Source organism: Nelumbo nucifera, chromosome 7 (assembly GCF_055504915.1).
Source record: "Nelumbo nucifera cultivar China Antique chromosome 7, China Antique-T2T, whole genome shotgun sequence".
Lineage (NCBI taxonomy): Eukaryota > Viridiplantae > Streptophyta > Magnoliopsida > Proteales > Nelumbonaceae > Nelumbo > Nelumbo nucifera.
Window position 1 is genome coordinate 7,741,050 of NC_142655.1, and position 288,358 is coordinate 8,029,407.

Consider the following 288,358-nt stretch of genomic DNA (forward strand, 5'->3'; position numbering starts at 1 on the left):
AATGTATCTTGACTTCTTGAGGTGAGGAATATTCTATGAATAAATCCAATCTCTGAACTGAGATTTTCACCTCACAGAGTAGTTACAGTCACATCCTACTATGTATTGGAAACATCTCCCATGTATAATAATATACAAATATAAGTGATGTTCCCGATGTACAGTTAGGAGCCTAAGACATTTGAGAATACATTCTGTGAGATTGGTGTCAGCACTCTGTGAGGAAGAGATCTGGACTGTTTGAGATTAGATTGGCACTCCACACATACATCTCAGCATGCATTAAAGACATCTTTAGTACTTGTTATATAGGACATGCTTTTAATGAAATCGGATTCAATCTGTCTAAAGCCCCTTTCAATAGCCTTTATAGCCTTGCATTGGGAATATCTCCCTAATGTAAAGCTGTTCCAAGTTCGAACAACATTAGAATGGGTTTTGCAATGACCAATGATAAGGTTCCATGCCAGTATTTAAATACATGGGCCCATGAATTTATTACTAACATGGAACCCATCATTGGTTCCACAGTCAAAGTGTTCAGCTGATCCAAATTTGTGTGGGGCTCCCATGCGAATTCGCCGAGTATGCGCACTTCATCCCGACTCGTAACTTGCTGCAGAGATCAGCTTCAGTCAGTTAAAATCCTGCACAATTTGCATCGGGAACATCTCCGGACTTCCGTGTTTTATTTCATTCCCTTCCCAATATGTATTGACTATAATGGGTGTTCGAACGGGCTTGTACTGACTGAATCCGGCTCTGCCGGTTTAAGAGAGCCGCCCACGGTTCGTTTCTTCTGTCGGGTGTCGGGTCTGGTGGTCGAGGACGAGAAGCGGCCTGCAGTCTGCACTTCTGTAGTTCTATTTCTATAGTCCCCTGGTCCCAAGTCCCAACTGCACTCCTAAAAGTCTGACGGTTAGTAGAATAAAAATCCAGGGAAAGGTTTATCCTAAGCTCCTTCCCTCTCCTTTCCTCTGATTGTCTGAATCTCACATTCATGGCGTTGGTTACTCCAGAGCTCTTCAAACTACATTGTTCAAATGACCCCAAATCCCACTCCTTTCCCTTTTATTCCTCACACATACCTTCGTCCAAAATGGCGATCAAGACGAAGAGTAGCAGCCGAAGAACTGTAATTTCCTGCAAAAGTAGCAAGGAAGAGGGAGCTTGGGAGGAGAAGAAGGATGGGTTTGTAGATTACGACAAGGGGGAACATAGAGTTTCAGCTCGGGTGAGTGGGCTCAGGAAAGATGACATCCCGAAGCGGTACCGGTTACGTGTCGAAGGGGACCGGTGGCAAAGAGATTGGACAATCTCTCAGGTTGTTCAGAAAATTCTCAAGCTCAATCGCTGGGAAGACATTGAAGGAGTTCTTAATCGGTGGCCTGGTCGATTTGCAAGGAAGAATTTCCCTGTTCTTATTCGGGTATGCAGAAAATGACATATACGATATTCTCTCCTGCCTTTTCTCCTTGCTGCAACAAGCTGAGGATTCGGTGTTTTTTTTTAGTTAGATTGACGGAACATGGACTGATGAGTGATGGAATAAACTGAAATTCATAACTTTTTTTTATCAAAATGGCACCTATAGTTTTTAGCTCAAAACCGACAATGGAACAAGTTTTCAATGAATCTTTTATTTTGATCATATCAGAGTATCCGATATACACGATGTGCAGGTCTAGAGTCTCTGACTCAAGTGATTTAGAAATCACCACCCCATCTAATGGTCACCATACAATGAGATGTTTAAGGCCTATAAGTTATTAGATCCCCCATGATAAGTTTCACTCAACACCTAATGCTCTATAATATTACCTGAGGACCTTGTGGTCATAGAATGAGTATATTTGTAATAATAGGCTCCCCATAGTGAAGAATTTGTTTAGCTTAAATGTACAAGAAAGTGACTTTAAAAGACCACTTGGAACTTATATTTCAATCATTGAAAGCAGAAGCGTAGCATGTAATTCTCCTTTTATTTCTGACAGAGTAAAGGGAAAATCACTTCTTTTCTAGTATAATTGGCTTTTCATTTTTATTAGTATATCTTATTTCTATATTCTATAATAGTTACAAAAGAAGTAGATATCCTGATGAACATTGCCTCAAACAAAGCCATAAAGGCCTCATACTATTTTTTCTTTTTGTAGGAGATGACAAAACTGGGTTCGCTTGAACATAGTGTTCAAGTTTTCTCTTGGATGAAAAATCAAAAGAACTACTGTGCTCGAAATGATATTTACAATATGATGATTAGGTTGCATGCAAGGCATAATAGAACAGATCAAGCACGTGGCTTGTTTTTTGAGATGCAAGAGTGGAGGTTTGTCGTTGTGTTTATATCTCATGTTTTCATCATTCATCACATGAAAAAGTATGTTGCACCTGTGGGTGCTACCCTTGAAAAGTTGAAAGGCATTTCCTTCATTGTCTGATACTCTATCTTGTTCTCAAACCAACCTATGGAGAAAATGTATTTTTTTTATAAGTTATAACCTTAAACTCCCATTTCATTGGTTTAGTTGTTTGATGGCAAAACAAAGAAATTGGAGTTAAAGGTAATGATTGTTTCTTTAAATTTTTTTCTCCTGAAAATTTACAAAAGGAAAGGACTTAAGGCAAACTCTAGATCTCAGAAATGTCCGATCAAAAACAATGGTGTATATGGTTTAGAAGCTGATACAGGCAGTGAAACTCAAGGTACATGTTGAAATAGTTTATTTTATTTCTGTCTTTTAGTCTTGTCTTGGTAGGGTCTGTTTGGTTGATTAATGTCTTTTCTATTTTTCTGATTATTGTACTTCACTTACAAAGGGGCACAAGGGTCTTTTCCCCTTCGATGGACTAAACTGTTCCATTGTCAATCTCTTCTCTTCTCTTCTCTTCTCTTCTCTTCTCCCTTCTCTCTTCTTCTTCCCTTCTCCTCTTCCTCTTATTTCTGGCCGGCCACACTGTCAAGATGGTATCAGAGTGGGAATACTGACTGAGAGAACAGATCGAACAAGCTTCCTTCCTTTTCCAACTTGCTGAATCTGGGCTGAAGAAAACAGATCTATGACTGGTACAGTCCTTCCTTTTTCTCTTCCTTACCCTCCTTGGTCGTGTACCAAGTGAAAAAACCAAATGAATCTGGGCTGCTGAATGCTGTCAGGCCTTTGTGAGGTTTATACCTCTTGTTTTTTTTTGGATCGTGTGATCCTGTTCCTGTGTTAAGGTGACTGTAGGTCAAGGATGACCTGTTATCTCAATTTTTTGGCTTGATTATAAGTGTTAAGGATCCCTCCTGCTGATTAATGTTTTTAGACATTCTGGAAGGCTGGTAGGTTGGGACTGTTAAATCGTACAGGTCTGAAATCTGCCGAAACTTGCCTTTTTTGTCCTGAAATTGGTACTGTTTGTGCTCAGACTAGTTTTAAACCCAAGTGTGTGGGTGTGGACTGAGTACGTGTGTGGAGCAATTTTATTTTTGGAGTAAGGAGGGATCCTAAGTCCACTGTTTGGGACTGATTGTCTGTTTTAACCATGTCATCTGAGAATTCTGCTACTTCGGGGGTTTTAGGAAACCATAATGGACTGAATGGGGGAATTGATATGAGTTTTCCCATGGCTGTAATCCCCTTCGATGGACTAAACTACCTTGAGTGGTCTAGGGGAATAAAACTCTATATTACAGCTAGGGGGAAAATATGATACATTAGTGGAAAAGTGAAGGAACCGAAGGGTGGAAGTGCTGAATATGATAGGTGGAACCAAGAAAATAGTATGGTTATGTCATGGCTCTTGGTTTTCATGTTGCCACAAGTAAGAAAGGCATTCATGTGGGCTGAAACAGCTTGTGAAATATGGGAACAAGCGAAGTCTACTTATTTAGAGCAAAGTCACTATGCCAAGATATACCAACTGCAAGCCGAGTCCTTTACTTGCAAGCAGGGGGAGAAAAGTCTCTCAATATACTATTCAGATCTGACATCGATCTGGAAAGAACTGGATCACTATCATAATGTAAATTGGAAGTGTGATGAAGAAGCAAAGGCATACAAGTCACTTGTCTCTCAGCAATGTGTATTTGCTTTTCTCTTGTGGTTGAACCCTTCATATGAGTCCATGAGAGTACAGATTTTGGGAAGTAAAGACTTGCCATCAGTTCAGCAGGATTATGCCTTAGTCTAGTCAGAAGAGAGTAGAAGAAGTGTGATGAATTGTGCAGAGGGGGAGCCAGTTGCCCTAGCTGTCCGGGGAAGTACATATACTAATGCCAGAGGTTCCTTTAAGAAGGGTGATTCACAGAAGATAGCAGATGACAAAAGTAAACTTTGGTGCACTCACTGCCAAAAAACAAGACACACCAGAGACACATGTTGGGATCTCCATGGAAAACCTAAATGGGCACAGGATTTGAGTAAGAAGTTAACATCTTATCAGAGTAAGAAACTAACTCAACAAAATCAAAACCAACTCAGCTAATATGGCATCTCAAGAGACTATTCCCAGTTCTGACCCTAAGGAAGAGATTATCAACTCCTTTTGTGACCACTTGGAGTTATATGGTAGGACTCTTTGCTAGATGGATTCTAGTCCTACCCCTTCTACCTCCTTTGCGTCTACATCAGGTAACACTACCACTGCTCTCCATGTGTCATCTCATACATCTGATTCTCCTTGGGTAATTGACTTCGAAGCCTCAAAGCACATGACTGGTAAGTCAAATTTATTTCAGGCATACAACCTTCTCTCTAGGAGAGAAGGTGAGACTGGCTGATGGTTCATTCTCCACCATAGCCGGTCAAGGAACCATATCTCTCCCACTCGGCCTTACCCTCTCTAATGTGTTGTGTGTTCCTAAATTGCTTATAAATTTACTTTCCATTAGTAGTATCACTCACTCTTTGAATTGTTCAATTACCTTCTTTCCGTCTTCATGTGTGTTTCAGGATTTGGCCTCAGGGAAGACGATTGGTAGAGGAAGCATGGTAGATGGTCTCTACGTGTTGGAGAATAAAGCTGATCTTGTGGCTACAGAGTCCTTGAGTTCGTCCTGTGAGAGTCAAGCCTATTTATGGCACAGTCGTCTTGGTCATATTTCTTTTGAGTCATTAAAAGTTATGTTTCCCAAGTTGTTTAAGTCTTTGTCAGTGAGTCAGTTGCAGTGTCAGACATATCAATTGAGTAAGCATTATAGAAACTCTTTTCCTTTGAGAAATAAAAGATCTGAATTTCCGTTTCATATTGTCTATTTTGATGTTTGGGGCTCTGTTACTCTACCTACTTAGGCTGGATATAAGTACTTCATTACTTTGATTGATGATTACTCTAGATATACTTGGTTTTACCCTATGCGATCTAGAGATGAAGTGCCTAAAATTGTGAAAGACTTTCAACGCATGGTGTTTACCCAATTCCAAACTGAAATTCATATTTTCTAGTCAGACCATACACTGTTTGTGAAGAAAGGTGAAGGGAAAGTTGCAACTTTAATTGTGTATGTGGATGACATAGTGATCATAGGAGATTGGGAGTCTGAAATACAGAAATTAAAAAAATTCTTAGCCACTCAATTTGAAGTGAAAGATCTAGGACCCTTGCGTTATTTTCTTGGAATTGAAGTTGCCCGCTCTAAAAAGGGCATCTTTATTTCTCAACGGAAATATGTATAGGACCTACTAAAAGATACTGGCAAGCTAGGGCTGAAACCAATTGACTCACCAATTGAACCTAAACCATTAGCTGGGAGACAGTCAGGGGAGGTTCTTGAAAGATGTGAAGAAGTTTCAGAGACTTGTAGGGAGACTCTTGTATTTGTCTATGACTAGGCCTGATATTGCTTATGCAGTGGGTGTCCTTAGCCAGTTCATGTACAATCCTAGGTCAACTCACTTTGAAGCTGCAGAGAGGATCCTTAGATACCTCAAGAAGTTTCCCAGAGCTGGTTTGTTGTTCCAAAAACATGGACATTTAAAGGTGGAAGTATACACTGATGTTGATTGGGCAGGGGCAGTTGATGACTGAAAGTCTACCAGTGGGTATTGTGCCTTTGTAGGAGGAAATTTAGTCACATGGAGAAGTAAGAAGCAAAGTGTGGTGGCTAGATCCAGTGCTGAAGCAGAATACAGAGCCATGTCTCATGGGGTTGCTGAAATCATGTGGATAAGAAACCTGTTAGGTGAATTGGGTTTTGCAGTTAGTAACCCTGTCACTCTATTGCGATAATAAAGCTGCTATCAACATTGCAGCTAATCCAGTCCTCCATGATAGGACGAAACACATTGAAGTGGACAAGCATTTTATTAGAGAGAAACTTGTGAATGGAGAAGTATGCACTCCATATGTCAGCTTAGAAGAACAACTTGCAGACATCTTCACCAAGGGTCTTCATCATGTGCGGCATAATGATTTGTGTGACAAGTGGGCATGATTGACATCTATGCTCCAACTTGAGGGGGAGTGTTGAAATAGTTTATTTTATTTCTTGTCTTTTAGTCTTGTGTTGATAGGGTCTGTTTGGTTGATTAATGTCTTTTCTATTTTTCTGTTTATTGTACTTCACTTACAGAGGGGCACAAGGGTCTTTTCCCCTTTTATTTTAGTCACCCTATATACACTAATAGAAGCTGGCGCCGCCAGCACTGGGGACAGGAATAGAGAGAGAGAAAAAGAGCAGAACAGATTCAAAGACCAATAAGGGAAGGAATTAGTACAAAATGGGAAGGTGAATATCAATAATTTGGTGGAGAGGGAGGTCGAGATAGGAAAGTCTCTTGGTTTAGTCTTTTGGGGAGGGGAAGGCTTCACAAAAATAGCATTTGAGAAGTTTGAAAAAAAGAAAAGAGAAGAGAAAAAGAGTTGGGAAGAATACTTAGAGAAAATCAAGGGGTGGGATAAAGAAGGGGGAGAAGAGGAGGGACTGGACGAGATTGAGTGATCTTGGGGTTGGTGGGAAGACAAGGAGAGTGGGAGGAAGTTGAGGTTTCTTAGCTGGATGGTGAGGGGTACGAAAGAAGGAAGGAGGAGGGAGGTGAATGGGTGGAGCTTTGAATTTTTGATAGCAGGAATGGGCAATGTGATCAAGTCTCCAAAGCTGATTTGTTTGAAAATTTCTGGAATTTCCTTGATTTACAGCCTTGTAATGCAGAATCCTTTGTGATTGTATTTGGTGTGTCATCTAGACAACTACGGGTGTTAGGATGTAATCTTTTTCTTTTAATGAATTTTTTTCTTGATTCTTCAAAAAAAATCCATAGATTATAACCTTTTGTGGCCAAATCCCTAAGGAGCAAAAATCTATATCTCCCCCAGCAACATTCCTAGCATTTCTCAAAAGAATCATGCCCAACTACTGCTTAATGTTTTGGAATGAACCTAGTGTTTCAGCTAAGCAAAAAGAGAAGGTAATTAGCAGCAGGAGTTTGACCCAACAATTTTGCTTTCTCAATAGATATGATATCTGTTGGCTTAAATTGTAAGGAACGTGAAGAGAGGACTATCATTTAAAGAAATTTAGAAGTAGGCAGCAATTTGATCACAGATTTAACACTAAGTGTTTCATCAAATATGGTTCCCTAAGAGCTTGACTGCCTGACCCTCGTGGTTTTGATTACTCTGTTGACAGTGATATAAGATTGCCATCGTTGTGGTCATTCTGATGACTGGATGACTGCCATGGCCAAGGATGGAGGTGACGAATGTATCGTAGGTTATATCAATTGAGCTCTAAGGATATCACAGTAAGTCAGTGCTTTGAAACAAGGAGAGGTTAGATGGTATGGCACCCAACATTGAGAAGACCACTCCTAGACAGAGAATTGGATAAATGTGTCAATTTGTTCAGTATATTAGAAGCAATCGAAGATTAAGCCTGATTTAGCTGATGCAAGATGGTGGAAAGAATGTACGTTAGGATGTTCAAATTGAAATCTTATCATGAATTTTTGTTCAGAAATCAGGTGGAACATTCCATAATGAGAGCCTTTGGGGTAGTCCTATCCCTCTAAGAATTGAGGCTTTTGCTTGGTTATTGTCATTTGACATCATTTGGAGTTTTGGACAGTTAACCATTTGAAATCTAGAGGGTATCATTTGGCAAGCTTGTGCTTCATGTGCAAGAGTTTTGAGGAAACTGCCATGCATTTGTTCATTCTTTACAAGGTGGCAGACTTCATTTTATCCTACTTCCTTAGTTGTTTAAGCAACTAAGGATCAGTCTATTTCATCATCCTCATGAGATATTTGTTTCTTGGCCATAACATTTCTGGTGGTAAAAGGTAAAGATTGTATGGAGCATGACTCCATTTACAACCTGTTGGGGAATTTGGAGAGAGTGGAATAGAAGAAACAAATTGGGCATCGTTTGGATTAGAATTTGGGCTCTCTGTTTTTTGGATGGGTATAAATTTGGTATCTTTTTTTGATACTGTTGTAAATTATGTGTAGGGTGCTTGCCTTTCTGTTCTTACTTGTATCCTAATGTTTATGTGTATGTTTGCATATGAAGGCTGTGCCTCATTACCTTCTTTATACATATGTATATTTATAGACAATTTGTTATTCCTCCCCTCATCCTATATTGATAAACTTCTGCTCAAAAGACCTGTCCATTTCTCCAAAACAAGCTTTTATTTATTGAAAAATTGAAAGTTTAGGGGGCTGTTATTAATCAGGCAACCATTTAATGCAAGTTGGAGCATCGAACTGATGTAGACTGTGGGGATCTGCACATGGTCAATCCTAAGGGGTAACATCTGGTGGAGAGTCTGGATTGCTCACATGATTTCTTCACATGGTAGAATCAGGTGTTGTTTAGGGCCCTTTTCCTCCCCCCTCCATCTTTCAACAAAATTTCCATTTTTTTGATGTGTGCCAAAAGGTTCTGTTAATAATTAAGAGAAAACAAACAAATAAGTGGTATTTACCATCACAAGCTCATGTAATTGTCATTGTTTACTGTTGGAATTGACTGATTTATCTGTCCATCTAATTTAGGTTTGTAACATATTAGACTAGTTATTAGAAGTGTATCTAGTTAACCATCTTTACTTTTTGTGACTTAACAATTAACAATTCTATCCTGTAAATTGTTGTCACTAGGTGCAAACCTGATGCTGAAACGTACAATGCTCTCATTAATGCACATGGTCGAGCTGGTCAATGGCGTTGGGCTATGAATATCATGGATGACATGCTTCGTGCAGCTGTGTGTATTTGTACTCTTCCTACTTGATCAGTCTTAGTAAATGTAACAAACATGAACATTATTCTTTTTATTTCCATATTTAAGTATTTAACCCGTTATTCTCTCCAAACTTTAGCATAATGAAGAAGGTTAATATATCTGATAAGGAAGTTTGGAGAGGAGAACAGGTTAATAGGAGATGGATGTAAATGTGAATAGCAAGGGAGTGGGGTATATATTGTTCATGCATTTCTTTTTTAGGGGTCTTTTCTTTTATAGGAGCAGTTGTGGTTTTTATCTTAATTGGCAGTGCCTCATCACCTATCCGTGTAATAGTCTTTTTCTTTTAATAATTTTTCATTTACCATAAAAATTGATATTGTCTTGACATATTCTCTTTATAATTGACTATCAATAGTTTATTAGAGTTGGAAGGTTTATTAGAGTTAGAGTTGGAAGGTTTAGAGATGTCGAGAATGCTTGGTGTGTTACTGTTCACAGCAAGAGACTTTTCATTTTTCTTTACAAGCAAAAATTACAAAGGTGCCCTTGAATAGGTGCTCAAATACAAATATTCATAAAGGACATAAATGCCCTCATACTCTTAACACTCCCCCTCAAGTTGAGCATATATATTTATCATGCCCAACTTGTTCAAATTGTTGTCGAGCTTTGATTTGGGAACACCTTTAGTAAGACAATCAGCCAACTGGTCTTCAGACCTCACATAAGGTAGACAAATCTCTCCACTAGCAATTCTTTCTCCAATGAAATGTTGATCAACCTCTATGTGTTTTGTACGATCATGTTGTACAGGATTGTGAGCTATGTTTATGGCAGCTTGATTGTCACAATATAATATCATTAGAGTATCAATCTACACTCCCATTTCTATCAACAAGTTCTTCAGCCACAACAATTTTGAGACACCATGTGCCATAGCTCTGTACTCTGCCTTTGCACTAGATTGAGCCACAACTGATTGCTTCTTGCTTCTCTAAGATACGACATTACCACCCACCAAAGTACAATAGCTAGAAGTAGACCGCTTATCATTAATAGAACCTGCCTAGTCATCATCAGAATAGGCCTCTACCTTCAGATGCCCATGACTAGAATACAACATCCCCTTTCTTGGACATCCCTTCAAATAGGCAAGTATTCTATTCACTGCTTGCATATGAGATGATCTAGGCTTGTGCATGTATTGACTAACCACACTTACAACATATGATATTATCTGGTCTAGTCAGACACAAGTAGAGAAGGCGACCGACAAGTCTCTGATACACACCTTTGTCAGGAAGGACATCTCCATCATCAACTCCCAACTTATGATTGGGATCAATTGGAGTTTTAGCCGGTTTACAATCCAATTTTCCTACCTCCTGGAGAAAATCAAGGACATATTTCCTCTGAGAAACATAAATGCCCCTCTTTGACCTTGTGACCTCAATCCCCAGGAAATACCGGAGGTTTTTGATATCCTTAATTTCAAATTCAGTAGTAAGGAAATACTTCAGTTCAACAATCCCAGAGATATCATCCCCCTATGATAACAATATCATCAACATAGTTATTTTTCCATTTGCTCTCCGAATAAAAGGGTATGGTTAGCTTGTGATTGTGAGAAGCAAATTTTTAAGACAGCTTTCCTGAATCTGTCAAACCAAGTTCAGGGGACTGTTTAAGGCCATAAAGGGATTTCTTCAAACGAAAAACCTTTCCTTCACTCCTAGGGATGTTCACCCCTGGAGGAAGTTCCATGTAAACTTCTCCTTGAAGATTTCCATTAAGGAAGGCATTCTTAACATCCATTTGATACAAGGGCCAAGAATAGTGGGTAGCAAGAGACATGATAACTCAATACCGTAAGACTGAGTGCATCCTTTTGCCACAAGTCAAGCTTTATACCTTTTGAACCATCAGCTTTATACTTTTCTGTGTAAACCCACTTGCATCCAAAAGGAACTTTGCCTTCTGGAAGAGAAACAATTTCCCATGTCTGGTTTTTTTCGAGTGCCTCCATTTCCTGGTTCATAGCATCCTTCTAATGAGGGAACTACACTGCCTCAATAACATTGTGAGGGATAAAAATAGAAGAAATAGAAGAGATATAGGCACAATAAGAGGGTGATAAAGTATCATAAGAGACAGTTTGAAATAGGATACTTAGGACATGTCTGTCTTGCTTTACGAATTGCAATAGGAAGGTTAAGGTCATAATCTATAAGAGGAGGCTCAACAACGGATTCAACACATGCATCGGAAATAGGAAGAGGTTCAAAATCCAAATTACCTAAGTTCGGGAGGTTAGATTGTAATGGACATTCAATCTCTGGAGTCATCATCTTTTTTCGTCTAATGAACCACTAATGCCAAGACCAAGGAATATGAGGAGGCAAAGGAGGAGGACTACTGCCACCACAGGGAGGTGGAGGAGAAGAAGGATTGACATCAGTTGCAGGAATCGGCATACAAAAAGGAGTCTGATCTTCACTAACATTCTCCCTCCCTGAAGAGAAGGACGAGAGACGGAGAAGGGAGTTGACTCAAAGAATGTGACATCTTTGGACACATACCGTTTTCTAGAACAAGGGTCATAACAACGATACCCCTTTTGGATTGAAGAATACACCAAGAAGACACACTTGATAGACTTTAAATCAAATTTCAGTCTAAAAGGACTCATGTCATGGATGAAGTAGACACACCCAAAAACCTTGGGAGGAAGATGGAATGTATCCTCATCAGGAAAAAGAAGCTAATGAGGAGACTAGAGGTGCAGGGTCTGCGAGGGAAGTCTGTTAATAAGATATACAACTATTTGAGTAGCACCCCCCCCACCCCAAAACCGAGTTGGAACATGCATATGGAATAACAAGCCTCTGACAACTTCAATCACATGCCTATTTTTCCTCTTCGACACCCCATTTTGTTGGGGAGTATAAGGGCAGGAACTCTGGTGAATCCTTTTTCTTCAAGGAAGGATTGTAAGTGCTTCTCAAAGTACTCCTTGGCATTGTCGGATCTAATAATCTTGATCTTCTTCTCAAATTGTGTCTCCACCATACTGAAGAAGCCTTTCACAATGGAAGGAATTTCATCTCGACTCTTCATCAAATACAACCAAGTATACTGCGAATAGTCATCAACAAAGAGAATGAAATATTTACAGCCACCCATACATGGAATAGAATAAGGTCCCCAAACATCAACATGTATTAAATAAAAAGCAACATTATTTCTTTTGTTACTTGCAAAAAAGGTGGTTCTACATTGCTTTGATAGTTGACAGACTTCACATTGTAGACCAGAACTAGACAAGGACTCAAACAAACTAGGAAACAAAAACTTCAAGGAACCAAAAGACACATGCCCAAGACGGTGATGCCACAATTTCAATTGACTTAGTTTCTCATCATGACAAGAGTCAGACTAACACATCAACCCTAACATTGGAGACTAACCAAGAAGATAAACTCCGCCAATCGTCATCCCCTTACTCAGGTCCTGAAAGACACAATGAGATGGAAAGAATGTTACAGAGCAATTATGAGACTTTGTAAGAGAACTAACAGATAAAAGATTTCTATGCAATTGTGGAACATGGAGTACAGAGTTCAGAGAAACGTTATTGGTAAGTTCAACTTCACCCAAACCTGATATTGGGGTGTGGGATCCATCGGCAATACTAATCTTACCTTTCCCTGGTGAAGTCATAATCAGCATTCAACCCAACAAGAAAATAAAAAACTCAGTTTTATTCAATGTACTTCCTGTACTGTTCAGCATCAACAGGACCCTTCCACTCCAAAGCCTCAAGATGATCAATTTTTTCCCAAATTGATTGTAAGGAGGAGAAATACATGGTCACTGATTTCTCCCCCTATTGCATATTACATTCCTCTGTTCGCAATTGATAGATTTTGGCAGTGTTTTTCACTTGAGGATAAGTTGCAGTTAGTCTATCCCAAATATCTTTAGCTGTCGGAAGGAACATATAGTTACGGGCAATGTGTGGCTGCATAGAGCATACAAGCCATGATACAACCAACAAATTATCCTGCTTCCCATTTGGAATAGTTTGGATCTTCAGGCTTCAGCTTAGCATCCTTACCGGTAATAAATCCGATTTTACCTCTACCACCGATCGTAAGCTTGGCTGATTGAGACCATTCAAGAAAATTTGTTCCATCAAGTTTTGCAGCAGTAATCTGCCCTCCGGCATTGTCATTGCTTCTCGGGAGAACACAGGTAGGTACACAGACGTCCTTGTGTGAGCCCATCGATCACAAGCCCTCAAAAAAATATTTCTCACCAGCACCATAGTATTCCAACACCAGCTGAACTCCCAAACACCTTTCCCACAGGGTTAGACACGAGTTACAGCCAAAAAAACTAGGAAAAATAGGTATTGGCGGCAAAACATGGGAATAAAGAATTTCCCAAAAAATTTTTAGGGCTCCAAAAAATTCAGGACTACTTCTTGCAGTCCTAGGGGTTTACCACAACTCAAATACAAGAGGTTTCAGTAGCAACCAACCCACCATACAAGCATGCAAGCCCTAAACTATTGATCTGGATTTTTTGCCAATTTTCATCCAAAAAATCCAAAACAGCTTCAAACCACCATGAAACTTATACCAAAATTCCCCTAAAATCAGAGCGAATCAGCGACCATAAAAAACCCATGAGGATGCTGCCAACTGTACGGATTCCTGACATCAACCGGCAGCATGCTGATGTCAGCAGGTCTGTTTGTGAGCCACAACCCGCAGCAGATAGTTTCTTTGATTGTATGATGCTCTGATACCAAGTTCGAAGGTTTAGAGATGTTGAAGAGAGAAGAGAAGAAGGAAGTGTTGAGAATGCTTGGTGTGTTACTGTTCACACCAAGAGACTTTTCATTTTTCTTCACAAGAAAAAATTACAAAGGTGCCCTTGAATAGGTGCCCAAATACAAATATTCATAAAGGACAGAAATGCCCTCATACTCGAACAATTAGTTTTTTTCTGATAATAAGATAAAATTCCATTAATGAAAAAGAAGTTTTTTTTTTAATCTGTAACACAGAATTTCATTAAAAGAAATGGTTAAGAGTACACATCAAAATTGGAAGTTAATTCCCAACAAAGGAAATCTGGGTCCTTAAGGTGTATAGGAGTATTCAGCGATGAGGGTGGTAGAGTACTTGCTCTTTTTTCAGGCTCAATTGGGTAGGGTGACTCTTTGAGGGCTGAAATAATGGTGGTGTTGGAAGGAGTGAAGAAGGCTAAGGAATTACTTATTCGCAAACTGGTGATTGAAGGACACTCCAAGATGGTTATTAATTGGCTGCAAAAAGAGGAGGATGTTGGATGGTGGGGCTACATCTTTGAGAAGAGAAGAATTAGAAGCTTGCTACAAGACATGGAGGTCATTATACAATTGGTGAAAAGAGATGCTAATTCATTTGCCGACTGTTTGGCTAAACAAGGGGTGGGGAGAAATCGTTTTTTTTTTTTAATCAGTAAATACGTGTTTTATTAAAATCCAGATTGTAAGCATTTTATACAATTTGATGATGGGACTGTTGATCCCTTTTCCTCACTCTATTCATCCCTCATTACAGTGTAGCCCAAAATAATTGCTGTCTCAATGCCCCTTGTTTTGCTAATCCATCAGCTAGCCCATTTGCACTTCTTCGGACCCATTTAAATTCAGCCTCTACCTCCTTGGCAATCTTCTCCACTTCCCTAATCACATGTTTAAATGTCCATGGGGTGTGGCTGCTATTTCTTGCCCATGAAATTACTACTTTTGAATCCCCTTCCACTTCAACATGTCTGCATCCTAGTTGTTTGGCTAGCTTTAACCCTTGTAGTAATGCCAATAGTTCAGCCTTCAGCAAGTTACTGTTGCCAATCCGCCCTGAGAACATACCCAATATCCTCCTGTCAGGGTTTCTTAATACTCCTAATCCTGAAATGCCTGGATTTCCATATGAGCACCCGTCAAAATTCAGCTTTACTTTATTGCCTTCAGGTGGTTTCCACTCCGGCCTTACTTTAGGAGAAATCAGTTTTTTTGGGCGACAGTGTAATTTTTTTCTACAAGGTCAAAATCCTTGTACTGCCGTGCATTTTTAATTTAATGAATTGGTTCTGTTATTGATAGAAAAACCTTCCTGTTACAACTTTAAGCCAATGAATGTTCAGTCCAGAACAATTGCTGCCTATGAACCCCTTGCTTAACTAAAAAATTTGCTATCCTGTTTGCAGCCCTTTTAACCCATCTGAAGGCAGCTCCCATTTTCTTAGCTAAATGGTTGATTTCCCTTAGTGTTGGCCTATATTCCCAAACACCTGAATTCTTATTATTTGTCCAGGAAATGACCAACTTTGACTCTCCCTCCACCTCCATTTGCTGTAACCCGAGCTGCTTACTATCCTTAGACCTTGTAGAAATACTAATATTTCACCTTTCAAATAATATCCAAACTAATTGGGCCTGAATACATTGCCACACCTTGCATTCTGCATTTCTGAAGACACCCTCAATACCCGTCGGGCTTGGATTGCCTAGAAAGCTTCCATCAGTTCAGCTTCACCACATTGGTAAGAGGAGGTTTCCACTCTATCACAACTTTACCTTTCACTATAGAAGAGTTTTCCATTGCTCCCCAAGATCTTATTATGTCATCCATTGAAAATCCTTGAAAGTCCTACAATGTGCAAATTTTACTTTTATGCTCTCTACTATTAACTCTTTGGACTTACTCTTCTCTTTGAATATTCTTTCATTTCATTTTTCCCATATTGTCCATACTAAGGCTTCTCTAACTGCCCTCCACATAATTCTTCCTCTCTTCTTCAGCTGCCTTGGAAAACTTGAGCTAAAGAGGGTTGCCACATCTTGAGGAGGGTCCCATCTGCAATCAAAGAGAGAACAAATGCACCTAGTTTGATGCATCTCTTTTTTCTTTTAATGAAATTTTATTTTATAAAAAAAACACAATTCACAAAAGAACAAGAGATTAGTAAATGGGGAATGGTCTCACTGCTTGCTTTGCAAAGAATGCACATATGGGAGAAAGGCATTTATTAGGTCTTCTTCTATGGAGCACATCACAAGAACTAATTTTACCAAGGAAAGCTTCCCAATAAAAGGCTTGGATTCTAGGGGGAATAGGTCTACTCCAAATCTCTTTCACTGGGAAATCTTTCCCTAGAATGTTTGAGTGGGTGAAGGTGCTAAAAAAAGAAGCACAAGAGAAAACACCTATTTGAGAAACAAACCCTACCCTACTGCCTTCTGTATGTTTGTCCAAGAAAATTGTACCAAGTTTGGCCAACAGGTCAATTAGAGAAGAACATTCTCTCTCTTTTAGTCTCTTCTTAAACCAAAGTCCCAAATAAGCCTGGAAATGGAATTAAACCAGAATTTTGAGATGGGTTCTCTCTTATATGTTGACAAAGAATAAAGCAAGGGGAACTATTCCTTGAGAAGGTGAAGAGGTTTCACTAGAAAAAAAAGGAAAACAAAATAATTTATTTAAGAAACCATTAAGAATCTTAAACATCACTCATGACAATATTCAAAGTCACCTGTAACTAAGGAATGAGAGGTATACATCATTTGGAGGTTCTATTTCCTTGTATACCATACATTCAAATTGGTCCTAATTATTTTGCTTGGGCCACAAAGCCCTATTTTCCTTTATGTTATTTTAATATACTTTTACCTTTACTGTAAAAAGAAAGATATCAGAGGTTCTCCATCTTTATTGTCAAATTTAGGATGCACCCAAATGGCCAAACCCATTCTACCACCATTGAGTGGATATAGGCCACAATTTTTCTAGTAGAGTGATGCTTTTATTTTCATACATGTGTCCATTCCAATGTTTTAAAACATGGGGGCATGACACAAGGCATTCTACCATCCTGAGGCGTGATGTGTAAACCAGAATGCCAGTGTAAGCCTCCTGAGCATGGATTTTTTATTAATGAATTATTAAAATAAGCTAAAATAGGATGATACAAGATGACATCCTATGAGGCTATAAATGTGGTTTGTGGTTTCCTTGAAATTGTTGATAATTGCTAAGGGGTCACATCCTATCTCTCCCTAGTTTATTGTAATCATTGAAGGACTTTTTAGGCATCTCTTCTAATGTCTTAGAAGGAACTTGGTGGACCCCCTTAATTGGGTTCCTATCCTCCTTCTGAATAAGTTACACTTTGATAGGAGCTCACAAGTTAATCCAGGACCCTTAGGCATATAGGGGCATTCAAATTTGATGGTAGTGAGTTTTGGGCTTACAGCGGCCCCATAGGAGACATGGCTTTTACTAAAGCTGTGGTCCTCATCCTCTTGACAAGTGGGTAGTCAAACAAGCTAGCCTCACCTCTTATTTAGAAGGGGATTCAGGTAGTGCTATTAGATATGTCCAAGGTGTAGAAGGTCCATGGAACCTTATCCTAATGAAATAGGATACATCTTACCCGTCAATAAAAAATGAAAGGTGGCAAATCTTACCTATCAATAAAAAAATAAATAAATAAAAGGTCGAACCTTGGTTGCCATCTTCTCTGAATACAGGATTACTAGAGAGTTGAATTCTATTCTAGATGACCTAGCTATGTCTTTGGTAGAGAGGGCCTTTTATACAATAACAAGTATTTAGTTATTTACGTACCTAGTTTCTTTTTTTCATTTTTCTTATATTTTATGGTTTGAAGGGAGATTGTTATTTCACACTTTTTGCACATCATTACACCCTCTCATTAACACTATTTGTTTTCCATACCTCATCAATTTCATTGTCTTGGAAGAAATAAAAATTAAGCAGTTTACTTAAAGCTATACTAGGACTTGATTTGGAAGTGGACAAGCTGCTGATTTGAAGCTTATCTTTTTGTAGAATTTGAATGTAGATTCTTATACTTTTAATTATCCTTTGGAATATGGGTGCAGATTCCTCCAAGTCGGTCAACATACAATAATCTTATTAATGCTTGTGGATCAAGTGGACACTGGAGAGAGGCTCTGAAAATCTGCAAGAAAATGACAGAAAATGGAGTTGGGCCTGATCTGGTGACACACAATATTGTTTTATCTGCATACAAAAATGGGGCTCAGTATTCTAAGGCTTTGTCCTATTTTGAATTAATGAAAGGGACAAATATCCATCCTGACACAATCACCCTTAACATAGTCATAGACTGTCTGGCAAAGCTGGGACAATATGGGAAAGCTGTGGACCTTTTCAACTCAATGAGGGAGAAAAGAGCTGAGTGTCGCCCTGATATTGTAACATTTACAAGTATTATTCATGCATATTCTCTTTGTGGACAGATAGAAAACTGCAAGGCTGTATTTGACATGATGCTTGCTGAAGGTTTAAAACCAAATATTGTTTCCTATAATTCACTTATTGGTGCATATGCCTTGCATGGAATGCATAAAGAGGCCCTGTCAGTTTTTAATGAACTTAAAAGTTCTGGCATTCGGCCTGATGTTGTGTCATATACTTCTTTACTTAATGCTTATGGTAGATCACACCAACCTGAAAAGGCCAGAGAAATATTTGATATGATGAGACAGAACTCATGGAAGCCCAATTTAGTGAGTTACAATGCACTGATTGATGCGTATGGATCTGAAGGTTTGTTAGCTGAGGCTGTGGAGGTGCTGCGTGAAATGGAACGTGATGGAGTTCAACCAAATATTGTCACAATATGCACTCTCTTGGCGGCCTGTGGCCGCTGTGGTCAATTGACAAAAATTGATTCTGTACTTTCTGCAGCTGAGTTGAGAGGGATTGAATTGAACACTGTTGCATATAATTCAGCTATTGGTAGCTATTTGAGTGTAGGGGAGTATGAAAAAGCTCTAACCTTGTATAGATCTATGAGAAGAAAGAAAGTTAAACCTGATTCTGCCACTTTCAGCATACTAATAAGTGGCTCTTGCAAAATGGCAAAGTATGACGAATCACTCAATTTTTTGGGTGAGATGATGGATTTAAAAATTCCTTTATCTAATGAGGTGTGCTCATCTGTAATCTGTGCTTACAGCAAAAAGGCAAGTGTTTTTACAAGATTCATTTGCCTCAATGGTAGATTAACAAAATTCATTAAAGCCTTTCTCTCTAATTTTCAGGGCCAACTTGGTGAAGCTGAATCTTTGTTCACAACAATGAAGATGGATGGCTGTAGTCCTGATGTCATAACCTATACTGCCATGATACATGCATATAATGCAGCAGGTTGGATTGCACTTAAAGATACTGAGGTGATCAGATTCTCGCTTGGAGAAACCCTTTTAATTTCCATTTACTTGGATTTTGCATTTTGCAGAAAACTGGAAGAAAGCATGTGCTCTATTTGAAGAAATGGAAATGGATGGTATCCAACCTGATTCTATTGCATGCTCTTCACTGATGAAAGCTTTTAACAGAGGATGCCAACCATCCAAGGTTCTTCTTCTGGCAGAGTTGATGAGAGAGAGAAAAATCCCTTTCATTGAAGCCACTTTCTTTGAAATTATATCAGCCTGTAGCATGTAAGATTTATGTTTTTGTACATTAGATAGATGATATTTTGCCTATAATTGTTACACTGTAGACATGGGCATGATGGCACTAAAGAAGTTGCATATGCCATGCTGCTTTTCTTATTTGATAAAATTCTTGTTGGTGTCACCGTGTTAGCTACTTTCTGATGGTGCTCATTCACTTTGATATATCCATCAGTTTCTTTGTATTTTGGAGGATATTTATTGTTTTAGAATGAGAACATATTTACTTGTCCTAAATTGTCCTAAACTATTTGAACTTCCATAAGGCTACGAGACTGGAGAACAGCAATGGACCTAATTGAAGTGATGGAGGTGTCATTCTCAGAGGTCTCAGTTGGATTAATAAATCATCTTCTGCATTTCCTTGGGAAAAGTGGAAAGATTGAGACCATGATGAAGGTACTAAACGTATTTTTTCTCTCATATTGTTCCTTTCTTTAATTCCTAACTTGTAATAAGATTATAAGGATAATATCACTCTTTACTTTGCAGGTTCAATTGGCATATCAAATAACTGAAATTTTGTTTCATTTATCTCAGAAAGGAAATTTAAAGACATTGATTTCCCTCCTTCCCTCCTATATATTGATTTTGTCAAATATTTTTTCAGAAGAAAGAAAAGCTAATTAAATATTTTAAAAGAATTGTCTTTTTTTTTGATAAGTGGTATAAGATTCTTTTCTTTTTTCAAAAGAATTATCTTTCATCCTTGATGGAGTAATTATCTTCCAATGGTAAAGTTTTTGGTCTTTCAGTTTTATCATTTTCATTACCTAATTACATATATGCCGGGGAAGAAACATAGTTCTGTTACTCTATTTATTTCTGAGTCTCAACCTAACAATGGTTGGTTGGCTTCATGTGTCTTGTTATGCCTCTCCACACTATCTAGGGCCATATTTTCTGCTTAAGCACAAAGGCTTCAAGTCTTGTTCATTTACTTCCTTTTCTCTTGGAATTTAATTTCCAGAAATTTGTCTAAAATTCCTGTTTAAAGAGTCTTGATATAGTTACTAAACGAATTTTCAGATTTGTATAGCTGTGTCTTCCCCAAGTCCAGATGCAGTCTCATTTTGCTGAAGATTGCACTACCCAGGATTTCTGCAACTAAAAATTTCAGGCATAGCAATTGTCTGTTATTTATCATCCTTGGGGTGAAGTTGGAAAAGCAGTATTAATTTTCATTTTCACAATTTGCAGCTGTTTTACAAAATACTGGCATCAGGTGCAGATGTCAACATAGGGACCTATTCAGTTTTGTTGAAGAATCTTTTGGCTGCTGGAAAATGGAGAAAGTATATTGAGGTACCTATAATAACATGTAAAGTTTCTTTGATGTGTAAGAAATGAGTTGTATTAATGCATTCAAAAAGGCAAAAATGCATGTATAGAACCATATAGAAATCAGAAAATTAATTGCATTAGTACAATGCCAATCTTTTAGCTTGGGCTCTCTTTTTTTTTGTGTGTGTGTGTGTGTATGTTTTCATTGCCCTTGTACATCTTCTAATGTACATCCCCCCTCCCCCCCTGTTTTTGAGTTATTGAATACAAGTATAGTTTTCAAGGTGTTGAGGTGAGACTAGGCGATAGTGGGTGCCTTGTAGCCTCGTTGCCTAGGTGATGTTTTTTTTTTTTTTTTTTTGAATAAAAACCATGAATTCTAGGGTAATTACCTAGGTTCCCTTAGCAAGTAGCTACCATCCTTCACTATTAATTGTCTATAATCTTCATAAAAAATATATAAGCTTCATTTAAAACATAGAAAATCAACATATTCATGAAAAATTTGGAAAAAAAAAGAAAATTCAGAAAATAGAAGGGATGAGCCTCTATTTTTGTCCTAAGAAAAGAAAAAAAAAAGAAAAGAAACGATGAAAGAAGTGATTTGTTAGAAGTTGAAGGGGTTGGAAGGGCTAGGGGTAGGCCAAAAAGGGCATGGGTAGAAGTAGTAAGAAATGATTTAAGCACCAATAATTTAACAGAGGATATGGTTTAAATAGAATGGATTGGCGAAACAGGATTCATTTAGCTGACCCCATATAGTTGGGATAAGGCATGGACGACGATGATGATGTCTGTGTTTTACTGTAGGGTTGCAAGAAAGTGTTGTGACCATGTGAAATCATTGAAACCAAATCACCCGGCCATGCACTCACTGGGTGATTTGGTTTTTTATTTGATTGATAGCATGTTTGTATTTTATTAGAGGGTTGAGTGAAAGTGTTGTGGTCATTTGTACTCATCGCTTAACATGTTAGACTACCTTGATATTTCTAAATTTTTATAATAAGGTAGTAGATCCTGTAGAGAACACTGATGTGGGCCCCACTGCAGTGGTCCCCACTGTGTTCGTAGGACAGCAGTGTAGTTATTTGTTTCAGTTATAGTAGTGTCAGTTTGAGTTAGTTTGTTAATTCAGTTGTTATTTATTTCAGCTTTTATTTACTTCATTTATTATGTAAGTACTAAGGGCAGATGTGTCCTTTCCATTATGTACTAAACATAACCTATAAATATTAAGAGAGTGGCGGCAGCAGATTAGTTTTTCTGTCCCTCCTTTCAACAACTTGTGTTCTCTTGTTTCTCTTCTATTCTCTCCTTTCTCTCACTTTTCTTCTGTTTTGCAAACCTAAAACCTATTAGGATTCAAGACTGATTACAGTCTTGATCTTCTACTTGGTATCAGAGCCTATCTTGGGCTTCTCATGTGTGTCTAGTCCAGCCGACCACATGAGGACTAGCTAGGGCTGGAAGCTTTGAAGAAGGTTTCGGTGGCTGAATCTTGGAGATTACCAAAAGGGGTTCGCAGCAGTTGAAGACTTGCCGCGGCTTGAGTTGGTAATCAGGAAGAGGCAGCGAAGGTTAGGGTTCAGGTAACCCTAGAAGACAGTAAACCGAAGTACATAAGTAAGTTTTTTTTTTACTGAGTTTCAGAGACTGCAATCAGTCGAGATAGGTTGGACCTATCTAGAAAGAGGGGCCGAACTGTGTTCAAGTTTGTTTCTAGGGTTTGGCTTGCCGAACTGTGTTTAAGTTTGTTTCTAGGGTTTGACTGTTGGGCCGAACCCCCCTCTTTAAAGGTGATTAACTTTTAGGGTTTCATATTGCCCTACGACAAGTCCCACTTGTGCGGATTGGGAGAGTGCAGCTGAGCACTTACTTCAGACCTACAGTTGAAACCCTAATTTTGCTCTCGCAGCAGTGGGCCCCACAGTAGTGATTTCAGAAAATAGCATCTCAGATTGATAGGCTGCCTGGTACTGTGCATGCCGATTGATTTCAGATCAGATTTGGGTTGGTTTCAGATCGGATCAAATCAGATCAGATTTGTGCTGGTTTCGGATCAGATTCCAGACTTGCTTGTTTGACTCTGTTTTCTGGTATAGTGGCTCTAACAGTTTGTAGCCACTGAATCTTGATCAAAGATGGAGTTTAAGGGTCAGGGAGAAAGTAGTTTTGGAAACCACAGTTATGGTAGTGTATTTGAAACCGGGTTTCAGATTACAACTATGAGATTTGATGGGTCAAATTATTTGGAGTGGGCTCAATCAGCCATGATGGCTATTGGAGGAAGGGGAAAACTGGGTTACCTCTTGGGAGATGTGAAAGAACCTTCCAAGGAGGACCCAACATACACCAAGTGGGTTCAAGAGAACTATTTGGTTATGGCATGGCTGTGTAATTCTATGCAGCCACATATCAGCCGAAATTACTTGTGGGCAAAGACAGCCAAAGAGATATGGGATGTTGTGAAAGAAACCTATTCCCAACCCCTTAATGTTGCCAGAGCCTATGAACTGAAGTGTGAGGTGAACAACCTTAGACAAGGAGAGAAGCCAGTTTCTGTCTACTTCTCTACCTTGAAATCCTTGTGGCATGAGATTGACCATCTAGAGACCCTTGAGTGGGAGAGTCCCAAAGATGCACAGACTCACAGAAAGCAAGTCGAGACGAATAGGGTATTTGAGTTTCTGGCTGGTTTGAATTCAGAATATGACATTGTGCGACAACAGATATTGACAAGAGATAGTGTGATCCTTTCTCAAGCATACTCCCTGGTGCATAGTGAAGAGACTAGGAGGAAAGTCATGATGCAGCCTCAGCCCTCTTTCCCAGCCTTGACAGCTATTAAACCTAAGCCAGGGGGTGACTCAGAAAGGGACCGGAAGAAGGAAGATAAACAGGATCTAGTATGTGAACATTGCAAGAAACCCAAGCACACAAAAGATACTTGTTGGAAGCTACATCCTCACTTGGTCCCAGCAAAACTAAGAAATAAGAAGGGTAATGCTCATATGGCAGTGAGCACCGATTCAACATCCTCATCAGGCACATCCCTAGAGACTTTAGCTGTTGTTCGGGCTGCCCTCATACAGTTGGAAAAGGAAGTTGGGAGTTCAGCTCAGCCATCTCAGTCACCATCAGCTCCTGCCACATCTGCATTTGCACATTCAGGTACTCAAGCCTCAGCTTACCATGCTTCAGCTCCAGGTAATACTGATCACTGCTGGGTAATAGATTCAGGTGCATCTGACCATATGACTAGCTTGCCATCTTTGTTCACTTCTTACCACTTGTCCTCTGGCCGAGATAGAGTATCCATTACTGATGGCTCTCTTGTTCCCATTTCGGGCAAGGGGGACATCAAGCTATCGGATACTATCTCTTTATCTTCTGTCTTGCATGTTCCTAAGCTTGATACTAACCTGCTTTCAGTTAGTAGTATTACCAAACACATGAACTGTTCAGTAACCTTTTTCCCTGACCGATGTGTTTTTCAGGATTTGGAGACGAGGAGGGTGATTGGGACTGTCCGTGAGACGAACAAGATCTATCTGCTTGGAGAGAGTTCTCGTCGGGAGGAGTCAGTGGATAAGAAGTCTTTTGTTTCCCAGTCTGTGAGTTCGGTTATGCTTTGGCATAACCGATTAGGTCATTTGTTTGAAGAGTCTATTTCCTGCTTTATTTGAGTCTGTTGAGTTATCAAAGTTGAGGTGTGAGAGTTGTGAGTTTGCCAAACATTGTAGAACCTCTTATTCTTTAAGTAATAAAAGGAGTAATTCCTCTTTTGATATTGTGCATACTGATGTTTGGGGGCCATATCATATCTCTTCTATGGGTGGGTACAGATATTTTCTACTGTTTGTTGATGAGCATACCCGGTTTTCTTGGGTCTATCTTATGCGTTCTCGGGATGAGGTTCCTGCTCTGACCCAAAACTTCCATCAGATGGTTTTCACTCAGTTTGGGACCAAAATCAAAGTTCTTAGATCTGATAATGCAAAGGAATACTTTGCTCAGCCATTGACCTCCTACCTTCTTAGCCATGGAGTTATTCACCAAAGTACTTGCCCTTATACACCACAGCAGAACGGCGTTGCCGAAAGGAAGAATAGGCATATCTTGGAGGTGGCTAGAAGCATTATGTTTACCTCCAATGTACCTATTCACTTCTGGGGTGATGCTATCCTCACGGCAGTTTATCTCATTAATCGAGTTCCTTCCCAGATCCTTGATGAGAACCCCCTTTTCCCTTCTATACCCAGACGAGGAGTTGTTCATTGTTCCCCTTAAAACCTTTGGTTGTACCTGTTTCGTTCAGCTTCTCGGGCCTCATCATTCCAAGTTTGAACCTAAGGCCTCCAAATGCATTTTCCTTGGTTATGCACAAACTCAAAAGGGTTATTGCTGCTATGATCCGGTTTCAGGGAAACGTTTTGTCTCCATGGATGTCACCTTCTTTGAGGAGACACCCTATTATCCTAGGGTTTCTCCTCAGGGGGAGAGTAGTGAGAGTGGGGCTGTTTTGAGTTTCTTTCCTCAGGGGGAGAGCAGTGAAAGTGGAAGTGGGGCTATTTTGAGTTTTTTTCCTCAGGGGGAGAGCAATGAAAGTGGAAGTGGGGCTGGTAGAAGTGGGGCTGTTCCTTTACCTATTCCACTGGGTAATGAAGGTTGTAGTGGTGAGGGTGGTCAGAGGGAGCCAGAGTTGAGAGTCTATCACAGGCGATGCAGGCAGTTGATCCTAGTCTTCGGTAGTCCCGGCCAGCTCCAGTTCCTTCTGCGGCTCTAGATCCAGAGCCTACTGAGATACCTCTCACTGTTGCCACTTCCCCTCCTGTAGATGACCTTGATCTCCCTATTGCCATTCGCAAAGGGAAACAACATTGCACCACTTCTACAGCTCACAGCATCTCACAGTTCTTATCCTATGATCGTCTGTCACCATCTTACCGGTCCTATCTCACTTCCATTGCGATGTCCCTATTCCAAGAACAGTGCAAGAAGCCTTAATCAGTTCCAGAATGGAAAGATGCAATGCAAGTCGAAATGGATGCCCTGTTGAAGAATAATACTTGGGCACTGGTTGACACACCAAAAGGAAAGAAACCGGTGGGATGCAGATGGATGTTCACTGTGAAGCATAATGCTGATGGCTCTATTGAAAGGTACAAAGCCCGGCTGGTTGCAAAGGGGTTCACTCAGACTTATGGTATAGACTACTTGGAGACCTTTGCCCCAGTAGCCAAGATGACCACCATCCGAGTTCTGTTATCCCTTGTAGCAAATCATTCTTGGCCCCTGTTTCAGATGGATGTTAAAAATGCCTTTCTGAATGGAGACTTACAAGAAGAGGTCTACATGCAGTTGCCTCTTGGATTCTATGATACAGAGACAGGTAAGAAGGTTTGCCGACTGAACAAGGCATTGTATGGTTTGAAGCAGTCACCTAGAGCCTGGTTTGATAGGTTCAGATTAGCCCTTGGAAAATTTGGTTATGTACAGGCCCAGTCAGATCATACACTATTCATCAAGAGGGTGGAGTCCTCTCTGACACTACTAGCAGTTTATGTTGATGATATTGTGGTGACAGGAAATGACAGTCATGAGATTGAGTCCCTCAAACAGCTCCTTCATCAAGAGTTTGAGGTGAAAGATCTTGGTGCACTACGGTACTTTTTGGGTATTGAGGTTGCTAGATCCAAGCAGGGGATTTTTATCTCTCAGAGAAAATATGTTCTAGATCTGTTGGCGGAAACTGGAAAGTTGGGTGTTAAGCCGGCTGATACACCCATCGAACAAAATCACAAGATTAGTGCAGAGGGTGGGAAGCCTCTTGAAGACAAAGTTATGTTCCAACGGTTGGTTGGAAAGCTTCTATATCTCTGCCTCACTCGGCCGGATATCAGCTATGCAGTTAGTGTTGTTAGCCAGTACATGCACTCCTCTAGAACTTCTCATCTTCTTGCAGCAGAGAGAATATTAGCATACTTGAAGAGATGCCCGGGTAGAGGTATATTGCTCAAGAACAATAATCACATGAGGGTGGAAGTCTATACAGATGCCGATTGGGCTGGAAGTGTTGATGACAGAAGGTCTACCTCTGGATATTATGCCCTGGTGGGAGGTAACCTTGTCTCTTGGAGGAGTAAGAAGCAGAGTGTTGTTTCCCGCTCCAGTGCTGAAGCGGAATACAGGTCAATGGCTAATGGAGTTGCTGAAATCTTATGGCTGAGGTCACTACTTGAAGAGTTGGGTATTGACTATGAAAAGCCCTTAATGCTGTATTGTGATAATCAGGCAGCTATTAATATAGCCCACAACCCAGTGCAGCATGACAGAACTAAACATATTGAAGTTGATCGACATTTTGTGCGAGAAAGGGTCACATCACAAGAAGTGTGTCTTCCGTACATCACATCTAATATGTAGCTCGCGGATATCCTCACCAAGGCTGTACCAAGGAAGAAGTTAGAGACAGACCTATCCAAGTTGGGAATGATAGATATCTACTCCCAACTTGAGGGGGAGTGTAGAGAACACTGATGTGGGCCCCACTGCAGTGGTCCCCACTGTGTTCGTAGGACAGCAGTGTAGTTATTTGTTTCAGTTGTAGTAGTGTCAGTTTGTGTTAGTTTGTTAATTCAGTTGTTATTTATTTCAGCTTTTATTTATTATGTAAGTACTAAGGGCAGATGTGTCATTTCCATTATGTACTAAACATAACCTATAAATATTAAGAGAGTGGCGGCGGCAGATTAGTTTTCTGTCCCTCCTTTCAACAACTTGTGTTCTCTTGTTTCTCTTCTATTCTCTCTCCTTTCTCTCACTTTTCTTCTGTTTTGCAAACCTAAAACCTATTAGGATTCAAGGATTACAGTCTTGATCTTCTACTGACCCTAGAGACAATCTTCTTTATGCTTTATTTGAAACATAGAAAATCAACACATTCATGAAAAAAAAGGAAAAAAGAAAAGAAATTTCAGAAAATAGAGGGGGCTGAGTCTCTATTTTTGTCCTACGAAAAGAAGAAAAGAAAAGAAAGGGTGAAAGAAGATGATGAAAATAATCAATATGTGTTGATTGGATAAAATTGAGTTCTTCCATGCTTATCAATTAAAGTTGTGAAGTCTTTGAGGGTTCAAGGAAGTATACATGTTGATTGAACCCTAACAAATGTGAAAATAATGAAATGAAAGTAGTATTTTAACTTAAGCTGAATAATTTAGTTTAACAATGCCTACTATATTATTATAATCTCAAAAAGTTAAGAATATAAAAGTATCCAGAGAACCATGTAAAAAAACCTTGGTGGTTAAGCGAGGTGACCCTCTATGAGGGCCTTTGCCTAGGCACCACCTTGAAAAATGAATATTAGTTACCTCTTTTCTCAAAAATGGTATGAACAGCTCAAAGCTTATAGAAAAAGGATTCTCATAAATATCTAATTTTTCTTTCCTTCTCTCTCTCTCTCTGTTTATTATTTTTATTAATTTTTTAACATGTCCCAAGTAATGTAAACTTTTTGCATTTGAATACTTTAAGGTTATGCATTTTTAAGGTTGTTTCTGGAAGAAATCATGAAGAATGTGAATGCAGGTACTGGAATGGATGGAAGAAGCAGGAATTCAACCTTCACTTGGAATGTATCGCAGCATTACCTCCTTTGCATGGAAAGGTGGTGGGACAGAATATGCTTCTCTCATACATGAAAGGATGGGTAAGAATATTTATTTGACAATGATATATAACATTATAACTCAGTCTGTATCCATGGCATGGATGTCAAGGCATTACCTTGACAACAAGGCATCCATGATGGGTATCCAGCCTGAACACCATGAATTATGTTAAATGGTGTCTGTCTAGGTAACTACTCACCTACCTAGGTGATAAAGTAGTGGCTAGCTGACAAAAATTGCTTTGAAACATTTTTAATTATAGCCTTAGCTGAGTATAGGGATACCATTTGTGGGACAGGTCATGTCAGGTTTCAGGTTGAGAAAAATGTGTGCTGAACCTGACCGATTGACATCCCTACCTGTGGTACTTGTAGTCTAGTGCATTCTCTGTAAATGGCCATAATTTGTGTGTGTATATAGTGCAATCCTGTACCCTTTGGATAGGTAACTGGATAAATATTCTAATGTTCTAAATGCTTTGACATAGAAACCTGAGTGTTAAAATAAAGTGATGGGATTATTACCTCATTGAATGCCTATCATATCCCATCAGATGCCTTGTGTTTGCACCTAATTTCACACAATGAGAAAATATAAAACATAACCATCCATAATTAAAAGGTTGGCATATGTTGTAAATTTGTAACTTATTTTTTTGCATGGAGAGTGTCTCGATACACAACCAGAGAAGAAAAGAAAGAGAAATGGAAAACAATAAGCAACTTACAATCATGTTCCATTGCTGCTTTTCACATGGAAAAAGTTTGACTAAGATTGGCCATTGTGTTCATGGTACAGTCACTTGTGGCTAACTTTGTTGAATAAGGAAAATGTGGCAAATTGGAAAAGATGGGCTACTTGAAAGTTAAATTTTTTTATTAACTTAAATTCTTGAATTCATTCTGAAAGGATCCTTGATAAATATGCCTATAGCATGCTTGCATGTGTATGCTGGTCATTCTAGATAAAACTTCTGCTTCAGAATTTTATCAAGTATGAGTAATCATGCTTATAACGCTTATGCACATCCTTGCCTTATGGATGATAAATAGAATACTGTCTACTACCTCTTTGTATTCTAAAGCAATCATTGGCTGCATTTTTTTTGGACTTAGTTAGGACAGAGGCTGGTGTGTTTGGGATGTTTATTTTTTGCTGTCCTTTCCACTATGCACTGTGACAAGTGTGTTTTATTATATGTTAGGGGAAAGTCTTTTCTGCTTGTTCTTTTTCTTCCACCTTGATGCTTGGTCTTCCTTTTATTCTTTTTCCCTTTTGGTATTCATGATCTCAGTGGCTATCTTCCAATTTAAGTGAATATCTATGATCTTCCATTAGAAGCTTCCAATCAGTAAATTTTTCCATATTAATTGAGGTTTGGGCATTTTACAGGCTCCCTGAAGACAAAAGCAATGGATAAAATCCCACCAGATACGCTGTACAAAGGGCAAACTTGCATGAAGCATCCTGTACAATGACTGAACAGATAAAAGACTAATGTCATAATATCAGGTTTAAGGCTGTACAGTGTCCAGAATTCTTTACTAGTATGTACCATTCACTGACAAGAGATGCTTACTGATATACACATACAATGCAAATGTAAAATCACATATCATAATTGAAATTAATGTTTCTATTGGTGGGAAATTTTTTCCTGATACATGTTGGCATTTATTGATTACTACTGTCCCTAGACTAGGATCATATGTTAAAACTTCATTTTTTTTTTTTTTTACTTCTCAGTTCTCTCTTCTTGGGTAAATAAAATGAAACCTCTATTACAATGAAAGTGCATAAAAGGATGGTACAGTTGTCAAGCCCTACTAAAGAGGACCAGAGCAATGGATGGTCACATGTATCAAGACATTCCAGTAACCACCAGATTCAACTGCCCGAGAAAAGATGATCCCCACAGCAACCTATTCATATAATCATATTGAGACCATCTCCCTAAGGCGTCCGGATCTGCTACAAACAAACAAAACTAGGCACATTACAATTTGATGTTTTCTGTCCTTGACATATTCGAATTTTCAAACAACAATGTAAACAAGTGCATATTGAGGACAGGTGGTATAAAACTATGATGTGCCAAGCGTGATTTTGTTACCAGGGGATCGAGACTCCTTGCGCAGAGTTGTCTGATAAAATCCATTTAAATGAGATGGTTATTCTGGACACTAGGGATCTAGTTTATAAGTCTCTCTCCACCTTATTACCTCGACCTGTTTAAGCAGAAAGGTTAAGGCTTAGCATTGCCCCAGTATCTTCTCTAATGATAAATTCTTTAGATTTACGTAATGAAATTAAGCAGTGAATATGGTCCTTGATATGGTGGAAAGAGGAAATAAGAACATTTATGTTGAGACAAAAGTAATGCTGAAAATTAGAGTTGCAATTCCGGTTGTTTGATTTAAGGTGTTCCAAAACATGTTGGTTTTGTTTTCGAAAACAAAAACAACTGTCACATGAGCAAAAGCATATTGTTTTTGATTTTGTTTTCAATAACAAAATCAACCATTTTGTCAAGCATCCCCTAAACTTAATTGGCTCGGGCCTCTTCAAAATTTTACAATTTCTTAACCTAAATCAACCCAAGTTAGGACTGTGGAATCAATGATAACACTCCACACCAGTTATAAAATACATGGAGCCCACACCTATAAATATTCAACCTCAGACTGTGGGCCCTATATATTTTACCACTGGTGCAGTGGTATGAGACATTATCATTAGTTTCACGGCCCACTACAGAGTGTTTGGCTAATTCAAATTGGACAAGGTTTGAAGTATTGATACATTTACGTATTGTTTGAGGTTGTAGTTCGCACTTTACATACACTATCAAGGTATGCATTGCTTAAGTATATATACCTCACTTATAATCATCTAGATTTATATAGAGAATCATTGATATAGTTTTGGGATCGATAGGAGTTTCTTACATGTATCCATGCATATCCTAATTTTTTTCATGATATCCATGCACATCTAAATTATATCCTGATATGTTTCTTAAATTTTTCTTCTTAATTCTTAGTATATATATACTTTGAACCTTATTTGTAGTCATCAAAAACTTAGGCTCAGTTTGAAAGGAGTACAAATACAAATATGTAGAATGCAAAATCTTATATTTTGTATTATCTTGTATGTATTTGCATGATACATATTTGTATTTATACTTTTTCCAAACTGAGCCTTAGTATTATTGATATATGTATAGAGATTTATTTGAATTTTCCTATTCTATCCATGTTATATTAATGTGTCCACTGCATCCATGTTTGTAGATATGCATTAAAATTATCCTTGTGGTACTCTCTACATTTCTAATACTTATAAAGTTTTGAACCTTGGGGGTGTGGGGTGGTCTCTCATTTATAAAAGAGGTAATACGATCGAGTCTATCTTGTTAATAGAAGAAACCCAACCACCGTGATAATCTTTCATCTGAAGTATTAAAACTAGATTGTCAATGAGCTAGCCCAGTCGAAGGCAATAATGTCACATTCATTGGAACCCTCCTACAACTGAATGGCTTGAGCTTAACACATAGCTTTATTTGGCCCGTCCTGGAAGTACATAGTTTGATGTTAAGGTTCAGAATTCTTCAACAAAAACAAGGAGGAACAACCTTATCATCCGCCATTGAAAAAGGGGAAGTATGTGTGTTCAAGATGGAGCGAAATTTTTTTCTAAAGCTGCCCTTTTATATATGGGGTGCCAAAGATGATCTTATAGCTTAATTACAGAAATCACCTAAGATGATCTTATAAATAAAGATCTATGAGAAGCCATGGGTTTAACCTAGCCACCTAGAAGATTCCTCAGTCATTAGGTTTGACATATTTTAGGCTCTGTAGGCCCTGTAGGGTCTGCTAATATTCAAAACTCAAAAGTTTTAATAGCTTAATTAAAGAAATCACCTAAGATGATTTTACTTGACCCCATGAATAAATCTCTACGAGAAGATATATGGGCTCTAACAAACATAGCCACCTGAATCAGTCATTAAAAGGTTTGAAATATTTTAGGCTCTGTAGGAACTGCTAATATTCGGAACTCAAACGTTTTAATAGCTTAATTAGAGAAGTCGCCTAAGATGATCTTACTTGAATCCATTAATAAAGCTCTACGAGAAGTTACGTGGTCTCTAACAACATAGCCACTTAAGAAGATTCCTCATCAGTCATTAAGGTTTGACATATTTTAGGCTCTGTAGGGAAATCAAAAGTTTTAATAGCATAATTAAAGAAGTCACCTAAGATGATACTGGGCTTCATTAATAAAATCCTATGAGAAGCTACATGGTCTCTAACAACATAGCCACCTAAGAAGATTCCTCACCAGTCATTAAGGTTTGACATATTTTAGGCTCTGTAAGGTCTGCTAATATTCTAAACTTAAAGTTTTAATAGCTTAATTTAAAGAAATCACCTAAGATAATCTTACTGGAATTCATTAACAAAATCCTATGAGAAGTTGCATGGTCTCTAACAACATAGCCACCTAAGAAGATTCCTCATCAGTCATTAAGGTCTGCTAATATTCTAAACTTAAAGTTTTAATAAAGAAATCACCTAAGATGATCTTACTTACCCATGAATAAAGCTCTATTGAGAAGCTACGTGGGCTTTAATAACATAGCCACCTAGAAGATTTCTCAGTTATTTAAGGGCATGGTTTTGAAAACTGGACCGGACCAGATGGTCAAGCTGGTTGACCCAGGAACCGGTCATGGTCTGGGTCCGGTTTTGGACCCCAAAATTGTCCACCCCGGGTTGGAGTGTTGGACTGGATGATTGGACCATTTGACATAGGAACCATGTTTAAGGAGTTGTTTTACAACATGAATGTTTTTGTTTTTGGTATGACCACATTAGCAAAAAAAAGGCAAAAATATGTTCTTGAACTTTATTTTTGTTTTCAAAAGGAAAAGCAAGTTGGTTTTATTTTAAAAAACAATACATGTTTTTGGAATCAACAAATAATGATGTTAAATAATCATATGGAAATATGTTTTTAAAACAAGATTCAAGAGTCAATAACATGTTTTTGGTTTCAGTTTTAAAAACAAAAAATACACACAACCCAGAACATGTCTTGTGTGTTTATGTTTTAAGAAACAAGTTGTTTTCAAATCAAATGGTTTTGATTTATTTTTTGAACCCACAACAAGAAAAGCAGCAATTCACATTGTAGAACACCCCCTAAATTGAAGGAATCTCCTATTTGTGTCAATGTTTTAAAAACCAACCCAGAGACCAAAAAAAACCTAGAGAACAAACCATTTTTGCTTCTGGATTGCAAGTTACCGGTTCAATCGTAGGGTCGAATGGGTCAGATTGTGCCACATCATCACTCTATATTATAAGTATATATACAGTTATATACATACATACATGTGTGTATGTGTGTGGAAACACATATTTTATCAATAAATAATATATAATTATATTTTACATGATATATGCATTATTTATATTTTTAATTTATAAGAATGCTAAAAATTGCAATTTGAGGCAAAAAAATGGTTTTTTGGCAAAAAAAAAAAGGGGCAAGGAAGGTGCCTTTGGTTCCTTGTGATGCATAGATCTTAAAAAGCTACTAAAAAAAATCATCCTAATTGGACATTAGAGTGCAAATTATGACTTCTAAAAGTTTGTATATACATTTAGTGTGCAATTCAAACACTTTTTTAATCAATTTCTAAGTTTTATTAGAACCAAACGCAGAATCATGACCAGATGGCGATTCGAACGGTTCAACCATCTAAGTCAACAATGGGTTGAAAACAACTTATTTGTGCAGGCAAGGCGTCCAAAATAAGGAGTTCCAGTTTGTTTTTTTGTCTTACCCTCCTTTCTTTTGGCAGAACAAATTTAAGATTAAGATGCATTACCACTCTTCAATATAAGTCCTAATTAATTGGTATCTTTTTGAATCACGAATGCGAATGTTAGTATGGCTAGTACTAATGATACAATACCCCAGTTCAAGGTGAGATTTTGAGTTAATGTAAGCAATGGAAATGAGCTAGGCGATTCATCTGAGAGTCCTGTTATCCTGTATTTGATGGACGGTTTTGATTATCCACAAGTTTCTTCCACGTGACAAAAATGGATGGATGTGTCTACAAAGCTTCCTCTCTGACCTTATCTGCCATATGGAGGATTTCAGTGGCCGATCCAGACTGCCCATAGATAGAGGACCCAATGGAAGGGCTTTGTGTCCAAGTTTTTGTTCTGGTTTGACAACAAATTGGTTTTAAGAGAAAAACACAGATGCTTTCTTTTGAAAACTGGTTATATGTGTTTTGTTTTCAAAACTGATATCTGGTTATTCAATATCATATTCCCTAAATCATATTATTTTCTGTATTATAAAATTTGTTTTTTGTTTTAAAAATCACCATTTTGATAGTTTCGAACTTTCGATAATATTAATTGATTTTTTGAAATAAAATTAATTTGTTTTTTCTTTTCAAAACAATAACACAATTCAATAATGAAATTTTTTTGCTTTTATGCTGATATGAATACAAAAAATGCCTTTCTAGTTGTAGAAGACCCCTATATTAATCTCGTACCAACCCTATAGTGGCAATTAGCCTAATATTCAATTCAAAATTTAAGGGCCTGTTTGATTTACAGTCGAAATTAGAATCAAAATCCTTCAGATCAGAATCAGAATGGTCCATTCCCATAATCTGTTTGATTTAAACAGGAATGAAAACGGGAATTGGAATCAGCAAGAATGAGATTTTATTCCCAAGGGAGAGGGAGGGAATGGCCATTTCCTCAAATGGGGGAATACTATTTCAACAAAAATGGGAATGTGATTCTGATTCCGCCCAACCAAACAGTTGGAATCAGAATAGCCTATTCCGATTCCGATTCCAAACCTTTATTCATTCAAACCAAATGGGGCCAAACATTTTTTTAATTAAAGATTCACCAGTATAGAGTTTATTTTGAGAATGTGGTAAGGTTTGCTAACCTACCCACTTAACCCCATTCTATGTAAAAAGTAAAATTTCTAATTAATGACCCTGTACTGAGTACAAGACAGTAGTGAAGACATTATGCAAATTATGAGTAGTACCAATTTTGTTTGGGATCCATATTATTATTAGGCTTAGGGCCTATTTGGTTCATGGGAATAGAGGTTTGGAATTCGAATCAGAATGGATCAGTATGAGGGAATGACCATTTCCTACTCCTCCCTTGGGTTTGAAATCCCACTCTAGCTGATTCCAGTTCCTGTCTGAAACAAGAAGACTTCTGATTCCAATTACGAACCAAATGAACCCTTAGTTTTTCATTTGATTTAGGAAGGTCCATGGAATTTCTTTTCTTTTTCACTTTATCTAAGACCACTCAAACCAATGTAACATCATGAAAAAGCCTTTCCATGTGCTGAGTAATTTTTACATTAGAAAACCACATTAGAGATTATTTATTTATTTTTGATACAAGAGATTATTTATTATTTAAGGATATGAACCAACATTCTAATTTGAATCAAGAAACCACATTTTTTTGGACATATGGTTCAAAGAATCAATACCCAAGGTATGCACAAATCGAAAATCATGGAGAGTTTTTCGAACTTCCATATTACATCTCTTCCTTCCTCTTCCCTCCCTCTTAGGGGTGTAAATGGATTCTAGATCCGATCTTATTTTGTCGGATTCAGATCTCCTCTTATTTGGATCTTTGGATCAGATTGGATAAAAAAAATAAGATCTGATCATAAATTGGACCAAATTTGGATCATTCCTATCTGATCTGAGAAGATCCAATAACACATATATGTTATTTATTTATTTATATTGTATTTTTATAAAATTGTTATATTATTTTTTTTATAAAAAACATGTATATATATGATGAAAATAATTGAAAAGATAATTGTATTTTTTGTTTTTCTTTTTGAAATTATTACATTTTATTTTTCTTTTAATAATTTATTAATTTTTTAAGAAATTTAAATCAGATCGAATTAGATCCAAAAAATTCAACTTTTTCATTGGATTCGAATTCAAATCCATATTTACAAATCCGATTGAATCTTCGAATCAGATCGAATTTGAATATACCCCCACATGACATAAATATGCTCCAAGTAACCGATGGATACTAATGATTGGACTTGAATTTTATCTAAAGCAATGGGGTACCTTGTGAAAGTTGGAGGCCCTCTAGGTATATAACACTTTGATACTTTTTTTTTTTTTTTTTAACTCATATGTACTGAGGCCAGTTGAAAAAATAAATTGTAAGATGCCTTTCGTTGTTTGTTACTAGCAGATCGAGCCTTGTCAATTTGATTTTTCTTGTTACAATTGCTGCCTCCCTCTCTCCCAACACAAAGTTCTAGAGCCTCCCGTTACATTGGCATTTTTTGCATAAACACGCATAAATAAACCCCACACTTTTGTCTGTTTGCCAAGAGGCTGATATGACTAATTATTTAAAACGCATCGGAAGATAAACACCATAATGGCAAACACCCCTCCAAATGATCCAGCTAGCAAACCTGTGAACTTCTATTGCACCAACCACTCAAATTGAACATATGGTTCAGTGGAAGGAGTACAAATACAAATTTGTAGAGAACCTTGTATTTTATATTATTTTGTATCAATTTATATTGTATACTTCTTCCAAACTGAGCCTTAAGAGTTTTTACCACTCAGATCTACATCAGTACTCTCTTAGTCAGGAGACAAAATACTAACAATTGCAGTCTTTAGGTCCCATCTTAATTTGCTATGTGTGGGATATTCAGAAGATGAGGCCATGAGATAGTAGAGATAGGATTTTTTCCACCATCCAACATTTCCAACGCACTGTCATTAAATTTGGATTAATCTTCAATGTGAATTGTTTTTCTTGTTGTGGGTCTCGAAAAATGAAAACAAGTCAAAATCAATCGGATTTGAAACTAAGAACATGTCATTAAGTTTCTGGTTTGAAAAACATGTTTTCATATAATGATATCTTATCATTTGTTATACATCATTGTACTTTCAAACTTGTTTTCATTTTAAAAACCGTCGGATAAACGAAGCCAATTTATTCTTGCTTTCCAAAAATAGTTGGAATAAGGCATAGATGATGATGATGATGAAAACATAAATATTCATGTAGTAAAACACCACCTTGATGGGAGCCCGGATCTCCTGAAAGCAAAAGCCTAAGGTTAAATTTATTAGGAGATGTTCCCAATGTGTGGCTGGATTCTCATTCTTTTTATAGTGTGTGCAGAGTTTTTGCTTTGAGAGTATCTTGTCACCCATAATGGAGAATCACATTCATACCATTGAAGGTTGGACACATGGATAGTACTGGGCCCTACTCTATCCCTGGCCATCACCCAATGTTGGGTTCCTATAATGAGAAAATTAATTGATTATGAACCCAATGTTGGCATACTTATCAGCTCAAGATCTACCATTTTACCACATACTCTTAACATATATCCATATATTCTAAGAAGGCCCAGGATTTATGGACCTAAAAATTTGTACCTACTTCCAGAAATTTCTCTAGCGGGCTGGGATGGGCAATATGGGCTCGGGCAGAAATGATCCAGGTTTTTTATGTGCTAAAAGCATCCAACAGAAAAGGCCCAATAGTGTTGCACAATGACTGGGTGGCAAGGCCCAATAACATCAATGCTTCTCAAAAGAAGACCTCCGGAGCCTAGCCCAGCCCAGTACTATTCAGAGATCTCTCCTCGCAGTTTGTGCATGTTAGTTCTCACTTCTTAGCAAGTAAAAGGGAATAATCAAGACTGACAAAGATGCTTGACAGGTGGCCAGCCTGACAAGGTGGCCACGTGGTCATTAGTCATCATAGATAGCCGTTAGGAGCCGGTGGTTATTAGTAGAGAATTTTCTCGAAATTACGGGAACACCCTCAATAATTATTACGTGAAATGAGTCCTAAAAGGGGGACAAAATATTTCAGGCTTCAGCTGTACTTACAGAGAACAATTTAGATTTAACTAGGATGGCTGTTTTAGTAATTTGACACAAGAAATCCGTGCTGCCATTGTTCTTCCTGCCTGCCTCCGCACTCTGGAGCGAGGAACGAAGGAAATTTGAATAAAGAAGAGTAAGCTTTCGAGTGTTACTTAACTGCCATTTTTTCAACTGTGCTTGTTATGATTCGTCTCTCTCTCTCTCTCTCTCTCTCTTTGGATCGCTTTGTTTTAAGAGGGTTGTTTAGTTTCGAGAATTGGAGTTAGGGTTTCGTTTGGATCATGGCTTCTTCTTCTTCCGAGCCTGGATTGAAGGCTGAGGGAGGGGGAGGGGGTGGTGGAGAAACTTCCGAGGCTGTAATGGCGAACGATCAGCTTCTGCTCTATAGGGGATTGAAGAAAGCTAAGAAGGAGCGGCCTTGTACGGCCAAGGAGAGGATCAGCAAAATGCCGCCTTGTGCTGCCGGAAAGAGGAGCTCAAAGTACAGAGGAGTAACCAGGTAAATCAATGGATGGAGAAAGGAATTTTTGGATGTAGATAAATGTAATTAGATCATTATTTATTGAACTTGTTAACTTTTGAACTGTATATTTGGTTAAGAATTCTAAGGTCGAGATTCCATCGATAATTCGGTTCTGGGCATAATAAGTGGATGCTTGAAAGTGGATAAGGTTGTGTGTGTAGCATTTTTCATTGTAATTTTAGATTTTTTTTTTTATGTGTAAGATTTGATAGTGATTCTGAATTAAAGTTCCTAAAGTCATGGTTGTTTTGTCTTCATTCTAACTTCACGTTGAATTAGGAAGAAAGTAACGGTGTGGGAGACTGACGAATATCGCATGAGAAGAGAAGGAACATTCTTCCATAGTTTTTTTTTTTTTTACATAGATCAAGAATTCCTGTGTGTTTTTGAAATACTTCGGGTTTGTTCATTGTCATAACTCAAATGTTCCGGTTTGTTAATTACATTATAATACTATATGGCATAAAAGGAACCCATTCTATTATAGTTACAAGATCAAGATTTTCTGAGTGTTTTAAAAATTTTATCTTTTTTTGATAGGTTGAAAATGTTTTGATTCAGGAATCGGGGAATACATTGTTTGGGATTTTCAGGAGTGACAGGAAATAATGTGCAGAGCCCAGAACAGTTTCAGTGAACTGAAGTTATGGAGTCTGTTACTACTTTTATTGGAATTCAAGAAGATTGAAGGCATCAGGTGTACTGATAGAAATAAGTTACTATGCTGTGGAGTGAATGTTAGAATTACTTTGGATCTTAACAGCCACAAAACTGTAAAGAAATAATACAAGTGAATAATACGAAAATGTTTTGTTCTTATTCATGACTTGATCTAAATCTGATAAAAATCTTTGCTGCCTTTAGTTTGGAAAAGTAGTAACCAACTTTGATGGAATCTTCTTTATTTCTCGTCTAAGTTATACTCTTTTTCTTTGCAGCTTGTGCTCTAGTGATAACTTTTGGACCACATGTGCTTTTGTTCATTCCTACTAGTCTAAAATTAGTTTTTAGTTCTGTTACTTCTAGATTTTGTTTAGTTCATTTTGTTAGTTCTAGATTTTGCTTTTTATTGGTTATCATGTTGCAATGTTGCTAATTGTGGTCCTATTTATTACTTGGTTAGTTTCTCCTATACTTTGTTTCTCTATTTAGTTACCTGTTGCCAATCTGTTAGAATTGCCACCTTTTCTCATCCTTAGGAAAATTATTGCATTAGATTTAACAAGGTTGAGGAAGGATGAATGAAGTCATAGAACTAGCTTGTTACTTAAGTGCTCACACGGTCAGAAGTTGGTGGTTGAGGTCTTTTCTATATGCATGCAGATTGCATAAATAAATGTGTGTAAACATGAAATACATATGCTTTAGATCATCATCTTCCATCAATTATACAAACTATATGTGATTATCCATGTGAATCTGTGAATCATTTTCATCACTATGTTCTATTTGGGGCTATATTTTCTGCTCATCTTTGCTCCTTCAAAGTCTTTTTCATTATCCTTGATTTATGTAATTTTGGTTCATCACTTGTGTGCTTTTTCTCCCCTGGACCTCCATTCAGGAAAAAAAAAAAAAAACAAAACTTTAAGAAAGAAAAAACACCAACACAAAAAGAGGAGGTCCCAACCTCCCACGAGAAAAAACACCTAAAACATCTAAACTCTCCTATTTAATTTTCTTACTTACAGGAGATATGCCATAGTTTTTATCAAATTTCTTCTCTAATAAGTTTTCTATGTGGCTTATGTAATGATATACCATTGTTGGTGGATGATTCTAACAAAATATATAGTATGTAATATCATAGTATATACCATGCGGTAGGGAAAACTTTTTACTATGTTGTGCTTAGAAGTTTAACTTATATGCCAGGTTCTCTGTGTGCCTGTTGGCCTAGGTTCATTGTTTTTTATCTGCTTTGGTGCCTAGGCAACAAAACACTTGGCGATATGAAGCTTTGTGGAACTGTGTTTTATCTATACAACTGTGTTTTTTGATCTAAGTTCCTTTTAAACCTATGAGGCTTTGTGGAACTGTGTTTTATCTATACAACTTCTATCATCTTCGTTTACTAGGTTTTCTCATTTAGTATTTCCTTTTGCATGTCCACTGATTGATGATTCTAGCTGTGCAAAATGGCAGGCATAGATGGACTGGGCGATATGAAGCTCACCTTTGGGATAAAAGCACTTGGAATCAGAACCAGAATAAGAAGGGAAAACAAGGTACATGTGCATTTTTCTGGTTTTCACCCTTCTCTACGCATAATTATTTGTTACAGGGAACAACTACTACTGAAATATCTGACACTGGTTTATAACTTGTGTGGCAAATGGTGGATGGATGATCATTTGCCAGTTTACTTGGGTAAGTTGGTGAACTATGAAACTTATTTATCTTGAATCTAATTGAACTCAACTTGTATTATTTGGTTTGAGCCCTTTTTATCTTCTGCCTATGTGTTATAGGTGCATATGATGAAGAAGAGGCTGCTGCTAGAGCATATGATCTGGCTGCTCTAAAATATTGGGGTCCTGGGACACTAATTAATTTTCCAGTAAGCCTAATGCAATATTGCCTTCGTTTTCCAGTTTTCCAAATCAAATTTTTTTCTAGAGGTGTCTCAATGGAGTCTGATCATTTTCAAGGACAAAGTGCTCTTGTATATAGATAGATGATGTGGCAAATCTGGACTATCCATCTGGAAGAGGAGTCTAGATTGGTTATGCAGATGGTGTCCATGTTGAAACCCCTAAACCTGTTGGTTTCTCTTTCCCTACAAATAGAAGTTCAATACCCAGATCTTCTGAGAACAAGGAGAAAAAGAATTCCCTTTTGCCATGTTTGGGAAGCCATTTCCTCCAAGTGAAAGCAATGGATCTTTACTGGTGCCAATCTACTTATGGTCCTTTGCCTAAGTTGCAATGCTTATAGTAGAGGACCTAGGTCATGGTATTGGTTGATCTTTCCTATACATGTGGCCTTGCTCCTATTTGTGGGCTTGATGACCAAATGGATGGTAGTTGAAATGTTGGATTTCATGTCTTTGCCACCTATTTGGGATCTTTTACATAGACTGGTTTCCTATGTGTGGCCAGACAAGCAGGATACCTTATATAGTGACAAAGGCAAGGACATTTTGGTCCTAGATGCTTCATTGGCATTAGCCTAATGTTTCAGCATGATTCGACAACTATGAGAGATCTCTCCTTCTCGTGGGAGGTTGAGGTTGTAAGCTTCACACTGTTCCTATAAAGAAGAAATTAAGCAGAATCAGGTGGTGTCATATAGGTACATTCCTTGGCTTGATATCTCAACAATCCTTGGTATTCCCTATATTGGCCAGTCTATACATTGTAGTAGGGGTAGTCTTGGCATTATCCTCCCTAGTTGTTGGACTTTTCAGGGACATTATCAAGTTGCCCAGATAGCAAAAACTCCATGCCACAGTGCAGTCAAAGGCTACATGTGCTGGCTTCCTTCCATGTTGAATTAGGTCAAGAAGTGTTGAGGAGTGGTGAAAACTTCTAGGTCATTCATTTTTGGATGAGTTATGGGTCAATTGGCCTGTAAGTTGTGGTTGAGGGCTAGGGTGGTCTAGGCCTGATTTGAGATCTCATGGTCTGAGACCCCTGAAAGGCAAATTGGCAGATGGATGCTGGGGTCACACTTGTCATATGAGGAGAGGGTAAGGTGGCTGAACAGTTTGACCCCTTTCATCCAACTGCTTGCATTCCAAGTACAAAATGCAGACTGTTGAGGCAGCCTATAGTACATTCTCTTTACTAATTACAATGGTACACTTTATCTTCTGTTATATGTTCCTCAGTTCTTATTAACTCATTGATTACATTTTAAAGTCTCAGGATATTAAATTTAGTTTTACTTTCTAATTATGAGGTTCTGACCATAGACTTCCTTTTGACAACTGAATTTTGGTATTTTTTGATCAACATTTATTATTGGTTTTCTTTTTGTATGCATCTTTTAACAATTTTCTACCTTACCAATTTCAAAAATATTATTATTATTATTATTATTATTATTATTATTATTATTATTATTACATGTTGGCTTGTCAATGATTTCTCAGTATGTAAATTACATGTATTTTGTAACTCTATGATGCAGGTTACTGATTATTCAAGAGATCTTGATGAGATGCAGCATGTTTCAAGAGAAGAATATCTTGCATCCCTCAGAAGGTTTGCCAATATATTGCATCTTAGATACTCAATTGGATCTGTCATTGCTGATATTAGATGATCACTGTTTGCAGGAAAAGTAGTGGTTTCTCAAGAGGAATCTCTAAATATCGTGGACTCTCTAGGTATGTTTTCATCCATGAATTTTTGTATATATAGGTGGCTTGCCAAAAAGAGATAAGAGGGCATTTGTATGTATGGAAATATATGGATAGATGGAACTCCTTGGAGCATGTGGATCCTGGAAGTTCATTGCCTCACATTCATGGAACACTATCAAGTTATAGTATTACCATTAATGAAAACTTTTGGAAGCTATTTCTCATTACATGTTTCCACTGCAATAATTACCTGTTATTCATTGAATAATTACTTCCTTTTGGTGCAAATACGAATTTATTTTAGGCTGATAAAAAAATATGAATCTATTTTATAAAATGTTTACCAGGAAATTAGTTTTATCTGTTGGCATGCTTGATAATGCCAAATATACTTGGTCATCAAAACAAGTAAATTATCATCAGAAAGGAAAATGGAAGAAAAAGTTTACTTGATAATAATACATGGTATTTTTTTTTCTGGTGTTGATGATTTTGTCTTTTTAGATCATGGATACCTGAAAATATGTAACATACTATTTTTACAACATCATGTTTACTACATTTTCCTTTATTTTAGGCCACCACAAAGTAGTCAATGGGAGTCATCCTTTGGCCGTATGGTTGGGCCTGATTATCTTAACAGCATACACTATGGTAAGTGCTCAACTATGTTAAATCAAGGTTCATATCTCTTAATTACCCAAATTCATGTCTCTTATTTGCTTTTACCCAAACAGCCAAGATTTATTAATGAAATAAAATATTTCAGTTGTTGGCGAATCCCTACATATGTGTGGTCTTTGTTGACACTATCTTTAGGCAATAAATTTGGGAGATCTAGCCTTTGAACATTATATGCTGCCTTTTTTCACCTTCTAAATTGTTTACTTATCAGTTGATCTCTTTCTTGTAAAAAGGTACAGGTGAAGATGCAACAACAGAGAGTGAATACGCAGGTGGTTTTTGCATTGAGAGAAAAATTGATCTGACAAATTGCATCAAGTGGTGGGGCCCCAATAAAATCCGTCGTCCAGAATCTCTCTCTAAATCTTTAGAAGAAACAAGACATGGTGGTTCAGAAGATATTGGCAATGAGCTTAAAACATTAGAATGGACCATCAAACCTACTGAGCCATACCAATTGCCTCTTCTGGGCCTATCCTGTGAAGGCAAAAAGCATAAAGGGTCTCCAGTATCAGCATTGAGCATCTTGTCACGCTCTGCTGCCTATAAGAGTTTGCAAGAGAAAGCATCAAAAAGGAAGGACAACAATGACAATGATGAAAATGAGAACAACATCAACAACAGGAAAATGGATTATGGAAAGGCAATAGAGAAACCGACAAGTGGTGAGGGTGGGAGTGACAGGACAGCAATCACATTAGGCATGAGTGGGTTGCCACTTCATAGAAATTTGTACCCATTGACTCCTTTCCTTTCTGCACCAATTCTTACCAACTACAATGCCGTTGAGCCTATAGCAGACCCCATTCTTTGGACATCACTTGTTCCCATCTTACCAACTGGAATTTCTCGCCCTACAGAGGTTAGTATCTCAGCTATTTAGCTGTTGCTTTAATTTGGTAATTTGGTTACTTGGAAAGATGAAAAACAACAATAATTATCTTCATCTTAAGAACAAAAGTTTTGGAAGTAATAAAAACCATCTCTATTTATTTGAAGATGCCAGGGAAAGGTATTAAATGATGAGACACCCAAGTTACAGGGCTCTTTGACAATGTAAGGCTAGAGTTAATGTTAGGTGGAGAGTACAAACCCCTGTGGACAGTTGAGATGAGGGGATTATCTTCAATTGTTTTAGTATGATAGTTTCCTTTATACATGAAGTGTCGTTCTATGCTGCTACTTCAAGGTGTAAATATGCATGCTTAATTGGTGGGACTTCTCTTTGATAATCCCTTCAATTTATTTTGTAACAAAAATATATTATCTATATTGCAGGTTACCAAATCTGAGGCAGATCCAACATATACTCTCTTTCATCCAGGGGAATAAATGATGTTAAGTTTACTGAGTCATTGTAGCTACATATCTCCTTTTTGTATGTAAGTAAATTTTATCCATATTGCATAGAATTATTTCAGCCCATGTTGCATAAAATGATTCCAGTGTTGCGTCTGAACTAGAAGTCACGATGGTGTGTTTGTAAATTGTAAGGCATACCCAAAAAAACCACAAATCTCTATCCTTAGCATCGCTCATACCAATGAACAATCCAACCAAATTGCTCAGTTTTACTCCGTTTAACATTGCACTTCCAGTAAGCAAGTTGGATGAATTTGCAGGCCAATAAATCAAAATTAAGGCATGGCTCACATACATACACATGCACTAACGCGTGCACACACACACACAAATAAAGAAAAGTATTACTTGTAACAGAAATATCATAATGGGGCCTTACAAAACTAACTTATTTCAATTTCCAAATCCTGTTAGAACTCTGAAGTTTGAACTCTGTAGTAGTAGGATGGATGACTTCCTGTGGAACAGGGTCATAAACACAAATAGATCAATACCCCTCACCCCAAAAAGACCACACACAATAGAAAAAAGGGGGAAAAAAGAAAGATAGGATTATTATAAACACATTTAACAAATCAATACCCATCATGCCCTGCCTTAAACTTTTTGACAGTATCTTCTTTTTTAACAGGAACAAAAGGTTTTTCTTCACTTAGAGATTTCGAACAACCGGTGACAACGCTGAGCCCTCCTTTAGCCTCACGAAGACAACAGGCACCTTTGGTTCTTTTCGATACACATGTACTAGAGATGTCCTTCCCAAACAGCACCTCCTTTTCTGCATCTTCTAAATAGGAAGAGAAGAACTTGAAAATATGGAAAAAAGCCGGAAGTAATTCTATAAGATTTACTGACTTGTTTGTGCCTATTTAGGGCTGAAGAACTATTGATAGAAGTATGCATTCATGTAATCATGTTGTTCTTCATTCAATGCATTGCATTAATTTGTTGCAAGATTAAAATATCGATACAATTGTCTTATCATATTGGAATCAATGTATCGTGATACATTTGGATACACCAATACAATTTTTTTTTTTTTTAACAACAAAAACTTTAAAATGATGAACGCTTAAAAAATAAAATATAAATAAATGTTTTTATTGGGTTGTGTTAAAGCTATCGAAACATCTTTTTTATGTTTCCTCCAATGCCCAAGCATTTTTTCCACCAAATGGTGCCTTACTGTTAAAAAACACTAAGAAAATGTTTTTCACCATCTTCTCGTTTTTTTCAAGGGAGATGCACAAAACGTTTATTAAATAAACGACAATGCAACTAAACAGCCCCTATGTAGATATCGTCCATGAACACTCCCTATTTGTAGCATCTCATCCTACTCAAAGCTCTTTTTCATCTATTGCATCTTAATGAAATGGAGAATATACTGTTTTTATCTTTTTTTTTGATAAATGAATATACTGTTTTTGTCTTTAAAAAACAGAATTCTTGGATTTTGATGCTTAAACATATATTGGTATATACAGGGAAACTGGTTTCAAAACCATGCAGGTTGTGGTCTCTTTTTCAAAGGCAAAATTTTTGTTAATGGAAGAGGGCGAGTTTCAGTTTCCCTCGCAAAAAGAATGATTACAAAAAGTAGGAGTGGAAACAAGTAACATGGATACAACAGAGAACAAATCACGCTCCACTGACAAAAAAAACCCAATTCTTAATTATTTTAGCCATATTTTGATATGAAATAATTTTAAAAGACAATCTGGAATCTTTCGCCTTTTGATAATATTTTTGCATATTTACTCGCGTTGAAGGATCAAACCAGATGCTCAAACTGTTTGGTCCATAACCCACTTAACCAAAACAATTTTGTATGCGACCCAAGTCTGACATTGAGAAAGGGGTTCTGAACCTATCTCAACCATAATGCGAGTCTGTGACATTGATTTAATTGCAGCTTTTAAATGCTGTTTCTGCTTGAGTCTCACCAAGAAATTCAAGCCCGATTGACGGGTCAGCTATCCAATAAAGATGGTGTTTGGTATTGATGTAGCTTTTGGAAGAAACGGTGCCAGCTCAGCATTGGAAATGCGTTTAACAGAAAAACACCTAAAAAGCTATTTGATTGAGCCGTTTATCTGATAAATGGCTCTCAAAAATCGTGTGAACCATTTATTTAAAAAACATCAATTTTGATGTTTTTCATTTTCAAGACCGATTTTCACTGTTTGGCTTTTATGACGCCTAATGATGTCTAAATGGCGCTGAAGTATAAAAAAATCGTACAAAACGTTTATCTTATAAATGCCATCGATACAAAAGCAACCTCAAAATATCCTTTCAAGCAATTCAGTCATCATTAACAGGATTTGCTTATCAGGCCACAAGAAGGAAAAATTTACTTTTAACGTGCAAAGAGCTTTTGATTTATATGAACTGTAACATATTCAACCATTTACAAATGACTTACAAAAACTGAGGTGAAGACTATAATTTCCCCAGACGATAAGACGATGCCAGTGGTGAATGGTGATTAATCGTACATCATTGACTTGCTGCAAACTGGTTAGACATCACCTTTCTCTGTTTAAGTGAACGACTGTACATTATGGGTTTGCGGCAAAATGGTTAAAAATGGTTTCAAGTGTTGATTGGCTAATGCTGTATTCAGCCACTCCGAGTCTACTCCTGAAGATATCAAATGGAGTTTAGGTAAAAGTAAAGAGATAACTGATAAAACTAGAAAAATTATGGCAAGAATATCAAAGAAATTAATGTATTGCACCTGTTTCGCTCCAGGTGTCCAAAAATATCAGCTAGCGAGGAATCCTCTCCATATGGCAACTGTAATAACATTTTGGATCAAATAAAGCCACATTGAAGTAAGCAGACGCAAATTTGTGTTTTTTCTCAACTAACCACCATAAACTGGCACAATATGATTCAATGTAACACACTACTGCAGGAATTTCTTTCTAATTATAAGTTCATAAAATGAAATAATTGAATATAATGCAAAAAGTTAAAGTTACTAAGGCTCTTTTTGGAAAAAGTACAAATACAAATATGTACAATGCAAATACATACAAAATAATACAAAATACAAGGTTTTGCACTCTACATATTTGTACTTGTACTCTTTCCAAACTGAGCCAAAGGTACACAATATTTAATAGAAAGGCCATTTAATTTGCAATTCATTAAACTATAAAGTAGGATTACAAGAAATGCCTCTAAACAAGAGCAAACGTCTAGTTAGGCACTAAATTCCCATGAAAATGATAATTAATTAGCAGAAGCTTATCTATACTAATATTAAAAGTGTGAATGAGGTCTAGATTATGGAATTGTTTTGACTAAAATAGTCTAACTCTATAAACTTGGGCTCCAATTTGAACTAATACTTCTATTAAATTCATTAAATCTTATATTTAAGGTATTAAGTCTCATTTACTTTCATTAAATCTTATATTTAAGGCACATTAAATAAATGAGCTTTGTGGACTTTTCTTGACTAAAACACCCACCCCTAATTATGAATTTAATTTCTTTAATTATATAGGCAAAAAATGTAATTTAAAGTACTATCACTTTCCACTTCATTAAATTTCCTCTCATTAGGGTATTAACTCTCATTCCCTCACCTTATATACTTTATTTGAAGTAATTTTGTTTCTCACAAATAAATTCTGCAAAGTAAATCTATATCTAATATTTTTAATAATGTGAAACCTATGTTCAAAACCAACATGAAAAATAATTAAAAAAACTACCCTTTTGTCTAATTGGCAAGTAAATAGTTCAACCATCGACATCAAAGGGGTCAACCAATGTTCTCATAGTTAAATAATGAAACTCTAAAAACAAATATAAATATAAATATTACAAAAATTATAAAAAAATACGAAAAAAAATTTAGGGCACATCTCTAATATAATATATTTATCGTATCAAACAACATTAAGCATGCTAAATAAAAATATTTTTATTCGATGGAAATGAAACACAAGATCTAAAACAAACCCAAAAATGAAACCATTTTCCTATTCAAGTGGTGGGTCAATGATTCAACCTTTTTTAGGTCAAATGGATCAACCCGTGATGTCATAAATAAATAATAAAAATTAAAAAAAGATATACACAAAATTTATTAAAAACATAGAAATTTTGTAAAAAAGAGAGAAACATTTGGATGCATCTTTAATATTATGTATTCATCATATTAAACAAAAAAGAAAACTGTTTTTACATCTAATTAATGGTCAATGATTCATAGGGAGGCAAATTAGGTGGAGTTAACACAAGCTTGAATCGACCTAGCTCGTAATTTTAGACAGGCTACTTGACTTGGGCCTAAGCCTAGGTTCAAAAGTTTGTGCTCTTTTATTTTTTGGGTTGGGCCCAAACCTATCCCTTAGGTAGCTAAAATCAAACCTGATTATATACATAAAATCATAAATACATATATAGCACATATTTGCATACATGCATGTATATACAATTATACACATACATTTTATGTCAAATTTTGTCATAATTATATAATAAAAACTCAAAAAATAGATAGAAATAAAAAATATAGAGAACACTAAATTTTGTCAGTAAAAATATAGAGAACACTAAATTTTATCATACTAAACAAAAATAAATATGATAAATAAGAAGTATCTTTATTAACAATGAAAATGAAATATAAAATCTAAATAGACCAGCACACCCATGCTTTTATTACTTATCCTTTTTAAATGCTTCTAATAAGGATATTGGAATTATTAATATTATCTGAAATTACCAGTGCAACACACGTGCACATTTACCAATAGTTCATAAAAATGTTATAGATAAATAGAAACCATGAAAACATTAGTAACATGTCTACGATTTGGACAGAACTGCAGAAACGATAAATAAACATCACTAGTAGCACTCGTTATACAACAAAAATATAAAAGACTAAATACAAGATATATCATATTATGTTCCTGAACTTATCTGACACTTTATACTGATTAAAAAAATAAACTTGTCTGGCACTGTAAACCAATGTTGTCAGTCTCAGAACAGATAAAAAACTGGAATTCTTACTGGATCATGGGTTTTATTAATTAAGTGGCTGTTAACCCATTCAAACCATGAAAACCATCATTTAATTGGGACCTAGAAAGGTCACTCATTCAAGAGATCACGAGGTCAACTATACAGAACTATACAGTTAGAGCTGTAAAGTGGGCCGGGCCACCCACGGCAGGCATGGCCCATACACACACACAGATATCTCTCTCTCTCTCTCTCTCTATATATATATATAAATTTTTATTTTCAATTTTATTATACTATTTTATTCCAATTTTATTGTATTTTTTTCAATTTTATTTTATTATTTCATGTATAAACAATTGTATACATCAAAATTCATAAGGAATATTTTTTTTTTCAATTTCTTGTTTATCTTGTTACTTATTTTAACATTTTCATTATTTCTTTTTAAAAATTTCTAAAAAACTGCCCATGGCCCGACCCGACCCAGCATGATCCACCTGGGCTTGTGCTGCGGGCCATGCTAGGTTTCCCTTTTGAGGGGTTCCAGGCTAGGCAGGCACGGCCCACCCAAGACCTTAGATAGTCGCAACCAACATTGGGTAATGCCCCTTGGTTATGCAACATTTATTCGTGTATAAATTAGAGTTTAAAGTAGTTTTGTTCAAAATCGGAACCCCTCAAAAGGGAAGGCTACTGGATATGGAACCACAGGCATTTTTGCACCAAGCGGCCGCTTTCAGACTTGAACCCATGTTGTCACGCATCTCAGTCTGCAATTTTACCATTGCACCAAGCAATGAGCCCTATAAATAAACATCCTCTATCTTATAGATATCCTATAAAAAGATTTGTTTCTATTCAGTATATTCCTGATCAAGAAAATGAAATCTAAGCCAAAGTATGATGATGTTGTACATTAAAAGTTACAAAAAGTTAGCTGTCACCTATGATAACCAGAGAAATCTGTACATGCCTAGCGAACCGCTATCAGACAAGATATGTATCCAATGACACTGGATATTGCATGGACAAGCTTGAACAAATGTTGTCATGCTAGTTGGCCTGAGATTTTACTATTACACCAAGCAATTGCCCCTAGGTTTGTCATGAAGATGTTGGATGTAATAATGGAACATTTAAAACAATCACCTCAAAACATAACCATATACAGTTGCATCATTTTTACCTGATATTTAATACTCAGCCCGTTGCACCCATGCAATGTTGCTCCAGGAAATGAAGATAAAATAAACGAATCAATTTTGGAAAACTTTTCCTTTGCCAACCACCATTCTGAAAATATCAGCAATGGAATGCCACCTGTATAGAAACACAAAAACTAAGCCAATAATGTATTGAGACATTAAATAGAAAGAACAATCCAGGAAGACCCTCAAAGAACAATATCACGATATTCAGTATTTTATTTTTGTGAGCATAACAGCATGTAATAACTTCCCTCATGTACAATCTACAACACTTCAGCTATCAGTTTAACAGTACTGAGGGTAGGAAAAGGAAACCAGTAGAACAATATATTGTCTTCAGGTATAAATGTATGCAGTAAGTACAAAGCAATATCTTAAAACTTGGAGTAGACTAGTTGGTCAGACCTTCTGAAGTTTTAACTGGATATGCTGATCTATGAATAGGCCCCCCTCTATGGCTCAATCCAACTTAGAATTAGGACATAGATAAAAAACCAGATTGAACCATAAACTTTCTGATAGCATGAACAAACTACTAGCAGATTTGTAACTACATCTATTTTAATTTCTTTGTAAACTAATCCGATGTCTTGAAAGTAACATCGTTGGACTTCGGTCTGACCTGAACTCTGCGATTTGCCTTCTTTTTCAATTGGCAATATATCATCCCCTCCCAACAGAGAAATCAGCACTAGTTCACTGCTACTTCAAACATACAATCAGTAAGGAAAGCATTCTAATTGATATAGAGGGCAGGATAAGTGAGAACAGGAAACAATGAAACCTAGATTAAATTCATTTTGGCAACCGGTGAACCAAAGCTTTGAAACTCATATTGGCTTGTCTGATTGAACCAGGTTAGACATGAATCAGGACCTTTCCAGGTCAGAAATATGAACGACCAGAAATATATTTAAAACCCATTGACTTATGTCAAACCAACAGTTGAACTGTGAACCATCCAACCAGTTTAACTATTCCAGTATTTTTTCATAGTTTCTCTTGACAGTGTGGCCGGCCAGAAATAAGAGGAAGAGAAGAAAAGAGAAGAAGAAGAGAGAAGGGAGAAGAGAAGAGAAGAGAAGGGATTGGCAATTTAACAGTGCTGGCGGCGCCAGCTTTTATTATAATATATATATGGCGGCAGAAATAAGAAGGGAAAAGACCCTTGTGCCCCTGCTATAAGTGAGTACAATAACAGACATAACAGAAGTAAAAAAAAATAGAAATAAAAACGCTTTAACTAACCAAACAGACCCTAACACTAACAACTAAATTATTTCAACACTCCCCCTCGAGTTGGAGCATATATGTCAATCATGCCCAACTTGTCACACAAATCTTTGTGCCGCACATGATGAAGACCTTTGGTGAAGATATCTGCAAGTTGTTCTTCTGAGCTGACTGTAGAGAACACTGATGTGGGCCCCACAGCTGTGGTCCCACTCTGTCCATAGGGTAGAATGTACCTAGTCATCCTAGGGTTACTGTTTTGGAATGGTAGAATACTGATATGTTTCATTCTATTGCCAATTGGCATATTTATACAGTAAGCTGCTGCAATAAATAGAAAGAAAGAAAAAAGAAAGAAAAGAAAATAGAAAGAAGAAAAAATAGAAAGAAGAGAAAATAGAAAGTACAAAAATAGAAAGAAAGAAATAGAAAGAAAAACTTTCTAAATCAATCCTTCCACAATCCTAGGAATATATACAATTCTATTTTACCAGTAACCCCACGTTTTCCAACACTCCCCCTCGAGCTGGTGAATAGAGATCCTCCAGTCCTAGCTTGGCTATAATTCTCCGAAAGTCTGTACTATTGAGCCCTTTATTAAGTACATCGGCCAGTTGTCTTTTTGTAGATACATAGGGAGTGCAAATCAACTTGCTGTCCAGTTTCTCTTTTATAAAGTGTTGGTCAATTTCGATGTGCTTCGTCCTGTCATGTTGAACAGGATTGTGAGCAATATTGATGGCTGACTTGTTGTCACAATATAGTTTCATAGGTTCTTCTCGTGGAATCTTCAGGTCTTCTAAAATTATCTTCAACCAGAGTAATTCACACACTCCTTGTGCCATAGCCCTGAATTCTGCCTCTGCACTTGACCGAGCCACTACATTTTGCTTCTTACTCCTCCAAGTGACTAAGTTTCCTCCTAAGAAGGTACAGTAACCAGAAGTGGACCGTCTATCTACTGGAGATCCTGCATAATCGGCATCTATATATGCTTCAAGAGCCAGTCCTCCATTTCTTCTGAATAAAATTCCTTTTCCTGGATTGGCTTTCAAATAGTGCAGAATTCGATGAGCAGCCTGCAGATGAACTTCTTTAGGATTATGCATAAACTGACTTATTACACTTACAGCATATGCAATATCCGGTCGTGTATGTGCAAGATAAATGAGTTTTCCAACTAGTCTTTGGAACATCTCCTTGTCTACACTTGCATTCTCGTTGGCTTCTCCAAGTTTATGATTGGGATCTATAGGCGTGGAAGCTGGTTTACATGCCATATTTCCTGTTTCTCTCAAAAGATCAACATACTTTTGTTGAGAGATAAAGATGCCTCGTTTAGAACGTGCAACTTCAATTCTGAGAAAATACTTTAGTCTCCCCAAGTCTTTTATCTCAAATTCTCTGGCAAGGCGGTTTTCAATGCTTCCTCCTCCTTTTTATATCATTCCCAGTAACGATTATATCATCCACATAGACTAATAGTGCAGTAACTCCCCCTGAGGCTGTGTGTTTGATAAACAATGTGTGGTCACCTTGACTTTGCTTGTAACCTGTACTCAACATTACCTTCGTAAACCTTCCAAACCATGCTCTCGAAGATTGTTTGAGACCGTATAGTGCTTTCTTCAACCGACAAACTTTGTTCCCTTTAATGCCTTCTCCAAAACCCGGTGGAATGTCCATGTATATCTCCTCTTCTAGATCACCATGGAGAAACATCTTTTACATCAAACTGTTGCAAATCCCAATTATAGTAAGTAGCCAATGACAGTAACACCCTTACTGTATTCATTTAAGCTACTGGGGCAAAAGTCTCCCGATAATCTACCCCATAAGTCTGTGCATATCCCTTGGCTACCAGGCGTGCTTTGTACCTTTCTAATGACCCATCAGATTTGTACTTAATTGTAAACACCCATTTACAACCTACTATCTTCTTGTTTCTTGGTAGATCCACAACTTCCCATGTGTTGTTTTTTTCTAATGCCTCCATTTCCACTCTCATGGCTTTTCTCCACTCTTTATTAGAAAGTGCCTCGGCTAGAGTATTAGGAATTGGAATGGTGTTAAGGCTGGCTAGAAAACTTTTATGGGATTTAGAGAATCTTTGGAATGATACATATTTGGCTAAAGAGTACAATGGGCGTTTGGTACATTCTCTGGTTCCTTTTCTCAGTGCAATAGGTAGGTCATACTCATACACAGACTGTGAAGGTGTAGGTTCAGGTTCTGAGCATCCCTCAGTTCTAGGATTAGGAGTTGAATCTTGGACTTGCACAGGTTGGGGCTCAGAGGAATGTGACTCAGAGGGATGTGATTCTTGACGATTGAATGTCTGTGAGGAGGGTAATACATCTAGGGAGAGTAGATCCGAGGCCTTATCTTCCATTAATGAGGGCTCCCCCTGAAGATAAGGTTGAGTGAAAAAAGATTTTCCTTCCTCAAATGTGACATCGATGGAGGTGTAGAATTTTCTAGTGGTTGGGTGATAACATTTATAACCTTTCTGAGTTGGGGAATATCCCAAGAAGACACACCTGATTGCCCGTGGGTCTAATTTTCCCTTATTATGGACATGAACAAAGGCAGTGCAGCCAAAAATTCTTGGTGTGAGATTATTTGAGGCTCGAATATCAGGGTAAAATTGAGAAAGGACTTGTATTGGGCTTCGGTTGTCAAGAACTTTAGATGGTAGTCTATTTATGGTGTAGGGAGCAGTAAGGACAACTTCCCCCCAATATTGTTTTGGCACCTGATTTTGAAAGAGAGAGGCTCGGGTGGTTTGCAAAAGATGGCCATTTTTTCTCTCAGCTACTCCATTCTGTTGGGGAGTGTTAACACAGGAGGATTCATGCACAATGCCTTCCTGTTGAAAAAATGGGGACAAATTCTGATTAAAATAATCTGTAGCATTATCAGATCGAAACCTTTTAATTCTCACACCAAACTGAGTTTGGACCATGTTATGAAAGTTGGGAAGAATCATACCCACATCAGATTTAGACTTAAGAAGAAAAATCCTTGTGACCCTAGTGCAATCATCAATAAAGGTGACGAACCATCTGGAACCAGTAATGTTGGGAATTTGAGAAGGGCCCCATACATCCGAATGAATCAAATAAAAAGGAGTTGAAGATATTTTATTGCTGATTGGGAAAGAAACCCTTTTGTGCTTAGCAAGTTCACAAACATCACAATGAAAGGTTTCAACACCAATTCCTTTAAACAAGGAAAGAAGCATTGTTTTTAAAATAGGAAATGAAGGATGACCAAAACAGAAATGATGACGCCAAATTAAATCTTTATTGGAGGTAGATAAGAATGACTCGTGTGTGACATGCATAACAGTGTGAGATGATTTGCTGGTTGCTTCAAGGTAGTAGAGTCCATCTCTTTCCTTAGCAAGTCCAATCTTCTTCCCCGAAACTTGGTCCTGAAATACACAGTAAGAAGGGAAGAACACAGCATTGCAGTTCACATCCTGGGTGAGTTTATGTATAGAGATAAGGCTAGTGGATAACTTAGGAACATGAAGCACATTTTTAAGTAATAGGGATGGAGTAATTTGAATATTCCCAATCCCTGCCACTGTGGTGAAAGAACCATCAGCAACAGAAAATTTTCTATTACTAGGACAGAGTGTATAGGTGAGAAAATGTAGTGAAGAGGGTGTCATGTGGTTAGTAGCTCCAGAATCAAGAATCCATGGAAAAACACTAGCCGAGGCATGTAATCCTAGAGATAAAGACTCACCTGAGAGAGCAAGAGAGGTAGAACCACTTCCTGGTTTCAAGGATTTCAGGAAGCACCTTAGCCTTTCAATTTCTTCATCATTAAATGGTTCCTGACTTGAGTGTTCTTGCTGCGGGGTTGTGGAGACATTATGGGCCTGTTGAACTCCTTTTGAAACTCCTCGATTTCCCCATTCCTTGCTGGATGTGGGAGGTTTCCCATGAAGTTTCCAACACCGATCTTTCGTGTGTCTGGGCTTCTTGCAATAGGTGCACCAGAGGTCATCGTTAGAGTCACGGGTGGTTGTGTCATGAGCCAAGTTGTGATTGTTCTCACCCTTTGAACCACTGTAACTTCCTCCCCTTGCCACCATGGCTGAGCCTTCGGGATCTTTAGGCTCAAGCATGATTCCACGACGACTTTCCTCATCTCTGACAAGGGCTATGACTTCATTCAATGGAGGCACTTCTTCTTTGCCAAGAATTTGTATTCGGACCTGATCAAATTCAGCATTCAGTCCGACCAAAAAATCATACACCCTATCTCTTTCAATAAAATTCTTCAAGATCACAGCATCATCTATGCACTTTGTCTCAAGAACCCGATAATGATCAAGTTCATACCATAAATTTTGCAGCAGATTTGCATACTTTGTAACACTCCTTCTCCCTTGTTTGGCCGCCACAGTCTTCACTTTGACCTCATAGACACGAGCAGCGTCATGGGCTTTGGAATAGGTTTGTCGGACAACATCCCAAATAGCCTTTGCAGAGGGAAGAAACATACAAGTATCACTGATCTCGGGTGTCATTGAACTCCACAATCATGACATAATCATGGAGTCCTCTTCGTCCCAAGCATCAAAATTTGGCTCGCCCAACCTTGGTCCTGTTCCAAGGAGGTGACTAATTTTTCCTTTTCCCTTCAAATAGGTACGCACTAGTTGTGACCACTTCAAGTAATTCTGGCCATTCAGTCTATATGTTGCCTGAATATTCTGCAAATCACCAGTGTGAGGATGAGAATTTGTTGCTCCTTCATTGGTTTGGACAGGAGCACTTGTTGCAGTCATGTCGGACAATGTTAATGGAGGAAAAATAAGGCCAACAGGAAAGGACAATAAAGGAACACTTCTGGTTACAAATCAACACTAAAGGCCAGAAGAGAAAAACACAAAAAACTGGCAATGAAGGCCGAGAAAAAAATCTCAAGGTTGACAAACCTAGAGCTCTGATACCATGTTTTGGAATGGTAGAATACTGATATGTTTCATTCTATTGCCAATTGGCATATTTATACAGTAAGTTGTTGCAATAAATAGAAAGAAAGAAAAAAGAAAGAAGAAAAAATAGAAAGAAGAGAAAATAGAAAGTACAAAAATAGAAAGAAAGAAATAGAAAGAAAAACTTTCTAAATCAATCCTTCCACAATCCTAGGAATATATACAATTCTATTTTCAGATCTAAACCAGTAACCCCACGTTTTCCAACAGTTAGCTGATGGTCAATCTATTATTCTAGTTGTTATTTATATTTCAGTTTTATATTGTTTTATGTGCTATGTAAATACCAAGGGCAGATGTGTCCTTTCATGTAACTAGCATAACCTATAAATATTAAATAGAAGTGGCGGCGGCAGCAGAATATTGAGATTCTATCCTTCCTTTCAAATCTTGTGTTCTACTGCTCTCTCACTACTCCTTCTCCTCTTTCCTCTATCCTTTCTCTCCTTTTTCGAACCTGAAATTTATTAGTGCTCAAGACTGATAGCAGTCTTGAACATCTACATGGTATCAGAGCAAGGTTAGGGTTTCACATGTGAGTCTAGTACCAACTGACCACATGAGAATCTCCTAGGACTGGAAGCTGAAAAGGTGGAGTTCGCAGATTGATTCTTGGAGATCACCAGAAGGTTTAGCAGTTATTGAAGGCTTGTCACGGTTGCAGAGTGTTGGTGGTCAGGAAGAATCAGAGAAGACTAGGGTTCGGGTAACCTTGGAAGGTAGCGAACAGTTTTTTCTTGTAAGTTATTTACTTTCTAAGAGAAATTCTATCAGAGAAGATAGGTTAGACCTATCTGGAGAGGGCGGCCGAACCATTCTAGGGTTTTCTCCCTTCTATTCTCTAGGGTTTTACAGAAAACCCTACTGTTGGGCCGAACTGCCTTAGCTTTGTTTCTCTCTACTCTAGGGTTTGAAAGTGATCTTGCGGCAAGCCCTAGTGTTAGACTGAACCTTGCGATCTACCTGGAGCTGTCCTCAAGTTTTTTGTTAGCATTGATCAGATTTTAGGATTTCATATTAACCCTACTGCAAGTCTATCTGTACGGTACTGATTGGAATGTGCAACTAAAATGTTCACTTTAAGGACTGATTAAAACCCTAATTCTGCCAAGCATATCAGACCTACTTCTAAGCTGTTTTTTCAGATCCTTTTGGGGTGTTCGAACTCTCTTAAGGGGTGAGAACTGTACGGACAGCTGCTGTTGTGTTTGCTAGTTGGTTTCAGATCAGAGTTATACCAGTTTTGTGCACATACACTGTGAATACAGATCGGTCCGACACTGTTTTGATTGTGATTGGTAGTCCAAGTGCTGTTTTTGAGACTTGACTGAGATGGAGTTTAAAAATCAGACAGAAAGCAACTTTGGGAACATCAGTTATGGTAGTGTTTCTGAGACAGGTAGTCAGATTACAACCATAAAGTTTGATGGACCAAACTATTTAGAATGGGCCCAATTAGCCGTGATGGCTATTGGGGGAAGAGGTAAATTAGGGTACCTCTTGGGAGATGTGAAAAAAACCCCCCAAGGGAGACCCTACATATACCAAGTGGATCCAAGAAAACTACTTGGTTATGACATGGCTGTGTAATTCTATGCAGCCTCATATTAGCCGAAATTACTTGTGGGCAAAGACAGCTAAGGAGATATGGGATGTTATGAAAGAAACTTATTCCCAACCCCTTAATGTTGCCAGAGCATATGAATAGAAATGTGAAGTGAAAAACCTTAAACAAGGAGAGAAACCGATTTCAGTATACTTCTCTACCTTGCAGTCCCTGTGGCGTGAGATTGATCACTTAGAGACTCTTGAGTGGGAGAGTCCCAAAGATGCACAGATATATAGAAAGCAGGTCGAGACAAACCGGGTGTTTGAGTTTCTGACGGGTCGAAATTCAGAGTATGATATTGTGCGGCAACAGATTTTGACTAGAGACAGTGTGACTCTCTCTCAGGCATACTCATTCGTACATAGTGAAGAGACCAGAAGGAAAGTTATGATGCAACCTCAGCCCCTTACACCAGCCTTTGTAGCTGTCACACGCAAATCAGGGGGTGATTCAGAAAAGGACAGGAGGAAGGAAGACAAGAAGGATGTGGTATGTGAACATTGTAAGAAACCCAAACATACAAAAGAAACATGTTGGAAACTGCATCCTCACTTGGTTCCGGCGAAGTTGAGAAGCAAGAAGAGCACTTCATGTGGCCGTGAACACTGATTCGGCATCCTCATCTGGCACAAGAGGAACACCTTTAGAGACCTTAGTTGCAGTTCAGGCTGCCCTAATACAGTTAGAAAAGGAAGTTGGAAATTCAGCTTAGCCACCGCAGTCACCATCAGCTCCTGCCACATCTGCCTTCGCGCATTCAGGTACTCGAGCTTCAGCCTACCATGCCTCAGCTCCAGGTACTACTGAACCTTGTTGGGTAATAGATTCAGGTGCATCCGACCACATGACTAGCTTGCCTTCACTATTTACCACTTACCATTTGTCTTCTGGTAGGGAAAAAGTATCTATTGCTGATGGCTCCCTGGTTCCTATTTCTGGGAAGGGTGACATCAAGTTATCAGATACTATCTCCCTGTCATCTGTTTTGCATGTTCCTAAGCTTGATACTAATCTTCTTTCAGTCAGTAGTATTACCAAGCATATGAACTGCTCAGTAACCTTCTTCCCTGACCGATGTGTTTTTCAGGACTTGGAGACGAAGAAGATGATTGGGACTGGCCGTGAGACGAATGGGATCTATCTGCTCGGGGAGAGGTCCCGTCAGGAAGAGTCAGTAGGGAAGATGTCTTTTGTTTCTCAGAGTGTGAGTCTGGTTATGCTTTGGCATAACCGATTAGGTCATTTGTCCTTTTGGTCTCTAAAGAGTCTGTTTCCAGCTTTATTTGAGTCTATTGAGTTGTCTCAGTTGCAGTGTGAAAGTTGAGAGTTTGCAAAGCATTGTAGAAAGTCTTATTTATTGAGCAATAAAAGGAGTAATAATTTTTTTGATATTGTGCATACTGATGTTTGGGAGCCCTATCACATACATCCCTTCCATGGGTGGGTACAAATATTTCTTGTTATTTGTTGATGACCACACCCATTTTTCTTGGGTTTATCTCATGCGTTCACGAGATGAGGTCCCTGCCCTGACCCAAAACTTTCACCAAATGATCCTAACCCAATTTGATGCCAAGATCAAAGTTCTTAGATTTGATAACGCAAAGGAATACTTTGCTAAACCATTGACATCTTACCTTCTTAATCATGGGGTTATACACTAGAGCTCTTGCCCTCATACACCTCAGCAGAATGGAGTTGCAGAAAGGAAGAATAGGCACATCTTGGAGGTGGCTAGAAGTCTCATGTTTACCTCCAATGTCCCTATTCGCTTCTGGGGTGATGCTATCCTCACGACGGTATATCTTATTAATCGGGTTCCTTCCCGGGTCTTTGATATGAGATCTCCTTTTTCCCTTCTATACCCAAGTGAGGAGTTGCTTTCTATTCCCCTTAAACATTCAGTTGTACCTGCTTTGTTCAGCTTCTCGGACCCCATCATTCCAAATTCGAACCTAAGGCCTCCAAATGCATCTTTCTTGGTTATGCACAAACTCAAAAGGGTTATTGCTGCTATGATCCTGTCTCAGGGAGGAAGTTTGTCTCCATGGATGTCACTTTCTTTGAGGAGACACCCTATTATCCTCGGGTTTCTCCTCAGGGGGAGAGCAGTGAGAGTGGGGGTTTGAGTTCCTTTCTTCAGGGGGAGAGCAGTGAGAGTGGGGGTTTGAGTTCCTTTCTTCAGGGGGAGAGCAATGAGAGTGGGGGTTTGAGTCCTTGTCTTCAGGGGGAGAGCTGTGAGAGTGGGGCAGTTCCTTTACCTATTCCATTGGGTGATGAGAGCTGCAATGGTGAGGGTGGTCAGAGGGATCAGGAGTTGAGGGTCTATCACAGGCGGTGCAGGCAGGTTGATCTCGATCATCAGCAGTCCAGGCCAGCTCCAATCTCATCTGCAACTCCAAGTCCAGGTATTATAGTCCCAGGGCCCACAGAGACTTCCTCTATTGTTGCCATTTCACCTCCTACAGATGACCTTGACCTTCTGATTGCCGTCCGTAAAGGGAAACGGCATTGTACCACATCTACAACCCACTGTATTTCCCAGTTTTTATCCTATGATTGCCTATCTCCTACCTACAGGTCCTACCTTAGTTCCGTTTCCAATGTCCTTATTCCAAGAACTGTGCAAGAAGCCCTATCCGTCCTAGAATGGAAAGATGCAATGCAGGTTGAGATGGATGCCCTGTTGAAAAATAACACCTAGGAAGTAGTTGATCTGCCCAAAGGAAAGAAACCAGTTGGCTGCAGATGGGTATTTACTGTGAAGCATAATGCAGATGGATCCATTGAGAGGTATAAAGCTCGGTTAGTTGCAAAAGGGTTCATCCAGACTTATGGCATAGATTACTTGGAGACCTTTGCCCCGGTAGCCAAGATGACCACCATTCGAGTCCTATTATCCCTTGCAGCAAGTCACACTTGGCCTTTATACCAAATGGACATGAAAAATTCTTTTCTGAATGGAGACCTATAGGAAGAGGTTTACATGCGTTTGCCTCCTGGATTCTATGATGCAGAAACAGGTAAGAAGGTCTGCCGGCTCAACAAGGCTTTGTATGGTTTGAAGCAGTCACTTAGGGCTTGGTTCGATAGATTCAGACTAGCCCTTGTGAAGTTTGGTTACGTATAGGCCCAGTCAGATCATACTCTATTCATCAAGAGGGTAGAGTCCTCCTTGACACTACTGGCAGTATATGTTGATGATATTGTGGTGACAGGGAATGATAGCCATGAGGTTGAGTCCCTCAAATAGCTCCTTCATCAAGAATTTGAGGTGAAAGACCTTGGTGTACTCCGGTATTTTTTGGGTATTGAGGTTGCTAGATCCAAACATGTCTCTCAGAGGAAATATGTCCTAGACCTGTTGGCAGAAACTGGAAAGTTAGGTGTCAAGCCTGCGGATACACCCATTGAACAGAACCACAGGATTAGTGCCGAGAGTGGGGAGCCTCTTGAAGACAAGGTTATGTTCCAACGATTGGTAGGAAAGCTCCTATATCTCTGCCTCACTTGGCTAGATATTACTTATGTTGTTAGTGTTGTCAGCCAGTACATGCATTCTCCTAGAACCACACATCTTCTTGCGGAAGAAAGAATTTTAGCCTATTTGAAGAGATGCTCGGGTAGGGGTATACTGTTCAAGAACAATAACCACATGAAGGTGGAGGTCTATACGGATGCCGATTGGGCTGGGAGTGTTGATGACAGAAGGTCTACCTCAGGATATTGTGCCCTTGTGGGTGGTAACCTTGTCTCTTGGAGAAGTAAGAAACAAAGTGTTGTCTCCCGATCTAGTGTTGAAGCAGAATATAGGTTCATGGCTAACGGAGTGGCTGAAATCCTATGGCTAAGATCTCTACTTGAGGAGTTGGGTATTGAGTATGAGAACCCCCTGATGCTGTATTGTGATAATCAAGCAGCTACTAATATAGCACATAATCCAGTGCAGCATGACAGAACCAAACACATTGAAGTTGACCGACATTTTGTATGAGAGAGGGTCTCATCTCAAGAAGTATGCCTCCCTTACATCACATCCAATATGCAACTAGCAGATATCCTCACTAAAGCCGTATCAAGAAAGAAGCTAGAGGTGGATCTATCCAAGTTGGGAATGATAAACATTTACTCCCAACTTGAGGGGGAGTGTAGAGAACACTGATGTGGGCCCCGCAGCTGTGGTCCCACTCTGTCCATAGGGTAGAATGTACCTATTCCTAGGGTTAGCTGATGGTCAATCTGTTATTCTAGTTGTTATTTATATTTCAGTTTTATATTGTTTTATGTATTATGTAAATACCAAGGGCAGATGTGCCCTTTCATGTAACTAGCATAACCTATAAATATTAAATAGAAGTGGCGGCAGCAGAATATTGAGATTCTGTCCTTCCTTTCAAATCTTGTGTTCTACTGCTCTCTCACTACTCTTTCTCCTCTTTCCTCTATCCTTTCTCTCCTTTTTCGAACCTGAAATTTATTAGTGCTCAAGACTGATAGCAGTCTTGAACATCTACACTGACATATGGAGTACACACTTCTCCATTTACAAGTTTATCTCTAATAAAATGCTTGTCCACTTCAATGTGTTTCGTCCTATCATGCAGGACTGTATTAGCAGCAATATTGATGGTAGCTTTATTGTCACAGTAGAGTGACATAGGATTGCTCACTGCAAAACCCAGTTCACCTAACAAATTTCTTATCCACATGATTTCAGCAACCCCATAAGACATCGCTCTATACTCTGCTTCAGCACTAGATCTAGCCACCACACTTTGTTTTTTACTTCTCCATGTGACCAGGTTTCCTCCTACAAAGGCACAATACTTGCTGGTAGACTTTCGGTCATTGACTGCTCCTGCCCAATCTGCATCAGTATATACTTCCACCTTTAAGTGACCATGTTTCTAGAACAACAAACCAGCTCTAGGAAAATTCTTGAGGTATCTCAGGATCCTCTCTGCAGCTTCAAAGTGAGTTGTCCTAGGATTGTGCATGAACTGACTAAGGACACCCATTGCATAAGCAATATCAGGCCTGGTTATAGACAAATACAAAAGTCTCCCTACGAGTCTCTGGAACTTCTTCACATCTTTCAAAAACTCTCCTTGACTGTCTCCCAGATGATGATTAGATTCGATTGGTAAGTCAATTGGTTTTACCCCCAACTTGCCTGTATCTTCTAGTAGATCTAGTACATATTTCCGTTGGGAAATAAAGATGCCCTTATAAGAGCAGGCAACTTCAATTCCAAGGAAATAACGTAAGGGACCTAGATCTTTCACCTCAAATTGAGTGGCTAAGAATTTTTTTGATCTCCGTATTTCAGCCTCCCAATCTCCTGTGATCATTATGTCATCCACATACACAATAAGAGCTGCAATTTTCCCTTCACCTCTTTTCACAAATAGTGTGATCTGACTGGCATTGTTTGAACCCCATCTGTTGAACTGCTAAATGGAACTTACTAAACCAAGCCCGAGGTGATTGTTTCAACCCATATAAAGATTTTTTAACCTGCACACCTTTTGTTCACTGTCTTTGGCACAAAATCTTGGAGGTTGGGTTATGTACACTTCCTCTTCCAAGTCACCATTCAAGAAAGCATTTTTTATGTCCAATTGGTGAAGTTCCCAGTCAAGATTTGCTGCCAATGAAAGAAGGATCCTGATAGAGTTCATCTTGGCTACTGAAGCAAAAGTCTCTGCATAGTCCACTCCATATACCTGTGTAAAGCCTCTTGCTACCAGTCTAGCCTTGTACCTTTCAACAGTTCCATCGGCCTTGTGTTTCACTGGGAACACCCACTTGCAACCCACTGGTTCCTTCCCTTCAGGAAGGTCCACCAACTCCCAAGTGCCATTTTTGTGTAAAGCATCAATTTCTTCCTGCATTGCATTTGTCCATTCAGGTTTAGACAAAGCTTCTGCCACATTCTTAGGAACGGGGACACTATCCACAGAAGAGAGGAATGCACGGAATGAAGGTGAAACATGATCATAGAACACAAAATTAGAGATAGGATGATTAGTGGTACAAGACCTAACACCCTTTCTCTTAGCAATAGGATTATCAAGATCATTGATGATAGGTGAATCAACATTTAAAGGAACAGACATATCAATAGGAGCAAGTGTACTTGGCTGATGAGATGGATCTGCCTCTAGTGAATCCGATGATGTTGGTTGCATAGTGTCAGGTTCCACGGCTCTTGAACTCTGCTGGCTTTTATGGCGACGATGAAAAACCCAAAATGGAGGAGGATCGGGTAAAGGAGATAGTTGAGTTTGAGCCGCCTGTTTCTCCTCAACCCTACTCTCCCCCTGAGGAGAAACCGAGAAAAAAGGTTGATTCTCAAAGAGGGATACATCAATGGAGACATAGTACTTGCGAGAGGTAGGATCATAGCAGCAATACTCCTTTTGAGATAAAGGGTAACCAAGAAAAACACAGGGAATAGCCCGAGGATCAAGCTTACCTCGAGTAGGGGACAGGTTATGGACAAAGCAACAACACCCAAAAACACGCATCGGAATGGTGGACAACGGAGTTGTAGGAAACCAAAGCTTATGTGGGGCCTTATACTCTAGTAACCGAGAGGGCATGCGGTTGATGATGTATGTAGCACACAAGACTGCATCCATCCAAAAACGTTTTGGCACATTCATATGAATTAATAAGCCACGGGCTACTTCGAGAAGGTGACAGTTCTTTCGTCAACAACACCATTTTGTTGGGGTGTCCTGGCACAAGAGCTTCGCTGAAGTGACCCACTCAAAGCAAAAAACTCCGTGAGATCACTATGGAAGTATTCCTTCGCATTGTCCGACTAGAAGATATGGATTTCCGTTTGGAACTGAGTGAACACCATGCGTTGAAAGTCTTTCACATATTTTGGCACTTCACCTTGAGATTGCATAGGGTAAACCCAGGTGTATCTAGAATAATCATCAATCAAGGTAATGAAGTACTTATATCCAGCCTCAGTGGGTAGAGTAACAAGGCCCCAAACATCAGAATAAACAATATGAAATGGAAATTCAGATCTTTTATTTCGCAAAGGTAAAGAACTTCTACAATGTTTACTCAATTGACATGTCTGACACTGTAACTGACTCACTAACAAGGACTCAAACAACTTTGGAAACATAACTTCTAATGACTCAAAAGAATGATGACCTAGACGACTATGCCATAAATAGGCTTGACTCTCACTTGACAAACTCATGAACTCTGTAGCCACAAGACCAGTTTTATTCTCCAACACGTAGAGGCCATCCACCATGCTTTACCAATCATCTTCCCCGAGGCCAAATCTTGAAACACACATGAAGACGGAAAAAAAGTGACTGAACAATTCAAGGAGTGAGTTATACTACTAATGGACAACAAATTAATAGGTAATTTCGGAACATGCAGTACATTAGGAAGGGTAAGGCCAAGTGGGAGAGGTATGGTACCTCGGCCAGCCATGGTAGAAAAAGAACCATCAGCTAGTCTCACCTTATCTCTCCCAGAGAGAAGGTTATATGTCTGAAATAAATTTGACTTACCGGTCATGTGGTTTGAGGCTTCGGAGTCAATAACCCAAGGAGAATCAGTAGTATGAGATGACACATGGAAGGTAGTGGCAGCATTACCTGATGTAGACGCAAAAGAGGTAAAGGGAGTAGGACCAGAATCTATCTGGCGAAGAGTCCTACCATACAATTCCAAATGTTCACGAAAGGAGTTGATAATTTCTTCCTTAAGGTCAGAACTGGGATGCTTCTCCTGAGTTACCAAAGGACTAGTCTCTGTCGACGCCATATTAGCTGAGTTATACTTTTTCTGATTTTGCTGGCTTGGTTTCTTGCCCTGATCAGGTGTTGACTTCTTACCCAAATCCTGTGCCCATTTAGGTTTTCCATGGAGATCCCAAAATGTATCTCTTGTGTGTCATGTCTTCTGGCAGTGAGTGCACCAAAGTTTACTCTTATCATTTGTTTTTTTCTGAGAGTCATGTTGGATTGAAGTCTTTGTATGTATGAGTATTCGGCTGATAAGAATTCTTATTAGCCTATACTTAAGTTTAAGTTGTCCTGTACTGGGCCTTTGTTAATGGGCCTAATCCTGTTTAATGTTTTAAGTTGTCTGGGTGTCCCATCACTAATCAGGGGCATTCTAGTAACTTCCTGTATCATTGTACTACATCATAATATAAATAATAGTACTGTCGACTGAGTAGTGCAGTTCGACATTCCAGCATCTCTTCTTCTTCTTCTTCTCTTTTCTACTACTTCGGCTACAGTAATTTAGCTTTCATGGTATCAGAGCATTAGCTTCTTCCTAGTTTCAGCTGGCACACACTCTCTTCTCTTGCTGTCTTTTCATCTTGTCTCTTCCTTTTCTAGGTTGCTACAGTGAAGACCTAGGGGTGTAAGAGAGTAAAGCAAGTTCGAACCTAGGGTTTCTCTTGGTTGTAGGACTCAAGGGAAGTAAGACCCAGAAGTAGATGTCCTACTAGGTTATTTCCAGCAAATAGTAGCTATTTGGCTACTAAGAGAGGTCTGTGTAGGACAGACCTAGTTGAGGACTGATTTCAGTCGTCCTAGAACTAGCCGAAAGGGGCTTAGCTACATCTACAGTTGCAGCTTCGGTGCTCCAGCAAGACTTGCACTGTTGCAGCCTCGAACTGTTCACTTGCTACTGTTGCAGCCTCGAACTGTTCACTCGCTACTGTTGTGGTTATCAGTCCGAAACCCCTCACCACTGCTGTGAGATTACCTAGGGAGCTGCCAGCTCCAGATTGTTCAGCACTGTGAACCCTAGTTGAGGACTGATGTCAGCAGTCCTAGTATTGGCCGCAAGGAAGGGCACTCTCTTTACAGTTGCAGTACTCGAAGTTCAAGTGGAGTCTGCATAGCACAATAGTTGAGAACCCTTAGCTTCAAGTCGGCTACCAACCCAGAACTCCTTGCTTACTGTTGTAACTGAACTGTTTCAGAACTGTGACAGTCTCGGCAAGTCTGAAACTGTGTCGAGTGCTGTCAGAACCTGCTGTGATCATTTCAGCTAATCAGATCTGCTCCAGAACTGGTTCAGAACCTTCAGAACTGTTTCGGCTAGTCTTAATCAGTGTCACCTACACAGTGGCTGCAGTCAAGATGTCTTCAATACCCAGAGATGTTTTTTCTAGAGATAACAGGCCTGCGGCAAGTGGGAATTTTGTCACCAGCAACAATGATGACAACTCACAAAATACACCAACAGTGTCTTCTTCTCCTATGGGACAGGTTGCTGATTCCTCTGGAACTGGTACTTTAGGCTTCACTGCTAGTGAGGTTGAGGTCCTTAGCAGGGCATTAGCCCGTCTAAGAAATAATTCTTTTGCTTCTACATCTCTTGCTAGATCAGGTACAGCCTCTGCCTTCAGTGCCACTGGGTCTATTGACTCTACTTCTTGGGTTATTGATTCCGGTGCTACTGACCATATGACACATATGTCTTCCCTATTCTCTTCATATCATTTGTTGTCTGGTCAGGATAAGATGAGAGTTGCTGACAGGTCTTTCTCCACTATCTCTGGAAAGGGAATTGTTGACCTAAGCAAGGACCACTCTCTTAAATCAGTTTTACATGTTCCCAGTCTTACCTCAAATCTTTTGTTTGTTTCAAAACTTACCAAAAATTTGAACTGTAGTATAACCTTTTTTCCTACTCATTGTGTCTTCCAGGACAGATTGACAAGGAGAACGATTGGGTGCGGTCATGAGTATGGAGGCCTCTACTACCTTGATGCAGACATCGGCTCAGCCTTACAAGCATCTGCTGCTAGTAATCCGGAAAGTGTGGAGTCAATAGCTAAGCTGCATCTTTGGCATGCTAGGCTAGGTCATGTGTCTTTCTCCTCATTAGAAATGTTGTTTCCCGAATTGTTTAAGGGCATTCCAAGTCAGAGTCTAACCTGTGAAGTATGTCAAATGTCAAAACAATGTAGAACTGTGTATCCAATTTCCAACAATGAAATTTGTGCTCCTTTTGATTTGGTTCATTCTGATGTCTAGGGCCCTTCACCCATTGTTTTCTTTGATGGCTTCCGGTACTTTATCAGTTTTATTGACCACTACTCTCGTTGTACATGGATCTACCTGTTAAAAGGACGGGATGAAGTACCATGGATAACCATGGCATTTTGCAAGATGATTGAAACACAGTTTGATAAGAAGATTAAGCAATTCAGGTCAGACAATGCTACTGAATACTTTAAAAAATCCTTGAACTTATTCATGGAAGATGCTGGCATACTACATCAGTCATCCTGTGCTTATACTCCTCAGCAGAATAGGGTTGCTGAGCGCAAGTATAGACATCTATTGGAAACAGCTCGAGCCTTACTATTCCAGCACAAAGTCCCCAAGCAATACTGGTTTCAAGTTGTACTTTCTGCATCATATCTGATAAACCGGATGCCATCTAAGGTGTTGGGTATGAAAACCCCTTTCTCTGTTTTGTGTCCCACTCTTCCAGACTTTCCCCTTCCTCCTCGGGTCTTTGGCTGTATATGTTTCATACATGTGAAGGATCCAAAGAAGACCAAGTTGGATCCTAAGGCTACAAAGGGAATATTCTTGGGGTACTCTCCTACACAAAAGGGTTACAAGTGTTATGACCCTGTCTCCAAGAGAAAGTATGTCACTAGAGATGTGGTCTTCTTTGAGTCTCAACCCTATTTTCAGTCTTCTCAGAATCCTCTTCAGGGGGAGACCAGTGGGATGGAAGAGGATTCTCGTTCTCCCTCCTTTTTTGTTCCCCTATCTGCCTCGGGTCTTCCATCCTCTCCTCCTACTCCTTGTTGTGACATTCCGGGTCAACCCAGTGAGGCTCCCACTGTGCCGGTTACCTCTCCTGATGCTGCAGATGTTCCTGAAGGCTCCGATAGGCAACAAAAAGAGATACTTACGTACAATAGAAGAAAAAGGGGCCCTCAACCTCATGACAGCAACCAGTTGGACTCAGATCAATTTGTCTCTACAATCCAAGGTAATTTCAACTCTCATACTTCTGATTTGGATCTTCCTATTGCTCTCCGTAAGCCTATCCGCTCTTGCACCACCTAGCACCCCATTGCTGATTTTGTTTCTTACTCACATTTATCTCTTGCCTATCACTCCTTTGTGTCTGCTCTTTCCTCTGTGCGTGTTCCTTCTAGGTACTCAGAGGCTGTGTCTGATCCAAGGTTGAAAGAAGCTATGAATGAAGAGATGAAAGCCCTAATGAAAGCAAGAGCTTGGGAATTAGTGGATCTGCCAGAGGGGAAGATCACTGTTGGGTGCAAGTGGGTGTTTATTGTAAAGCACAAGGAGGACGGGTCCATTGAAAGGTACAAGGCCAGACTTGTGGCAAAGGGGTTTACTCAGAAAGAAGGGATTGACTACAAAGAAACCTTTGCCCCAGTAGCAAAGCTCAACACAATTCGGGTTCTATTATCACTAGCAGCAAATTTTTCATGGGAACTTCATCAGCTGGATGTGAAGAATGCCTTCTTAAATGGTGACCTTCATGAAGAGGTATTTATGGAACCTCCACCAGGCTATGACTTTAGTAGAAAGGTGTGCAAACTGAGGAAAGCATTATATGGGTTGAAGCAATCTCCCCGTGCATGGTTTGAGAGGCTCTGTGGGGCCATGAAGAAAGTGGGGTACACTCAGAGTGGTGCAGACCATACCTTGTTCATAAGGAGAGGATAGCAAACTTACTGCACTCATTGTTTATGTGGATGATATGGTAATTACCGGGAATGACTTGGAAGAGATAAAAAGACTGAAGGAGTTTCTAGCTTCTGAATTTGAGATCAAAGACTTGGGTCATTTGAGATATTTTCTTGGGATTGAAGTTGCTAGGTCAAGAGAGGGAATCTACATATGTTAGCGGAAGTATGTTCTTGACCTCCTAGAGGAAACAAGCATGATGGGGTGCAGGCCAGCAGATACTCCAATGGAACAGAATCATGGCTTGCAGGAATCAGTAGGGGAGGACTACTGTGATAAAGAGAGATACCAAAAATTGGTAGGGAAGCTGATATACTTATCCCTCACTCGGCCAGATATTGCTTATGCTGTGCATGTTGTCAGTCAATTTATGCACTCTCCAAAGATCCCTCATATGAAAGCAGTTGAAAGGATTCTCAGGTACTTAAAGACTTGCCCAGGGAAGGGAATTCTCTTCAGGAAAAACAATAGAATTGAAATTGAAGCCTACACTAATGCAGATTGGGCTGGGTCTATTGGAGACAGGAAGTCAACCTCGGGTTACTGTACATTTGTGGGAGGAAACCTGGTCACATGGCATAGTAAGAAGCAGAATGTAGTGGCTAGATCAAATGCAGAAGCAGAGTATCGAGCTATGGCCCATGGGGTTGCTGAACTCTTATGGCTCAGAACTCTTCTTAAAGAACTTGGCATTAAGGCTGAAGGTCCTCTCAGGCTGTATTGTGACAATAAAGCTGCCATCAACATTGCCAACAATCCCGTGCAGCATGACAGGACAAAACATATTGAGATTGATCGGCACTTTGTTAGAGAAAGAATTGTCTCGGGTGAACTCTGTGTGCCTTATACTCCATCTGAGATGCAAATTGCAGATGTACTGACTAAAGAGCTGGCAGTAACAAAGTTTAGGGACATGCTTGGCAAGCTAAACATGATTGATATCCATGCTTAGCTTGAGGGGGAGTGTTGGATTGAAGTCTTTGTATGTATGAGTATTCGGCTGATAAGAGTTCTTATTAGCCTATACTTAAGTTTAAGTTATCCTGTACTGGGCCTTTGTTAATGGGCCTAATCCTGTTTAATGTTTTAAGTTGTCTGGGTGTCCCATCACTAATCAGGGGCATTCTAGTAACTTCCTGTATCATTGTACTACATCATAATATAAATAATAGTACTGTCGACTGAGTAGTGCAGTTCGACATTCCAACATCTCTTCTTCTTCTTCTTCTTCTCTTTTCTGCTACTTCGGCTACAGTAATTTAGCTTTCAAGTCACCTTTTTTAAAAACACTTCCGACATTTGTATCTGAATTTCCTCGGACAGCTAGGGCAACTGACTCCCCTTCTACACAATTCATCACACTTCTTCTACTCTCTTCTGACTACACTAAGGCATACACCTCCTGAACTGATGGCAAGTCTTTACTACCCAAGATCTGCACCCTGATGGACTCATATGAAGGATTCAGTCCTAGGAGAAAGGCAAAGAGTCGTTGCTGAGATACAAGTGACTTATACGCCTTTGCATCTTCATCACTTCCAATTCACATTCTGATAGTGATCAAGTTCTTTCCATATCGATGTCAAATCAGAATAGTACATCGAGAGACTCCTCTCCCCCTGCTTGCAAGTAGAGGATTCAACTTGCAATTGATATATCTTGGCATAGTGTCTTTGCTCTGAATAGGTGGACTTCGCTTGTTCCCATATCTCACAAGCAGTTTCAGCCCACATAAAAGTCTTCCTTACCTGTGGCAGCATGGAAACCAAGAGCCAAGACACCACTATACTATTCTCTGGGTTCCACCTATCATATTCAGCACTTCCGTACTTCGGTTCCTTTACTCTCCCATTGATGTATCCTATTTTCCCCCTAGCAGTGATGTAGAGCTTTATTCCTCTAGACCACTCAAGGTAGTTCAACCCATCAAAGAGAATAACAGCCATGGGGAAACTCATATCCATTCCCCCACTCACTCCATTGTGGCTCCCTGAAATCTCTGAAGTAGCAGAATTCTCAGACGACATGGTCAAAACAGACAATCAGTCCCAAACACCGGACTTAGGACCCCTCCTTACTCCACAAAAAAATGCTCCACTCAGTCCACACCCACACACTTGGGTTTGAAAACAGTCTAAGCACAAACAGTACCAATTTCAGGACAAAAAAAAGGCAATATTCGGCAGATTTCAGACCTGTACGGTTTAACAGTCCTAACCTACCAGCCTTCCAGAATGTCTAAGAACATTAATCAGCAGGAGAGATCCTTAACACTTATAATCAAGCCAAATAATTGAGATAACAGGTCATCCTTGACCTACAGTCGCCTTAACACAGGAACAGAATCACACGATCCCAAAAAACAGAGGTATAAAGATCTGACAGCATTCAGAAGCCCAGATTCATTTGGTTTTTTCACTTGGTACACGACCAAGGAGGGCAAGGAAGAGAAAAAAGGAAGGATTGTACCAGTTGTAGATCTGTTTTCCTCAGTCCAGATTCAGATCTCTGTTCCGCCCAGATTCAGCAAGTTGGAAGAGTGAAGTCTGTTCGATCTGTTCTCTCAGTGAAGTTTGTTCGATCTGTTCTCTCAGTCAGTATTCCTGCTCTGATACCATCTTGACAGTGTGGCCGGCCAGAAATAAGAGGAAGAGAAGAAAAGAGAAGAAGAAGAGAGAAGGGAGAAGAGAAGAGAAGGGATTGACAATGTAACAGTGCTTGCTGGCGGCGCCAGCTTTTATTATAATATATATAGGGCGGCATAAATAAGAAGGGAAAAGACCCTTGTGCCGCTGCTATAAGTGAGTACAATAATAGACATAACAGAAGTAAAAAAAATAGAAATAAAAAAACGCTTTAACTAGCCAAACAGACCCTAACACCAACAACTAAATTATTTCAACAGTTTCATTATATAATTATCAATTTATTTTAGTGTTCTGCTGATGTAATGATCACCTGGTAATCCATTTAGAAGACTCCATGCAAAACAGCCTTAATAAAGGGCTGTGAATTTCTAAAAGGCAATAAGATCTAAATCCAACTTCTGCTCTATGTCACAAATTCAACTGGATACCACATCAGTGACCTGGTCATGTAAATATTTTGAGGAATTTGGTGCATTAAATAGAAATTAATTGATGTGTTGACTTCTTGAAAACATGATTCAGTGAGAAATTGGTCTTAATGTTCACCAATTCTTTCTCCAAATTATTGTCTTATAATCCATGACATTTATATCATATATGTCAGGTAAAATAAATTATATACAGAGCTTCCCTAACTAAAAGTTATGGAAACATTGCAAAATCTAGTTTATATTATCAGACACATCCAGCATTGATCAACTTTTAAAATACTTGGAAATAACAAAATAGCTATTAGAGAAGAGTTTAAATGAAGGTGTACAGGATGAAAATACCATCACGTTTTAGTTGCTCTGATAATTGCTCGCCAAACACACTATCAGTAACATGTATAGAAGATAAAAGCGCCCTTATTCTTTCTTCATTCCCAAGCCAGTGTCCAATTATCATAATCATCTCTTGTGACAAGCTAATCTCTGCCACCGAAACATTTTCTGGTGTTATGGAGTCAATTGCTCCAATGCAGACTTCAAGGTCACTCAATATGCTTCTTGAATGGCATTGAACCTCAAAAAGCTTATCTTGAATTCTTCGGCACAGTTTCTCCAACTCTGTAGAACTGACCTCAGTAGGCTTCACCTAAATGAATGAACAGTGTTTTTTTTTCTTGAGAAGGAAAATGTATAGTGTATGAACATTATATCTAAACATAACTTATCAAAAAAAAAAAAAACACTATCAAAACACATGAACAAAATAATAGTATGACCAGAGTCATTTAATACCTCTAGCTCAAGATGATTCCCAAAACGTGTTTTCAGATGCTGGGGACTTCCAATGCATCGAAGCCTACCGCCAACCTTCAAGTTTCATAATGAGAGAATGACCTTGTCAATATTTAATACCCTTGATCTAGGCTTATGCATATCAATGTAATGCCATACCATTATTCCAATCCGCGTACACAAGGCCTGAGCTTCATTCATACTATGAGTAGTCAGAATAACTGCTGTCTTCCCCAGTCTGGTTGAAAGGCGGGATATCACTTCCCACATAAATCGTTTGGCTATGGGATCCATACCTATAGTTTATGAGTAACAGTAGAGAAACAATGTTCAACTCCTCAATAGAGAATGATTTCATCATGTGAAGAAGGAAAACTTATGCCTAATTGCTTATTGCCATAATAACTCAACATGCTAAGTGTTAGTGTGTTACTGTTCAGTTTTCTGCAACTTATATATGCAAGCAGGATTTTCATTTATATCAAGCCAAATTTTTGTAGTTCAATAAAGTGAAATTAACAGATGGCCTAAAATTGATCATAGCAGTCCATTTGAGATTCTAAAAACCCGACTCTGAGAATTGGTTTCATTAACATGTTTACTGATCTTGGTATTCCAACAGTATAATGTTCCAATAGCACCACGCCTTTGAATGGTAGAAACTACTAACTCAAGCATTTTTTTTTTATGAACAATGAGAAGTTTTATTAATAGAATTATAAGAGGTACACACAGAAGGTTCCCAAAAAGAGGCGAGAGATGCAGCCTCAGATCAAAACAAAGAATTACAGCTTAGCCCAAAACATCTGATTCCTATGCACCCCTTGTTTAGCTAGTGAGTCTGCTAACCCATTTGCAGATCTTTCCCATTGGAAATGGACAGACATGTTTGTAGTTAACCATCAGAATCTTCGTAAAACCCCCCAATAGGACCAGGCTACTGTTTCTGGCTCTTTTAACCATTGGATCACCAGCTTGGAATCATCTTCAATTAAGAGCTGTTCACAATTCAGCTCCTTGCAACACTGCTTGACTTTCTGCATTAACTGAATCCCCTACTCCTATAGGGCCAGAAAATAGAGCGATAATTAACCCCTCTGCATTTCTAAACACTCCCCCAATACCGGAGGTTCCTGGATTGCCTAGGCTGCTACCATCAAAGTTGAGCTTAATGATACCTTCTTCAGGAGATTTCCATTCTACAAGCGGCTTACCATCAAAGTTGAGCTCCCCAAATTCTCAATAAGTCATCAAAGGACAATGGAGACAAGAGTTCCAAAGTCTGCACCCAGTTGATGGCTCTATTAAGAAAGCATTCCCAAACATTGACCTCATTCCTTTCCTTCTCATAAAAAATTCTGGAATTTCTTTCCTCCCAGACAGTCCAAACCAGTGCAGCTCTAACACACCTCCACACTACTCTACCTCTTTTCTTAGGCCACCTGAGGGTTGTAGGTTCAAATAGATTACTAATTTGCATTGACATTGTCCACCTGCACCCAAAAAGACTAAATATCTTTTCCAGAGATCTGCAACAAAAGGACAGGATATTATTAGATGGTAGCAACTTTCTCCATTTGCTTTGCAGAGGACACACCAATTGGGGGATATTTGTAGGAAACTGTGGACCCCAGATTAGTTTACTCGTGGGACAGCATAGATTTAATTAAGTCTTGATTAGGATTAGCTTTCCTAGTAGGATTAGTTTCAATCTTATCTTACCTTATCTTATCTCATCTTGCCATGTAAACATTTAGTCCTATTACAATTATGAAAGCATGTATATAAATTCAAAGGGTGGGGTGGCTGTTTAACACAACCAACCACTCTCTTCTCCTAAAACCCTTCCACGAGTTCTCCATCTCTCTTCTTCTCTTCTAATTTTCTTTTATTTTCTGTTCAAATTTGTAGACTTGTACGACTACTTGGTATCAAAGCTTGGATTAGGGATTCTCATGTGAGTTTGATCCAGCCGACCACATGAGAGTTGCCTAGGGATGGAAGAATAGAGAAAGCTCTCTTCGGCTGATTCTTGGAGGTTATCTACAGCAGCAGTCCAAAGATTGGATCGTATCTTTGATAACCAGGAAGAATCAGAGGAAGAGAACAGGATCAAGATCAATAGAGGTGGCGATCAGAATTTCAAAGGATCTCTGTTCAATCAGTACTAGAGGTTGTGATCAGAATTTCAGAGGATTTCTGTTCAAGATCAGAATTTCCCCTTCAAGATTAGAGGATCAAGATCAGTTCTTGTCAAGACTAGAGGTGGCAATCAGAATTTCAGAAGATTTCTGGTTCAAGATCAGTTTTTTTTCTCTTCAAGACTGAGAGAGACGATCAAAACTCCAGAAGTTTTCATCAAGATCAGAGCTTTTCAGAATTTTCTGGTAAGTTTTTCAATCTTTCTTAAGATCGGCAGCAAGAATACCTTGATATAAGAGGTACGAAAAAAACTCTAGAAGATTTCTGTTAGGCCTTTTTAGGGTTTAAGAGAAAACCCTCAAGTTTCAGGGCTGTTATTGCTTCAGGACTTGTCTCCTTCGATTTGTTTGCTCTCTGGAAGATCCAGTAGAGCTGTTTCAGCAGGACTGTTACAACAGAACTGTAACAGTTTTTTTACTGCTATCAGTCTCAATAGGCTGACTATCACAGAAATTATGGCTTCTTTTACTACTATTACCTGCTGCAGACCTAGTAGGCTGACTGGTACAGTTACAACTGTAAAGTTTGATGGTTCAAACTACTTAGAGTGGGCCCAATCAGCCATGATGGTCATTGGGGGAAGAGGAAAGCTGAACTACTTGTTGGGGGATGTGAAGGAACCAACTAAGGAGGATCCCACTTATGCTAGGTGGATTCAGGAAAATTATTTGGTGATGACATGGCTGCGCAACTCCATGCAACCATACATTAGTCGAAATTACTTATGGGCAAAAACAACTAAAGAAATATGGGATGTTGTGAAAGAAACCTACTCTCAGCCCCTTAATGTTGCTAGGGCTTATGAGCTGAAATGGGAAGTTAGAAATCTCAAACAATGAGAGAAACAGGTCTCTGTTTATTTTTCAACCCTAAAATCTCTGTGGCATGAAATTGACCATCTTGAGACAATAGAATGGGAAAGTCAGAGAGATGCACAGACTTACAGAAGACAAGTCGAAACTAACAAAGTATTTGAGTTCCTAGCTGGTTTAAATTTTGAGTATGATATTATAAGACAGCAGCTGTTGACAAGAGAGGGTGTGACTCTGTCTCAAGCCTATTCCCAAGTGCACAGTGAGGAGACTAGGAGAAAGGTTATGTTGCAGCAGCAACCTTTCGAATCTGCCCTGGCAGCAGTTAAACCCAAGTCTGGGGGAGATAAGGAAAGGAATATGAAGAAAGAGGCTAAGAAGGACCTAGTGTGTGAACATTGCAAGAAACCTACACACACTAAAGACACTTGTTGGAAGTTGCATCCACATATAGTTCCAGCAAAACTCAGAAACAAAAAGGGGAATGCTAATATGGCTGTTAACACTAATAGTGCAGCCTCAACAGCCTCAAGAGGCACTCCTCTAGACACCCTAGCTGTTGTCCGAGCTACTCTGAAACAGTTGGAAAGTGAAGTTAGTAACTCAATATCATCTCCCCAGCCACCATTAGCTCCTTCAACCTCATATTTTGCTCAATCAAGTAATCGGGCCTCAGCTTATCATGCTTCAGCTTCAAGTAATACAGAACATTCTTAGATAATAGATTCAAGAGCATCTGACCATATGACTGGCTTGCCATCACTTTTTTCTACCTATCATTTGTCTTCTGGCAAAGACAAACTGTCCATTGCTGATGGATCCCTTGTCCCTATTTCTGGCAAAGGAGACGTCAAGTTGTCTAATGCCATTTCCCTATCCTCCGTCTTGCATGTTCCTAAGCTTAATACTAACTTGCTTTCAGTTAGTAGCATTACAAAAAAGCAGAACTGCTCAATAACCTTTTTTCTTGATCGATGTGTTTTTCAGGATCTGGAGACAATGAAGGTGATTGGGACTGGCCGTGAGATGAATGGAATCTACCTACTTGGAGGAAGTGCTCATTAGGAAGATAGTGAAACTAAGAAATCCTTCGTTTCTCAGTCTATTGATCAGGTGATGCTTTGGCATAATAGGATGGGTCATTTATCCTTTCAGGCCTTGAAAAGTTTGTTTCCTAGTTTATTTGAATCTGTCCAAATGTCTAGTTTGAAATGTGAGAGTTGTGAGCTTGCAAAACATTGTAGGACAACCTATTCATTAAGTAATAACAGGAGCAATATTCCTTTTGAAATTGTGCATACTGATGTTTGGGGACCCTATCATACCACTGCCATGGGGGGGGGGGGGGGGGTACAGATATTTTCTATTATTTATTGATGATTATACTCGGTTTTCCAAGGTTTACCTTATGCGTTCTCGAGATGAGGTCCCAGCATTAACCCAGATCTTTAATAAAATGATTTTAACCCAATTTGGGGTCAAAATTAAAATTTTTAGATCCGATAATGCAAAAGAATATTTTGCAAACCCATTAGCCTCCTACTTGCTTGACCATGGGATTATCCATCAGAGTATCTACCCACATACATCACGGCAGAATGGGGTTGCTGAAAGAAAGAATAGATACATATTGGAGGTAGCCAGAGGCATTATATTTACCTCAAATGTGCCTATACGTTACTGGGGGGATGTTGTTCTTACAATAGTATATCTCATCAATCAGATTCCCTCACGGGATCTTGACATGAAATCTCCATTTACCCTTCTATACCTTGATAAAGAATTGTTCACCATTCCACTTAAAACCTTTGGTTGCACTTGCTTCGTTCAGATCCTTGGTCCTCATCGTTCCAAATTTGATCCTAAGGCCTCCAAATGTATTTTCCTTGGTTATGCACAAACTCAAAAGGGATATTGTTGTTATGAACCCACTTCTGGAAAAAGATTTGTTTCAATGGATATCACTTTTTTTGAGAATAAACCCTATTATCCACAGGTTTCTCCTCAGGGGGAGAATAGTGAGGCTGGGATTAGCACATTAGAAGTTCCTTTACCAATCCCATTAAGTGAAGAAGGGTGTAATGACGAAAGTTGTCAAAGGTGCAGAGAAATGAGAGTCTATCACAGACAATGGAGAAGGTTGATTTCGGACATCAACAGTCCGAGCCAGTCCCAGCCCCCTTTGCAGATCTAGATCCTGATACCACAGTAGCCCCAGTTCTTTCTGCAGATCCAAATCTAGGTACCACAAATACTATAGATGAAAGACATCCTGCCATGGAGCCTTCACCTTCATTAGATGATCTTGACCTTCCCATAGCAGTCCATAAGGGCAAGCGCTATTGCATCACATCCACAACTCACTGCATTTCTCAGTTCTTGTCCTATGATCATTTGTCTTCCTCCTACAAGTCTTTTCTTCCACCCATTGCGAATATTTCTATTCCCAGAACAATACAAGAAGCATTGGCAGTACCAGAATGGAAAGATGCAATAAAAGTAGAAATGGATGCCCTCATCAGAAACAATACCTAGGAAATAGTTGATCAGCCCAAAGGAAAGAAACCAGTTGGATGTAGATGGGTATTCACTATGAAACATAATGCTGATGGTTCTGTTGAAAGGTATAAGGCCCGATTAGTTGCAAAAGGATTTACTCAGACATATGGTATTGACTACTTAGAAACTTTTGCACTAGTAGCAAAGATGACCACTATCAGAGTCCTATTATCTCTTGTAGCTAGTTACTCTTGGCATTAATATAGCTCATAATCCAGTACACCACGACAAAACTAAGCATATTGAAGTGGACCGACACTTTATCAGAGAAAGGGTTACATCTCAAGAAGTATGCCTTCCCTACATCACCTCCGACATGCAGCTTACAAACCTTCTCACCAAGGCTGTTTCAAGGAAGAAATTAGAGGAAGATCTATTCAAGTTGGGAATGACAAACATCTACTCCCAACTTGAGGGGGAGTGTAGGAAACTGACCCCACATTAGTGTACTCATGGGACAGCATAGATTTAATCAAGTCTTGATTAGGATTAGCTTTCCTAGTAGGATTAGTTTTAATCTTATCTTATCTTTCCATGTAAACATTAAGTCCTATTACAATTATGAAAGAATGTATATAAATTCAAAGGGTGGGGTGGCTGTTTAACACAACCAACTACTCTCTTCTCCTAAAACCCTTCAACGAGTTCTTCTCCATCTCTCTTCTTCTCTTCTCCTCTTCTCTTCTAATTTTCTTTTATTTTCTGTTCAAATTTGTAGTCTTGTATGACTGCTATATTGAGACAAGGTCGTCTTCTTTGCAGGTTGTCCTAAGTGTTTAGTTTCTCAAGAGAGGACTCCTAACAGAGAGCTCCCACTATAGGAGGAATGGGTTTAGACTAAACCTCTTTGCATTGGAAAGACTGAGAGTTAGGGTCAGAACACAAGGAGGAGAAGAATGAGGCACAAGAGAAGGTACCCGAAGAGTTAGGGGACCAAATATGTGCATCTAGTTAAAAGGGTCCAAGGAAATAAGATCAAGCAGGCTAAGTAACTGTTCGGTCTAGTCAAGCTCAAAATCTCTCAAATCTCTCCTGAAACCCAAATCCCAGCTAAAGCCAAAAAACAAAGAGAACGAGACAAACCTTTGAACTGGTTCATTTTTAAAGCAAGAGAGGGAATACAAGGAAAAAAGTCCTTGAGGGTTGAGTTACCAATCCATAAATCCTCCAATAAAAGAACCCTATCCCTGGTACATACATCATGCCTGATTAAGTTTAAGAATTAGGGAAGAATGCCACAGATTGCCTTCCAAAGAGAGTTCAATGTAGCCCTTTGAGAAATGCCAGCATCCCAACCATTGCCTTCTGCTCCATGTATACTCCCTACAACTTTGAGCCAAAGTCTTTCCCTTTCCAAAGCCATTTACCCAATGGTGCTGAACTTTTCTTCCCTAGGTTAACCAATCCCAGACCCCCTTGCTCCTTTCTCTTGCATATAATTCCCATCTAACCAAATGATCCTTCCTTCTCCGGGCTCCCATAAAATGTTCCTCATCATCTTCTCTACTTTCACCACCTCCCTTTGTGGCATCCTAAAAATAGAAAGGAAGTAAATTCGGAGATTCGCTAGGGTGGATTGGATTAAAGTGATTCGACCCCCAAGGGACACATAACTTCTTTTCCAAGCCACAAGTATCCTAAAACAACTTTCCACCACAAGGTTCCAAAAACTTCCCTCCCTAGGATTGACTCTTAAAGGTAAACCCAAATATCTCAAAGGCCAACTAGATGTCAAACAACCTAATGCCTCGGCTATCTCACCCAATTCCTCCTCCAAATTCAGCCCCACTACACAACTCTTTGAAGGTTGATTTTTAACTTTGACACAACCTCAAACAGTTTTATCACCCCTTTCAAATTCCTTGCTAACCAAGGGTCCCCAGACTCACAAAACAGGATAGTTGTCATATGTAAATTGTAGATGTGTAACAATAACACCCTCTCTTCCAACCCTCCAGCCTCTAATCAAATTCCGCTCTCAAGATAAGTCTGCTGAAAACATCTGCTATCAAGGTAAAAAGGAAGGGAGAGAGGGGATTACCTTGTCTCAGTCCTCTAATAGCTGGAAAAAAATCTCTAACCACTCCGTTAACCAGCACCGAATAATGAGCAGCTGCCAAACAACCTTCAATCCAACCACACCACCTCTATCTCCAAAACCAAAATTCCTCTAAGTTTCTTTCCCCTTCTACTGATGTCCTCCATACATTCGTTAGCTATTAGGACTTGATCAGTGATTTGTCTACCTTGGATGAAAGTCCCTTGTAATTACTTATAGTAAGAGAGATAAGGAAAGAATTTGGGTAAATTCATGCTACGTCTATGCCATATAGACTTCATTACAAAAAAAGAATTCAGAATGCTGACTAATCTACCCAAGAGAAGTCACTAATAGAAACACTACAATGAATGGTCCCTACATAGAAAACAACAAGCTCAACATCACTCCTCATGCTGGAGATTTGAAATGGAGAATGCCTCTATTTCTGATCTCTCATTTGAATTCTTGGGAGATGGCCACCATAAAAGTAGGGGACTTGGCAAACTCAATCAGCTGGATGTTGAACCCTCAGAGTGGCCCTTGGTGGCTGTCTTATCTTTTGAAAATCAAGGGAGATTACACTTGCAGATTCTCTGCATATTAGCATTGGGTAGATCCCTAGGAAATTTAGTTCTGTAGCTGACGGGCTTGCCAAGTATGGTTTAGTGTTTTTTTTTTTTAATTTATGTTTTATTTTTTTAGGGTGATAATCCACTGTCTTTGTAATCTTTGGGCAGGACTCTAATACTTGTATACCTTGTACAACCTATGATGTACATTTGTCTTTCAAGAAAGAAAATAGCCACCTTAAAAGCTTTAACAACTCAGTTATGGGTCATTGGTAAAATGGCATAGTCTTTTCTCCCACCTCAATTTGAGGTCTGATAGAATCCATAGGTTAAATTTAATAAAATTTGAAGTGGTATTATCCAGGGGATTGGAAATTCAGTTTCACTGGGTGAAGAGAACTGCAAATGCCTTTGCAGATAATTTGGCAAAGCAAGGAGTGGGAAGGGACTAAATGTTTTGGAATAATTTGTAATTTTCTTTTCTTGTTCTCTTGGGGAGAGTTAAGTCATTTTATCTCTCCCGGAGTGCTGTATGTAATCTTGTTTCTTATTAGTATTATGAGTTTCTGTTATTGATAAAAAAAAAAATTGAAATGGTATTAGGGTGGTTTCTATATCCAAAGCTTATAGGTCCAGCTATGGTAGAGAACAGAAATAAAACTACTCCATTGGAATAGCATGGAATACTTTGCAAGACATGTCAACCTCTACTTATAGACTAATAAGAAACAAAAAAAAGCAACTTTCTCTTTGACTTTGACCATGACCTGCCCTACCCAAAAATCAGCCATCTGCCTTTAGTTGGAGTACTTCCAGTTGTCTGATCGAGCTGAAAATTTACATTATTTAAGCATTAAGCACTATAAGTGTACTTCACCTCCTCTAATTTTCAGCCAAATCACCCAAGGTTTGCCATCTGACCTCTTTTCTGGCTGATGGTGCATTCTGCAGGTCTGCCATCTGACCTCTTTTCCTCAATTTCTTCCTTTAAGACTTGCTGAAAACCTTCTTGTATCAGTTGGGCTCAGAAAGGACCATTCTGAACTTATAAACTTCACCTTTCCAGCTGTAAAAATTCAAACATACAGGCCCATCCAGCATTTCCACCTCCTATCTATGACTGAGAAGGTGGTCATTCTCAGCATAACATCAATTATAATTGACTATTTAGCGAACCTCAAAGCTAAGCATTTCAATGAATGACAATGTTGGACTCAACAACATAACATTTCATTTATTTAGGTCCCAAGGTCCTTCAATTCCATTCTCTTATAGCGTTTCCAGAGGAGTGATGAGGAGAAATCTGCATTGTGGAAACTTCATATTGTATTTGTTCTGGTGTTTGTTTGAGGTTTCAGCTTTTTTTCCTTTGTTGCAGGATCTATGAACTTTAGATTTCCTATTCTCCTTATTAATAAAGTTTAGAAATGGACATAATAATCCTTGCATTCTAAAGTAATTTATTACAAGTTCAAAACAGTATTTACAAGAAATTAGACTATTGTACAAATATATTTGTAGAAATAAGGAACAAATAGTAAAGTGATGTTAGTCATATGCTGATTAGAATGCAAATACTTGTGGCAATGAGAAATTCCAACTGAGGAAACTACATTACTCAGTTACTATCTGAAAATGGAAGGTCAATTCCTTGTTTCTCCATTTTCTAATGACATTAAAAGTTGCCTTTTAGAAATTTTCTATAAGACTCTGTAATCAATATAAAAAAGAAAGGAGATGGAAAGTCAGAGAACATTCTGTATTTTCAAGAGCCTGGCAGCCATGTCTGTCCCCATATGACTATCTGAGTAGGTTAATAGGCATTCATTCTCAGTTAATTCATGGCTTATTAATGTTCACTGTGGAGATGTATGAGAGCAGCTTTTTCCTGGACAGTTTGGGAAGAAATAAATCAAAGAATTTCTCTGAAAAAGAAAGGATGTCATCATTAAAACAATAACTATTCGGGTGGTTCATTGGGTCAAGACTATGAGAACCTTTGAAGGTATTTCAGCAGGAGATATTATCAAGAATTGCAAAGAAGTGGATTGTTCAGCTCCTCTTAAATCTGTGACTAGTCCAGTTTGGTCCCCTCCAGTTGTTGGGTTCACAAAACTGAATTTTGATGGAAGTAGTGAGCGCAACTCAGGCCCTTCAGGTATAGGAGGAGTTTATAGGGATGAGGAAGGAAAAATTATTGCTATGTATTTCGGTCCCATTGGAGTAGGAATCAGTCTTGAATCCGAAAGTAAAAGAAAGATTTCAGATGGAGAAAAGAAGAAGAAAAGAGGGAGAAAGCAGAAGCACACAAAGGGTTTTAGAAAAGGAGAGAGAGGGTCGAATAGAATCAATCTGCCGACCCACTCTTAATATTTATATGTTTACTAATTGTAGAAAAAGGGCTGAATTGCCCTTAATGCTTACATGGCAAATAAACTAATAATAAAACTGAAATAACTACCAACTAACAGACATAACTAACAAAGAATACATGTTGTGCTGCCATACGAACACAGTGGGGACCACATCAGTGTTCTCTACACTCCCCCTCAAGTTGGGAATAGATATTTGTCATTCCCAACTTGCATAGGTCTGCCTCTAACTTCTTCCTTGGAACAGCTTTGGTGAGAAGATCTGCGAGTAGCATGCTGGAGGTGATATACGGGAGACACACTTCTTGAGATGAAACCCTTTCTCTGACAAAATGTCGATCAACTTCAATATGCTTAGTTCTGTCATGCTGTACCGGATTGTGAGCTATATTAATAGCAGCCTGATTATCACAATACAGCATTAAGGGCTTCTCATAATCAATACCCAACTCTTCAAGTAATGATTTCAGCCATAGGATTTCAGCCACACCATTAGCCATCGATCTATATTCAGCTTCAGCACTAGAGTGAGAAACAACACTTTGTTTCTTACTCCTCCAAGAGACAAGGTTACCTCCTACAAAGGCACAATATCCAGAGGTAGACCTCCTGTCATCAGCACTCCCAGCCCAATTAGCATCTGTATAGACTTCTATCTTCATGTGATCATTATTCTTGAATAATATACCTCTACCTACACATCTCTTCAAGTATGCTAATATTCTCTCAACTGCAAGGAGGTGAGTAGTTCTAGGAGAATGCATGTATTGACTGATAACGTTGACTGCATAACTGATGTCTGGTCGTGTGAGAAAAAGATATAGGAGTTTTCCAACCAGCCGTTGGAACATAGTTTTGTCTTCAAGAGGCTCTCCACCCTCTGCACTGATCTTGTGATTTTGTTCAATGGGTGTATCTGCAGGCTTAACACCCAACTTTCTAGTTTCTGCTAACAGATCTAGAACATACTTCATTTGAGAAATAAAGATCCCGTGTTTAGATCTAGCAACCTCAATACCCAAGAAGTATCGTAGCTCACCCAGATCTTTCGCCTCAAACTCTTGATGAAGGAGTTGTTTGAGGGACTCAATCTCACTATTATCATTTCCTGTCACCACAATATCATCCACATATACAGCAAGCAAGGTCAAAGAGGAGTCCACTCTTTTAATGAACAATGTATGGTCTGACTGGGCTTGTATATAGCCGAATTTTTCAAGGGCTTGTCTAAATCTATCAAACCAAGCTCTGGGGACTGCTTAGTCCATACAAGGCTTTATTCAGCCGGCAAACCTTCTTACCTGTCTCTGCAACATAAAATCCAGGAGGTAATTGCATGTAGACTTCTTCCTGTAAGTCTCCATTTAGGAAGGCATTTTTAACATCCATCTGGAACAAGGGCTAAGAATAACTGGCTGCAAGGGTTAACAAAACTCGAATAGTGGTCATCTTTGCCACTGGAGCAAAAGTCTCCAAATAGTCTATACCATAAGTCTGGGTAAATCCTTTTGCAACTAACCGGGCTTTATACCTTTCAATGGAACCATCATTATTATGTTTCACGGTAAATACCCATCTACATCCAATTGGTTTCTTTCCTTTGGGCTGGTCAACTAGCTCCCAAGTATTATTCCTCAGAAGGGCATTCATTTCAACCTTCATTGCATCTTTCCACTCAGGAATTGACAAGGCTTCTTGCACTGTTCTGGGAATAGGAATATCAGCAATGGATGTGAGAAAGAACCTGTAAGAGGGAGATAGGCGATCATAGGACAGAAACTGGGAAATACAGTGAGTTGTGGATGTGGTGCAACGCCATTTCCCTTTACGGACTGCAATAGGGAGGTCAAGGTCATCCAAAGAAAGTGAAGTAGCAACAGTGGAAGGTATCTCAGTGGGACCTGGATCTGATAAGGGGACTGTAGTACCTGGATCTGGATCCGTAGAAGGAACTGGGGCTGGCCTGGACTGCTGATGACCAAAATCAACCTGCCTCCACCGCCTATGATAGACTTTCAACTCCTGACACCTCTGACAACCCTCTCCATTACATCCCTCATCACTCAATGAAATGGGTAAAGGAACTTCAGATGAGTTAACCCCACTCTCACAAACCCCATTCTCACTACTCTCCCCCTGAGGAGAAACCCTAGGGTAATAGGGTACCTCCTCAAAGAAAGTAACATCCATCGAGACAAATCTCCTCCAGGAAGTAGGTTCATAGCAGCAATAACCCTTTTGATTTTGTGCATAACCGAGAAAAATGCATTTGGAGGCCTTAGGGTCAAATTTGGAATGATGAAGTCCAAGAATCTAAACAAAGTAGGTGCAACCAAAGGTTTTAAGGGGAACAGTAAATAATTCTTCATCTGGGTATAGAAGGGTAAACGGAGGCTTCATGTCAAGAACCCGTGAAGGAACTCGATTAATGAGATACACTACTGTGGGAATAGCATCGTCCTAGAAACGGATAGGCACATTGGAGGTAAACATAATGCTTCTAGCCACCTCCAAAATGTGCCTATTCTTCCTCTCGGCAACCCCATTCTGCTGTGGTGTACAAGGACAAGTACTCTAGTGAATAATCCCATGATCAAGTAGATAAGAGGCCATTGGCTTGGTAAAGTATTCTCTCGCATTATCAGATCTGATGATTTTGATTTTGACCCCGAAATGGGTTAAAATCATTTGATGAAAGGTTTGGGTTAGAGCAGGAACCTCATCTCGAGAACGCATAAGGTAAACCCAAGAAAAACGGGTATAGTCATCAACAAACAACAAGAAATATCTGTACGCCCCCATAGAAGGGATGTGATACGGGCCCCAAACATCGGTGTGCACAACATCAAAAGAATTACTACTTCTTTTATTACTCAAGGAATAAAGATGTTTTACAATGCTTTGCAAGCTCACAACTCTCACATCTTAAATTTGACATCTGAACAAACTCAAACAAATTAGGAAACAAACTCTTCAAAGACCGAAATGATAAATGACCTCACCGATTATGCCAAAGCATAACTGGACTAATAGACTGAGAAACAAAAGACTTCTTATCTTCATGATCTTTCCAATGAGAACTCTCTCCAAGCAGATAGATCCCATTCGTCTCATGGCCAGTCCCAAGGAAGAAGGTTACTGAACAGTTCTGATGTTTTGTAATACTACTGACTGAAAGCAAGTTAGTTTCAAGCTTAGCAACATGCAAAACTGAGGATAAGGAAATGGTATTAGACAACTTGATGTCTCCCTTGCCAGAAATGGGAACAAGGGAACCATCAGCAATGGACACTTTATCTCTACCAGAAGATAAGTGATAGGTAGTGAACAGTGATGGCAAACTATTCATATGGTCAGATGCACCTGAGTCTATTACCCAACAATGTTCAATGTTACCTGGAGCTGAAGCATGATAAGCTGAGGTCCGAGTACCTGAATGAGCAAAGGCTGATGTGGAAGGAGCTGATGATGACTGAGCTGAATTCCCAACCTCCTTTTCCAACTTTGTTAGGGCAGCCCGAACAGCAGCTAAGGTGCCTAGAGGCGTGCCTTTTGTGCCTGATGAGGATGCAGAATCGGTATTAACAGCCATATGAGCATTACCCCTTTTGTTCCTCAGTTTTGCTGGGACTAGATGAGGGTGCAGTTTCCAACATGTGTCTTTAGTATGCTTAGGTTTCTTGCAATGTCCACACACTAGATCCCGCTTATCTTCCTTCTTCATATCCCTTTCTGTATCACCCCCAGACTTAGGCTTAACTGCTGCCAAGGCTGGTGGGAAGGGCTGATGCTGCATCATAACCTTCCTCCTGGTCTCTTCACTATTGCACCAATGAGTAGGCTTGAGATAAGGTCACACTGTCCCTTGTTAGTATCTGTTGTCTCACAATATCATAATCAGAATTCAAACCAGTCAGGAATTCAAAAACCCTATTAATCTCAACTTGTTTTCTATGAGTCTGTGCATCCTTCTGACTTTCCCACTCAAGTGCTTCCAGATGGTCAATTTCATGCCACAGAGATTTCAAAGTAGAGAAGTAAACAGTGACTGGTTTCTCTCCTTGCTTGAGGTTATTAACCTCACACTTCAATTCATAGGCCCTAGCAACATTAAGGGGTTGGGAGTAGGTCTCTTTCATGACATCCCAGATCTCCTTGGCTGCTTTTGCCCACAAATAGTTTCGGCTAATATGTGACTGCATAGAGTTGCACAGCCATGTCATAGCCAAGTAGTTCTCCTGAATCCACTTGGTATACATTTGGTCCTCCTTGGATGGTTCTTCCACATCTCCCAATAGGTAGTTAAGTTTTCCTCTACCCCCAATAGCCATCATGGCTGATTGGGCCCATTCTAAGTAGTTGGATCCTTCAAACCTCACAGTTGTAATCTGAAATGCAGTCTCAGACATATTACCAGAATTGCTAGTCCCAAAAACACCTTCCCCCTGATTCTTGAACTCCATTCTTGGTTAAGAATTAGCGATCAAAGGCTTTTAAAGCTACTGTAATAGAAAACAACACTTAAACAACTGATAACAGCCAGCCTAGGTCTTCCACAAACAAGGGGAAAACAAAATTCTGTATGAACTCGGTTCAGATCTGATCTGAAACCAATCGACAGTTCTGAGTGTAAGCAGTCCATTTCTTGATAAAGGTTCTCACACCCAAAAACAGGTTTTGAAGTTGAAACAAGTCTAGAACTCACATAGAAAACAATATGAAATGCTGAAACAGATTTAGGAATTACCCAAAAGGTGATAAAGATCAGGTTTGATCATAGGGTTAAGGAAAACTTGAAGAAATCTTTGTGAGAACAAAAACAATTCTCAGCCGCACCTTCCAAATAGGTCCACAGTCAAGTCTGGTCGTAGGGTTAAGAACAAACCCTAGAAAAAAACCAGAGAACTCTGATCGCCTCTGAGAAAATAAGGGAAAGCTCAACCGCTCCTTCTAGATAAGTCCAATCTATCTTTGACTGATGAGGGTCTCAAGAAAAGATAAAAAACTTACCCAGAAAACTCTGATCGCCACCTTCAATCTTGGCCTGAACCCTAATATTGATCCTTTTAACCTTCTCTGATTCTTCCTGATTACCAAAACACTCTCCAAGCCTCTACAAGCCTTTGGACAGCTGCTAAACCCTTCTGGTAACCTCCAAGAATCAGCCAATGAACAGTTCTTTCTAAGCTTCCAGCCCTAGGCAATTCTCATGTGGTCGGCTGGATTAGACACACATGAGGAACCCTAGATTGGCTCTGATACCAAGTAGTCGATCAAGACTACAATCAGTCTTGAATCCGAAAGTAAAAGAAAGATTTCAGATGGAGAAAAGAAGAAGAAAAGAGGGAGAAAGCAGAAGCACACGAAGGGTTTTAGAAAAGGAGAGAGGGTCGAATAGAATCAATCTGCCGACCCACTCTTAATATTTATATGTTTACTAATTGTAAAAAAAAGGCTGAATTGCCCTTAATGCTTACATGGCAAATAAACTAATAATAAAGCTGAAATAACAAGCTGTAACAACAAAACTGAAATAACTACCACCTAACACTGACATAACTAACAAAGAATACATGCTGTGCTGCCATACGAACATAGTGGGGTCCACATCAGTGTTCTCTACATAGGGGATTCCCTAAGAACTGAGGTAATGGTGGTTTTGAAAGGGATAAAGAGAGCAAAGGAATTAAATATCAGAAAATTGGTTGTGGAAGGTGACTCGATGTTGATCATTGGCTGGCTGTAAAAGGAAGAGAAAGGGATATGGAAGTTCTCAAATGAGAAAAAGAGGTTTAAATGGCCGACCCAGGACATGGAGATTAAGCTTCAGTGGATTAAGAGAAGTGCAAACTCCTTTGTGGATGCACTTTCTAAACAAGGGGTACGAAGGGTCAGTCTCTGTTGGGCAATGTTGTATTATAAGTTTATTCTCAGGGAGGATTAAGAGATTTTACTCCTCCCCTTGCTTTGTTGTGTTTGCTCCCCTTTTTATTAGTTTTAATAAAATTTCAGTTAATTATCCAAAAAAAACAAAAAAAAAATTAGAAATTATTGTAGTAGAAATATAATACTGGCAGAGCCTAAATGTAAGTTCATAAAATGTCCATATAATGTTCCATATAATCAAGCATGACATGTCAAAAGCAACATTATGGTTTACTTTAGAAACAAATTGAGATATTAAACATCATTAAAATTTTCTCTAGAAAGCAATAATTAGTGAGGACAAGACCTGTAGATGGCTCATCGAGAATAACTATAGGAGGATTTCCAATCATAGCAATTGCAACAGATAGTTTGCGTTTGTTTCCTCCACTAAGAGAAAATGACGGTTTGTTAGAATGCTTGAACAAATCAAATTCCACCAACTTTTCCATGACAACCTGCCCAATCAGATGGATGTCATTATAAATATGGGAAAGATAGAAGAAATTCTGTTGGTGTAAGCATTTTATGATAAGGATGAGATTAGCAAAATATTAGGTTTTGGTATTCCATACATCTTTCATTCTGTTTTCTGAAACTCCTTTAATTCTTGCATAAAGCTCAAGATGCTCTTGGACTGTTAGAAACTCCAGCAGCGCATCAAATTGTGGGCAGTAACCAATCTGGGCATGTAAAACACAATAGGATCATTTGATCTAGGTTTCATCCTAATGTTTTTAAATAATGATTAATGACCATGTCATTGCAAAAATAAATGAAGTGATGATGTTAAAAAATACATGTCGACGAGCAGTCTTGGGCTTTGAACATATATCATTGCCAAAAATATAAGCAGTTCCATCTGTTGGACACTCTTCCCCTGTATGCAACATTCAGAAAAATATTAGAAGAAAATAAATTTTTATAATGGATAATTCTGATTACAAAAATCTAAAAATCCCATACTTGTCTAATGATGTGAGAATTTTCAACAGTTATATATAATATGTATTAAGAAAGAATCAATATCCTCTTTCCAAATTTAGAAGACTAATGTTTCTGCTTAGCAGGTGGACCTTGGCACAATGGTTGGGTTGGCTCCATTGCGACCTCAGTTACCAGGGTTCAAATTTTGGAAACAGCTTCTCTGTGTATTTGTAGGGGGTAAGGCTGCATACATCTGTCCCTCCCCAGACTCCACATTGGTGGAAGCCTCATGCACTGGGCTGCCTTTTTTATGTTTCTGCTGAGCACACCACAGATTTATAGCCATTTATAGTCTTCTTTGACTTGGAAGTTGGAACCTCTAATGCATATAACCACTTGGATGGGTTGAAAGAGGTCCTTTATATGGTGGTGGGTCCCACTCAGATCGCTTTTGTACATGGGCGTCAGATTTTGGATGGGATTCTGATTGCAAGCAAATGTGTAGATGCAAGGATAAGAAGTGGGGAAGGTGGAGTAATTTGCAAAATGGATTTGGAAGGCATATGATCATGTAGAATGGGGTTTCTTGGAGGAAGTGCTAAGTAGAATGGGTTTTGGGGAGAAATGGAGAAGTTGGATGTTTGTGTGCATCTCATCAGTATCCTTTTCAACTTTGGTTAATGGAGTGTCAACAAAATTCCTTGAGGCTTCGAGGGGTTTGAGGCAAGGGGATCCTTTATCCCCCTTTCTATTTGCCCTAGTAGTGGAAGTATCGAATAGAGTAGAAGTAGATACAGATTTGTCGGCTGGTTTCAAGATTGGATTTTCTAGTTTAGACATTTCTCATCTTCAATATTTTGATGACACTTTGATCTTCATGGATGCATCTGTAGAACAAGCTTACAACTTGAGAGGAATCCTCGAAAGCTTCCAATTGCTCTTGGGGTTAAAAATCAACCTAAGTAAGTGTGTGATGATTGGGGTGGGAGATATTCAGCAGGCCTGTTTGGAGGAATGTGCTGGGGCTTTAGGATGCCTCATTGGAGAGTTCCCTTTATCATATCTTGGGCTCCCCATTGGGGCTAGGGCAGCAGCTCCACATGTTTGGAAACCTGTTATTGATCACATTGAACAAAGGTTGGCAGGTTGGAAAGGCAAATACCTCTCCTTTGGAGGAAAAATCACTTTAATAAAGTGTGTTCTATCCATTACCCATTTACTAATTGTCTTATTTTCAAAAAAAATAAAAAATTTACTACTTGTCTTTGCTTAAGGCTCCAGCTTCGGTTCAAGAAGAAATTGAAAAATTACAGAGATTTTCTTTGGAATCTAAAGGTGGAGAAAAAGAAATACCATTTGGTGAGTTGGAACCTGGTTTGTAGGGCGAAGAAGGATGGGGGATTGGGAGTGAGAAGGGTGGGAACTTTTAATAAGGCCTTGTTGGGGAAATGGGTTCGGAGGTTTGGTAAAGAGAGGGAAACACTCTATGGAGAAGGGTGGTGGCCTGAAAATATGGAGTGGTGAAATTTGGGTGGGATGTAAGGGAAATTTGATCTACTTATGGAGTGAGTTCTGGAAAGGGATCATGAAATTTAACTCTTTGATTCAACCTTTTCTTTTATTGGAAGATGGGGAATGATTCAAGTGTGAGATTTTGGGAGGATAACTGGATTGGGGTTGAAAAGTTGTGTGAGCTATGTCCTAAGCTTTACAGTCTAAGTAAGAAGGGTGTACCTATTTCTCAATGCTAAATTTTGCAATTGGGCGTGGTGTGGTGTCCTGAACTCAGAAGACCTCTGTTGAATTGGGAGACAGAGGAATGTGTGGGGCTGTTGGAGAAGCTTCAAGAGGTGGAAGTGAACCCATCACCTTCCAGATGCTAGATGGTGGAAAGAAAATAGAAACGGAAGATTTTCTGTCAAGTCTCTATATAATGCTCTGTCCAGAAATCAGGTAGAGCCTAATTCAGGTAAAGGGGTTTAGGGGAAGTCAGTTCCCCCAAGGGTGGTGGCTTTTGCTTGGCTCATTTCAATGGGAAGTATCCTTAGCAGTGTCAACGGTATTCGAAAATCCGATTTCGAATTCGAGATTCGACATAATCGAATCAAATTCGGATAATTCGAATATCTAATTGGTCAAATTCGAATATTCAGCCGACCTCTGTTGAATTGGGAGACAGAGGAATGTGTGGGGCTGTTGGAGAAGCTTCAAGAGGTGGAAGTGAACCCATCACCTTCCAGATGCTATATGGTGGAAAGAAAATAGAAACGGAAGATTTTCTGTCAAGTCTCTATATAATGCTCTGTCCAAAAATCAGGTAGAGCCTAATTCAGTTAAAGGGGTTTAGGGGAAGTCAGTTCCCCCAAGGGTGGAGCCTTTTGCTTGGCTCATTTCAATGGGAAGTATCCTTAGCGGTGTCAACGGTATTCGAAAATCCGATTTCGAATTCGAGATTCGACATAATTGAATCAAATTCGGATAATTTGAATATCTAATTGGTCAAATTCGAATATCCTGTTCATACTGAATAGCTAATTGGATTCGAATTTGGATATGACCTAATTTGATTCAATAAATATCTGAATTTGACCAATTATTTAATTCTTATATATAATATATGAAATATTTAAATGTTTTATATAATTTATATATATAGTAATTAAATTATATAAATAATTTATATATTTATATACTTTATATAAATAAAATATTTATGTTATATATTTATTAATTACCCTAAAATAATTAATTGGTTGAATTCGAATTCGAATTGAATCGAATATTTGGATATTTAATCAAATTTGAATTCGAATATTAATTTTCAATATCCGTTGGATATCGAATCGAATTCGTATGTCAAACTTCCTAATCGGATTCGAATTACCCTAAAATAATTAATTGGTTGAATTCGAATTCGAATTGAATCGAATATTTGGATATTTAATCGAATTTGAATTCGAATATTAATTTTCAATATCCGTTGGATATCGAATCGAATTCGTATGTCAAACTTCCTAATCGGATTCGAATTCGAATATTGCCTGATTTTATTCGAATTCGATCCGTTCACACCCCCTAAGTATCCTGACTCAAGACAATCTGAAAAAAGAAAGGCCATCAGTTTTCTAGTAGAAGCCCGCTTTGCTTGTCTGAAGAGGAACCTATCCTTCGCCTACTGGTGCACCGCAGATTCATTAGGACTATTTGGGCCTAATTTTTCAAGCTGTTGAACATGGATGGATGGGATCCTAGTGATTGTATGGAGATATTTGGCTACTAGACGAGGGTGAATGGAAGCATCAAAATAAAAATCATCTGGAGCTGTATTTCTTTCGCTATATGCTGGGAAGCCTGGAGGAAAGAAATAAGAGAATATTCGAAGGGAAATCGAGAAGCAACAAAGAGTTAGGGGCTGCAATCAGTTCAAGGATTGTAGGGTGGGTTTTAGTTTTGCCAGAATTCAAAGGATTAAGCAAAGCAAAATTCGGAGATGACTTCTGGAACACTTTGAATGCTCAAGTCCAATTGTAATCTTTTTGTTTCTTCTTTGGCTCTCCTTTGTAAGAGTTGGGGTGACTTCTTGTCACCAAAACATTGTATTTTTTCTGACCGATTGAATGATTTTTTTCTTTATTGATCTTCAAATATATATATATGACTATATGTATGTATGTATGTATATATGTAACCACTTGGAACAGCAATTTTCTATGTGCACGGCTAAAACTATGTTAGACTAACCCTCATTTCATCACCTATAGAGATTATATCTAGGTTTCCATGAAAGCCTCTAAATTCTAATTCTATCTTAGTCCTGCTTCTCATCTATATTGATATCATAAAATCCTTAACACTCATTTTATGGGTGTGTTATTTCTTGATTACCCCAAACCCCATTCCATACAACATTGTTGTTCCTGTAGCCATCTTATAAAGATCATCAAAAACAAAAAAAAAATATTTGTGAGACATTTTTACTTGATGGAGAAAAAAATTAATAAGAAATCTCATATACCAGATAACATTGATAAGGTGGTAGTTTTCCCAGCTCCATTTGTTCCTAGAAAACCAAAGCATTCTCCTTCTTGAACAGAGAAACTTAATGAATGAACTGCAACTTTTTCAGTCTGATTCCTTCCTCCAGGATAGACCTGAAATTGGAATTAGAGATTGGCTACATCACATGAAAAGTTATATCACAAAATCAGAAGGAAGATGCTCCAATTTGATAAAAAGTTTAGTTACATAAACCACAAAATAAAGTACCTTCCGAAGATTTTGCAAGTAGATTATAGCATTTTCAGCAGAACCAGAAAGCACTCTGTGTCTTTCGGCCTGCACATCTACATCTTCATCAACATCAAAAGCAGAAACTTGAGATGATGATGATTTCAGAAAGGGTTCTAAAAGACTCTGGGAAGAGCCATCAGGGTGATTTCTAAAAGTCTTCCACCATTTCTTCATTGTGTAAGATGTTAACTTGTGAGGAGGCAAGAGTTCAAGCCCAATTGTGAAAATGAAGTAAACAATACTCTGTTGCAGATGACAAAATTTGAAAGAGAGAGATTTAATTCATTGTATGCAAGTAAGAAAATATGACAACGTTGAAACAGATTGTAAATATCAAATGTTAGACTACAACAGATGACATAGAAGGTATCTAATTCCAATTTCATAGGCAGACATACCAATATAGGTATTAACTGACACCATACAGTTTGGAAGCGAATTAGTTAAGTTGAGCTGACATACAAAATGGGTATTGAATCTAACAATATGTGCATGGACACTATGTACTGATACCAAATTGCAATTATTTTTACTTTTTTTCATTGCTTTGTGTTAATATAAATTGATATTAAGCATTAAAGACTGATGTGTGGAAAAATCAATATGCTTTTATGCAGTAGTCAACTTTGTCATATATCCTCCATTTGTCTTGATATTCCTTTTCTGAATTGTACCACAGCATGTTGATTCAATTGAAACTAAAAAACCAGTTAAACATTTTATGCAAATCTCTCATTTTTTTATTGATAGTCATACAGTAATATCTTCAACCACAATAGTTCACAAGCACCCAAAGCCATGGCATGGCATGCAGCTTCTGCACTAGATCTTGCCATCACTAATTGCTTATTACTTCTCCAAGCATCCAGATGTGGAGCCCTAGGAGAGTGCATAAACTAGCTCAATAGATTTGTAAGAGAAAGATATATTAACTTCCCTGTAAGTTGTTGAAATCTTCTCACATACTAAACAGGCTCTCCACTACAGTCTTCTAACTTCAAATTCAGATCCATGGGTATACCTATTGGTCTTGTTCCAAGCTTTCTTGTTTCTTGTAGAGGGCTTAATTCTCTGGAAAATAAAAATGTCCTCTTTTGATATGGATAAGAAATATTTTAGAGGACCTAGAGACTATCCCATTACACAATAAGGATGGTAGCGGCTTCTCTCTTCTTCCTTACAAAGAGTGTATGATAGGCATGACTTTACTAAATCCTCACTTTTTAACAATATGACTCCCCCAAACTAGAACCTTAGAGACTGCTTCAGCCCATAAATTGCTTTCTTTAACCTTCACACTTGCCTTCCTGATTAGGAAGAGTCACTTTTAGGTAGAACAGACATTTTCTTTCTTCCTTTAATTTGCATACAGTGATATGTACTTTATATCAAGTAAATGAAGTGGCCAAGCTTTGTTCACTGAGAGAGTATAATTCTGATGGTATTCATTTTGGCTATTGGAAAGAATGCCTCCTCATAATCAATTTTATAAGTTCGAGTGCAACAGTACCTTGTACCTATGCATAGAACAATTGGGCTTCTTTTACTTGGGGTGACACAAAGCAACACCAATAATGGATGGTAGGGGTGCAACTTGGTGTGGATTATCTGGTTAGCCTGAACCCATTCCAAAAACGTCAGGTTGTATTAAAGGGTTAGGGTTTAAAAACGTGAACCCGGCTTTGGGTTAGGTTAGGGATGAGGCCTTGAGCAACCCAACCTAACCTGAACCCAAGAGGAAGGCCCTTGAGCAATTCACATTCATTAACAAAAATGGCCAGATTTCCACATACTAAATTGCCAGTGTCGATTCAGCCCCATATTTCCTCTCTTCCTCTTCTTTCGTAGTTTCGTTAAAGAACCAATCATCCAAATAACCCCCCCAATATATTTTAGGTAGTTCCAAAGCCACATATGTTATAAAGTTATTAACAGGAATTCCGGCTTTGGGTTAGGTTAGGGATGAGGCCTTGAGCAACCCAACCCAACCTGAACCCGAGAGGAAGGCCCTTGAGCATTCACATTCATTAACAAAAATGGTCAGATTTCCACATACTAAATTGCCAGTGGGGATTCAGCCCCATATTTCCTCTCTTCCTCTTCTTTCGTAGTTTCATTAAAGAACCAATCATCCAAATAAACCCCCCCCCAATATATTTTAGGTAGTTCCAAAGCCACATATGTTATAAAATTATTAATAGGAATCCTTCCTATCCCTTTAAGAGTCTAAGAGGTTAACTCTTACAATGCTGGTGCATTGCATGTCCATGTAGATATTTTACATTGTACAAAAATATCAAATTTTACATAAGAAGCAAGGGGTAAAATCAATAATGTGCAAGTTTTTTTAATAATATAACATTCCAACTTTAAAAAATAAAGGAGGCACACTATATAATCTCGCTACTGTAATTGCAGTATATTACCAAACAAACACAAACTGGAAGATATAGAATTCAAGAAACTAATCTAGTTAGCCAACCCAAAATAAATTTATATGTCTTGTTTAGATCAGTATGGTTTCATATCAGGCACACTGATTGTTCCTCAACCACTAGTTAGATGGGAGAGATATATTATGTTGTTGGTACCTATCTAATCTATCTATGAGAGAACAAAAGAGGAAAAAAGACATGCACAATGTACAAGATCAAGACAGGACCTCAACACCTAAATAACAGATAGAAGCACCAGTCACATTCCAGTCAAGAATTCCATCATCAGATCCATGTTTAAATCCTTGTCGTCGAAGAGCCAATGAAGCAAGCCCATCCGCAAAACAGAACCCTGGTGATAATCTAAAAAAGTTCTGCCATAAATTATACAAATATCAGTAAAAGAGGTTATGCATTTGAAGATTAATGAATGATTGTAGCAGTTGAGGCAGCTAGGCAATGTTAAGGCACTATGACATGGCAAGGTAAATTCATGTTAAGGTGACAAGGCAATGTCTAGGTGAGAAAAATGAATAAATAAACGTGTAACAATATATAAGATTATCATAATGTATAATTATATGTAAATTGTAAAATATTAAACTGCAAATTGAATTATAAAATGGTTAAATGACAACTTACACTTGATTTTCATTAAAAGACAAGATTTTTGAATAACCTCCCTGGTTCAAAATGAGGTATACACAATCATATTAATAGCCGTGGGGAGGGGAATAAAGAGTTATTTGTACTAAGATTTTGATAACTATACCACCCAACTAGTTTGTTTGCTTAGGTGGTAGGCCTCCAAAATTCCTACGCAATCTTTAATTACACTGCTTTGTAGTATCTTCAAGGGAAAAGAAATAACAACGTTGAGATGTGATTAAGACCAGGCCCTAGGGCATCCCTAACTTCTGGAGAGAACTTTAGCAGTATTTTAAATATGCGCCTTTTGCTTAAAAGGTCCAAAAATCCTCTAATAGCTTAAAAGGTCCAAATTTGGAGGGAGAATATATGCTGATAAGTACTACAAAAAAGGAATACAAGCTGATAAGTTTGTATCCTTCGGTATCTAATGTGACACTTTTGTTAGTAGTCATTTCTCTTTGTACAAATGTTCATACCTTATATTTTACAATCTTCTCCTTGCTTACTAGAAATGAAATAGGTAATCATCATCGGAAGCTGATTTTGAAAATAATATGGAATTGGATTCAAATGAAGCATATATTGACAAGAGAGGTATCTATATGCGGATATTAATCTCTCAATGGAGGGTGTCTTGTCCTCACCCTCACTTTTCAGTTTCATACTGATTAGAAATACTTGGCATGCCTCAGATTGCACCACATGGCATGGACCAGATCAAATCCTAGCCACACATCACCAACAGCTTCCAACCACTCCTACGGCAAGGTTAGCTTTAAAAGGGGGCACTCACTTCAAGGTAATGATCTAGATTACCATTCCCGGCTATTAAGGACTAAACTCTAAGCTCTCGTCTCTTGCCTAGTCCGACCCCTCTCTAAGTACTTGGCTAACTTGACCGTTAGAGTCTCCGCCCCTAGGATAACACCTGGGGCCTCTAACGTGTGTTCTCTTATTTACAGATTGGACCAATCGGCCTCAGCTGCTAGGGTTAGACCCGAAGCACATGTAGTGTGTGTTTGATTGAAGCACTAAACCCGGACCACTTTCCAGTTATGCCCTGGACCTTAGAGACTGATGGACAAAATTGGAAAGTTACACATAACCCCTAGACTTGATTATGGTACTCCACTAGGTGTCGGATCGGGCTATCTTTAATACGCCAATCATTGAGATCCTTTGGGGGTCAAAACCTGGGTATGTTGGGGCAGTCTGAGAATTCACTTGAGTGTGTGGTCATAGTGATAGGATCAGCCCCTTCGTCAGACAAAGTGAATGATCGGGACTGCACTCTCTCTGATGGAAACTTAAACTGCCGGTAGTGGATTTCAACCGTGTTTAAGATTTGTTTTGCAAAATATATTTATATGATATATATATATATATTATGTTTTAAGAAAAGTGTTTGCAAAAGGTTTTAATTCCTGTGATCCATCCGAGCAGAGAGTGTGACACTGCACCTTGTAGTCAGGGGAGAGGTCCTTTCCTGTTGGGCAGTGTTTGATCATTATGGGCTAAGAGGTTAAGAGTAAGAAACCATTAAGGACTGATTACCAGATGGGCTATATCTTACTTAAGTCCATTATTCTTGGGTTTTCACAGGATGGCTGGATTCAAGGATCATTTAATAGTAAATGTTGGGCCCATTTGAGCCCATAGTGATGAGCTTAGGGGTTCACTGCATTCGGTAGTGAATTCAGCCAGGCCTTTTCACAGATGTTGGGCCGAACCCATGTGGGCTTATGTGAGGTCATTGTTGGGGTCCCATGCCATACAAATTAAACCTAAATAGGCCAGCAACACTCTTGGGTCATGAGCCATACATCCAATGGGCCTAAAGCCCATGATTAATATGATTAATCAAGATGTCACATAACTGCTTAAGCTGTCATGTGACATGGGGTGAATCTAGGTTTGGATCTGGGTATGGAGCACCTAATCTTATAAGAAGATAAGGTCTATCTCTAAAGAGAGTCCAAATCTGATTTGGACCTGGATTATCTCCTAATTAGATTAGGAGATAGCTCCATAAGAGATTATAAAAGAGGAGGGGGTGGACCAGTCCAAGACAGCTTCATATTTTTGCAATTTCTGGTCCTCTCTGCACCCTTGTCTCCTGGTTTTCTCCCAGTTCGACTACAACTTGGGACTGATAAAGATCAGTTCTTTCTCTCTGATTTTTGCAAGAAAAATTCAGAGAAATCTCGTGCTCACCTCCCTAGTTCGATCCAAGGTGTTGGATTGCAGTTTTGCTCAAAACTAAGTTGTTGAACCGGCTTCACTCCAAGCTGCACCATCTTCAGTGGAAGTTGGTTTTGGGATTTGATTTGGGCGTGAACTACCACTTTGGGAGCTACATTTGTGGAATCCGTATCAGGTATACATCTCCCTCTTGTTTCAAATCTGATCCGGTTTCAATGTAAGATCGATCCTAGAACAATGCAGTTTTTCTAAAACTGGGAATAAGATTCCCGGAAGGTTGAAAGAAAATTTTTGAAATTTCACCCAATCATCCAACATGGTTTGGCCATCCATATGGACTCCACCTTCCTTCAAGAAGGCGGTACGAGTCAGGTCACGCCTCCCTCAGGACACTTTCTGAACTGGCTAAGCGTGGACCCGAGTTGTAGGCCAGTTCGACAAAAGAAGAGGAACTTTGCACCAAAGCGTTGGAAAGCCATTGGAGAGGAGGTGGATAAGTTACTCGACGTCAGCTTCATCTGAGAGATCTCAACAAGGCCTACCCCAAAGACAACTTTCCTTTGTCGAGGATTGGCCACCTCATCATCGCCACCACAGGGTACGAGTTGTTAAGCTTCATGAACGCTTTCACCGTGTACAACTAGATCAAGATGCACCCCGGTGACGAGGAGAAGACCTCGTTCATCACCGAGCACAGCACCTACTGCTACAAAGTGATGCCTTTTAGACTGGAGAATGCCAGGGCCACCTACCAATGGCTAGTTAATAAGATATTCAAGGACCAGATGGGGAGGAATGTCGAGGCCTACGTCGACGACATGGTGGTGAAAAGCCTAAAAGCTAGCTAGCACACCTTGGACCTCGGCGAGACCTTTGAGGTGCTAAGGAAGTACAACATGAAATTGAACCCCAACAAGAGTGCCTTTTGCGTCACCTCGGGCAAGTTTTTGGGCTTTGTGGTCACCCAACAAGGCATAAAGACCAACCCCGAGAAAATACAAGCCATACTTGTCATGGAGCCCCCTTGGTCCATCAAGGAAACTCAGAGACTCATTGGTCGAGTTGCAACCCTCAGTCGATTCATGTCTAAGTCAGCCGACCGCTGCATACCTTTCTTTTGAGCTATCAAGAAGCTCAAGGAATTCCAATGGATTGAAGAGTGCCGGAAAGCCTTTGAAGAATTGAAGTTCTACCTCACGTCACCTCCTTTGCTCATGCGGCCCCTCCTAGGAGAGACCCTATTCTTATACCTCTCAACCGGGGACGAGGCCGTCAACACAGTTCTAGTACGAGAGGACAAAGGAATTCAGAGGCCAATTTATTATGTCGACAAGGTCCTTTGTGATGCCGAGACCAGGTAACTGAGGCCCTACTTCTAGGCTCACAGCATCTCGGTACTGACCAACCAACCCCTCAAGTTAGTGCTCTGCAAACCTGAGACCTCGGGTTGGCAAACCAAGTGGGTCGTCGAGCTATCAGAGTTTGACTTACACTATCAGTCGAGGCCCGCAATAAAAGCACAAGCGTTGGCGGACTTCTTGGTCAAATGCACTTTCAGCCGTGCCCCCGGCCAGGCCCCCGAAGAGGATGAGAGGCCTCGGCTTACTTGGATTTTGTTCATGGATGGATCCTCCAATGCCAAAGGAAGTGGAGCCGACCTCATATTCCCACCCCAAACAACAAGTTGGAATATGCGCTGCGGTTCAACTTCCCTACCTCCAACAATGAAGCTGAGTACGAGGCCCTGAAGCGAAGGTGAACTAGGCATGCGCCTTTTGAAAGTGTTGTGCCTGGGGCCTAGGCAAGGTGAATACCTTAAAATGTGCCTCATCTATGCACCTAGGCACACTTTTTAAATCAATGGGTTTTATGAGGTTTGGTGTAGTTGATAGAGAATGTAATGGACTTCATTGCAGAAAATTCATTTTCCAGCTTGGCTGCAGCTGAAGCTCTGTAGATATTATGAAAGGAGTGATCCTAGCAAAAACTTGCTTTAAATAATACAATTTTGGAGACTGATAGCAAAGTATTGGGTAAATTCCCTTGTAGGATGCCCTATTTAAGTATAGTTTATTCTTTGTGATGTCTTATAGATGGTTAAAAACTGGGGTATTATTTTTGAAACAGCTACAGGTCCTGTAAAAGCTTCTCATATTGTTGACGGTATGAGTGCCGTTAATCAAAGGGAGTTTTGTGGAAACCCTCCAATTTGGTCTTGGTACTCTGTCAGTGTAATTGTGTGTTTGTTTGTCACTTTTTCTTAATAAAATATTTTCTTCAAGCAAAATAAAAAACGGTTTAAAGGGGAAAAGGGTAGAAGAAAAACACAGAGACTAGTCAACATGAGTAATAATAATAATATTAATATTAATAACAACAACACCAACAACAACAATAATAACAATAATAGGGAATTTACTGTAGGCCTAATCTTTTCTTTTCTTTTATGGTAAGCACTCTGACTCTTTGTTTTCTGTCTTTTTTTTTCCTTCTAGGGGTGTTAATAAAGCAGTAAAAGACTAGTGGCATAATTATGTAAACAGCAATTCTTGGATATAGAGGTTCTCTTTCTCAACCTTACACAACAGCCAAATTAGTATGATTCTGTAGATACCCAACCCAAAATAATAGTAAATTTTAAATATATGACAAAATTTATTTGAAAAAGACGAAGGAAATATATATGTAAGAGTCATAAGAGAAAACTAACATTCAGTGTCACATTAAACTACAGTCATAAATGCAATGATTCTAAAATGTTTTAAGTACACTAACCTTAAGAAACAAGTTTGCATGTTCAGTTGCTGGAATAAGCCCCATTATGAATGAAATAACCATGAGAATGAGTCCAGTAAACAGGTGTACCAAAAGAACCACATTCTGCAATAATTTTAGATTTGTTAGCATGCACATGAGGGTGTGAAGTAGGAGGTGTCACAATTATATGGGAAAAGAAAAGGAAGTGCAACCTGCGCAATAGAGTGCTCAGAAAAGAAAAAAGTGAGACAATATGTTGATGCTGCGATTGCTAATCCATATTCTAGAAACAAGAAGATAGTTGGCAAGAAACAACCATTTCCTATGAACTGATCCAGACCTATAGACAAAAAGTAAACCCATGAATTCCCTTTGTTCTCTTGGTTAAACTATCAAATAAGGTTTAAACATAACCATGAGAAAGTTGGTCAAAAGATGTTGCGATACAGAAAGGAAGTAGCTATTATAATGTAATAATTCTGATAACATCAAACAAAATGAACTACAATCATCAGGTCAGTCTGACAAGCACCAAGAATACAAGATGATTGAAAGAACTGCAATATTCTGGAGAGAAAGTCTAGTTAAATTGTATACCAAATATGTAAAAGAGAATTATAGCAAAGGATGAAGGAAACAAGAAGCTGATAAAGTCCCATATGTACGTGGAAGTCCAATATGACAGTACAGACACCTGAGTAGATATTAATCTTGATTAATACAACAATATAAAATAATATAAGAACCATCCTTGAGAACATATAATTCTTTAAATGAGAAAACATACCCCACTAATAAGTTGCTGATGCTTTGCTTTTACTTCACGTTCCTGCATCAATTAATACCATATACTACTATGCATTAAATTTACTAACACGCCAACTATGATACAAGATCACTACATAGTAAACTTGTAATAGAAAATATTTTAGTTATCTTAAACTATACAATGTATGTCCAGCTTGAGCTAAATTTATGAAATAATATTTGCAACCAACATAATATGTAATTAACAACATACACTTCTTCACTAGAGCAAAAAGAAGCACATTACCTTTATTAAATCAAATTAAATATTTCAAAGAAAAACCCTAAGCACAACATAAGAATAGCAGGATGCCTGTATTAGGAATTCCTGTATCAACCCTATGGCCCTATATTGTGATAATAAGGCTACTATTAGTATCATTCACAACCCTATTCTTTATGACAAAACAAAGCATATTGAAGTAAACAAGGACTTCATTAGAGAGAAAGTTGGTGATGGGTGACATTTGTACTCCTTGCATTACTTCCAAAAATCAGTTAGCCAATATCCTAATAAAAGGAGTTCCTGCTCCTCATCATGTTGAACTTTGTAACAAGTTCAGAATGATTGATATGTATAACCCAACTTGAAGGGGGACTCCACCAAAAAAAAATGAAGCGGGACTATGGGCACAAATCCTAGATTCCTAGGTTGTGAGGTGAAAGAGTGACCCCTAAATTACCTTAGCCTAGTGTTGGGAGGAAACCCAAGAGCAGAGAGTTTCTGGAAACCTATCCTAGAAATATTTCGTAAAAAACTGGCTATGTGGAAAAGGAAATATATTTCTTTAGGGGGAAGAATAACTCTAATTAAATCCACTCTAGCAAATTTACCTAATTATTACCTATCCACCTTTAGGATCCTGGTCAAAATAGCTAAGCAGTTAGAGAAGATTATGAGGGACTACCTTTTGGAACCGGGGGAGGAAAGAAAGGGTCACTTGATAAAATGGGAGCAGGTATGTAAATCAAAGGAATAGGGTGGATTAGGCATTGGGAATCTGACTAAGAGGAATACAGCGCTACTAGGAAAGTGGCTTTGGAGATTCCCCCTAAAGGAGATATGTTGTGGCACAAAGTCATTGAAAGCATACATAGTTTAGGGGAGAATGTCTGGGATGCAAAGATGGACTCTTACACTTCTTCAAAATCACTGTGGAAAGAAATAATAGAGGTACTCCCTTTATTCTTAAACTCCATTCGCTTTCATGTGGGATGTGGGAGTAAAGTCCTCTTTTTGGGTAGGTGGCATGCCCCTTTGCCAACAATTTCCAATCCTCTATTCCCTGACAACTTACAAGTTTGAGTCTGTCTTCAAGTTTGGTGCTTTATCCCCAACAGGGATTAACTGTGACTTTGGTTTCAAGAGGAGCCTAAGGGATAATGAATGTGAGTCACTCATTTCTTTGTTGTCCTCTTTGGAGTCTGCTTACTTGGACCAAACACACCTGATGCTAGGGTTGGGATCCCCTCCCTTGATGGCTTGTTCTCTTGTGCTTCCTTCTTTAATCTTTTAGTCCGCCCCAACTCCGCGGCATTATCTTTTCCAGTGAAGGAAATTTGGTGTAAACCTATCCCACCTAATACAAGCTTTGTGTTGAGAAGTATTCCTTGGTAAGAAAAACACATATGACATGCTACAGAAAAGGAGGCCAAACACTTGCCTTTCTCCTCATATGTGTGTTCATTGTAAGGCTAGTGATTAAGCCTTGCCTCACTTATTAATCTTCTGTCCTCTTGTGGTTTTCCTTTCGGAATATTTCTGTTCTCTCTTTGGTTGCAGATGGACCCCCCCCCCCTCAGTAAGAACTGATAAACCTTTTCAACCCCAATTTCCTGGGACCCAAGGAAAAGAGAGGGAAAATCATGTGGAGGACTTTAAGAGCTGCCTTGGTTTGGAGAGTTTGGGAGGAAAGAAACAGCAGAATTTTCAATGAGAAAAGCAGGTCCAGGGAGGAGATTGTGGAAGCTATTTCAGTGAGAACTGCTCTCTGGGTAAAAACATTGGAAATGCTCAAAGTCTTTTCAGTTAATAATATTATAAGAGCTTGGTATGAAGTGGCATAATTAGATAGATGCACTGAAGAGGTGAGGATGGAATGGAAGCCCCCAACTGTAAACAAACTGAAGATAAACTTTGATGGTAGCTCTATGGGCAACACAGGAAGAGCAGGTATTAGAGTTATCAGAGACCATCAAGGTTCAATGGTGGTTTTGTGTTCAGGACCAATCGGCATGGGAGATTTGATAAATGCAGAAACTTTGGCAATGTTACAAGGCATAAGAAAAGCACGGCAGCTTGGCCTTAGAGATTTGGAAGTGGAAGGTGACTCACAACTAGTGATTAATTGGGCAAAGCATCACAAGGCAGCACCTTGGAAATACAAAATGCTCTCAGGGAAATTGATGTTATTGCAAAGCAATTGAATTCACAGTTCAGCTGGGTGAGAAGGTCTGCAAATAGGGTAGCAGATGTATTAGCCAAACAGGGAGTTGATAGGCAAAACCTTTTTTGGGCAAACTTGTAAAATGTTACCAACGGGTGCTTGTATTTTCAACAATTGTATTATCCTTAATTTTTATCTTTAAAGAAATTATTTGCTGATCAAAAAAAAAATGATTGAAGGGGAACTAGTGTAGTGGGTGGGGGAGGGGGTAGTTCAGTCTTTTCCCCTCTTGTTATGGTTGCCTATTATAGGGGCTACACCCACTTACTTTTGAATCTCCAAATCATTCTTTTCTCTTGTCTATTTTCTCTTCCACTTACAAGATTATCCTAACCCCCTAGAAAAATATAAGACTTCTTCCAAGTTGCTACCTTCTTAGAAAACCTATCCATAATTGCATCCCAAAAGGCTATGGATTTGGGTTCCTCCTCGCGGCAAGCCGAAGTACCATAATTGACAAAAAAAAACCTGTTTATTGGACTAATTTTGGTTTTCTGGTTTTAACTTTGGATTCTGAAAGAAATACTATGCTTCCCTGACTTCAAAAAGTTGTTCAACTTACCTGGATCTAGACCAACTGGATTCCTTCAGATTAATGGTGAAACTTACAAAATAGTAGCAAGGATTATATTATATTTCTACTCTGTAAATAGAAGTCAAAGGTTGAAGTGCAGTACTTGCATGAAACAAGGAAATGAACAGCCATGTCTTTCACACCCAAAAAAAAATATTAAATCTTCTCTGGAAAATTCAAAATCAGCTATTTATTTCCAATCACTAAGGCAATACACTCTTAATTGCATGAAACCAGCAAGATATGCAATCAAATGAGCAGGGTAGCCACTCTTAATGATAAATTTGCACACATAAACAAGAACAATACATTACAAACCATAGTAGTAACCTAGGATGAAATGGTAAATGGACAAATTGAATGACAGAATATCAAAATGTATCAATCTTTTGCTAAAAGACATACCTTAACAATGGACACTGCAAAAGAGGCAGGAATGAAGGAGAAGGCAATATTAACAATAATTGCAGCAGAGAATGCATCAAGATCCTACAAAAATGTTGATGAAACAACAAACTTTGAAATTTTTAAGATTTACGTTTATAACTAGTGATAAAAGCTTCCAAAATGAAATGAAGCTTAACAACAGTTTGAAACAAATACATTTTACATATTAGGGAACTCATCTTCTGGTTATCCTCTCTGTAACCTAGATTTATTGTATTATCTTGCTCACAAATATATGAAAGGAATGACAATACAGAATTAGTTAAAAGTTGTAAACATAAATGTAAAGATAGTAGCATACATGACGCTGTGCATGCTGACTCTTTGTCATTGGCAATGGATGATTGCGTGTCCGAAGCCTCATACTTCCATTACGAGTTGCAAGCCTTAAAATTGCAGCATTCATCAAATTTATATAGGTAGGAGCTGCATGCTGGCAAGAACTGTTGTGAAGTACAGTATATCCTAAACTTCCATCAGCATTCTCATCATCCATAACAATTGCCCCATACCTACAAATAAATACAGAAAAAAAAATGAAAGAGAATGTATTACCACCCTATCACTATAAATGAGATAATTTAAATAAAATAGCAATTTCATAAACTTCAAGCACAAACTTTACCCAGATAAAGAGGTCTTACATTGGGTGTTAAAAGTTCTCAATCATAAAAAGTCACTGATACAGGTCAAGTGGGAGACTCTTCATGTGAAAAATAAAATGTAAGATTCAAAACGAAGAATTTTTGTTTTTACCACCTCACATGAAAATAAATGTGTAAAATTTTCATAAGTGGTGAGACTATCAATCATTTCCATATTTCCTGTGGCTATGCTACTGATACTTGGAAATGCTTTACCACTTGTTTTTTCAGAAAAAGGTGATTGTGTTGTATTAGATATCAAGAAGTACAGTATATGAAGGGATGTATAAAGTATCATAAAAGCAATAACGAGCAGCTCCACTGATGCAAAAACTATGTAGGCACAGATCTGTCATGATACAAAAATGCTCTCTGTAGAGATAATGGGCCTTAATTTCTTTATTTTTCTTTAAGTATTGTTTATGACTTGTGTTAGTAGGTAGTGGGCCTGTTTTTCTTTTTTTATTGTCGTTTTTAGTGATGGATGGCCTACTAAGGGCACTCATGTAACTGTCCTTATTTTTTACAACAAAAGAATAAAACAGATCATTTTGGGCTGAGTAGAGGTTAGAACTCTCTCACTTCTTCCTTCCCTTTCTTCCTCTTCTTCCTCTACATTTCTCTCTCCCATCTTCTTCAATCTTCTTCTTCTCTTCTGTTTTTTCCTTTCTTTAATTCAGATTATTGCAGGTGGGATCTACAACTTGGTATCAAAGCGGCGCTCCAACCTTCTCTTCTCTTCTTCTTAATCCCATACACAAGTTGTATGGAAAGTTGATTGGTTAATTGGTAAACAAGTATCCAGCCCACTTAGAGGAGGTTTCTGGAGAAGATTGCAGTGCTGGTTTGGGGCCCAAAGCAGGTTCTTGGAGAGTTTCCCGAAAACCCTAGCTAATTGGAGAGCCTTTTGATTATAGGGTATAGAGGGAGTCTAGAAGTGGCGCTTGGGGATAAATTAAAAGCATTCTAACTATCTTTGAGATCGACCAAAGTTGGAAAAGTTTCTGAAGCCTTTGGTAGGAGTGGCTAGACTTTCTCCCTTTCTCCTGTTTGCCAGGTCTGGTGAAAACCCTAATTTGGTTGTTTGAAGAGCAGTTTTTGACTTAGGACAGTAAGTCTTGACTCTGGCATTTTTCAGGTGATGCAGTTCTTACAACGGTTTTCTTGGTTAATTGGGTGCCTTCTCATGTTCTTGGATATAGCACTCCATCCATCCTTCTTTTTCTTAAGGGGGAGATGTTCCATATTCCTCTAAGAGTGTTTGGATGTGTATGCTTTGTCCATGTTCTTGGTCCTCACTACTCGAAGCTGGACCCTAAGGCGAAGAAGTGTGTCTTCCTTGGGCATGCAGGAAATCAGAAGGGGTATAGTTGCTATGACCTAGTCTCTGGGAGTCGGTGTGTTACTATGGATGTCACCTTTTTTGAGTTCACATCTTTTTTTGTAGAGGGTTCTTCATCTTCTTAGGGGGGAGTGTTTTGGGGAAGGAAGTGAGCATTCTATACCACTTCCAGTTCCAACCCCTTTGTCCACTCCAGTGTCTGACCCACCTATTTCACCCACTTTAGAACCTCCCTTGCATCCTGTTTCTCAGTGTTTTACACGACAGTGCCTATGACTACACAGGGAGGTTGATTCCAAAACAGAGGAACCCACATCACTCCCTATCGGCTCAACAGAGATTCCAGGTTCGACTGACACTGACCCAGATATGCCCCTTGCTTCCTCTGATGGTTTAGTTCCTATTGATACTGCTACCCTTGCTCCTAACCCCATTGCAGGATCTTCCTATTGCACTCAAAAAAGGAAAGAGAAAGTGTACTGCTCATTGCATCTCACACTATCTTTCCCACAATGGATTATCTCCTTCCTACCGAGCCTTCATTCCCTCCCTCAACTTCGTGTCTATACCCAAGGGTGTTTGTGAGGCTCTCTCCAAACCTGAGTGGAAGGAAACTATGTACGAGAAAATGAAAGCCTTGCTAAGAATCAAACGTGGGAGATTGTGGATCTATCAGAAGGCAAGGAGACAGTTGAATGCAGATGGGTTTATATAGTGAAATACAAGGCTGATGGGAGTATAGAAAGGTATAAGGTGAGGCTGGTTGCAAAAGGGTACACTTAGACTTATGGCATAGATTACTTGGAAACTTTTGCACTAGTGGCAAAGATGAGTTCAGTCCAAATTCTTCCATCACTAGCAGCTACATACTTTTGGCCACTCTTCCAAATTGATGTGAAGAATGCTTTTCTCAATGGGGATTTGCAAGAGGAGGTGTATATGGATCTTCCTGATAGTTTCTACTTTCTACAATGATGTGGAAAAGGAAAAGGCATGCAGGTTGAAGAAGTCTCTATATGGTTTGAAGCAATCACCTAGAGCTTGGTTTGACAGGTTTAGTGCATTGGTTGTATTTGGATATACTCAAACTCAATCTGATCACACATGCTTGTGAAGAGGAGGGGGTCACTGGTGTCAGTTTTGATAGTGTATGTGGATGACATTATAGTTACAGGAAATGATTTGAGTGAGATTGATGCCTTGAAGAAAAATTTGCACAATGAGTTTGAAATTAAGGATCTTGGGGAGTTGAAGTACTTTCTGGGTATGTGGATGACATTATAGTTACAGGAAATGATTTGAGTGAGATTGATGCCTTGAAGAAAAATTTGCACAATGAGTTTGAAATTAAGGATCTTGGGGAGTTGAAGTACTTTCTGGGCAATGATGTGGCAAGGTCCAAGCATGGGATATTCATCTCACAGAGAAAGTATGTTCCAGACCTACTATGGGAGACAGGGAAACTTGGGGCAAAGGCAGATGAAACACCTATTGATCAAAACCACAGTACAAATGCTTCAAAAGGTGGACTAGTGAAGGATGTTGGGAGGTATCAGTGATTAGTGGGGCGATTGCTATACTTACGTATGACACGACCAGACATCTCTTATGCAGTGAGTGTGGTGAGTCAATACATGCATACCCCACGAGTTCAGCATTGGGAGGCTATTAACAGGATACTTTCCTATTTGAAGGGACACCCAAGTAGATGCATATTGTTTGTTAACCATGGACAGTTGTAGTTAGAGGCTTACAAAGATGCTAATTGGGTAGGGTGTCTAGATGACAGGAGATCTACATCAGGAGTTTGCACTCTTTTTGAAGGTAATCTAGTTTCATGGAAGAGTAAGAAACATACAGTTGTGGCAAGGTCAAGTGCGAAAGCTGAATACAGAGCCATGGCACATAGTGTTTCAGAGCTCCTATGGATCTATTCCTTGTTAGGTGAGACTGGGATTGAGGCATAAGAACCTATTATGCTATACTGTGACAATCAAGCAGCAATTAACATTGCCCACAACCCAGTTCAGCATGATAGGACGAAGCACATTGAAGAGGACAGACATTTTATAAGAGAAAGGGTGACCTCAGGAGAAGTTTGCTTTCCATAGCTTGCATTTGACGTGCAGCTTGCTGATGTTCTTACAAAAGGTGTTGCAAGAAACAAGCTGGAGTGTTTATTCCCAACTGAGGGGGAGTGTTGAGTTGTGGGCCGATTTTATTTGTTTTTTATTTGCATAACTTAGTTAGGTAGTTGTTGGGCCTTAGGCCCATTAGTTTACATTTAATTAAGTGTGACTTTTCAGCTTCTTACAAGTAGCCGACTTACTAAGGGCACACTTCTACTTGTACACTCTTTATTTATGAGTATATAATTTAATGAAAGGGGTAGCCAGATTAGATTTTTGGCTTCTCCTCCATTCTCTTCTATCTCTCCTCTCTTTCTAGCAGAAACCTTTTCTTCTCTTCTTTCTCTTCTTTCTCTTCTTTCTTTTACAGATTTTATATCAAAACAAGTTATTAAAACTTTTCTACTGAACCACTTCTTGTTATTGCACTAACTCTTGGCCGACCACTTTTCTAGAAAGGATCATACCTTTTGTAGTCTGTATGGAAAAGAAGATGATAGATCAAGGTTATTGTCTACTAACACCTGATAATCCCCTCTTTTCACATAGCCATTTAAGTCGCTACATGGGTTTTCCCCTTCAATTCTATCGCCACATGTAGTTGAAACATTCCCCATCCCTTTAAGATTTTCAACCCGCTTCCATCTGAAAGTCTTGAGATTTGCATGGGTCTATCTTTTTTAATTAATGAACTTCAATCCATAGATGGCCTTCCGTCTTCAACATGACAACGCTCTGGTCGACATCCTTTCAACTTCCCTACCCCTTTAGCTTCCTTAGGAAGAAGTTAACAAGGAATTTGAAAATACCCACCAATTGAATGCCATGTGGCTGCAGGCATTGAGTTGTTCCTTCCACATCTGCAACTCTACTGTTGAAAAAACCCAGACTTTGAAGCAACATCCATCATCCATCATGTAGAACTTCTACCACTCACATATTACTCTCCAAGCTGTCCCTAACCACTCCATTAACTGCAAACCACAGCTTTTTTAGATGCAAGGAGCTCACCAATACAAACCACTACACATCTCCCCAATCATTCTAAACAACTCCGGAGGGTGAAAGGCAGCCCTACAAGACCTACTTCAACAACTTTCAGCTGATGATGAATCTGAACCATGTTTGCTTCCGGACGCCAACCTAATAACAAGAGAGTGTCTGCTTCAAACGGTTTCAAATTGACTTCTCTATACAGTTTTCTTAGCCAGGACTTTCTAAACTTCCAACCAACTTAGTTGAATCTTCCCTTTGGAGACTACTATCGTCACACTCTAATCTCCATACTTTGTACCATGGCTTTTGGCCTCGGAATACTTATAGCACAGCCCTCCCCATTCTTCTCAAACCCATCCTTCCTCAAGCCAAGTCTTGAAATTTCAAGTCTGAAACCCTCTATATCAAAGCCAAGAAACATACCCACCCAGTTGACCTCCAGCCCTCAGGGATACAAATGGTCCAATGTTCACACATTTCTCCAAATTCCATAACACTTGGGAATCTCCCTTCCCTTTTTTTTCTTGGCGAAAAACTCTTCTTACCTCGATCATACTCTTTTTCCCAAACCCTGTTTCTGTGGAAATGCACTGCCCCATCGATAAAATCTTTGAGCCACTGTGCTTCGTTTTTGTTTATATATATGGGCAGTCCAATGCACGACGCTCCTACCAATGTGGGGTCTGGGGAGGGACAGATGTATGCAGCCTTACCCCTGCACATATGGAGGCTATTCCCAAGATTTAACCTCTGGTTGCAATGGAGCAACCCAACCGTTGCGCCAAGGCCCACCCTCATTTTTGTTTATATAAATAGAAATCCACAATTCAAATTGTTATGTTCATAAACATAAGGAGGAAATTTTGACTCAAACTACTTCACAAGGAACCAGTTTGCGTTCACCTAGTGATTTGAGAAACCATGTGTAGTTGTATTTTTCAGGGAATATTTACCAAGGGAAATTTTTTAGGCCTGCAGTAGTACACTTTTGGATGGTGTTTTGTGTATCTTATTATGTTTTTTTTATTAACCAGATATGTTTTCATATTCCATTTGGAATTGGTTAACATTCTCCAAAAACTTGCATTATTAGCATTTTAACCTTTGTCTTACCGACAGAAAAATAAACTGGGGAAGAAAAAAGATTTGAAGACCATGAATAGTGAAATCCTACAAAGGTGAAAGACAAACCATCTTGCAATTTTGACAAATGGAAAAATTTTTAACAGATATTAGAACCTTCAACAGAATAAATAGATTAAGAATACTAGGTGCCAGAATTCAAGATAACACACCTTGACTGATATGATTCATTCAAGCTAGTCATTAAAAATCCACTCATAGAAATAAGAATTGGGCCCAATATTGGTCCAGCAACTTCAATAGCGTCAGCAAGAGCCTTATCAGAATTGGGGAATTTGTATGAACTTGGTTTGAACCTCTGAATCCAACCCCCTTCCACATATTGTGCAACCTGCAAGTTGATGACACTTTAGGTTGGAAAAATCATCAGAAAAGACCTACAATAATTTGAATGATGATGAATGTGGAAGAGATTTCCACAACGATAGTGGCATCATGCATCAAACAAGATCAGAAAATTTATAGAAAATAAATTGTGCAAAAGTCAACTAAGATCAGCAAACCTTTCTTGCAAGAGGCCAAGACAAATCAAAAGGAATTGGACCTCCACCACCCCCACCTCGTAACAGAGGGTTAAAATGTGACGTTGTGAATGTCACAGACTGCTGATCAGGATGTGGCTTAAGCTTGAGGAAAAGAAGTCCAAAAAGCAAGAAAACAGCAGGAATAAACAGTTGGAAAACAATTGTTCTACGGTCTCTGCGAGCAGATATTACCCTCTTTATGATAAGAGCTTTAGAATGCTGCCAGAATGTAGATTTTGTGATAAAACAAAAGCTACAGCATTGCATACTTAAGAAGCCTATGAAACTGAAAACTGTAGCAAGAATCAAGAAACATGCTCTGACAATTGTACTACACATTGTTCCAAGAATCTTAACGAAATTTCCACAAGGTATTTTGGAACTTAAGGTTTTTGATTGAAGATGCTGATGGCAGGCATTAGAAACCACAGAATTAGAACTGACAAGATCCGTATTCCGCTCAATATGCTCAATTTTGTCAATGCCACATCCAGCAACTCTCAGGAAGACCTCCTCCAAAGTTGTGACTGAGATACCGTAACTCTCAATGCCTAGACAACACACTTCATCACTAGAACTTGTTTCAGAGATATTGGCTGGTCTTCTCATACAACTTTCAATCTCACGGAACATACTTTCAAAGGAAGATGAGGATGCTATTGGAAGTCTGAAGGAAATCTCTGTACCAACCTGAAATGTTAGACAATACTGTTAGCAATTCCAATAACCAAAAAATGAAGAAAAGAAAAAAAGAAGTAAAAGAAGATCAACATTAATTGCATGAAAGTAGAATGAGATCACTCTGGTTAAATAATTGTACAAACAGAATCAGTTACATTAATCTCAAATCATATCAAAATCAAAAGATTATTATTTTGGTAAAAGAAAATATCCCAAGCAAATATAAACAAAGTGGCTAAGACAGTGCAGGTCACTGACCGTATATTATCATGAAATTCCTTTATGCCCAAGACTATCACAATTCTAACCAACCATATCAAACAGATATTTTGATGAGCGCCCCAAAAAAGGAGGGAAATGTAAATATTTTCTTAATTTCTTTGTTTTCTTTTCTTTTTCTTTTGTAGTTGGATCCCAAATAGTTGTTTGAGGTAGCTTTGAAATCAATTTGGATCCAGAGGTATTTTCATCATTTTATAATTTACATTCTGGTCGGGAGCAATTCGGTGCACCTTAGTTAGGTTTTGGTCCTTTAGGTGTTTTGTAACTGAAGTTCTTTCTTTGTTTTTTTTTTTTTTTTTTTTTTTTTTTTTTGTGGGGGAGGGAGAGAGGGGGGGTGTTTTAACTTTGAAGTTATTTTTGTTCTTAAGGCTGTGTTTGGTTGCAGTGCAATTTTATTTGCACCAGTACAAATGCATGGAAGTACAACCGAAAAAAATGCAAATTCTTGTTTAATTTTGTTTTGGGCTTTACTCTATTCTGTTTCATGTCTTAATATACTTCATTTGTACTGCAATAAAAAAAATAAGCTAAATTTTGAAACAAGAATAGGTCAGAATTTACACTCAAATCATTTGCACTGCCATAGCTTTGCATCAGTGCAAATGTATTTTCTTTGCAACCAAACACAGCCTAAGGAGTTGTTATTTGTAAGGAAGGGGGGTTCTAGGGGATATTGGTTGGCTTCTCCAATGAGTCATTGAGTCTTATAAAAGAGATGGGGGTTACTTTTGTGGGGTCACTTTGGTTCTTTCTCTTTTATTTGAGTTGTAGTTCAACCCTAGGTAGGATTTTCAAGTATTGGGAGCTTGGATTTTGAGGAGTCAACGCATTGGGCACCTTCCGATCCCTCTATCATTATGTGTCAGCAAAAGAGGCCAACTTGATGTCATTATTAGTATAGTAGAACAACTCCAAAAGAAGTTCTACATCTGGTTCAATTCTGAAATCCATGAAAATTTAGTTTGTGGTTTTCAGCTCTCTATTACTTTGCTTACTGTTTTTCACTTAAAAGTACTGTTTGTATTTTGTTTGCTTGCCCACATCATATTTAGTGAATATAAGGACTTCCAGTTCTACATTTGCTCATTCAGGTATACGGGCTTCTGCCAATCATGCAACTATCTCAAGTAATCGTAGGATCCCTTGGATAATTGATTCTAGTGCTTCTGACCATATGACCAGTCTTTCCACCTTGTTTATTTCTTATGATTTGCTTCTTGGCCGTGATAAAATCACCCTAGCCGATGGCTCTCTTGCTCCTATCTCTGGCAAGAGAACCATCAAGGCTATAGGTTATCTGTTACTTCCTTCTGCTCTTCATGTACCCAAACTAAATACAAATTTGTTAGTTGTAAGCAACCTAACTAAGTCTTTGAATTGCAATGTAACCTTTTTTCCTTCTTATTGTGTTTTTCAAGATCTGGAGTCTCAGAAAGTGATTGGGAGTGCCCATGAGACGAATGGAATATATCTGCTGGATACTCCTGGACAGAGCCAAGGACAACCTGGGAAAGCTGCCTTTGGATATACATCTTCAGAATCTATCATTTGTGTCATGTTATGTCATTTTCGTTTGGGTCATCTTTCTTTTACTGCATTGAGTCATTTATTCCAAGAACAATTTAAGGGAATTAATTTGTCCAATCTTCATTGTGAGTCTTGTAGTTGTCAAAACATTGTAAAAGCAGTTACCATTTGAGTAATAAAAGATCTTCTCCATTCCATATTGTGCACTCTGATGCGTGGGGGCTTTATCACTTACCCTATATGGGTGGCTACAAATATTTTATCTTGTTCATTGACGATTTTTCACGATATACTTGGATAATTTTTATGAAGTTCCCAGACTTGTGAAGTAGTTCCATGAATTTGTTCTAACCCAATTTGATACTAGAATCAAAATTTTCAGATCTGACAATGCAAAACAATATTTTGAGAAAAACCTAACCTGTTATCTCACTGATTTGGGGGTTATTCACCAAAGTTCCTATGTTAGGACTCCATAATAGAATGGAGTCGCTGTAAGAAAAAATCGGCATATTGTTGAAGTTGCAAGAAGTATCCTGTTTGCCTCACATGTCCCTACAAGATTTTGGGGGGATGCTATCTTCACTGCAACCTACCTAATCAACCGTATGCCATCCAAAGTGTTGGGTTTTAAGTCTCCTTTCAGTCTTCTTCATCCGGGCAAAGACCTTTTTCCTATTCCACTTTGTGTCTTTGGCTACACTTATTATGTACACATTCCAAGTACCCAAAGACATAAATTTGAACCAAAGGCCTACAAATGCATTTTCTTAATGGATGTCACCTTTGATGAGTCGTCTTCTTTCTATGATCCTTCTCAGGAGAGGCATTGTCCAAAGGGGGAGAATTTGTCACAGTTGTTTGCTCTCCCCCTTCCTGTCCCAATTGAGTCTTTTTTTGAGCCTCTTTCTACTTCAAAAGAGTCAAGGGAGGAACAGTCATCTCATTCTCATTCCAATATTCCTATTCCTCCTTCGTTACCTCCTCGTCCTCTCTTTAATCCCAGGCTATACCAACGGCAGAGAACTAGGAGTGGGCAAATTGTTTCCTCTACACCACATGCGACTCCTACACTTCTAGTCACAAAAGAGACAACAGGTACTGATACAGTCCCTTTGGAGCCATCCTTCCCAAACCTTGATGTCCCTATTGCTATCAGGAAAGGTAAAAGGAAGTGTACTGCACATTGCATTTCCAAACACCTTTCTTATAGTTTGCTCTCTCCTTTATATTTTGGCTATCTTTCTTTTGTTGCTTCTAACCCAATACCCAGGTTAGTGTCAGAAGTTCTTATTATTCCAGAATGGAAGGATGCTATGAGAACGAAAATTGATGCCCTGCATAAGAATGACACTTGGGAAGTAGTTGATTTACTTGAAGGGAAGGAACCAGTGGGCTGTAAGTGGGTTTTCACCATCAAATATCATGTTGATGGCACCATTGAAAGGTACAAAGCTAGGCTGGTTGCAAAAGGTTATACACAGACATATGGGATTGACTATTTGGAGACCTTTACTCCTATTGCAAAGATGACCTCTGTGAGGGTTCTGCTATCTTTGGCTGCACATTCAGATTGATCGCTTACCAGTTGGATGTGAAAAATGCATTCTTGAATGGAGAGTTACATGAGGAGGTCTATATGTCTCTTCTTCTAGGAATGTATGACACAGATATGGAGGGAAAAGTATGCAAGCTGGAGAAATCTCTTTATGGACTTAAACAGTCAACTAGGGCAAGGTTTGAAAGGTTTAGGGCTGCCCTTGTTAACTTTGGCTATATACAGACTCAGTCTGATCATACCCTATTTGTGAAGAGGAGAGACTCTTTGGCAGTATATCTTATTGTCTATGTCAATGAAATAATTGACTGGTAATGATGTAACAAGGATTAATGATCTTAAATCTTTCCTTCATACAGAGTTTGAGATCAAAGATCTGGGGGAATTGATATATTTTCTTGGCATAGAAGTTGCTCAATCTAAGGATGGGATCCTTATCTCTCAACGAAAGTATGTTCTTGACTTGCTCACTAAAACAGGGAAGATGGGTGCTAGACCAGATGCTACTCCTATTGATGTGAGTCATAAACTTTCTGCCTCAGATGGAGTATTGTTGAAAGATAAGGGAGTCTTCTAGAGGTTACTTGGGAAGTTGCTCTATCTGTTCATGACTTGGCCAAACATTGCATATGCTATCAGCTGCATTAGTCAGTTCATGCATGCTCTTAGGGACACTCACATGGCAACAGCAGAATGAATTCGGTGTTATTTAAAGGGTTCTCCTAGAAAGGGAATTCTATTTGCTAAGCATGGTCATATGAAACTGGAGGCTTACACAGATGCTAATTGGGCCGAAAACATTAATGATAGAAGATCAACTTCTGGTACTATAGTTTGGTGGCAGGTAATATTGTTTCTTGGAGAAGCAAGAAACAATTAGTTGTTGCTAGATCTTCAGCTGAAGCTGAATAAAGAGCCAAGGCTCATGGAGTTTCTGAACTATTGTGGCTTCAATTCTTGATGGAGGAATTGGGTATTGAGTATGATAAGCCATTAATGTTAATAATCAGGCTGTCATCAACAATGCTCACAATATAATCAGGCTGTCATCAACAATGCTCACAATTCAGTGCAACATGACAGAACCAAACATATTGAAGTTGACAGACATTTTATACGAGAAAGATTGGCTTCTGGAGAAGTTTGTCTACCATTTATCTCTTCTGAAGGACAGTTAGTTGATTTCCTTACCAAGAGCATCCCCAAGGCTAAACTTCAGCATGATACTAGCAAGCTTGGCATGATTGACATCTATGCTCAGCTTGAGGGGGAGTGTAGAGAAGATGGGCCGAATGGCCCATAGACTGTTTTATTATATCTTTTCTTTATGTTCTTTGTTGTAATGGGCCTCAACATGGGCCATTCTTATGTTATGTCTTTTTTAAATTATTCACCCAATTAAGGGCCTCTCTGTAAATTACTAAAATTAAGTTAATGAAAAGGAGTTAGGGTGTAAGAGGAGATTAGATTCGAAAATCTCTCTCTGAACCCTTAGTGCCGCCACCTTCTTCCTCTTCTCTCTTCTTGATTCTCTGTTTCTGCTGTTCTTTATCACTTTTCTGCACCTTTTCAAACAGTCTGTTTATTTCAGAAGGTTGTTTTTCTTCTATAACCAAAGAAATTTTCCCTGAATGATGAATTTCCACAGGCTGGTATCTTAGATGTGGAAGCATAGGTTGAAGTAAAAAGGATGCTCATGCATCCACCACTTCAACTACAAAATGTGGAAATTTACATTCAGCTTCTTCTTGCCATATTATTCAGAAGAAAATATGCCATCCAGAAGATAATATGCAGCTGATATAAATGGCAGCAAGCCAGCAATTTATGAATGCTGAAAATCAAGAAGCTCTTTATTAGATATTAGGCTTTTTTGCCACTTCATATGTTCAAAGTACATGTTTAGAGAAAACCCTACAAGACCAACTACAAAAACCTTCATCCCATTCAGCATCCATTATCCAATAGCTTACTTCCAGATTTTAAACATTCTCACATTATAAAGAGCAAAATATGCAAGCACCTGATAGAGAAAAAATAATTAACTAGATAAATATTAAAACTGACAAAAGAAACTAATGAGAACATAATGAAAGATGAATACATCACTCAAGCGTGTTGCATCTGGAACATGACGATAAACAATGTCAGCAGCTACAGAAGCACAAGCTGATGTCTGAAGAATTCAGGGAAAGGCATATCAGTCATCACCAGTTAAATATTATAATAAAACCTAATCAAGAAATTTCATGGTGAAAGATATCAAAACATGAGCAAACCTTGACCAAAGTAAGAGTATAACCAACACCATATTGATGCTTCAGGAAAAGAGAACTGCGCCAACAGGAAAATGATAACTGAGAAATAGATGCCATGGATTTAATAAATCCAAAAGAAAAACAATTAGAACATCCTATTAGTGGAAAAGCTAGTTAAAAGTAAGCAAATTGTAACACTCAAAAACACAAAAATAACCTCCTTTTTGCCCAAAGTATTACAAGAAGCAAAATGAAGAACAAAGAGCAACCCAATCTGTTACTGTTTTTCCAAATGTCAATTCCTTGGAGGCAATCCAACCCTAGCCTTCAGGGGTCATGAAATTTTTTTCTAGTATGCTATCTCTATCCCTCTTTCTTTCTTTCTTCTTTGCAAGTAATTCAAGGACAATGCAATCTCACACAGCAGTGTGTACATCAGTCTACTAGAACCATGAGGGATTGAAAGCAGAGAACAAAGAAGAAAAGCAAGAGCATCAGTCAAAGAAATTGTCAGGCAATTTTTTGTAAAATCCCCAGACCAGTTTGAAAGATCCCATATTTTAAACACATCTACTGGATCCTCTGGAATATTGTATTCTGCTTCTTTTTTTGTTTGAAAGAAGATAAAGCACATATTGTTTTATACTAGTAAATGCGCATGTGCATTTGCATGTGATAATTTCAGAAAACAAAAAGAATTTCAGTACCCTTATCAATAATCCATGAGACTAAAATAAGTAATCAAAGCAGTATGTGATGTGGATTTAAATTCTTTATTCCATTTCCATTGTTAATAAAAATACTTCTTATTTATCATATTTATTGTTTTTTAATATGATAGATATTTCATATTAGAGATGTGCACAACTTTTATCAACAACATTTTGTATTTTTATATTTTATTTCTTTCTATTTGAGTTTTTATTATTTAATTATGACACCATTTGTTGACCCATTTTACCCAAACAATTGGACTGTGACCAACCACTTAGATGGAAAAACAGTTTGTTTCCAAGTTGTATTTTTATTCCATTTTGATCATTAAGAAAAATAGTTCTCATTTATCACACTTACTGTTGTTTAATATGATGAATACATAATACTAGAGATGTACCCAAATGGGTTGAACCATCAGTTACCTTACCCGTTTGACCAAAATGGGTTGAACTATTGACTCACCACCTGAATAGAAAATGTATCATTTGATTATGACATCTTATTTTATCATACTTATTTTTGTTTAATGTGACAAATATAAAATATTAGAGATGTGCCTAATTTAATGTTGACATCATGGACTGACCCATTTAACTTGACAGTTGAACTACTAACTTGCCACTCAGATAGAAGAAAGGTCTAATTTTCAGGTTGGATTTAAACACAGGTTTTGCATTGTTAAAATTATTGGATATAAGTTAATTAGTAGAACGATTCCACTCCCTTTAGAAAGTAAAGGAAGAAAAAAAAAATGATGCAACCCCACTCCTTCGGAAAATGATCCTGCCTGAACCCCAAAAAAATCTTTGAGAATAATTACAATATATTACATTAATGACTCACAAGTTCCTCCTAATTTCAGTTAAAATAAATCCACTTCATAAGCATAAACTCCTTCTGCAGCTATGCCTCACCCGTAATGAACAAACTAGTATCATTGCAGACTCGGTGTATGATCCCATCATGGTCCTTTTAGGATGCTCCAACTTCATATCATTATCTGATCAACTTATGTTAATAACAAGGTTTGCTTTAATAAACAAAAAAAAAGTCCAAGCAAATTCCTATATGTCAGCACTTAGTACATGGTTTTCCAAGAGCAACTTCGGGAGACAAGTAATCAAATTTGGTCATGAAATTGTGACACAATTTCATTTGTATATGGTTCTATCACCATTTTCCTCTTCCAAAATATTCTGAATGACTTGATTACCAAAAAAATATTCTAAATGATTGCACAAGTATAAGTAGATCCGAATTCTGCTCATATCACTTTATTTTTTAACCAATGTAAATTCTTAATTAGCATCCACCCTTTTTTCTTCAAAAAAAATGAATTTAGAAAGTTTGTTGTTGAATAGTTTTATTATCCTTTAGCATTATGAAGATTTTCATATAGATAGGATAGGAGTAGGAAAGTTGTAAGAGAATTGAAGAAAAGTGAAAAAAGGGAAAGATTTGGCATCCCAAGGCATTGGTACTTAAATAAAAGCAGGAGATGTCTCCCATACACACAAATATATGGAGCATGCTTTGGTTTCCTTACATTGTTTTTCTTTATTTTATTTCTTCCTTCTTTTTCTTAAGTAGGGTGGAATAATTAATATGTAAAACTTATAGCATGCATGATGCTAACATATTTGACTAAGAATGGAGTTAAGTTTAAGTATATGCTTCTTTTATTAATTAAGAGAAAAGTTAAAATGGAAAGAACCTTCCACAGCATCTCAAAGAGCCATTAGCCATTATAGCAATCCGATCTCCTAGCACATCAGCCTCATCCATAGAGTGTGTGGTCAATAAAATTATCCTCCCCTTTTTGATCTTCTTGATCAATTGCCATGTCGAACGCATTGAATATGGATCCATTCCACTAGTAGGCTCATCAAGAATAATAACCTGAAAAAATGCAATGACAAATGCCTCAATAAATGTCAACAAAAATGAACTTTGGGCTTTAAGCAGATGTGACATGGATAAAGAATTAACAGGAAAATGGTTTTCGAGGTTTGCTTTTGAGAGAGATTCCCTTTGGATAAAAGAGATAGTAAGTATGAGTTGGGCACGGAATGGAATTCTAGAGAGGTGCATTGTGCATTCCTCTTATATGTTTGGATCTAAAAAGGAATTATAAAATTTCACACAGTTTCCTTCATTGAATATTGTACTAAATTTCTGGTTGGGAATGGTAGATTGAGATAAATCACTCCAACATAACTGTCAGTCAATGCTTTGAGATAAGGTTCCTAGGTGGTTTAGTGTTCAGGTTTTAAAGGCTGGAAAAGAAGTTTTAAGAATGCATTTATCTGTTTTATAGGTAGGCAGAGTTGAAGAATAATTCACATAAAGCTGAATGTAGGATCTAGATGCTGAAAGAGTGTTTGGTTAACAAATTTACTGTTAGGTCTTTGTATGAAGTGCATGTTAGAAATCAAGTAAAGCATTTTTTTTTTGTATTCTTTTTGAAGAAGATAAGTATTATATTAAAATAAATAAGAAGAAAGTATACAAGAGTATACAAGAAGAAGCAACCAACAACCAAGTTGAGAAATTTGATTTGAAAAAAGTTTGGGGAAATCCTATACTTCCTAGAGTTAAGCTTTTATGTGGTTATTATCAATGAATAGTATTCTGATCCTTATCTAAAATCAAGAGGATTTCAGTTAGCTAATCAATACATCATGTACAGGAACTATGAAGATTTGATCCATTTATTTAGCTAATGCAAGGTGTTTATCTCAATTTGGCATTCTTCTTTTAACTGTTCATAAGACTGCCGGTAATACCATCTCAGCAGCAACGTTGTAATTTCAATGTCGCCATCAATATCGATTGGTAAGAAAGCTAGGGAATTGTGGAGTGCAATTTTATTTACAATTCATTGCAGTATATGGAGGGAGAAAAAATAGAAGGGTTTTCTTTTTCTGATAAAAAAGAGTTTGGGTTGCTAACTCATCTAGGGTTTTCTTAGTTAGATCCTTCTGTTTAATTCTTTATCAAGCCAACCCCGGCTTCCCTAACAAGGCTATTTGGGACACTGTTGTACCCTCCAGTATTTCCATTTTATCCTGGATTGCCACATAGGGGAAATGTTTCACCACTGACAATTTAAATAGAAGAGAGATGGCACCGGACTCCACCACCTGCACCCTCAGTCAGTCAATGAGGGACAAAGTGGAAAGAGATGAGGGAGGTAGGGAGAAGGAAGAAGGTGAGAAGACTAATGAAAATGAGAAGGAAGATTCTGTGCCTGATTTTGTAGGAAACTGGGGAGACTGAAAAATCTAAATGAATTAAAAGTCTTTCTGAGAAGAAAGGATGAAGGAAAGGTGAGGAAAAGGAAGTTAAGTGAAGCTGAAAGATTAAAACTTGATGTAGAAGGGGAAAGGGAATTTAGAGAGAGAAGAGGGAGGAGCAGAGGGAACAAATAGAGGGTAGAGTAAAAGGGGCTGATTGTTAGGTGAAATGAAGATTTTAAGTTGGAATGTAAGAGGGCTGGAGAATGTAAGAAAGAGGACTATAATAAAGGTAGTATTAAGGAAAGAACGCCCAGATGTAGTGATTTTCCAGGAATCTAAATTGGCAGAATTTGACTCAAGGTAGGCTAAAAGTGTATGGAAGCCAAGGGGAATTAATTGGGTAAGGTGTCCATCTTGGGGGACATCAGGAGGCATGGTGACCTTGTGGAAAGAGGAGGCAATAGAAGAAATTAAAGAACTTATTGGAAACTTTATTGTTTCCATTAAGTTTAGACAGAGGTCAAATGGATTTGAATGGGTGTTGACAAATATATATGGCCCAAATGGATACAAAGAAAGACAGGGGATGTGGGAGGAAATTGGAAGACATTAGAGGACTTTGGGAAGGACCATGGTGCATAGGTGGAGACTTCAATGCTATTACTTTTATAGAAGATACTAACAAATTGAGGCAAAGAATCAATACAAGCATGAGGAAATTTAAAACCTTTATAAACAATTTTGAGATAAAAGAAGTGCCTCTCCTGCATTATAACTATACCTATTCCAACCTTCAGACTACTCCTATATGTTCTAAACTTGACAGAATTTTTTACCAAAAAAAAAAAACTTGACAGATTTTTGTTCACTACATCTAATCATTACCCTATTACTATTACTAAAGAGTTGGGTAGTAGAAGTTCAGCCCTGTTTAGATTTGAGAACATGTGGTTGTCTCACCCTAGATTTGTCGAGAAAGTAAAAGACGGGTGGAACAACAACAACTCAAGGGTAAATTAGTAGGGAATGAAGTTCTTTGGAAATTAAAGGAATTAAAAGCCAAGATAAAAGAATGGAGCATCCAACAGTTTGGAAGGATTAAGAGAGGAAACAAGAGATTATTAGTCAAATTGAGGATTTGGATGCCAAAGAAGAGGAAGTGACATTTAAGGAAGGGGATAAGGAGATGAGATGGGCCTTAAGGAAGCAATTGGAGGATCTTTTGTTTGAATAAGAATTAGTTGGAAGAAGGAGAAATTCATATAGAATTGGAGATTAATGCAGTGACTCGCACAACATTTGGAGATTGCAAGGGCATTTGTGAAACATTTTAAATCCATATACAGGAGACCCCTAGAGAATTAATTGTAGTTATATGGATTGGTTTGGCCCAAATTATTTGAGGAGTTGAAGTTATGGATTGAAAGGAGTATTGATCTAGAGGAAATAAAGGAAGCAATATTCTCTATGAATAGATCTAAGTACCGGGTCTAGATGGTTTTACAATGGCTTTTTATCAAGATTGTTGGGACATTCTTAATCTCATGTGCTTTTGCTTCTGCTATTTGAGATTGGTTCTTTTCTTTGTTTGGTTGCTGCTGGACTCCCCCCCCCCCCCTCCAAGTGTACAAGGTTTGTTTGCTTCTTCCTTTGTTAGGTGGTCAAAGAAGATGGGCAGTGTAATGTGGACATGTGTACAAGCTGCTATTTATTAGACAATATGGGAAGAAAGGAAGTCATGGATTTTTACTGAAAAGGGAAGAAGTAAAGAAGCAATAATTGATGTTGCAACTATCAAAGTGATGTAATGGGTAAAATCATTAGAGCTGTTTAAAGATATATCTACAGAGGTATTTATTAGAAACTGGAAGTGGCTAACTCAGCCCCTAGATTTATCAAATTCAAATTTGATGGGAGCAGTCAAGGTAATCTAGGACCTTCAGGTATTGGAGGAACCTTTAGATATGAGGAAGGGAAAGTTATTGTGCTGTATTCCGGACCTATTTGGGTGAGGGGTTCTCTTAGAGCTGAAATCATGGCAGTATTGGACGGGCCAAGGAAGGTTAAGGAATTGAATGTACAACAGATTATTCTAGAAGGAGACTTTAATGTGGTTATAGAAAGGTTGCAAAAGGAAAAGAAAAGAATATGGATATTTGCTAATGAAAAGAGGGAGTTCAAATGGTTAACTCAGGGAGTAGAAATTCAGATTCAATGGGTAAAGAGAAGTGCCAACTCATATGCGGATGCACTTGCTAAGCAAGGGGTGGGAAGGGAACAAATGTTCTGAGCAGTATTGTAACCTGTTTTTTTTTTCTTGGGGAGGGTTAAGAGAGTTTACCTCTTCCCATAGCTTTCTGTTGTACCATGCTTATTTTTCATATTAATAAAATGTAATGTTATTGACCCAAAAAAATCAGCAAACTATTTGCTCCCCTAGGGCCTGTTACATCGAGAATTTTCCCTTTTGTCATTATATGGGCTATATCGAGGAAAAGGAATTGTAGGATTTTAGAGAAAAGATGCAAATCTACTGAAGTTCTCAAGAGCCAGGAATGAGGTAGGAATTGTCTCTTCCTGACACTATATGTACAAAGGCTTAAGAGGAGTAAGATCTTGCTTGTTCTTTGATGATCGGTCCTTACTCAGTCTTAGCTGATCATCCTTTGTTTTTCCAAAATGATTTTATTGACTTGGGCTGTGCCGTGCATGGCATGAGGTAGGAATTGTCTCTTCCTGACACTATATGCACAAAGGCTTAAGAGGAGTAAGATCTTGCTTGTTCTTTGATGATCGGTCCTTACTCAGTCTTAGCTGATCATCCTTTGTTTTTCCAAAATGATTTTATTGACTTGGGCTGTGCCGTGCATGGCCTCTACCTGTACATGGGTAGGAGGTAACAATTGCGTATGATTCCTTTAAATCATTCTTCTTGATTAATAAATTTTAAACATCATAAAAGAAAATGCCATGTACCTTACTATTTCCTATGAGTGCAATTCCAAGAGACAGTTTTCTCTTCATGCCACCAGAAAGAGAACTAACAACTGTGTTGACTTTATCTGCCAAACCCACCTGACAACGGTATCATCAGTATAAACTTATTAAAAGGGATAAAACAAAAAATAAAATAAAAGCTTGCAGGATTGAAGAGCAAAAGAAAAGAAAATATTGGGTCATTGAAATTGTTTAATTAACAAAAACTTCTTGAAGATAATATGCTTCTAATTAAGTCCACAGACTGAGTAAGAATTTTCTTCCCCAAGGCATGCATATCCATGTGCAAGGCATGTATATTTATGTATCAGTGAGGCAATTTATACAAAACACTACCATATCAAATAAATAAATAAATAGTACCAATATAAATTATTGACTCTAAATAACTTCTACTGAGTTCAAATATTCAACCCACCCATCAATTATTTGGTTGCCTAAATTATCAACAGAAGGGATTTCACTGTTTAGTACATACTAGCAAAGGGGCCTGTAGTCAACTCATCTCAACCAAACTTCATCCAAAAGATTTCTTAAGATGCACACACATTTTAAACCACAACAATATTTCATGGAATAATTGGTTACACAAGTACTACAAACTTACTTCATCAATCATTTCAGTCACAATGTTGTCCAATGACCCTTCATCACCCCCCTTCAAAATGGCAAATATTTCCAAATGTTCCTTGACCTGTAAGGTACAATTTCTTATGTAGATTTAGTGTCACTATACAAATAAAGTGCTACCAGAATCACACATAATGCAAGCCAACCCAAGAGAAAATACCTATTAACAAATTAGAGAAGAAAAGTAGAAGAGAAAGAAGACAATGAAGGGGAAACACTGATGACAGTACCACTATGGCAAAAAAAACAAAAATTTTTATTGCCAAAACCCTATAGACACCAATGCATGCTCAAATCTAATTTTATAACCTTTTAAGAACTGTAGTCCCCAAACAAGTTACAGGACAATTAAAAACTTGCTAAGACAGACAAACATAAAAGCCTTTTAAGTCCTGTTGTGGGACCCAAAAAAAGTAACACCAATAATCCACTAGCCTGGAAAAAGATACCAAATCAACCCCAAAGCAATGAAATTAAATATGAAGACATTAAAGGCTGGTACAAGACTGGACAAAAGGTCAATTGTTCCTCTTTCCTAACAAAATGTGACCACATATATGTTAGGAGAGCAAAAGTAGTGCAAACAACAGGTGAGAATGTTCATGATCAAAGATGAACCCAAAATTCCACATGTTAACCAGCCACTATTCAATCATCTACGGAGTTATATTTCTTTAGTGTTCATTTAAAACTGAACCGTTGTAATTTTGACTTTTTTGAACTTAATTACTTATTTAGAGACCTTTTTATTTCCGTTGTCATGAGTGGCATGGGAGAAGAGAGGAAAGAAGAGAATTAGGGAAAGATAAAGAAAAATTGGGGCTACGAACCAAAGAAAATCTATCTGTCTCAAATGAGACTATGAGAGAGATGCTTTGTACTACAAAATAGTCCTCCTCAATGGGGAAAATATTACATTAAAATCCCTGATTATGAATTTTCTTCCTAAATTACCCTCTTTCATCATACATAATAGAGCTTCAACACTCCAACAATTTCATATTTTAGGGCATTAGGAGATTTGAATAAGCTCTAACACAAGATATCCAATGACCAAGTTCCATAAATACAACAAACTATCCAACTTAAGATGAGCTTCGACAACTGATTTGTATGGTTGGCAGATATATGGTTACCATAATATAAGGTAGTAAAATTGCAACCACCAGGATGGAGACTCTAAACTTGTGAATAAAACTGCAACCATAAGATAAGATATGGTTAACGTAAGATAGTTGTGAATAACTTTTGTACCATTAACATAAACCCTTTTCGAATGAAAAAGATAAAGAAAGTCAAAAAAATACAGAAACAAAAAAGAAATAGAAAGTTGTGAATATTTTTTCTCAAACAAATTATCGTCTTCCTCATTGCTGTGTACAGACAAAAATTGTCATTGTTTCTTCCTAATTTTATAACTATGAATCTTATTGTCCCTTTGATTGATTTTTAGATGCTTTCAAGTGGTATTATAATAAGGTTCTTGTCCATTTGAATTCACATTGATACCCAAGAACGAGATACATGCCCCCAACAGTACATTCATGACTCAAAGAACTACTGAGGACACTACAATGTTGAGGGTAGGACTTCAATGGAAGATTCTCCAGGCTGTGGTAGTCCATAGATTATGTTGCTGAGTACTTTTTTTATAGATAATATATTACGCTGCTGATTGGAGAAGAATAGAATCTTTGAGAACAATGGTAGGGACAGAAAAGCCCATGAAAATGAATATAAAATTTATAGGTCTGGCAATCAAAGGGGACAACAGTAGAGACAGCAAAGCCCATTAGATACATGCTCCAAACAGTACATTCATGACTCAAAGAACAACTAAGGATGCTACAATGTGCAATGCAAAAGTGATAGGTACAAGATGTGCAATGGTGGTGAAGATCTAAGATAATGCAGCAACAAATCAATAGTTAATCACAATTGGAGCCTTGCAAACCGTGGTGGATGGGCAAAATTACTTCTTCTAATGACAAAGCCAAATGAAATCAAGAGAATCTATGGACACGTAGAGTATCGAAACATATACAGAAGATTGATATTGTTAGTGTAGGGGTATTTCTGTCTTTATACTTATGTTGAGGTTGCTGATCTATAATATTATATTAGAACTAGTGTCCCTCACTTAAATAAGGGCACATGTGTCTTTTCCATTATGTTAGTAATATAAAACATGTCTGGCCGAATGGGAGATGTGATCTTTCCATAATTCGAACCAGACTTTTCTTCTCTCCTTTTCTCCTCCTTTCTCTCTCTCTTTCTTTCTTCTTTCTTCTTCTCTCTTCTTGGCAGTTATCAGACTAACAGAACTCAAAGGCAGGCCGAATTATAATATGGTATCAGAGCACAACTAAGCAACTCGGATCTGCCCAGATTTCTGTTTTCTGCACACTCAATCTAGGGTTTTCTCTTGATTTCTCTGCCATCGATTGGAGATAAGGGACGGCTGAAAAGGAGTGGTCGCCCTCTTCCCTTGGAGGTTTCTATGCCTCCATTTGTGCTGTTCATGGTCGGTTGCTGTAGTTTCTAAGAAGCCCTCCCCTAATCGATGAAGAGAAGAGGGCTGATTCGTGTGGTGCAGTGGGTGTCTTGTGTGGACTGATTTTCTTCTTGTGTGGTTTGTTTTTCGGGTGATGAGGTAAGAGATTTCTATGCATATTTTTGTTATGAATCAAACAGGAAGTATGTTTCAGATCGTATGATGGGATTTCAAACTGTAGTGTGCTGGGGTTTATGCTACTTTTTATGTGATTTGAAGGGGGAGTGGTTCTCATATAGTGGTGAGATTTCAGGTAGTCGTAGGGTAGGGTTTGTGGTGTAAAGACTGCAACCTTCAGCAATAACAAGTGCTGAAACCAGTGTGATCAGTGTGATCAAGTAGTGTGCAGTGTGCCAAATTCAATAATAACAGAATTCAGCAATGGGAGATAATAGTAATAGCAAATCTAATGTGATGATACCTACTGACTACCTGAATGTTCAAATGACCTCCATTAAACTAAATGGAGAGAATTATGTACCTTGGGCTAAACCTGTAGAAGTTTGTCTGAAGGCAAAGAAGAAGGTGAAACACATAAGGGAGGAGAAACCCTCCACTGATTCTCATGAGTATGAAGACTGGGAACAAGAGGATGCACAGATTATCACATGGTTATGGAACAGTATGGAACCCAAGATTAATGTAAAGATGTGTGGGACCAGGCTAAGAAATTGTATTCTGGTCAAGACAATACAACCAGAGTATATCAGCTGTATCAGGAATACTTTAATCTGCAACAGGGCGATCAGAGTCTTAAGGAGTACTATGCTAGTATGAGAAACATTCGTAATGAGTTGAATGTTTATCACCCCCTCACTTCTGATGTCAAAATTCAGCAACAACAGAGAGAACAGCTTGATGTGACTCGATTTTTGGTGGGGCTGAAATCTGAGTATGAACCAGTGCGGGCTCAGATACTAGGAGGGTCAGCTCTCCCTTCCTTAGAAGAGGTGTTTGCTCGACTTCGGAGGACTTCCATTGGATCTACTGAGAACTCTAATGTCTCTGATAGATCAGCCTTTGCAGTGTCAAGGGGTCGTGGTGTTAGAGGTGGAGCTTGAGGAGCTCAGTCTGGCCGTGGTGGTAGCAGTGGTCCATTATATGGCCGGAGTGATGGTGGACCTACATATAACCGTGGTGGTGGTCATACTGGAGGTAGAGATTCAAGGGGAGCCCGTGGCAGAGGACGTGGCTTGGGTCCGAGGAGATGTACTCATTGTGGTATAGATGGACATACCATTAATTATTGCTATGACTTGCATGGACCACACTCAACTTGGGCCAATCATGCCCTAACTAGTGACACCAGTTTCAGACAAGAGAATCGTTTAGCTGATCAGATGCCTCCTACATCCACAGATGTTCCCGGGAAGGAGATGGTGAGTGTTCCCCGTGATGAGTATGAGAGGTTTGTCCAATCCACATCTCAGCAGAACACGGCTACTTTTGCACACTCAGGTATGGCTTGTTTGGCATCCACACCCAATCCCTGGATTACTGACTCTGGAGCCTCCGATCACATGACTGAAACTCCAAGTGTGTTTTCTTCCCTCTCTCATTGCTCAACATCACAATCTGTTACCCTTGCTAATGGTTCCACATCCTCGATTTGTGGTGTTGGCAATGTTAACTTCACCCCCTTATCTTTATCCTCAGTTTTGTATGTCCCTAAATTTCCGTTTAACCTTATGTCTGTTAGTAAGTTGACCAAGTCACTCAATTGCTCTATTACTTTTTACCCTTCTATGTGTGTTTTTAAGGATCTCAAGACGGAGATGAAGATTGGTGGAGGGCATAAAGCCGGTGGATTGCATTATCTTGACGGTGGTGGAAGAACATCAACAGCTCTCCAGTCATCCCTCTCTCCTCTCCAGTGGCACTGTCGATTTGGTCATCCTTCGCTAAAAGTTTTGAAATCTTTGGTTCCTTCGTTGAGTCAACTTTTTGTTTTAGATTGTGAGTCGTGTCAGTTGGGGAAACATCATCGTGTTCCCTTTAGTCCTAGGGTTGATAACCATGTGTCGAGTCCTTTTTCTTTGGTTCATTCAGATGTTTGGGGTCCTTATAAAGTGATGTCATACAATGGATATAGATATTTTGTCATTTTTGTTGATGATTTTTCAAGGATGACGTGGCTCTATTTAATGAAAGAAAGAAGTGAATTGTTTACCATCTTCCAAAAATTTTATGCTGAGATTCACAATCAATTTGGTGTTCACATTAAAATTTTTCGTTCTGATAATGGCCGTGAATATTTATCTTCATCATTTCAAGAATACTTGGACCAACATGGCATTATACATCAGACCTCATGTACCTACACCGCACAACAAAAAGGGGTGGCTGAGAGAAAGAATCGCCATCTTTTGGAAACAACACAATCCCTCATGCATCACATGAATGTTCCCAAACCCTTTTGGAGTGATGCGGGGCTTACTTCTTGCTTCTTGATTAATCGGATGCCCACGTCTATTCTTGATGGTCATTCCCCATTCACTACCTTGTTTCCCACCTTGTCTCTGTTTCCTCTTTCTCCTCGGGTTTTTGGGTGTGTCTGCTTCGTCCATAATCTGGGCCCCGGGAAGGACAAGTTAGATGCACGATCCATTAAGTGCATCTTCCTTGGCTATTCCCGGACCCAGAAAGGGTATAAGTGTTACCATCCTAGTTCTCGATGTTCCTTTGTGTGTGTTGATGTTACCTTCTTTGAGTCTACTCCGTTTTTCTTGGGCTCCGGTGATGCTTCTTCCTCCTCATCACCTCCCCCTCTTCCACTTCCAGTTGCCGATTCTGTTCCCCTTGTTCCAGGCGTGACCAAGTCCTTGCCTCCAGTGCCACCACCTATTGAACGCCCACCTATCCGTCAAGTGTATACACATCGCGCACATGTATCGGCTGCTACTCCTCCGGCTCCATCACCGTCAACAGATCCGGCAATTGTTTCCACACCAACCCCAAACCCAGTATCTGATCTTGATCTTCCCATTGCCTTGCGGAAAGGTAAACGCACATGTACCCTTCATCCTATTTCTAATTATGTTTCACTCACTCACCTTTCTGCTTCCCATCGCCAGTTTATCTCTTTGTTATCCTCAGTTGTTGTCCCTAAGGATGTCTAGGAAGCCCTTGCCTCTCTAGAGTGGTGTCGTGCAATGGAAGAACTCTCACCTCTAATTCATAATCATACTTGGGACCTCACCACTCTTCCTCTTGGGAAGCAGGTTGTCGGTTGTAAGTGGGTTTATATTGTTAAGTATTTACCCGATGGTAGTGTTGAGCGCCTGAAAGCTCGATTGGTTGCAAAAGGGTACTACCAAACCTATGGTATTGACTGCACAGAGACCACCTCCCCAGTTGCTAAGATAGGTTCGGTTCGTGTTGTGATCTCTCTTGCTGCTATGTATGATTGGCCCCTCTATCAGCTTGATATCAAGAATGCTTTTTTGCATGGTGATTTGCTCGAGGAGGTCTACATGGAGCAACCACCAGGGTTTGTTGCTCAGGGGGAGGATGGTAAGGTATGCAGACTAAAGAAGGCTATATATGGGCTTAAACAGTCTCCTCAAGCATGGTTTGGTAGGTTCAGTGAGGTGGTAAAGAAGTTTGGTATGAAACAGTGCCAAGTTGATCATTCCATCTTCAGTCATGACTCTCAGGCAGGAAAAATCCTATTGGTGGTGTATGTAGATGATATTGTTATTACCGGGAATGATAAAATGGGCATTGACAGGTTGAAGACTTTTCTAATAGGAACATTTTCAAACAAAGGACCTTGGTAAATTGAAATATTTCTTGGGGATAGAAGTAGCAAGATCTAAACATAGTATTAATTTGTGTTAGAGGAAATATGTACTTGATTTGCTGGAGGAAACAGGTTTGTTAGGTGCTAAACCAACTAAAACACCTATGGAAACAAATACTAGGCTGAGTAGTGATATGGGTGAAGTGTTTGAAGACCTTGGTAGATACCGGCAACTTGTAGGTAAGCTGAACTACCTAACCATTACCCGGCCAGATATTTCATTTGCGGTTAGTGTGGTAAGTCAGTTCATGCAGAAACCTCTGGTTCCTCATTGGGATGCGGTTCTAAGAATTGTGAGGTATTTAAAAGGGGCCCCTGGTCGTGGTTTGATATACAAAAGTGGTGGAAAACTTGAAATAGAAGGGTATACTGATGCTGATTGGGCCGGTTCTATGTCTAATAGGAGGTCTACCACAGGCTATTGCAATTTTCTTGGGGGTAATCTGATGACATAGAAAAGTAAGAAGCAGACAGTCGTGGCGAGAAGCAATGCAGAGGCAGAATATAGAGCTATAGCACATACTGGTTGTGAATTAGTGTGGCTAAGGAACCTTCTACAGGAGATAGGATACAATATTAACACTCCAATGAAGCTCTATTGTGACAATCAGGTTGCGGTTCATATGTCTTCTAATCCGGTGTTTCATGAAAGAACCAAGCACATAGAGGTTGACTGTCATTTTGTGAGAGAGAAGGTGCTGAATGGAGTGATAGACACTGCATATGTTAACACAGGGAACCAGTGGGCAGACTTATTTGCAAAAGGGTTGAGTCGGGGAAGAGTGGACTACATACGTAACAAGCTGGGATTATATGTTATATATTCACCAACTTGAGGGGGAGTGTTAGTGTAGGGGTATTTCTGTCCTTATACTTATGTTGAGGTTGTTGATCTGTAATATTATATTAGAACTAGTGTCCCTCACTTAAATAAGGGCACATGTGTCTTTTCCATTATGTTAGTAATATAAAACATGTCTGGCCGAATGGGAGATGTGATCTTTCCATAATTCGAACCAGACTTTTCTTCTCTCCTTTTCTCCTCCTTTCTCTCTCTCTCTTTCTTTCTTCTTTCTTCTTCTCTCTTCTTGGTTGTTATCAGACTAACAGAACTCAAAGGCAGGCCGAATTATAATAGATATAAATGTATTTTGGCTATTGTCAAAACCTCAAGTGTCTTCCAGAGAGAAAAAAAAAGGAAACTATACCATGAAGTTAAAAGACTCACATAGCAAACTGAAAATATAAACTTTGGTTGAAATAACATGGAATGTAATAAAACATTAAGAAGCATTAAGAAGAAAACTACATGGATGTCAGAATGTCACAAACAAAAACAAAAAACATTTTGCTTAGAGTACCAGCAGAAGTGCTGATTTCTTAAGTCCTATTCGGGTTTTACTTACAATCAAAAGTATAATTAACATAGATCAAGAAAATTGTCTAAAAAAGAAAAATAAGTTGGAAAAAAGTGGCTCGTATGACTACTCCATCCACAATTAAGATCACAAACCAGAATTTTCAATAAATAATAAAAATATGAAATACAAATAGAGGCACCATTAACTACTACTAAACCCTCCAGTAATATACAACAAAAGAAAATTTTAGTGAAACCATCAAAAAACTTAAACATGGAACTTCACCTTTTCAATTTTAACTTTGAAGCAAAAGAAAACAGGTAAAATTCCAAAGGCCTCTACCTAGTTAGCATAGTAAAAAAAAAATAACTGATACAGAATCAAACATAAGTCAGAACCAAAAAATCGCTTACGGTAAGCTCTGGAAAGAGAATATCATGTTGCGGGCATATGCCCAAACTCCTCCGTATCTCATCCTACAGCACAAATATTAATTGTTAATAAAACTAAGAAGGAACCCAATTCTTCAAGAAAACTATACATGACAAAAAAAAATTAAAGAGAGAGAGAGAGAGCATTTGCGCATACTAATTCCAATATACATATTGTGGTATTACAATAAAAATCATCTTTTATAATAAAAAGAAAATTCATTAAAAGAAAAAGATAGAAGAGATAAACAAAGATAATAACGCATCACCAATCCAAATATGAACAGCCAACATCCCATCCCACTTTCTAATCAGAGTGTCTACACCATATAAAATGCCCACCAAAAAGAGAAAAAAGAACCTATACAACCAACAATCAAGATCCTATCAGACATTCCTTTTCCCGACACACTCCAAAAACCCTCCAAACTCCAACTCTACCAATCAAACTTCCCTCCTAGCAAACAGCTGTGCACCAGACTCATATCTCCTTTTTTCTTCCTTGCACCTCCTCTCCCCAACCTGCTAGTTGAATTTTGTCTTAATAGAGTTCAAGCTCTTCAATTCTCCTTCTCTTCTAAGTCACCAAACACCTATTAAGGACCTCAGTTTTGAGTTTAGACAACCAATTGGGGGTGATAGCTCATCAAATGGTGAAGCCAGCTAAGGAATGTGTCAGATAAGATGGCCCCAGGTGTACTGTGCAATTTCACATATGCTTCAGCCACTTGGATGGCACTGTATAGGTGGGATAGGGCTACAAAATGTCCGTATTTAGTTAACCGGTCCACAACAACTGAGTGTGATAGGTTTGTGGCGATCTTTTGGACAGACTGATGGAAGCCCTTGTGGCTCCTAGAACACATCTAAGAACTGCTTCTGCAAGGTTTACAATTGGGTGCCATAGGGGGCATTACAGGTTTCCTGTTGAGAGCTAGACTAGGTGAGGCCCATAGGATCCAGGTCATGACTCATGAACACAGGTTGCTGAGACTGATGTCTGGTCTTGATAAGGGCCTGAATGCATTCAGATCGGGAAGACCTTGGCCCATTTCCCTTCAAGTAAAATGGATTCCCATTTAAGTAGAATTCCATGGTCATGTTCTCCCAGTTTGTGCAACCATTGCACCCCAAAGATCACATCAGCCCCTGAGAACTGTAGTGGGTACAAGTCCACCTCAAACAAGTTTATTTGTATTTTCAATTGCAACCCCTTACATAGGCCATCACAAGCAATTTGGCCTCCATTGGCACCTGGACTAAAAAAGGTTAAGAGTGGTGAACTGCCAATCCTAGTTGTTTAGAGAGTAATTATGTCACAAGATTAAGCAAGCTACTGCTATCAATAAAAGCTAACACCAGTCGATCCATAAGAACCCACTTAATTCATACTGCTTAAGGAGAGATTTTTCTTTTTTTTGATAAATGAATGGTAATTTATTCTGAGGAAACAAAGTGATGTTTACAATACAGACTGCCCAAAGAGAGGCACGAGCTAGTTCCACTCCTCAACAACAACAAAGTACTACATTAGGCTTGGAAATGAAAGTTTACAGAGCTGCCCAGAATAAATGTTCCCTTGATACCCCTTGCTTAGCTAACCCATCCACTATGGCATTAGCTGTTCTACCCACCCACTGAGAACTAACAGTCATGTTCATTGAAAACCACTTAACTTTCCTCATAATGTCCCTGTAGCACCAAATAACTGAATCTGGATTTTTTAACCAACCCACGACAACTTTGGAATCTCCTTCAATAAGAAAATTCTTAACTCCTAACTGATCTGCAATCTGAATGCCTTGTACCGCCGCTAGAAGCTCAGCTCTAATAGTCTCCTATACCCACGGAGCCTGAGAATAAAGCTAAGATATTTCTGTCTTTATCTCTCAGTACCCCTCCTATCCCTGATGGACCTGGATTTCCTTGGATGCTACCATCAAAATTCAGCTTTGTCCAGCCTTCAGAAGGAGGCACCCACACAGCTGGTACCCTGCTCTTCCTAGTACTGCTACTAGCCATAACTATCCAATTCCTCCATATGTCATCAAAGGAGTATATTTTAAAGGATTCCAATGATCTAAGCCAATGGATTGCCCTCGTCAAAATGCAATCCTTTATGTTCTGAATATTTCTCTCATTCTCTTGGAAAATCCTCGCATTTCTTTCTTCCCCAATTGTCCATAGAGCAGCAGCTCTAATGCATCTCCACATTGTTTTACCAATCTTTGTGGGCCACACAAAGAAGGAAGGGTCAAAGAGCTGATCTACAGTTGTAGCCAAATTCCACCTGCACCCAAACAAGGCAAAGATCCAGCTCCAAATAGCATTAGAAAAAGAACAGGTTAAAAGTAAGTGAGAGAAATCCTCACCATTAGCCCTGCAAATTACACACCAATTAGGAGACAAGCACATGGAAGGCCTTCTCATCTGCAGTAGGTCTGAAGTGTTGATTTTCCTATAGAACACCTCCCAGCAGAAAATAATAATTTTAAGAGGTACAGGTCTAGACCAGATCTCCTTAGTTGGAAAACCCAACTATCCCAAGGAAGAGCAAAGGGACTTAAAGAAGGAGCCACACGTGAAGTAACCTTTTGGATTAGGGGACCAAATTCTTACATAAGATCTGAGAGGGTCCAGACAAACACTTCCAAGTAGTGACAAAAGGTCTGAAACACAAGAAAGCTCATGATCCCTCAAGTCCCAATCCAGAGAGGAAGGAGAAACAGATGTTGGAAGAAAGTGTGAGATTGCTTTATTCTTGTGACAAGAAAGGGAATAAAGAGAAGGGAAACTGTCCTTCAGGGCAGAATTGCCCACCTAGATGTCTTCCCAAAATAATACATAAGTACCAGAATTGACATCATACCTGATAAAGTTGAGGGAAAAAGGGAGGATACTCTGAATTGCTTTCCAAGGAGTTGCCAACGTGGCTCGACGCGATACACCAGCATCCCATCCATTTCCTGAACTGCCATGTATTCTCTATCACCTCATGCCACAGCCTTTCCAGTTCTAAGGGCCACCTCCACAACCATTTACCTAAGAGAGCTCTATTCTTCAAAACTAAATTCCCTAATCCCTTCCATTTACCTAAGAGAGCTTTATTCTTCAAAACTAAATTGCCTAAGGAGAGATTTTGCCAATTAAGGCCTGTAAAGAAATTTCAGGAGCCCCCATCCACATTAACTCACCATCACCCTCCTTTTTTTATGGGTTTTTAGGCCCAATTGGGCATTCATGTATGAGTCTTCCTTCTCAAGTAAGTAGACCTATTAGGCCTTGCACTTGTACCCAGGCCCAAACTTGTCATCACAATTGTAGCATAAGTCCTTCACCCTACGATATTGCATCTCAACCCGATGAGACATTTAAAGGGTATAGTGAGTTGGGCTGCTCCCTTGGGGTTGTTTGGAGTTTGGACCTATATGGTCTGATCTCAAACCAGGGTGTTTAAGTATTGGTTCAACCGATCAGGTGAGCTTCTTGGCCCGGTTCAACTTTTCTTCCTGTAGTTGAGCTAGGCCAGTTGTTGCCATGATAATGGTCGGCCTCCAAGACTTCACTTCCGGTCCGATCTCCTCTTTCACCACACCCCCCCAAACAAAATTCCCCACCAAGGCCTTCTCAAACCAATCGGAAACCTTAATTGCTATTTTCTCAAACTCAACCAGATCTTCCTTCACCATCCCCATTTGTCTAAGTTTTGACAAAAGCTCATCAAAGTCCTCATAGGTTGTTGGTCCAAATCTAGCACAGAGTGCCTTTTGTAAAATCAGCCCAGCTACATTGGGGATTAGATGATCTAAACCACTGGCATCTCCTTCTAGGTAAATGGAAGCCCCCGAGACTCTTTGATATCCCAAAGTCTGATGGTATAAATATTTCTCTAATTTGAGCATCCAGGACAGAGGGTCCTCGCCTGAGAAATAGACAAAGTCAAGTTTGACGAACTTGACAAGTGCTCTTAGGTTTTGTTTGCGGCCCTCACTACAAAAAGCCTCTTACTCATTCCCATGCCTTGCCATCAAAGAAAACTTCTCGAGCTAAATCATCACCGCCACCAAAGCCACCTTAATCTCCTTCATGTCCCCATCAAACCAAGCAAGCTAACCTCAAGTTGGTCAACCCTGTCCTCGATTGTCAACACCATAGTGTTCAACATGGTGGCTTTTGTAGTTGTTCAAGACTGCTATCAGTCTTGAACACTAAGAGATTTCAGGTTCGAAAAGAAGGTGAAGAGGAAAGAGGAGAAAGAGGAGAAAGAGTAGAGAAAGAGCAGTAGAACAGAAATTTTGAAAGGAAGGACAGAATCTGAATAATTCTGCCCCCGCCACTTCTATTAATATTTATAGGTTATGCTAGTTACATGAAAGGACACATCTGCCCTTGGTATTTACATAACACACAATAATATAAAACTGAAAAATTAATAACAACTAGAATAACAATAGCTAACCCTAGGATGACTAGGAACATTCTGCCCTACGGACAGAGTGGGACCACAGCTGTGGGGCCTACATCAGTGTTCTCTACACTCCCCCTCAAGTTGGGAGTAAATGTTTATCATTCCCAACTTGGATAGATCCGCCTCTAGCTTCTTTCTTGACACAGATTTAGTGAGGATATCTGCTAGTTGCATACTGGATGTGATGTAAGGGAGGCATACTTCTTGAGATGAGACCCTCTCTCGTACAAAATGTCAGTCAAATTCAATGTGTTTGGTTCTGTCATGCTGCACTGGATTATGTGCTATGTTAATAGCTGCTTGATTATCACAATACAGCATCAGGGGCTTCTCATACTCAATACCCAACTCCTCAAGTAGAGATCTTAGCCATAGGATTTCAGCCACTCCGTGAGCCATGGACCTGTATTCTGCTTCAGCACTAGACCGGGAGAGAACACTTTGTTTCTTACTTCTCCAGGAGACAAGGTTACCTCCCACAAGGGCACAATATCCTGAGGTAGACCTTCTATCATCGACACTCCCAGCCCAATCGGCATCCGTATAGACCTCCACCTTCATGTGGTTATTGTTCTTGAACAGTAAACCCCTACCCGGGCATCTCTTCAAGTAGGCTAAAATTCTTTCTGCCGCAAGAAGATGTGTGGTTCTAGGAGAATGCATGTACTGGCTGACAACACTAACAGCATAAGTAATATCTGGCCGAGTGAGGCAGAGATATAGGAGCTTTCCCACCAAACGTTGGAACATAACCTTGTCTTCAAGAAGCTCCCCACTCTCTGCACTAATCCTGTGGTTCTGTTCAATGGGTGTATCTGCAGGCTTGACACCTAACTTTTCAGTTTCTGCCAACAGGTGTAGGACATATTTCCTCTGAGAGATAAAGATCCCATGTTTGGATCTAGCAACCTCAATACCCAAAAAATACCGGAGTACACCAAGGTCTTTCACCTCAAATTCCTGATGACGGAGCTGTTTAAGGGACTCAATCTCATGGCAATCATTCCCTGTCACCACAATATCATCAACATATACTACCAATAGTGTTAGGGAGGACTCTACCCTCTTGATAAATAGAGTATGATCTGACAGAGCCTGTACGAAACCAAACTTCACAAGGGCTAGTCTGAATCTATCGAACCAAGCCCTAGGTGACTGCTTCAAACCATACAAAGCCTTGTTGAGCCGGCAAACCTTCTTACCTGTTTCTGCATCATAGAATCCAGGTGGCAAACGCATGTAAACCTCTTCCTGCAGGTCTCCATTCAGAAAAGCATTTTTCACGTCCATTTGGTATAAAGGCCAAGTGTGACTCGCTGCAAGAGATAATAGGACCCGAATGGTAGTCATCTTGGCTACCGGGGCAACGGTCTCCAAGTAATCGATGCCATAAGTCTGTGTGAACCCTTTTGCAACTAACCGAGCCTTATACCTCTCAATGGAGCCATCTGCATTATGCTTCACCGTAAATACCCATCTGGATCCAACTGGTTTCTTTCCTTTGGGCAGATCAACTACATCCCAAGTGTTATTTTTCAACAGGGCATCCATCTCAACTTGCATTGCATCTTTCCATTCCGGGACGGATAGGGCTTCTTGCACTATTCTTGGAGTAGGGACATTGGAAATGGAACTAAGGTAGGACCTGTAGGTAGGGGATAGGCGATCATAGGATAAGAACTGGGAAATATAGTGGGTTGTAGATGTGGTACAATGTCGTTTCCCTTTACGAACGGCAATCGAAAGGTCAAGGTCATCTATAGGAGGTGAAATGGTAACAATAGAGGAAGTCTTTGTGGGCCCCGGGACTATAATACCTGGATTTGGAGTTGCAGATGAGATTGGAGCTGGCCTGGACTACTGATGATCGAGATCAACCTGCCTGCACCGCCTGTGATAGACCCTCAACTCCTGATCCCTCTGACTACCCTCACCATTGCAGCTCTCCCTTAACTCCTGACCCCTCTGACCGCCCTCACCATTGCAGCTCTCATCACCCAATGGAATAGGTAAAGGAACTACCCCACTCTCACTGCTCTCCCCTTGAGGACAAGGACTCAAACCCCCACTCTCACTGTTAGACAGTTTATGTATGCCCTTAGCTTCAATCTAATTTGATGTACTTTTGTTATTTAGTGGAAATAAATAAAGTGCATGTTTGATTCATGTTGTTTGGTTTAATTCTGTGTAAAACCCTAAAACTGGACATTTGTAGAGACTCATGTTAGTTTTAAATGTTCACAGCCGTTGGATAAGTCTGGGGAGATTTATCCTGCCAAGGCTGATGCTGGTGTGCCACCAAGTGTTGGGATGGCCTGTCTCAGCCATCAGGGTAAGACCCGAGGCACATGCAGTATGGGATTACTTGAATCCTTGAACCGGACCAGATTTCCAGTCTTACCCTGGACCTTGGAGATAGATGGGCAAAACTGGAAAGTTACACCTGACCCCTAGACTCGATTATGACACTTCACTAGGTGCTGGATCAGGCTGCCTTTGATATGCCAATCAGTGAGATCCTTAGTGGGGATCAAAACCTGGGTATGTTGGGGCAGTTTGAGAATTCATCTGAGTGGGTGGTCATAGTGACAGAATCAGCCACTTTGTCGGACAAAGGGTAATGATCGGGAATGCACTCTCTCTGATGGAAACCAAACTGCCGGCAGTTGATTTCAATCGTTGGAATTTTGTTTTGCAAAATTAATATATTTACATATATATGTACGGTTTCAAAATGTTTGCAAATGGTTTTAATTCCCGGGATCCATGTGAGAGGAGAGTGCGGCACTGTTCCTTGCAGCCGAGGGAGAGGTCCTCTCTTGTCGGGCAGTGCTTGATCATTAAGGGCTGAGAGGTTAAGTGTAAGACCATTTAGGATAATACCTGATGGGCTAATCTTGCACCTGCCCACAGTCCCTGGGTTTTTATAAGATGGCTTGGCCCAGGGACCACTTAATGCAAGTGTTGGGCCCATAGGGTCCATACGATGGACTCAAGGGGTTCATTGAGTTGTTTAGTGAATTCGGCTGGGCCTTGTATTAAAGGCTGGGCCGAACCCATGTGGCTGGTGTGTAGATCAATGCTTGGGTCCCACGCCATACAAAGAAGCCCAACTGGGCAGCAGATTGGAAGCTAATTAAACATTGAACACTTAATGGGCCAAAAGCCCATTTCGAGGTGGGCTGATATGATCACCCATCCAAGGGGCGAATTTTAGATTGAAGTTAGTAAAAGGATTGGGCTCTTACCTCTATCCACTCCTAGAGACCAAATTCAAATCAGATTTGAATCTGGTAACCTCCTGATAAGATCAGGAGTAAGCTAACTCTATCTGGGAAAGGGATTAAGATCATCCCCTATCCAAATACTGATTTGGATTGGGATAACTCCTAAGGAGGAGATTTCTTAATCAAGAAGAAAGGAGGAGATTTCGAACGAACTAAGAGGAAGAAATATCAGATTTCGAACCAAGCAAGATAGCAAGAAGGGTTCCTGCGATTTGAGATTAGATCTCATACTCTCCAGAAAAGAAAAACAGTTCAGCCTTTTTCGTTTCTGGAGATCTCCTCCTGCCGCCGCCATCTGCAATATTGCAAGATTCGATCTTTGTAGAAAAGAAAGTCAAGAAACCAGTTCTTGACATCAGTCTTGCAAGAAAGACTGAAAGAATTCAGTGTTTAGTGCATCTAGGGGATTCTTGTGAAGGATCCAGTGTGTAGGACGCACCCTGCTGGTTCTGTTCCATCCACAGCTGTGTCATCTTCAGCAGGGACAGATCTTGGAGCATTCTTTGGGCGTGAACACCAACTTTGGGAGATACCGCTTCTCCGGATCAGGTATAATCCTCCCATTTATCTTTTGGTACAGATCTGGTTTGATTAGGGTTCAAGTAGATCCTTGAATATTGTATTCTAAATTTAGGGAATATGATTCCCAGTTGGGAAAAGGTAGGAAATTTTTTTTTTCGCCCACCCATTCCGCAACCTTTGTGGCGTCCATTAGATGGATCCTACCATTCTTTCACTCACCACTCTCCCCCTGAGGGGAAACCCGAGGATATCCATGGAGACAAACTTCCTCCCGGAGACGAGATCATAGCAGCAATAACCCTTTTGAGTTTGTGCATAACCAAGGAAAATGCATTTGGAGGCCTTGGGTTCAAACTTGGAGTGATGGGGTCCGAGAAGCTGAACAAAGCAGGTACAACCAAATGTTTTAAGGGGAATAGAAAACAACTCCTCGCTAGGGTATAGAAGGGAAAAAAGAGATCTCATATCAAGGACCCGAGAAAGGGACCCGATTAATAAGATATACCGCCGTGAGGATAGCATCACCCCAGAAGCGAATAGGAACACTGGAAGTAAACATGAGACTTCTAGCCACTTCCAAGATGTGCCTATTCTTCCTTTCTACAACTCCATTCTGCTGAGGTGTATGAGGGCAAGAGCTCTGGTGGATAACCCCATGATTGAGAAGGTAAGATGTCAATGGTTTAGCAAAGTATTCCTTTGCGTTATCAGATCTGGGAACTTTAATCTTGGCAACAAATTGGGTTAGGACCATTTGGTGAAAGTTTTGGGTCAAGGCAAGTACCTCATCTCGTGAACGCATGAGATAAACCCAAGAAAAACGGGTATGGTCATCAACAAATAACAAGAAATATCCGTACCCACCCATGGAAGGGATGTGATAAGGCCCCCAAACATCAGTATGCACAATATCAAAAAAATTATTACTCCTTTTATTGCTCAATAAATAAGGCTTTCTACAATGCTTAGCAAACTCACAACTTTCACACTGCAACTGAGACAACTCAACAGACTCAAACAAAGCTGGAAACAGACTCTTTAGAGATCGAAAGGACAAATGACCTAATCGGTTATGCCAAAGCATAACCGGACTCACACTCTGAGAAACAAAAGACACCTTCTCTACTGACTCTTCCTGACGGAACCTCTCCCCGAGCAGATAGATCCCATTTGTCTCACAGCCAGTCCCAATCACCTTCTTCGTCTCCAAGTCCTGAAAAACACATCGGTCAGGGAAGAAGGTTACTGAGCAGTTCATATGCTTGGTAATACTACTGACTGAAAGAAGATTAGTGTCAAGCTTAAGAACATGCAAAACAGATGACAGGGAAATAGTATCTGATAACTTGATGTCACCCTTCCCATAAATAGGAACCAGGGAGCCATCAGCAATAGACACTTTATCCCTACCAAAAGACAAATGGTAAGTGGTGAACAGTGAAGGCAAGCTAGTCATGTGGTCGGATGCACCTGAACCTATTACCCAACAAGGTTCAGTAGTACCTGGAGCTGAGGCATGGTAGGCTGAAGCTCGAGTACCTGAATGTGCGAAGGCAGACGTGGCAGGAGCTGATGGTGACTGCGGTGGCTGAGCTGAATTTCCAACTTCCTTTTCTAACTGTATTAGGGCAGCCCGAACTGCAGCTAAGGTCTCTAAAGGTGTTCCTCTTGTGCTAGAGGAGGATGTTGAATCAATGTTCACGGCCACATGAGCAGTGCCCTTCTTGCTTCTCAACTTCGCAGGAACCAAGTGAGGATGCAGTTTCCAACATGTTTCTTTTGTATGTTTGGGTTTCTTACAATGTTCACATACCACATCCTTCTTGTCTTCCCTCCTCCTGTCCTTCTCTGAATCACCTCCTGATTTGGGTGTGACCGCTACAAAGGCTAGTGTGAGGGGCTAAGGCTGCATCATAACTTTCATTCTGGTCTCTTCACTGTGTACGAATGAGTATGCCTGAGAGAGAGTCACACTGTCTCTAGTCAAAATCCGTTGTCGTACAATATCATACTCTGAATTTAGGCCCGCCAGAAACTCAAACACCCGGTTTGTCTCAACCTGCTTTCTATATATCTGTGCATCTTTGGGACTCTCCCACTCAAGAGTCTCTAAGTGATCAATTTCACGCCACAGGGACTGCAAGGTAGAGAAATATACTGAAACCAGTTTCTCTCCTTGTTTAAGATTTTTCACTTCACATTTCAATTCATATGCTTTGGCAACATTAAGGGGTTGGGAATAAGTTTCTTTCATCACATCCCATATCTCCTTAGCTGTCTTTGCCCACAAGTAATTGCGGCTAATATGAGGCTGCATAGAATTACACAGCCATGTCATAACCAAGTAGTTTTCTTGGATCCACTTGGTATACGTAGGATCTCCCTTGGGGGGTTCTTTCACATCTCCCAAGAGGTACCCTAATTTCCTCTTCCTCCAATAGCCATCATGGCTGATTGGGCCCATTCCAAAAAGTTTGATCCATCAAACTTTACGGTGGTAATCTGACCACCCGTCTCAGAAACACCACCATAACTGATGTTCCCAAAGCTGCCTTCTGCCTGATTTTTAAAATCCATCTCGGTCAAGTCTCAAAAAACAGCACTTCGACTACCAATCACAATCAACAACAGTGTAGAACCGATCTGTATTCACAGTGTATGTGCACAAAACTGAGATAACTCTGATCTGAAACCAACTAGCAAAAGCAGTTGTCCGTAGGGTTCTCACCCCTTAAGAGAGTTCGAAAACCCCAAAAGACTCTGAAAACAGCTTAGAAGTAAGTCTGATATTCTTGGCAGAATTAGGGTTTTAATCAGTCCTTAGAGTGAACAGTTCCGTTGCACAATCCAATCAGTACCGTATAGATAGGCTTGCAGTAGGGTTAATATGAAACCCTAGAATCTGACCAATGCTAACAATAAACTTGAGGACAGCTCTAGGTAGATCGCAAGGTTCAGTCTAACACTAGGGCTTGCCGCAAGATCACTTTCAAACCCTAGAGCAGAGAGAAACAAGGCTGAGACCGTTCGGCCCAACAGTAGGGTTTGCTGTAAAACCCTAGAGAATCGAAGGGAGAAAACACTAGAATGGTTCGGCCTCCCTCTCTAGATAGGTCCAACCTATCTTCTCTGATAGAACTTCTCTTAGAAAATAAATAACTTACAAGGAAAAATTGTTCGCTGCCTTCTAAGGTTACCCAAACCCTAGTCTTCTCTGATCCTTCCTGACCACCAACACTCTGCAACCATAATAAGCTTCTAACAGCTGCTAGCACTTCTAGCGATCTCCAAGAATAAGTCTGCGAATTCCACCTTTTCAGCTTTCAGTAGTTGTTCAAGACTGCTATCAGTCTTGAACACTAAGAGATTTCAGGTTCGAAAAGAAGAGAAAGTAAAGAGGAAAGAGGAGAAAGAGTAGAGAGAGAGCAGTAGAACACAAATTTTGAAAGGAATGACAGAATCTGAATAATTCTGCCGCCGCCACTTCTATTAATATTTATAGGTTATGCTAGTTACATGAAAGGACACATCTGCCCTTGGTATTTACATAACACACAATAATATAAAACTGAAAAATAAATAACTAGAATAACAGTAGCTAACCCTAGGATGACTAGGAACGTTCTGCCCTACGGACAAAGTGGGACCACAGATGTGGGGCCCACATCAGTGTTCTCTACAGCTTTGATACCAAATGATGGGTTACTACCCACCAACAGGTGCTCCTTCGAGGATAGCACACCTCCTACAAAAAAAAGGAAGAGAAAGTAAAGAGGAAAGAGGAGAAAGAGTAGAGAGAGAGCAGTAGAACACAAATTTTGAAAGGAATGACAGAATCTGAATAATTCTGCCGCCGCCACTTCTATTAATATTTATAGGTTATGCTAGTTACATGAAAGGACACATCTGCCCTTGGTATTTACATAACACAATAATATAAAACTGAAAAATAAATAACTAGAATAACAGTAGCTAACCCTAGGATGACTAGGAACGTTCTGCCCTACGGACAAAGTGGGACCACAGATGTGGGGCCCACATCAGTGTTCTCTACAGCTTTGATACCAAATGATGGGTTACTACCCACCAACAGGTGCTCCTTCGAGGATAGCACACCTCCTACAAAAAAAAGGAAGATGGAAAGGAAAATGCTTGTATTTATGCCCTCATAGGGATCTCTCCCATTTATACTTTTTATTGCAAAGTTGCAAATCGCAACTAACTTTTGATTCCCATGTGCAGGTCTCAATAGATTAGTTGATGTGGTGTGAGAATCTTCTAGTGTATACTCAGTCGTAGGCTGTTGACCAGTGCTTCTAATGCTCAATCATTGTAGCTTTCTCCCCATCCAGTATCAGGACTCCTTTGGAATGGACCTGGGCTTCTAGGTTGGCTGATGGGATCCTAACACATTGCTTCGACCACCTATTGTTGTTGTTGAATTCTTTCAACCATATCATCCAGTCTAAGTTGTCCAAAAAAACTGGAGTCCTCAAAATTTTTTAAAATTCCCTTCCGTTCTCCTTGGATATTAGTGGGATGAAGATAAGGGAAAAAGCTCTATGGAGATGCACAAGAGCTTCTATAAGTTGGATAGTTACGGAAGAAAGGAATCAAAGGATATTCCAGGATAAGGAAAGGAGATTAAGTGCAATTCTGGAGGTTGTTACAATTAGAGTGATGCAATGGGTGAAATCCCTAAAAATGTTTGAGGATATTCCAATAGGGCTGCTATTGAATAGCTAGGAGGAAGTGACCGAATAAGCTCCAAGGAAAGTTGTCTTTACTCCATTGTGGTCTCGACCAGCTGAAGGGTGTCAACGAACATAAAAAATAGAATAACAAATCAAGAAGAAATAGAGAAAACACCAAGATATAGCATGGTTCAGCTCAGTAGCCTACATCCACGGGAAGAGAGGGAAAAATATCTACTATGAGAACAAGAGATACATGGATGACCTCTCTATAGACTCACAACAAAATATCCACTCTCACTCAACCCTAATCCCACACAACCAATGGCTTAAATAAGCAAAAGACCCAATTATATCAGAATTTCACATAGGCCCCTCTTCCTCCCATAAATACATACAAGTCCCTAGAATTTATCAACATTACAAATATACCCTTGTAACCTACAGCACCCTCCCCAAAAGAAAACCCAAACACAACCAAATACAATAAATCTCTCTACAAAGGGTTTATAAAGTTAAATTTTAATGGAAGCAATGAAGGTAATTCCGGGCCTTCAGGTATTGGAAGTGTATTCAGGAATGAGGGAGGACAAGTCTTGGCTTTATTTTCTGAGTCATTGAAGGTGACTCTAAGATAGTTATTGGCTGGTTGGAAAAAAAGAAGAGAATGGACTATGGGAATATGCAAATGAAAAAAAGAAGTTCAAATGGCTTTCAAGGGGTATGGTAGTAAGACATCAGTGGGTTAAAATGAGTGCCAACTCCTTTGTAGATGCCTTAGCTAAACAGGGGTGGGAAGGGCTCAATCTTTGCGGGCTACTGGGCTTGCTTGTAATTGTTTGTGCTTTTGTTTCTGTTGTCCTTGGGGAGGATTGAGAGAGCTTACCCATCCTCTTGGAGGTTGTAATTGTTGTTTTCTTTAACTATTAATGAAATTTCTGTTATTTATCAAAAAAAAAAGATGGTGTTACACTACTTCACTCCCATCCCATAAATTTTCCCATCAACCCTTTTCCATACTACACCTTGCTCCACCCCAAAGTAACATAACAATTTACGTAGCAATGCAATAGTCATTTGCCCAAAATATCATAAAGACCACAAATTGAATTGAAAAGTTCTGGGTAAGGTAAATGCAAATGTCGCTTTGAAGATTGTCCAATGGAAATCTAGCAATTGTGTGTTTCATGACCAATCAAAACTAGAATCCTTTTTGCCTTTTCTAATTCCATCAAGTATGGTATGGTTTCCTGCAAGAGTGTAAGATTATGAGAAGATCTTGGTTCTATGACTTCTATCAATGATCTCTTGTAAGAGTATAGTATTTATTTTTTGTGTTCCACCATACGAAATCATACCTGGGTGGAGTGGGGAGATTTGAGTCGTACTGGAAGACCATTATTTCAGGATAATATATTATTTCTTGTTTTTTGTTATATATTTGCAGTTTTTTTTCCATCCCTGTTTTATTTTCAAGTTGAGAAACAAATAAGAAAAGGATATATTAATAATGTGGAGAAGGAAAAGAATACAAGAAAGCAGGGACAGTAGAAGAAAAACAACTTTCAGGCCAGCACTACATCCACCCACCAGAACACCCCATCCCCCTCTTAGCCCATTGGAAAATCTTGGAACCCATTGGAACAATATGTTCACTCTGAAAGCCAAGACTGTGGCCTCTGTAATATGAAACCAAAAGTACCAAGATCCATCTGATTTATAGCATAGCCACAAACCAACTATAATTAACTGGATTGTAAACTTGATTTGATCCATTCACAGTCCTAATCATGGATGCCTGAAGATATAACTATATGAACCATCAACCATGTTTGACCATAGAATTCATATATGGATAAACCATCAACCATATTTGATCATAGAAGTCATGTATGGATAACATGCAGCACAAAAACTAGTAATTTAGAAAAAGATTATTTGACAAGATTTAATAGGCACTTATATACCGGGGCAATTAACAAGGAGAAAAGTAAGCTTTCAAAAGATAAAATATACCATGTCAGTTAGGATATTCTTTCCAAAAACCAAAGCATCCCCTGAAGTAGGAGGCAAAAGGCCAACAAGCATAGAAATGGTTGTGCTTTTGCCAGCTCCATTGTGCCCTTCAAAGTAAAACAATCTAATCAGTGCAACCAATGCAAATAAAAAGGATAGAAATCTTATGTCATTTTTTTGGTAATAAATAAAAAAGAAAATTTATTAAAGAAAAGAAAGGCAAATAAAGTCAGTGGAGATTTAATAAAGTCAGTGGAGATTTAATATCAAATTAAATATTAATCATTGATAATAGTTAAAAGAACAAGATTTTTTTATCAGAAAAAAGAACAAGAAATTTATTAATCTGTGTCCTGAAAAAAAGGGAATGGATAGACATGGAAACTCAAACAAATTATCATCACTTACTAGTTAATGAACAAATTGCATCAACTCAAAAAGAAATGCAGTTAAAGAGTCACCTAATAACAAGCATAAGAAATGGAATCTATCCATCACAGAAACAATGTTAGTAAGATACCCAGAAGAGCAAGAATCTGATTTTCGTATAAGGTAAGCTGTAATGAGTTCACAGCACAACATTTGCCCTTTTCAGTAACGTATACCTTATGCAGATTCCTGATTTGAATACATCTGCAAAACAAGTAATATGTATCAAAGGTAAGAAAGATGAACATCCATACATGGAAGTCATAAAAATCAATACATACCTTCCATCAAGCTCTTGTTGTTTCATATCCAAGCTTATTGCTTCAATAGTAGGCATAGAAATATCATTAAACATGACACCATTATTGCAAAACTTATTGTTTACTTTAACCCCTAGACCAGATGCATCATCTTGCATCATGCTTTTCTTCTGCCGATACCGACTCTTGAATAAAAAGTTCCATGGATAATGAACTCCATTCTCCCTAGGAAGTACCTGATTTGAAAATACAAATATCTCAAAGTTTCTCCATGTACAAAGAAGATATGAAGCATGAATAGAAATTTCCTTTCTTTTTTAAAGCATATATCAAATTTATTGAAAGAAAAGAAAAGAAGTTAGAAACTACATATCAAAAAAGAAAAGGAAAGTAATTAGAAACATGTAAACAAAAGAAAATTTAACCAATCCAAAATAGACAAAACCAAACAAAAGAAATGGACATAAAGAGTCCAAAAGTTTTGAACTTCCAACTCTAAAGTAGCATACGAGTATATGACTAAACTTAATAAAAGTAATTTCTGTTACTGATCAGAAAAAAGTAGTGTAGAACTAAATGCTTTGAAAACTTATTCATGACAGACAACAACCTGATTAACAGTCATTTTGCAATAGCTTTTTCTATTAATAATGAGGATTCAATCAAGATCAAAGTAGGAAAATTACAGAAAACAAAAACAAAAAACAGAAAAATCAGACAAAAAACAATGAAGTTTGAACATGATCAGCAATGCTAGAGGATCATGCCAAAGAATACAAGCAGAAATTCTCTGGGTTACAGGATCTCCTAATTCTTTGGCAGATACCCCAGCTCGTGAAGGGGTGGGTAGAAAATATCTGTGTTGGGAGAAATATTCATTGGGTTAAATTTGTGTCAATTGTGGGGCTCTTAATGGAGCACAGGAATGGAAATATGTTATGCTACTATGGGTCCTTGTTCTTGTACAGAAACATGTACTCCTTGTACATACAGCATCGTTTTCTATTTTCAGAATAAAATTCGACTTTGCTGATCAAAAAAAATAAACAATATTACAAGGCCAAGTCCACGCAAACATGACAATGCTGACTCGGACATATGAAGAAATATAGTAAGACAACCACCAGAAAACCCAACAACCTTGCATGTCTAGAACATAAGATAAAATAAAAGGCCCACATCCAGATAAAGGAGAGTCACGTAAGTGGTAGCAAACGTAAAAACTTTTAGCCAATTCAATATGAACAGAAGGACTTGGTTGTGGTGATGGTAAAACTTAGTTTTAGGCTTATAACCTTAGTTTCTTTGCTTTGTTTAATGATTTGGAACAAGGTAATAATTTAAAAAGGTGTACCTATGCTTCTTTTGTCATTTTATAAAATATCATTCTATATTATTGCATGTTTTATAATGTTTTCACCATGTCTATAACTTTTACAATATTTCCATACGTTCTGACATTTGACATGTTTCCTAAATTTAGATGACCAACATTTCTACTGACACTGACATTTTAAACCTTGGGTGGAGGTTGGAAATACCACTAACTTTTTAAGTTGAGAATGCCGTTTGGAGGTGGAGGAAGATTCACAGGCAGTCATTGAGCGGATAATCAGAGAAAATATTCTAAAAACATAATAGACAGAAGAAGACTATTTGTGGTGAATAGATATGAACTATTTGCTCATTCTCCTGCACTTATGGTTAGCCCTCCCCTCCAGTCTTTCCATGTACCCCTGTTAGTCTTCGGAGGTCATTTCATTTTTATCCTTTCCAAAGAATCATTTCATAGATAGACTTCCATGGAGTTGTAAAACATAACCAGGTGCTGAACTGAACCCAGGTTCAATGGTAAAAGGTTTTAAAGATTTCATACAGTTACCCATCAATTAAAAAAATTCATACAGTTGGATAACTTGGATAGTTTGCATTGGATGTCAATTATTATCCTCTGGCTTATTCTGAATAAACATTCGCCAGATTATTTATAAAGTTGTTAAACAAAGCCATACAAAAGGCCATTACTCAATGTTGGTCCCAGTTATCTGAGGTCTTAGGAAGGGTGGACTGGATCAGAAGCCTACACAGGGAGGCTGCTCCTTGGATATATTCCAAGAGACTGAAAAAGCTGGCCAAACTAGACAATTTGAATTTCTGATTACTGTACTAAAGGAAAATACTCTTAGCCCTGTGCATCATAGAGAATTCCCTTCCAAAGACAAGGAAGAATTGGCTCCAGACATCATGATGAAAGCATAAGCACGTGAAAAAGAAAAAGAAAAGCATGAAAGAAATACCTTATCCAGGTATAGACCAATTGCGCAGTATAAAATTGAATCAAGTAACATCATAATGAGAGAAACCAAAAAGTTAACTCCAGATGATGCCTACAGGACCATTGAACAGAAAGTTTAGAAAATAGAAATAACAGAGGAAAAGAACTTTGAAAACAAGATCATATGTAAAGATGTACCCGCCATATATTGCTCCAACGAACTCCAACATGAGCACGTTCATAATCAGCAAAATTAACCGTCCCAAGAGCAAAAGCAGTAGGTGAAAGCAAAGAAGCAATAACTTTTAATATCCTAAGGCAGAGACTCTCCATATGAGTACTAATTGAAGCATAGAACTTTTAAGTACAAAAAAGAAATTTTAAGAAATTTGTATTAACATGAGTACTAACATAGGGACATCTGGATCATTGACTGTATAATAAGGGAAGAAGGCTCCAAGGAAAGCAAGCGTCCCAACTGCAACAGCTGTCTTTGCTCGAGTGAAGAATGTAGAGATCAAAAAGGAAAGCATGATTGCACTGAGTCCAAACAAAAAGAAGTACATGAAAACCACTGACTTATCACTATACTTGAAAAGGCTCCCCATTGTACAGATTGTTATGACACCAGAAGAAATGGCAAACTGTAAAATGAAGCAAAGTATGGAAAAGAAAAATGAAAACCCCATCAAAATGTCCTGAAATATAAACAAAACCTGAAAAAAAAAATTCATTGCAATATAACAACCAATGTAGAAGGAAGCAAAGCATGGAAAGGGAAATCACATCCCCCCTAAAATTTTATAAAATAGAATGAAAACCAGGAATTTATTATACTACAGTTAACAGCATACATGTGAGATCATAAACATCCTTGTCAGAAAAGACAACCCAAAAGAATATGATCTTATTAAGCAAATGATAAGTTTAGGGCTCATATTCTGGGTGCAATGCCAAGCTGAAACATATTCAATAGTCAGATGTGTCCAGAGTGGGAAAAAATAATATGTTCAAGAATTGCCACCACTAGCATGTGTTATTTCTGATTTCCAATAATGGTATGTCAAGCATTATTGATTATAATAGAATAACAATAGGTGCCTTTTTTACAATAGTTGCTTTGAACATTTTTAGTATGCCAAAGTTCCTGTAGTTCTTCATGATATCAGTTGTAGGATGAAATATCCCATTATAAGATTTGTCATAAAGATTAGACCTATAAATGAACAGAAAACTATAACCATTACAATAAAAATCTTAATTTAACAAGAAATGGTAATTTTCCTTCCTCCAAATGAACAAGCAGTTGAGTACTTCAGAAGGCTTGAAGAATAATTACTTTGATGCTGTTGAGGAACAACCCTCCAAATAAGATCAAGAGATCAGCTCTTGGGGCTTGTGGCAATGCAAAAGTGACAATTCACAAATGGAAGATGTTAGTATGATTATGACAATATTCTGAAGACCAGACCCACCAAACTGCTTGCACAAGAACCAGGCCCCAATACAGTTCAATGAAAACCAGCAGGTTCAAACAACTTTTACATTGAACCATCCAGTTAAACAGGAAAAATAAACGAAGTGGGCTCCTTTTCACTTCTATGCTGGATTAAGTTCTGAAACTAATACAAATAGTGGGAGTTTCTATTGAGGAAAGACAAACAAAGGGTGCAAGTCGGGTACCCAAGTTGAAGAACTTACATTGCATTGGTACCCGATTTGAAGAATTTACAATGCATTGGTACCCAGTTTAAAGAATTTACATTGCATTGGGCCCGAGTTTTTGGGCGGGCTAATCAAATTTGACTAAAAGCCCAGCCCAAACCCACCCAAATTGCACCCCTAAGACAAACAGAAGACAATGAAAGGCCCATCCTCTTTGCTCTCTCCCTCTGCCCCTTTTCTCTTTCTTGTTCCTCCTTGGTGTAAACTTCCTGAACACTTTTGTCTTAAGTTTAAGTTGTTATAAATCAAATAAAAAGTACAAGTGATAGCAAACAAGGCCAAAGGCATTTTAATTTTAAAATTTAGGAGGCAGCTATATTAGAGGGACACTTCAAAATGGATGTCATAGTAATGTATCAAACTATCAATGTCAGACATGTGGACACCAACACCAAGAATGACACTTTCTTTTTATCAAAAACAGAAGATTCATTAAGAATAAAAATACAGAGGAGAGGAGTTAAAATATCTTAACTCCCCAAAACAGTCAAAAATACACCCAAAATAAAGAAAACAATTACAACTGAGAGTCTGAGATCAAAAAAACAGAATTCCTATTGACCCCTCCCTAGCTAAGCCATCTGCAAATGAATTTGCACTTCTCTTTACCCATTTGCATCAAATTTCAATGTCCTTAGTCAGCCTTGAGGAGACTCTTTTTTTCACATCTATAATATCTCACTAAAGAACTCCAAAATCTTAGGGTAGAATTGGACATTGATTCATTGAATGAGAAATTTATAATGTTTCACAATTTAGTGCAATCAACTTTTATTGGTTTAGTGTTGTTTGCATTAACATAGCCAAGTCCCTGAATCCTTTTTTTTCAGGATCGCCAAGTTTGACACCACATACCCAGGTCAGGTTCCATCATTTGTACTAGTATCCATGTAACAAAGCAAAAGAAACTAAGATCATACAACAAGAAAGGGGAAAGCAGGTCATAGAATGTAGGGTTGACCAAAGTCCTGAAAAAAAAAAAAGAAAAATTCTTTAAGAGAAAGTATATAGCATTAAAAGAGAGGAAAAATAGTACAAGAGAATGCTCAATGAGGAGCGAACATGCAAAACAGACAAAGACCCAAGAACACCTAAGCCACAACCAGGACCAACGGCAGATAACAACCGTGACACTCAAGAACCAAAAAAAGACATTAGCCATGCTGGGACACCGAAAACAAGCCAAAAAAAGGGCCAAGCCGGGTCCCCCCTACTCAGGCCCAAGGAGGCAAGGAACAACCCTCCAAAAGAGAAGTTAAAGCAAGACACTTTTCCCCCTAACCCTACCACGAGAGGTAATGGAAATACTCCTTGGTGTTACTGAAATCATGCCCTCCCTCATAGAACTCTGCCAAAGTCCTGAAAAATTTTACTTATCTAAATTCGAGAATATGAAAATATATTAGTCGTGGAATTGTATGATAATTTCAATTTCTGCATCTAGTTATATTCGTATGGACCCACATCCCCTTTTCGTATATGAATACTCGCTAATAGAAGTTACAAGTATCTAATATGAAGAACAACAAAAAAGCCAAAAAAAACGCAACAGAAGAGAACTTTACCTGGAAAAAATATGTAATAAACCAAGAAAGATAGAATATCTCTTCTTTCAAGCCCATCATATAAAGACCTTCTTTAATCTTCTGTTCCTGAAACACAATAATTTGAGATATATAAATAATAAAAGCTGATGGTACAAAGACAATGATTAATAAATTTTAACATCTCAAAAAAATGTGAAAGCAAAACTCTAAATAGTTAGCTATGTTAACATATATTATTAAAAAATCACTTATATTTTATCTCATACTCATTCCCAAACCTTCTCAAACACGGAATAGCTGACCAGACGAGAAATTGGGTAGAGAAATCCTAAAAGGTACCTGTAAATAACAATTTATTGCAACCAAAATAACTCCTTAGAAATTAGAGGCTCATAAGCATAGATTTTTATTCCACAAAATAATGCAAGATTGCTGAAAAAATCAATGAAAGTGCAGGGATATGAAAGTTCAAAGTTACATACAGTACACCCATAACCTTCTTGATGATGAATTGAAACTCATCATCAGTGTATGCCCGAGTGGGAAATGGAGCAATCCTTATGTTTGAAGGACCAAATTGTGTCCAGGGAAGCTTGACAGAGGCAGTTCCAGATGAATTTAAAGACGGTTCATTGTCTTCCAGGGCAATTTTAGCTTCATCTTGTTGAGAAGCAAATATAATAAATGAATCTATTACGTGCTGTAGCTGCAATAAGAATTAAAGTTGAAATGAAATTAAAATAAAACACTAAGTTGTCAAATCACTACCTGAAATACAGATTCAAACTTTTAAGAGTCACCACTTAATAATGTCATCATTAAATTCTATTCTAGAACTGATATAAACAGTTTTAAGCTAGATTTTGCAATTTAACCAAGCTATAAAGAATCAGATTAGAGAAGCTCTGCAAATTAAAATTTTATTTACATCATGTAGCAATTTTGTCAGGCTTGATTTAATAGATTTGAAAAGCAGTCAAAAAGACTGGATGTGTCCAAAAGAATGTCCATCATACACTCTTTGTTAGACATGCAAATAAATTTACAACCACTCTAATTGTTTATTTTGGAACTAAAACTTCTTTCTGTTGCTAATACATATACAGACACACCATAGTTTTCAAAGTGCCAAGACAAGGCTAGGCAATAGAGGCGCCTTGTGGCCTAGCCGCCTAGGTGGGTACTTAGGCATCACCTAAGCAATAGGATTTTTTTTAATAAAACCCTAGGGTAATTTGCTATATTCCATAGCAAGCAGTCTTTCACTATTAGTTATCTATAATCTTCATAAAATATATAAACTTCATTGAAAACATAGAAAATCAACATAATCATGAAAAAAAAAAGTAAGAAAGAAAAGAAATTTCAGAAAAATAGAGAGGTTGAGCCTCTATATTCCGTCCTAGGAAAAGAAGAAAAGAAAAGAAAGAATGAAAGAAGAAGAAGAAGAAGAAGAAGAAAATCAATATGTGTTGATTGGATAAAATCTTGAGTTCTTCCATGCTCATTGGTTCAGGTTTTGAAGTCTTTGAGTGTTCAAGACAGTATACATCTTGCTTGAACCCTAACAAATAAGAAAAATAATAAAAAGAAAATAGTATTTTAACTTAAACTGAATAATTTAGTTTAATAATGTCTGTTTTATTATTATAATATCAGAAAGCTAAGAATATTGAAGTATCCAAGAGCACTGTGTAAAAAATATCATGGTGATTAAGCGAGCCGACCCTCCATGAGTGCATTGTCACCTACATGTCACTTTACATGTTAAGCTACCTCGTTATTACCTGATTTCCATGGTTAGGTAGTATATCCTTGAGGTAGTCTAATTTTTCATATGATTATAGGTTGTTCTTGAATACCAAAACTAACTCTTTCATTAATAAAATTCTTTCAGTTCACTTATCAAGAAAAAAGTATGTTAAGGGTCTGTTCGTTTCCTCTTAACTCTTATCTCTTAAGAGGAATCTTTTAACTTTATGAGAAAATTGGTTGTTCATTTCCTCTTATCTCTTACTTCTTAAAGTGCAATCATACAACTTTTTGTTTTCCAATGATACCCCCAAAAAGGCAAACAAAAACTCTCATATATGGGATCAAAATGGATATTTGATAGTTTTCAGAATTCAGAACAACATTCTCTGCATTCAGAGTTTAGAGGAAAGAAAATTTCACCAATACCAATATACCTCTTAATGTAATTATTACACTTTCAAATGTCAGACTTCAGAACAAATGAACAGGCCCTAAAACTAAAACTCTTTAGATCATCAGCCAAAAAAGAGGGGAAGAGAGAAGAGATCATACAGTCAGAAAACCACTGAATCCATACTGAAGAGTTGGTACAGTGTCAACACCCAATTCCAAATCATTGAGATAGGGTCCATTGGTGTCCATGATAGTTTTGACATCAGGAAATCCTGAAAAAGCCCATGAATGGTTAAGGCGTATACTGTAGTCAAATAATTGAGGGCCTTGTTCATGAAATATAATTGCTCCTTTGATTTTAGGATTTGAACAGTTCCTGGACAAAGAGGAAAAAATGTCCTTTAGCTCTCTCCCTGCGTCAAGTTCTACATCATCAACCTCCACAGAAATACAATAGTGTGCATATTAAAATGTTCAGAGTCAAAAAATTGCAGAAAGAATAACTGTACGGCTATGGTGTAATTAATATTGTTTCTAAGGTAGACAAATAGGAAAAGTATTTAAAAAAAAATCAATAGTAGCTCATCAGGCAAATTTATCAAACAAAGGAAAAGAAGGTACCAAGAGATAAATAATGCATGGGCACCCCAAAATATTCTAAGGGCTAGACCCATTGCTAATCCACCCAAGAAATCTTAATAACCTACAAATACAGAATACAATCCTAGGAACATTTAAAAGTTAAAAATTGATGATTATGGTTTGTCTTTCTTATGGTCTTGTTTCTAGTATACTGATGTACTGCTTTTTTATAATTAAGAAATTTCATTTAAAAGACAAATGGTACATTTACGGCTAAGAGTTTTTATCCCTCCCCTTTCTTATTGTAATAAAGTTCCTCTTTTTTAATGAAATTAAAATTGATTGGCAGATTTTTAAGTTCTTCCTTGCTTATTGGTTCAGGTTTTTGAGGGTTCAAGACAGCACACACCAATATGTGTGTTGATTGAACCCTAACAAATAAGAAAATAATAAAAAGAAACTAGTATGTAAACTCACAAAATGAATATTTTAGTTTAATAATATCTATTTAATTATTATAATATCAAAAAAGCAAAAAATATGAAAGCATTTCATAGAAGGCATGTACTAACTAGGTAGGCGATTAAGCAAGGCAACCATCCATGGGCACCTTGTCGCCTAAACATCACCTACGCAGGTGCCTAGGCATCACCTTGACAACTATACCATGGTTTAGAATGTCAATACATTTCCTAATATTTTCACAACATATGTCTATTTCCAGGAGTATAGATAAGAATTATAACTAGAATTAGCATATTCCCCAATGAAAATTACTGGTAATATCCGGAGGAACACATGAGAAGGTATTATAACATGATGAGTTGACAACAATATTGTAAAAAAAGTGGAGCAGCAGTCACCTAATGGAAACGATGACCACTTTGAGCCAGCTTGATATACTTTTTGAAACATTTGCATATTCTGAGTTTAAATTTTGTTTGAACTTACTTATACAAGACAACTTTGCAGCATTTGTTTTTGTCTATTAACCTAGCTTCTTGGTTTTGTTTGATGGTTTGGAACAATATAATAATTTAAAAGGATCTATCTATATTGTTTATCATTTCATAAAATATCATTGCATATTTCAACATATTTTGCAATGTTTCCTCGATGTCTATAATTTTTACAGCACTTCTGAAGCTTCCTTAAATGTTTCCTATATTTTCACAACCAACATTTCCATCAACATTGACATTTTAAACCTTGCACATAGAAAAGGTAGAACAATTGGAGAACATCCTTGGATGGGGGATCAAGCTTCCTGGTTAGACACCCTTATTTAAAGCAAAATCTTTCCCAATTAAATTGCTCCTACAAAAAGTACCTTAGGGGTGGGGGGTGGGGATAAGTGCCTTGAAAAAGGATTATCAACACAAATAGGGTTATAAAAAAAAACAATTAGATTCCAAGGGAAAGGTAAAGAATAATCACCCTCATCATCTCTTACAACTCCCAATCCCAAGACAGGAAAAGGAGGTAAAAGAGTAAAATCTTGCTTAATTATTTCAAGCTTAATGTGATTATGACACTGAAAGAATAAAGAGCATTCAAAATTGAAAGAAAGATGGCTTACTTGTCTTCATTACTAGCACCATAAAGATCTGAATGTATATATGTTTCCAGCTCTAGCTCATCTTGGTAAACCCTGGCAACCATCTGTATAATAGGGGGAGAAGCACCTTTTAATAAATTATACATCATTTTTATGAAATAAATTATGCATTGCCAAAGTGTTATTCCAAGATTTCTTGATCTTTTTTTCGTGAAAAAGAATATCTTAAGGACCATACATCCAGTTCCACACCTCTCTCATGAGCAACAGAATCTTTCATTAACAAAGGACAATGTTGTGTACAATACTAAGAATTTAATAACAAAAAAGGTCCACTTCACAAGTGGACTAGTTGAGTGACTAGACTTGGAGTCTTGGACTTTCTTCTAACACTAATTTCCCCTTGGTTTTCCAAGTTAAGGCTGGTTGGAGTGGAACAATACCATTTCCCACCCAAAATTAGGGCATTCTGTGGGGAGGCAATACACGAGAAAATTAACACTTGTAAGGTTTTTTCTTGCTTTTATTTATCAGTGCTGTTCTTTTTTCTCATCTTTTATTAGGTTACGAGATCATTTTTGCAAAAGAAAACCTGCTGAAACAGAAGCAGTCATTAGCTACCTCTCACATGAGGATTGCCCTTCGCAGTCCAACAAAAAGTAATCCACAACAGGAGGAAAACATTCTACTTTGTTTTCAAAGCTAATTTCTCCTTTTCTATGAGTTTGTATAATCCCTTCAGAGGCAATTCAAGAAAAGGGAAAGAAGGGGAATAGAATCTATTTATATATCAATATAGATGGACTTTTTTTTAACAATCTATCTATCAATATAGATAGACTAGTAAGTGCACATGTGCTTTGAATGTGGCGTTTTTTTATGATGATAATGATGATAGTAAATAATATATTTCCAAAATTTTCTACAATTTTTTATATTTCTTTGTCTATAAAAATTATTCTTATTTGTCACACTTATTTTTGTTTAATATAATGAGTATACAATATTAGAGATGTGCCCAAATGTTTTCTACAAAATTTTTTGTAGTTTTTATACTTTTATATGTTATTTTTTTATTTTTTATTATTATTTAATTATGGCATCAAGGGTTCACACATTTTGACCCAAAAGGTTGAATTGTTGACTCACCACCAAACAAGAAAAAAACTCCATTTTTGGGTTGGTTTTAAATTTATATTTATTTCTATCATCAATAAAAATATTATTCTTTGTCACACTTAATTTTCTTTAATATGGTTAATTAATATAAGATTCAATGAAAAAATGGGAGCTAATACCCTAAATATAAGACTTAATGATAAGGAATTGAATGAGGAGAAATGTATTAGTTCAAACTACATTTTATATCCCCTCACAATTAGAGAGAGACCAAATTCAAAAATAGGGGAATTCTAGTCAAGAATAGGATTCGGTGAATGTAAATGAGAGGGATTTGAATGAGGAGGAAAATGGTTGTTCAAATTACATTCTGTCCTTACAATTAGAGAGGGACCAAATTCAAAAATTGGGGTATTTTATTCAAACAAAAGTTCCAAACTCTCATTCACACTTTTAATAGTAGTATAAATATAGATATAGATATGATTAGTTTTTTTCGAAAAAAAGGAAAGGTAAAAACATTCTTAAAAAGAAAGAGAGTTTGCAAGAGGTATACAAGAAAAAAGAAGACAGCAATGAATAGGAGCCTAAACTAGGGGTGCTAACGGTTCGGTTAACCAAACCATGGGCCTAATTTTAAAACTGAACTGGGGTAACCGGTTTTTGGAAAAACCGGTAACCAAAACTGATCAGTTAATCGGTTGACCGGTTTGGTTCACCATTGGTTCGGTTTGTTAGTTTTTTGGGTTTTTTATATTTACAATATATATTATAAAAAATATAAATATATAATAAAAAACTAGAAATATTTTATATATAATGCATATTTACTAATTTATAATATATAAAAAATATATAATATACATAAATATATAGAAATATATGTCTATCAGTCGGTTCGATTAACTGTCAGTTTTCTATATTGGTAAACCAAAACCAAACCGGTACCTTCAGTTTTTTTAATAACGATCCAACTGGTTTGGTTTTGGTCATTTTTCGGTCGGTTTTTCTTGCTCACCCCTAGCCCAGACTAAGAAAAAGAAACAAAAGCCCAGGCCCAATCCCGAGCCTATCAAACCTCAGCACCTAAGACCAACAACCTAAAAGGAAAACAGCCAGCAAACCACTCACACCCAGCCAAACCAGAAATGCAAAAGAAACTCCAAAAAAGTAGAACCCAACCCAAAGTTTCAGGCTGCAGAATTTTGACCTTTTCTGCCTTGGCTCATGCCACAAATACAACAGGCACCTCTGTTACAAATCGACACCACCACACATCACCATAAAATTTATGCCAAGATATTTGACTTTCTGCAACCAGAAAGACAGTCTAGGCCATTTGATAAGTAACCAGAGTCACTACTGCTGTCTGAAAACTTCTCCAAACATATCTCTTTCTTCTTTGCCTTGGAGCAGACCTCTTGGTCCATGATCTCCATAGACCTGAACCACTCCCTCGCAAAATCCTCTCCATAGGAAAAGAGACACCAAGCACTTTCCTGAAATTCATCCTGAGCTATTGGTAATTAGGCCCAGTAGGCCCACATCTTGCGAGCCATGCAGCCCATGCCCCCTACGTGACAGAATGACACTCAATTAACACCCAGACTCACATTAATTGAGTACGAATAGAACTCAACTACTCTATGTACCAAAATACAATTAACTAAAAATAATACAATCATACCACTGAATCTGGTGTATTGATTGGTTTCTCTCTCAAGCTCTGGTTCTTTATTGTATCAGAGCATCAGGAAACATCCATGGCATCTGAATCTTCAATTGATACTGCATCCCTCAATGGTACATCCACTCAACTGGCCTGTGCATCATTAAGTTCAACAGTAATGTTGAACGTTCTTGCTATCACCACCAAGCTGGATGGAAACAACTATATGCTGTGGAAGCTCCAGTTCATCCCCAGAATGACAGAACTCAACATGGAATATCCTCCATCAGCCCACTATGATAGCAACTGACTGGTCAAAGGGTTCCCTCCTCCACCACTCCCTCTAAAGAGTCAGCCAACAAGGGCAAGACTCAATCTGCTTCAACTCAGAAGGGTACACCTTACAAAGGTACCTGTCGAATTTGCAAAACTCAAGTATGCTCAGCCTTGTATTGTAAAGAAGATTTAACAAAAGTATTAAACCTAAATTTCCTGTAGCCCATACTGCTAATGTTTCTACCTCAGATGTTGACAGAGTGCGGTACCCGGATTCCAGGGCCACTAATCACATTACCTCAGCCCATGATAAACCGAAGTTCCATAATGAATATCATGGGCCAGAGCAATTTCATGTTGGAGAAGGAACAGGTTTGAAAATTAAAAATACTGGTTTTTCTTTCTTATCTACTCCATCATGTGATTTTGTTCTGTGCAATTTATTGCATATTCCTCAGATTTCAAAGAACTTGATATCTGTACACCAGTTTGTTACTAACAACAATGTGTTGTTTGAGCTTCAGCCCTCTGTTTTCTATGTGAAGGACTGGATCACAGAAACAACTCTCCTATAGGATGTGAGTAAGAACGGACTCTATCAACTACCAGAGCAGCCAGCAAGTTTGCAATTAAATAAAGTAGGGTTTTCCACTTCGGCCAATGTTGATGACAGATCCAGTTTCAACATCTGGCACCAAGTTAGAATTATGTTCATCTTGTCAACTTGGGAAAGGTCATTGCCTTCCTTACTGTCAGAGTCAGTCTAAAGTTACTGCTCCATTAGATGATTAGAGTTAATTGTATCTAATGTATGGGGTCCTTCCCCTGTACCTTCCACTTCAGGATTCAAATATTATATTCATTTTATGGATTGTTTTAGTTGGTTTACATGGATATTTCCATTGATGCAAAAACATGAGGCTCCCCACACTTTAATCTTGTTCAAAACGCAAGTTGAATATCTATTTGGCACCAAAATTAAATGTTCCAATCTGATGGTGGAGACTATTGCAAATTCTCTCCCTTTCTTGTTCAACATGGCATCATATACCAGCTCTTCTGCCCTCATATGCCACAACAAAACAAGACGGCAGAAAGAAAACACAGATACCTCATTATTCTTCTTGCAAATGCTTCTATGCCGCAGTCATACTGGTTTGATGCATTTAGTACAGCTGCATTCCTTATTAACCGACTACCCAATCAAGTGTTTGGTTTCAAATCCCCATGGTCCTTTTGCCATCAACACTCCACCCACCGTCCCAGTGCTACCATCCTTGCAGAAACCCACCTTCAGCCTCCACCATCTCCTACATTTCTTCCCTCCATGAGACACCCCTATCAGGTGTCCCTTTCCACCACTGGAGATGCCCTCAACCTTCACCCTCTCCTGGACTGCACCATCTTCATTTAGAACCACCTACTAAGTCTCAGATTCTCTCCATCTTTGCATACCCACCCCTTGAGCAACCTTAGCCTTGGACCAGAATTTGTAAGAAGAGTGAAAATCAAACAGGGAGCCTAGCCTTCCACCACCACTCTGACCACAAAAGTGACACCTTCAACCTCAGAATCATTAATTTGGCCCAAATTAAAAGATGAAGAGAATCAACCCACCTCCAAACCAGGTTCACTGCTAAAATGTCCATGAAACTGCTCAAGATGCCTCTAAGTTCTTTAAAAGCCACCCAGGACCAGACTTGAAGGAGAACGCCAATTAAACAGCACCACTTCCAATAGTAGTCCACCCCAACCAACATCTCAGATGAGGAGCTCCACTGCTGCAGCTTGATACAACACCCATTGAGACAGGGTGGGCAGGATTTTGAGAACCCTAAGCACTTCTAGCTGAGATTCCTACATGAAGAGAAATCTCCCTCTGGCCAAAGAACACACCACCAGTTTTGTATGGCAGTTCCAGCAAACAGTAACCCACTCTTCCACCCTATGTGGCTCAAGGCAATCACCATCCATCTCGCCTACAAGACGTCAACAGAGGAGAGATTCTCCTTCCACCACTCCGCACCCCTGTACCAAAACTCTAATCTCACCATTAATAACTCTTACCCTCGCCTTGCCTTCCTCAGATAAACCCAATTTTGCCATAGCTCCATGGATGGAGAACATTCAAGAACCATGTAATCCAATCAATAATGTGAAAAACCTACCGAGGAAACAAAATAGAGAAAAGGAAATAAAAAAGAGAGGAAAAGGAAGAGCCAATTAAATGTACCTTTAGGAGAGGAAACCTTAGAGACAATAAATCAAGCATTGTCCTCGTCTCAACTGTGTCCGGTGCAAAGGCCAGATACTCACCCTTAGCCATTAATAATCCAAGAATCTGATTGAAACTAGGAGAAATATCACCTTTACCCACTTCTACAAACATCCCCCTCCGAATGTACCTGAACTCATAATACAACACCATAGCAACATTACATATAGAAAGAAAAAATGAAAGGTGAGGCAGCGGGTTGTGGATGGCATACGGTTGTGCGGGATGAATCTGTGTATCAACTCTGGTTCTTACTACAATTAGCAACAGCATGACTACAGTCGGAAGTATAAGCTGCATAAGAAAAACAAAGTTTTCAAACTTCCTCCTACTTCAGTGACAAAGTTTATCAGACGTAGTGCCAAATTTTCAGTAAGAAACATATAAAAAATTCAACTTCCAACAATTCTAAAACGCATCGTTCAATTTCCCGCCAAATTCACAATCATGAACAACACCAGAAACCAATAATACATCCCTTGATAACTGATGACTAAACACGAGAAAACATCAATAACCTGTAAAGTAACAGGTGCAATTATCTCGAATTAATTAAGTTCCATGATGATCATCATCATCACCATCAAAACAAAAGATCACCATCCCACAGAACAAGCGTGAAAGAAGGCATGATAAGATAGCAATAAACATCCAGAGCCAGTTTCTGACCTCGGCCAAAGTAACATAAGGATGACGTATCTTGAGAAGCCAGTTCTTCCGAAGCATGGCTACCAACTGTCGCCTGAAAGTCCCCATCTCCACCCCCAAAACCCTAAACCCAGAAGACAAAAAACCAGGGAGAGCCTCTGTTTCAGGGTTTCAGAGTTTTATTCTTCAAAGACAATCAGAGGAGGTGGCTGAGGGGGGCAGCATCTCATTCAAGTCAAGACACTTGGAAAGAAGAGGAGGCTGAATGGAAAAGACACTCAAAATCGATGGCCACAGATAAAAAAACGAGGCAAATGAACTAACCACCAAGGACGTCCACTCTAACTCCCAACAAATTTCTCTGCAATTTATCGTGTTCTGAGATATCAAAAGAAAAATTGGCGTAAAAAATTATCTGAGTCATGATACCGTAAACAAAATACAAAAGTCCCGGTTCCGGGTACTGTTATCATTAGAAGGTGGTCCAGTGGCCCCGTACCCGGATTGTTGGTCCAAGTACGGTGATGGCGCCCTCCTTTGAAGACCATGAAGGCCTTTGGCCACGCAGAGTCCAAACAATCTCAGTCAGAGAAAAAAAACAAGGGCTCGAGAAAGAGAACCTTGGATGATGGAAAAGCAGGACCCATGACCAGTCAGTGGGCCCATCACTTCCCATCTATCCTAGATTAGATGATCAGGGTCCAGTCCACCATTTCAATGGGTCCCACTCCCACCTTGAAAATCTAATAGGCCAATGATCGGCTTAAATCCCAAATGTGTATCTTGAAGTAAAAAAAAAGTAAGAACTCTGGAAATGATACAAGTGCAGATGGTTTAGAGATATCCAATTAGGCTAAGTTGTTTGGTGTAGGCCCTCTTTAGTATCTATGACATGGTGGGCGATATCCATTGACATTAGAAACTAACCCAATTGGCACCTTCTTGAATCATCTGAGTAGATGATTTTTCTGTCAACCAAACAATGCTTAAAAAGCAAAATAGGTAAAGATTCCAAACTTAATGGCAGATCAAATTCAAGGTATTATTGGTGTATGATAGATTCTTTTAGGAACAATAAATATAGTTACCTCAATGCCCACGCTTTCATCATTCAGCAAATAAAAGTCACTGAAATGTTGAATGGGATGCTTTTTTTTTAAATGGGATCTTTCTTTATTTATTTATAGTACACCATCTAAATAATCCACAAGCTTCTAGTGGGACATCAACCCTACTGAGTATCCTAAATTGGTAATTTATGAAACTGTTCATATTTGAATTATCATTTTCAGGGTTTGATTAATATAAATGAGATAACCATGACACCCAAATGAATTTAATTCATCTATCAAACTTAGCCTATTTGGCATTCCTTGACATCATAGCTCATTCTATTGTTTGAGTAGAATAGTAATGAAGGAAAACAAAGCCATGATATACATAAATTAAAAGCAAAGAATAGATTAATTTCTTTGATTTCCACCCACCTAAGCCAATCAACTCTTCTATATTCTATGTCGCAGGAAAGAAAAAAAAAAAACATATATAGTCATATTTATTTAATAAGCTATTTTCACTCTTTCCAACTAAAAGCCAATTCCAACGTTGTTTTCAATAACAAAATCTGAAACTTTGACCAGTAGTTTTCTTTGATAAACCAGGGAATACAGGAACGAAATTAATGAGCATGGTGGACTAGTAGTTTTCTTTCTTGTCTACCTAAAACAGGTAAAGATCAAAATCAGAATAGTCCAACCTGTATTGGTGCAATTCATCTCATAATCCTTAGTTCCCATGTTGTATCTCTCATGAGCAACCAATTTCATAAGTAGTGCTACAAATGGATCAAATCATAAGATATACCTAGATCCAAACTTGATTTTTTTTCTTGAATTTAAACTGAATATTATTCATAAGATTTAAATCACCATGCTGAATAACATTAAGGCTGTTTTTGGAAATGATGCAAATATGTATAGTGTAAAACAGTTCATATAAAATGCAAAATCGAGCTAGTTTTGTATTGACAAATTTACCTTCTTATCAAACAAACATTTAGTTGTAGTGGATGCAAGCATGAATTCCAATAAAGCATATGTTTTTTTTTTTTATCAAAAGCCCACTTGAATGCAAATTTAATTCTTTTCTATTGATGTACTTTTACATCTTATTATCAATGTAAATATGCATTGGTCTGTCATTTGTCAATACATAAATGTAATGTTGCCAAACACATACAAAAGTGAACCAGAGTGCAAATTTACCCTGAACCGGGATTTACACTCCAATGCATAAATGTAATGTTGCCAAACGCAGTCTAAAGAATTAATTTGAAAATAGTAAAAAATATAATATTTTTGCTATATAAATACATATTTTTACCCTTTTGTTCCTTACATTAGCATATTTAATATGTTAAACTAAAAATGAATTTGATATTGTATATTGTGAATAGAACAAATTGAAAATAACTACTTGAACATATGAGGCTAGAATTAGTTATTTCTCTTGGGTAAAGACACAGGATTCAAACCTAATAGATGCATGTTAATTTTATGCAAATAAAAACATAAAATGTGAATGCTTAAATATTATTGAATCAGATCAGATTGAATAGATTCATATTCATTACAATCATAATTAAACAAATCAAATCCAGATAGCCTTAAAGCAGATTGTACCTGAATTCAAATTTGAATCAGACAAACAGATACGATTTTGCAGCCATATTAATGTGAGTAAATTGGCCTAAAGCCCTTTCTTTTTTGGGTAAATTATTTATACCTCCCCTAGGGTTTTGATCAAATAATAAGACCTCCCCTCATCTTTACCTATCAACCTACGCCTATATAGTCTGGGATTAAGTTGCTTTTACCACCTCTCCATTAACATACCTCCAGTTTTAATAATTCGAGTGCCCCTCTGAAGTATACTGTCCATTCTGTAAAGATAAAAATGAAATAGCCCCACATATTTTCTTTACATGCTCTTTCACAAGGGCGGTTTGGTGTGAAGCACAGGTGGGACTAAACCCAAATGACATTAATGAGGAAGAGGAAGTCTTTATTTCCATAAAAAAGTAGTGGGAAAGACTAAAAAAGAATTTACCACTACATGAGACTGTTCATTTTATTGGGAAAGGCTGCATCATACTATATTTTCTTTAGAGAGCCAAAAATGATCTGGTTTTTTACCACAAAAACACCACCCTAAGGGACATCATCCTTTGAATTTGGAAGTATCAATTCACTCAAGGACCGTGCATCGAAACTGTAAGGCATAGCACCTCAATGAACGCGACAAGGAACACTCTTACCTGACATACTCTCAGGTCTTGCAAGACAAGCTTTCATCATCAAATGCCACGACGGAGACACAACTCTTGCTGAAGGAGAATTATGTTGGGCCATCGACAGTTATGATGTGGGATTCTGAGCCTTAATCTTAGGGTTAAAACCAGCCAACCAACTCAAGATATCTAAGATAATGATACACAGTGACTCATTGCAGTTGATCGACTTTTTGTAGGATAAAAGTCAACCAAAGAAATGGATAGAACAACTTAGTGCACAACTGATAAGACTTTTATTTACTTTTGAACAACTAGATTTTGTACATATAAAAAGAAACTACAACAAGGCTGCTCATACGCTAGTCTATCTAGCATGCAAAGGCAAGGTTAAGATAGCTTACAACCCACTGTTATCTTCATCTGTACAGCTATCTTTACATTAATGAATTGTTGGCTGCTTAAAAATAATAATAATTCAAGTGTTTAGATAACATTTGGAACTTTACAAAATCCCACTCGACCTATTTTATAAACCATCTTGTATTTTATATAGATAAAATATCCTTATTTTATACTTTTTAAGGGACATTTGTTTGCCACAAGATTATGGTGGGAATGAAAAATTAAAAGAACAAATTAAATTAACTGAAATAAAATAAATAAAAAAATTGAGATGGCAAAGAGTGTATTCATTGTATATAAATGGGGGTACTTTGATCAACCAACTACTTTCTGTTAAAAATTCCAAACTCAATTTTTAAAAAAGTTAGCTTAAAACAAGAATTACTTTTGCTACACGTCAGGGGCCGCCATCATAAAGACTAGGTAAGTTAAAATCAGCTTGAAACATAAACTATGGTGTGCTTTTGATGTATAACATATACATTTGGTTGGTGGATCCAGTACAGGAAAAAAAATAAAGCCATACATTTTCACCTCTCCCAATTTCTCCTTTGACATTTAGCAGAAATTATACAAACAGACCCTTCCATTGGATTGATATGGGGAAGCTGATGGGAATTGATAATGCCATACTTCTAGATACTTCAATTTGTCCATGGATGACAACATTTAAGCGTCTTTTGACCAAAATACCCTACAAAAGCTCTTTTTGAGGCAAATATTTTTGTAGGTATTTCAGTCACCAAACACTCTAAGATTGTCTTTGGTTCCATTGGGGAAAATGCAAATACAATATTCAATGCAAATACAAATATACATGGTCCATGAAAATGACAGCATTTGTATTTATCTTGAATGTATTTGTATTTCCAATCTTCCCAAATGGAGTCTTATGGACGAATTGGAAATTGGAAGTGTTTAAAAGCATGATATTGTCATTTCAATTAAGTTCTTAGGCTCAGTTTAAAAGGAGTATAAATACAAATATGTAAGGTACAAAATATTGTATTTTGTATTATTTTGCATGCATTTATACTGTATATATTTGTATTTATACTCTAAGGCCCAGTTTGGAATGCAAAGGCTTGTATTTTATATATATTTGTACCATACATATTTGCATTTGTACTCAAATTTATTTGAGTACAACCATACAAATTTATTTGCATTACAACCACACAGCCTTACAAATTACCCAAAAAAAACTTTAAAATGAACCCAGGTCCAACCCGCTCCATTTAATGTATGTAACATTGTAATGCCCGTGATTTTATTAAATAGGGCCATACCCTCTGAGTCCGTGTGCCCACGCACGGGCTTAAAATACAGATGAGAAATAACAATTGGCTACAATTACATTGCCGGATAAATTGAAAAACAAAAAACGACAAGCAGAAGCAATAAGCAATAGCTTCCATTTGGGCCTCCTGAAAAACAAATAAAAAGAGCTCCTATCTGCTTCCATGTGGCCTTTGAAGAAAAGGATCTCACCTCATTGTGCTTAAATGCAACTTCACAAAATATCTTAAATATTTCTGTCGCTCTCCCATCAATAGTTTTCAACTTTCACCTCCTGTGCCCAATTTTGGAATAAAAAAATCTTAATTATTCTTTAATCAGTCTATTAACTGAGTTCAAATCAATTCCCTACAAGACTACCCCCTACAACGTCTCACACCACATTTTCATCCATAAATTGAAAACATCTGCCAATAATAATATCAGAAATGATAATATCATCATTGAAAAATATTTCCCATGGCGGGGATGTATTGTAAGAAGTTGTGGGTGCCTGATTCGATCTCCTATTAACTTAATACAACAAAGGGTATATGGCCCAGGGCAAGGTGGGCCCAGACGCCCTAAGGATAAGATGTGCTTATTGTACGCGTGTCAGTTTCTCGATGGCCGATATATTATTAAACGGTGAACTCCGAATATTCTGGGCATAAACGAAACAAAGCCGGTCCACTCGTGGGCCTTGGCCACGCAAAAGATAAAAGGAAGGAAAAAAATGGCCCAAAACGGGCCCACTTAGCACTTCGAGGAAGCTAAGTTTGGATTCGGAGGATATTTGTCTGTTTGGAAGGTGACAAATAGGTAAGCCGTCGGTGATGGATATCCAATCACCCGATTCTTGCTCGTCCAAATTCACAGTCCCAACAAGCTATGGCAGCCATGCATTGGAAATATCTTTCTTATCTTTCGTGGCGAGATGCACCCCGTGCACGGCTGTAATGCTTTGCTGGGATGTTGTTGGGATAGTGTGTTTTGTATTTCAACTTCTGTGGAAAGTTTATATGGCGACCGTTGTGGCTGACTGGCTGCGACAACACGCTATGCTATTAGAGAGAGAGAAGGGGGCTTAAAAAAATATAGAGAGAGAAGGGAGGTAAAGGAAAGTCCCAAAGTAGGAAACCAAATTTATTCCCATTATTCTTTAATATTTTTGTTAAGGGTCTATTTGTGGGGTTTAATATATTATTAGTGGGACAATATAAGCAGTTTTCTATTGTAAAAGCTGTAATGGGATAATTTCATTCTTTTGACCAACCGTCCAAGGGACAGAGATAACTTTGTTTACTTCATATTGAGCCAGCGGCCCAGTCCACAATGAGGTCCTCTATTTAATCAACACGTGTAGAATCTGATCCACCATCAAGTAGGTCCTACATAAATGATAATCTAAGAATTATTAGGATCTATGATCATGATAATGTCTTCTGCCAACCAGTATGGAATTAAATGAAAATCTATGTATAAGAGAAAAGAAATTGTCCTAATTAATTAATTATTTTTAAATTGTAATAATAACTAACTTTTCTGCAGTTTATTAAAACCTAACTTTTAGATGGTGGATAAGTGGTAAAAATAAGAGAGCAATTATATATGGTTGTTATGATGAGGGCATTCTTATTGTACGAAGCCTCTCTATTATTTAATTCATGTATATATTATTTGGTTCTTTTGTGTGAAACTAGCTTTATTGGGATTCTTTCTCAACCACTTTATTTATCCTTATCTTGAATTTTGAGCAAGGATCGCTTTCTTTTCCTTTTCCTGTTAAATCAAGGAAGCGTTCTATTATGGGGCACCCTAAAAAATTTCATGAGATGATAAAATCATGGGTTGGGGCACTTGGGGTCCGGATGAGCTGAAGACAATAATTTACAACGCGGGCTGGTCACCCAACTGCGTTGTAACACGTAAGCATCCCATTTTAATGTTTGAAGTTAACGGAAGAGAAACTCCTCCCTCCGTTACTTTTAATATTTCTTTTAAATTAAATAAAAATAAATAAATAAATAACCCCACTTCCTCTTCTTTCCTATTCCCCGTTATTTTTCTAAGGAGACAAAATCCTTTTTAAACTTAATGTGAGTTTTCCAACACCAAACTCTCTCATTTTTTTTGGCTGCAAATCTTTCTGAGGGGAGCTTAAAAACGAAGAGTTGAAGCCGGCACCGGCGGTTGACTATTGATTTCCGATATCCAACACCGAACGAAAAGCAGCACAAACATCTGAATCCAACCGGGTTTGTCAACATGCACACCAAGCCCTCTCATTTTGTCACAAATCTTTCTGAAGCTAAGTTATTCACATTGATTATAGTAGAGGGTTTTTGCAAAAACTTAGGCCTAGAAACAACAAATCTAATTCTAATTCCAAGAGCAAGCCATTACAGAGAGAACAATCTAACTGTTGTGTTAGAGAGGTCCAACCTAAATAGAAAACCTAGCTCAAAAAATTAGAAACAGAGTCATATCTAATTATTGACCCCTAATTCCCTTTTCACTCTCTCCTTGTCTTCTCTTTTTTCTTTCTTTTCTTTTTTTTTTCACACTTCATAGCCGTAATAAAAATTTGCAATATTTGATTTTATATGATGGATTTTCTACTATTGTATAGCCACATGAATGTTCTTGTTGATGCAAGAAATGAATAAAAGTTTAGGACTGATTATCTGTAAAAGTTATAAGGAATTTGGTATTTTATCTTTTATTGTAAAGATCATTTTTTTCCTATCATGGACATAGAGAAAAGGTTGATCGATAATATTCTTTTTTTTTTTGTATTTTTTACTCATAGGTAGGGTAAAGATTGAAACCAACAAATAAACCCTCTTTGATTTTTGATTGCTGATTAAAAGAATATATACATATATGATACATGAAAAGATTTTATTTAATATATAAAATTGTTATAAATTTCTTATTATTATTATTATAAATTTCTTATATCTATAAATATTTAATAATTTATGTACATGTTTTTTTTGCTATTTTAGTCTAGGCTAGAAAACAGAAATGTACTTTGGCAAGAAGTACAAATACAAATCACCTCAATTTTGATAGAGTTATTGGCCATTGAATTTCTAAAACCTTTTCAAAAATAGCTATGCAGAAGTTGAATACAAAGAGGACTTAATTGATAAAAGTTGAGTTCCAGAAAAAATTACATCATTTTAGACTCTGAAAATGCAGACTTTTCTTCTTAAAATCTAAAATGATCTCGTTTAAATTTATCCTTATATTCAATAGAAAATGCACAATAGGATCATTTCATTGCAGGTTGCATCTTAACATTCCATTCGATTTATATAAGTTAATCATATCTAAGCTATATCAGTCACCTAATGGTATTTTTTTTATGATTAATTACCACCTGAGCATTTATCAAGATTTTCTCCATTTTAATTTCAAAAATTCCCTAAAAGGACCTTCTTTTGGGATGTAGTTCGGGTGATGGTGCCAACTTGAAATCTCAATTTTTAATTGTTGCATGTAATTGATTCACTAAATTTAGTGAAATATATATAGATTATGAATTTTATATTGTATTTGTTATTGCAATAGGAATGAGTTTCAATCCATATGTTATATACTTGTCAAGATGATTTATATCATCATTGGTTGTCTTAACTTGCATTTTTGTGTATGTAGGAAAAACAAAATCAACGCAAATATGTTGAATGGATTGTTCCAAACAATGATTCAGATGAAGCTACTTCGTTGCAAACTATGAAAAAAATCCAAGAAAATTGTGTTAGAGAGCTCGATAAACTAGTAGTTGATTTGGATAAGCATGTTAAATAATTGTTGTGTTTGAAGTTTTGTGATCAATTATTTGTTGAAGGGTTGAAACCATGTTCATATTAAAAATTATAGATGTAATCGGTTTTTTTATTGGTGTGTTATTTAGATCTATGTTGGATATGTTTTTGCTATTGTTTGGACCTCCTAATTCTTGTTCTCATTTACTACTAAGGGTGCCCCTCGAAATGACAAGTCACAATAAAAGTTCAACAACTCAACCTATTATCAATGTAGGAATATTATTATGTTCCTTCCCAAAACTACTAAACCCCCAACTCTTTAGTATTCATTGATTCATTCCTATTATTATTAGGGAGACATAGGTATGAGTAATATTTGCAATAATAAGTGATTAACAAAGCTCGGTCTAACGTGAATAGGACCACATATACCATGGGCTATTTCCAAGCAAGTTGTAAAGATAACACTTTTCCCGTTGAGGTTGTATTTGTGTAAGAAGTTAAGAAATTGCAAGTGGGTCCATTCAAACCACTTAAACAAGGTATGCTTGAGCCATTTGAGGAGACCATGCTTCAATCGTGCATACTTTCATATGTGGTCCCACATTTTTGCATGTCATGATGTTTAAAAGGGGAATAGTAACCTTTTAAGTTTGAGCCAATAGCTGAGTAACGCAAAATTTTGTTTCGAGAGGTTGTAGCCCAACATTTGCAGAATATTGTTCCAAATTTTCATTTAAATGTATAATTATGTGTAAGGAAACATTATTCTCCAGTATAGATAAAAGTCAACTAAAAAAATACTAACATCCAAATCTTTTCCACTTAAGGAACTCCCTTAGCAGAAAAAAAAAAATCCATACTCGTTCTCAATTGACCAAATTGTGGGTGAAAAAAAAAGTTGTTTCCTTCACCAATAAAGAACCAAGAATTAGTACAAATGACATGGACTATGCAAAAATCTTCATTTTATGATAGCTTTTGTTCCAGAATTTGCAACTAAATAGTTGAGATAACTAATAGCTATAAGAAATTGAATATCCAATCCATTGATGAGTTCAGCCCTACCCTTACCATGACTTGACGCTAGCATCGGTGATTATGTCATTTTTTTGTCACAAATTCCTGATTCGAATATTTTTTATATTAGAAATATCTCAGGTGTTGAATTGATCCAATCTTACAGAATTTATTATCAATCATCATGTTGATATCGATCTCTTTATTAAACGTTTGTGCTGCTTTTCGTTCCATGTTAGATACTGGCCGTCGTTTGTTAGAAATCGATGGTCAACCGCCGATGCTGGATTCAACTCTTCGTTTTTAAGTTCCCCTAAGAAAGATTTATGGTCAAAAAAATGAGAGGGTTTGGTGTTGGCAAACTGGGTTGGATTCAGTCATCGGTGTTGTTTTACGTCTGATGTCGGATGTCGGTTGTTGGAAATCGATCGACAGAGTCGTTGTCACCAACTTCAACTCTTCGTTTTTCACATTAGGCTTAAAAAGGGTTGTCTCTTTAGAAAAAATAAGTTAATAACCGAGAACAGGGAAGAAGAGGAAGTGGGGTTACTTATTTATTTATTTTTGATTAATTTAAAATACATAGTAAAAGTAACGGAGAGGAGAGCTTCTCTTCCGTTAACTTCAAGCATTAAAGTGGGGTGCTTACGTGTTACAACACGGTGAGGTGACCAGCCCACGTGGTAAATTGTTGTCTTCAGCTCATCCGGACCCGGGCACTTGTGGCTTAAAAACTACAGACAGCATGAGGTCAAGCTAACACTATGCTAGGTATCCATTTCTTTTTGTGAAAGTGAGCATCTTGGGTTTGGGCACAGAGCACAAGTAGTCAAAGTACTTGGCCCGCCCATGTCTTGGTGCAAGCATCTATTGGATTTTATTTGTTTTAGTGGACCTTGAATTGCTTTTCAGGGTTTTGGATTTGTAAATCCATGCTACTGTCACAGGGGTTGGAACTGGAAAATACTAGGTTGGCCCTACTCAAAGTCGGGAACTAGAAAAAGGATAAATTACAAGGTCTGTAGTTAGACCATCTGCTCTATCCGTTCGATTTTCGCTTCTCTAGAGAAGATGAGACGCTAAAAATGAAAGTGTTCGCAACGCATACCGAAAGGGTACCAATTAAGCCGACCATTAATGACTAGTTCGAACACCAGGAGCGGTCTGATCCCTTATTTGATAAGACCGCTCTTAGAAACATGAAACAAAACCAAACCGAAATAGTTCGGAGCCCATGCATGATGAAAAACTACTGCGCGCGCTAGCGCAACAAGCAACGGCTTTGAATCGCTTGCTCGGATGCGCGTTAGCGCAACGGCTTGAGCGCGTCAGCGCGAAAGCATGCGAAGAAAGCCGGAGCAGCAAGATTCAAAACGGATGCACGCGCTAGCGCAACAAGCAACGGCTTTGAATCGCTTGCTCGGCTGCGCTACCGCGCAACGGCTTGAGCGCTAGCGCTCAATCCGTTGCTTGTTGCGCAGCTTCAATTTTCATTTATAACAAAGACTTCTCAATTTTCACTTTGTGACAAATATCTCTCAACGAAATGTATTAAATTATTAAAATATTCATCTAAATTTTTTCTTTTCCTCACTCTTTTTTTTTCTATTAAACCCTAAATGACCAAAAATACCTCCATTTTCTCTAAACAAAATCAATAGGGTATTTTTAAAATTTAAAAAAAATAAATAAATAACTGAACGAGAATCTTTTTCGAAGTTTAACTAATGGAACTTTAAAGAAGGGGGCATTTGTCACAAAGCAACAATTTACGGTGGTCTTTATTGCAAATGAAAGTTCAGTAGGGTATTGTTACTAACCAAGGGGGTTTTTATAATTTACCTAAAAAACTCTCGGTACTAGAGTTACACTGAAACTAATGTTAGAAATTATCAAAGTGGGGTCATTTCTAGCTCAGCATAGCCCATAATTTTATATTATATATGGATGGTTATCTTATAGGCACATGCATTACATCTATGCAAGTTAAGGGTAAATATATAAGTCGCAGTTATATAATCAAATTTAACTTTTATGATTTGCACCAAAACCAAGCAATTATCCATTTTATAATAGCATAGATTATAAAGGATAAAAGACTTGGACCTTCTTGATATTTTTCTTAGATACTAAAACCTCCTCTCTTCTTTTCAAAGTAGACAAAGACTCCCATTATAGATGATATCAACTTTTATATCTCATATAAAATATATTTTGCAAAACAAATCTTAACGATTGAAATCGGCTGCCGGAAGTTTTGGTTTCCATCAGTGAGAGTGCATCCCCGATCATTATTTTTGTCCGACAAAGGGGCTGATCCTGTCACTATGATCACTCACTCAGGTGAATTCTCAGACTGCCCCAACATACCCAGGTTTTGACCCCCGCTAAGGATCTCACTGATTGGTACATCAAAGACAGCCCAATCCGACACCTAGTTTAGTATCATAATCGAGTCAAGGGTCGGGTGTAACTTTCCAGTTTTGCCCATTAATCTCAAGGTCCAGGGCAATACTGGAAATCTGGTCCGGTTCAAAGATTCAATTAATCCTACACTGCATGTGCCTTGGGTCTCACCCTGGCAGCTGAGACAGGCCACCCCAACTGACTCGGTGGCACATCAGTGTCAGCCTTATCAGGATAGGTCTCCCCAGACCGACCCACTGGCTGTGAACATTCTAAACTAACACGAGTCTCATTAAGTGTCCAATTTAAGGGTATTACACGGAAACATACCATAGGAACATGAATCAAATATGTACTTTATTCATTTACAATAAACTCATAATGTACATCATTCTGATTGAAGCTAAGGGCATACAAAAACTGTCTAACAGGCACTTCGATGCTTAAGTCAACAAGCTGGAGTTTTTTTTTTAGAGCTATGAAGCAAGAGAGAAAGCTAGAGAGCTTGAATGCTAAATCGCGTATACCTAATGAGGTTGGAGGAGAGGCCCTTATATAGGCAGGCTACCATGAACCTCACGAAACACATCCGAAATCTCTGGCCCGTCTGGTTCGGAGGTGATTTCATGCCTGGAGGTGGACTTCGTGCAAGCAGGTAATGTTTATCCAATCCCGCCCGAAGCGGGCATGGTGATAACCAGTTCTTCCAATGTAGTGTCATGATCTCGGGGAATTCGGAGGTGATAGTTTGCTTAAGGGGGAGGTCACTCAGCACACCATGCAGGTCGCTAACCGGAGTGAGGTCCTACAAAGCTGTTTGCAGTTCGGCCTATCGGGGTGGTGTTGAGGTCGCTAATGTGTCTAAAGTGGTAAGCTTACGTGGTGTCGAGTTGTCACTATGTTGTTCTACAATGCCACGTGTTACGATATCATTGGAAGACCAAATTACCCCTCATCAATTTCCCCCCACTCCCAAGTCCAGCATGGTCACTCCGACGAGGGAGTAGTTTTAACCCAAGGTGATTTGGTCTGATTTTCGTCCTCGTTCGTGGTCCGACCAATGGCTCGGAATCGGGTTGGTTTGGTCAGTCTGGGCTGGGCACAAGGTAGCGTACTGGGGACGCACGGACGTAAAAAACACGCTAAACTGATTTTGCCTCAGAATACGAATCGTCGCACCCTTGCAAATCGTTAGATCCAACAGATCTCAATCGTCCATAGTTTGGTTCATCTATCTATAAATAGGACCCTTAGGGGCCCATTTCTCTCATCCTTATCTTTGGAGTTGTGGTGAGATCACGGAGCTTGGCATTTTCGGAGTGATTGGTGTTGTCAGCGAGGTCGGTTATTTGTCTAGGTGAGTCATCTCTCTTAGTTTTGTTTCATTCATAATGTCTGATAGTGAGTCTAGGGGAGAGAGGGGTCCGTCCTTCCAGGCCAAGGAAGGGACCTCGACTCAAGACTGATGAGGTAAAAGGGTCTCATCTTCACTTAGCGCTAAAGCATCGGATCAGTTCGGTCCCACTGAGCTCTCTACTGAGAACGTCTATGAGCTCACAACTCGATATAAGATTCCGAATCAGTTTGGATATTCCCTTCCCCTTGGGTTGTACCTATGGGAACACAAGGAAGATGATGTTGTTGTCTTCGAGGAGGCCCTAAAAGCGGGTCTTCAGTTCCCCCTTCATCCACTTGACCTCAAGGTGTTGAACTATTATAACATTAGCTTAGGTCAGTTTCATCCCAACTCCATTAGGACCCTAATCGGCACCATCTCCTTTTGTCACCACATCGGCTTCCCCTAGATATTAAGACCTTTGCCGACATACGCCACATAAAGAAAAACCCCTCTAGTACTTCCGAGATGTACAATTATTACTTGTCCTACTGTCCTGGGTGTAAGCTGCAAAACGGCTTCCCCTTTAAAATACCAGCCTAGAAGAAGAAGTATTTCTTCCTTGACCAAAGTAGCAGATGGATGTTCTTGATGACTTGGCAGTTGCAGGGGGACCTGCTACACCTTGGTGACTTGCTCTTCCGACGTTGTTTGCTACTCCCCGATTCGTCTTCTGACCTCTTCCGCTTGTCGCTCAGCTCCAATCGGGATCTGAGCACTTCTTTGGCCTTCGTAAACTTGGCCTCTTGGTTGAGGAGCCCCTCCATAGAAGCCGAAGGGTTTAACTCGACCTCCTAGCGCAAGTCAGGATGATGGATGCCGTTGATTGCTGCGGTAAGCTGGATGATTGGGTCGATGTTGGGAATGTGAAGTCCCTCCAGGTTGAATCGTTTGATGTAATCTCAGAGCTTCTCGTTAGGTTGTTGGATGACATTCAACAAAAAGGTCACCGATTTCGGGCATTGCTTAATCGCCGCGAAGTGCGTAGTAAATAGGTTGGAGAACTAATTCCAACTTTTAATGAAGCCCGTGGCCAACCTCGAATACCACATCTGAATTATGCCCCAAAAGGTGGATGGAAAGGCCATGCAAAGGCCCACATTGTTTGCCCCGTGTAACTGCATCAGGTCTTGAAAGTTGTCAAGGTGGTCAACCGGGTTGATCATCCTGTAATAGGATTCCAAGCTAAGGGCCTTGAAGTCTTTCGAACATGGGGCCATGAGGATCTCAACCACCAGCAATGAAGTTCGGGACACTAGCTATGCAGACGAGATGCTAATCTGACTCACCTCCTCCTTCTCTTCCTGTTTTCTTTTTGTCTCCTTGTTGTCATTCGGAGCGAGGCAACTCCTTCCTGTGGCGTGGTGTGTGCATTTGCGGCACCTTTTCAGTGACCCCTTGGTCGAGCTGGTGGCCTCGGTCCCGATCTGTATTGTGACCCGGCTCAATTCCTCGACCAGGACCTGGTTTTGGTTGTCAGAGCAACAAGGTGGTTTAGGTACCAGGTTTTGGTTCTAGTTACCGGGTTGGGCTGCTAGTTCTGGTTGCTAGTGATATACCTAGCAACCTAATCTCGCTGATGTTGTTGTTGTTGTTGTTGTTGTTGTTGTCGCATCCTTGCTAGGGTGGAAAATCGTCCTTCTCATGTCCTCATCTGTAGGTCTATCCAATGGACGTACTACATCCATTCATTGAACTGGTGCCAATCAATCTCAACAAGACCACTGAGGGTTCGACTGGAGGAAGAGGCGTGTTCACGTTGGGTACAGGAAAGTTGGGAATCTATATGATGGGGACACCTGGTAGGGTCAGGGGCACGGTAAACTGCCCAATAGTCATAGACGAGATCTCGGGGTGCACTGCTGGTTGGTCCTACCCCCCTTTGACTAAGTTGTTATTGACAGGGTTGTTGACTGGGGTGTTGCTTGAAGATGCCATTGAAGATGTACTTGGAAAAGTAAGTGTGAGAGTATGGCTTTTGTGTAACATTTCCCATAGAAGATACCAATTAATGGTGTGTGATCTGGTAACTCCCTGTTGGAGGACAACTCGAGCACCAGACTAGGTAGGTCGCTTGGTTGAGCTGCAAAGAAAAAGAAAATATCAGAGTACCCAGGGTACTTTACCCAGTGTGGGCACTTTGATGCTTAAGTTAGTTAACTAGAGTTTTTTCTGAGAGTTAGGAAGCAAGAGAGAGCTAGAGAGCTTGAATGTTAAATCAAGCATACCTTATGAGGTTGGAGGTGAGGCCCTTATATAGGCAAGGCTGCTGTGAGACTCATGAAACGCGCCCAGGATCTTCGGTCCGTTCGGTTCAGAGGTGGTTTCACACTTGGAGATAGACTCCATGCAAGTAGGTACTGTTTATCCAATCCCGCATGAAGCGAGCGGGGTGATAACCAGCTCTTCCAACGTGGTGTCATGATCCCGGGAAATTCGGAGGTGATAGTTTGCTTAAGGGGGAGGTCGCTAACTAGAGTGAGTTCAGACTGGTGAAAGCAGGTTGCCTCTTATGCCGACCTAAGGTCCTGCTAAGCTATTTGCAATTCGTCCTACCGGGGTGGTCTCGAGGTTGTTGAAGTGTTCGAAGTGCTATGTTTACGTGGTGCCGAGGTGTCACTCTGTTGTTTTACAATGCCATGTGTTGCGATATCATTGGAGGACCAAATTTCCCCTCATCATTAAGGATGGAGATGCAACAAGAAGAGTGAGAGTAGTGTATAAAATGCCTAAACTAGTGTCATTACCTATGAGAAGTTGCTTAGGACCATATCGCCACTATAAATCCATAGATTCTTTAGAATAGATGTAACATGGGAAATCGGCTTCAGTGCTCACACCATTTGTACAATACTTTGCATTAAAAATATCTTCCCATAAAAAAATACAAATATAAACATATTTCTAATGCACAGTGTAAAAGGCTGTGCGAATGGTGTAAGCACAGTCATATGAGCACTAAAGCCAATCTCGTAACATGACCGGTGGCACCAGATTTAGGGTACCACAATTTGTCATTGGTTATGGCACGTCCCACATTGTATACAAATGGTGTTTTGGGTTCATATTTGATACTTTTATCAAATCTACCACTGTGTGTAAGAGCAGAGTGGTTTAGTTTCTAACATATTTGACATGGAGCACCTTTTATATATGTGTTGGGTTTGAGGAGGACATTGGCTTATCATAAGGTTCCTTTGCACCATCATAAGATTGTGAAGTGTATTCAATGGATGTTTTCTTGTTGGATTGTGTTCTGACTATAGTGTTGTCAGAGATGGATTCCACCTTAGGTATAAAATGCATTCTTTCAAGTTTGATATCTTGATTGAGCAAGAGAGACCTTGAAGTTTGTTAAAGCTAAGAGAACCAACTCATGTTGTTATTGATGCTGCTCAATCCCAGGTCACAGTCAGATATTCCTGCCAACTGGGCGGAGCCGAGGTGGAAGGACGAAGCCGCGCTCCAAGATTTGAAACCAAGAAAGCGGTCGGAGGCCTGAGGAGTTATCCCCGGGTAGGTACTCCAACGCTTAAGTCAGTCGAGAAAAGTGGGCGGTTGGGCTGAGCAGTTAGAGAACGATGCTGGTCCGAGCAGAGTAATGGTATGGAAGTCAAAAGTTGGATCCCTTACCTTGAGCAGGAGGTAACTTTTTATAGCCGAAGATCCATGTCCTAGTCAATTGAGGCTTTCGAGGTTGTCGAGATGAGGTTACCCGCCGAGGTCTTTGGGATACGACCTAATCCCAGCGGAGTTGTCCTCATCCATACGATGATTTTCTGTCTTGGTCGCACTTATCTTTGTGACAAGGTGCCAATGTAGCCGAGGTGGTTATGGAGGTGACATGTGGCACCCGGGGCCAGCTTAACCATAACCCAAACAGTTATAGCGATAGTAAAGGCTTTATAGTCAAGTACAAGGCCACTAATGTGCTCGAGGATCAATTTAGAAAGGGTATAAATATATGTATAAAACAAATATATATATATATATATATACAAATTAATACAAAATAAAAGGTTTTGTACTCTACATATTTGTATTCGTACACCTTCTAAACAGACCCAAAGAATAATTCAGACTCAAAAAGAGTGCCCATGACTACCATCTATGAACTGGTTAAGCCAACAATTTAGAGCTAGTGATTACCAATTGTGTGTTCGGTTATGTGCTTAGTTTGAGAAGAGTACAAATGCAAATATGTATGGTATAAATACATATAAAATACAAGATTTTGCACTCTACATATTTGTATCTGTACTTCCTTTCAAACTAAGCCTATGCAATTCATTCCTTAGTTTCATCATTTCTGATGCCGCACCCTACCACTTCGTGCCATGACTGGCTCTGTTAATGAAGATAAGAACTAGCTGAGTTGAAATTAATCTTGGACCTCCCATGAAGTATGCTTGGCTTTTCACTTTTGGGGGAGGTTGAGTTGATATTACTTGAAAATACTTAAAGAGATATTGTGGAAGTTAAGAATATGAACCATCAAAATAACCCATGAGATTTCGTCCATTGATGGGGACCTCCATACAAGATACTTGAGGTCATCTAGTTTGATAGTAATAATTGGCACAAAGTTGGTCCAAATGGGATAGAGGAAGCTTGAAAGTAGGAAGAGAGAAGAGAGACATGTTTGAGTGAATGTCACCAAGATGTTTGGTGAGTGAGGTTGTGTGTATATTGATTTGTATAACATTACAATGAATTTGAAATACAAACAAAAATTTAAATTACAAATTTGAACGCACAACATGGATAAGTAATATTAGCTAGTAGTTTGGTCAAAGAGATTTGGATGGCTTTATCAATTTGGTTGCATAGATAGGAGTTGATACTTGATAGATCTTATGGAACTAAAAGGAACCTAGGAGACAATTTAACCCTAATTGTAGGTAGCATTTGACTCTTTTTGTGTAAGGCCTTTGGCTGGTTGTAGCGGAGACTTGGGATTCATTAACACCTTCACCAGGAACTTGGGAGAAATACCTCTTTGTGTCTTTGTGTAGCCTTCATTTGATTCTATTCATGGTTAGGCAAGATTAACTCCTGCACTATGAGTTTAGTTGATTGGTTGAAAGAGTTAAAGTTAGCACGACATACCATGAGCAAATTGAAGAACTAAAACTCTCTACTCCTCTAAGTCTCTAACTCCTTAAGATAAATACAAGTCAAATTAAGACAATGAATAAATGAAGGCAAAAATTCAATTAGTGGTAGAGGTCTTGTATGAAAGTGAATTAGGAAGACAGAAATTAGAAACAAATAACCAATGCCATAAAAATGGAGAGTTAGGGTATGCATGTACATAGTCTTAGTGAAGAATCATAAGAAAAGCCTAATTAAGTTCCTACAAATAGAGATTAGCCAAAACACCAAACTATGACACTTTATCACAAAGTGGTCTTCTCTTACACTCCCCTTCCTAAACTGTAATAGGACCTTTTTTTTTGGGGGGGGGGGGGGGGAGGGGGTTGGAAGAGGAAACTCTCTCAAATTAGTCTTCCACTTATTTGTTCATCTTTCAAATAGAGGACACCAAATACATTGACACAATCAAAATTTGATATAATCTGATTCAGGATGTCATTTTAGTAGAACCTAACCAATGGGGTTGATGCGAAAGAAATCATATGCTACAGTCATTAAAACTTTCTTTGGTTTGAAGGAAAAAGTAGGGAAAGGTAAGCTTTACAAAGCTTGTATAGGTTTCCTTATCTTTCCATTCCTTTCCTTATTTTTTCCTTCAAACCAAACATAGACTAAACCTCCCTTGCTTACCAACTGAAGGTGTTTTTAGCCTTGGCATGGATCTAGGGGTGCAAGTCGGGCGGGTTGGGCCGAGTTTATTGTCAACCCAGGCCCGACCCTAAAATTTGGGCTTGTGGCCCAAACCTGGATTGAGCTCGAGGTCAAGCCCGATTTTCCCAGCCCGCCTTATAACTTGATGCACTTGGGTTGGGTTCGGGCCAGACTCAGGTTGGTCAATGAACCCATTCTAAAATTATACATATATAAATGTATTTATATAAATATATATACAAATATTTATGTATATATGTATATAAATATGTATGCAAAATATCTATACAAATGTTATATATACAAATATGTATGCAACATTTACATATATACACATATATGTATAAATGTATATAATTGGGCCGGGCTCGGGCTGGGTTCGGGCTACCTAAGGGCTAGGCCCGAGCCCAACCCGAAAAATAGAAAAGCCCGATTTCTTGGGCCCGAGCCTAGCTTGAAGACCGAACATCCAAGCCCAACCTGTGTAAAATTCCAGGTTGGGCCCGGGCCCAAGCCAGACTCGGGTTGGTCAATGAACTCACTCTAAAATTATACATATATAAATGTATTTATGCAAATATATATACAAATATTTATGTATGTATGTAAATATGTATGGAAAATATCTATACAAATGTTATATATATGTAAATATGTATGCAACATTTACATATATACACATATATGTATAATTGTATATAATTGGGCCGAGCTCGGGCTGGCTTTGGGCTACCTAAGGGCTAGGCCCGACCCTAACTCGAAAAACAGTAAAGCCTAATTTCTTGGACCCGAGCCTAGCATGAGGACAGAAAATCCAAGCCCAACCAATGTAAAATTCTGGGTTGGGCCCGGGCCTAGGCGGACTTGGGTTGGTCAATGAACCCATTCTAAAATTACACATATATAAATATATTTAAGCAAATATATATACAAATATTTATGTATGTATGTATGTAAATATGCATGCAAAATATCTATACAAATGTTATATATACAAATATGTATGTATATATATGTAAATATATATGCAACATTTACATATATACACATATATGTATAAATGTATATAATTGGGCCGGGTTCGAGATAGGCCTGAGTCCAGCCCGAAAAATAGAAAAGCCCGATTTCTTGGGCCCAAGCCCAGCCTGAGAACCGAAAATCCAAGCCCAATGTATGTAAAATTCTGGGTTAGGCCGGTTCGGGCTCAGGCTAGGTCCACCCAAGTTGCACCCCTACATGAACCATGACAAAAGGAGACAAAATTTATTAGCCCTAAATCCAATTGTTTTTAAACAAGAGCTGAATTTCCACAATAAAACATAATATGATAATACATCATATTGGCCCCTTATGTATTTTCAAAGCCAGTGCCCTATATCCAATAATGCTACCCTAAGGAAGCTATCATGCATGTTTCCAATTGACTAGAGCTATCATGCACTCAGTGCCCTATATCCAATAATGCTACCCTAAGGAAGCTATCATGCATGTTTCCAATTGACTAGGGCTATCATGCACCTTTCCAAGGGGCAACAACAAGATGTTACTGTTGGCTTTATGTATTTATCTTTTCAGTTTGGAAAGAGTACAAGAACAAATTTATACTGTACAAATATATACAAAATACAAGGTTTTGCGCTCTATATATTTGTATACTCCATTTGAAAGGAGTGCAAATACAAATATATAGAATGCAGAGTCTTATATTTTGTATTTTTAAACCTATATTTTCTAGTATGAGATTTTACAACACTGCACTTGGCAAACAAAAAAAGGCCAGGGCATGTTATTTGAGAATATACATGCATGTATATAATTCATAAGTAATTTTCTTTTGGAAAGCCACTAAATAGTGTCCCCCCCTTCATTTTTCTACATTTTCCCCTTTCTCATTTGATGAGTACTGTATTATCCCCCTCCTTCTCAGCCACTAAATAATAATCAGTAGTCATGAGGCGTCTCTTTCTCCAATTTTTATTTAAAGAAAATCAAAGATGGAAATAATGGATAAAATGAAGAAAATAGCATTTAATTTCATAAATAAAATTACATTTCATCAGAAACATGGACCCGATAAAATGAGGCACTTTGGACCAGGTTAGCAATACATGTTTATCATGAAGCTAACCAAGCACCGGATTGGATGATTCATGTAGCTTTCAGTAATGCGGACTCGACGCCTCCAATCGTTAATGGTCTTTCACGTTTTTTTGTTTTTGTGATTTGTGGACGTGCTGTCCCCCATTTTATATAATACCATCTTATTTTTATAAAAAAAATGTTGGATCTCATGAGTAAAAAGTGTTATAATGATTTTGCACCCTTAAACTGAGCCTCTAACGTAATAACCACTGATTTAGATCAGTCTATTTGATTTCTTATCTTGTATTAAAAAATGCACAATGTGATGAGGGCGAATTTGGCCATCCAATGATATTGTGACATATGGTACCTCGGAACAAATAGATGACATCTGGAACTATTTTGGCAATAATTTGCCTTAGCCAAGTTGATGGTGTCCCACCTGGCAGCCTGTCCCTGGCGCAACCTGGCGACCTGCGAGACGTGCTTGCCGACAAATTCGGTATGCATATCCTAACACTCCCACGATCCTTGGAAATTGGCCCACGTGCCGAACGATCCGGAGGGTGGTCAATGTGCATGGCAGTTGCCTTCGGGAATCTCGGAACACTTAGGCGACCTCTATGAAATCTCGGATGCGGTGTGTGAAGCCCACGCCAAACAACGCCTACATAAAGGCACCAACCCTAATGGCATAGGGGGGGGGGAGTAAGCACATTCTAGCTCTCATACTTTGTGATTTTTAGCTCGTAGTCTACTATGAGAGTATTGACTTAAGCATCGAAGCGACATCACCGGGTTAACCACCCCGGGTCCTCTAACATTGGTTCCTCGCAGGTCCCTAAAGAACTATGAAGCTCAACAATCAATCCAGCTCGCCACCAGCCAGCTCGACACTCTGGTAAGCTCGGAAACTAATAGACAGCTCGACACTTTGGCCAGCTCGGCACCTATAGGCAGCTCGGCCCAGTCAGCTCGTCACCTAACCTGCCTAGCTCAACCTAGTCAGTTTGGCACCTAACCTGCCTAGCTTGGCCCAGTTAACTCGGCACCTAATCTGCCCCCAGATCAGACCAAATGACGAGGTACTTAGCACAAAAAATTGATACTTCAAAAAAAAAAATTGATTCATCACAATGTATATGATCTTATACCATACACAAGGTTTTGCACTGAACTTATTTGTAGGGCTATTAATGGGTTAGATATTGGTTTAAGCCGACCCAATCCAATATGAGTTCATTACAGATGGATCAGGTCCAATCCAATCAGAAATATCTTGGACTGGGCTGATCCAATTCAATATGTTTTATTGGACCATCCAACCTGTTCAAATTGGGTCCAACCAAACCTGATCCGTTGAAATCCCTACTCTTATTTTCTATCAATTGACCAGATATTGGTTCAATCCAACCTAGTCCAATATAAATTCATTACAAATGGATCAGGTCCAATCTAACCAATAAATACATAGGACCATTAAGTCTAGACTGGTCCAATTTAGTATGTATTGGACCGTCCAACCCCTTCAGATTGGTTTTGATTTAAATGGGTCCAACCCAAACCTGGTTCGTTGACACCCCTGCATATTTTTATTCTCTCTCAAATTTTATGATTTTAAGTGATATCCCATTATATAACCACTGATATAACCAATGAATGTAGTTCCTACTAGTTTCAATTGATTTGGGACCGGGGCTGGATCTCCCTCCCTTCACCCTCCCCATCCTCCACTGCCATCATATATCTACTCAAACTGATCCAAGCCCATGTTTCTTCATCAGCCCAAGAGTTAGCCCACCCATTGTCTACTTTATTTATGGTCAAGCCCATTTGAGACAATAGGTAAAAGTCCATTTGACAAGTCAGAGTCCATACGAAAGCATCCCAGCCCACTGCGCATTGCTCGAGTGTCGAGTCCCTTTTGGTATCGTCTTCCTCGCATTCCTCCCTGCTGGAGGGGTGGAGAGGCAGGATAGGAACCCCAACCCTGAGAACTAAAAAAAGGAACGAACTTTAATGGCATTTTTGGATCATAAACCCTAAGAGTTAACAAACCCCTCCTAGTCCTTCACCGTCGCTCTTCTCATCCTCTATCGCCTTTATTATGGAAAGCTTGAGAGCCACTTACAGAGACGACGACGACGACGATGACGATGATTGGAACAATAACGGAAATATCGATCAAGACCAAGAGGCCATTGCTCCAGCCACCATCACTACCACCGGCGACGACGCCACCGCCACTACCACTTCTCCTCCTGAAGATAACAAGGAAAACGGCGTAAAAGAATTACATGACAACTCCGAAGAGCTCTCCGAAGATGAAATCTCTGACGGTGACAACGAAAATGAAGAACCCCGACAAAAACATCCCCAAGGGCAAGAACCAGAACAACAATCACCAAAGCGCACTGCAGCTTCAGACGAAGACGAGAATCCCCCAACGAAGAAACAAAAACCCCTCTCTTCCTTGAATTCTCCAGCTCCCGAAACAATGCCACCGGAACAAGCAGCACCAAAAGCAACGCCACCTGCCCAGCCAACGGCTGCTGCACCAACGACGGCGGTGAAGAAGCCGAAGAAGAAAAACAACAATGTTTGGACGAAATCGACACGGAAGTCGAAAAAGAAGAGCAAAACCAATGCCCATAATGTTGCTAATGAAGACACTGTTCTAATAACACCAATTGCCCGGTTCCCTGACAAGAATGACGATACCCCTGAAATGAAAATTTGTCTTTCCAAGGTTTACAAGGCAGAGAAAGTTGAACTAAGTGATGATAGGTTATCTGCGGGGAGCACCAAAGGATACCGGATGGTTAGGGCAACTAGGGGGGTTGTGGAGGGGGCGTGGTATTTCGAAATTAAGGTTGTAAAGCTTGGCGAAACAGGGCACACGAGGCTCGGGTGGTCGACAGAGAAGGGGGATTTGCAGGCACCAGTGGGGTATGATGGGAACAGTTTTGGTTATAGAGATATCGATGGGAGTAAGATACACAAGGCCCTGAGGGAGAAGTATGGAGAAGAGGGGTATATTGAAGGTGATGTTATTGGTTTCTATATTAATTTGCCAGAAGGGAGTTTATATGCACCAAAGCCACCGCAATTGGTCTGGTATAAGGGGCAAAGGTATGCATATACTCCTGATGGGAAGGAGGATCCGCCCAAAGTTGTACCAGGTGCGTGCCAGTGAATATATATGCCTTTTCTATAATGTGGGTGTTTCTGTTCTCAACTATTTGTTATTTGTGTAACGTTTGTTGTTGTCTTTGTCTTATGATATGACCTGAAATAATGATGAACTTGGGGGATCCATTTATGTTATTCTAAATGTAGATTTAGAATTTAGAATCCCTTTGTGTTTTCTTTGCTTATTTTAGAGGGGAGGAGTAGGGCCAGGTTGTCATGAGGAAATAGATATTTCAAAATTGCAACTGATGAATGGATGAAAAGGAGAGAAAAAGGTTTAATCCATATTTGTGTGTCCAAAGCAACTCTGAACAGCAACTGGTGATTGACTATATGGTAGAAAGCACTGCTCTGTCATTTGGAATTTATCAGAAAGCATCCTTCTGGAGAAAGTTGCCAACGGATCATGTCATTTTAATAGATGCAATGAACAGTTTGGGAGACTGATGCAGGAAACATGTTATCTTATGGAAGTTGCCACACTAGTTAACTAGTTATACTTAATACTTATCAAGGTGCAGGGCAACTAGGATGTTTTGGGCAGATAAATGAGTAACAAAGAAGTTGGGCCCTACTCCACTGAAAATTAAGGCTTTTAGTTAGGGAGTGATGCATAAGAAAATCAACACCCGTGATATGCTTCAATTCAATGCAAGAGGCCAAGTTGGGCTCTTTTACTGCTTGCAATTCTTATGGAGAAACCATTCAACACCTGTTAATATCTTTTTTTTTTCAAGGATTTAAAAGCACCTTTTTTGCCTTGTTTAGGATTTGGTTAAATATCACCATAGGATATTGAACAGTTTTGATGCAAACTGGTGCACACCTCCAACGAAGAGGGATAGAGTAAGGACTATTTGCGAAGAAAGAATTGCAAGGATTTTTCAGATAAACAATATAAAGGCAGAGCTGTAATTGACCTAATCTCCATAAGAGTTGCACACTGGGTAAGTACCTTGGTGGAATTCAAGTTCTTCACCATGGTTGACATTGTAGGAGATTGGTTAGCAGTAGCATCCTCTTTCAAAGTGAAGGATATTCTGACTGAAAGGGCAACCCTTGCGAATCAAGTATATGAATTGTTAGAGATCATGATGGTGCAATTTTGTATGTCTACTCTGGCCCAACAGGATGGGGGGATTCCATTACAGCTGAGCTCTTTTCTTTGCTGCTAGGCCTAAAAATAGCAAGAACTCTACTGATCAAAAAAATAAAAAAAAGCAAGAACTCTTGATTGTGATAATTGGAAATTGAAGGAGATTTAGATGTTGTTAAAGGATGAATGGAAGGAAATAGAGGAGGTCCATAGAAGTACTAGTACACCTTAAGAGAGGTTAGATAACTGATGGCATTCCTGAACCTTCTGTTTTGTTGGATTAGAAGATCAACAAATGGTCTGGCAGACTTGTGGATAAGGTATGTGGCTTCGAGGGAAGGGATATACTTGGATACAACACTTCTAGAGTAGAGAATTAAGAGTACATAGGAGGATCTGCAGTATGCAGTCCAAGGGTTTGAAATTTGTATCATATATTGCAATATTTACATTTCATCATCAATAACAGTTTCAAGGACCAATCAAGAAAGAAAAGATTAGTAAAACAGAAATTTGGGTTGAGGCTTTAGGGTATAGCTGGATGGGGTAAAAAGTTAGAAATTTCCCATCTGCAGTTTGCTAATAATACCGATCTTTTTTTCCTGTGATGGTTACTAGATGATTCACAATCTTAAAGGCATCATAGGTTGTTTTGAGTTATTTCTTTTGATCAGTTGTAGGCTGTTTTGTGTTGGCATCAGGGTTAAAAAGATCATGTAGCCGGCCCCATATAGTTGGGATAAGGTATGGATGATGATGATGAAGTACCTAAACTAAGCTGCTGGATTGTAACAGAATGTGAGTGAAAAATCAGAGCAGCGGCAATAGAAAAAAGAAGAGAGAAAAAAAAAGACAGAATAAGGAACTATATCAACCTGGACAAGAAGAATAAGCTGCAACTAAACTTTCATCTTATTTCTTATTCATCTTCCCAAATGACTATAATGCATCTCTTATTTACATTTTGGAGTTAATGTGCATGTCATTATCATTGTTGTCATCATCAAGACATATTCTTGTCCTGATTATATAGGGAGTTAATGTGCATGTAACTTCCTAAGTTTTTGTTACTTATTTAGACATTACTTATCAATTGAGCAGTTTTCTTAACACTTTTAACCTACTTAGAGGTTACTTAGCAGTTAGCGAGTAACTTTCTTGATGCTTGCCATTTATTTAGAAATTACTTGAGAATAAGTGACTGCCTTTATCATGGACTCAATACTTTATTTCTTCCTTAAAGATTTACTTGATATGAGCATATCAAGAAAAAGAAAGAAAGATTTACTTCATAGGAGAGTAACTTCTTTTGACTTTTTGACTATTAAATTAATGAAGTAATAAAATTATCAAATAAATTAATGAAATGAAAAAACATGTTGCACTCCATTTTAAATACAAATAGCATGATAATAACCCATACAGGACTTAGCCCAAGTACAACGGAACTTCCCTACAACTCTATTTGATAAATTAGTCTCTATAAATTTTAACAATCTAGATAACTCAGTTGAAAGGTACTATCTGGGTTTCCCATTGGAACCATGTCAGCCCCATAAGCTTCTCCCCGTTCCAAAATTGCTTATCTGCGTATCTTACTCCAAGGCTGCATAATTTTCCCTTTTGGATTGACCCTTTGATATTTAACATTCTGGTATTTGGATTTGAAACAGTGCAGAAAGAAATTAGTGGCTTTGGAAATGATATCCTGTTGCTTGGAAACATTATGATCTGCCCCTGCCTTTTCCAGTCTACCTCTCCAAGACCCCAGATATCTGGGACCAATATCGGGTAATGGCCTTTTGGCCCTACTTTTTCTTGTTACATCAAATATGATGTGGATAGATGAGAAAGAATAAGGTTCTCAAAGGGCATTTTGTTGGGTTAGAGTTAGACTGCCCTGTTTCAGCATTTCCATAGGTTCTTTTTCATTTATAATCATGAGGGAAACACTATATCGAGTTGCTTTCCTTATTTGTTTTGGATTTATCTTTGTACTTTGGTTTCCAGAGGGGCCTGCAAGAGTTAAAAAGATGGAAGTGTAGGTGTCACGTGTATTATTTTTACTGAACATCTTAAAGAGATTATTATATTCCATGATGATCTTTGTCATAGGTACAGGTGTTAAGGCCCACTGCAACGGTGAAATAGGGTGTTTGGAAGGTCAATGCTTGTTCTTAGCTGTTAACAAAAACTTTGTTGTTACAACTACCTTGGCCTTGGATCCTTCTCAGCTCTATCAATGACAGAAGTCACAAAACCCTATGAAACTTTTTCTTTTTCGTCAGTAAAATGGCTTCTATTAAAAATCAAAGAAGCCAGTTACAGGTACAAAAAACAGTACAAAAATAGCACAGAAGGACCCAAAAAAGTCACAACCAGTCTTCATTGAAGACTAACCCAACCAGATGGTCTTTTCATATTCAATCTTCCCATGAATCTTACCTTCTTGTCTCTGACGGTAAAGATTATTAATTTTAACAGGAGTTAAAGTTTTGCATGGTCAAAATTAGCATAAGTTTGACCTGGCTTCAGAAGAGGGTTCCTTATTGTAATAGAGTGAAAATCTTTTTTATTAGTCCTTTGGAGAACCCTACACTATCTAGATTGAGTTTGTTCCCTTATTAACTAAGTACCTACTTCCTTTGGAGATGGGAATTACCTCCAATGCTTGTGATTTTGCCTTTACTTTCATTCCAGAACTGCAATCATTTCAATGACCTTATATTCTTTATTCTTTTGACATTTATTATAAAAGCTATAAGAGGATATTGTTGGGATATTGGCCTTTGTCAAGGACTTTGACTCAGGTTTTCTTCTCTTTGGGCTTCACAAGGATTGTGGTTGAGGTCTTGAGTGTGATTCCCATATGTTGGTTGGATGAGGGATGTTCCTTTGTTGGTTGAAGGCTTAGACACTGTATTTCATTGACCAAGTCAGTTGGCTCCAAAATTATTTAGAATCCTTGGCAAGTGCATGATCAGATCTAATCTCTTCCCTCAAGTGTCTTAAAGAACCTTTCCTTGCAGCTCCCTTGTTAGAAGACTCTCCACAACAATTTTTGGATTGGTGGAATCTAAATGATCCTATACCATTCTGTTCTTTATGCAAGAGCTCAGTATTAATGTTTTATTTTTTTTGAGAAAAAGGAAACTTTCATTAAAAGAGGAAAGGATATACAAGATGTATATGAGAATGATCAATCAGAAGCAAAACAAAAAACGAAACAAAGAACCTTCCCAACCCATTAAAGAGGAATCTCTATATTGCTGTACAAAAAGTCCCTGCCCACCCCAGATTTCGCATGAGCATCTGCTACTGAGTTCAAATTCCTTGGAATCCACCTGAAGACACAGTGGATCTGAGATTGAATAGCCCTGATTTCATTGATCTGATGAGAGAATCTCCAAGGCCCCTCCTGCTGATTTAGCATCCAACTTATGACCACCTTTGAATCAGCTTTCAACACACCGAAGAGATGTTCAAGGATTTTACACATCTCAGCCCCGTCAGCAAGGCCTGTACCTCAGCTTCAACAGCTCCAGCCTCTCCAATGGGACCACTGTAGGCCCAAACTTGAGTGCCTAGAGACGTGAAAATTCTACCACCTATTACCAGCCTGACCTCTGTGATTAAGTCTACTATAGCAGCTGCCATCAAACTGGAGGATGAAGTCTGTAGGTCTGGGGGTCACAGGAAAAGTGAGAACTCTTTCTAAACTTGAAGAACTCAGAATCAGCCCCAAGTTTCTTTCTAGGTCTCCCATTGAGATGCCTCTGAACATACTGGACACCTTCATCCAAAAGTTAATTCGAAAAAGCACCCTTCCTTTTAGCTCATCCAGGGGAGAATACTTATCTTCAAAAATTCTTTTGTTGCATTCCTCCCAAATACACCAGCAAACTGCATGGATGATCACCTTTCCGTAGAGAGCACCTCTTTTACTTGAGGTACATCCAGGCCATTGTAAGAGAAGGTCAGACACAGAATTGGTCCAGTGAAAACTATCTCTATAGAAGGTGTCCAAAAGAATTGCCACAGGCTTCTGGCAGGGGCGGAGCCAGAAATTTTTTATGAGGTGGGCCAAAACCTAAAGTGGAAAGGGGGAGGTGGGGGGGAATAAGTATGAATGGACCCATGGGGGGGGGCAACCATTGGGGTGGGGAGTTTGGGAGGGGGGATTTTACATGGAAAACTCTATTCCAAGTGAAGAATTCTGGACCATAGGGGGGCCATGGCTCCCCTGGGTCCCCCCTAGCTCCGCCCTTGGCTTCTGGCTACTTCACAATTTATATGGAGGTGACCACATGACTTCCCATCTTTCATGCACATAACACAGATATGAGGAGCAATATAAAGGTTTCCTTTTCTCTTTCTTAGGATCATACCACAAGTATTAATGCTGCTAGAATAAGCCTCCCAAACAAAGAAGCACACTCTTGGGGGAACAGCAGAAAGCCAAATCTTTCTATGCGGGGAAGGGGGTTAGTAGTCCCAGAAGTCAACACACTGTAGAAGGATTTAGTGGAGAACAAGCCATCCGGAGAAGGCTCCCAGATTCTTTTGTCCTGAGTCAAATGGGAGGGGAAGACAACTAAAAGAGAGGACAGCAAGGAAGAGATATCTTGAGTTTCGGAATCTGTCAAGGCTCTCCGGAAGTTAAAATTAAAAGAGAGACCATTGTCTCCTCTGAAGATAACTGAAGAGCCAGAGGCCTGTTTTTCACGGGTAAGACTAAAAAGGAGAGGGTAAGAAAAGCAGAGAGGTTGCTGGCCCAACCACAGATCAGTCCAGAACTTGATACTAGAGCCACTGTCTAGTCTAAAACGTAAAAAAGGAGAAAACAGATCAAGGAGGGAAGAGATACCTTTCCAGGGGCTGCGAAGAGAGAAACGAGAAGAGACCTGATCGGAGTCCCATCCATTCCTGCTCCTTCCATACTTGCATCTGATAACAGTAGCCCAAAGAGAAGATTGTTCCAAAGGGAATCTCCACAGCCACTTCCCTAGGAGAGCATAATTTCTTTCTAGAATATGACCTAGCCCCAATCCTCCCTTCTTTGATTTGCAGACTTCTTCCCACTTCACCAAGTGATTTCTTTTCTTGCCTCCCCCATCCCATAGAAAGTCCCTTTCCAGGGGCTGTGAAGGCCGAAGAGATCACTATTAATGTTGATAACCTTCTCATTGCTTTCCTTTCTTCTTAAATAATAAAGAAACCTTGTAATGTCTGAGAAACTCAGCTAAGATAAAGGGCATGTGACAAGGTTTGGACACGTTTTCTTCTTCCACTTTATTAAGTTTTTATGGCGATGTCTAAAATAGATTCTATATTATTGATTGTTGCTTACCAAATGAAATTTGTTCAGTCATGAAACATTTAGTCTTCTATTAAGTAGTTTTATAATCATAGGTATCTTAGGTCCTGCTATAGGGCCAGATAAGATGATCGGCACTCATGTTTATGTACATATTGATGTGTGAATGCAAAGCTCCATTAGATAAAAGTTCAGTACAAGGACACAGTTTCCATCCATTGTGCTATATTTTTCTTGATTCATCCTTAGCAACCCAGGTCCATCATGGATTAGAAGAGTTTTTCAAGAACAATAATGACTTTGGGTCTAGAACTATCATTATCTATTTCCTAGCTGAGAGTTTTAGAAGAGATGATTCTAGAAATTAGCTTTATTAGGTTATCTTTGTACCTAGTCAAGGGTACACATTTCTTATCTAATTCTGTATAGAGGAGCCAATTGAACTCATTGAATAGTTGTAGATATTTGTGGACGACTCTGTAATTGCAAATTTATCACTACACAGTAGCCAAATACATTTTTATCCAAGAAAAGAACCCAAAACAGGCAAAGTCATGTTTAGGATTAGACATGTTTTATCCTAACTCCCTGTGTGTTGTTTAGATACTCATATTTCTTGCTCAATCCACCAATGACCCCCCACCCTGATGCACACGTGCTCACACACACACACACACATTTCACCTCTCCTGCATTCTCTACCTCTGTCGTTTTTTTTTTTTTTTTTTTTTTTGATCAGCAACACAAGAAAAATTTATTATTAATTATAAAAAGGAGTACAAAAGGAGTTGTGGCAAAGATTAAGCCCAAAGCCACTTTCAATATTTACAAAACAGCCCAAAACATGGACTGTCTCTGAATTCCACGTTTAGCTAGCCCCATCTGCCACACTATTTGCAGATCTTCTAATCCACTTCACTTGGATTATCATATCCTTATTCCTTAGAAACCTGCTTGAAACGTCTGAATTCATTCTTTAACTGCCATATTACTTCTTCCCCCCTTTTCAGCCAGTCCACAACATATTTGGAATCATCTTCAATAATTAATTTGTCGATCCCTAATTCTTTACCTTTCTCCACCCCATATACAGCTGCCAACAGTTCTGATTTCACCACATCTCCATGCTGAATAGATCCCAAAAACATAGCGACAATATTTCCATTTTCCTCCTTGATGACCCCACCAATACCCGAAGGTTCAGGATTGTCCATGCAGCTGCCATCAAAATTTAATTTCTTCCATCCAGCACATGGAGGTGACCAAACCTCAGTTGTTTTTTGTCTTCTAGATGATGAGTGAGCAATTGATCCCCATGAGCTAAAAATTTTTCAACTTTAAAGACTGCAAAAAGCCTTAAGGTTTTCACCCAATGTGTTTGTCTTCAAAGATTCTTAAGTTCCTTTCTTCCAAAATTGTCCATATCACTGCTGCTCTAGTGCATCTCCCCAAAATCCTGCCTCTTCTTTTAGAGCAACTAAATAGATTAGAGTTAAATAATCCTTCCAAACTATCAGGAGAGAGCCACCTGCAACAAAAAAGAGACAAAAAAAAAACTCCCAAATAGAGATAGAAAAAGGACAGGAGATTAGAAGATGAAAAGCAGTCTCACCATGCAACTTACATAAGGAGCACCAGTTAGGGGACAAGCACCAGTTTGGTCTCTTTCTTTGGAGCAGATCACATGTATTAATAGAACCGTGGAACGCTTCCCAACAGAGAGCATTGACCATTGGAGGAATAGGCCGGGACCACACTTCCATAACATGGAAAGATTGAGGCTGGGAGGTAGCAACAAGAGAGTTTAAAAAGGATTTGCAACAGTGATTTAAAAGGCATGCCTAGGCACACAAGCGAGGCACATTTTATGGTAGGTGCCTCACCCAGGTCCTAGGTGTGCCTGATGCGCCTTATGCCTTGGCCTAGGCGGGCGCCTTTTGAAAATTGTATGCTTTTTCGCCTTTTTTTGAACCTAGCAGCTGGGCTGGGTTTTTTTTGAACCTAGTGCATCTCCCCTATTTGCTAATGTTGTTCATTCATTCATCTTAATAAAATATCTTCTTAAAAGGCAAATAAAATTATAAAATCATTATTTTTGTGTGAGAAAAAAGAATTTAAGACCCTAACATCTTGTTTGGGCTTACCTCGAGAGGCGTGGCACAAAGGCAACTCATAGAATTAGGAATGTAATATGTTTTACATCACATTAGCTACTTGAAGTAATGCAATTGAAGAAAAGAGGGATTGTGGGCTTTACATGCTTGAAAATGTTTTATATGTTTGATTTTATTTTTAAATTTTCATTTAAATATGCTTTACATGTTATGTTTATGTATTTTAATTTTAGATAATAGGTTTTTTAAAACCATTAATTTTAAAAATTAAGTTTGTATTTCTTATTAATATTATGTTTACTATTTTTTTATTTATTTTTGCATTTTTTGATTTTTTTAGCAAGTTTTTTTTTGGTGTTTTTGCGCCTTGCTTCAAAAAGGCGTGCGCCTTGCCTTGCGCCTCTCACCTCGGGTGCAAGTTGGCCCTTGCAACTTTTTTGCGCCTTGTGCTTTTAAAACACTGATTTGCAAGAATAAACACCAAAATGATTAAGTGCCCACACTTTGGAATCTGAACCACCACCCCCTTAGATCACTGAATTCAACATGCTAAGCAAAGCAGAAACACTGGGAATTTCCGACTCTCAAGATTTCAGTAAAGCCCAGATTCCAATTCAAGCCTGATTGGGAAGAGGACGAGCTGATAAAACTCTACCTCTGTCTATTTCTCAACATTTATTTTATTCCTCTGCCCCATTTTTAGCATTGCCATTGCCAATGGCTTAAGTCATCATTTGTTTCCTCTTGATAATAGATATCCCCATCCCTAATCATCCCATCTTCTTCAAACTCATGCAATCTGTCCATTTTGTCTCAAAATTATCTCTTTCACTCTGTTGGTGGGGTGTCCCCCCACCCCCATGCCATAAAACCAAATATTAGTCAATCTGATCAAAATTTCTTGTTTTCTATTATAGATCCCAAGGTTGAGAGTTCCCCGTGAAGAATTCTCTAGAGCTCCAAATATACTAGATCTTTTAGATGTACTCAACAGCAATTTTCTTGGAGCTATGGTGTTCCCAGACATGACTATTGGAAGCCTCATTGTTCACTTGTGCATGAATTCCATACCATTTTGCCTTCAGTTTCTGTACTTGTGGGAAAATTCTATGCCCAATGATTTCTGACATTTTATGTGGTGTTTGCTTTCTAGCGATTCAGTAGTAGGTGAATTATGTATGGCATGGCACTAGGGAATTTCAATTTTCAATCTTGTGCAAACCTGCTGTGGGCCTTATGAAAGAAAGTGCTATGGTTTCTGGTCACATTTGGTGTGGGATAGTTCATGTTCATCCTTTTTGTGCTATGCGAGCAGTTCAGTTAAGACCTAAAAACTGTGGACAATGTGATATTTTATATTGAAATCTATGATGCATGAAATTCTCTCTACTAGGTAGGGGAAAACCTAGCCAATACACCTTTAGCCAGGTCATTGTGGCATCCATTCCCATGCAACATTTCTTGAGTTTGGACCCGGGATTGACTTCATTTATGAAGTTCCCTAAATGTAATGCCAAGATGTGGTGTTCCTATGAGTCACAGTGCCTTGTGCTGGGGTCAGCCTGGTCTGGTTGGTATGAGTAGATTTTTTTTTTGACCAATAACAGAATTCATCTCATTAAAGGACAAGATTTTGATCTTATGGCATAATTGGGATCAACCAATCTGCTCTGGGTGTTCACCTACCAAAAGAAGGGTAGAGGAAAACCTGTTTCTGGTCTATATTGCTGAGGTACCTTGCTGCCACTGCAATGGTACCTGCTTTCTTCACATTCACACCAGGGAAAGGTCTTTGCAGAAAGTTTCCCAATAATTGGTGAGGATTGTTGAACTTATTCCTACTTAGGACTTGTCCTCTCAAAGTTGCTGAATAATGGATTTAACTGATTTTAGTGGCTTAATTTGGATGTTCTTTCTTTAAAATATATCTTTTTCTGCTGTACAGGAAGTGAGATATCTTTCTTTAAGAACGGGGTATGCCAAGGTGTTGCTTTCAATGATCTTCACGGAGGATGCTACTACCCTGCTGCTTCGATGTATACACTCCCCAACCAACCTAATTGTGTGGTCAAGTTTAATTTTGGCCCTGATTTTGAGTTCTTTCCCCAGGAGTTTGATGGCCGTCCAATACCCAGACCCATGATTGAAGTTCCTTATCATGGGTTTGACAACAAAGTTGAAAATGGTGGGTCCACCGAGAAGAAACAGTAGCAAAATCAATTTAAAACCAATTTTCTCTTGTTCTTGTTGCAAGTGGATAATGCTAAGGTGGGGATGGATTCATGCAACTAATCTCTTTTAACTTTTTTCTGGTTTATTTATTGGCTGATGAACAAATGAGACTGCTGTAAAATGATGAAATTTTCTCCGGGAAAAGGGATTTGCATTTGAAGGTTAAGGGTTACTTCAAATAGACCAGAAATGTTGCCATTTGTTATTGTGTTTTTATGAACTTTTAGCTTGTAAACTTGTTCAATTCATTTTCACATATTGATGTGAAACTTCTTTCCCCGTATTTTCTGTTACCAGTTGCTTTCCTCTTGTCCTATCCTAACACAGTTTCTCTTACTAGAATCAATTGCAATAAAAATGAAATAGATGTTTTTGTGTTTGTTGAAAGAATGAAATAAGAATCAAGTAGTCTGCATTTTTGGACACGCCCAAGAATTATGGAATTCGGTGGCACAAGAATTAATGACCTACCTAAACAAAAGACTATCACATGTTGTATTAATTGGTCAAATTTCAAACAACCTCTGCAATTGCAAGATGACTTCAAGAAACAGAAAAAATTGACATTCTAAATGGGGTGAAGGAACCAAGGAAATATCAAATGGGTAAGGCTTTGGTCACATCGTCTTCATTTTCAAACATGGATAAGATAATTACTCTTGAATGAAAAGAACCAACTGCTAAGTCTGCTATTAAATGCGAATTCCCAACAACTTTCGCAGTACCATCCGTCCTTGTGGCTCTTGGTCCAAAGGAAAACATCTAAGGCTTAGGCTAGTTCAATTCATCTTCATTTTCAAACATGAATAGTTTTTATTGAAAAGTAGAACCAGATGCGAAAACCGCTAGTTGCCAACAACTTAGACAAAAAAAGAAAAAGAAAAAGAAAACTGATAATCTACTATATGCGTAGGCGTAGGTTATAGCTACTAGCATCTTGGTTCTTAATTGATGTAATGGGATTTTTTTATTTGCCTGGAGTAAGCATGTACTGAAATGGGATGTTCATCGCCTTTCGGACAGCTACTGCAACATGACTCACATTAGAAATTGTAAGTTGATTAATGCTCATGGGGATCACATTGCTAAATGCCTGAATGTGTTTCGTTTTCTGTTCAAGGGCCTTCCCAAATATGATTAGCGCACAAGTTGAATCAGGCTCCCTTTGTCCAATTTTGCTCCTGCAAATGTCAAAATATTTTCTAAACCGTAGGTGTTTCACAAGCCTGCATCTGCTGAAAGCAAAAGGCGTGCTGCGAATACTCTGAGAGCATGGCATGCAGCTGAACATTGTCTATACTTATATGTTAAATTCATGGGAAGATGTTTCCGATGTGCAGCTGGATGATGTGTTGTTCTCAGTGTGTTCACATGATTTTTGCTTTCGGCATGTTTTAGTCTCTTTGTTTGGCTCCAACGATCATCTCGGGGAAACATTCAATTCATTGAATATTGGTTAAAATAATAACATTTTTTTTTTCTAAATTGATATTTAATGTGATCCATTTGAGGTTCCGCTTAACACGGTCTTTTTCTTCTTATCAGCTTCTAAATTCAGTTATTCTCACGTTGTAATGGTCCTCATTGACCATAGACTTGCTCTTGTTTTGCCATCGTCTAGTCTTTGGTCATGTTCAAATTTATCTATCAAATTAAAGTTGGCGTCTGATTATTTCATCATTTCTTCCTTCGTAACTTGCAATTTGTTCTAACATCTACTGTCAGCTCCCATGTTGATATGATCCTATCTTGGTTCTTCTCAATTCTTTACAAATTCTTTCCCTAATATAATGATAACAAGATCATAAACCGCTAATTATCTAGCTAGTCCTTGCAAAGAAAAATCTTGTGGATTTTACTAATTTGGCTGGCTCAGCCGGATTAGAGCATGCATGGCTACGAAGATAATGCCCCCCTCTCTCTCTCATCCAGTTTGAACATTCCATCATTTACAGTGTAAACTGTAAAAAAGGGAAAAAAAAGGAGATGAAATTATATATCCAAGAAATTATCAGCAAATTGGGTTGATGCAATTGTTTGGTTAGTAGGTCGGAATGATGATCAGTCCATCATCATCTATAATGAATCATTCTCTTCTGCGTCCCAAAACCTTGTTCATCTGAGAAGAATCAGAAGATATATAATAAAGAGAGAACAGTAATTTTCTTTTTAAAATTAATTGTTTAAGCATATATACATGTAGCAGCTAGTTAGCCTCTAAAGATTCAATAGCCTATCATCAAAATGTCTAGAGCCACTTGATTCAAGCGGCTTCAATCTTTACAGCATAATTGTCTCATTTGCAGGATTGAGACAACAAGACAAGGATTCTTTCACTGAGCTCTGCTCTCTTTTCTCTTCTTCTCCACTGGAACCCCCAGCCTTACTCCGAACAGCTTGGGCCTTTCATCCTCTTCAATGTTCTCCGAACTCGTGTAATGAGCAACCAAATCGAAAAGCTCCTTGCACTTGTTCTTCATTCTCACCAGTTCACTGTTTAAGATATTATTCTCCCTTTTCAGCCGCTTGTTTTCATCGAAGAGGCTGCTGTAACCAGACGACGAAGACGTCGATGCCGAGCCTCGCTCTTCGTCGGACTCCTGTGGTACAGTTTGGATCGGTGCAATAGGATGAACCTTGCTTGCCCATGCTTTTTTTCGACGTATCTCACACAGTAGCTCCCTTTGGCCCCTCCTGAACATTCCATTGTAGAACTCCCACCGGCTCGTCACCACTTTCCGGAACCCCTGTAAACAATTATAGAAGTGAGTTGTTAATGGTTTCTGTTAATTCAGGGAAGAAAACAAAAGAGTCTTCTGCTTTTGATCTACTCTGCAACTATATCATCGATATTGGCGGGTTGGTCAAGGAGTTTGCAGCGTAGCTTACATAAGTATTGAGTTGTCGGACAAAGCTCGAGAAGTTGCTGTGCTTGAAGAGGGTTGGAAGGAGGTCTCTTGCGAACTCAGCTGGATGCCAAACGACGAAGGCCGTCCCGTCGGCGTTCCACGAAATTATGCCGTCGGTCGCCGGATCCTCGACGAGCATGTAAGTTTTCAGCAAGAAGGGTGGTGGAGAGGACTTCCTGACATATTCTAACAGATCCTTATCACACTCATGCTCCACAGGAATTGGCTGAGACATGGTGATTTCCTTTTAGTTGCAGACAAAACAAATTGACCAAAGAAACAAAAACCTCAAAAAGAACAGTACTAAGAAGGAGAAAGAGAAAGAGTTTCTGCAAAAGAGGAGAAGAGAAGAAGGGCAGTTAAGAACTCCCAGCCCCAACAATAGAAACCCAACACGATTCCACAGTTCATGAGAAATGCAGGGCTCCTTTGTCTTGCGAAGAAGAAATGGTTGAAACGTCTGCACTAGGCCCACATATTCTTATATATATAGAGAGAGAGAGAAGCACTGAACCAGATGAACAAAGTTTCTAGACTCTGTGGTCATTCTTATTAATTATGTTATAGCGTAGTATCTCTACCATACACGCCATGCACACTCTTGTTCCCCCTTCACTGTAACCGTTTGATTTCACATCTGGTGACATGATAAATTGACAATTCCTTTGAAAATCTCCAAACTTCAAATATTCCATGGACAACACAAATGGCCAGACTTCAGTTCATCAGTGTCAGCTGGTTTTGGAAGGGTCTGGTTTGATAGACATGAGATGCATCTCTTATTATCAATGAGTCGGGTAAATGGGCCGGCCAAGTCAAATCCGGGTCCATGGGTCTACATCCCCCACTTCCTACACTAAGGGCTAACTTTGGTTGTGCTTGAAAATAAGTAATTATTTTGGACCCATCAATAAGTGCTTATTTGAAACCCAACAATAAGTGTTTATTTGAAAAACCCAAAATTTGGGCTTATTTTTAAGTGTTTATTTCCTTTCTAGCACAGAGTGGTGGCTACTGTTGATACGTAAACAGGGTAAGTCCCAGAATAAATGTGGTTTTAAGCCCTACTATGATACTATCGGCTCTCACCACCATTTGGAGAAGAGTTATTAAATAGTTGCTGAAAAAAGTGTTGTAATGTATCAATAAAAAAATGATTTACAGCCCCTAGGGGGAGACTTTACCAACCTCCAACCCTATACTGCCCTATTTAAAATAAGTGATTTTTCACGGAATGCTTATAAACACTTATTAGAATAACTCATTTTTAAGTACTTATTGAATAAGCATTTATTTTTCAAATAAGTACTCCCAATTAAACTCCCGCCAAAAATCATAATAATTAGATAATACTAATAGATATGATTAAGCCAGTCCGGTTCGGATGGGCTAAACTAAACCTGTACCCGGAAATGCAAAAAGTTGGCGGCATGTAATGTACATTATCTTAATCCATAAGGTGTGCTGGTCTAATCTGACATTCTTTATTGTTTGATTGTTTGATTGGATATATATATATATATATAACGTGCTCATGTCTCTCACTTCTTTTGTCTGATTTCTTCTTGAATGATCTGAGGCTTTGGTTTATTTTTTCTTACCAGAGAAATGACTTTTTGACTTCTGTGCTTTCTGTCCATTCGTGTCTAATTTTCTCCTTATAATAACTTTTCACAAATCACAGTTGAGAATGAAAGAGGGTTGTCGTTTCCATCTTTTTTTTCTCTAGATTGGGCCAACAGTAAGTAAAGGGGGTGATGAGTTGGGGAGAAAAATGCAGTGAAGGTAGACGTTTGGAAGGTTGTGAGTTTTGACTGATGTTTCTTTCTGTGTTGGGCAGCTGAACTTTCTTGAATCGTAACTGGTATGGGTCCTCCTTTCCTTTTCATTGTGGGTTTGTCTTTTTAAGGGCTTGTGTGAAAAGTTTTGCCAGCTGTACAATTTATGACCTTAAGCCAGAGTCATGTTTCTTTGTAGAGTTCGTCATCCAAATCCAAGTATTAAATGGGCTGGGCTTGGATTAAGAGTATCAATCCATCAGTTTTAGGTTAGATTTGTCTAAATCAAAATCAATTTGGACGGATTAGATTGACCAATAAGACATGTTGAATTGGACCAATTGACAATTAATATGGTCCAAAGTTTTTTTTTTTTTTTGGATTGGATTAGACCTTATCCATCCACAATGGATTTATATTGGATTGGGTCGGATTGATCGGATATCTAATCTATTAATAAAAGACAAGAATACAGGTGTAAATTGACCAAAATTGATTGGAACCAATCTAAATTAGAACAGGATAGACAATCCAAACATTGAACTGGACTAGTCTAAAATGGTTGGAAGTATTCATTGGATTGGATTGGACCTGGCCCATTACATGTAATGGATTCATATCCGGTCCTATTGACACCCCTAGCTTGGATGGGTCATTCATCGTGTGGGCCAATTTTGGGCTGACTAGTTATAAATATCTAGTCTAAAGTCCAAACCAGGGTGTAATTAAGCAAGTCCTTTTCAGATGTGCTAGCGGGTCTGAGATAGAAAATCAGTCTGATGCTAGAAGAACACTGGTGGGTCTGTCAAATGGAGATCGTAACATGGGGGGCCCCTGAATTGGTAGGTGTACTCGGAAGCCATTGAAAGTTTTTGGTGTAAATTCCTGGAAGAAGGGCCTTCTTGAGAGGGGTATAGCAGAGTAGAAGTTTTGTCTTGAGAGGAGGTCCAGGAGGGCAAAGGAAATTCCCTGCAGAAAAAAAAAACAACTTTTCTCTCAACTTTCTGGTTCAATTCTCTTATTTTCTATCAAAAACTTTTCAAAGCAAACATGGCATTGATATTTCAGCCAAGATTCTTGTTTCTGAGTGCCACCCTCCTTTCCAGGCAAGTTTACACCCTCTTGCATGTGGTCGAGGAAGCATATTCCACACCCTGTTTAATTATTTCAAAGACGAGTGATTAGGGTGCATTCCATTTTTGATGAACTGGTCACATCCCTGTGAAGAGATCAAGGGGTGAAAATTGGATGGAGTTGGGTTAGAAATTTGTTAAATTTTCAATGGGTCCAAACCCTAACTTAAGTTCGATGTAGTTAAAATTCTTCAAAGTCAGACAATTTAACTTGTAGGCTTGTAGCCCTATCTGTATCACAAAAGTCAATATATAGGGGTGCTTTTGAATTTTACAAGTTATGGTTAGGGGCATGCATGCATTCTTTATCAAAAATGGGTATAGCCATCAATGTGTTGGGTTCATTTGATAGAACCAAAACGACTGAATCAATTATGTCAGTTCTGATATGATTCTGTGATTTGTGTCCCCATTAATAATTGGGTTAGGATCAATTTGTCTCTCTCAGTCCGGTATGTTATTGTCTAACAGAAGGTTTTTTCGAAGAATTTTTAACTTTGCTGATTGCAGATTAATTATCGTCTAAGGCTTTGTTGTATCTTAGAAACGGATTTATTTGTAACTCAACAGAGTTTGTGCAAATAACGTTTTAAAGATATTGTCTTCAAACACGCCTCATAGCTTCTCCTCCAATTTTAAGAGACCCAATTTTCCAACAAATAATATATAAAAGTCTCTTTCTATTCTTATTATTTTGTTATGTTTTATATCTAAAAGGGTAAATTTCATAGACACTAAATAAGATAACTTTGATTAAAAACACTTATTTTATCAACATATAAACAGTTTAATATTTATTGCCATTTTTATTAAGATTATGTTCCAAATTATTATCATAGGTAATTAACCAAATCTTATCCAGTGGAGATCCAATTATCCCAATTAATAATTGGTTTGGTTCTGGGTTTCTTTTATAAAATTGATTAATAATCAATTTGGGACTGCTCTACTCATGGTTTTCAAAACCGGATTGGACTGGACGGTCGGACAGGAAAAACTGGGAACCGGTCAGGTAATTGGTTTCATTTTTCCTCAAAATTGGGATTTCTCAAAAAATCGTTGATTTTGGTCAGCAAACCGCTGACTCGGGCGATTAACTGTTCGAACGATTTTGACTGTTTTTTATTTTATTAATTTTTTTATCAAAACGGACCAACCATTCAATTTGAATGGTATGACGGTTCGACCTTGTAACTAGACCCCTGACTGGTTCGGTTTTAAAAACCATGGCTCTACCCTCTCCTCTCCTGAATCATACCCGACCGATTGACAGCTCTAAAATGGGCGTGCCAAGACCGTTTCCCGTTTCAAAAGGACTACTATCATTTGGAGCAGTAGTAAAATACATAGTGGGTCTTGAGTTGACACTGTGAAGGCTCAAAGAGTCAAGCCAAGTGTAACTATAGGTTAGAGCTGACCAAGGGATCTCCTGTTGAATGAATGGGCATAGTTTGCCATTCTATCCACGCTGTGGAAAACCCCTGTTATTTCAGGGTTTAAATTTCATCATGACTTCAAAAAAATGACTTTTGAAAACAACTATACTACTTTTGAAAACAGTTCAGTAGCCTCTTCACTAGATAATCCCTCTTATATTTTTTCCACCTGATCAAGATATGATGTGACATATCCATGTAGTTTATTTAGAAAGGGAACTAATTAAGTTCATATTCTTTGTTGATCGTTTGTGGAAAGAAGTGACTGGCTTCGATTAGTTCTGTCCCATCCATCTACTCTATCGTTTATTCTTGACTTTCCAAATGAAAGGCTTTTGAACCAACACGAATCCTATGTTTTTCTTACCTGCCGTACGTGTGGGGATAGAAGTTTTTTATCGGTGGTTATCTATTTCTTGAAACAATAATGCCTGGGTCACCTTAGATTTCTTTACTAGGTGATGAGTCCATCTTATATTAACACAAGAACATAATCACTTACACAGATAAAGTATATATTTGTAAGCAAATGACTCATCATCATCGTCATCTTATATTAACTTGTTTTTGTAAGCAACGGTTTAGAGTTTTGGACTTCAAATAAATGATGGGCTTCATATGACTGGGCCTCATATGACTACCCAAACAATTACATTAACTATAAAACTTTACCCAACGATTGCACATGATGCTAGCAAAAAATTAAAAAAAAAGGTAAAATACAAAAACCTCTCCTGAAGTTTTTGACAATTATAAAAACCTCCTTTATAGTTTTACTTTAACAAATATCTTTCCTGAATTTTTCAAAAATTCGAAAAAACCTCCCTTCCTACACCATCCCAGATGGAAAACGTTAGATTGATGCATCCGTTTTTTTTTTTTTTCAAATATTCATTCTACCCTTTTATAAATTATTTTACATACAAAATTACTGAAATAATCCCATTTTAACTCAACAAAGAAACATATTTCAGTAATTTTGTATGTAAAATTACTGAGATGATCATTAAAAGATGTTTTTGTTAAGTTAAAATGGGGTTATTTCAGTAATTTTGTATGTAAAATAATTTATAAAAGGGTAGAATGGGTATTTGGAAAAAAACTGGTGCATCAATCTAACGTTTTCTGTCTGGGACAGTAACGGAAGGGAGGTTTTTGTTGAATTTCTCAAAAATTCAGGGGAGGTATTTGTTAAAATGAAACTAAAGTTTTAAAAACCGACCCAGAAAAAAACCGTTCTAGCTACCGGTTTCTGGGTTAGCAGTTCAACCGTCCGAGTCAAACGGTCGGTTTGCATATTAGGGCAAATGTTTATATGAGGTTTGCCCTAATATGCAAACCTCATATAAGAAAGAAGAGATGTCGGTTGAGAAGCAGAGGGAGAAAGGAGAACTGTTGTCGACTAAGAAAGAAAAAAAGAAAGAAGAAGAAGGAAGAGGAGGAGGATGATCGGATGGTCACCGGCGACAGCGAGGCGGCAACAACAGATGCAGATCTGAGAATGATTTCTCTAAAACACCTGTAGAAGAAAGTCTTCTTCTTCTTCTTCTTCTTCTTCTCTTTGTGCTAGATCCTAGATCTGAGTTCTCCTCTCTGCAACTTTATATTGTGAACCACTGGTCGGGCCAAACGAGTTGGCGGTTCAACTGCCTGGGTTAGCAGTTTTTTGACAAAGTCAACGGGTTTTGACCCAATAACGGGTTAGGGTGAAACGGAACCGGTTGTCCGGACGGTTTCCAGGTTGAACGGTCCAACCATCTGGGTCAACAACGGTTAAAAAATATTGAATGAAACTATAGGGGAGATTTTTATGATTGTCAAAAACTTCATGGAGGTTTTTGTATTTTACCCTTTTTTTAGTTTTTCACTAGCATTAGGTGCAATCTTTGGGTAAGGTTTTATAGTTAATGCAAATGTTTGGGTAGTCATATGAGGCCCATCATTTATTTGAGTCCAAAGCTCTAAACCTTTGCTTACAAAAACAAAAGCAGAAAAAATAAAAGCAAGCCTTTTATTCATTCTCAATTTGCCTTACCAGCTGCTAGTGGTGGATTTGAGCCGAGCTGAGTGGAATTTGAGCATCTGTTTGGCATCGCTGCCGTTGCTCTAGAAAACGGCGCCACATCAGTGCCGCGTCGGAAAAAACAGTGCTCCAAGAAACGAGCGTTTGTTTGAAACCGTTTTTCCATAAAAAATGGTGCTCCAAGCCACGACTTGGAAATTGGGAAGGCATGGCTTGGAGCAACGCCGAATTTGGTATTTTCTGGAGCTACAGCTTGTTACTGCCAACAGGGATGTGAGGTGGCAGTGATGTGGCACTGGATAATGAATACCAGTACTGAAAATATTTCTTGAAGCATTGGTATCAAACAGAAAAAGTTGTTGCTACAAAAAATATCCTACTTGGTAGCAACGATTTCAAACAAAAATAAAAAGATTTCATTTTCTTCCAACCTACACATCAACAGCATCGTTTTCTGAGAAAATAATGCTGCATGTGTTGGAAGGGGCAAAGAAGACCAAGGAGGTGAATATTCAAAAGCTAATCCGTGTAAGAATTGTCTTTGATTTCGGTGAACAAATAAATTAGTAGATTTTTTTATCATAGCATGGTCACCAAGAGACTTTTAGGTGACGAGAAGTCAAACTTCTCAAAGCTGTAAGTTGGGTAATGGGTGTTGATGAGATACGGGATACAATAGTGAACTGGATTGCAATGATCGAAATCTGAATCTTGTCTAAGGGATAGTCTTTGTCGAAATATAAGTTAAAATACACAAAATAAGGTATAGCTGTATAGGGTAATAAGGGGATAAACTTGGATTTTTAAAAAGTTTTACTTGCACATGATGTCACATGATATAGATAAAAGTTTTTGTTTGAAAACCGCATAGGGAGGTCAATATTTAAAACAACTATGAAGGGGGTTTAAGTCTTTAATAAATACAAATGTGGTGTGGATATATCAAATTAAATAACCAGTTGTGTGCCCATATCAAATTAAATCATTTCTAGTATGCCCGTATCAAATTAAATGACCCCTGATAATGTGCACCAATCAAACATGGTGGTGAAATGTGCCCAAATGGTTTTTGTTGTGGATCAAATTATTTATTTTTGATCAAATCATTACATCATAATAACAAGTAAAATCAATGGGCAAGAGAATGCCCCCAAAAGAGCAACGCTTTTTCTCATGATAATTAGATTTTGGAGATAGGAAAATTTTATTTAATAAATTATAAATAAGAACAATTTTTCCAAATTCAGAATATATATTTTGAAAGGTAAAGCAAATGCTTCTATCTAAGAACATAATTTGGTTGAACAGTTTTACAGTTTGAACTAAGTTAACAAAGATATAGGGCGTCTGTCGATGGGCCAGCTCTGGGTTGGGTCCCGGTTGCAAATGATTATAAATTAAGACAAAATCATAGACCCAAAACCTCCTAATTAATAATAATAAGGTCTGATCCAATAGACCAGGTTACAGTCCGAACCCATATCGGGCTGGGCCGGGGCCAGAATCCTTTGCATGTTAGCATAAGCATAGATACAAACTTGAAAAGCCAGCCCAGCCCGGCCTATCAAAATTGGATCTAATTCATTGTTGATTTGTCATCTTCACGTTAACGGAGCTCAACATCCCACAGCACATCCCCAATCCAAAACCGATGATGTCATCATTGGGAGATGTTTAAAATACATGGCGGGGATGTGCTGTGGGACGTTGTGGGGCGCCTCCTTGTGGAACACAGATGTGAACTCTATGGAAATAGGAAAATTTTAGCTGTTGGGGCCCGACAGCCTATGCTGTTGAGAGAATTTCTGGAAGTGCCACGTTATGAGAATGGATAAATTGGGAAAATCTATGATGTGGAAAAGATATGGTATGGGAAGAACTTTGACCAATCAAAACCCACCCATGGATTTTGATAAATAACACCTGGTTGGCTACCACGTTTATGATTCCAATTGATTGGTCAGAAAATTTTTAAAAACCATAGCATGGGCGTGAATAGGTGAGGTGAACTGCCCAAAACGTGCCCAGCCCAAAAACTGTCTCAACAGCCTATGCTATTGGGCCCCAACAACCAAAGTTAACCCGAGTTCATTTAACTTGCAAGCAAAGTAGCAAACTAGTTAGTTAAGACGTGACGGGATCTGCTCCTCACAAATGGGCACCTCACAAGCACATCCACCGTGCATTGAGAACATCTCCCGAGAATAATAATTAATAAGTAAGGGAGATGTTTCCAATGCATGGTAGGATGTGCATGTGAGGCACCTGTGAGGCGCTAGGTGTGAGGAGCAGATCCAGTTTTTAATTGTCACTTCGGGTTAACTTGTCTAGTTAATGACTTCCAATTAAATGTGATCTGTAGTTGGTGGGTCATTAATATATTGCAATACATATCTAAAAGTCTTTTATAATTTTAAATTTTAATAATAAAAAAAAGGTTTATCAAACTTTGTCCGGTTAATGAAGTGAAGAACTCGAATGAATTTACAATTTGATAGTTAAGTTTATTACATGTTTTGATCTAAAGTCGTTGGATATATTGAAAATGTTTTAGATGTGAATATTAATATTGATATGTATTGAACGTGTGTCATTGTAAGTTGGGTTGCCAGTCCAATCCAAAAGGTTTATTATATGTTCTTTGATATGCTCTTATTGAACTTCTTATTAAATTGTTAAGAAAAAATTATAAAATCTTACAATTATTGTATTCTACACTAATTGAAAAGCATGGATCTATCTTGCTTTTCAAATTCACAATAAGAAAAGATTTTTGAACATTTTCAAATATTAGGCCCTTGTAACTAGCAGCCCATCAAGTTAATTTTGGGTGTTTATTGTTTGGATTCAGCAAAGGTTCTAGCATTCAATATGTTTGGCTCAACTTTGTTGGCCTTGTTGTTGGAGATCTTTGGTGTTTATGGTGTTGGAGAAAGAGAGAGTTCAAGTGGTGCTCATTATAACTGTCTACTTGTGGCTTCAATTGTGTTCATTTATCTTTAAGACTGTCTTGTGAAAAAAGTAGAGAAGAGAAGCATCGATTTTCCCTTCCAAATCCTTTTTGTCTGGCACACCCAAGGTTGGGCAGCAACCTTGGAGATTGGATAAGAGAGAGTTACTATCTCGTTCAACTCCCAGTTTTGTAAGTTTAAGTTTGGAAAAGAGGGATACTATCCCGTTCAACTCCTAGTCCAAGGTTGGGCAGCAGCCTTAGAAACCTATAGACTATCTTCTAAAAGAAATCACACCTATGGCCTATTGAATATGTTGAAACATGATGAGAGCTTTTCATTGGTCCAATTGTGTTGGTGCTTCCAAAGATGTCATTATCGGATTGAGTTGTGGAGACAATTCCTAATTGCCATTATATATGTAGTGAGCAATTGAGCATAAAGGGATCCTTGGATATATGGTTGCAGAGGCTCAACCTTCAAAGGGACCCTTGGACATGAACATGTGACTTATCTCCCTTTTTATATGTATTTGACAATGTAGCTTCAGCCATATAGAGAATTGATTCCAAGAAATTGGTTGCTATCGAACGTGATTTTGTTTTAGAGAAACAGGAAATAGATGACATTTGACGATTCTCTTGGACATGAAGCTAGATTTGTATTATGGGTGATAAAGCTCTTTTGAACCTTTTTGAGTCAATTGAATTTGAATTTGTACAAATGGTAGCTAGTTTTGTAGTTGACTTGTTATTGTACAGTCTTGTGGGGGATCATGGTGTAGAAGGAAGATCCTCTAGTGATCTAGTTGATTTCTTGCTTAGAGGTGTAAATCGGATAGTGTAGGGCTAATATGACATGACTTTGCCTGTTGCTTGTGCTTGGTGGACCGTGCCATACCGGCCTGCAGGCCATGCTGGGTCATACTTGCCTTCTCTAGGATACTTTAGAGGTCAAGCACGACATGACCCATGGCATGAGTCCAAGCGGGCCAAGTTCCTGGGATCTTTTTTCAATCCAGCATTCTTCCCAACTATATACTACTCATCTTGATGGTGCGCGATCTGGCTAGTCCTAGCTAGAGGGCGATTTGGACTCCAGGTGGATGACAAGCTGGATTGGTCTACAAAACAATCTATCAGAGAACTCGGGGTAGCTAACCCGGTGAGGTCACTCCGATGCTTAAGTCAGTAAGTATGCCATAAATGCGAGCTGAATGCTTGAGAGATTGAGTGCTAGAGAGTAGAGTAATCATGCATACATCTCTTTTTTTTTTCCTCCTCCCCTCTTTTTTTCTCCCCCCCTCCGGGTCTTTGGGGTTGGTGCCTTTATATAGGCATTATTCAGTGTGGGCCTCACGCACCGCATTCGGGATTTCTAGGAGATCGTGCCTAACTGATCCAGAATCCTTGGAGGTAAACATCATGCACGTTGACCACCCTCCAGAATGTTCGGTACATGGGCCAACTTCCAAGAATCGTGGGAGTGTTGGGATATGCATGCCAAATTTGTCGGCGAACACATCTCGCAGGTCGCCATCTGGACCTCAATCAGGCCGGCACGCCCTTGAGGGAGGTCGCTCCTTGCGTCGAGGTCACTTCGGCCAGTGATGAGGTGCTGTAGGTCAGCCCTGGACGAGGTGCTTCTAGCCGACCTGAGTTGTGGTCGAGGTCGCCAGGTTGGCGGTGAAGGTAGGTCGCAAGGTCTGGGCGAAGAGAAACCATGATCTGGGACTCCAAGTCATTGCTTAGGTGGTGTCTATGTGTCAACTAGTTGTTCCAAGATGCCATGTGCCATGATGTCATTGGAGGGCCAAATCCGCCCTCATCAATTGCCCCCCATCCCGAGCTGAGAGTAGCTCGGTGAAGGGAGGAGATTGCCCCTTTTGGCCCAAGATGACTAATTCAATCAGTTCGTAGTCACAAGCGTTGGTCTGATTTACTTCTCAGATCAGAATAGTTCAAGTGTTTGCTGCCTTACATAGGACCTTGCTGTCTTGATTCTTGGGTTACGAAAGTGAACTCATCCTCTCGAGGAGAGGTGAAGCAAGTACCCCGAGGACATCTACCTTATTAGGGATGCAACCGTCAAGTGGTTCTGCAATCCGACCATTACCTCGAGAGTGAAGCTTACCATGCTGTCCTCAAGGGGGTTCTAAATGTGTGACTGCTTTATTAGGTCGCTCCACCTAGGTAGACTTCAACATAGTGTCACTCGAACTGGTTCTCAAAAGAGTAGCCAGTGAGTTAGATGTGGAGCCTAAAACCGAGGTAGAGGTCGATTGTAAAGAGATCAACCAAGTTTGTGTTTGTCGTGGTGTCGAACTGGTATGCCGAATAGCTCCTGTATTTTGTCCTTCACTCCATTGCGTAGAAGTTTTCTAAGTGTGGATTACCCTGAGGTGCCAAACTATATGCACACCGATAAGGCTAAACATGAACTACTTTTTTATTTTGCCCATGCCGAAGAGGTGACTAGGTATATGCCCGAGCTGACGTGGATAGGTGTGGATTACTAACGAAGTGTCGGGCTGACGAGCTAGGCTTTAATAGGAATAACCCGATCTCAATGTACACCGAAGTGAATAGACATTGTAGGGTATGTGCCCGTCCTACCTGCGCACAAGCTACTTTTTTATTTGCCCGTGCCGAAGAGGCGATTGGGTCTCATGTGGTGCCGAGGTCTTTTGTCAGCTTGACACCTTAGCCCTTGGGCTCTAGGAGCGGCTCGCGGTCCATTCTCCTTATCCTTATTTAGCCAACGTGCGACTTGACCTTTCTGCCCAAGCAGGTGTTCATTCTGTAGTAACTTCTCATATGGATGCTTCTACGTCATCTCGTGGAATTATCTTCTTGGGTGAGTGTTTGCGAGACCACAACGTACATGTTCTGCACCCCTTGTGAGGGCATAATGTTGTTATAGATGTGAGTCGGCAGTTCAGGGCCACAACTGCAATTCATCAGCCTCGTTAGTGACGCCGGTCATCCACTCCTACAAGAAGCCACTTGGAGCTCGACCTACGAGGGTAGCACTACTGACTTTAGGTCATCAGCTCGCATGAGAGCCTTGGAAGGCTCGACCTACAAGGGCGTTCATGTAGTCTGTTGGCCACCAACTCCCGGGGAAGCCACAAAGAGCTCATCTTCTAGAGGCGACCTCGCGAAACAGGGCTGATGAGGCCTTGTCCTGGCTGACTGCTGTTGAGGATGTTCTGTTGTTGTCTACATCGGGCTTCTCCCATTCTCAGATCTAGAAATTCATGCTTCATCTCATAGAACTGTTATGCTTCAATCCCGGCGGGAACCACTGATGGCTCTACCTGGGGAGAGGAGCGTTCGCATACAATAGTGGTGTATTTATCTAGGGCACTGGGGATGCTGAGTTTGGCCTGAACTTGTCTGCTTGTTAAAGGGGAATTCTCTAGGTTCATCATAGATGTTTTTTCCCCTAGTAATCGGTATTCGTTTTGGGTGTTGATGCTGCTCAAAAGTGCCTTTGAGTTCATAAAAAATGGAAATTAGAAAGTGAGAACTTTAGTTTCTAAAAGGTGAGATCTTAACTTTCTGGAAGAATAGGACTTAGCCTTTTAGAAGGTGAGAACTTAGCTTCTTGTAGCGTTTCCCACAAACGACGCCAATTGATGGTGCATGATTTGACTACTCCTAGCAGGAGGGCCATCTGGACTCCAAGTGGACGGCGATCTGGATCGGTCAGCAAAACAATCTATCAGAGAACCTGGGGTATCTAACCCGGTGAGGTCGCTCCGATGCTTAAGTCAGTAAGTATGCCGTAAATGCGAGCTGGATGCTTGAGAGCTTGAGTGCTAGAGAGTAGAGTAATCACGCGTACTTCTCTTTTTTTTCTCCCCCCCGGGTCTTTGGGGTTGGTGCCTTTATATAGGCATTGTTCAGTGTGGGCCTCACGCACCGGTCCGAAATCCTTGGAGGTAAACATCATGCACATTGATCACCCTCCAGAACGTTCGGTACGTGGGCCAACTTTCAAGAATCGTGGGTGTCGGGATATGCATGCTAAATTTGTTGGCGAGTACGTCTCGCAGGTCGCCACTTGGACCTCAGTCAGGCCAGCACGCCCTCAAGGGAGGTCGCTCCTTGCGTCGAGGTCACTTCGGCCAGTGACGAAGTGTTGTAGGTCGGCCCTGGACAAGGTGCTTCTAGCCGACTTGAGTTGTGGTTGAGGTTGCCAGGTTGGCGGTGAAGGCAGGCCGACAAGTCTGGGCAAAGAGAAACCACGATCTGGGACTCCAAGTCATTGCTTAGGTGGTATCTATGTGTCAACTAGCTGTTCCAAGATGCCATGTGCCATGATGTCATTTGAGGGCCAAATCCGCTCTCATCACATCTCAACTGAACTTAAGAGATCTTTGTCCCAATTATATGGAATTGGCTACATAAATATGTGTATGTGCTTGTTTGCTTGATTTTGTGTGTGAATGTGACTATATGTATTTAAGTTTAGTTCGTATTGGAAGTGTTGATAAGTGGTTCTTAATCTGTGAATCATGTCATGCATAATATGCTAAACTGAGGAAAAATTTCAGTTAACATAGTTTCAATTTCCATCTTCACTAAAGTTTTACTCTTTCATCACCCAAAAACAACAATCAGTCTTAAACCTTGCCAAGGTAAACTAAGCTCTTTCATAGTTATTGGTAATTTATTCTTTTATTGATAACATGCTGCAGAGTGCATAATCTGTTGAGTGACAATAAAAGCGAAATCATTACTGATGGTAAGCACACGAGCTCAAAGGTAGTGGATCCTTCAAGATGAAAATATGGACATTCGCCATAAAGGTATTACAACATTGTCATTATTGGTTTCATTTTATGTTGTTAACATGATGAATTTGGTTATACATAACTAGATTGAAAATTTCTTTTCTAGGGCTTGTTGTTGATGGAAAGAACATAAGTTCTAAGGCAACCATCAAGAAAGGCAAAGGGGGCCTTGGCAACCAGAAAGCTCTTGGAGAGGAATCATCCAAAGGAGTTCAATATAGCCAAGGAAGCATTTTTACATGACCACAGAAAATGCATAGAGAAGCAAGCAACAACGATGGACCATTATTTTTTGGACATATTTCTTTTAGATCATGATCATTACATGACTTTGACACATTAGTATTTATGGAGGATTGCTAGTAAATGAGTTTATGCAACTGTTGTTAGTAGGGTGAAGATCAGGAGCATGGTTCACAAGTTTCTAATTCAATGGGACACTCCTTGCTCCCCTTTGCAATTTGAGCGAGTCGAATTTAGACTAAAGCCAGATGATGATATTAGTGTTGGTTCTCCTACGTTTCTCTAAGAATTTCTGTGGCATGCCATAGTGGTCTCTTAATCATGAAGGGTTATGAGCTCAACTACCTCTTCAAATTTCAGCCCCAACAAAACAATTTGTTTTTCCTTGTCATGAACCGTGCATGACACTTAAGCGCATGCCATTTGAGTAGAAGCCAATATTACAATGCAAACTTGTGATTTTTTTGAACTTTCATTAGATCCATTTAAATACGTGAGTGAAAATGTGATTGGTCAATTTCTCTCATTTGTGGTTTGTCAATTTCTTGGAAATTATACAAACTACAATGACCTTTTGTATTTCATACCTGGATGGGACATAATGCATATATATATTTGACCTATCAGTTGCAAAGATCTGAAACTTTAAGAAAAATTAATAAGGTAATAACAACAGTTATGTTGCAGAGGGAACTATGTCTAGGCAACTTTATGTTAGTCTGAATCCATTTTACATGAATTGTTTTTCCCCTCTTTTGTATTTCATACATCCTTTTAGGCCGCATTTGGTTGTGGTGTAAATCTGAACTGGATACAAATTTTGCTCCTGGTTCAATTTTGCATCTGATACAAAACCTTGTTAATAATTGACACATAGGTTGTTTGAACTCACAATTCATCTAGATTCGCAAGACTCCAGAGTCCAGATTTGCTTGCATTTGAATTCACTTGAGCCTAACTGCAGACTGAACTCCCAGGTGGAAGTCACAAATCCCAGATTCGGTTGAGCCAAGCTTGTATAGGGTTTTTTCTACACTGAGAAGGTTAGAAATGTTTGATCCATGACTTGACAAGCATTTCGGTTTTGTATTGTATTTGAGTCTTAAAACATTGATTTATACAGAAAAATTGGGCAAAAGAATAATGATCCAAACATTACCAAATATGATATTTACCATTGTTAATTACTTAATTACTCAATTTTCATGTGTACAAGAACTGATATTTGAGGATACAGGCTTCGGTTCCACTAAATGGGCTTAAATTATTCCTAAGTTTTAGTAAATGGACTTATACACTCCTATTGTTTGCAAAATCCTTTAAAGTACCTTTAGATCCTTTACATTCTAACAATTGACTAATTCTATCAAAACTATCACAATTCCATTTGCGTGATTGCTATAACTTTTTAAAACCCAATTTTCTCCTTTTTAACCTTTCTAAGCTAGTAGAATCTGGTTCCAAGGATTTACATTCGTTGATATTCTTTTGGTAGGCTCCTCTTTTCCTCTTTCCCTATTGTTGTCTTTAAGTTGATCATGGCATTTGAACCACAACCAGTGGTACCTATTAGCTCGTAAAAACATGATCCACTATGGAAGTATTTCCAAATGTTCATAAATTGTGATCGTTACTGACTCTGAGTGGCAGATCCATAGGGATTGTAGCATAGAAATTGGGTCTTTTAGGGTTTGGGTTAAATCTTTATACTATTTTTCTAGGTTTTGTTTTGGACTGATTCATTACCTCATAAATCACACTAAACCATTGTTTTCAAAATTGGAACGAACCGGACGGTTGGACCAGAAAAACCGGGAATCGATCAGGTGACTGGTTCTGTTTTCCCCAAAAATTGGATTTCCCCCAAAACTGTTAATTTTGGTCAACGAACTGTTGAACCGGGCAGTTAATTGTTTGAACTATTCAAACGGTTTTGACCATTTTTTATTTTTTTTGAATTTTTTTAATTTTCTTGTCAGAACGGGCTGAGCATTTGGTTCGAATGGTTGGATCGTTCGACTCGGTAAACGGACCCCTGACTGGTTCGGTTTTAAAAACCGTGCACTAAACTTGAGCCAAATCCATGTATTGTTTTGCCAAGGCTCCACTGTTTCTAATTACTTATAATTAGCTTACATTGTTGACTCCCATCTTTGTTGAACGGCTCTCCAGCAAGTTTGGAGTTTGATATGCAAATAACTCGTGGTGATATCTGGTCCAACAATGCTAACTCAAGTTTTTCTTTTTACGCAAATAAATAGAGGTGTCAATGGATCGGTTTTGGGTTGGACCCATCCAAATGAAAATCAATTTGGATAGATTGGTTAGACCAATAAGATATTGAATTGGACCAGTCCTGACTTAATGGTCCAAAGTATTTATTGGATTGGATTGGACTTGGTCCATTCATAATAGATTTCTTTTGGGTTGGGTCGGATTATATTAATATCCGATCTATTGATAAAAGATAAGAATACGGGTGTTAATGGACCGGGTTTGAGTTGGAATTCATCTAAATTAAAACCAATTTGAACAGATTGGACAATCCAGACATCGAATGGGACTGATCTAAAGTGGTCCGGAATATTCATCGGGTTGGATTAGACTTGACCCATCTGTAATGAATTCATATTAGACCAAATCGGATTGAACCAAATCTGGTCCAATTGACACCCGTACAAATAATGCCGGTAGTGCCTTGATCAATCTACAAATAAAAAGGTTTACCTTTTACCTTTGTACTCGGCCAACATCTGCTGCAAACCTGCAACTAGTCCATCAATTTATATTTATATAATGAAATTCCCTGGCCTAAACTTATTAATGCATTTGAAATAAAGATGGAAAGTTGTATATTGAGAACAATACATGCTTGAGATCAATTGAACCAAATTGAATTAGGTAATGAGAATATATTACAGCTTTAGAGCAACCGCAAGAGCGGTTGAGAGGGACGGAGCCATAAACGTGAGGGATGAGTTTGTCTTTGAGTTCGAAATTCTCCATTTTCAGGGAGACGTAGAGTTTTCCACAAGCATGGTCCATGCTATCATCTCTGTTACCGCCATGAGAGCTGTCTGCTGGGTTCTTAGGGCGTCTTTGAGAATGTCCAAACTGCTTAAAGCCACCCAGGTATGCTATTTAAAATTTTGAAGAACAATGAATTGCAAATTCAACATTTCAATCTTTTAGTCAATTGTTTAGTCATGATCTCAATCGTCAAAAGGTCTAGAAATTTTGCAAACGATAGGAGTGAGATAGAGGCTTTGCAGAGATTTCGGTTGCTGAGCTTTGTTATCAGTAGAGATAGAGGCTGAAATGAGGACAAATTTTACATTCATGTAAGGTAAACTATCTCAAATTGATTGACAAAGGGTGGGAGACGTTTGCTTGGTTTCTCCTCCTGATAATAAACCAAAATGATTTCTCCTCTATCCTTCAATGAATAAAGCAATATGGGACTATGGGTTAGGAGGCTGAAATGTCTCTCCAATCTCCATAAAAACTTTACAATCAATCAACCGGGATCGTAAAGGTGGTAACCAATCATTTTTCATGAAGGATTATGATTGGTCAAAAGCCTTTTGAGGTACCATATCTTTCCAGCTTAATACATTTTCCCAAATTTAACCTTAAACATTTAATTAGGCTGTGTTTAGTTTTAAAGAAAAGGAAGATAAAAGGTAGGTAACCTATACAAACCATTATATATAGGTTTCCCTACCTTTTCTTTCAAACCAAACACAAAAAAAAAAGCCCAATAGCCCAAGAGCCCAAGAGCCTTTCGTCCTTTCTCAATTTGCCTTTATCGGTTGCACCGTTAGAAATGTAAACGACGACAATAACGGTAATACGGGTGAATAACTTGGTCCGAGTTTCTCTTCCAGATCGAATCAATTTCTGACCGTTCATAACCATCCATCAACTAACATCTCTAGTATTGACGGTCTAAAACTGAAGTACACTTTATCCATAATACATCCAAGATGTACATATTTTACTGGCTCGGATTCATCGAGAGAGAGAGAGAGGGGAGTGCTGACGAGAAGTTCCCTAAAACAACAGATTACCGTCTACAGACATCGCAGCGTAGTGTATGGTCGGAAACAGATGGCTGTTAGGATTGGAATCGGAAGCGTGACCCACCAAACAGCCATGGCTTCTCCTTCTCCCTCTCCTTCCACCTTCTCTAAGACTCTTCCTAGCCCCAACCGTGTAATCCTGGTAACTGGAAGACGCTTTGCTCGGGTTGGCTCGGTCCGAACTCATAGAGCTTCCACTTATCTCCCAGTAAGAGCTTCAGTGTCCACAGAAGGCCTCCCCACCTCTTCGGGTAAACCATACGTTTCTCTCTGTCTCTCTGTCTCTGTCTCTCTCTCTCTCTCTCTTTCTCACACACACACTCCCTCTCACCTACACAATCACACATATGAAATTATGAACACATACCGTTTGAAACAATGCTCCTTTTAAATTGAACTGAAACTAGTTTACTGTTTACATGTTCTTTAGCATATTTGCTATAATGTGCATAGAAAAGGAAACCACTTGATAATAATTTCCATTCATAGCTGTTCTATCAAAAGTAGATTTTTATATGTATTTTTTCCTCTTTTAAGCCATTGAAGTTGGCTTTATATGGACTGTTATCAGTTGGTGCTTCTGTGTTCATGGTTTCTCTCTTTAATGGGGTATAATCTTATTGTTGATTCTTTTGTGCGATGGCTGGGTTTGTTTCAGCTGCAAGTAAGGGTGTTGAGAATGTTGCAATCATAGGCTCAGGTCCTGCCGGATATACAGCAGCAATCTATGCGGCTCGTGCGAATTTGAAGCCAGTGGTATTTGAAGGTTACCAAGTAGGTGGTGTCCCAGGAGGCCAGTTAATGACCACCACTGAAGTGGAGAACTTTCCTGGGTTTCCTGATGGAATAACTGGTCCGGATTTGATGGATAAGTGAGATATTTAGCTTGACACACCATTCATTTCTGTGGTGTTTTGCCATACATTGTGTACAGAGTTCTATTCACATTTGACATTTGAAATGGTTGAGAATTATAATTGTGTTGTTTCTCATTTTTATGGAATAGAATGCGGCGGCAAGCAGAACGCTGGGGAGCAGAGCTTTTCCAAGAAGATGTGGAATATATTGATGTGAAGAACAGTCCCTTTACCATAAGGAGTAGTGAGCGTGAGGTAATTATTTTAAAAAGTAATGAGGTCATATTATGAAGGTCACTTCCCACCATGGTTTTTGCATTGGCTAAATTTCATCTCTGTTTCTTTGGTTTTTAGGAACTCCAAACTTTATAAGTTGGCATTCAACTATATTGTGTACAATATTTTGGTATTGAACAATATTTTGAGATATTATTCATCAAGAGAAAATTAAATCTTTTAGAATTTACTAGCATCTTTTTCTATTTTGGCAAACACTGAGATTGATGATGACATGAAAGTTACAATCGTGTGCTTGCTTCCAGTTTAGAAAGATTTTTGACATAGCCCATCTTTAGCCATTTGTTAGTTTTTTTCTATTGGAAATTTTAAGATTATGACAATGCAAAGCCTTGCAATGTCTATAGAAAAGTTATATAATATCACTGAAGTTGATATCATGGACATAAGCTATAGTTCAAGAAATATGGGTTTGTAGAGATTGCGACTGGTAGGCTATGCCTGTAGTGAGTACAGAAGGGGGGGGGGATCTTGTGCTTATGCATACAAAATTAATGTAGGAGCTGAAATTGAAGAGAGAGTGTGGAGAAAGAAAATTTCAAATTTTAAGAAGAATATGAGAATTGGGGCCTGACGATCATTGTTGTGGCCTAGCAATCTAGTTGCTCCTGAAGGGAAGTCCATCAGGAGTAGACCTCTTCATGGGAAGCCTATTGGGCTCAACATTACACTGTTTTGGGGTTGGGCTTCAGGTCAGGCCCGTTCCAATTTTGGCAAAACTTGAACCTTGGTACAACTTTTTATGTGCCTTTTTGTAAGGGAAGTGGTTCTTTCTCCATGTTTCTCTATTAGTACATTGGCCACTTTTGCTCAATTTTTTTTGAAACTTTTTGGATATATAACAAAGAGGGAATGTGTTTATTTTTCAAAGACCTAAAAAGGAAAATGAAAGCGATAAAAGGAAGTTTCAATACAATGCTTGAATTTCTTTGGTTCGAAGAGAATTAGGAAAATGTAAATATGGACATTATACATAATTACCCATATATTCCATAGGGATGCACAATCCCTCCCTGAAGGAGAAACTGTTTTTACTTCAAATTTTATTGAAAATTGACGATCAATTTGATACAAAGAAAATTTCTACTTCTGTTAAGCAAATATTTTTTTTTTTTATCAATAACAGAAATTTTATAAAAAGAGATATAGGAATTACAACCAGGAGGGAGGGGTAAGAAGACTTAACCCTCCCTAACAAACTGAAAAAACATATTACAATATAGCCCAAAAAAGATTGTTCTTCCCACCTCCTGTTTGGCCAAGGTATCAGCCATAGAGTTAGTGCACCTCTTGGCCCATTGAACCCTTACAGACATATTCTGAGTTAACTGAGTAATTTTCTTTCTTTCATTAGAGAACTTCCACAAGCTGGACACTTCCTTCTGCAACCATTTAATAGTCAACTGAGAATCTCCTTCCACCAACAACTTACTAATATTCAGTTGTTTAGCTCTTTTAAATCCTTCTAGAGCTGCCAAGATTTCAGCTCTCAATGAGTCCCCCCAGCCTATAGGTCCTGAGAACATAGCAATGATTCTACCTTCCTCATCCCTGAAGATACCGCCTATACCAGAATGGCCTGGATTTCCTTCACTGCTACCATTGAAGTTCAATTTGATGAAACCCGGATCTGGTGGAGTCCAAACAGGTCTAAGAGCTGTGAACATGGGAGCTGACCGAGCCACTTCATCCCACTTTCTAATGATGTCTCCTACTGAATGATCTTCAAAGAGCTTCAAAGGCTTGACCCAAAGAGCCACCCTAACATAAATAAGTTCTATGATGGCTTCCTTACTTTTTTCTTTATCATGAAAAACTCTTTGATTTCTTTCTTCCCAAACCGTCCAACAAACAGCAGCTCTAGCACAACTCCACAATATTTTCCCTCTCTTTTTTAATCCCCTCACTGTTGTGGAGCTAAACAAGCTTTGCACATTAGAAGGGGAGGTCCACCTGCAACCAAATAGAGAAAAAAACCAACACTAGATATCTGAAACAAAAGGGCAAGAAACAAACAAGTGATAACAGCTTTCACCATTCTTCTTACATAAGATGCACCAGTGTGGGGATAAACACCAATTAGGCATTTTCTTTTGAAGTGGGTCACAAGTGTTACACTTTTCTAGGCATGCTTCCCAACAAAAAGCGCCTACCCTAGGAGGGATTGGATTACCCCAGATTTCCCGGACTGGAAAAGAAAACCCCGGAACCGGACTAGGTTGTGTCAGTGCTTTGAAAAAGGAGGAGCAAGAAAAGATACCCGAAGGGACAAGAGACCATACCCTAGAGTCCCCAATTGAAGGCTCAAGGACTACCTCATCCAAGATCTTAAGCAAATTTAAAATGGGTTCTAATTCAGTATCTCTAAGTGCCCTTCTAAAACCTAGGTTCCAACCTATAGCAGAGTTAGACACGGTAGCAACGGTGGCTACAGGTTCACTTTTAAACCTAGACAGAGCAAACAAAGAGGGAAACTGCTCTTTCAAGGGGGAATCTCCCACCCAAATGTGTTCTCAAAAATTAACTGACACGCCAGAGCCAAGATCATACCTGATGAAGGGAAGAAAAGATTGAAGGATGGCGTGGATCGACTTCCATGGAGAAGCTCTTGAAGCCCTAGATGAGATTCCCGGATCCCAGCCAGTTGCCTCTTGCCCATGAATACTTAGGATTATTTTGGCCCACAGGTTCTCCCTTTCTTTAGACCACCTCCATAACCATTTCCCTAAAAGAGCTACATTCTTCTTCTGGATGTTTCCCAGCCCCAGACCCCCTTCACTTTTGGGTCTTGTCACTAGATCCCACCTAACCTGAAGGCATACATAGAAACTATGTAAAACTTTGGGCTTCTTGATGATGTTATCATAGTCTGCATTGCTGGATTATACATCTATGGGCTTTTTGTTTAGTGGTTGGTGATTCGTTTTGATCCATAATGGAAATTCAATTGTATTGTAGTCTAGAGCAAAGATGGGCCTCAAAGAAATCCCATTATGGAGGAGGGTAAAGAGTATCAGTAACCAGACTTGGTGGAGTTCGTTTTGGCATGAGTAAAGCATTGGTCAAAGAGGAAATGGAGAGGGATGAGGTGTGAATGGATATGGTCATTCATCATGATAAATGGCTTCCACTGAGCTGGTTGGTGCAATAAGATGTGAATTAGTCTTCTAATATCAAATTTAAAATCAGTAATTAACAGTGCAAATCAGATCTGAACAATAGTGCAAGAGCTGTGTATGTCGAAGAGAAGAGGTAAGAGAAGAAGAAGTTGAATAATTCACCCTTCTCCTCTAACCCTATTTTATTAATCTCTAATAATTAATGATGACAAGTATGCCCTTAAGTGGGCGGCCAGCTTGGCAATTACATAAAGAAAATAAAACAAGAACAAATAACAGGCCCATTAAGTGAGGCCCATCAACATAAAATAAAAGATAAAAAATAAAGGATATCACACAAGCAGCTGTTAGGGCCCATTCGGCCCAGTCTCTTTACACTCCCCCTCAAGCTGAGCTTAGATGTCAATCATGCCCAGCTTGCTTATATAGTGTGTCAATTTCCCTTTGGGAACTCCCTTGGTCAAGATATCAGCCAATTGCTCTTCTGATGTGATAAATGGCAAACAAACTTCTCCTGAAGAGACTCTTTCCCTTATGAAATGCCTATCAACCTCAATGTGCTTAGTTCTGTCATGTTGAACAGGATTATGTGCAATGTTGATAGCAGCTTGGTTGTCACAATAGAGCATCATTGGTTTCTCGTAGTCCACCCCCAATTCCTCTAGAAGGGATCGTAGCCATAGTAGTTCTGACACACCATGAGCCATTGCCCTGTATTCTGCTTCAACTGAGGATCTAGCAACTACTGATTGTTTCTTACTTCTCCAAGACACAATATTCCCAGCAACCAGAGCACAATAACCAGAGGTGGACCTTCTGTCATCAATACATCCTGTCCAATCTGCATTAGTAAAGGCTTCCAACTTCATGTGACCATGCTTAGCAAATAGAATACCTTTCCCTGGAGTACCTTTCAAGTAGCACAGAACCCTTTTTGCAGCAGATAGATGAGTATCTCTAGGAGAATGCATAAACTGACTAATAACACTTACTGCATAGGAAATGTCTGGCCGAGTCATGCAAAGGTATAACAACCTCCCAAGCAGTCTCTGAAACACTCCCTTATTAGACAAAGGCTCACCATCTGTGGCAGAAAGCTTATGATTAGGATCAATAGGAGTGGAGATAGGCTTAGCTCCAAGTTTACCCGTTTCAGCAAGATCAAGGACATATTTGCGCTGAGATATGAAGATACTATCCTTAGACCGAGCAACTTCAATACCCAAGAAATACCGAAGATCTCCCAAGTCTTTGATTTCAAATTCAGAGTTGAGAAATCCTTTTAGTTTACTGGCCTCTTCAATGTCATTACCCGTGACCACAAAATCATCAACATAAACAATCAAGAAGGTCACTAGAGTGTTATTTCTCTTCAAGAACAATGTATGATCAGATTGTGTTTGAATGTAGCCAAAGGAGACAAGAGCAGCCCGAAATCTCTCAAACCAAGCCCGAGGATATTGTTTGAGACCATAAATGGATTTGTGTAGTTTACACACCTTGCCTTTCATTTCTTTCCCATACACCCCTGGTGGTAGAGACATATAGACTTCTTCATGCAGATCTCCATTCAAGAAAGCATTTTTAACATCAAACTAGTGTAGGAGCCAGTCAAAGGTAGATGCTAGAGAAAGCAAGACCCGAACTGAAGTCATCTTAGCTACAGGAGCAAAGGTCTCAAGATAGTCAATGCCATACATTTAGGTGTAGCCCTTGGCAACCAATCTAGCCTTATACCTCTCAACCGAGCCATCAGAGTGATATTTAATGGTAAACACCCATTTACACCCCACTGGTTCCTTCCCTTCCGGCAAGTCCACAATATCCCAGGTATGGTTCTTATATAATGCTTCAAGTTCAGTCATCATAGCATCCTTCCATTCAGGTTGAGATAATGCTTCCGGTACAGACCTGGGTATCACATGTGAAGAAACAGAAGCAAGAAAGGAGTAGTAGGAAGGAGAGAGAAGGCTGTAAGATAAATGTTTGGAGATGCAATGGGCTGTATACATCTGCTTGCCCTTGCAAAGAGCAATAGGAAGGTCAAGGTCAGGACGGTCGAAGCTGGGTCGGTAGAGGGCTGACCTGTTTCCTCAGGAACTATGGGAGTGACAAGATGCTCTTCTGAAGGAGTGGAAACAACCTGCATATGTCTGAATCTCCGTCTTTGGTAACACCTTTGGAGAGTAAGAGCAGAAACAAGAGGAGGATCAGGGGTGGGTCCAGTGGAAGAGGTGGACACCCCATGATCAGACTCACAAGGGTTGGGAAGAGGAACAGCTGGAGACATAGCAAAGGGTTCATCAGATGTCTCCCCCTCGGGAGGAATACTAAAGAAAGGAGTCAACTCTGCAAAGGTGACATCCCGAGATACAAAGCGGGTGCCACGAACTGGATCAAAACAACAATAACCCTTTTGTGTAGAGGCATATCCCAGAAACACACACTTATGAGCCTTAGGTTCAAATTTATGCCTTTGGTGACTATGAATATGCACATAACAAGTACTCCCAAAGACACAGAGAGGGAGAGAAAAGAGATCCTCATCCGGGAAGAGAAGACTAAAGGGGGTTTTAAAGCCAAGAACCCTGGAGGGCATACAGTTGATTAGGTAGGTAGCAGTATGAACAACATCTCCCCAAAACCTTACAGGAACATGGGATGCAAATAAAAGGGATCTGGCAACCTCAACCACATGTCTGTTCTTTCTTTCCACCACCCCGTTTTGTTGTGGAGTGTAGGAACAAGAACTTTGATGAATAATCCCAAAAGTTTCAAGATAGGTGGAGAGGGTTTTCTCAAAATACTCCTTAGCATTGTCAGAACGGAATATTTTGATACGGGTATTAAACTGGGTGAGGATGAGTTCATGAAAATTTTTCACAATAATTGGTACTTCATCCCGGGATTTCATGAGACAAATCCAAGTATAACGAGAGTAGTCATCAATAAAAAGGATAAAATACCTGTAGCCCCCCATGGTTGGCATGTGATATGGCCCCCACACATCAGAGTGAACAATATGGAAAGGAGAAACAGATATTTTATTACTGATTGAATAGGAATGTCTACAATGCTTTGCTAGCTCACATGACTCACAATGAAGACTAGATAAAGACACTCCTTTAAACATATCTGGGAACAGATGACTTAAAGCAGAAAAAGACAAATGACCAAACCGAAAATGACATAACAAAATCTTGTTAACAGACTCTGACACAACTGACTCTAAAGCAACTCCATGAGGTGGTCCCAAGGCTTGATTTGGTGTGTCCAACAGGTATATTCCATTCGCCTCTTGGCCACTCTTAATCGTCCTCTGAGACTGCAGGTCCTGAAAAACACAATGAGTGGGAAAGAAGGTTATGCTGCAGTTCATGGACTTTGTTAAGCTACTAGCAGATAAAAGGTTTGTGTTAAGCTTAGGAACATGGAGAACAGAAGATAAGAACAGGGTGTCAGAGGTCTTTATATCTCCTTTGCCAGAGATGGGGGCAAGTGACCCATCGGCAAGGGATATTTTCTCTTTCCCAGAGAGGAGATGATATGAACAAAAAAGGTTAGATAGGCTGGTCATATGGTCTGATGCACCGGAATCTATAATCCAAGGGAGTGTATGATTTTGTTATATTTTCTCATACCAAGGGGGAGTGTATGATTTCCTGAAACTGAAGCATGATTTGCTGAGGCATATGTACCTGAGTGAGCAAAAGCCGATGAAGATGATGTACTGTTAGAAGGGTGGGCTGAAGAAACTGTAGCTTCCAGATGATTTAGGAGCCTCCCATACTTCTTAATGTCTAACTTCATTGCAGCCAACTGCTCAATGGTTGATGTTTTCTCACTCTCCTTACTTCCCCCTTCAGGTATTGTAGCAGCATTAGCAGTCTTGAGTTTTCCCGCTTGACTTCCCTTCTTAGGATTGTTCTTAAACCTCTCAGGGAGTAGTCCAGGGTGAAGTTTCCAGCAGGTGTCCTTGGTTTTCCGTGGTTTCTTGCAATATTCACACACCTGCTTCCCCTTTTCAGTAGGCCCCTTAGATTTCATTCCCGCATCTGCAAAGTGTTCTGTAGGTGGATTCTGCAACTGAACTTGTCGTCTACTTCCCTCACTACTTATCATGGCATATGCTTGTGATAGAGTAACCTCATCTCTGACCAAAATATTCTGTCTGATAATATCAAACTCCGGGTTGAGTCCAGTGAGAAACTCGAATACCCTATTTCTCTCCACCAGCTTTCTGTACATTTCAGCATCCTTTTTACTCTCCCAAACCACAGTTTCCATAACATCAATTTCCTGCCATAGGGATTTTGGGATAGAGTAGTAGATTGCTACACTCTTCTCCCCCTGTCTCAGGTTCTTCACATCACTTTTCAATTTGTACGCTCGGGCTACATTCAGTTTCTGTGAATAAGTTTCAGTTACACTGTCCCATATCTCCTTAGCAGAAGACATCCAGAGATAGTGCTAGCTTATATGAGGTTGCATAGAGTTAACTAACCATCCTATAACGGTATAGTTCTCTTGCATCCATCTCTCAAATTTAGGATCTGTCTCTTCGGGTTTCACCTTACTACCTGTGAGATACCCGAGTTTTCCTCTACTACAAACATAAATTTTTATAGACTGTGCCCAGGCAAGATAGTTCGTTCCATCTAGCATAATCATGGTAACACCAGTCAAAATGGAATCTACTGGAGCAGGTTCAGAAACCGGCACCTGCTTGAACTCACTTCCGTATGTCTCCATTAATCAAACGAAATTAAAGAACTGAAATTTTAACTATGCAAACTTACTTGAAGTCAAACCAGAAATAGGGTGCTTGAAGAACTAGGGTTTTGCTCCGTCCAACAGATGGGAGGAAGAGAGAAGATGGTGCCGCACCAACCAGACTGACCCAAACTCTTCCTAACCTGAACCGCCCTCCTTTAGCAGTCACAAGACACCTTCCAAGCACAGAGCGCCACACCCAAGCTTCACCTTTCCTGGTAACCTTGAAAATCTCTAGTTGGCTAGGGTTTCGGGCAGCAGCAAAACAGCATCACTTGTTGGCAAAATTCGGCCAGAACTTAAATCTCCAAACCCTTCTACCAACTAGGCAAGTGATTCTCTATACTATAGAGAGCCTATCTCTCCATACACTCTCTTGATTTTAGAGTGTATAGGAACGAAGAAAAAAAGGAAGAAAGAAGAACTGTACCCGCTCTGATACCAAGATGTGAATCAGTCTTCTAATATCAGATTTAAAATCAGTAATTAACAGTGCAAATCAGATCTGAACAATAGTGCAAGAGCTGTGTATGTCGAAGAGAAGAGGTAAGAGAAGAAGAAGTTGAATAATTCACCCTTCTCCTCTAACCCTATTTTATTAATCTCTAATAATTAATGATGACAAGTATGCCCTTAAGTGGGCGGCCAGCTTGGCAATTACATAAAGAAAATAAAACAAGAACAAATAGCAGACCCATTAAGTGAGGCCCATCAACATAAAATAAAAGATAAAAAAATAAAGGATATCACACAAGCAGCTGTTAGGGCCCATTCGGCCCAGTCTCTTTACACAATATGAGGTCTGGCTTCTGAATTTACATTTAGAAGGTATGAGAAGGGGATTATAATGGTCCAGAGGTGGGTGTGGGGCTACTGTCAGTGGAGAAGATGGTGGGGGTGGAGCCCATGACATTGAAGCAAACTGGCAAGGAAGTTTATAAGGTCATAAAATTGCTCAAATGGGGGTATTTTGTAATCTTAGGTTGCATGAGGCAGGGACCACAGGATTATTGAAAGGGATATTTTCACTTTTTCAGAAACATGAGGTAGATGTAGAATTTGTAGGAGAAAAAAATGAATTGTGGTGTAGGGGCTGGTTTCTGATCTCTGGTACATGGGAATGAGATTTGGATTGGAGTTATTTTAGCTGGCTCATTCAGGTCATATTAGTCCTTTGAAGGACATAAATGAAAAAGAAAGGCACAAGTGCAAAGAAGTCTACAAAATAATACAGTTTACAAAGAATATCAGAGCCCTCAGGGTTTGGTCCATGTTTGTTTCACAATAAGTATCTTTAATTTGGATTGTCCTACATATGAACTCTGTCTCTGGGCTACTTGAGATTTTTTTTTTTTGTCCTGAAATGGAATATTAGTGCATTTTCATTTTAGATTAATGCAGCATTTTCAGAGATGCAAAACCAACCCTTTGACTCTAGGGATCAGATCGTTGGAAAATGACACCCCTTCATCCTTCCTGATCTGTTGGAGCATTGGAAGGAGGAGCTAATAGTATTTTTGTGAATATTGAATAAATATGACTCCTCTGAGTTGTTTTAGGAAAAGGCATAATTCTGTTGTTGGTCATGTTAGAGAAAATATGACTCTCTGTTGTGAATATTGAATAAATATGACTCCTCTGAGTTGTTTTTTTGGAGGTTGAAATGCCATTATTTGTGGTAGTTCTTGAGGACTTTCAGTGTGTATTCCAGGATCACTGAGACAATTTTGAACCCCTTATACAGTGTGGATTTGTGCATGGGTTTATCCTTTACTGTTACTCTTTTTTAAAGATGTTCTTGTAATAAACGAAAGAAAGCACTAAGTAGTTGATACTGATAAAAAAAAGAACTAGGTAGTTGAACTTGTTACTGGAATATTGTTGATACCATATGGTATTTGGGCCAATGAAATAATATATGGAAATAGATTGGTAAGATTTAAAAATGGTTTCCTTTAGCTTTTGTAATGATAAGTTTAGGGTATTGTGTTAACATACTGAAAATTTCAATATTGCTTTATCCTGTTGTGTTTTTAGTTGATCTGTGCTTAGATTCCATTAAACTTGTCTGTCAACATTCAAGATTCTTCTACATACTGCTTATAAGGTCCTTACATGGTGTTTATACATTGTTTGCAGGTAAAGTGCCACAGTGTTATTTTTGCTACAGGAGCTGCTGCAAAAAGGCTCAGGTTACCTCGTGAAGATGAATTTTGGAGTCGAGGAATTAGTGCTTGTGCAATCTGTGATGGGGCATCACCACTTTTTAAAGGGCAAGTTCTTGCTGTTGTTGGTGGAGGTGATACAGCTACAGAGGAAGCACTGTATCTTACTAAATATGCCCGGCATGTACATTTACTTGTACGTAAGGACCAACTACGAGCATCCAAGGCCATGCAAGATAGGTGAGTCATGATGCATTTCCCACTTTTCATATATAGCTACTCTCTTACGCATCCTAAATCTTATGTGGTTGGTTTATGTTCTGCCCAAAAGGAAAACAAGTCAAAAGGTTTAAATCATTATGGTACTGGTAAAATTAAACTATGTGTTTTTTTGACACATTATTTTTGTATTTACATGTATGGATTCCTATTATTGATTATTGCTTCCAATCATTGAACTGTTTCCAGTTTCTGCTAGATTACATTTTCCTACTCCATTTAATCTCTTTGGATTCAGTTTGTTTGTTTCTCAACAATATATAGCATGCCATGTGGCTTGAATTCTTTCTATATTACTAATTTTATATGCAATGGAATACAGTAGAGATGTATAAAAGAACTTACAGCTTGAAAGCTGCCCATATAACAAAGTGTTAGTTGTAAATGATTTTCCTTGCAACATTGGTGAATTTGATAAACACTAGTTCATAAAGTGGTAGGAATTATTAAGAATTAGCTCAGATAGACCACTAGAATAAGAATCATATTGAGGTTGATATAGGAATGGAGGCAAGGAAAGAAACTGTGGAAGAAGAAATCGATTTCTTCATATTCTTGTACCAATTGCAATTTTATTATTTCTTCAGCTTTTTCAAATTTATTTTCTTGTTTGTTATTATCATAAGAATAGGTCTAGTTGTCTTGGATGTGTTCTCCAATGTGCATAGTGTTTTTTTCTTGAGTTTCATTCAACACCTGGTTTGAAAAAACATTTATTATTAAAACAAACCAAGAAAACATGTTCTTGGTTGTGTGTTCTCCTAATCCTCCTGATGGAAGATGCCTTTTTTTGGATTTATATTCTTAAGAAGTTACTATGATCATTTACAAGGTAGAGAAGTTACTACATCATCTGATGCAGGACCAAAGAATCTAAAACAAAATGGCCATTACCCAATGTTGGTTCCAGCTATCTGGGGAGGGAGTGGACTAGATATAGTCCGGACCTTTGGCATTTTTTGCACAAAGTGGTCATGGTAGGGCATTTTGGTCATTTTACATGTTTTCCTGGGCTCCAGTCCAGTCTTGTATTGCTTTGTCTAATCATTGTTCAGTTGTGTTCAGAATTCCATAATTCATAATCATAGGATGAATATTTTATATTTAGTAAGTATTGTTGGAGTGATTGAAAGTAGTAGTTGGTTTTACATGAAAGGAGTTTATAGACTGCTGCCAGTGAGTAACCAAATTCAATCTTGATAGGTGTTCTTTAGGAAACCCCAGATCTTCAGGTAGTGGTGGAGTTTTTAAATATCACTGAAGGACTGTTATTTTGAGTTTTTCTGGTCCAGTGGGAGAAGGCAGTTTCTCAAGGTTAGTACCATATCCAGTCCACCCCTCTCCAGACCCAAGATAGCTGGGACCAATATTGGGTAATGGCTTTTCGGAATTCAACCCAATTTCAGCTTCAGCCATTAAGGATCTCATAACTTCCTCAACAATTAATTTACTAAAAGACAAAACAGTAAGCCATTTAGTTTAGCCACTTTAACTGTTGTTAAATGACTCCCCAGATTCCCTTCTAATCCTAATCATACCACTCCATTAGACTCAGTCCATCCCTAAAACTAAAATCCATTAACAAACCTTAGAAACACTTACTCCTTTAATTAATCTATCCTCTCTGAGAGCAGTCCTATATTGATTTGATACTGAAGTACTTATAAAAAAAATAAAAAAAGTACCTGTTGAACAAAATTTCTGAGCTATCCTACCATTCTCTCTGTTTGGTTACCTTTTGTATATGGTCATTTATCTTTGACCTTATAATTCTTCTTATATTTTAATCCCTCTTTTCTATTTTTGCCTGGTAACTGATCATAATTTATTAATAGATGTATTAGAAGTAAAATACAGAAAAGTATATAAGCTTTACTTATCTCAATTATAAGAGGGAATTTTTGGTCCCTCTTATAATTGGTTATTAAGAAAATAGCAATTTGCCCTGCCATATTTGCATTGTAGTTATAGGCAAATGGACTCATAATCACTCAACTATTGCCCAAATTCTTTTAAAGTTGCAGTCATAGGGTTGCTGTATTTACAAGCAATGTTTTGTAAATAGCCATAAATAAAGTGGTGTAACTATTTGTTCCTTTCTCTTCTCCCTTGTTTAAGCCCATGTGCTATGGTGCATATGATCTGGCCCTTGGCTGCAATTGAAGATTCTGAAGTATTTTACCTTTACTATACTTGGTCATGAAACATTTTTGCATTTAATAACTGACTGGTGTTAAACCTTGCTTGTGGATCATGTGTTTGTCTTGAATGATTGATAGTTCATTTATTCCTGGAAGGATACCGACTTTCTAAGCGCGTTAGTTGCTAATGAAAATCTGTATGGTAGATTTTCAACTCCCTGAATGTTTGTTTAACAGGTTGATTATGGCGAATGTTTCAGAGTTTTCAACAATCCAAATATTACCTTGCACTTCAATACAGAGGCTGTGGATGTTGTTAGCAATAGCAAAGGCCAGATGTCTGGCATTTTGCTCAGAAAGGTTGATACAGGGGACGAGTTGGTCCTTGAGGCAAGGGGTTTGTTCTATGGTATAGGTCATACTCCAAATAGCCAGTTGCTGGAAGGCCAAGTTGAACTTGATGGTGCAGGCTATGTGTTGGTCAAGGAGGGCACTGCAAAAACATCTGTTGAAGGTGTCTTTGCTGCTGGAGATGTGCAGGTAATCCTATTACCAAATTATTCTTTCTCAATTCCTATACTTTGTTTCTCTCATCATATATCTTTAGGAGGCTAGTTTATGGTACAGTCACCTTTTTACTTTGGCTTAGAATCCTATCTGCATAAGTGGTTCAACCATGGGGCCATATCCTTTGGTGGTAGGGAATATCTATCCAATTAGACACTCTTGGTCATCTGATTCACAAAATCTATATCTTATTACTGTTATTATTGAGGTTATTTTATTGTTTTTCACCCTTCCAACTGTGGTGCTCAATGCTTCTACCATTTTCTGGGTTACCCCATTTGGGTAGAAGTGGCCATTACTTGGTGTAATGGTAAAATCTCTGGCTGCCAAACATGAGAATGCAGATTCGAGTATGAGAGTGGCCACTGTATAAAAGAATGCTAAAAGTTACGATTGTACCGATTCCATCGCTTCTAAGACCCCAGATAGCTGGGGCCAACATTGAGAATTGGCCTTTACCATAATAATTCAGGTTAGTGCATAGTTGGGAATGAGTTTACAATGTATTGCAGGCAAGTATGCCTTTACAGTGCTAGGGAGCAAAATTTATTTGTTTCTTATGATCTTATCCATAGAAAACTAGTTATATATTAGTTAATTGAACGTGAATATACACAAATAGACCCCCAAGACCCACAAAATTAAACAACCCTATACAAAATGGCTCAAAACAAGAAAAACCCAGAGGCATGAATAAAACCAAAGCAAAATTGCAACATGAAAGCCCCCTCCCCAGCCCCCAAAATAAATGAATAACACAGGTAGGACACCCCAAATATAAGCAAACAAAAGTCTAAGCCATCTTTCAGCAACCCTTACCACAGATTAGTATAATCCATTTCAACTTACTAAAGGGGATACCCAACTTTCAGCAACGAGCAACCTTTACGACAAATTAGTATAATACAAAAACACTCTCAGCAACATTTGAATGTTACTTTCAAATGGGTGAGAAGAACATCAAATGGGATGGCAGATACTCTAGCTAAACAAGGGGCTAGGAGACCCCAATTGTTTTGGGCTGAACTGTAAACTGTAATTTGGAAAAGAACACTCTCACCCTGTTGTAATTTTCTGTTCTAACTCTAATAAAATATTATCTCATTGATAAAAAAAGCACCCTGAAAGTGCTTGTAGATTCTCTTTCATGGTAACCATACTTGCATTGTCTCCAATAAGAATAACCAATGTAATCATAATAGATGGGGAGGTTTCTTACATAAATCACAATCTATCCTTTAATCTGGATTTCTTGTATTTTTTTAGTGAATTAGTAACCATCTCAGACATCCAGTTTCATTTCTGTGGATAGGATCATGAATGGAGGCAAGCAATAACAGCGGCTGGATCGGGTTGTGTTGCTGCTTTATCTGTTGAGAGATATCTTGCAAGCAATGATCTCCTTGTCGAGTTTCACCAGGTACTTGAGTCCTGTATATTGCTATTTTGTTCATAGCCCTTATTCAGTGTTCTGTGCTACTTTTTTTTTTCCTTTTTAGACATTTTTTCTTGAAATTTATTTTTAGGTTCTTGGTTTTCTCAGATAAGTCCTAGTGTTTGAAGCATTCTCCAACTGGCTGTCACTCTCAAACACAGCCATACTAACATGTCATGCTATCAACCTCAAATAAAGATACTTGAGTTCTGTATATTGCTATTTTGTTCATAGCCCTTATTCAGTGTTCTTTGCTACTTTTTTTTTTTTTATCTCTTTTAGATAATTTTTCTTGAAATTTATTTTTAGGTTCTTGGTTCTCTCAGATAAGTTCTAGTGTTTGAAGCATTCTCCAACTGGCTGTCACTCTCAAGAGCAAGATCTTCATTGTAGTGTTTGACAAAAATACCATATAGACAAGATATCAGAATCTCTTTGGACCTTTAGGGTTGTTACTTTAGGAGTCATTAGGGGAAGGAATTCTGTATCAGAATCTTGTTGGACCTTTAGGATTGTTACTATAACAGTCATTAGGGCAAGGAATTCTGTGCCGGAGCACTTTTTAAAGTTTAACGTTTCAAAGAATTCATGAAGAAATTTAACCCAACAAAGCAACGTTTCATGGACCTATAACCATGTAAGAATTCTTCTAAGAAACAATAATTCTCTTTTTAAAGTTATTTCATCCTTAAGGATCATTTTTCCAAATCAGATCCATGCTCCAAGTTTTTCATACTTCACTCTTGATCTTTGTTGCAAATTTGTCTATTTCCTAAACCACAAATGGAGGTACTTCCTAAAAGCATCCCTCCCGAACCTCACATCTTAAGTTAAAACATTCTCATGCTCTTTCTTATAAGGATGATTGACCTCTTGAGAGGTTTGAGTGATGTTCTGGTGAACATCTCTCTGAAAGTGGAAAAGATAGCTACCTGCTTCTACTTTTAGAAGTAGATAAGCATTTTTCTCTCGTGTATAAAATAGGAATAGTAAAGACACTTAAAAGTAAGAGGTTTTCTTTTGCTTTAAGAAATTTGAAAATGTTCTACCAAATGTACTTCTGATCTTTTCTATTCTGAAGTAGAAAAAAACTTCCTGAATCCTGTCTAAATTTTCCCTTGTATCTCTTGATGATGAAGCTCGAAAACCAAATTGGATGTCTAATTTCAAATACTGAAGGATCATGGTTCAGGGTTTAACTATAGAGATTTGGATCTGCACATTTTGCATCTCTGTATTTATCATTTGCCTTTTTCCAAAGGCTTTTGCTAAGGTCCTTGTATGGTACATTTATCAAAAAAAGGTCCTTGTATGGTAGATAATATTTTTACTTCTTCCTTCTTACCATTTGATCATTTTAAAGAAATTCTTCCATTATCAATTATAATTATAATAATAATTTAATGAAGAAAAAGAGAAACATTATCAACATTTTTCTTAATAATTGGTTATAGCTCGAACTAGTACTGCTCCAATAAGAGAAAGGTCTGGATTCTATTCTATTATCTCATCTTTTTTTGTGTTAACATCATGCAAAGTACATATTTTAGTTTGAAAGAAACTTCTTATCCACTCTGTGATGTACTTCTATGCCTTTTTTAATGGATGTTTATAAAGTGTTTTCATTTCTTTCTTTATCTTTGGTAAAACAAAATGAAGTATGATGATTAAATTTTTCTATGACTGAAAGCTACATATTGAGATTGTTGAAAACATCAAAGTTTTAAGAATACAATATTATTGCCAAGAAGGCCAAAATTTACACAATCATTATTTTTACTTTTTTGTTGACAGCCACACACTGAAGAGGTTAAGAAGGAGCTCACAGAAAGGGACATACATGAGGGTTTTGACATTGCACTCACAAAGCACCGGGGCCAGGTATGGTTTTCTTCAGCAAATGTTAAAAAGTCTGAAACAGCTAGAATGTTATGCATCCAGAACTATGCAAAATGTATTCTGGTAGGTTGCTCCTAAATCCTGGAAGCGAAAATAGGAGGAACAAAGTAGTAGTTTGACTATATTTCAGTCAGGAGCAATTGCAGAATTTTGGCCTGGTGGGAGCATTTATCTTTGCACCCATTCATTGGGTCAATTTGATCTTCTGTATATGTATCCTGGGTCATAACGTTTTTTTTTTCTTTGACCAAGGTACCATCTTGGGTGTGTGTCACTAGGTCTAGAAGAGTTCATTGCCGTTATTTTCTCTAAATTTGGTTCAGTTTTAATGGATCAAGGGCAGAGATATTTCTCTCTTGTATTTATAGTCCAATAGGAGATTTTCTTGTCCTTTAAGTTTTAGTAGATATTGGAGTTTTAGGTGTCACCAATACTTCTGTTATTCCTTTTTTTCAGACTTTGATTATTATACCAGAAGGTTAAATCTCACTTGCACATGCAAAGTTGCAAGCATCCTTAGAAACCACCGTTTTTTTTTGATAAATTCCTTAGAAATCACCCTTTATCCATCTCTATGACCATCTCTATCCCTACATGTCTAACACATAATTTTCCATTCTAGTAGAGTCCATCCCTCTTCCCTTGCTGAAAAGGCTTTCTATCCAAAGCTTGGGTCGTTACCCATTCCTTATTGAGTGAAGAGAAGTGAGGACTTTACCCTCATTCCTTCATCTTCCCTATCGGTTTCTTGATCTTGAAGAAACTATCTGTTTTTTGTTGAATTTTGTCTTAATCCATTTAATCAATTTTTTCCATATATTCCACTGATAATTCTAAGCTTGAGCTGTTCTTTTTGCAGTATGCTTTGCGGAAATTGTACCATGAAAGTCCAAGGCTTATATGTGTGCTATATACAGCACCAACATGTGGTCCATGTAGGACTTTAAAGCCCATTCTGGGAAAGGTATCATAGTTTTATCACTCGATTACTTCAGCATTACATGTTACTCAAGAATGTTTTGTTTAAATGCACATTTGCATGGTAAGATGATAGTGGTTACTTACATTTCAAGAATTATTAACATTATCTTTCATACATAATTTTGATGTTGGCTGGGAATACTGTTGCATGAAATAACTGTTGAACCAAATGATGCCACGAGTGGTTAGGGAGATACATCTAATTAAATGCAATTGTAAGGGAACATCTTTAGAGCTAGATATTGATAAAAATTTCTTTTCCAAAATTGATTTAACATGCTGCTTCTACTTTCTGATCCACAATGCAGTTTTGCAAAACATCTCACAAGTTATCAAGGACTCAAGTGAGGGGGGGGGGGGTCAGGGTAGCCTCTTTTTGCTTAAGTGCATGTTTAAGAAAATGAAAAGCTAATAGATCATGTATTTTTCCTATTAAAAAAATTGAAAAACTAATAGCTAAATAGAATTAAATGAATATTAAAAAGGAAACAAATCAGCAAATTAAACAATTAAATGGAAATTAAGGATTCTTCTTTTTTTTTTTCGAAATGTAGAAATTAAGCGTTCTTTTGTTTTTTCTCAATTCTATCAAAGTAAAAAATTTCAGTGCTGAACGGTAAAGAACAAACAATAATGTATGTGTAAGAAGATGAACTCATACACCGCTATGATAACACCACAGGTCAATTGCAACCATCTATCAAGAATTGACCGCGGTTGCCTTTTCTTCGTAAATTAACCATCTTTCCTTGTCATGAAGCATGAGTGAAGGCTGAACTGCGGTAAAAAAACTAAATCATAGGAGTTAGTTGATGAGAAAATAGAGATTATCACACATGTGCGTTCTGCTGAGTCGCTCCGCATATGGCATGTGGCAAGATCGTAAAAAAATGGTAGTTGTGGTCCGCATAGACTGATAGCTTCTCCCCACTCTACGATCCAACACCTGTCCCCATCAAATTGACTTAGGCACCTGAACGAGTTTCATGCATGCATGAGCTTCCCATTCTTTTCTATAAATGGGGATCCTTTGTCGAAAGAAGGGATCATTCTTTCCCTTCTGACCTTCTTGAAAGAAATTCTAATCCCTTTCCTGTTATTCCCATCTCCTCACTTCAGAGCCAGGACCCTTATCTCTATCGCCTTAAGGTATGAAGTGCTGAAACTAAATAAATTAATATAAAATTAAATAGTTAAATTACAAATGAGACAATTTTTTTTTTGTTAATGAAATCTAAGTGCTGAAACAACTTATCAATTCTCTTTGAAATGCACCACGCAGCTCTTTGCAAGTGAAATAAGCATAACTATGAGGAGAGTAAGAGATAGGGAATTGTGCATACAAGAGTGAAGAGAAGGGGAAAGAGGGGGGGGGGACTGTCTATGAGACATTGCATGAAATTCCTCTTAGAAATTAATAAAGCTATTGGTTTTGCTCATCTTTCCTTCCCATGATTTGATCAGTTGGCAAGAAATTGTGCCTACTAAGTGACTGATATGATATACAATCTGCATCCTTTATGAGTCATGCCTATCAATACCAATGAAAACATTATTTGTTCCCTCATGGCATTACAATAATTGCAAGGATTTTTTCTTTTTTCTTTTTTTTTTTGGGGGGGGGGGTAGGAACTTACAAGGATTGAGACATTGGTATCACACTCTGCTTTATCTTGTGGCAGGTAATAGATGAATTTGATCAGAATGTACATTTTGTTGAAATTGACATAGAGGAAGATCCAGAAATTGCAGAGGCAGCAGGAATTATGGGTACACCATGTGTTCAGTTTTTTAAAAACAAGGAAATGCTCAGGTACACCATGTGTGAACATGTGGAAATGCTATTTCTGCTGTTTTCCCCATTCTCTAAAATGATTCAATTAATTGCTTTATGTTTAACCATTTGATGGTGGTTATCTGGTAGCTTTCTCAATTGCTTTTTATAATTTTATTCACAATAAACTGTTCAGCATGACAACACCTTCTTTGTGGTCTTGATGGCCCTTAAGGTAGCATACGTTAAAAAAGGAAGTTTTGTTTATTTTGAGGGTGTGTTTGGTTTGCGTCTAGGATCAGAATCAGAACTGGAATTGGAATCACCTATTCCTGATGCCTGTTTGGTTCAGTTGGGAATCAGAATTGGATTTCGATTGTTAATGTTTGGTTCAACTAGAAGCCGGAATTGGGAAGAGGGAAGGAGCTGTCACTGTTAATACCACTGCCAGGTGCCAGGCTGCCAGAAGCGGTGACAATGATAGAGGGGAGGAAGAGGGAGAGAAAAAAGAGGGGGTGGAAGAAGAAGGGAAGAAAGAAGAAAGGAGAGGGGAGGAAGAAGCCACTGCTGCTAATACCTTCTGCAGTATGTGCAGAGGTGGCGGTGACAGAGGGGAGGAGGAAGAGGGAGAGAGAAGAGGGGGCAGAAGAAGAGAGGAGGGGAGAAAGAAAAGGAAGAATGGGAAGGTCTGTGACATGTTGAATGAAGGCTGGCTGGCAACCGGCCGGTTATCGACGTTGGATGAAGGCCTGTGAAAGTTCAGGCCTTTGGTTGAATAGGAAATGGAGGCTATTTTGTCAAAAAATTGCATTCCTGATGGGGGGGGGGGGAGTAAAATGGCCATTCCCTCATATGGGGGAATCCCATTCCGCCTATAGTGGAAATGGTATCCCATTCTGATCAACCAAACGGTTGGAATTGGGAATGGGCCCTTCCGATTCTGATTCAATGTGTTGATTCCTGCAAACCAAACACAAAAGGTATAGGATAGAGGTCCTGTATAATTCTTGGGAAGGTAAATAGACATTTGTAAAGCATATTACTGTTTTATGTGGATGTTTGGCTTGAAGTCTGAATATGCATGTTATAATTTCTTGGTGACCACCAACTGTTGCTTTACTGGATTTGCAGGACTGTATCAGGGGTAAAAATGAAGAAAGAATACAGAGAATTCATTGAGGCAAATAAATGAACGGAACTCATTTTCTGATTTTCTACTTGTGTCTAGTGCTCTTATTTTTCTCATCCGGTTTTGTTCCATCCAAGCATATGATTGGAATAAATCTGTATTCCTGTATTCTTGGGTGAACCCATTAAATTATATTAGTGAAGCTTACACTGTACATCACATTTCTTTAGTGCATGATTCCAAAAGCAGTTTTGAAATTCCAATCTTGATGTTGCATTCAGTTGATTTGTACATCTAAACCACACTAAAGAACTTTATTTTGTATTATTATTTCATGGTGCTAAGGGCCATTGGTTGGTGCAATGTTAAATATCGGGCTAATAAGCATGAGAACAGTGATTTCAATCCAAGAACAGACACGTTGTTAGGGTTGCAAGTTGGGTACCCGATTTGAAAAACTTGCACTGCATTGGGCCCCGGCTTTCAGGTTGGACCTATTCAAATTTTATCAAATTTCCAACCTGAGTCCGCACAGGTTGCGCAACCCAATACTTTGTTCAAGAAATAGCCAAAATACCAAATAGTTGGGACCAAGTTAGTGGGGGGAGACGGTCATCTCCCTTGTTGTTTTTAGATTTATCAAAGAGAAATTTACCACCTCTTTCCGCTTAGTATGCAAAAGGGTCATTGCTTGACGCAATCTTAAAATCTGGGGCTGACAAGTCGAGAGAAGGAAGGTTCAAATTTGCCATTTTGTAGAATAGATGCCAAAGGTCAAGGCCCTATCTAGGATCATTATCAACGTTAACGGCTTTCCGACTAGTACCTTGTCCTTTGGGTTTAGCGCCATTTTGGTCCTCAAAACTTGACAATTTAGTATCCAAATTTAAGGTTAAAAAAATTGGCACGTGTATCGGCTGATACATATTATTTCGGGAGCTTCTTGATACACCCCTACAGAAGGTGTATCGGGGTTTTGAACGGTTCAGGGGTGAATGGACCTTAAACCGGCCCCTCTGAACCGGATTTTAAAAAAAAAAAAAAACAACTGATACTACCCGATACACTGGTAAGGCGTATTGGGCGTATCGATATTTTTAACCTTGCCCAAACTTTTAAAACGTGTCAATTTAGTACCTACCGTTAACCAACCATTAAGTGACATATGAAAAGACACAAATGCCCTTCAGATGTCTTCTAATTTTCTTTATCAACCATAAGACAAGTGGCGGACAGCACAACCGTGCATGTCATTCTCTTTCATATTTGCATGACTTTTTTTTTTTTTACTATTTACGCATTAATCCTATTTATGACAGAATGTGCTCTGGTAATTAGGGGTGACATGGGCCGGGCCGGGTCAGGCTTTGCACTTATGATAAGGGTTATAGCTGAGGCCCGGGCCCGGCCAGGCCTGGGGTTCCGGGCCTGAATCATAAGCCCTAGCCCAGGTCTATACGGGGCCGGGCCGGGCCGGGCCTGATTCCTAGCCAATGTCACTCATATGTAAAACATTATATATCTATATATTAAATGACATAACATGCATATAAACTTATTTTATACATTATGTAATATAAAATATTACATATAATATAAATTATACATGTCATGTTATAATATTTATATATAAAATATATAATATAATGTAAAATAACATGTATAGATATGTATACATTATACACAAAATGTGCAAGTTTAAGTATATGCGGGCCGGGTTTGAAGTATTAAGCCCAAGCCCAGCCTTAAAATTTGCGGGCCTGATGTGGGCCCGGGCCCGGGCTGGGCCTGAACACAAAACTCAGGCCCAAGCCCGAAATTTCCGGGCTGGGTTTGTGCAGGCCAGGCCGGGCTGAAATGATCACCCCTACCGGTAATGCAGGAAACTCATTCCGTCGTTATATCCGATTTCATCGTCTCCCATCCATAGGTAAGTCTAGTTTTCTGAGCTCTTGCAATTTAGACCGAAAAAAGCCAACGAAATGACTGTGTCAAGACCGAGTTAATGCCCAATCCTCTGCAGGAGATGGTTCACTATAAACTGGTTCTTGCAATTTAGTACAATTCCCAATAGATTCTGGTATAATCCCTGATAATTGATTACTATAGAGCCACAGAGAAACAAGATCAGTCGTTTCCTACATTGGACGTGATAGATCAGTGAATTCATTACTGTAGAGATAAATTGTGTTTAAACGCGGAATCTGGAACAAAGACTCTGCTATCTCCCCACTCAAGGAATTATCAAACAGAGATAAAAATCTGAGCTTCCTCAAGTTTGCTAATTTCCCAAGCACATCACCGGTGAAACCATTCACCGATAGATCCAAATATCCAAGTAGACTACAATTGAACAACTCTGCCAGGATCAAACCCGAGAAATTGTTGGCATTAAGGTCAAGCATCTTGAGGGATCTCAGCTGGCCAATCTCCGGTCTCAATGAACCAGAGTTTTGCAAACCCGACAGGTTCAGGGAGATGACATTTTGTTTCAGACTTTCAGGCCATCACCTTGAATTCCATGGCAGCTACAAGGAGTGGAATCGTTTGAATTCCAGCTCAACTTGATTGAGGGAGGTATAACCAAGTCGTTCAATAGTGAAAGCAGAGCTTCTCCATCAAAGCTCAACCCAGCAGCAGTATGGAGCAAAGCAAAGTACAAGCACAAGCACAAGCACAGAAAATCTCTAAAAACACTACCCATTACATTTACAACAGAACAAATCAAAAGACTATATTTGGAGGGAATATGGCTATGCTCACCTTTTACCGAAGAACTCTTCCACAAGCACAAAACTTTGTTATCTCTTTCTTTTTGCTCTTTACCGAAAGAACTAACCCGTGACTCAACTTTCAAGTTTCAACATACTGAAACAGACTTCAAATACTTCGCAGGGTCAAGCCATTTCCTGGGTTATGTCGTCATCCCGAGCTTGTTAGTAGACGGACACCTAATGGCATGTGACAACAGTGTCAACATGGATACACATGAACAATGTCTTATCTCTGTGTAAGAAGATGATGAATAGTGTTTTAAAGGGTAATTTTGACACATTTTGAAAGTTCAGGCACAATTGTTGCATTTTAAAGTTTGGGAATTTTCCCTTATTCTTATTAGTCCCCTTTTGTAGTTATTTATAGACCTTAATAATCAACACTTGGTTTATATTTTCTGTAATTGATCAGCCTAAGCCTCTATCTACCACCCCACCATGAAACTCTACTTGTAATGCTTGAAGTTTGATATGGAGATAGCACGGTTAATTCAATTGCCCTAATTCTGAAGATCCCGGGCCTCCTTCCAAATTCAGAACCCATAAACTCTAACTTTGACACTAATTGAGATTTCGAAAACCCTAAAACATTTACCATATAACTCATACTTCATTTCTACCAATTGTCATGCGACATGCAAATATTCATTGTCATCAGTGTCTTTCTCATCCTCTAAGATTATTATTTTTAAGGATTTACTGTTACCTTAGCCAAGAGGGAATGAAACAGAGAAAAAGAGAAATATTCAGCTTTACTACCACTTTGGCTTGGAATTGTGAATTTTAAATACATGTTTAAAAGAAGAAATGGGCCATTGCTTCGTGTAATGATAAAATCTCAGACTGATATAAATGAAAAATATGGATTTGAGTATGAAAGTGGCCACTTTATGCAAAAATGCCAAATTAGATTCTTATCTACTCCACCTCTCCCAAGTCCCAATACCTTTGATAGCTGGGATCAACATTGGGTAATGACCTACATAAGAGATGAATAAGCGAATTTGCCCTAGGAAATTAGAGAAATTACAGAACATCAGCCATGCATTCCATACTTATCAGCAGCCATAGAACTTTGTTATGTGCAAGAATTACTACTTTAGGGGAGTGGAGAGCTGAGACCCTCTTGGTAAGATAATGGGAGAGAAGGCTGGTGCTGCTTCTTGACCATAGGTGGCTTCATTGTGAATGAAGGCCTCCTCTTAAGGAGTGCAATTGTTCTCTTGGCATAAAATGAGTGGAGCCATGGTAATACTCTCTCCTTGAACTTGAGTATGATGAAGAAGATCAGCCTGTAGGATATGAGAAGCACTACAATAGCAGCCAAGTCCCACCATTTGGAACGATTTGGTGAAATCCCATAAATCGTCTTGAGAATTTTAACTCCTGTGAGCTTTGGATCACCTTGTTCCATAGGATCAAACTTGAGCCCAATTAGATCATTCTTGAATTGGCCCTACATAATATGTTACCATATTTGATAAGTAATGTCATCAGTACGTATTTGAAAATGATTCTATGAGTTAAAGTGATTGATGCAGGAGGCATATATACAGGTTATATATTTCTGGTAAGATCATGCAGCTTGGTTATATCTGGCCTAGATAGAAAATCATCAAATAAACCAAACATTTCCCATGGTGGTTGTTTTGATATGAACTGAATACCGGAAAATCAGGATTAGATTGAAATAAACAGAGTATTATAGAATAATCTAACCATGGTCTATGGGAATTGGATTCCTGCAAATTAACATTTACCTGTAATGCCCATGAGCTGTAGCTGATATATGAAACCGGGTATCGCCAGAATGGTTTGGGAAGATCAGGTAGGGTACAGAAGAATCCAGAGCTCAGCATAATAATTACCTACATATGAAAATGACAGTGCTTGTGAAGGTGATGACAGAAAAGAATATACAGGTGTTTCTGGAAGTAGTTTCCTTACAATAATTCCAATCCCAACTATGACACCCATCAAGTAGTTGGGAACCAGTGATGCAACAATCATCATGCAGCCTTCTACCACAGAAATGCAGCTCAAAAGATTAAGCCAGGTGAATAGAAGGTGAGAGAACCCAGAGTGAAACTTCACCATGAATGAGATTATTGTTCCAGTAGTAGTAGACACTCCCAGCAAGAAAGGGAATGAGGAGAGAAAGTTAGATAGGATGTATACAGCACTGCCATAGTGACCATTTAGCCTCTCACGATAAAAGACCTGTTGAGTAAGAAAATGAGACATTGAGAAAGCTTAATAGAACCAGCTTGATGTTTTTTTTTTCTCTTTTTCAACAATTCGATCTTGATGGAACTAAAATTCATAATTACTTGCCCTTATTTCTTCAAGGAAGGATGGGAAGCCTCCTATGGACATGAATGTCATGAAGCCTGTTAAGAATGCAGCACTAGCTCCTCTGTCCCTGACTGTGTTATAGCTGGTTCCAACATCAAAATAAATGGTGCCAACACATAATGATACTACTAGGTAGACCATAATCCTTAACCAGTAATACCCAATATCCCTGCACATGTTCACGAAAGACCTCTTAGTCAATGTGCAGAGCTGTTTCCACCAGCTAGCCTCGCTTCCCTTGTTTGATTTAGGGATGGGTCCTTCCTGCATTGACATTTATTTGTTATTAAGCAGCGATAATTCATTCTTGGAAACTCTCCTGATCATATTTTAACACATCTCAATTGGCAACCAAGTTTTGAAGTTTAGTACTCTCACTCACTCTGTGTGTGTGTGTGTGTGTGTGTTTGTAAGAAATCCCGAGTGGTGTGTGTGAGGGTAGGTGGGGGGACAAATGTGTTAAGTGTTGCTTGAGTTCTAAGTGTTTACAATGAGTAAAAGCTCCCTAATCCGTCTTCTTGTACTTGTTGCATATTTTGATGTCTTGTATTTTGCAGCAAGGATTTCTTTGATCCTTGAACTTGCTTCATTCATTAGAAGATCTGATGATGCCTGTGCTTCCTGTGACAAAAAATAAACATTCGCCTGTAAACAAATTAAGCTAATGAAATAACCCATAAAAAAAAAGTTAGTGAAATAAGTGCTGAAAATAAGTTTTGAAAATCACCCCAACGACAAGGGAGATGTTTTTGGGTAGAATATATAGGAGGGAGATTCCGACATTGGAAATGACAGACATTAAAGATTGTTTTCACATACATTAAGTCTCGGACATTCCCTCAGAGCGGCAGTTACAACATCGAAATCTGTGTTAATACAACGAAGGAAATGATCGGAAGGATTCCTTCTAGTGGGACAAGGGAAACCAGACTCAGCAAAGAACTGTATCAAGAAATATCGATGAAATTAGATTGCTATTGGATTAACATCGTCGTCGAGTGAAATTTGCAGGATTGTTGCATTCTTCTTAATTACCTCTGCAGCCATCCTTGCCTCTCCAAAATAAATAGCTTCTCCATCCGAGAGGAGAAACAGATCGTCAAACAGTTGAAAAACTTCACTACTTGGTTGGTGTATCACCGAGATAATAGTCTTTCCATCCCGAGAAATGCTTCGTATAGTCAGCATCACTAAGAAAGCCGATGCACTATCGAGTCCACTGGTCGGTTCATCAAGAAACAAGAGAGAAGGGCTTGTGAGGATCTCAAGTGCAATGCTCAGTCTCCTCTTCTCTCCACCGCTGATACCCCTCAGATGCCAGTTACCAATCACTTTGTCGCCACAATCTTCAAGACCCATTTGCAGGATCGTGCTTTCGATCACCCCATTAATCTCTTCTTTGCTCAAAGTAGCAGGAAGCCTCAGGTGAGCTGAGTATGTGATTGTTTCTCTGACTGTGAGGGTTCCCAATAAAACATCCTCTTGGGTCACATAAGCCTGAGAAAGTGAAACATACAAACACAGAGACATGCACAACTGTAAGAAGAGCATATCTATGGCTGCTACAAGCCAAAAAAAAAAGTCTATGGTTACATTTGGATGTTACAAAGTTGCTGTACTCACTACGTCTCCACAGTCTAGTCTCCTCTTCTTGCCATTGAAGAAAATATTCCCAGTCACAATAGCGTTTCTGCAAAGTCTCCCTGTTGAAAGTGCAATTTTTAGTTTCACTGAAAGAAAAATTAGATGAAGATACCAGCTTCTAACTTTTTGTTGTCTTCTTTTGGGTGCCATTAGGAGACACCCTAATTCCCTGTCAGGTGAGAATGAAAAGTTGAAAACAGGTTTAGAAAAAATGAAATAAAATAAAATGAATATTTGAGAATATAATATATATATATATATATATATATATATATATATGCTGAATTATATATAAAATTTAAAAATTGTATCTAAATGATGGTAATTTATCAATCTCAAAATATATGTTTTGAAGACAAAACTAGTATATCTTATTTTTAAGGCATTTGGTAAAATATCCATCTTTGTATTGATTCCATATCTTTCTTTAATAAACCTCTATATGGTTTTGTGGTCAAATGGGGTTTAAGGTAAATTCGAGTGATGGTATGGGGAGGTATATATAAATAATTTACCCTAATTTAATTGAACCGGGTGAGCCCAAAATTCATTGAAATAATCCGTTGGCTGAGCATTTCTAGTGAACTATATATATGGTGTTACTTGATTCAACGAGACAGTTAATATTTTGACTTCCAATTCTATTAGCATTACAGGCTTAAACCGACTTAGAAAGGCATTCCTATAATTTTTCTCAAGTTGCTTTTAATTTCAAGATGGTTTGACTGTTGTCTCATTTTTATAAGGGTAATTTGCTGAAAACTCTCCTGAAGTTTAGTAATTGCAATTGTCTCCTTTGAACTTTGCAGATGCAATTTGCAAGTAGAACTCCTTTGTTAGAATCCTTTAACAAGAAATACAAAAATGTCTAAAATCCATGCAATTACTATTGAGCTGGTTACTATGGAAAATCAATACAAACTTTATGAACAAAAACAACACACACATAGAGGAGAGAGAGAGAAAGAGAATGTTTAAAGTTGTAGCTTTACCTTTGAGTGATTGATATGAAGGGCAAATTTGAAAAATAAATCAATTTCAGAAAAGAGATTGGAAGGGTTTAGGGTAACAATTGATATGAAGATGAAATTTAGAAAATAAACATTTTGGTCAAAAGTAACTGCATGGGTATTTTGGACATTTTCATGCCTCTTGTTAGAAGATTTTAATAGTGGGTCTACTTGAAATTGTATTAGGAAGTTCATGAGAGGTGATTGCAATTACCAAACTTCTTAGGAGGTTTTAGCAATGGTCAGAAACTTCAGAGGCAGTTTCAGCAATTTACCCTTTTATAAAATGCTTGATAATAATCCTTCTATATGTGTATGCTGATAGGGGGACCTAGGGGTGGCCACGAGCTGAGCCTTTCACTCGTCTTGTGAAAAGCTTAGCTCGTCTTGGTTTAAACCGAACTTTGAGCCGAATTCAAGTCTAATATATCAAGCCCAATGAAGCTTGGCTCATGAGGCTTGCAAGCCTAATATTAAATAAATAATTTTTATTATACATACATACATACATACATACATACATACATACACACATACATACATACATAAATACATACATACACACATACATACATACACACATACATACATACATACACACATACATACATACATACAAATAATAAATAATTTTATTATAGATAATAATATTTTTATTTTTTTATGTATAATAGTAAATAATTTTATAATTCATATTTTCTTGTATGTACAATAATTTTTTTATAATTATTTTTTTGCATATATAATATTAAATAATTTTTATAATTCTTAATTTTTTATCTGAAAAATAAAAAAAAATAATTTTATATATATAATTTTTATTTTTCAAAAAAAAAAAACTTGGCTTATAGTCGAGCTGGAGCTGAGCCGAACTTGAACTTGCGAGCTATGAACCGAACCGAGCTCGAGCCCAACTCTCTAACTTGAATTAAGCTCGAGCCTGATACTAATCTTGTGAGCCGAGTTCAAATAGCCAAATATTCGGCTTGGCTCAGCTCGAATCCACACCTAGGGGGATCGAAAAACCACAAGTTACCAATACCATGATCTTACACAAAAGCTAAGGTAAAGAATATGTAGCCTGTTTACATTGAATCTAAAATTTTATATAATCCTTGCTATACGCTTTTTGTGTGTGTGTGTGACATATCTTGCTAAGCTATTGGAGCAACCTCATGACTCTTTTAGACTCAAGTTCACTTTGGCTCATATACCTACTTCCTCATCCTGACAAATGAGATTATCCCAAATACCTCAAAGGGTGATTCATATTAGATTAAGAAGAAAACATAACCAAAACAAAGTCTCGTAAGAAAAAAAAAAAAAAAAAAAAAAAAAAACATCTACCATTAAGGGTGAAGGATATCTCTAACTTGATAGAAATAACCAACGAGGGGTTTGTCAATGTTGCTAGGCTAGTTTGTGGAAATACTGATATAAACATATAAGCCAAGGTGAACTCCTGTGGAGTTTGATACTGAACTCTCATTCCAGCAAAACTAGTAAAAAAAACAGAAGTTGGGTAGTAGAGAGTGAACTTACCTGCCAATGAGTCAAGCAGTGTTGATTTTCCTGATCCTGAAGGACCCATAATGGCCATGATTCGACCAGGTTCAGCAAAGCCACTGAGGCCTTTGAGCAACCTCCTTGTTGGGCCCTTCCCAAAGTTATTAGATAGCACCACTGATAGATCCTCCCACACCAAGCATGTCCCGTTTCTGTTTTTGCGCCTACTGTGATGACCAGCCTCTAATGGATTATCTGCTCTATTCGTGGCATCTATCTCCATATTTGATATTCCCAACTATACTGAGGATATATATGGCTTGAGAACATGTATATATATATATATAGTATATATATATATAGTATGAGCAGCTGATGGGGCCATGGGTGACAGCCATTCTTACAATGCTTGAATTTCTAATATTTTAACCAGAACATGTCATGTGGAGTGGTCAATGTTAATTATGATGAAGAGGAGGAAAAGAAAGAGTTGTACATGTTCGCTTCACCTTGAAACCAATAAATATATATAAAGATTAGGACTGAGCCCACTCACCTACAAGTACACGAACCAGTTCTCTCTTCTCTTTTTTGTTGGGTAGGTGGGAGTTGGAGGGGAGGCGGTGGAAATTGCAAGGTCTGTAAATGTCATTCATTTGTCCTGGCTTGAATTTAAATATGTTCCTATCCTGATTCTTATATTAATGGGTATATTAATGGATATGGGCATTGAAAATGGCGAAACAGGATTCATATAACCGACCCCTATATAATTGATTGATTATATGTAAGTATAGATAGGTAAGTAGAATATTTTATTTAGATCTAATCAATGCAGCTCTAGCACCCAGCTTATCTCATGGAAAAAAGGATCTTATTTTTTATTTTTTATTTTTTGTGATATAGATGAAAAGGATCTTATTGTTGCATAAAGATAAAGGAAAGTAAGGGTAAGGATAAAGTTTTCCTACCTTTCTCTTCCTTTCTCTACTTTTTCCTTCAAACCAGATACAGTCTAAATGAACTGTAGAGGATTTGATCAAGTTAGGGAATAAAATCCTATTTGGAGACTTCACCTAATAGTTTAAGCTTTAGGTTGGATGATTTTTTGAAATGGTAATGGAGCCTGTTTGACCAACGTTTTTGAACCGCCATTGATCCGGACGGTCGGACCATTCGGCCCATGAATCATCTAGGCAACTGGTTCCGTTTTACCCAAAACCCAGAATCTGGTAAAAAAACTGTTGAAAAAGTCAATAAACTGTTGACCCGGACGATTGAACCATCGACCCATTGACCCATTCAATGGTTTTTGACCATTTTTTTTTTATTTTTTTAATTTTGCTGTCAAAACGGACTGCCAATTTGAACCAGACGGTTGAATTGTTGACCTGGAAACCGGTGCCCAGAACGATTCTGTTTCCAGGTCATTTTTTAAAGCATTGTATTTGACCAAGTGGTCTAATGTTCAATTTTTGTCACCTCTAATATTAATTCAAACCCAATAAACTTTCATAGAAAGGAGTACATTATAGAATAAAAATCTATTCAGAAACCTCACCTAACAACTTAAGCTTTTATATTGAACATTTTCTTGATATGATATCAAAGCCTATTTAATCAGTGGTACAATGTACAATTTTAATCACCCGTAATAATTAATTGGAATTTAGCACAAAGGTATAGGTGAACCTATGCTTTAGAGAACAAAAGCTTTTTGAGGGGCCTCACCTACCAGATTAAGGTTTCAAGTTGAGATTCTTGGCGAGATCAAAAACCATGATTTAATTTGGCCAAGTTAGAGCTAGCTTTGAAAGTGATCTGTAACAAGGCATATGGCGGAAGATTAATTTTTTATTACATCGATCCATTAATTACTTAAATTTTATGAGGATGGATTTCAATACCTGGCCATGGAAGTCAGAAGGTGCTTTGTACTAAGGACAGCATTAGATGTACGTTTATTTTCAGTTAATATTGTATTGAGAGCTTGAAGTACAAACTCAATATACAATCTCAATGTGACGTTACAATAGATTTGACCCTAGAAGGAGCGACATCATAAATGAAACTACTAACAAGTGGTTTGGCAATTGGCACAGAGTCATTTCACAACCGACTTGGGAAATCAAGAACGCTTGGGGAAATACAAACAATCGATTTCACTAAAAATACAGAAAAATTGGGATATAGGTTGATGGGGCTAAAGTTTAAAGTATCGATATATATTGGCTCGTATCAGTCGATACGTATCGTTTTGGGACCTCTATGATACGTCCCTATAATGTATGTATTGGGGGTCTGATTGATTCAGGGGGTAGAGGAGCCTTAAACTGGCCTCCCTGAATCGATTTTGAAAGAAAATAAAAAAAAAAAAGCAAAAAAAAAAAGGGTATCGATTCGCCCTATGCGCCCCTACCAGCGTATTGATATTTTGAATCTTGGATGGGGTATTTAAAGTGATTTATATTAATATTATATATCACATATATATATATATATATATATAATGACAACTGTATGACATTTCAAAAAGTAGTCAACTTTGTCAAATTTTAATGTGCCATGTTATCACAATAGGAATAGATAGATTGTGAAACGCATTGTTGCCAAACACCCATTAAATAATTCAAATTTATATTCCTTTCATAAATGGGTCATATTCAATTTGTATATTGATAAGACTAGTTTTTTAGACTCTTGTTGGAGGGTCATCCACCTCCTGAGCCCAGATCTCCTATTGAAAATATCTCCTTAGATGTATTTCAAAACTTATCAAGTGATATTCCTGAAGGAGTGAAAGATCCATCATATGGATGGCCGAACCCTACAGGTAGGTTGGGTGAAATTTCAAAAATTTCTCTCTCCCATCTGGGAATCACATTCATTGTTTTAGAAAATTTGCATTTTCAATGATCAATCTTGAACTAAGAACCGAACCAAATCTGAACCAAAACAGTAGGAGAGGGATATACCTGATACGAAGAAACAGTATCATCCAATGAAAGTGTTCACGCCCAAAGAAGTCTCCAAAGACTGTTCCTACTAAAGATGACACAGTGTAGGGTGGAGCAGAATCAGTAGTGTTCTTCCCAAGAACCAAATCCTTTAGCAAGGATTCGATGGAGGCTGTGAGCACGACTTCAGATCAACCTTTCTCCAAAGACTGATATCAAGAAATATTCTTGATCGCTCCTACAAAACTGGATATCGAACTGGCAGTAGGCGGCAACTGGAGGAGAACACAGGGAGAAGATGGCGCAGTCACACTATTGCTGTCTTCTCTCTATATAATCTGAGATCTGATCTCTGGGATGCTGGGATGGGCTGAATGGTTCGCCCCCTCCTCCTTTTATAGACTTAAAGAGATCAGCTCCTAATCACATTAGGAGTTTCCTGATTCAAATAAGATTTGAATCTGGACTCTCTTTATGTGATAAGGATAAATCCTTATCTTATCTGCAGATTAGATCAGCTATCTCCTAATCTCATTAGGAGGTTTCTAGATCCAAATCTGTATTCAGATCTAGACTCTCTGAGTGGATAGGGTAAGACCCTATCCTATCTGCTGATCCAAATCCCAGATCTGCCCTTCTTTAATTAGTCCAACTAAACCAGTTTGAAATGGGCTTTAGGCCTAATAAGTCTTATGTGCTCAGTGGCCTTTCAAATTGCTGCCCAGTTGGGCTTCTTTGTATGGCGTGGGACCCAAACATTGATCTACACATCAGCCACATGGGTTCAACCCAGCCTCTGTTACAAGGCCTGGCCGAATTCACTGAAAAGACAGTGAACCCCTTGAAGCCCATCACATGGGCTCCTAATGGGCCCAATACTTACACTAAGTGGTCCCTAGGCCAAGCCACCTTATAAAAACCCAGGGACTGTGGGCAGATGCAAGATTAGCCCATCAGGTATTACCCTCAATGGTCTTACACTTAACCTCTCAGCCCATAATGATCAAACACTACCCGACAAGAGAGGACCTCTCCCTCGACTGCAAGGAACAGTGTTGCACTCCCTACTCACATGGATCTACACATCAGCCACATGGGTTCAGCCTAGCCTCTGTTACAAGGCCTGGCTGAATTCACTGAAAAGATAGTGAACCCCTTGAAGCCCATCACATGGGCTCCTAATGGGCCCAACACTTACACTAAGTGGTCCCTGGGCCAAGCCACCTTATAAAAGCCTAGGGACTGTTGGCAGATGCAAGATTAGCCCATCAGGTATTACTCTCAATGGTCTTACACTTAACCTCTCAGCCTATAATGATCAAACACTACCCGACAAGAGAAGACCTCTCCCTCGACTGCAAGGAACATTGTTGCACTCTCTACTCACATGGATCCCGAGAATTAAAACCTTTTGCAAACATTTTGAAACCATAATATATATATATATATATATATATATATATATCTTTATATAAATATATTTTGCAAAAACAAATTTCAACGATTGAAATCGACTGTCGACAGTCTTGGTTTCCATCAGAGATGGTGCAACCCCGATCATTACCTTTGTCCGACAAAGGGGCTGATCCTGTCACTATGATCACCCACTCAGATGAATTCTCGAACTGTCCCAACATACCCAGGTTTTGACCCCCGCTAAGGATCTCACTGATTGACATATCAAAGACAACCCAATCTGACACCTAGTGCAGTATCATAATCGAGTGTAGGGGTCAGGTGTAACTTTTCAGTTTTGCCCACTAATCACCAAGGTCCAGGGCAATACCGGAAATCTGGTCCGGTTCAGGGTTTCAAGTAAATCTACACTGCATGTACCTTGGGTCTCACCCTGGCAGTTGAGACAGGCCACCCCAACACTTGGCGGCACATCAGTGTCAGCCTTAACAGGATAAATCTCCCCAGACTTATCCAACGACTATGAACATTCTAAACTAACACGAGTCTCATAAGTGTCTAGTTTAAGGGTATTACACAGAAACACACCACTATAACATGAATCAAATATGTACTTTATTCATTTACAATAAATGTTATAATGTACATCAATCTGATTGGAGCTAAGGGCATACACTATCTAACAGCTCCCACTTGCACATAGGTCCAATCTGGTATAAGTTGGAGTCCCAGACTTTCCACGTGTTTCTCAAACACTTTATGTGTGAGTGGCTTAGTCAATGGGTCTGCTACATTCTCCGCTGACGCTACCTTTTGAATTAGGACATTCCCTCTACCAACAATCTCCCACAGTACGTGGTCCTTCCTCCCGATGTGCTTTGGCTTCGAGTGGGCTCGTGGCTCTTTAGCCTGAGCGATAGCTCCATTGTTGTCACACAACAACGTGATGGGTGATGTGCTAGATGGATGTACTCCCAATTCGTGAACTAACTTTTTCATCCACACGGCTTCTTTGTTAGCTTCACTTGCGGCAATGTATTCGGCTTCGGTTGTGGAATCTGCCGTGGACCCCTGTTTGCTGGAAAAGCAGCAAACAACACACGATCCTATTGTGAAAACATACCCAGATGTAGACTTTCTATCATTTGGATCCGACTGAAAATTAGCATCAGTATACCCTTGGATCTGTAGTTAGCTACCATCGAATAGTAGACAAAACTCTTTTGTCCTTCGAATGTACTTAAGTATATTTTTCACAGCAGTCCAATGCTCCTGCCTTAGGTTGGCCTGGAATTTGCTTACCACACTCACTGCTTGAGCAATGTCAGGACGAGTGCACAACGTGGCATACATGATGCTCCCTACGGCTGAGGCATAGGGAACGTCTTTCATGCCCTCAATCTTCTCAGAAGTCTTGGGAGACATCTTTTTGGAGAGAGTGACTCCGTGCTTGAAAGGAACATTTCCCTTCTTGAAGTTCTTCATGCTGTATCTCTTGACTATTTTGTCAATGTAAGAAGATTGAGATAATTCTATTATCCTCTTCGATCTATCTCTATAGAGTCGAAGACCTAGTATATAGGAGGCTTCTCCAAGATCTTTCATGGAGAATTGTTATGAAAGTCATACTTTCACCGTAGTCAACATTCCTACATCATTTCCAATGAGTAGAATGTCATCTACGTACAGAACCAAGTATGTAACCTTATCCCCACTAGACTTCCTATAAACACAGGGCTCATCCGGATTCTGCTCAAAATCAAACTTTTTGACAGTAGAGTCAAACCGGATGTTCCAACTCCTAGAAGCTTGCTTAAGTCCATATATGGATCTATTTAATTTACATACCATGTGTTCCTGAACCTCAGCTATGAAACCTTGCGGTTGCTGCATATAGATATCTTCAGTAAGATCTCCATTCAGGAACGCATTTTTGACATCCATTTGCCAAATCTCGTAGTCATGGTATGCTGCTACAGGTAGCAGGATCCGAATAGATTTAAGCATGGCCACAGGCGAAAATGTTTCCTCATAATCGATGCCCTCTTTCTGAGTATACCCTTTCGCCACTAGACGAGCTTTGTAGGTCTCAACATTACCATCGGGGCCCTTCTTCCTCTTATAAATTCATTTGCAACCAATTGCTTTTACTCTGGGGGGTGGATCTACTAGAGTCCAGACTCCATTGGTCTTTATTGAGTCCATCTCAACTCTCATGATATCTATCCACTTCAAAGAATTTATATCTAACACAACTTCCACATAAATCACGACATTCTTCTCACTAGTTATGGCTTCTACCAGATAACTATCCTGATTATAGCCAAAACGGACTGGTAATGCAAATCGATCGAAGGGCTTGAAGCATTGCTAATGCCTTTATTGCATACCAGCAAATCGAAGGCATGCGTGGACAAAACAGACCAGCAAAGCTTTTATTGCAGCAACAAATTAAAAGAACCTGACTCATTTCTGACATTGATCGATCGATCTTGAACCGGGAGGGAGACTACATCATGAACGTAGAGGGGCCACTCGCTGGTTTGATTTTGAAGCACTCACAGTTTTAATGGTGGCTCTGCGGATTTCATTAATGCAGGCACATGCATGCCTTCTGTAAGGATTGGGTTGGACATTGTCAAAAAATGCTGTATTTCTGACCTTTGGGGTCGCGAGTCACCGGTTCGACCGTCCACTGGTCAGACTGTGACGACACATCAGTCATAAAAATTCATATATATATGCATGCCATCACGGATGACCAGCTGATTAATTCTCTGCGAGCAATGGTAGAAAAGAAAAGATAAAAAATAGAAAACAGGAAAACAAATTGAACAAGAGCTCACGAATATAATAATACACAATGCCGTTAAATTATTTTGAAGAGATGAAGGCGAAAGAGAGGGACAAACAGGTGGAAGAGAACATAGTGTTCTGATCTGATAGGAACACTATTTGGCGCTATATTGCAAAATATCCGACTCATTCTACCAGTCAGAGCTTTGTTTGTTGGTTTTGTACATGTCACAAATTTCCATAAAATGATTGTTTATTAGAGATTTTACTGGTCTTCTGACCTTTTTCTCTTTTATACTTAAAGGATATAGTTGAAATTTATTAAAAAAATGAATATGGATATGCAGCTAATTTCCCAATCTTCTTTTTGGCAAAATTTACAAAAAGAATCAAAATGTAATCAAACCCAGAACATATTCTGATTTCTCCATAGATAAAGAACTGCTTTTTTTTTTTGGTGGGAAAATCCAAAAAATTACAACAGATTCTGATTTCCCCATATGATTTCCTTATAAAAGAACTGATAATGAATCCATCTATCTTTTGCTAGACAAAGAACTGAATTTTTTTGGAAAACAGTCTTATTTGGCAAGTTTTCTTAAAAGATCTTTTAGACTTTTTAGAAATCCGATAGATCAAAAATGGTTTTTTTTTTTTTTTTGTTTTGCTACTGAAAACCTAATAAACCAAAGGGCAGATGCCAAAAATGACCCTAAAAAGACCAAAATGGTCTGGATATGAGAAACTCCGAATCAAGCTTGTCAATTCGGGCTTCTCAGCTTCCCGACATTTTGACAAAAATTCGACTCAGAGTTCAAACTCTCTGCGCCCAGCAACTGAACCGAGAAGCATCGAGACTGGTACATTCTCCTCCTCCTCCTCCTCCTTTTATTTACTTCCTCCCCTCTTTCTTCTCGTCCGCGTATGTTTTCTAAACATTTTTCACCCCTGTTCTCCGGTCATCACAGCGGCCATATTCACCACATTTTCACTCGGGTTTTCGGCTGTTTTTCACTGTCTTTTAGAGATCCTTCTCGTCGCCGTCCATCATCCACATTGATTCTGGTAATCCCTTCACTATTTTGATATTTGTGTTGCTATGGATAATCGATGCTTGAGTGGTTTCTCGAACTGGTGATGGTGATCTCTGGTTGTCATTTCTGATCTCTGGTTTGCTTGAGTGGTTTTCTTTTAGAGAATAAATGCATTAAGTTATTGATTCGATGCGTTAAGTTATTGATTCGAATGTTTCGAATCAATTTTTAAATGCTAAACGACTTGATCCGGATGAATGGAGAAAGGTAAGGAACTGTAATTTTCACATCTTCGTTTCAACGAGAAATTTGATGAGGGAATTCAGGAATTCAGATAGTAGATGCCACCCTTATCTTTCATCATGTCATTTGTCATTGATCAGTGATCACTGTCTGTTTTGGTCGCTTTCCTGTTCACCGGCAAGGAAGAAGAAAAAGAAGAGGAAGATAGAATGGGGAGATAGAAAGAGGAAGTCGGTAGCTAGGTGGGTTAACTGCAGGTGATCCTAAAACAGAATTTGATTCACCAAAATCATAAATCTTCCCAACAATTGATTTTCTTGAATTCTATCTACCATTAAAGAAATCTTACACAACTAGTCTAAATTACAACCCAAAGAATGGATCACAGATTATCCCTCCTAAGATTCAAAATACAGTACTGACTTGTAGGTGCTAACCCACATAAAGTTGCACTGCTGCAGTGGTTAAATTTGCAATGTTAAAAGTTTATATTCACCAATTTTTCAATTTTATGATCAAGCTATTGCTCCTTGCCCTGACTGTGGCCTTATTCCTAAGCTTTTAGCTCTATATTTGTTGCAAAGGCCTGCCCACAAGTCAATGTTAAGATATTTATTGTTAGAAGTGGCCTTGAATGCCCAAGCATAAGTATCGCCTTCATTGCTGCTGTAGAGTGTTTGCAGAGGGAGGTCCCCTGGGAAAGGAGGTACTGAGACCCTCAAAACTTCATCCTGAGCACAGGTTCTGTTATTTGTCATGTTCAGGGCTGAAACTAGCAAGAAATTCCCCTGTATACTGTATATTTCATGGTTATTGATCCGTTTGGCCTAGACATCTTGTTGAGATCCAGAAGTTGAGGGTGTATTCTTTGTTTGAGGGTGTATTCTTCATATTCATACTTTCATATGCCAAAAATATTGATAATTGTTTATTTTTAGATATATATTTTTTTCTGAAAGAAAGTGATATAGGATTTGACATTGTCAGATCTGAGATTTTCTAAATATATATTGATGGGTAGTGGGATTATTGCTGTAAATTTTTTGAAGCTTTTTTTGAGTCATTAATAGTTTTCCTAACTGGTTTAGAGTTATTTTAGTCAGTCTGAATTCTTATATTTTTTTTGGGGTAAACAATCAGTCAGAGTTATGTTAGTAGGTCATGATCATGGTCGCAATTCAAGCTGGATTTGTTCCTAGTCCTAAGCCAACTAGGATTTGTCTTAAGTCAAAGCCCCAGTCCTTAGCCAACTAGGATTGGTTCTATTCCTAGTTAGTGCCTTAGTAGCATTTCTTAGTTGATTTTGGAGTAGGAAAACAAGGGAGAAGGACTAGCCAACCTTCCTGTCTTTGCCTATAAATATATGTAAGGCCCTCTCTTTTTGGCATTAGATTATAACATTTAAATTCTTTACATTCAACATTGCGAGTAAGTCTAGTTCTCTTGATGGTACTGATTCTTTCTAGAAGCTATTAGTTGCTGATTCCTAATAGTATCTCTAAGTGCCGACTCCTAGAGAAGCCTAGGTGCTGCTGATTCCTAGTCTTATTTTCTTTTTCTTATTTTGCTGATAAATCCTGCATTACATGGTATCAAAGTAGTTAGTCCCTTGTTAAGAAGTAATCTGCACTTCCATGAAACTGCACAGAGACTGTAGATGCTGGGATAGTTGATGATGAGTGCAGGAGAGTGTGATGAGAGAGGCAAACTGCTGCCTCGTGCTATTTGTAGACATGGCTAGTTTGAAACCATTTAAGGCATTAATTTGAATGTTGGCATAAATTCACATTTTGGTAGTATCAAGTAGAGGGTGTGGTGGGGTGCACTACTTCAACAAGGCAATTCCTAAAGAAAAGACTCTCTTGTCAGTTTTAGCTGTTAGGAGAGGTTTTGATTTGATTGGTGAATTTGATTTATTTGATCAAATGCATTTAACATCTCAAAGGCAAAAGCCAAAAACCCACCACATGCATGCTTTATTTATTAGTTGCAGCTGGCTTTTAGGGATGGTGGTCATTGTGCTGGTTTACAACAGTACTCTCCATTAACAATTGTCCTCTGTCAATAAGATAAATAACTCTTATGTTTTCAATTCCTTTCAAGTGAGGTAGAGATAGAGGCGTAGAGCAATTACATCTAGTACTCTTTGAATAAAGACTTGGATAAGGAGTTTGGTCGAACAGGTTAAAATACAAAGGGTACCCCCACACCAAGAGGTCAATAAATCAGGTATATTTATTAATTATTGAGCGATACATTTCTGGTTGCATTATAACCATATAAATTAGCTCAACAGCCCTAAATACTGGGTCGGTCAAGTTTTCACTATTCCAATGTTGCATTATAAGGATTTCTTTGCTGGTTGCAAAGATCCTTATAAAACCCCATCACCTTCCGATCATTATAAAATAACTGATAATGAAACCCAGCAGTAATATAAAAGTCAGTCAAGTTTTCACTATTCCAATGTTAAAGGTGATGGGGTTTTTTCTCTAAATTAAGTAGCAGATGCATTAAATCCCAAATTTAATGCAGGGTCGTACAAGCCATTTTAATTCTTCTGTTAGAGAAAACGGTTTATGGATCTGACAGGTGAGGTTTAGGTCCAATACAAAAAAATGAGGAGATGTTTCAGTATTTAAGAGAAATATCAGGGGAGGTTCAAGTCTTTTACCCTAATATTTAAGCACTATGTGTTTATCAATTCTTAAGATCAAACATTACAGACATTTTTCCACTGGCATATTGTATTTTTTTTTCTATTTGACAAGTAGTTAACAATGGTTCATACTAATAATTGTATCATTTCTTATTAATCTGAAACCCCTTCAATAATCTTGTCAGTGTTAGAATTATTATTAGTAATGTTTAGATTTGTACCATTGTAGGTGGTCTTAATTTCTTATGAGTTTAAGTAATAAATTCTTAAGACAGATTAGAAGAGCTATAAAAATGGTAGGTTGTGAAATGAACTTGTAATTATTCTTATGGGAGTGGAGAGCTGAGACCCTCTTGATAAGATAATGGGAGGGATGCATGCATCTTGATGGCAGATGATTTTCCCTTGGATTTTGAAGGCTTACTGCTAAGCTTCTGCAGTCTTCTCCTGGCATAAAGGGTGTGGAACAACAGTATTGTTCCCTCTTTCAGTTTGAGTATGAAGAAGAAGAGTACTCTGTACAATATGAGAATGATTACGACAACAGTCAAGTTCCACCACTTCGAGTGATCCAATGAAATGCCAAAAATTGTTGGACGACTACATCGCCTTTCAGTTTAGGATCGCCAGGTACTAGAGGATCATACTCGAACCCTAGCAATTGGTTCTTGTACGAACCCTGCATTTGAACAAGGATAAACTTTTTTTCAGTACATCTAATGTGATTAATTAATATTTCAAAACGAGTCTAAATTTAATCAAGATTTGGTAAGCATTTTGCATTTGAAGAGCATATCCACCCCATGATAAATCTATCTAACACAGTTGATCAGTAAGGCCTTGATAAATTTGTTTTGGTTCTCTTGTATCTTAAATGTTAGATGAGTACACTAATGGTTGTAAATTAAGAGTGCAAAATGGGTTGGATCACTTTGGGCTGTAATCAGTGTGGACAGAAGAGAATTATAATTGGAGTTCCCAAAATTCTGAGTGATAAATTAAGTGGAATGTCATAGGTTTTTAATAATTTGAATGGCATTGTGAGGGTGTTCATTCATGTATCTGAAAATTCGTATACATACAGTTAAGGATGAATGGCATTGTAAGTCACATTTATAGGAAATGATCAACCAAAATATGAATATAATTCTTGAAGAAGTTGAAGATTTGTAGGTGAGTCATGCAATTTAGTCAACATTTGGTTCAAAAGTGGAATAGGATAATAATCAAAGAGTTATAGCAAAATATTATCGATTAGTTGCTATGAACAAAAAAAAAAAAAAATCAACCTGTAATGCCCATGAAGTAAAACTGATATATGAAACTGGGTATCGCCAAAATGGTTTGGGAAGATCAGACAACAATCAATAAAATCCAGAACTCAGCATCTTAATTACCTAAGCACAAAACCATGGAGCCAAAGAGCAAGGTGATAGGTGATCAGATGAAGAAGATGATGATGACCATGAATGATATATATATATAACAGATGAACAAAAAGTTTGAGGTTTTATTGCAAATTGCTTTCTTACAATAACTCCAATCCCAACAAGGACTCCCATCATGTAGTTGGGTACTAATGATGAAACAACCATCATGCAGCTTTCTACCGAAGCGATGCAGCCAAAAATGTTAGTGCACATGAAAGCAAGGTGAGTAAGCTCGTGGTGAAATTTAACCATGTAAAAGCTTATTGTGCCAGTAGCCACAGACACTGCCAACAAGAAAGGGATGAGGAGAGGAAGTTGGAATGAACATAAACTGCATTCCCATAATGTCCATTGAGCCTTTCACGATAGAAAACCTCTTTCAGAAAGAAAATGAGACATTACTGAAAGCTTAACAAAACTATTTTCTTATGTATTTATTTATTTATTTTTTCCATCAATTGTCCCATTGTTTAAGTTACTTGCCTTCATTTCTTCAATGAAAGATGGGAAGCCTCCTATGGACATGAATGCCATGAAGCCTGTCACAAATGCACCACAAGATCCTCTAGCCAAGATTGAACTGTAGCTGGTTCCTACGTCAAAATAGATGGTGCCAACGCTTTACCGCAATGTAGACAACCAACCTTAATCAGTAATATCCAAGATCCCTCGACATGTTCAACAAAGGTCTCCGAGTCAAGGTGGAGAGCTGCTTTGATCTAATGACCAGTCCTTCCTGAATTGACATGATCGAAAATATATTCTTTAGCAGTTTCAAATCATATAAAAGTAACTAGCTACTTTGTTAGTTGTTACTGTATTTATGATTCAGTAATGTGTGAAAAGGCCTCTGTTGACGGTTGCATCTAATAAGCAACGATTCATCAGTCCTTCAATTTTGTTATATAATCTGGGTGTTTGTTTTTCCTGTGGGGGTGGGTTCATAAATACGGCGAACATTCAATTTTGTTGAAGTTCAAAATGCTTACAATGAGTTTGAGTTCTCTAATCCGTTCTCTGGTACTTGTTGCGTACCCTGATGTCTTATATTTATCAACAAGGATATCTTTGGTCTTCGAACTTGCAAGTTCCATTAAAGGATCTGATGATGCTTGAATTTCCTGTAACATTAAAAAGTTTCCTTTTACTGGAATTCTGGTCAAAGAAAGCAAGCAGGACGACCGGAGGGACAGAAAATCACAGAACAAAGAAACAAATCTAAGTTAGATACATGAATGCTCAGAGATCCCCTTATAGTAACAGCTACAACGTCAAAATCTGTATTGATACAACGAAGGAAATGATCGGAAGGACTTCTTTTACTCGGACAAGGGAACCCGGTTTCAGCAAGAACTGTATGAAGAAAAACCAAACACATCCGTGACAGACTACAACCATTAAGAGATCGATATTTGCAGGATTATTACATTGGTACTTAATTACGTACCTGGGTAGCCATCTGGGCTTTTCCAAAATAAACGGCTTCTCCACCCGAGAGGAGAAACAAATCGTCGAACAGTTCGAACAGCTTGGCTGGTGTATTGAACAGATAACAATCCTTCCATCAGAAGCGATGCTGCTTAGAGTTTGTGCAAAAACCAGAGCGTTTCTGGTTTATTTTTTTTCTGTTTTTTTATTCATTGAGAATTCAAATATATATACACATGAACACAACCACCGAACCTCATAAGCTTATGGCAACTATAACTTCTAAGTTTACAGGGACTCAAACATATCTTTCCTATCCTATCTGAACTATTCATGATAAGGAAAGGATAAGAAGATATATACAAACAAGATAATACACTGAACGGACCCTTAATCCTAACACCCCCCTCAAGTTGGAGCATGCAGATTGTGAATGCCCAACTTGTGGAAAAAGTACTCAAATTCTCTGCGACCCAGTGCTTTTGTAAAAATGTCAGACAGCTGAACGGTAATCGACACATAAGCAGGATGAATGCAACCATTTTGAATCTCATCACGTACAAAATGGCAATCGACTTCAATATGTTTTGTACGCTCATGAAACACTGGGTTTGCTGCAGTATGCAAGGCTGCCTGATTATTACAATATAATCGCATTGGGTTTGAATGCGTAAACCCAAGAGCCAATAACTATTCCTTTAACCATTTTAATTCGCACGTGGTCGTGGCCATAGAACGATACTCTGCTTCTGCTGAAGAACGAGCCACAGTGTGTTGCTTCTTAGCTTTCCAGGAAATAGGCGATTTCCCAAGCAAAATAAACCATCCAAACAGATAACGTCGGGACAAAGGACAGCTTGCCCAGTCTGAATCACATCATGCATATAACTGTAAGTCACAATTTGAGCGCAAGAGAATTCCTTGACCAGGATTTCCTTTCAAATAGCGCACCACTCGCAATGCAGTCTCCCAATGTCATTCTTGCGGTTGCTGCATAAATTGCGACAGAACATGCACACAATAAGACAACTCTGAACGAGTTGCTGAGAGATAAATAAGCCTGTCAAATTGGGACAGAACATGCACACAATAAGACAACTCTGGACGAGTTGCCAAGAGATAAATAAACCTGCCCACCAAGCGCTTGTATCGCTCAAGATCAGATAAGAAAGGCCCATCTGTCAAGGCGAGATTGTGATTCTACTCCAGAGGAAAAGGAGCAGGTTTTGCACCAAGTAATCCAACTTCAAAGATAATATCCAAAGCATACTTACGTTGAGACAGAAAAATTCCTATTGAGTTTCGGGCAACTTCAATGCCCAAAAAATATTTCAATTGTCTCAAGTCTTTCATATGAAGCAGCCACTCAAATATTTTTTGAAGACTTGAATTGCCATACGATCATTACCTGACACAATAATGTCGTTCACATACACGAGAACAAGCACATGCACCCTGTCTCAACGAAAGGTGAAGGAGTAATCTGAACATGATTGCTGAAACCCATATGTCTTCAAAGCTCCAGTTAATTTAGCAAACCAACATCTCGGCGCTTGTTTCAAGCCATATAGAGATTTTTGCAACCGACACACCACACCTGGTTTATCCGACTAAAACCAGGAGGCATTCGCATGTAGAATTCCTCATGAAGGTCACCATGCAAGAATGTGTTATGTACGTCCATTTGATGAAGCTCCCAATTTCTAGCTACTGCGAATGCAATGAAGGTACGGACAGTAACCATTTTTGCAACTGAGGCAAAAGTTTCATTATAATCAATTCCCTCAACCTGCTTGTTCCCAAAAATCACGAGACGGGCTTTGTATCTTTCCATTGTCCCATCAGCGTTATACTTGATTCGATACACCCATTTGCATCCTATGGCTCGTTTTCCGGATGGCAAAGGCTCCACAATCCATGTTTGATTATTTTCAAGTGCCTGTATTTCTTTCTACATTGCATCCCTCCATTTTTCATCCTTTACGGCCTCAGCAAAAGAAGTAGGTTCAACTCCTGTAGTAATAGTTGCCAAGAAAGCACAATGTCAACAAGAAAAATTGTTATAGTTCACATAGTTATCTATGGGATAAGGACTACCTGCCGAATGTGATTGGCCGAGTGAGCTTGCAAATGGACGCGGAGAGGGACTCAGGCGCTGTGTGGTGTGAAGCACATAATCTCTCAACCTTGTGGACTGCTGTTTCTGTCGATGCCCACACCCCAAATGAAATTCAGAGTGCTGTTAATGCTCAACATCGCCACCCCTGACATCAGGACTGTCTTCGCTTGCATTTTCTGTGGTGGCGTTACAAGAATGCATGGGTTCACTAGCATTTGCATTCGGGTCTATGCGGGTTCCTTCTTCTACACAGACTCATTCTTCAGCAAGTTCACCTCGCTAGTTAGCCTCCATCTCGCCATTTGCTAGTCCAGGTAAATAAGTGGATGGTACCAACACCTCATCTGTCCCACCTATTCCACAATTAAATTGGCCTTGTGCTTTGTCCGACTATGCATCTTCCTTGTGTGCATACGAGAATTCATGTTCTAAAAAAGTAACATCTCTTGATGTAAAGAACATGCCGGACTCTAAATCATACAAACTCCATCATTTCTTTCCAAAAGGATACCTAACAAAAACACACCGTCTGCTTCGACTGACAAATTTATCCCCTCCATGTCCATAATTGTGCGCATATGCTAAGCAACCAAAAACTCGCACATTATCATAAGAAGGAGGTCACCCAAATAACATTTCATAGGGAGTCTTTCCCTTCAACAGAATGAACGGTGTCTGATTGATCAAATAACATGCGGTCAGGACACATTTCCCCCAAAAATCAATAGGCAAGCTAGCTCGAAAGCGTAAGGCTTGGGCAACATTGAGTATATGGCGGTGCTTGCGTTCAACCCTCCCGTTTTGTTGAGAGGTGCCGACACAAGTGGTTTAATGAATAATACCACTTTCAGCAAAATAACTAGTCAAGCATACAAATTCAGTCCCATTATCAGTACGGATCACCTTTACAGGTTTGTTAAATTGCCTTTGAACCATATCAAAAAAAATTTCGAAGAACTCATCCCACTTCCGTCTTATTAACTAGAAAATAAATCGAAACGCCTCTAGAAAAATCGTCTACTATGGTCAAGAAATAATGAGCACCACAAGAAGCTGTAGTTTTATAAGGACCCTACAAATCACAATGAATTAACTCAAAAATATCAGATGTTTTATTATTACTAGAAACAAACTCTTCTCGACATTGTTTAGCTCGGAAGCATACATCACAACTCTTAATACTATCATCATTATTATTCTTAGTACTAATAAATGGCAGCAACTTAACAATTCTATAAGAAAGATGCCCTAACCTTTGATGCCAAATATCACACGTCTTGCTCTCTGTAGTCTTCATTGCTCTTGTTGATGCAATGCTCCAGAAATAATAGAGTCCCTCTCGCTGCTCACCCGCTCCAATAAGTATCCTCGTAGTGCGGTCCTGTATCACACAGAATTTATTAGTGAACTGGACAATACAATTCGATTCCTCAATCAATTGCGATACAGAAAGTAAATTGCAATTCAAACTAGACACATATAAAACACTAGTCAGTTTCAGATGATCGTCTAATGCAAATGTGCCTTCTTTCTCTGCTATTGTCGCTTTCCCGTCTGATAGCCCGACAGAGCACGAAATGACATTCTTTATGTCTCTCATCGACTCGAGGCTTCCTGTCATATGATGAGAGGCCCCTGTGTCTAGTATCCATTCTAACAATTTTTGCTTACCACTTAGTTGTTGACTCCCCTCTTTCTATGTGTTCAAAAGGTTGAGTAACATGTTCCATTGCTCACTACTTAGTCCATTTAACCCAGTCTTGGCTGCATCAATTGGTTCTCCTTGAGACGCATTGCCTTGCGCAGAGGCTTTGGCTGTATTGGCCTTGACTTGGCTGCCACAACCTTTTCCTCCTGCCCCTGCTCCTTGTTTCTGTCCACCACGCCCTCCGCTGGACGGCATGGAGGTGGTGGGCTACAACAGGGAAGCCGGGTTTGTCTGGCTGAAGCAGAGGACAGGAATGCAGCACACCTTCAAGCAGGTCTCATATGCGAATGAGATCACCGCCTTCGTGGAGAACCACTGGATGAAGAAGCTGACCAGGGTCAAGAGTAAGGGGCTCTTGATTTGGATCACCCTGTCGGATATCTACGTCGACGACCCCGCTTCTAGTAAGATTTCGTTCAAAGCGCCGGCCGGAATCTCTCGTTCGTTCCTCGTCTTTGCTTTCGAGCTTGAAGAAGAAGCAAATAAGAAGGAAGAGTGCCGAACTGAATCTGGAGCAAAGCTTGTCCTTTTGCCGGCACCGAACAATCGTTGCTGCCGCCACTGATCTCCAGAGGTCTTGGAATGCAGACCTCTTGCTCCTGTTTCGTGGCTCTGATATCATGTAAAACTAGAGCTTTTCTGGTTTATTCTTTTTCTGTTTTTTTATTCATTGAGAATTCAAATATATATACACATGAACACAACCACCGAACCTCCTAAGCTTATGGCAACTAGAACTCCTAAGTTTACAGGGAATCAAACATATATTTCCTATACTATCTGAACCATTCATGATAAGGAAAGGATAAGAACATATATACAAATAAGATAATGCACTGAACGAACTCCTAATCCTAGCAGTTTGCATCACAAATAAAGCTGCTGCGCTATCGAGTCCACTTGTCGGTTCGTCAAGAAACAAGAGAGGCGGACCTGTTAGAACCTCAAGTGCAACTAAGTCTCCTCTCCGCCACTGATACCTCTCAAATGCCAGTTTCCTATCATAGTGTCTACACAGTCTTCGAGACCCATTTTCATGATTGTGCCTTCAACTAACTTATTGATTCTTTCTTTGCTGAGAGAATCAGGAAGCCTTACGTGAGCTGAGTATGTGATTGTTTCTCAAACGGTGAGAGTTCCCAACAAAACATCCTCTTGGGTCACATAGGCCTGAATACAAGAATAGATAATAGTAGATCCGTTAGAAAGAAGAGATTATAGTCATCTTTTGGTTGTTTAATCTAATATACTTACAACGAATCCATGGTCTAGTTTCATCTTCTTTCAATTGAATAAACATTACCAGTCATAATAGTGTTTCCTGAAAGTCTACCTGTTGCAAATCCGCAGAGATAAAAATCACTTATATTGGAAAAAAAGTTAGAATTGAACCAGCATTTCTGTTAATTTTGCGGTGAATATGTAGTTTGTTTTCATCCCTTTTGAACTTGTTTTGATATAAATGACAAAGAAAGCAGAGTTTTCATCGTGAAATTGAAGTGAAAATTTTAACTCAAAATATTTCTTCCTGAAAAATTTTCTTCTATTTCATGTTGCAGGAAGTAGAGGCAAATCATTCATTCTTAATCAGACAAAAGCAAGTGGGCCAGGCCTGAACAATAAATTTCTGGGCTTGGGCTTATGTTTTGTGTCCTTACTTGCTGGTTGTGGTTTGTCCTAGATATAAGTATTTTATATGTAATTTGTAGACCTGAAAGCCCGGCTTTGGTCCTAGGTCCAGGCTTAGGTTAAACCCCTTATATTAGGTGCTAACCTGGCCTATGATCACTCCTAATCTACAACCTAGCAAGGCGTATAAAGAAGTGGGGTAAGCCCGAAACGGGATTCTATGTTTCATTTATACTAGTAAGGGTGTCAATGGACTGGATTCGGGTTGGATCCCATTCAAATCGCATTTAAATTGGACGGGTTGGACGGTCCATGCTTTTGCATTGGATTGGACTGGTCCGTGTTATTTTGGTCCTAAGTAATTGGTGGACCAAAACAGACAAAGCCGATTAGTAGACCTGGCAATTGGGTTGGTGGGTCGGGTTCGGATTGGGTCAAGGTACTTCGGGTTAATTTCGGGTTGGGTTATCAAATGCTAGACCCTAACCCTAAATGTTCGGGTTAGGGTTGACCCATGGGTCAATTCGGGTCATTCCAAAAAATAATTGAAATTAAAAAAATAAAGAAAAATTACATAAAAATTGTCAAAATTAAAAGAATTAACCTTAAAATTCCAAATATAAAATAAAAAACTTGAACATTTAATAATTTAAAGAGTAAACAATAAAAAGCAAAGACTAAATAGAAGAAATTAAAGAGTGGAAACTTCTAAGAATGCATAAATAATCCCAATTAGTCTTGACAATCGGGTAACCTAATCCAACCCAGTTTTTTTTTGGAGTAGGTCGGGTTGGGTCATTTTCACATTCGGGTAGCTAAATATGAGACCTTAACCCTGTTTTTTCAGGGTGGGTTGGGTCAACTTTTTGCCAGGTCTACCGATTAGTCCACAAACCATTTGAAGATCGATTTTTTACTTCGGATTCCAACTCTCCAAGTCTCCAACCTAGGGTTTCTCCAAGCGAACTCTCTCCAACGGCCTTTTTTTCAACGGATCTCTCACCGGCGACTCGGCGACTATCTCCGTTGATTTGCTTGAGCTGCGTGTATAGAGAATGTGTTGTCTTCACTAGCGGCTATCTCTGAACATTTCACAACATTTCTCACCGGCGTCTATCTCTCTCCGACAACTTTCTCTTTAACATTTTTCTCTTCGGCAGTTTTCTCTCTCCAACGGCCATCTTTCTTCTGTGAAGTGCAATCAATCGTTGAAATAGGTAATATACCACCCCTTAGTTGGCTTTCTTGATGGTGCAACTCATTTGTCTTGTAATCTAGTTTGTTGTTTGGTTCGTGCTTGAAGTGGCTGTCTAATTGTGTTTGTGCTAAGTCTAGTGATGCTCAATCTTGCTTTGTCTTAGGTAGTATCTAGACCTGTTCTATAGGCTCTGGGCTTAAACTCGGGCCAAAAAGTCCGACCCGCAATAAATTCGAATCGGGCTCGGCTTTTGTCAAAATAGCCTGGCCCGAGCCCGGTCCGACCTAAAATTAGACTTAAAATGGGTTATGTGATTATGTCCATTTGAATAAATGTTTTGATTTAAGAATGTAAAACTGTGTTTTAAAACGTAAAAGAAAGGGAAAAAAATCATATTGTAGGCCCATTGTTCATTTAAATAGGAAAAAAAACCATTTGAATTTTTAATTCTAATTTGAATAGGGAAAATTGTAATTTTTTTTTATTAGGTCAGGCTTCGGGCTCGGGCTCGGGCTTCGGGCTTTTTATTAGGGCTGGGCTCAGACCCAAGTTATAGGCCCGTTGGTCGGGCCGGGCTCGGGCTCGGGCCTAGCGTATTTCCATTAATGATGAATAAAAGCCCGGCCCGAGCCCGGCCCGGCCCAACCCATGAACAGGTCTAGTAGTATCCATCTGTTTTTTGTTTTTTTTTTAGAAAATTGAACTTAGGATGCCTGATTTTTAAGTAGTGGTTGTTCCGGCCAGTTTGCTATTTCAGTCCACCAATTACTAACATTTTTCATATCTTTTACTTTTTGAGCCAAATCATGACCATCTCTGGTGAAAGACCCTGATTTATATACAAAAGTAACCTTGGTCTGTTGTTTTTGTTGTTGTGTTGCTTTTGTTTAATTGTATTTATTCTTTTTTATAATGAAGATATTGCTTACCCAAAAAAATAAAAAACTGGATTTTTCAATCTTTTCAGACATTTGATTGACAAGAAAAAGTAGGAAATACGTCCATTTTTTGTAGTTAACAAACCAGCAACAGAGATGCATTTTTATTTGAATCAGAGGGTTTTCTCTTTTAATGAAAGATTGTAATGGAATAAAATTCATAGTTTTTCATTTAGGAAATTTATGAGTCATCTTGTCATCCATTGTAGGGTTGCATCTAAAAACATCTAAAGATGATTCTCAAAATATTGAAAGAAAAAGGTGAAGGGGGTGTTCTATGTGAATTATTTTTCATGTGAGTTCCAAAACAAATGAGAGCCATCTGGTTTGAAAATAGATTGGATGTGCATGTGTTGTTTCCAAAACTGAAAGATGAAGGGGATGTTCTATGTGAATTATTTTTCATGTGAGTTCCAAAACAAATGAGAGCCACATGGTTTGAGAATAGATTGGGTTGTACATGTGTTTCCAAAAATGAAACGAATTGGTTCTTGCTTGTAATGTTTTGGGTGGGCATTGTTAATTATATGTTGGCTTTCTGCAAAATTTCAGGATGCCCATGTCAATGTACCAACTGCTTTTGCTTTTCACTCAATAGATTCCTTGTTTTCTTGGTGGGGGAGCCTCCTTTATTGCCTCTGGCTTTCCATTGGTTTGGTTAATGGGGACAATAGAAAGAATGTTGAATTGTAGCATATGCCATGCATCTAGGTTGGATATTTTTGCTACACATATTGTATTTTTTCTTATATTTTTTATAAAATATTTGTTTATAAAATTTGGATTCTATTGGACCTAGTCCATTTGTAATGGTTTATATTGGATTAGGTTGGGTTGAATCAATATCTAGTCTATTGACAGAAGATAAGATTGGGGCTGTCAATGGACCAGGTTTGAATTGGACACAATCTGAATTAAAACCAAATTCAGAAAATAAGATTGGGGCTGTTCATGGACAGCCCTACAAATACCATGGGATCCGGGAAATGGGGAAAATAGTCATCCCTACAAATCTCATCCATGGATAGAAGACCTATAAAAGAGCATCTAATTTCCTTCCTTTGTCCTAAACCTATGGAAGTAGGGGTGTTAATGGACCAGTTTTGGGTTGGGCCCTGTACAGATAAAAATCAATTTGGATGGATTGGATGGATAATAAGACATTGAATTGGACCAGTCCAGAATTAATGGTCCAAAATATTTATTAGATTGGATTGGACCTGGTCCATCCATGATGGATTTATATTGGATTGGATGGGATTGAACCAATATCTGGTCCATTGATAGAATGGTCCAAACATATTCATCGGATTGGATTGGAATCAATCTAAATTAAAACCAATTTGAACAGATTGGACGGTCCAAACATTGAATTGAACTGATATCTAACATGATCCAACATATTCATCGGATTGGATTGAGCCTGGTTCATCTGTAATGGATTCATTTCAAACCAGATCGAATTGGACCAATATCCGAACCATTGACAGTCCTATATGGAAGAACTTTTGAATATGCAAAAGCTTGCCACGTTTTCTACATAAAATCTCAATTATAGGCAATAATCAAACTAAAAATTGGAAAACTAGAGTGTTAAAGGAGTGCTAGCAATAGAGTTCAAATCAGTCCCCCATAAGATCCCCCCCCCCACCCCCACAACGTCCCACAGTACATATTCGCCGTGTATTTGGAACATCTCCCGATAATGACATCATCATTTCTGATATTATCATTGGAAGATATTCCCAACACACGATAGGAACGTTGTGGGGGGCAATCTTGTGTGGGGGGGGGGGGATGATTTGATCTCCTAATCGGTGCTCTCTAGAGGGTCGACCCTTGTATCAACAATCTGGATTTGCCACAAGATCCCTCCATGAGACTAAAATAAATTATATATATGTCATATAGTGAGCCTCTCTCCTTAACCCTTGGTATATTATGCAACATTTACACATAATAAAAAATTATAAAAATACCAGCTTTGTTGATCCAAGCATGTATCCTCCAATGTGAGAGAGAGAGAGCTAGAGAGAGAACCTGCCAATGAGTAAAGTAGTGTGTATTTGCCGGAGCCAGAAGGACCCATAATGGCCAAAATCCGATCAGGTTGAGCATAAGCAGTAAGCCCTTTGAGCAAACTCCTAGCTTGACCACCAAAACCAGCCGACGTCTCCACAGACAGATCTTCCCATAGCAAGAACGTTCCTCTATTGTGTCCGCCATTCGATAAAACTCTCTGGCGAATTAATTGCAACGACTTAATTTGATGTGGTTGTACTCCCATGGCTAGCCCCACTGGTGCTGAAGTTGGAGAGTAACAGACGACCACCATCCAGGTTACTTACCTATCAGGCTTTAGAGGAACAGCCAAGCTTTTCTTGATGTATTTCTGCTGAAATATTGTTGAATATGGCACAATTTGCACATTTTAAATTTGGAATCTTTTCAGCATTTCTCTTTTAGTTCTCCTATTTCAAAGGTTAATAAACAAAAAATGATGACTCTTGAGTCTAGCTAGTAGTAGCAGAGTATACATAGAGTAGGGTTGCAAGTTGAATCGGATTAACTAGGTAGATTCAAATTTGATTTGTTTACATTTGAATTCAAATTATCGGATTAATGTTGGATTTGAATTGAATTTGGATTGCTAATAGGATATTCAATAATATAAATAAAAATTACCAAAATATATAAATTAAATTAAATTACTTTGATATTATAATACATAAATTAAAAAATTAAATACGATATTGAATCATATAAATAAATTAATTTAAAACAACTTCTATGTTAGCAAAAACAATAGAACCTACGTTGTTTTGGTGACTCCTCTCGATACATAATAATGGTAACATTAAAGGTTCGGCCGGCCGCAAGTATTGACAAAATCCATATGGTGATTTCAATGGTTTTGCTACTTTTTCCCATGGTTGAGTAGTTGGGAGGATGGTTGATCTCACCATGATGACTTGGGTATTGGTGGTATGGCTCTTAATTGATGCACATTAGAACTTGATGATTTGATAAAGGGCTCCCATTCCGAAGGGAGTACTTAATGTGGAAGAGACTTGTACATGAGGGAGAAATTGCTGGGATGCACATATAAGTATATGAGAAAAAAATCATATATTGGAAATGATTGAGAGGTATAAGCTGGGGACATCTTAATCATTTAGGTGGCGTTTGGTAGTGTGTATATATTGTGGATGAGACCGTTTTGATTCCGTTCACGGTAAGATAGCATTCTGCTATGTATGGACAATCCTCGCCCATAAAATAGCATGGATAGTGATGGATCACACTCCAATTTATTGTTCATAATATTTTCTTGTGGATGGTCCGCTGTATGTTGTGGACATTTTGTGGGAAGGTTTCAGTATAACGCACCTGTGTTACATTGGTTCAATTACTCTCATTTTATTTAATCTTTTAATAGCTTTTAAATTTTAAATTTTTAATATTTTATAAAAAAAATAATTTTTAATGTTAATTCTAGCACAAGTCGGACGGTTCTCATTCTCAACTCTTTTTCATTATTTAAGTATTAATTTTTTAATATTTTTATCAATAAAATAATATTTAAAATGTTAATTTTTTATTTTTTATTATTTAAAATAATATTTTTTAAATATTTAAAAAATGCAATTGTTGTCTACATATTGATGCATTTTTTTTTCAATTTATTTACCATATAAAATGCAAAAATTAGACATTTATGATCGACTATGTAGATCTCCCATAAAATATAAATGAGATACATGGAATAAAAGAGTATGGTGTGGATCCACACCACACTTACAGAACGTCATTGTGGGTGTGAACTGATTTGGTCCACACAATTTATCCACAGTTCAAAACAGCTGTGAACTGTGATATGATGTGGATTGATCCTTAATATAGGGTATGGTGTGGAGTGGTCCACACCCACCAACTTATCAACCACATTATAGATTAAGCTTTTGTATCAAAAGCAGTATCCAATTCTTGTGTGTAACACAAGCTCCACGGTTTTGATTTCTTCCTCTAATCCACAATACTAATGTTTTAAATGCAGAAATCATCTTATGAATGTGGATCATTTGGCAGCCAGCCCAATTGATGTCAAAGAAAGCATAAATGCAAGGTGGTGGATGGGTGAAGTAGACAATGAGATATAATTCATTTTCCTCATAATTCTCTTTCACAGCTGGTGAACATCATTAATTTGGGAATTCTAGATCTCAACAAGGCTTGCATTAACCACAACAAATTAATTTGACTGACGCCCCATATTACTACAGAAACTGTAGTAGCTCTTTCCTATTTGCACTCTCTCCTGCTATCATTGACAAATTAAGATATTTTATTGGTCAATGTCCTTAGATGATAATTATATGTCAAGAGTGTCAAAATAGGAGCTAGCTTTAATATTGGTTTTGTTGGACATTGGGGTACCTGGACCTTGAACATTTTTACACAAGTCAAGTGAAGTTGTTGCACCTTTAACAAATTATCACAAGATCATGCATGGTTAAATTGTTAGGATGTTGTTTAGATACAGAGGTCCTCTCTTTAAGTTTATGAGTTTATTTATATTGGAAATATTTTCGGGCGCATTCATGATGATCGAGAATGAAAGCCAGCATTTATCATTTTTTATGGAAGAATTATTATTTAGATCCTGTTTATTTTTCGGTAAGTTATTTACTTGGGTAAATATATTTATTTGGGTAAGTGTTTTTCAGAAAGATTTATCCGATTAAATAAGTATATTTATTTATGTTCTTTTATTTTCTAAGTAAATAAGGCAATGACCATTTTAACTATAATAATTTATTATTAAACGGGGCATTTTTGTCCCATTCAAGTGTTAGTGACTTTCCTTCTATGTGAGAAAATTATTTAACCACCTAAGAAATGGATACCACTTACCTGAACAGGTGATACCCAAAAAAATAAACTTTCTCTTACTCCACGTATAAATCTAAAAAAAGAACATAAATTTCTTGGTCAATGAAAATAAAAATCCCATTAACTACCTTTTTCTCCTCTCAAAATCTAAAAAAAAAAAACTCCCCGTAAGTAGAAAATCGTTCACCTTCATTCAGTGATATTAACACACGGCATGCATGGAAGGAAGTTGAGTGTCGGTGCAGTGGGTATTAAAAGAGCAAATGAACTTAGACCCTACATATATATTAATGCACATTGTCTCTCAACTACAAAATGTTGGCTGTCCACGTTGGGTTCTCCCTCTGTGACACGATAGTTCACCCTACAATGCATCCATCTACCACCAATACTATTACAGGTAGTCTTATGCCACCATACGTGTCATACAAGAAGAGACCCTTGTTAACAGCCCAGGCTGTCGAATTTAGACACCCAAAAAGATTCCCCTTCACTCCATCTTCCATTACATGCCGGCAATACTTTGTCATGGATGATCACTGAAAACTTAGATCCAATTTTCTGGACTTGGGCCAAAATTTTGTGTTCAGGCCGGCCTGTGCCCTCAAGCCCACGTTAGGGGAGGCTTGCTAATTTATGCGGGGTGTCCAAATCACATCTGAGCATTATCATACGTCCCATATGCCGGTAGAGGCGTATTGGGCTTGGGCAGTATCGGATGGGTAGTTATTTTTTTATTTTTATTATTATTATTTTTTTTGTAAATTTGGTTTAGAGGGACCGGTTTAAGGTCCATTTACCCCCTAAATCAGTCAAAACCTTGATAGGTATCGGCCGGTATGGGCTGATACGTATCAATACTTTGAGCCTTGCCTGAATGAGATACAGAGACACTCCATTGATTAAATGATATAAATAAATAAATATCAGCCTGGTGTTTTGAATTTAAACCAGAAAGATATCATGTTCATATTTAATTTGGGGGATGGTGGGGGGTTTTGCACAGTTCTGGTTACGATTTGTGGATGTTCATATTTAATTCGCGAATTGTCGATCCGACCAGCTTAGGAACTAAAGTACTTGTCTGGCATAAGAATCAAAGAGATCCAAATTCAATTTGAGAAATGACGGATATGTAAAATATAGATTAAAATTCGATACATTTATATATATGGTTATGGGATTTGAATACAATTTGATTAAAATATTAGTAAACTTATATAAAATTAGGATAACTTTATCAAATTAAATAAAAAAATATTTAATATAAATAGAAAAAATAAGTTGACCTAAATCATAAATTCAACTCAATATTTAAAGAATTTCAAGAAATATTGAAATTCGATCTTATTAATAAATGACTCATTTTTTTTCAGATTCAATTGTGACTAAATTGACAAACCAATTCAACTTAAATGAATTGGATTTGAATCCGAATCATATCTAATCTGTCCATTTGCAGCACAAGGTCTGTGACAAGTTTGGTAACTTCCATTCAGAGGATTTATATCCCTAGATGAGCTTGCATCTCCTACACTTCGATTTAGTTTTTGAGAAGTGTCCCAGTACATGTGTATTATCATATGAATGGATATTTACACGTGTAATATTGGACAGCTTCTTTTTCTCATGGTACAGTTATAATATTATCTCATTATTATGTCCAAATGTGTCAACTTTACAAATTCTTTGCAGAGGGCATTAAATTTGATTATGTGACTTTTCTTTATGTTTCAGATTGTAGCCTTATTGGGTTCATGAAAAGGCTTTTAGCTATATTATAAATCCATGACCAAGTACATGGGATGAAAACCTGGTTTTAGAAATCATTTCTTTCATGGTTGATATGCTTGGTCAACATGATTCTAGAACACTATTTTTTCTTGGTAGGAAATGCTTGTTATTACTGACCTTGCTCTATTATAAGAATGTAAATCAATGTACACTTAGGATTGGAGACTAAAAGAGTTAATTTAATGTAACTTTTTCTATTTAAGGGTGTCGATGGATCAGTTTTGGATTGAATCCCGTTCAGTCTAAAATCAATTTGGACAGATTGGATGGACCAATAAGATATATTGGATTAGATCAATCTGGTCCAAAATATTTATTAGATTGGATTGGATCTGGTCTGTCTGTAACAAATTTATATTGTATTGGTTTGGATTAAACGAATATCTGGTCTATTGATATAAGATAAGAATATATATGTCAATAGACCGGGTTTGGGTTGAAACTAATCTAAATCAAAATGAATTTAAACAGATTGGACAGTTCAGACATTGAATTGGACTGGTCCAAATTGGTCCAAAACATTCATTGAATTGGATTGGACTTGGTCCATTTATAATGAACTCACATTGGACTTGATCGGATTGGACCAAATCCAGTCCAATTGACACCCCTACTTCCATTCAATGATTCATAAGAAAGGAGGGATAAGGAAGATGTTGTCAATAAAACTAGAGGTACAGTGAGGTTAAAAGGAAGATTTTATGAAATAGTTTTCAGGACAACAATGTCATGTGGAGCAAAAAGTGTTGGGCAGTGAAGAAACAATATGTCTAAGAAAAATGCTCGTGGAGAAAAATACAAATGGAAATTAGTAACTGGACATCACAAATTTGATTAAATCAGTATCATTTCCATAAATTTTTTGTCCCCATTTATATTAAATCATTGAAGATTATTCACAAAATTCAAACTAAAAAAATCCAAACTAATTCCATGAATGAATCCTCACACCCATATTTTGATTCATGGATCAGAAAAGTTTGGGGTTGATTGATATTCCCTCTGGTTCCTCCACCATAATAATGAATGATATTCTCTGCACTTCCTGACTCATCCTGATCTCCGTTGTATGAACTATTTCTTTTTAAATGGATGCAGTTCTCATGTCAAAACACTTCAAAATCCATGACACTGCAGTTTCTGTTTGAATTACATTTCTACAGCTTTGCTCATCCTCTCCTTCCTCATATATACACCGCCACTGTCAACAAGCTTTTTGGTTGAAGAGAGGTAAATAATAAAAGTCGATGAAAATTTGCATCACCATTGGGACGGACAAGGTGTCTACAGAGTTCACAACTGAGAATAGAAGAAATATTTTGAGTACACAGAGGTTGCTTAATGTCTGCTTATACAGCCTTCAGGACCCACATCTTTTCATTAACTTTGCAACTTTGGGCTGTGATTGTAGAATTTGAATAAATATTTAGGCTTAGTTTGGAAAGAGTACAAATACAATGCAAAACCATGTATTTTGTATTTGCATTGTACATATTTGTATTTGTAATACTTCTAAATTGAGCCTGTGGAAGAAATACAAATACAAATATACAGTGTACAAAACCTTACATTTTCTTTTATTTCATATGTATTTATACTGTATATATTGGCATTTGCACTTTCCAAACTGAGCCTTGGAAGTACAAATACAAAATACAAATATGTGGAATACAAAACTTTATATTTTATATTATTTTGTATGCATTTACTCTGTACATATTTGTATTTGTATTTGTACTCCTTTCAAACTGAACCTTAAGAATTTAAAGCAAATTTTCCACGAGAATGTAGACAATATATGGCATTCACTTACATATAAATTCCATGATTTCTGTTGCTTGGTTCTTTTCGTATCAAACAAGAAACAGAATGTCTATCATTTCTCATTCTGCTTTATTTTTTATGAACATAAGTAATAAATTTAGGATGCAGAGCAAAGGAATTTCAGCAAGTTTTGAAATTGACTTGTTGTTTCTAAGGGAGTGGAGAGCTGAGACCTTCTTGATAAGATAAAGGGTAGGACGGCTGCCTCTTGATGATAGATGGCTTTCTCTTGAACGAAGGTCTCCTCTTTAGCTGTTGAAGTGTTTTCTTGGAGAAAAAGGTGTGGAGCATCGGTGATGCTCTCTCCCTGAACTTGAGTATGAGGAAGAAAAGTATTCTGTAGGTGATGAGAATGATTACAAGTGCAGTCAAGTCCCACCACTTGGAGTGATCCACTGACATCCCAAACACTGTCTGGATGATATTCACTCCCTTCAGTTTAGGATCACCAGGTATAAAAGGATCAAACTCAAGCCCAATCAGATCATTCTTGTATTGCCCCTGCATCATACATTACCAAATATCTCATGAATATTTGAGAAAATGACTATGAGAATGTTAATTTGGTGAAGCTTGTCGTGTTGCCTTTTTGAGATGGCGATGTGGTCACATCAGCGTCACATCGGCATTTAGACCTCGACAGTAAAAAACCATGTTTGGTATGACCTGTTTACCAATCAATCTATACTTCTGAAATGCCCCCCTCCCCTTCTTGATTTTGGGGAAAATAATGTAGAAACTGCGAATAATAAGCAGTTTTACAATCAATGAGGTTTATGGTTGCAAAGCAAACACAATGGTGGGGTGTTTCATGGCTGTTTTGAGGTTGAAATGCCTCAACCTGAAATGCATGCAGCCATACCAAACACCCACTGTGATTAAGATGATTGACATAGGACTCACAGATACAGGGCATTTACACGAGGGAATTGATCCTGTTCAGTAGACTATTAAGGCCTTGCTTCAATAACATTCTTTGTTGGGTTCTGGAGAAGTTCTATGAATTGCAAGAAGAAATTAAATGATGGATTTTTATCAATGCATTGCCTACAATATATGCTAATCTAGTGAACCCCATGAAAACTTACCTGCAATGACCATGAAGTGTAACTGATATATGACATTGGGTAGCGCCAGAATGTTTTGGGAAGATCTGGCAGCAAACGGAAGAACCCAGAGCTCAAATTCATAATACCCTGCAAACAAAAAGGTCATTTTTTGATG

General features: G+C 38.5%; 8 protein-coding genes and 1 pseudogene across 22 annotated transcripts in view; 4 read left to right on the top strand and 5 right to left on the bottom strand.

Annotated features, from left to right (window-relative positions):
* Positions 1–658: 658 nt before the first annotated feature.
* EMB2654 (Tetratricopeptide repeat (TPR)-like superfamily protein) lies at positions 659–30,352 on the top strand. 5 transcript variants are annotated; one of them, XM_010249207.3, is made up of 10 exons: positions 672–1,429; positions 2,157–2,329; positions 9,088–9,193; positions 18,135–19,244; positions 19,323–19,428; positions 19,520–19,724; positions 20,006–20,138; positions 20,940–21,044; positions 28,620–28,740; positions 30,095–30,352. In XM_010249207.3, the coding sequence occupies exons 1-10, from the start codon at positions 1,001–1,003 to the stop codon at positions 30,178–30,180; spliced, it is 2,574 nt and encodes an 857-aa protein (XP_010247509.1). In that variant the 5' UTR covers positions 672–1,000; the 3' UTR covers positions 30,181–30,352. The 5 variants fall into 5 exon arrangements, with proteins under 5 accessions (XP_010247511.1, XP_088748241.1, XP_010247510.1 ...); XM_088892115.1 differs by having other exon boundaries at positions 661–1,429; positions 18,135–19,428; XM_010249208.3 differs by lacking the exon at positions 20,940–21,044 and having other exon boundaries at positions 662–1,429.
* Positions 30,353–38,752: 8,400 nt separating this feature from the next.
* On the top strand, positions 38,753–46,560 carry LOC104590512 (Integrase-type DNA-binding superfamily protein). Of its 3 annotated transcripts, none has more exons than XR_734120.3 (10): positions 38,753–39,198; positions 41,368–41,450; positions 41,584–41,592; positions 41,694–41,782; positions 43,357–43,430; positions 43,505–43,555; positions 44,109–44,185; positions 44,449–45,077; positions 45,494–45,597; positions 46,209–46,560. XR_734120.3 is itself a non-coding variant. In XM_010249206.3 (10 exons), the coding sequence occupies exons 2-10, from the start codon at positions 39,831–39,833 to the stop codon at positions 45,545–45,547; spliced, it is 1,155 nt and encodes a 384-aa protein (XP_010247508.1). In that variant the 5' UTR covers positions 38,797–39,198; positions 39,784–39,830; the 3' UTR covers positions 45,548–45,652. The 3 variants fall into 3 exon arrangements, 2 of the variants coding, with proteins under 2 accessions (XP_010247507.1, XP_010247508.1); XM_010249206.3 differs by lacking the exon at positions 46,209–46,560 and adding an exon at positions 39,784–39,919 and having other exon boundaries at positions 38,797–39,198; positions 45,494–45,652; XM_010249205.3 differs by lacking the exon at positions 46,209–46,560 and having other exon boundaries at positions 45,494–45,652.
* Positions 46,561–47,849: 1,289 nt separating this feature from the next.
* On the bottom strand, positions 47,850–169,905 carry ABCA1 (ATP-binding cassette A1). Of its 3 annotated transcripts, XM_088891700.1 has the most exons (41): positions 169,615–169,854; positions 169,160–169,239; positions 168,904–169,075; positions 166,413–166,807; positions 163,628–163,710; positions 161,626–161,842; positions 159,801–160,024; positions 159,597–159,657; positions 159,337–159,423; positions 156,458–156,690; positions 156,245–156,359; positions 156,069–156,158; positions 153,793–154,007; positions 153,603–153,715; positions 153,083–153,189; positions 138,078–138,140; positions 129,925–130,011; positions 129,297–129,395; positions 124,796–124,980; positions 122,386–122,440; positions 122,211–122,282; positions 116,038–116,748; positions 115,687–115,865; positions 109,582–109,792; positions 109,239–109,322; positions 105,793–105,834; positions 105,603–105,699; positions 105,218–105,345; positions 105,024–105,128; positions 99,623–99,769; positions 96,937–97,203; positions 96,686–96,821; positions 92,544–92,623; positions 92,319–92,426; positions 92,051–92,201; positions 75,423–75,559; positions 75,264–75,338; positions 74,814–75,117; positions 51,762–51,895; positions 48,321–48,379; positions 47,909–48,223 (listed from the first exon to the last, which is right to left on the bottom strand). In XM_088891700.1, the coding sequence occupies exons 5-41, from the start codon at positions 163,708–163,710 to the stop codon at positions 48,142–48,144; spliced, it is 5,343 nt and encodes a 1,780-aa protein (XP_088747826.1). In that variant the 5' UTR covers positions 166,413–166,807; positions 168,904–169,075; positions 169,160–169,239; positions 169,615–169,854; the 3' UTR covers positions 47,909–48,141. The 3 variants fall into 3 exon arrangements, with proteins under 3 accessions (XP_088747825.1, XP_088747826.1, XP_088747827.1); XM_088891699.1 differs by lacking the exon at positions 166,413–166,807 and having other exon boundaries at positions 47,850–48,223; positions 169,615–169,905; XM_088891701.1 differs by lacking the exons at positions 163,628–163,710; positions 166,413–166,807; positions 169,160–169,239; positions 169,615–169,854 and having other exon boundaries at positions 168,904–169,016.
* A 23,016-nt stretch (positions 169,906–192,921) lies between these two features.
* LOC104613399 (protein TRAUCO-like) lies at positions 192,922–205,290 on the top strand. Of its 3 annotated transcripts, XM_010281192.3 has the most exons (3): positions 192,922–194,238; positions 197,018–197,135; positions 204,721–205,290. In XM_010281192.3, exons 1-3 carry the CDS (start codon positions 193,164–193,166, stop codon positions 204,725–204,727), a joined length of 1,200 nt encoding a protein of 399 aa, XP_010279494.1. In that variant the 5' UTR covers positions 192,922–193,163; the 3' UTR covers positions 204,728–205,290. The 3 variants fall into 3 exon arrangements, with proteins under 3 accessions (XP_010279494.1, XP_088748500.1, XP_010279493.1); XM_088892374.1 differs by lacking the exons at positions 197,018–197,135; positions 204,721–205,290 and adding an exon at positions 203,693–203,996 and having other exon boundaries at positions 192,923–194,238; XM_010281191.3 differs by lacking the exon at positions 197,018–197,135 and having other exon boundaries at positions 192,926–194,238.
* A 1,856-nt stretch (positions 205,291–207,146) lies between these two features.
* On the bottom strand, positions 207,147–208,296 carry HSFB3 (heat shock transcription factor B3). The gene is given in 3 exon segments (XM_010281193.3): positions 207,147–207,360; positions 207,362–207,754; positions 207,897–208,296. Coding segments are annotated over 3 exon segments (705 nt in total). The 5' UTR covers positions 208,152–208,296; the 3' UTR covers positions 207,147–207,303.
* Positions 208,297–226,284: 17,988 nt separating this feature from the next.
* Positions 226,285–247,993, top strand: NTRC (NADPH-dependent thioredoxin reductase C). The gene is made up of 10 exons (XM_010281194.3): positions 226,285–226,614; positions 227,022–227,235; positions 227,370–227,475; positions 237,549–237,814; positions 240,255–240,534; positions 241,874–241,981; positions 243,791–243,877; positions 244,755–244,859; positions 246,559–246,689; positions 247,782–247,993. Exons 1-10 carry the CDS (start codon positions 226,392–226,394, stop codon positions 247,840–247,842), a joined length of 1,581 nt encoding a protein of 526 aa, XP_010279496.1. The 5' UTR covers positions 226,285–226,391; the 3' UTR covers positions 247,843–247,993.
* Positions 247,994–251,275: 3,282 nt separating this feature from the next.
* LOC104613403 (ABC transporter G family member 15-like) lies at positions 251,276–257,407 on the bottom strand. 4 transcript variants are annotated; one of them, XM_010281195.3, is made up of 9 exons: positions 257,105–257,407; positions 254,532–254,611; positions 253,944–254,405; positions 253,728–253,850; positions 253,398–253,529; positions 252,888–253,172; positions 252,501–252,773; positions 252,314–252,421; positions 251,276–252,009 (listed from the first exon to the last, which is right to left on the bottom strand). In XM_010281195.3, the coding sequence occupies exons 1-9, from the start codon at positions 257,349–257,351 to the stop codon at positions 251,653–251,655; spliced, it is 2,067 nt and encodes a 688-aa protein (XP_010279497.1). In that variant the 5' UTR covers positions 257,352–257,407; the 3' UTR covers positions 251,276–251,652. The 4 variants fall into 4 exon arrangements, with proteins under 4 accessions (XP_010279497.1, XP_088747829.1, XP_010279499.1 ...); XM_088891703.1 differs by having other exon boundaries at positions 254,532–254,721; positions 257,105–257,243; XM_010281197.3 differs by lacking the exon at positions 253,728–253,850.
* A 7,798-nt stretch (positions 257,408–265,205) lies between these two features.
* On the bottom strand, positions 265,206–280,958 carry LOC104613466 (ABC transporter G family member 15-like; annotated as a pseudogene). The gene is made up of 10 exons (XR_016078602.1): positions 280,664–280,958; positions 276,116–276,191; positions 275,701–276,028; positions 271,047–271,179; positions 270,835–270,956; positions 270,593–270,724; positions 270,087–270,339; positions 269,706–269,977; positions 269,463–269,570; positions 265,206–268,852 (listed from the first exon to the last, which is right to left on the bottom strand). The product of XR_016078602.1 is annotated as an ABC transporter G family member 15-like (transcript).
* A 6,142-nt stretch (positions 280,959–287,100) lies between these two features.
* Positions 287,101–288,358, bottom strand: part of LOC104613404 (ABC transporter G family member 15-like) — an 11,104-nt gene continuing 9,846 nt past the window's right edge. Inside the window, exons 8-9 of the mRNA XM_010281198.3 lie at positions 288,223–288,330; positions 287,101–287,635 (exon numbers count right to left, since the gene is read on the bottom strand). Coding sequence (XP_010279500.1) covers positions 287,285–287,635; positions 288,223–288,330 — 459 coding nt within the window. The 3' untranslated portion in view covers positions 287,101–287,284. The remainder of the gene's footprint in view (positions 287,636–288,222; positions 288,331–288,358) is intronic.

What these genes read in the sequence shown, in the direction of transcription:
- EMB2654 (XM_088892115.1), top strand. Translation starts at nt 1,001, where the DNA reads ATGGCGTTGGTTACTCCAGAGCTCTTCAAACTACATTGTTCAAATGAC. An exon ending in AGATTGAGACCATGATGAAG is followed by an intron (nt 20,139 to 20,939) that starts GTACTAAACGTA and finishes CACAATTTGCAG; the next exon opens with CTGTTTTACAAAATACTGGC. An exon ending in TCTCATACATGAAAGGATGG is followed by an intron (nt 28,741 to 30,094) that starts GTAAGAATATTT and finishes GGCATTTTACAG; the next exon opens with GCTCCCTGAAGACAAAAGCA.
- LOC104590512 (XM_010249205.3), top strand. Translation starts at nt 38,981, where the DNA reads ATGGCTTCTTCTTCTTCCGAGCCTGGATTGAAGGCTGAGGGAGGGGGA. An exon ending in AAGTACAGAGGAGTAACCAG is followed by an intron (nt 39,199 to 41,367) that starts GTAAATCAATGG and finishes GCAAAATGGCAG; the next exon opens with GCATAGATGGACTGGGCGAT. An exon ending in GAATTTCTCGCCCTACAGAG is followed by an intron (nt 45,078 to 45,493) that starts GTTAGTATCTCA and finishes TCTATATTGCAG; the next exon opens with GTTACCAAATCTGAGGCAGA.
- ABCA1 (XM_088891699.1), bottom strand. Translation starts at nt 169,701, where the DNA reads ATGGGGACTTTCAGGCGACAGTTGGTAGCCATGCTTCGGAAGAACTGG. An exon ending in ATCAGCAACTTATTAGTGGG is followed by an intron (nt 105,700 to 105,792) that starts GTATGTTTTCTC and finishes ATATCTACTCAG; the next exon opens with GTGTCTGTACTGTCATATTG. An exon ending in CTGAGCACTCTATTGCGCAG is followed by an intron (nt 105,129 to 105,217) that starts GTTGCACTTCCT and finishes AAATTATTGCAG; the next exon opens with AATGTGGTTCTTTTGGTACA.
- LOC104613399 (XM_010281191.3), top strand. Translation starts at nt 193,164, where the DNA reads ATGGAAAGCTTGAGAGCCACTTACAGAGACGACGACGACGACGATGAC. An exon ending in TCCGCCCAAAGTTGTACCAG is followed by an intron (nt 194,239 to 204,720) that starts GTGCGTGCCAGT and finishes TCTGCTGTACAG; the next exon opens with GAAGTGAGATATCTTTCTTT.
- NTRC (XM_010281194.3), top strand. Translation starts at nt 226,392, where the DNA reads ATGGCTGTTAGGATTGGAATCGGAAGCGTGACCCACCAAACAGCCATG. An exon ending in AGGCCTCCCCACCTCTTCGG is followed by an intron (nt 226,615 to 227,021) that starts GTAAACCATACG and finishes GGTTTGTTTCAG; the next exon opens with CTGCAAGTAAGGGTGTTGAG. An exon ending in TCCTTGTCGAGTTTCACCAG is followed by an intron (nt 241,982 to 243,790) that starts GTACTTGAGTCC and finishes TTTTGTTGACAG; the next exon opens with CCACACACTGAAGAGGTTAA.
- LOC104613403 (XM_010281195.3), bottom strand. Translation starts at nt 257,351, where the DNA reads ATGGAGATAGATGCCACGAATAGAGCAGATAATCCATTAGAGGCTGGT. An exon ending in AGGCAAGGATGGCTGCAGAG is followed by an intron (nt 253,851 to 253,943) that starts GTAATTAAGAAG and finishes TTCTTGATACAG; the next exon opens with TTCTTTGCTGAGTCTGGTTT. An exon ending in ACAGCTCATGGGCATTACAG is followed by an intron (nt 252,010 to 252,313) that starts GTAAATGTTAAT and finishes CATATTATGTAG; the next exon opens with GGCCAATTCAAGAATGATCT.